Source organism: Onychostruthus taczanowskii, unplaced genomic scaffold (assembly GCF_017590055.1).
Source record: "Onychostruthus taczanowskii isolate IOZ18803 unplaced genomic scaffold, ASM1759005v1 scaffold35, whole genome shotgun sequence".
Lineage (NCBI taxonomy): Eukaryota > Metazoa > Chordata > Aves > Passeriformes > Passeridae > Onychostruthus > Onychostruthus taczanowskii.
In genome coordinates, this window is record NW_024500905.1 from 1,774,313 (window position 1) to 2,062,670 (window position 288,358).

At 38.5% G+C, this 288,358-nt stretch overlaps 1 protein-coding gene across 1 annotated transcript; it reads right to left on the bottom strand.

Moving 5' to 3' along the window:
* Window positions 1–28,248: 28,248 nt before the first annotated feature.
* Window positions 28,249–226,170, bottom strand: TRHDE (thyrotropin releasing hormone degrading enzyme). The gene is made up of 19 exons (XM_041411306.1): window positions 225,362–226,170; window positions 219,636–219,909; window positions 187,558–187,684; window positions 147,216–147,370; window positions 141,236–141,349; window positions 129,820–129,957; window positions 114,190–114,255; window positions 98,178–98,243; window positions 95,564–95,751; window positions 75,873–75,961; window positions 66,344–66,477; window positions 66,190–66,245; window positions 51,461–51,608; window positions 49,278–49,375; window positions 48,679–48,786; window positions 37,312–37,479; window positions 36,648–36,788; window positions 30,263–30,344; window positions 28,249–28,392 (listed from the first exon to the last, which is right to left on the bottom strand). Exons 1-19 carry the CDS (start codon window positions 226,168–226,170, stop codon window positions 28,249–28,251), a joined length of 3,105 nt encoding a protein of 1,034 aa, XP_041267240.1.
* Window positions 226,171–288,358: the final 62,188 nt, after the last annotated feature.

Here is a 288,358-nt window from a genome sequence, read left to right on the forward strand (position 1 = left end):
ACACAGAGACACCTTAAGCACAACAACAGACAGCTCTAAATGAGCTGGAGATTCTCTCTGACAATATTTTTGTTATCAAATGCCTGGCTGTACTTATTTTTCATTCACTGACTGCTTGATTCATTGCTAGTGGTTCTCTGCCAGTGGAAACATCCACTCCAGTGGATTGCTAACAGCACTTTGGCTTTAAACTCCAGCCAGATTCCACGGAGCCTGGCCAGCAGGAGTTGCCTGGATGATGCACAGGGTCTGAGGCCAGCACAGCCCTTGGGTTCAGCAAGGGTCATGGCTGGCTGCACCACTGAGCAGCACCATGCAAGGGCTCTCTGTTCCCACGAGCTTCCAGGGCATCCCCTCATCAATAATGAGCTTTTTAAATTTAAACCTAGTTTTAGCTGCCACCCACTAACTGCATTTTTCTCTTTTTCAATATATGGTAAGGTAATTCCATGCCTGAGTTTTCTGCTTCTGTTCTGCCTTTGGTTTAGCCAGTCCTTGCCTCTTGCTAATTTTCCTATGTCTTATTTTACATCTTCAGGACATTTTCTTCAGAGGTCATTTCTCCCTGATGTTTTATATTCAGGAATTCTCATATGTTGGCCTAATATTTGTTTTATGAGTCTTCACTTGATTTATGGTTTCTTTTGTATTGCCTCCATTTTTTTACTGTTATTGCCTTTTCCATCAGCCTGACCTTACTCTTTGTGCTGCTGATCTCAGCCTCTAGAACAACACTTCCTCTTAATTTTCATCCTAAATTACCTCTTTCATGTGAAGCTCCTTTAAATGCCATTTGGAATTCAGATTTCCTGAGCTTGACATGGCAAGCCCCAGAGTAGTTCTCGAGAAAAGAAAGGCCACCCAAGTTGGATTAAAGCCAAACGGGTTGGACAAGCATGCTACAAGTTGTCTATTCCTGCATGGACCAGCCTGTCTCCCCGAGCTTGGCAGAAGTGCCATGCCATTTTCATGCTGCTGGCAAGCCTCTGACCCCACTTCCAGCAGCAAACCACGGGGCAAGGCACCACCAGTGTCAGGATGGTTGGCAGAGCTGGGCGTGCTGTACTCGAGAACGTGCCATTTTCACCTTGGCTGTCTCCATGCTCCTGACAGATGCAGCTTCCACTTCCCCACATTTAATCCTTGCTGTGCTCTGTGTTTTGTATTTGCTCATGCAGCCTCTCTATGAGGATGCACATCCTTTTATTTATTATTTTAAATCTTTTTCAAAAAGCCCAGCCAGCCTTAGGCCCGCAAGGTTGACTCACCATCTGTTCAAAGTGAAAAACATCAGGGTAAATAAAATTTGGATAAGGAGGCCCATAGTAAACAGACCAAATCTTTCTAAAATGTTGGAGGTAAGAATGCATCTTAATCATCCAGTTTTCTTGTATCAAGCACAGCCATTTGCTTTGAAGTTTTAGATAGTCCTTAATTTTTGAACCCTTTCTTCCCTTTGAGCTTAGACGACAGCAGACATGAGTTAGACTGAGAGACATGAGGAGGGAGAAAGGAGAGTTAACAAGTTGAAGGCATGAGCTTTACATAAAAGCTAGTGTTACATATTTTTCCACATCAAAACACAAAGAATGGGCACTGAAGTAACCTAAATATTTTTTTTACAAATAGGTGCCTTAGGGCTAGTGGATTTTAATCTCGGTTGAGTGCTGCATATGGGCTGCCTTGTCTCAAAAATTCTGATGCTCTTAATGCTTGCACATGTGAAGGGCTAATTTTTATACATTTTTCTGGGGTACAGAACTGCCTGGAGTTTGGAAGCTAGACCTTAATTTGCAGACTAAAAAAACCAAAATTCAATTTACCCGGTATAGCTTTTCACTTGTTTCCATTTTAAGGGGTTTCAGCCCAGAATTTAGAGGATTAAGTTCATCCCTTAATTATTGCAAGTGACCAGGCATTTATCTTCCAGTCTCTAACATATTGAAAATTACACAATTTACTTGAGAATTTTAAAAAAGAAATCAATATGTTCCCAAGATAAACATACTGTCTCCTTCCTCACACTGGGGAAGCCAGTCAAGGGAAGTTAATTGCCTAGACCCGTCAGTGCGGAGAACAGCATTAATAAATGGGGTGTACTGGCTTGTATAAAGGACAGATGTGAGTTTTCTGCTCCACTGTACAATGAATTAATTCTCTCTCTTTTCTACTTTTTCTCAATTTATATATTGCAGTGACCACTGAAAAGCTGTGTTTACAATCATTTTGCCAAAGTGTTGCCAGACCCAAATCCAGGACACATCTTGCTTGTGCTGCCTGGCCCCATGCTTATTCATCAGACCTCATTCCCTGGCCAGATCAGTCTGGAAAAATGCTCAAGTATGAGACATAAGTGATATCCAATCTGAAGATGGGAATAGCTGAGCTGTCTGTAATCTACAGACATATTCTTTGTCTCTGCTTCTCTCCACTCTGTATTATTACTTTTTCCTGGGGACTACAATTTCTGAATCATGTTGCCACCCCTATCAAAAAGCTTGCTGCAGAGGAAAGGTAGGATGCAGAAAAAAATCAGAATGAGGTTTGGCAAGTCAGCTGGTGCTTCAGGCAAGAGCAACTTGGCAAAGGGACTGCACCACCGTCAGCTGTGCTCTCATCAAGCACAGAGCCATTCAGGACTCCTGGCTTTCCACTTGGCTAAGGAAGGGTAAAACAGCACTCATGGCTCCCTGCCTCCCTGGCTTCTGCCCACCAGAGCTTGTGCTGCCACTTATGTGGTTGAAAGAGTAGGGCAATTGAGCTAGCCCAGGGGGAGGAGGGTGCAGGCATGCCTAACAGGGTTGCAAGGCTACTGTGGTTGGAAGAAGAGCTGGAACGGCTAGGGTAGGAATAGCCCCAGCTTCCTAAACCCCTTCAGACAGCTCTCATCCTTGTAGATACACTACAGTAAATAAAGGCCAATAAAGCTGCACAGAACTGGGGACAGGAAAGGTGTTAACTCAGAACACACTGGTTACTGGTGAAAATTTCTTTCATGGATTTTGTTAGCCAAAGGGGAATACAGAAGAGGGCAAACATCGTATGGATAGACAGGGGAGTTCCTGAGCACCTACTGAAGGAGCTGCTATGCCATGGCTGTACTGTGCAGCACTTCTATGCCCAAAGCCAGAGTGATTATCAGATCCATTACCATTTTAGGGCCCGAACTTCTTCTTTTAGAAGTCTTTCATAATTTTAAGAGGCATGACTATGAAATATTACTCTCTCCCTGCTTGGATCACTAATCTGTGCTTCATAGCTTCCACATCAAAGCAGTCAGACACTATTTCAAAATGCGTTGTTTTAGTAAAATATATTTTATCAGAAAAAAAAATTGTCTAAAATTATAGGGACCTTTCAATCTGACATGCAGAGGATTTGTGGAAGCATGGGAGTTATGTAAGTACAAATCACATATTATTAGAGTCATGCATATATATATATGCACAGAGTCCATAGCATTTTTAAAAATTCACTTTTTAAACATATCCATTTAAAGTTTCTGTGCATTCAGGACAACGTGTACCGTTCAGCTGATAATTTCACTTTGATTTATTTGTTATTCTGCTCCAATCTACTGCTCCTCAATTGCCATGGTATGTCTATGTGATCCTGCTGTATACCTGCAGGTTAGATAAACTGTACAGTATAGGTCTTAAGGCACTCATACTACAGCACCTTTCCAAGATCATACAGGACCTAATCTAAAGGCCAGCAAAATCAGTGGGACTTTTGGCAATTACTTCAGTGAGGTCTGGAACAGACAATAAGTACAAAGACTCTTTAAAGGTATATTTGCAAAGAAATTGCTGAAGATATCCATCATACTGTTTCTAGACAAGGCAGTGAAAAGATGCAAAATCTGTATATTTGATGACACAATTAAGAATAAAAAAGCAAATAATAGGAAGGAACAGGGTATCTAGATTCCTTTTAAGGTGACAACTTTTATTCAAGAGTGCTACTCTAGCTAAAGCTCTACTGAATCCATAAAATAGAAAACTGTAGTATGCATAATATTTTCATTAAAAATTAAAGTCTATGTCAAATACATTTGGAAAGCTTTTAAAGATTACATTGGACTTTCCCATCATGTCTACCTTGTCTAATGCAACATGTATCATTTCATTAAAATTAAGCACATAGCCCTCCTCTTCCTGCTTTATCTCCTCCTCTTTGCTCCTACCAGTGTAGCACTCATGCTAAGATTTTCTGATCTGAGAGGACTCGAATTCAAACCTCCTTAGGGTATCAAATTAAAGAGCTGCGGTTGTAATTTCTCATTCTACAGAGGAAATAGGATCACATCGCAAAGGGCATTCTTCTTAGCCTCTCATTAACACGCAGAGAAATACTTACTCACACTAATACAATTACAAACACCGGCTAATCTGTATTATTGTCTTTCCCTTTCACATCTCCTTTGGGAAAGCCACTGTCTTATTCTATATATTTTTATATTCTTGGGTTTGGGTTTTTTTCTATTTAAGATGAGATTGAGTTCATCTTCTGCACAAACACTTTATTTACAGTGTTTGCTCTCTTAGGAAATAATATTCAATTTAAGCTCTGTAGCTGATTAACCCTTATACACTGCAGAGTATTGTTTGACGTACACACATGCACATGCTTATGCACATACTTATACACAAGGACATCTTGGCTTTGCTACATATTGGTAGAAAAGAAGTAAATATTGACATTCTAGTAATTTCCCAAAGTGTCCAGTGAGGACTGGCAAACCATTGGGGCTTGCACTGTACAGAAAAGAAAATTTAATTGCATCATACAGAAGAAAAACAATAGAGTTATCCCCCATCCCTTGGCAATATGTGTGCTATAACTAAGCAAATACATCACTGGGCTTTTTCATGTTTAATGGTGTAATTGCATCCCATACTCCTAGAATGCAAAAAATTATAATATTGTACTTAAAAATCGAAAACAAAACATAACAAACAAATGAACAAACAAACCCAACGCCCACAAATAACCAAAAAATTCAAACAAAAACCTAAAAAAAAACTCAAACCAAAACCACCCAAAACCTAGAAAGAACATCTTTCCAAAACCAGCAGCATTTTTTCTATATTATGTCAGCCTTTTGCAGTGTAAATGTATGGAGACTTTATAACATGATTTTGCATAATTATAATGCCGTATAAAAGACCATAACTTCTTGCTGTGCCCTCCTGCTTAAAATCAAAGCAGAAATTCATCCCGTGTACCTTACTTTGATGATATAATTTGTCATTACAGCTGTAACTCTGTTGCCCTTCTGAAGCATCCACTTCAATTGTTATCATAATTATCAGCCTTTTTGTGCATTTTTCTCCTTGCCAAAAGTTACAGACCTGTCAGATAATTTACCTCCCCAGCTCCTTCCCAGGCCCCCTGATCTTGCACAAACTGTATCTCTGTGCCTTAGGTCACTCTTTCTTCGAAGTGAAGTGGATCCAGAGCAGGAGCCAGATTGGGATATAGCCTGCAATTCATCAGCACGATCAGCCAGCTTTGGCTACCTCAACCCTCAAAAACCAGCTCAAAACATCTTGCACCCCCTCAAACTCCTCCTGCATCTCCCTGCTTTGCCCTAGGACCCATAGTACACTAATGGGGGCCTGACAGAAAGGAAAATGAGAGCAGCCTGGCAGGCTGGAACAAAATCCTCACATTATTCCAGATGTTTTCCTTGAATAGAACAAAATGAACAAAGCAAACAAGCAGTTATTTCCTGGAGCCATAAGCATGCTACCCAGAGCCCAAAGGAGACATGAACCCAGTCTATAGAAAAATGAGAATGAATATAAAAGTAGGTGGGATTTTGCCTGGAAGATAGGCACCATTCCCTGGTGCAAATGCTTTTACCAGTGTGAGCACAGCCTAGACACAGAAGATGGCTATACTCCATCATCCAAGATGTGAAGGTTTCTTGGAAACCAGGTTGAACTGTTGACTGAGTTATCTCCCACAGAGGCATTTTAAAACAACCACAGAAGATGGCACATGTGAAGAACTGTGTGGATTTTCTGCAAGGCCCTCAAACACCAGCAGCTTCAGAAACTGAGTCGTCATCCTCAGAGGAAAAAATCTTTGGAAAAATTAAGAGCAGTCATGGAAAAGTCACTTTTGACCTTGACATAATTTATTTTCTCCTGAATCCTTTATGAGAAAGCTCCAAAAGGGCTCAGGACCTCATTTCCTCTGTGCCCTCATCAAGGGAGGTATCAGTCATGGAGATTGTAGCTGGTGGTGAATGAGAGCACCTTCTGACCTCGAGAGAGTGAAGGAGCAAATCCAGAGTGAATTGTGGAGGTAATTCCTGAGTGTGTGTGTACATTACTTGAAGATTCAGAACAATCTCATTCCTAATCACATAAAAATAAAGACAAACACTACTTTTGTTACTACTTGAGAGGATCAGCAGCCAAAAAAATAGTTGTTTACATTTTTGCACCTCTCATTTCATGTGCTTAACTGAGGGAAAATGGGTCTCAGAGTTTAATTTGAAAACTGTGAACAATAAAACAATATTGCAGTAGTTTGAACATAAATGAATTTTTTCTGCCCTCTATAATATTTTCATCCTGGTTTAATACCATCTGATATCAAAAGATGTTGTATAAATAAATAGTGACATAGACATAAAAATCATAAGGTCCATTATATTTACACCAAGCAGTGCCTACATAAAACATATTTATGAACCATCAAGGTAAGATCCAATAATATTCTCAACACTTAGGATATTGTAATTGATATTCATCTCCCCTTATATACCTGTACTCATCCGTTCTGTACCTTCCTGATTATCTAGTCTTGTCACATGGGTGAAACATATAAACATATATGAGCACCTGACCTAATTTAGATATCCACGTTACAATCAGATGAACAGCAATGAATTTTTCTCATTTAACGATGAAAAGGCTGGATGATCAATTCAATTTTTTTTATTGTCCCTGTTTGCATAGCATTAAACTCTAAGTGTGCTAAGAAACTTCACAACACGCAGCCACAACAAAAAATCAAAGTTTGACATTAAACTTCCTCTCTATATAAAATCAAAATAAGTTTTAAGAGTTTTTTTATGATCAGTTTTAGGGGGGGAGGTTATGTGATTACTTATTCTATATAGATTTAGATCCTTAAATTTAAAAATAATTTTTAATTTGTGTTATTCTTGTTTTGGTAACTATGAATAAGATCAGTGACAGAATGGTTTTGTGCTCTAATTATTCTGCTAATATGTTGTGCCTTTTATGGTTTTAATTTTTCAAAACAGTTGCATATGCAAGCAGCCTATGATGAGAGCCCTTTCAAGAGAATTTCCCATCATTTACCTAAACTTTATTGCTCCTTGATTCATATGAGGGTTTCATATGGGAAAGCTTTCCCTGGATCCCTTTTGTTGGAAACTGAGCCGGAAGATGCACTTCAGCAGCTAACAGGCATTTATTCCATGGGAGCAGACCTGAGCTACTCAGAAATAAATTTCCTGCTGCATAGGTCCAGTCTCTCCATATAGAGCTGCTGCTCCTAACACACAGCCACACACCCCCACACAACTTGTCAGCCTCAGCCAGTGACTCACTGTGTCACATTTTAACACTCTATACTTCACGTGATATAATTCTGAACCAAATCATTGTTCTCCCTTGTACATGTCTCTGTGATGAACAACTCTTTGGCATTTCAACCTGACAAGACAGTACTTCAGTTTTGTTTTACCATATGTAATTTTCTATAATGTAGAATGGACAAAATAAAATTATAGCAATCCTTTTATGAGCCAAGAAGCCAGATTTCAGCCTTCATTTTCTTTTGGTTTAAGTATTTTTTCTGACTTGTATGCCAAAATAACTCATTTTGTAACATGATGATAAATATTTGCAATGCATTCACACTTCTACCTGAACTTCTGAAACACTTTGCTTCTTCTTGCTCTGTTATCCTACCAGTAGTGGAATATATTGCCACAGCTGCTGACTGCATTTTTATTCTCTCCTGTCAGGACTCAGATCACTCAAAATGTGGCACATTGCAGCACAAATTGTCTCTCCTTAAAGAAGTTGATCCCTGAAATCTAATTCTGCCAGATGACACCCTTTTTCCTATGTTATGCATTTTTAATGTGATGGAAAAAATGTGCAGCGCTGTATTGTGACAATATGGAGGTAAGTTTATCCCACAGGTGCCTTCCTTTGGCACATCAGGTTGTAATTTATCTCATTTGATTTCTTCTGCACCATGTGATGGAGAATGTGAAATTTGATTCTTGAGGTTTAGCATTTTGTTGCTGACAAGCTTGACAAAGACTGTGTTATTACTTTTAGCTTAATTAGACTACTAAAAGGATTCATGTACAGTACTTCAATCACTCATTATTTTGCCTCATTGTTTTCTCTGATTGATTAAATGTCTACTATTCAAAAATATTACATTTTAGAGCTACCACTTATTTTGACTATAATTCACTGTTAGGACTGAACATTTCATAAATATTGATTGAGCAAGCTGCTCAGAATTCACAAGTTAGATGGTAGTCGTTTTGTATAACTCTGCTTCCAGAGAATAAAGAGAAATTTACAATTAATTTTGTTGGGAAAGAAGTAGGACAAGCCTAACAACTTCTTTTGAATATCATGATGGTTTTGCCCAACAAAAGCCAAGTAGAGCACTCCCTTGGAAAACTGCTCTACTAGAGTCCCGTTATATGGACAAAGAAGGAAGAGAGAATACATTAAGAGTCCTGTGGAAAGAACTGTCTAGGATCCGCTCCTGGAGTCCCTGCAATATATAATAAAAATGTGTCCATAGGCTCTGTGAAATTGACTTGTTTAATTACACTAATAATAGGAAGTAAGAGTATAATGCTGAAGTGCTGCAAGGCTCAAGATTTCTTTTCATAAAAGTCCTTCTCTAGGGAAGAAGAATATAATTAAAACCTTAGTTTTTACAGAAAGTATGGAGACCTGAAGAAACATGGGAAATGGAAGGAAAGCCATTATTCTTGATCTAAGTTATTTGATAGAAAATTACAGCCTTCCTTTGCTAAATGTGCCTGCTTACGATGTGAGAAAAATTACTATATTAACTTTTACTTCGCCATCTTGGCTTAAAAGACAATTGCTGTCTCTGTTGCTTGTGATTAAATATTCTAAAATATTACTCCTGGAGGCAGATAATATTCTTTTGGTGAATTACTCCTGGAGGCAGATAATATTCTTTTGGTGATTGGTAATGCCAATCATTGGGAACATTTTAATGACTGCAGACATAATATCATGTTACCTGAAGAGGCAATAAGTCATCAGCTATAAAGACATCTACCATCCTTTGGGAAGTTTGGACTGCAACACATGGCCTTCACCATTGGTTTGTTCCTGTAGGCTATAAATATCCAATGGGCTCTCTTGGTCTTTCAAAAAGAAAATGTGGCCTAGGGCTTTTCTGCATTTCACAAAAAGTGAATGAACTTCTTTGAAGACTAGCCCCAAAAACATATCTTTGAATTTACCCTGAAGCAGAAATGGCATTAATTGAAATTATAATATTTGCATGTGAGTCCTCAAGGAGAGTCATTTCTAGCCATGAGTCTTCCCCAGAGGCTCTGGAACAAGAAGGATTCAATTAAGAACATGAAAACTACTATAGTATGAAGCTAGACTAGATAATTCTAGATATATGAACTAAAGATTGCAAACTTCATGTGAGAACTGCCTGTGAGCAGTCTGAAGAACCTTGGTTCTGAGGCAGCAGGCAGAAAACTATCCACTTATTTGTTCTGCTATGAAAGTGACATAGTTAGCTTAAAGCTATCTATAATAACACTTGTGTAGCTACAGTGTAAGCATACACTTTGATAGGAAGCCAGAAAGAGTTTTTAAATGAGGGAATTATCATAATTTTGATAGTGCTTTGAAGTGTTTCTCTGATGAGGCGGCACTGCTCTTCCCATGAAATCACTAACCACAGAAATTACTGCTGCTTTGTCAAGACACTCTGGCTTGAAAAAGAGAACCACAACTCTGGAAGAGGTGCTCTGCCATTGGATTTCTTTGTCTCCATCTTTCCCAAGGGAAAATGTACACAGATTTCATATGTATCTCCCAAAATTGTACTGGTTTCTCTTCTGCTGTAGGGACCAATTAACTCCTGGGAATCACCTGTGCCAAAAATTGCGTGAGTAACAGATGAAACTATCAAAAGAATACCATTAGCTAAGGTGAACCAGAAAAAAAGGTTAACTGCTATTTCCACTCCAGAAATATACCTCTGCCGCCTTTTTTATTGAGTTATTTGGCAAATTGTAGGGGTGTCCAGCCCTAAGGCTGGGAAGCCAGTGTGCAGACAGAGAGCCAGCAGCAAGCCCAACTCCCCACAGCATCCCGTGTCAATGAAAGACATCAGCTCGTCTGTCTGCACACGCAGCCAATTCTCACCAGTCACCAGCAGGAACTGATGGCAGGTACTGCTGGCAGGAGAGAGGAAGAAGAGCCTTGAGAAGGACAGTACTAAAGCAGCTGCTTTTTAATTCCACCTTCTCCCAAGCCTTGATGGCGCCCTGTGCCTCTCTGAGGGTACCGGGCAGGAGCTCCCCCCATCGCAGGCCACCTGCAGCTAAAACTTCTTTTTTCAGGCCTCTGCCAGCAGATGGAAACTGCAGTGGCAGCACTTCTCCCCTGCTTTGACTCTTCCAGAGACATTGCTCAGTGTCCTTCCCATCTTCCTTGTAAGGCACAATGAAAATCCCTCGCATTAGAAGGTATCTGGGAAGGTCAACCATCCAAGTCAATTAAGCTGTGCCGCAGTCATCACAGACACACATAGATCTTGTATGTTCCTCTTATTGCTAGAGTTACATTCTCCAAGGCTAATGTCTCTGCCAGTGATCAAGCATGTGAATTATTTTCATTTTCTCCAGTGATTTCTATTGCCCATTCTCAAAAAGTATATTACCTTTGGTTCTTCTGGATAGAGTGCAGAAGATCACAGATCTTTTACAACAATATTTTGAAACATTAATGCTAAATGCTGAACTATTACAGAACAAAATAGGCAATATAATTACAAAACAAGTCAGGATGTTATTGAGCTCACTCACCACACACCTGTCAGCCCCAACTCCATCATGAGTAAGAAATCTCCAGGGTAGCAGCTATTAATCTATCCATCAATTTTCACACCTTCTCTTAGCTTTCAAGTTAGAAACAGCAGCATTAGCATCAACTGATAAAGACATTGTGATGGTGATGGATGGAGTTCCAGAAACTTACACTGGGAATTTGACTGATCTCAGACATTTACATAAATTAAATAAAGAGGTTGTATTCAGTCTGGTGGAGCCAATATCTTGATTTCCGTCACCAAAAGAATCTCACTGAACTATGCAGCCATTTATCAGATGATATGGCAATTGAAGTAGTGTCAGCAACGCATCTTGGCAGTCTTCAATGAGTAGAGTTTGTAAATTTTTGCAGAGCTCCTGTTACTGCAGCCACAGGAATGTCCACAAAAAGGCTGTATAGAGCTGGTAGACTTTTATTTTTATTCAGCCCACTGATGGATTTGGAGAAAGTACCTAAGATTTCTGACACAAAATCCCTTCTTTAGTTTTGAAACAGAACAATTAGAGGTAAGTTTAAATTGCTGCTTAACTGTGCCAATCAGTAAGACTGGGACAATAGAGCAGTTTGTACCTGTGGGAGAGAAAGCAGTACAAGCCACTCAGTCCCTTTGAACAGTGCTGTCCTTAAGCTGACAAACCGACTACAGAGGAGCGGTAAAAAAACCAAAACGGGCAGAGTCAGGCTGTGAGCTGGACTGGAGGAACCACAGTACTGCACTGTGTCAACAAATGTGCCTTGGAAATCTGGGGATCCCATGAAATGCTTCAAGGACCAGCCATGTCCCTGTTGCACTGAGTGCACCCTTTTGGAGAACACTTTGCATCACCATAAAGAGGATGGGGAGGTGTTAACCTTCTGTTACAAGGTCAGTATCAGTGACAGCTGGATAACAACTGCATCAGTGACAGCTTTTCCAAGACACAAGGAAATCTCAGCAGATATGAGCAGGAAATGCTTATTAAGAGTGGTACATAGCAAATCATCCTGCCCATCACAGCATGTTAAAACAAGAAAATTTTGAATTCGCAAACCAGCTCCTACCAACGACTCTCTGAACTTTTTTCCACCTTTCAACACTCAGATCTCCCAATATCCCTTGGGGGTAAGGTACTGTTATGCAAAGGCTAAATGACTTGCATTCTGCTAGGGATAAATGATTTGCCTAAAGACAAAGAGCAAATCAGTGGCTTTGATTTATAGCTCTGCTCTGGCCTGACTGCAAGGGAAGACTTTTCTGGATTTGCATAGAGTCTCACTGAAGACTCCAGCCCCACTGGAGAAAGAACCAGTGTGGGATCAGAATCCAGCAGAGTCTCAGTACTCAGTTTAGGAGGAAGTGGTCACCTTTTTCCATGCCCAAAGTTCTGTTTGCAGAGTAAAGCATGCAATGTATTTGCATTATTCATTTGACAGGAAAATTAAAAGAATATAATAAGAATACTATAATGTGATAATGTATATTTATATGCATTGCCACTCTTCTTAAAATTGTGTTTGAGCAACCTAGCTCTAATATTTCTTGTTTCTATAGAACTGTTTGCTAGCTAATTTTGCAAGTGTGTCTGATCAGGCTCATTTAATTAATCATTTTTGTTTGACTCATTAATCTCTGCCTCTCCTTTGAAAGATAATCTGCATTTAATGGCTATATTATATAATATGCAGCAAGCCAGGAATATCTTGCACACTTTCAGAGGGCAATATTGTAGTGTGTCACCAGATTTATCTATGCATCACTGTCTCATTTTTAAGATGCTCAAAGTGCTAGCTACAATCCATTTCCAGCAGCAGATGTCAATCTACACACCTTTTAGCTAGCAAGTGAAGGTGGTTGATGTTTTTCAAACATCTTTTAGAGACACAAACTGACAGCAGATTGGGAAATTTAAAGATGTGACTGGGCAGTAAATCTGACCCACTATTGATTTTGATTCACCTTTTGTAATGTTTTTTAGACTGGAGAGGCAATAGTAAGTAGACCACTCACCTGGGTCTGGCATTCCTTTTTTTACCTTCGTCCCATTATTCTTCCTGGAAGATTTACCCCATTCATTCTATGAAATTTGTGACAGCTAAGATATGTCAAGCTTCTCCCTTGCCCTTCTTTTTTCCTCTAAAGGCCCATGTTATCATAGCAGATGTAAGGATCCAAATACTAAACATAAATGATCAATGGACTTCAAGATAACACTGCAAATATTCTTCTTATAGGGATTAGGATTCTTCTTGTCTTCAGATATAATCATAGAAACTTCCTCCACTTTACTGCACTCACAGGTTGTTTTAGTGATTGGTCTTTCATTTAAAATGTTCTAAATTTTCTAAAATTTTCTTATACCTACAGATAAATACATACACACATTTTATTTTCATGATCTCTTTGCCAAGGGCTGAATTTCATTAACAAGCTGAGACATGAAATTGGAGGAATTAATTACCATCTCTTTAAATCTTATTTCTCACCCTGAATTCATTCCTATTTTTTAAATTCTTTCTGAGAATGAAAAGCTATATCCAATTGTAGTCAAACTAAAATTGGTAGACAAAGATTCCTTGCTTAGTCAAGTTATGCTTTACAGTGAGATCCCATAATGGTACCTGCTCATTTTGCTACTACAACTCTTTACGAACTTGCTTTGCTCTGACAGCTCCTCTAGACTAAGTTGCTCTGATACAATTTAGGTTTCTCCATTTTCCTGAATAACTAAGTAACTGAGCTTGTGAATTACTTTTCCCAGGAGAATTAGCCTAAAATTAGAGCTGAATCCTATTTCCTGTCTATTATAAAATTCTTTACTTAGGGTCCCATAAATTTTCCCCATTCTCACAGTTGTTAACAAGTCCCTCATTTCATTAAGAGGCAGCTTTTTCCTTCCTTTCTGAGAAATCATTAACAAGATATTGAAATCTGAGGAAATCGAGATATCCTCTAGATGCGTCACCCAAGTCTTACAGATTGCCACTCCTCCTTATCTTTTGTTAACAGTTTTTCAGACAACTTCACTCTATGTGAACAAGTTTGTTTCCTGATCAATTTGAATTACTTTTGAAAGCTGCTGCCAAATGCTTTATGAAAATCTAAATAACTGATAGCCACTGGTCTGAATTAGTCCAATAATCTTGCAAAGATAAAAAAAACAACAATCATTCAGTTTATCACGCAACATCTGTACTTGGAAATTCATGCTACTTAATGTTCTTGCTTTCATTATCCTCCCCAACTCCAGAAATGCCTTTTTTCCCCAACACTTTTGATTTAAGAACCTAATGATCAATATTAAGAGTTATTAAAGGGCAACACTCTGGCTGCCTAAGTATACATAATTGTTGCATATTGCCAGCCCCGATTTTCTGAAGCCCAGTAGTAGGTAATAATTGTTCCATTTCTATTCTTTCACTTGTCTACCATGTTTCAATGGTTTGAAATATGTGTAGAGGCTGTGCAGCCTAAAGCTGCTTTTTTCTTGGTCAAAGGCAATAATTTATCTCTATACACAATCTCCACATTATTGACACTGCACTGTTCCACTTCCATACTTCTCTCTCAGTATCTTTCTTCACTAAGTAGCCAGCTGTCTGCTGCCCTTTTCCCATATCAAAGTTGCATGCTAATCCATTTAAATCCAATGCCTTTATTCACAATCATGAGTATTCATTTTATTTGTTTTATATTCCTACAATCTTTTCTTTTTTTCTTTCTTTTTTTCTTTCTTTTTTTCTTTCTTTTTTCTATAGCTACCTTGTTCATAACTTATTGCCATGTGGCTGCACTACAAAGAAATCATTGTTTGCCACTACATAGTGCTTAAATACTACCTACTTCTTTTTTTATGACACAAGACATTACAAACTGAAAAGACAACATAATATAAAGGATTTTCTGTATCAAACAACATCTTCCCTACCATGAGATCAAAGACACATGAAAAAAAATATATTATTCATGAATGAAGCAAACCAGAGCCTTGCTCAGTGACTGCATCTGCTCTCTGCCCTTGGAGCAGTCCTGGAGTTACACTAGTCTGCTCTTGAGTAATATCATCAATAAACAGGCAAATCCTAAATTGATATTAATCAAGTGAACAAAAGCCAGTATCTCACATAATAAAAAAGGGTTAAAAAAATCTGGTTTTAAATCAGATTAAAGCAAAGAATCAATTATTCTACTCCGCAGCAATTACCCACTCCAGAGGATTGTCATCTGTCAGAACAGACAGTGTCTATCTTCAAACATATTTTGATTGGGATTTATTTCTTCATATCTAACACAAGTGACAGATCTCTATGAAAAAAATCCAAAAGTCCTGCTGAGGCTCCCGTAGCTTGACGGTTTGCTTTTCTACATTCAGGTTCTGTCCAACCCCCTGAGCTGGGCTTCAATTATTAATTTAATTAACAGTAAATCTCATTAAGTTTTACCCACAAGCTCATCTTTCACTTCAGGTTATGCCTTAACATTTCCTATGTACATTATCCTACTAACAAAATTTATTTTATTCAGCATTTCTATCCACCTTACTACATTAGTTGCATATTTCATGATGAGATTGGTTGTTTTTTTCACCATGTTGGCTAAGGGATCCTCAACAACCAGCTCAGATGCAGGCTGATCTATCTAGTAGACAACTAAACTTAGCAAGTCTGACACACACTGTAGGAACCAGGCTCTTTGGAAGTAGTAGATTGCACTGCGTTGTCTCAGCTGTTCAAATCTCTCTAGCTCTGCCAGCATAGGACTGGATAGTACATTAATTGAATCATTACTTCGAGGACACATGGAAGTCCCTGCTGTGCTGTGCTTTCAGACCACTGGATACAAGTCTTCTGCCACCAACTCTGATACAAATCAGAAGTTGCTAGCGTGATGCAGAAGTGAATATACTGACTTATTAGGAAGACAAACTCAATCTTGCCCAACTGAAAGTGAGTGAGCTCTGTTTTGAGCTTATCTCCTTGTCTGTACATAACTACACTTAGTTTGCTCAAGTTTGTAGAGCAAATTAACATGATGCATTTCCTTTAATCCCTTCGTTTTAGCAAATCTCGTTGTTTGCACCAATTTCTGAAATGTAGCTTCTGTATCAGAAGATGTAAGTTTAATATATGTAGAGGGGAAGTAGCAGAATTCTATCCTTTTATAAGCCTAGACAAATTATTTAGATACTTAAAATATTTAGCACCATTTTACACCCAATTACAAAGTACAATTGCTGAACGTAAGTGAAATGCTTTTAAATGCAATTGTATTTGCACATGTAATTTTAAAAATATGACTTTCATTTTCCCACTTACTATGTGTGTAATTTTGATTACTTAGCCTCCATAGAAATTCCATGCAGCTATATCAACTAAATATTTACCCATGTTAATTTACTGTGCACACAAAAATAGCAAAATGCAAACCCCATCCATGCGTTTGAAGTTTTTATAGTAGACAAGGTCATGGAAGAATGAATTATGTACAGACAGATGCAGAGAGAGCTTTTATGAACCATGATCCTGATATTTTGTCATTAGTTTTTTATTCATTTATTTTTCCCAGGTTCAACTAGGAGTTCCTGAAAAATATGGTCTACAATATGGAGATTGAAAAAGAACAAAAAATTCCTGAGTCAACCATTTATCTCCTACTGAATTGTGTGAACTAAACTTAGTTCAAGCAAGAGCTCCCTCTGAGCAGTTCATGTATTTTAATATGGTACAAGCACTCTGGATACATGGTACAGTTTATGGCTTAATTGGGTTTAAAACTAAAGGGAAAAATCTGCAGCTGCAGAGTACACTGGGTGAAATCCTAGCCAAGGCTTCTGGGCTCACCAGCCTAAACCAGGCATAACAAGGCATTATGGAAGTCTTGACCTTTTACTGCTTCTCAAACCATTCACATTTAGCTGTAACTGTCCACCAGCATTTCTCTTAAGCAGAAATAACATCTTACAGCTGACGGTAACTGCAGGAGTAATATTTTAAAGTGCATGTTTCATTAATCTTGTCCAGTGAAAATATTCAGCTCTCTCCTATCATGGTGGTTCCACTGGAGATTATCATTAACTGGACCTGTTGATGTGAAATAACCCTCTGTACATAACTTTTAGTCTTTTCATTCAGAATTTACTTTTAAGTGCCTTCTCTGTAAGCTTTCCCCAGAGTCACAGTCCCCATTCTTGCTTTTTTGTCTTGGCTTTTTGTTTTTCCTCACTTGCTTTTTTTTTTTGTCCCAATTTTCAGTTGGGATCTTCCTCTGCTTGTCCTTTATTGCTGCACAGATCTTCAGAAAACAATCAAGAAAGAACCCCTCCTCAAACTGCCTCTGGTCTCCACACTGACATGGTTTCCTTTGGAGGAACGCATGTGTCTTTGGGGTTTCTTACCTACTAGGTTTAATCTACTTTTGATATCAACCACCTAAAACATTATAGACATTTTAAATAGACAGAACTGCTCTGATTTCCACTTATATACCTATAGGGAAATATATGCTGATTTTGTTCTAAGCCTTCTATTATTCCATCATTACTGTAACCTCTATAAAAATGTGCTTGAAACATACCAATAAGCCAAGCAGATGAGTGGGATAAGAAAAAGATGTGTTACAACCATGACTGTAGAACAGAAAAATTCTACACTTTTGGTATTAACTGTAAAGAGTTAATGGATCTAAAAGCGCATCTCTAAAAATGATAACATTTCTTAAAAACACTATTTCATCTTTTTAAGGGCCAGATTCACATTTGTACTTGTGCCTATTGCAACCTTTTGACAGTTTTATTGTTGAAAAATTCAAGGTACATCTCATAATTGTACCAGGAACATGCATTTATCATTGGCAACAGCTCTGTGCCACATGAAATGAATTACTGTAATAGACATGTCATGTAATAGCATCTTATTATCCTCTCCCTCTTTCTCCTCACCTTCTGCAATGAGCAGGTCAAAAATGACGGTAAGTAGAACAGCCAAAATGACTCCTGGAAAAGTTCTGTAAGCAAAATGATGCCTGCTAAAAGTAATGCTCTAGCAATACAATGAGTAATTAACTCTAGGTCCAATATGCTACATAATGAAAACGCTACACGGGGGCTTGAGCCCTAACGCTGCTGCTCGGCCCTAGCAGCGCAGCAGGGATTGAGGCACTTCGGTGGATCAGGGAATGAAGGCTAGCACCACGGAACACCAAGGCCCCATAGATTCTTCTGCCCTGGTCTCCTCATTGCAGCCTTCTTATTACAAAAATACAAAGGCAAAGCCTTATAAAACTCACCCGGGCTCTCCTTGCTGTTCCTACAAGTTGCTGTGGCCTGAGAAGCAGAGCAACAGGACCATGTCAGATGGGGTAGGAGGTGACACATGGAATGCGTGCCATGAGGATCCAGTCTCACCATGACCATGCTCATGCAGTTTTCATGAGCCTAGCACCATTAGTCCAGATTCTAATGGGTTAGCTTTGGACAAATCGACACAGAGAGGAGAGTATGGGCTAATTTGCTGCTTCAAAAAATAGAGAGGAGTTTGTATAGTTTGGCATCAGCCCCACAAAGCAAACAGCCACTGGTATGGTGCAGCACGTCTCCTTTTAACCTTTCAGGAAATTTTCATTTAATTCAATTTTGGCCACAGTAAATGTGGATGCTAACTCAAAGATTAAGTTTCAGCATAATGAAGCTTTAATTTCCCAAGCATACCCTCATTACTTCACGTAACTTACCTTCAATACAGTTTTATTACAAATATCTTTGTGCTCATTTTCTGATCCCATCTGTAAGACAGCCTCAGTCATGTCACTCTCAATACTGTTTCCCTAACATGAGGTTTATGTGCTCAATTCTCAGAAAAGATGGGACTGTCATAAGCTCACTGAATTGCTTCTTTCCACTTTCCTAGCGATATGCAGCAGAGTACCTCTGGTAGCACTGCGACTCTGAGTGGTGGCTTCCACGCTGAAGGTGCTGCTTAAAGGAACTAGATGTATTTTTGCTACAAATAGAAGGAAGTAGCAAATTAGCCAGCAAAAGCTGATTTTCTGTTATTAAGATAGCAAATACTCCTAAGTCAATTTACAAGCCAAAGGCTCTGGGCTTCTTTTCCTCCTACACCCTGCAGCTCAGCTGAGGAGCTTTCAAAGAAAATGGGTCCCTTTAAAGTTCTGCTTTTACTGAAGACACTGAGCTGAGAGCAAATAAACGGCTCTTCCTTTGGCCTTGTATGAAAATGTTCAACTTGAAAGCATCTCAGCCAGACTGAAGTGCTGCTGATTGCAGTGGCCACACTGGGGAGAAACAAATATGTTCTCTCTGATGTTGGATTAGGAGATGTGCTGCCAGTGGGATTTCAGAGGGAAGTGCCATTTCACTCTCCTCACATCCTTCCAGGGATGCTTCCAAGGTGGTCATGCCATTTTTCTCAGCTTATTCAACAGTCACAGAGAGAGACATGTAGCAGAAAAGGGAGGGGCAAGGACCTTTCTCCAGGCAGTACATCCTGGCCTCTCATATTTAATCTTACATTCCACTATCTCCTCTTAATGTGAAAGCTCTCTGTTGGCCCCTAAGCCAACTCCTTAGGCCTGCTGAACTCCTGATCCAGACCTTAATAGGGAAAAAAAAGGAGTATGAAAGTTACGTTTACATACTCTGCTGACATAATGCATATTGGATGTTTGAAATTCTAGCCCCAGCATAATACAGGGAAGTGTTTAAAGGTGGGGTACTATAAACATACTAATTTAGGCCTCAGCTCTGCTTACTTCAGTTCCAAGCATCAAAGCTGCCTATTGTGCTTTGTGAAATCAGAACCTTAAAAATTCCCTTCAGCTTTTCAGCAGACTAAGATGTGCAATACAGAAAAAACATCTTTATTGTTAAAGAAAAAAGGCATTCTGGCATTGAAAGCTGTATTTTGAAAAATACGGGGCTGGCTTTTACTCCCAGTGATGTCAATGTCAAATCTCCAATTGACTTCAGTGGGAACATGATTGTATCCAATGGGTAAATAATTGCACATATTTCACATCTCATTGTTACTGAAAACTGTTCTTCAAAAAAGGAAAATAATAGCCTGGATTCAAGGACTCTATTAAAAAGTCATTTGAACTGCATTCTAGTTGAAATCACTTTTACCAATGAAAAGATCTTTTTGTTTATTCAAAATTTACATAATTAGAAAAGCACAAGAGACTTTGCTCTTTTCTCCACTCTTAATCCTGTCAGTCTTGAAGTGCTTAAGAGTACCTCCAAGCCCAGTTTTTGTATTTTTCTTTGATTCTCTGCTTTCTACTAGTCCCAGAATTTTAATATGTTTTGAGAAATTCCTCATGTCAAAAAATACCTTCTCTTGCATGGTTTTCATTGTAAAACATCAGTGTATCTACTCAGTTATTAAACTGTTATCTCAATGAAATGGGAACAAAATCAAAAGGTTGGGCATTATTTATCATAGTCATGTCTCCATGTCAGAAAATTAAGACAGTGATGAATTACACATTACTATGCAAAATTTTATTATCAGAGACAAAATTCAAATTTGTTTTGCTTAAAATACAGAAGATCAAGTTCTATTAAAAAGAAATTCCATTTACTCAGTCCTAGAGAGGAATAAAAATTCACACAGCGGTCCCATATTTATGTAATCATTGTTAAAGGCATGTAACAAAAAACACTGTTCTCAGAAATTCATGTATTTTATTTGGCTAATGGTTTCAATTTCTTATTAATTCTATATTCACTAATTAGCACTGTAAGAATAATTCTGCTTTTATTCAAAAAGCCTAGAAGGTTCCAATAAATGAAAAACTTTGTTCAGTGTGGCATTTTAGATATACTGAGAATCAGTAAACATCTCCCTTCTATATGCAAAATATATACTTTTCTGTGAAAAAAAAGAAAAACAAGAGAGAGTAGTTGGCTCTATATAAAGCTGTAATTTTAAATTCAGCAAAAACATATCACCATATACTGCACCTGTGCAGAAACAGGTTTCAACCTAAATCACATTCCAGAAATACTAGTTCAGTCATATGCAGGAGCTTACAGTGAATATACATTAATTTGAAGTGCATGATTAATCCTACAGACATCAGTGGAACTGCCTACAGATTTGTATATATATGGTGGACTCTTGGTCAACACAGCCTCACATCCTGCCTTACATCCAACTGTTTTGCTGAGTTGAAACTGTTTGGGTAAGATCTAGAAATACAAATAACCAATGAATAATTTTTCAGAGCAAAATGTCCAGAATGAAAAGCCATACAGGCCTGTACACGTGGTACACAGAAAGAGAAATGCAGTATTATGCAATCATCTGTAATTTCTCTATACGAAAATGGCATTCTGATCTGGCACACAGACATTTATGTGAAAACACTGGTGAACTGTTCCTAAACCGAGTCAGTTTACATGACACCTCTTACATGACAAAAACCTTAATTCCAGAGAGTACAGATTTGAGAAAAATGGATGGAAAAATATGTTCTTCTAATTACAGTATTCAGAATTAATCTAAGGTTGAGATAGAATTAACAGAGGGACTCATCCATTTTAACTAGCATTAACAACTGCAGGATGACTTCTTTCCTCTTAAGGTGTCAAAACATCTTACATGTGGAGGGAGTCTTGGAAAAATACTGAAATTTATCATCAATCCTTTCTTTTCAATAATATGATTCATTTATGTCATTGATGTGTGTGTAGTTAGTTTTCAGAGAACTAGTTTATATTTATCTTCTGCATAAATACAGCAACTGAACATCTTTCAGTAAAACATCAGACAGGGAGATACAATCTCTGTTTTTATAAGGCTGTACGTTTCATCCACACCAAAGCCTACTGTCTCTCAAACATAACAGCAACATAGCAAAATTACATTTACACAGATAATAAAGCTGTCTTTATACAGGGTAGTTATACAGTAATTACAATGATTTTTCCATTAGAAATGGTCAGAGTTTGTTTTTTCTTTACTGAGTGTCTAAGTCCAGGAAAGTCCATCCCTGCTGAAATCTACTGTTTGCAGGAAAAAGAGAGAGTAGTAGTCACACTCTTCACAGCACAGTATTCTACAGTTTTCCAAAACTATTATAAAGCTTTATCATATTGGAACCAATCACAAACTATTATTCTAATGAAAAGCTAAAGGAAAATGAAAAACATTTGTCATCCAATATGAACTACTGAAACCTAGATACAAATATGTGAAACATCCTGCAGCAGCCGAGGTGCCACCGCCAGGGCTGTTTTGGGAGCTATGGGGAAGATCCTCAGCTGGAATTCACATCAGTCACTTCAACGGATCTACCTCACTGGGCACCAACAGAGGCTCTGCAGCCACACATGCTCCACCAGTCTGGCTGCAGATTATTTTGAAATTACAGAAACCAACATATTAAGTGGAGTGAAACATATCACAAAGAACTGATACTGCATCTTGGCTGCTGGGCTGGTCCATTCTACCACGGCTATCCTGATCAAACAAATCCAAGTGACACTGTCCAGAAAATACCGGGACACTGGCAAGAGCCTCCTGGCTCGTGACTGCCTGCTGCAGTACGGCCCCTCTGCACTCGCAAAGCTGCTCATCTGTGTTCTCTACCAGCACTGCTTTGATGCTCGTAGGAAATGATACACATGAAATAAGCAAAGCATTTTGAAATTCTGTTTGGCAAGGTCACATTTACTTCACTAGTTAAGAATCAGTCAAATATAAATGCCTTTTCTTCTGAGAAATTACATTTGGTCTGACTCACAGCACTTCTCATGTGGGTGATTATCCTGAAACACATCTCAGTGAAACTGCCTCCGTATGTCTTTTAAATTCCAGTCTCAACTGTGTTACCATATTCTGAGATCAAGCTCAGAATGCCCCTCCACTGTCAACATGGACATCATACAGAGCTAAGTTTAACCACATTCTTCAAAATATACTTGATTTCAAAATCCTGCCTAATGAGGGCATATGGCCTTACTTTGGTGAAAAATCCTTTCTTCCCTTCTTGCCCACTGAAAACAAAATTACTCATGTCAGCACAGACTACTTGCTCAAGTCAGAGTGGTTTCACTGAGTTTCAGAACTGGGATTAAGACTGGCAGAACCTTGCAGAATCATATGAGAAACAAAGTGGCCAATTTTTTTTACATTATTGTATGCAAAAGGGATGCTGCACTGTCACTGGTGCCACACAGGTTTACGCAGGCATCTGACTGGTGTTTTTTTGGTTTTTTGTTTGTTCTTTGTTTTTTGGGGGTTTTTTATGGTATGAGTACAGTTACCACTATTACTAGAATTATTACCACAAATTATTTTTAGTACATCCTTCCAACCCACCTGTTAGAAAAAAGCTCAAGAAATTCCTGTTACACTTTCAAATATTAACAAAAACATCATAAAGAAAAAGTGTCTGTGTTCCTATTCATACGAGATAACTAAATATTTGACTGTTCAAAATACTTCTGAAGAAGGGACACTGTAATATTCTAGACCTTTACAAACATTTTGGTCAGCACTTTTCAGCTGGGGTGGCCAGAGCTCAGGGCTTATGATTTTTCTGAGCAGTGCAGGTTCATTAGCTGGACCTTTGCTTTCTGCAGCACAAGGCAACGACATTCATCTCTGAAGATCACCCACAACCCATACTCAGCCAAAGGACCTTCTGCGTGTTCCATACAGCTGAAAAAAAGTTGGATGGATCCTTTCTGTATTTCAGTGGTTCCCACTTGCTTTCCTAGCCCAGGTGGTCTGGCAGCAGTGGCATGTGATACAGCCAGCAGTTTTCTGACTGCTCCATCCACAGCTGGGCAAAGAGACTTCTCTCTTCAGGCTGCTCCACAGCTGGATTGTTCTTTTACTCCTTCATGCCCATACTGACACTGTGGCTATATATCCTGCTTAGGGCAGGCAGCCTGATATGATGAGTACTCATAGCAAGAGTATAAGCTGATTATATACATTAGCAGTTTTCAAAACCACATCCATTTTCCTCAAAGAAAAAGTTGCACATTTTCCTCAAAGTCTATTTTCACTATCATTTATGATCATGTGGAAAACCAAAACCTTATTATACAAGTATCTAAATAAAGGCACCCTCCCCTGCAAATATTAGCTTTGTTTTATTCTATCCAAATTAGATTTTTATGGGAAAAGTATCTCTGTGGAGGATTTTACACACTCACTCACTCACTCACTCACTCACTCACTCACTCACTCACACACACACACACACACATACTCACATGCACTTTTCATTTTTTAATGAAGTCTTCACTACTAAAGACTTAATTGTATGCTTCAGGATCTTTGTTGTGAAAGCACCCTTCTGCATCAGGGCATATTTCCTTTGGCACTCTAAAGATCAGTCGAATATCTACAACAGACCAAAAACGACACAAAATTCACCTTCACTTTCCAATGTAATATCAGAATTCTTGTTATATTCACTGAAAAGATAATCAAAGGTCACAAATTTAGATGCACTTGAGAACCCATGAAGTTTTTTTATCATAATTAATGTCCAAGTACTCCCAGTAATAGCAGAAGTGACATATAATTTCAGAAGAATGCTTTCACAGTGTTCTGCCCTTGTCACAATCAGCAGCTACCAGCATTTTAACAGCTATTAGCAGTGGACACATGAATAATTCTACCAGCTACAAAGTAAGAGGCCAGATACTTGTAGTGGACAATTTTATAAAAATACAGTAACTATTTCATTTTGCTGGCATAGAATTATGTCCATTCATATGTTTTGCTACATGATTTAGGAAACCATATCTATTAATAACTACAAAGGATCCTGAGTCATACAAAGGCTGATCAGAGATTCTACCCTCATCAAATCTCTATAAAATGACACCCATCTCCATGTCCACACAGCATTCACATTTTGCACAATCTCCTCTCAATAGAAAGGACAAAGTCAAACAATGGATTAGAAGATGCTGAAAAGTATAGAGTATTTGGCTTCCTAATCACATTCCAAATCATAAAAATGAGGACCACCTTTAGACATGGACAAGGGAAGAAAAAGACTGATAAAAGAGAAAGAAAATCAATATGATAAATAGATTTTTCTAAGCAAGTTGTATTAGAACTTTCCATGAGGAATCAACTATTCTTTAACACAGCTGTGTGAAACTTCTTTTAAAAAGGTTTATAAAGACGTTTAATAAAATGGAGAATGTTTGAATATTGCAGAAAACAGTTATGGGATTTTTTAGATTTCATCCATTTAAATTTAATCCTGATTCAGTGTGAAACAGCAAAATACAAAACATAGAAAATAAAATAATAGAGAATTATAATAGAAAGGCCAGTTCAACCTTAGAGCAATAATACTAGTATTATTAGAATACAACAATTATAAGCAACACATCAACAGGTATGTATAATGTATACACTTAGGACTTGATATCTGTGGTAGACCAGTTGCTCAAGGCCACTAAAATATCAATTTACATCCAACACCAGCTAAATGTGCAAGAAATTCAATCCAAATGAGCAAGAGTGGGAATTTCTGTGCACTGTGTAGAACACACGGGCTGTAATGAACTTTTGACTTTGGAATACATTGTTATCAGTGGGAAGACCAGAAACTTTTATGTGCAACTTGCAAGGTATGTGGTTCAATCTGCGGTTCTGGAAAAGTCATGAAAGACAATACTGAATAAAATTGTAAAGGTACAGACCCATTTCACACTCTTCTGTTCTCTGAAATCCTCCAAGCAATTCGTATTTGAGGGCTTGGCTTTCTGTACACTCTTTGGATATCACAATTTTGGCCTTCATTACAGGGTAGAGGTTATATTGAATAGTATTTGGCTTGCATTTTTATCATAAAAAAAAGTCTGCATGTGATTTTTCTCAGTAGAAATTAAAAATGTGACGCTACATACTGGCATTAAGGTTGAGTTTGGTCGACCACATAAAATAATACTTTTAACTTTTAAATGCCTTTCATAAGAAGATATTCAAGTGCTTTGCCAACATTAGTCAAGCCTCACAACACCCCTGTGAGGTAGGTAAAATACAAAGGAGGAGGAGGATTTCACTCAGCTCAGCTCTGACATGATAATGTCTCGGCAGCAGTTTCACTAGCACTGCAACATAGCACAAAGGTTTAGGGCTTACTATAAGGCAAAGAGTTAACAGTACAAGAGCACAGGATTCCCTCTTCTTTTGGTATATGTGAGTCAAGCTAATGTGCTACACAGCACCGAACAGCTGAGCAAATGCCCACACACAGATTTTTCATGCACCCAACCCACAAACAACAGCCTCCGAAAGTAAAGGGCACACAATGACAGGGGCAATATCGCTACAACAGCTCTGTTATGGGGTGGGTCTGCTAGTTTTTGAGGAGCAGAATACCTTGGGAATGAGAGCCCAGAAAACAACACTGTCTCCACATAACTCTGAAAATATCTGAAGATGGTTGGGTTTAGTTCTTTTCACACTAATGTTTCAATTCACAACTTACTGGGGATAAAAAACTGCAAGTGTAAAGCATGCTGGTTAATTTCCATCCCTTGAGAGGGCAACAACCAGATAGAATGGCTGCTCTCTGCTTTGGTGGGCCATGTGTTTCCAATGTACACAGCCACTATGTGGTCAGACAGCTGGGATAGGCTGGGATGGGACAAAGAAACACTGCCCCACATCTACATTCTACCTCTGAAGCCGCTGCAATCTGACTCTTGAAAACTGTATTCTTGTGGTTTTTTCCTCCACAGTGTAGACATGAGAGAGTATTTGGCCCCCAGCAGTTTTGTCCTCAGCATTTAGCTTCAGAGTGCAGATAAGTCATTGTACAACTCCACTCTGTCACTGATCTTTCAGACTAAGGATTGAGAAGAAACAAACATGATTAAGAAAAATGCCATTCATGAGCAATAGTATATGTGAAGTACAAGGGAACAGAAAGAAAACCACGTTCTCAGTATTAGCCAGTACAAATAAACACATGTACACCCCTCTCACTTTCTCCATATTTCACTTTTCAATGATGGCATAAGTAGTACATTCCGTATTTGCAGAAGTATTGCCCATATAGAGAATCTGACCTGTCTACCATAATAAATCACTACAGAGACTGGTCTACCACATGAAAGACAGCCCTCTTGAGTAATTTTAAGTCTTTACATGCAAGATGTTCTCCCTTTTTCCTAATTTTCACACGAATCTTATGTTTATTTATAATACCTGTGCACTATGAGCTAAAAAACTTACTACTGCACAGGCTGGGTGACCTGGGTGATCCATTGTGAGTTTCAGTGCCTTGTAAATTAGCTGAGAAGAGGTGGTTCATGGATCTTGTGATATCAATGCAAAGCTCCTGCCCCAGCACACTTTCACAGTTGAAACTACACTGTTTCACTGATCAGCAGTGAACAAATGTATATTATTAGAATGTAATGATGATGTCCTTCTCATTTTCTCTCTCTAACCCTGCTGCTTGCCCTTTTCTCTTTCTCCTCTCTCACCTTTCTGCTTATTTAAATAAATGAATATGGAAACTGCAGATACAACTGGTAACTCAAAAACTGAGCTGGCATCTTTGCAATCATTAAGAGAAAATCTGAGTGGTAGACAAACTGGCAGCAAGTGGGAAAGTTGATTTTACATCTCATACCACCCCAAGCTGGAAGCCTTCTGCATTTCCTTTTCCTTTTCCTTTTGTCCATTGAAATAGTGATTGTCATAGAGTCTTTGTGCTTTGTATAATGCCCAACTTTGATGTAACCAGAACTCACACACAAAATGTGGCTGTTATACATAAGCATGCTAAAATACAGGCAGAGACAGTACAAGCATGCACAAAATAGTCTTTAAAGGATTTTTGTTTGGTTTTTTCCCAACATTTACATGCACCACTTAATATCATGTTTGGTTGTGTACACTGAGGACTGGGTTTCGCAAGCATTCGTGATCTTCTCTTCTGAAAATCTTCTTGACAATTTCACAAGATTTCAGTGTAAAAAGAAAAATCCACAATGAAAAAAATAATAAACCAAAAAACCTTATCCCTGCAATCTGATCTTGTCTTCATGATTTTCACATTGAACACTTTTGAAATGTCTCCTCTTCCTCTTGCAGTGAGTCATGTTAAATGATTGGCTAAAAAGACAGATTACTGTGTCAAGGATTTTCTTAGCCACTGGAACAGTTCTTCCTTATAAAGCCTTTGCCACCGTACATTGGCTTCCACTGTTTCCACAGCGCGAGAGAAAGAGACAGCAGCTCCCCCTTCGTAACTCTTTATAAAGTTCTTTAGCTGGAAATAGAAGTTAACAAGTTAAATTTGCAGCAACTAAAGAAAGCAAGTATTTCCAGTGCATACAAATAAGGCAGCCATTTAGGACAAACTTCCACAATCAATGTAGAAGTAAATGCAGTATCAGGTAGAAAGATTTAATAGGAAATATATTAAGACAGCAAACTGTCAATTAGATGTGATGCAATTGCTTCACATTGCACTGGAAGATATTGATATGTCAGTGCTGGATCACATTAATATAATTACCTCCTTCCATCTTGCAGCTCAACTGCTCAGCACTGTGTAGATGGCTGCTCTAAACTTTTATTTGTACCTAAGAAACCAAACTGGAAGCACTGGAATTGCTTCTAATTAAGGTTTATATGCAGATATCAGTAGAAGGCAGTACTGATGCCCTCTGGTTTTATCAAGCTTCAAAACACATTAATTTTATTTTGATTTGCAGATTCCTTTTGGTTATATAATACAGGTCAGTTGCTGAAAAAAGGTAGGGTTAGTTACAGTGAGAAGAGAATGGCAAAATAGTAAGTGGGCATGCATTTGATAGTCTTTGAATGCCTGAAACATACTCCTTCCCTTATACAAAAACTTAGATCTTTTCTTCTGCAGATTGAAAAGGCTCTTGCTCTCTTCTTGTGTATACTCAAAGTATAGCATCAGCACTTGGATTATTACAACCAACAGTGCTGGCAGGTTTTCAATTATTGTTCTTTTCAAGTGAGAACTGCAAGGCTGTTCTACACAATAGTTTGCAGGTTATGTTGACTTGTACAAAATTAGATGGTTTTAACAACACTTATGAATAACTAGTTATTTTTTTCCCTGGTGACATCAAATTCATCTCAGTTTCTAAGCTCTGACTTCCAGCAACATCTCTGTGCCACGGCTCAAAACTGAAAAAGTTGATTCTGCAACTGTCTCGTTCCCGTCACAGTTAAAAGCATGAAAGAGACCTGGAAACTATCAAAATCAGACTTTACTGGATCTCTGTACTTTTTATACCAAAATGTTTACATTACCAGTTTCTTTTAGGGAACTACAACCAGGCAGCTTACCAATCCTATCATGAAGATGGAAATTAAGAGTACAGAATGCTTCCTTGTGCAGGGCTGTAACTCAAATCTGAACAACAGTGTCATTCCCACCTGAGGGGAGGAAACCACCTGTGGCCTCTCCCTAAGCTACTGAGGCCACTAGACTTGAGTGCAGAAAAATGGCTGGATGCAAAACCTCAGAGCCCAATCTGAGCTCAAGTAATGGTGGTTGTGCTGCGCAAGAATCACTGTATCCATCTGGAGCAGCATTGATTGGTGCTAAACAGGGTGTAGCACAACTGCAAAACTACCTCAGTCAGAACAGGTGTTAAGTTAAAATGAGAAATCTTTCCCATCTAAATAAGAAGTACAAATTATTGTGGCGTCATTTGGCCAGCATATTCAGTTAGCAGATTTTCTCACATGAAAAATACTGTGAGAAAGAGAAAAACAGAGAACACATTGGCAGCTTCTATTTTCAACATTGATGTTTCCAAGGACTGCCCTCTACAGCATAAGTTAATGAAGATAGAAACGTCTCATCGTCAGTTTCTCAACCAATAGTCAAGAGAAAAAGACAAACCTTCATATCCAGCCAAGCACAAAGAACTGCCTGCACAGTCCCCCTCCTGACACCACCCCTACACACTTGTGTGCTTTTGTGATCTGCTCCTCACCCTTGTGCTGCCCCACAGGTCGGTGCTACACAGGCAGTTGGGCCTTCAACTGCAGCAGACAGAATGGAGTTTCTGGACAACAGTATTATTGTTCCTGCCCTGCTCCCTGCTTGCAATGAACACAGCCTCACATGACAAAAGTAATTTAAAAATTACCTCTCTTAGTTCTCCTTCAGTATTGAGGAATTCTGTGACCCCACTGACAAGCTTTGAATTCATAAATAATGCTTCTCCATACCTGCAAGGGCAAAAAGAAGATGTACAGAGAGTTACTGCAAGAGCCACATCAACTGAAAACTAGGAAGTAATTTTCTGTAATCAAGGGAGAAGGCATAGGATTGATTTTGGGTGATCAAGAGAATAGCACTGGAACTGGGTACTGGTAATTCAGGCTGAAAACCTAGACTGAGACCTTCTTCTAGGCTGAAATGTTTCTAATTATTAAGTCAGATGCTATTAAGCAGAATGGGTATAACTACAGGCACAGATGAGTGCTCCAGAGGAGGAGAGGACCAAACCACCTCCCACTAAATGGAACAGAGGGAGGACTTCATGGCAGTCTGCAACTTCCTCATGAGGGGAACAGGAGGGACAAGCACTGATCTCTTCTCTGTGCTGCCCAGTGACAGGACCCAAGGGAATGGCCTGAAGTTGTGTCAGGGGAGGTTTAGGCTGGATGTCAGGAAAAGGTTCTTCACCCAGAATGTGGTTGGGGAGCAGAAGAGGCTCCCCCTGGAAGTGTTCACAGTACCAAAACTGTTTGAGTTGAAGCAGTGTTTGGACAATGCTCTTGGGCATATGGTGGGAATGGCCCAGTGCAGGGTCAGGGGCTGGACTCAATGATCCTTGTGGATCCCTTCCAAGGGATTATTCTGTGATTCTGTGAAATAAAGCTCAAAATACAGGTGCCAATGAAGGAGCAGAGCAGCAACTATGGAGAATTATTCTGAGGAACCCTTCAAGCTGTACCATTAAATCAGACTTTTGATGTGCTGCAGCCTTCTCTGCATTTTGTATTCATCCATCTCATCTACATTACAAATAGCCTCTCAAAAACTGAACTGCATCAAATTTTCTTGTTCCAGTACCTGATAATTAAAATAAATAATGCTGATAGGAATAATACTACTAAAATAATCCCCTGGGCCATAACGCAGCATTTCAAAGAACCAACCTGGAATGAAAATTTGAAAGCCTGGGCAAGGAACATTTAAAGGATATGCAGAAGCAATCAGGAATGACATTTGGCAGGCGGTTGCTTTGAAACTGGCTGTTCAAATCCTGCTGTTCACTTGTTTTTCCACAAGTTTTTTTCAATCCTCCAAATGAAGCACTATATCACTATTGACCAGATCACTCCTTAAGTTTTACATTTCATGTTGGAATAGTTTGTGGGGTTTGTTATTTTGGGGCTTGGGGATTTTTCAGTCTCCAGCATGAAGAGTATAATTCCACTGGAAACCAGAAGTAAGTCAAGTCAGATGTCATTCAGCATAGCAAAAGGCACTTGACAAATAATTACCCTTATCTGCACCTATGTCCAAACCAGTGTCTAGCTAATCTAAACAAGACTGGTTTTAAGACAGGGAATCCAGATCTCCTGTCAGACATGTGCAAGTATTACTAATAGACTTTACTGAAATTATGTTCATTTGGGGGAACAATTCAATTCATTGTCCACTTTTACAGACTGATTTATAGAAAGAGTTCAAAATTCAAAGCGAAATGAACCAGCACAGTCACAGCTTTCTGTTCTGCTTCTGTTAATCCCAAACTGATTACCCTCAAATGCTTAGGTACTTTAAGCCACAATTCTTTCAAAGGCAAGAAAGAAAGAGAAGGAGAGCCAAAGCAATAGGTATAAAAAGATGAGGAGGGAAGAGAACTAGGATCTCTTTGAGAAGATTCTGTTTTAGGGAATGTTTACGCTATATAGCTTGTTATCTTCAGCCCTTGTGAGGAGAAACTCTGTTAGAGTTATCAAAAATCCTACTCCCTGACTACTAATAAATGAATTATTAATGGCTATTTCAGCAAGTACATATCTTTTCCCAAAATTTCAGTCACACTGGCATATACAGACATCCAGAGGCAAACTATGGGAAGTAGGGATTTCATGGTACTTTAAGTACATTTAGACTTTCTAACAAAGCCCTTTATTATTACAGTCTCAGACATAATTGACTGTTTGGAAAACTGGAAGTTCCTCTTGATGGAGTATTTTGACAAGGTTACCAATCCAATTTAGACAAGCAGCTTTATAAAAACAACTGCAGGGATTTTATTTTTCTTGCAGTCTACTGTAGCCACCTTCTTGCAAACAAGAAGTAACAGAATTCCTTCCACTAAAAGTGATACCTTCATGCACACCTGTGCTGATTACTGCCCATCATGTATACTTGGTAAGAAGTCAGTCATTTATAGCAATTTCTATAGAAGCTCTGCTGATAAAAAAAGCCAGAAAAGGCACCTTTCAAAACAGTGTTTTACAGGTGTGTGAATCCTAAGAATAAATAGGAAAAGTGTTTGGTCTCACAACTGTCAGTCTTCTCACCCTCCATAGGAAAGACAATGGCAGAAGAGAATCAGGGCCTTACATGCCTGAACTTCAGGGAAACATTCTGGAGACACAGACTCTCCGTTGCACCTTTCCTTCTCCAGAAGTAAACCCTCCAGTGCCCCACGTTTGTACAGGCTTTGCACTTGTGCAATCTCTAGAGGCAGCATAGTCCATTTACTTTGGACAGATATAAATGCCTTCCTAAATACTGTCAAGTTCCCAAATGCTGACAAATGATTCAGCACTTGAGAATGAAGGAATTCTTATAGGCATCTGATGTATTAAATTTTCACACACTGACACGTGCTCACAGCATGAAAATGCTTTAGGAGACAAGGTAGTGCATGCTCAGGTAACATGAAGTCAAGCGTAGTATTTTCAATTCTCTTCTTAAGAGTTGTAGCACAGATTAGTCCCACAGATTTCTTACTAAAGACTTGTTAGGCACCTCAATTTTTAAGTCACCTGTGTAAATTATATGAGTGACTTTGAAGACGTTATACATCATCAATGTTCTGGACAATGTGAATACAAGCATACCATAAAATGTGAACAATATTTTGTGGCAATCCTAACTCCCTGACATGCTATGTTTAAAAGTAAGAGGAAATAGAGTTGTAATTTAATCCCCCTCAGCTATTTCACTTTACTATCTGAAACATCAACACTTTTTATACTAAATTAAATGGAAAATACCACTGAGATATCACCTTATTAAATTAATGTTTCATACAAAGTATTTTAAATTTGAATCAAATTAAATAATAAATTATAATTGTAAAAAAAGGATGCCTTGGGACAAAGTCTACATGAATCATAGGATCCTAGAATGGTTGGGGTTGGAAGTAACATACAGTACCAATCCTCCTCCTATGGATAGGGACACCTTTCACCAGACCAGGTAGCCCAAAGTCCTATCCAACACCACCTCATCACCCCCACAATAAAGGAATTCTTCCTACTATCTAATCTGAACCTGCACTCCTTCAGTTTGCAGCTATTTCCCCTTGCCTTATCACCGCATGCCCTTGTAAAAAGTCCCTCTTCAGTTTTCCTGTAAGGACCCTTTAGGTACTGGAAGGTGCTATAATGTCTCCCCAGAGCCTTCTCTTCCCCAGGCTGTACATTCCCAACTCTTTCAACCTGTCTTCATAGATCAGATACTCCAGGCGTCCTATCACCTTTGTGACTGTCCTTGGCACTTGCTCCAAGACGTGCATGCTCTTCTTGAACCATAATTCCACAATAGAGCTTGTATTTTTAAAGTGCAGTAGTGTGGTAAGCTCAAGTCAGAAACCTAATCATAGAATCACAGAACATTAAGGGATTAGAATGAACCTTAAAGATCATCCAGACCCCACCCCTCCATGCACAGGGACACCTCCTGCTAGACCAGGTTGCTCAAGGCCTTATCCAACCTGGCTTTGAACCCTGCCAAGGGATGGGGCATTCCCAATCTCCCTGGACAACCAGTTCCAGTGTCTCACCATTCCTCCCTGTCCTATCACTACAGTTCCTGATGAAGACTCCCCCTCTGGCTTCATTGTAGGCCCCTTCAGATACTGGAAAGTTGCTTTTAGGTCTCCATACAACCTTCTCTTCTCTGGACTGAACAGCCCCAAGTTCCTCAGCCTGTCTTTGTAGGAGAGGTGCTCCAGTTCTCTCACCAACTTCATGGCCTTCCTTGCTGCAGCAGCTCCATGTCCTTCCTACTCTGGGGACACTTGAACAGCACACAGCACTGTAGGTGGAATCCCCTGCCCTGCCCTGCTGACCACTCTGCTTTGGATGCAGCCCAGGGCTGGCTTTCTGGGTTGTGAATGGACATGGCTGAGTCATGTTGAGGTTTTTCATCAACCATCACCCCAAGTCCTTCTCTTCAGGGCTGCTCTCGGATCACTTCTCTGCCCAGTCTGGGTGTGGCTGAGCCTGGGATTGCCGTGACCGAGGTGTAGGACCTTGCATGCTATTGTGTCACTGTTTCACTGAACAGTTAAGGGGAAAGGTATTAATTAGTCTGAGTCTACTCTATCAAAGTCTCATCTGAAAGGTTCTAATCTATGATTACAAAACAACATTACTTTTATTATATAACATGTATGTACAGCTTGCATTAACTATTTCATTTCACCACACTGAAGCTTTTGGTGATCAAAAGAAACTCAACTGGATGTCACGTTTAGAAAAAGCAACTGCTACAATATTTTTGGTGGCTCTGACTTGTGTGTGGAGATCAAACTGAATGAAGGTAACACAAAGAGAGTGTCAAGCAAAAAGACAAACTCTCTGTTATTTTCATTTAAAAAAGGACAATAACAGGTCTTTGATGAGGTCTTACTGATTGTTATGAATTCAGATTACACAGTGATGCACCCCTAGCAAGTGAAATAAGTATAATTCAAATTCTAGGTGAAGTTAAGCTATTTTAAATTATAACCCAAAAGATTTGGCATGTGGCACAGTTTGTTAAATATTTTCTATTTGTCTACACTGCTTAATACTGTCCACATCTAAAATCACAGGTGTTAGCCAGGTTGTCAGACAAATATATTTACTAAGGCAGGACACAGCTACAGCATATGTGTTTGTAGCAATACAGATTGTGATGGCTTTATGCCTAAACTCTGGATAAATCCCTGGAGGACCTGAAAAATTATTTGCTATCTGAACTGGCTTGTGCAATAGTAATACATCTGCCATCCAGTTTCTGTCTAAAAGTCCAGTTTCTGGAATAATAACACCAAAAGCAGAGAATTCTTAATTTTTAAACTCTTCAGTACTTTTGGAGCTTTTTTGGAAATGGCTTTCAAGAAGTATGCTCCTGCAATAAAAATTTCCAAAACCAAATCCAACTCAAACCTATTTTCCCAGATGAACTTCTTCTAAAATCTCACTACACCACTAAGTATTATCCAAAACAGCATGAACAATTTTCTGAATTTTTGGAAAAACTAAACTCAGGGTCTGAGTTTCTTTGAGTCTTACTTTGATGCTGTGAAACCTCTAGGAAGTTTGTACACGTATTCATCAGGCACTGGGATTTACTTAAATACAGCACCTTAAATATACCATTTCAAATATTCTGTGGTACAACAGTTGGCTCCTCGCAAGTCCAGAATGGAACAGATCTGTAATGCCTCTCCTGCCAACACCAAAGGTGTGACCTGGCATGGGATGCCTCAAAATCTTGGACATCTGCCTTTGAGAATCTGAATCTCATCCAAGTTGTGGTCCTTTTTAATATGTCAGTATCAGATGAGCTGCCGTGCAATCTTTCAGGCCCTCAGGCTGTCCCTGAAGAACTACAGAAATTTATGACTCATTGAATTAATATCAAAATCTTCATCAAAAGAGGATTTTAAAATGTTGACTGGGCTTCAGAGTAGGAGCCTGTAGCATTTGTTCAAAGAGACAGAGAAGCAGTTGTAAGGAGCAACCTTGTCTCCTGTCCATCTATTTTTAATTCAAAATGCTGCTCCTCTATTACTTGAAACTCACCTAAAATACAGAGTGGAAAGAAAGGGGATGACACTATATTAACATCCTTTTGAAAATTTAAATGTTTCAAAATGTGAATTTTTTCCATGGCTGAAATAATATTTTTGAAAAGAGTATTTTTTCTATCCAACTTTAAACCAGAAAAATTCCTCTGGGAACTGCCGTTTTTTCTCTGAGTAAAAATACGACTGCAGCACTTCATATATAGATAAAATTCATTATCATAAGCACAGACACAATACACTAATATATATACAGATGATTGCTAAGAGACAAATGTCTCTATGCGTGTGTGTGATAATCCATGAATAAATGCATTTATGACTCATATGTAGCTATTTCATATTTAGAGACATCTCTATTTATGGATTAAAAGAGAATGGACTAGATTCAGGAACTTACATAAATATACACCTCTACAATACTTACACAAATTATATCAAGATAAGAAAATGAAAATAAATTAAGAATTATTATCTTTACCTAGCATTCAGTATTTTCCATTTTTCTCTGAAAAACTTCCAAGCAAGATCCCTTCCGTGCGGATTTCGAGCTACGTGGATTATCACATCAATTGCATCCTGATCCAGGACAACTTCAGAGTTGAGAGACAAATTCAAAAGTCTAGTGGGAGAAACAACATTTAGTTTCACAAACACATTGTCTAACATCAGTCCATCAGAAAACTCTTGGAAAAAAAAGATAACTGCTGAATTGTTTTAAGTCTCCAAATGAGTTCAGTGGTTTATTTCTATGATTCCAAAGACTGGACACATTTAGGAATCAGAAAAATCCTGAGGTAAAAAGATTTCAGTAAAAGCTGAGTGCAACTTTACATGCGCACTTTTATAAAATTTGTAAGATCAGAATGGTCAAGACATGGTAAATAAAGGACATGGTACCAAAAAAACCTGACAATTATTACAAGATTTTAAACATTTCCAATGAACAAAGGAAAATCTGGAACTGAAAACATAATATGTGTCGATTTTCATATGCATTAATGCAAAAGTGTAAGATAGTTTAAACAGACAGTAAGCCTGTACTTGAAAAGCAAATTTCTGTCCTTTAGATGAAAGCTCAAGTGATGACCCAAAACTGTTGAAGCGATTACTAGTAACAGATTCAAATATAGAATATTTTTTACCTGTTGAGCAAGTTTCTGTCATCACTGCAAGTTAAGGCTTCTAATAGTATTTTCTTCTCAGACACTGCTGTGGTAGAATGAAATTTCATCCAAATGAACTCCCATACATCTTCATCCATCAGTGAAACTCCTGTACAGTAGACAATGTCTCTCACATTGAGTGGGATTCTACAAGAGAAGTCAGTATTAGCATTCTGGTAAACAAGCAGCCTCCTGATATTGGATACAAAGGAGGACCATTTCTGAGACTTCAAAATTACTGTCCAACAGTAATGGGTTTTTTTGAAAATTACATTTGCTTCTCTTTCCTGCCACCAACATCTTCCAGGCCATCCTAATGGGCTTTCTAAAGGATAGCACATGCTTGCCATTTTCTTCATAACACCGTCACGTTGTCAGAAGACTACAAAATTTGGTCACGTAGTTCATCAACTCACAATGTGCCACATAACCTACAGGTAACATAAGCTCTCCAAATTAGTACGGGATCATATCACTTTTGCTGGGCTCTGTGCCAAATCTGCTCTTCTTGTCCTTTGCACTGTTTTACAATAGGACCTGAGCAACCAGAAACTCCTCCTTCTTGGGCTGGAAAGTGCTTATCTTCATAGAATAACATACAAGTAAGAAAGGATGTGCTGTGACAATAATACTTAAACATGATATTGTCAGGAGTGAGGAAAACAGAAAGATCTGGTTGTTTGGGGTTTTTTTAGCACATAATACCAGTAAAAAACCAGCTGTGCCATAGAGAACGGTAATTACTGTTAAATTAATATCAACTCAAACTACAGTTAAATTACCAAATTCAGACCTAGTATATATATAGTATGTGCATATGTACAGTGTTCTTCTAAAAAGGTCTCAGCTGGGCTTTCAATTTCCTACCTTGCTTATGTTTCCTATACAAGCACAGAAGCTGAAACATTTGTACCACTGTCCCACTAATTCAGGTAGGAACTGTGGGCTGGTAGGATTGTCACTCTGTTTGGCTAGTACAGACACAGCAGCAGATGTACATAGAAGTGGATGTCTAACCCCAGAATAGACAGCACTCCTCACTTTCAAAATTTACAGTAAAACATATCAATTCAATGGGCTTTCCCAGCTAGCCATTTTTTCCTAAGGGCCAACACCAGCAATTTTAGCAGCACTGTAGTCAGTAAGCACAGGATTATTTGCATCTCTGGCAAGGACGGAGACCTTAAGGGATGGAGCTGATCCCATGATCATAGCCTAGATTTCACCATTTTCCTTGCTAAGAAAACTCTACTGCCAACAAATCAGTAGTAGTATACTTGCAGTGCTGCAGATCTAATCAAAATCATCCAATCAACTGCTCCAGGGGAAGTTTTAGGTCTGTACCTATAAGCTAAGTAATTAGGACAATGTGAAAAAACTCAGCCCTTACAAACCAAGACATTGGACACAAATACTGCTTTTAAAAGGCTTACCTTCAGAAACTACAAAATGTACAGCTATGAAACACTACAAACTACTCCTGTGAGAGGTTTGTAATCAGCACTATAGACAGGGAGGGTTCCTCTTGTGGAAATGAAAATTGCTTATGAAAATGCAAATATCCCCAAAGTAATTTCTCTTTAACTATTGCCCCTACAGAGACTCCTCTAATTGAATTTTGTCCATTTGTGGGGATTTTTGCTTTCTCTCTTGTCCAGTCATTTTGGGTGTGTATTTTATCATTATCTAAATATCTGAAATCTCTCCAGTCTACAGGTTTTTTAGTATTATAGGTTCCTGGAAAATTGCAGTTCCAAGGCACTAGATCAGCATGTGGATGTTTGCCCCTTGTATTAACCGAGTCAAGTGGATAAAATTACCGTTATTTTGGTACTGCTTGGGTTGTAACACTGCAGAACACATCCTGTTTCTAGTGAAACCTCATCTGTGCATTCAAGGCTGCTCTCATTTTTAAAGAGCTAATATGATTGATGGATACTTCAGAAGAATAAAAGTAAATGTTTAAGAGCATCACTTTAAATGGCTTTAATTTGAATACTGATCCAATTTATTAAACTTTATTTTTCTTGCATTAGAGATATGATGGTGAGAATGAAATATGTAGCTAGTCGAGCTCATTTAAAAATTAAACATTTTGGGAGAAAAAGTTAAAAATTAAACAGTTAGAAAAAAATAATTAAAATCGTGCTCTGCCTTCACAGGGATTTCTTTTTTTCGAGAGTGAATTATAAAGCTCTACAATGAGCTAAGAATAATGTTCTAAGTCATAATTAATTGGTACATATTTGCTCCTATTTAAAGTATGTTCTAACAATTGAAGATACACTTATAAAATTGGACCATAATTATTTATCTTCTGGGGAAATTGTGTTTTAATTTTTTAAATATAAATGCACACAATTTAGACAGCTCTTTGATTAAGTAACGAGTTTCAACACCATTTAGGGTTCTATTTGACAAAGAAAATTAATCAGGAACATTATTCTTATTTTTGTAACAATTTAACATTTAACTTAAGCCTATTTTTCTTGATGACTATATTTATAATCTTGTTTAATAGGTTAAAAGGCTTAGATAAGAAACAAGAATGAAGTATTAGTACTTTGTTGGCAGATCTGTAATACAGATTCTATTATAAAGAAGAGCACCATACAGCTTATTTTTTAAAACTTCAATCCCAAATCTTATACTCCCATTCTCTATTACAAACTCCAGGAGTCATGCTGCTGGCACCATTGTGCAGAAAGAGGAGGGGATGATCCTCTGCCATATCCAGCACATATCCAGTCTAAAGAGAGAGGGCAGAACTTCCCCTTGAAAACTGAGGTACAGAGCTGTGATGGACTCAACATTCAGGTGCCTGTCACACCTCGAATTCAGGGGACATTAACTGAGGATGTGGCTACTCAAGGTGTCTGGGGCAAAGCAATGCTCAGTCCCTGTCCTGTGCTCCCAAGTTTCAGGTATCACATGGGTCTCACAGAGGCAGGCAGAGAATACATCATCCCTCAAGTGATGGTTTCTGCTGTTGCTCCTTCCCATTCCTATTGCAGATCCCCCACAAGTGAACATGCAACCAGCATAGTCAAGCTCTTCAACACTGATTTTAGTAACTGAGTGATGAGTTAAGCACTTCCTTGCAGCACCAATCCCTCAGTAGATATGCCTTTGTCCATTCTGGACAGTTTTTGCAACAAAAATATGGTCATTTCTGATCAATTGTTTTGCAAAGTTGTGGAGAGATCATCCCTGAATGAGAAAATTAGAGGCTAATCTATCTAAATTTTAAGGATTTCAAATTAATTACTGCCAATCCATAATCGCTACATATAGGGTCACTTTAACGTGGTGGCACACAGAAGTCAGAAGACAAAAACACTGCCTGAACCAGCTGCCCCATAACGGCCCATTTCACCTTTTAGAAGATGAAGTCCTCTCTCTATTTAGACCCAGAAGGCCTTTCAGAGTGCTACGTCCTTGATTAAGTTATGCACTCAACAGTGGTTTTTTCCTCCTTAAGTTTTATTGACTCGAGTGCAAGATTCTACTCAAATGTTGTAACAACCAATTAATTAGTAAATCACTTCAGCAACACTGGCTCACATTAGCTGGCAAAGCTCCAGAAACATTTCAAAATGCATGAATAGCTATGCCTGATTTTTTTCAGTAATTAAAGCTTCTAGGGGTTGCAAACACAGAAGAAGGGATTCACTTTATTTTTTTACATTTATCAGACACCCGTGTGTGAAAAAAAATTAAAATAACTCTCATTTCTTCATGTTTGCTGCTAACAATTTCCAAAAATAGCTGCTAGGCATCAATCCCTTGAAAGAACCCAGTGCCTCTTCCAAGAAACTAACAAAAGTAATTAACCTGTTGGCCATGTTCTCACAAATACTTATGTAGGTGGTTAAACTTAAGTAAATTTCTAAGTTGTTGCAAGACAGTAGCACTGCTGTGTGCATGTGAAACACAGAAATAAAATTATCTAGCACAAGTAATTAGATAGAGAAATAAAGGAGGAAGAAAACGAAAGAAAAAAATGCTTGTTTGGAAAAACTTTTGATTTTCTATCACCTACGCCAGACTTCACTGCAATTTCTTCAATTAATGACTGGTAATTTACTACTCCCTCAGATCTATGGGGAGATCTATTTGTTTATAGACATGCAACACACTGCTATATATGCCTGCAATTGTTTTTCTGGCGGCATTTCCACTGAGTTGTTAAAGGTGCAGGCAATTAAGCACACTGCCAGCTCAGGCAGGTGGATGGATATGAATCCATTATTCCTTGTGGAGGAAGTACAAAATCTGCATGAACAAGTGTGGAGGTTCACGATGCACAAATTTGGCTTATTGGTTATCACTGTCCTTCAAATTATTGATGGAAGACATTTACTTCATTATTTACACCTTTCTTAAGAGAATAAAGAATTAACCAATGTTCCTAAACAACACAGCAGCATGACAGATGTGAAATGGCGAACAGTAGGCACTGAAAAAGCCCATATCTACATTATACTTTAAAAGATAAGATGAGATTTTTTAGTATTAGTGTGCAGAGATGTAAGATCCTGATTTCATTACTTCATAACCAAAAGTGACTCATTTGTAATGAAAACAACACACAGATGTGTTCTGACATGAAACCCACAGACAGAACAGGAAAGTTAATCTCCTCTTTTCAGGGATCTCTGGCCTGTAGCAGGGCACTTTGCTCCTCACAAGAGCTTATCTGTTGCTTGTTAACCAGTCAGATAACTGAAAGAGGAATAGCTGTCTTGTAGTGAGTTCTTTTGGCACCATAAAGTTAACAGAGGTCTGGTAATTCACAACTGCCAATAAACATCTTAATGTTGATGTGAGATTTAGAAGGTAAGTTAGATTTCTCATTGACAGACACCTCACTTTACAAACTAAAAACTACACCAAACTCTCACAAGGCAGAAATCCTCTACACGTTCCATAGAAATGTGTGTTTTTCCCATGAGTAGAGAAGCTTGCTTCCCAGTTAGTCCCACTGAGATTGAGTGAAGGAATCTGTGTACATTGTCATTATTTCAGTGGTAAGTTACATTTGACTCCTAATCAATACTATACCTTTTTCTAGCTTTAACAGAGGCACCTTGATGTCATCCACTGGCTCATGTCATGCTGTAATCTACTAGTAGTTCCTTTTATTTTTATACTGTGTAGTAAGTAACTCTGATTAAGATCTTCTGTCTTTTATCTCCTGTCTGTTTGATAAATAATTCATTTTATTAAAATAGACCTCATCTGCCATCCTTAGTACTTGCGAGCCAGAATAATTTCTTAATTGAAACTGTTGCCAATATCTGAGGCTAAAACAGGACTTGTCTGAAGCTCCATGTACTGGTCCTGTGACATGGCCCCACCTCAGCACTCCAAGATTTCTTGGAACAATTGGAATGATTAGACCAGAACAGTTTTAAAAGATCTGTATTTGCATTTGGAATGGTCCATCAGTCTCTACTTCTCATTCACAAAGACAGACAAATGCATATTTCATTAACCCATGGGTTACAGAATGGATGCTGGCTTAGCCTAATTCAGTGCAACAGCCTGCACTCCTCACTGCAAACATCATCAAAACTGATCAAAGTGATGGTGACAGAAGATTAATAGTACAAATAGCAAAAAATGCATTCAAGCTAAAATCACCCCAAAGTGATAGATATGACATCAGCATCAGTAAAATGCATTTACCCTAAGTTTTCTAGGGGTACTAAGGCAATTAATTAAGATACGTTGTTTCCATGTAAATGATGGCAATAAATAGCAACGTTTACATTTCTAAAGAAGTTTAAAATCAGAGCAAAAGAAAGTGGCTATGACTAGCTGGGGCCTTCCAACAGAACATGTGCACATAACTGTGTCTGATGCAATACTATCATCTCCCACTGTTCAGTGCTGCATGTCAGCAGAACAGCATCACCACAGCTCTACTAATAGAATCAGAACTCCTTTTTCTGCTGAAGGCAAAATCAGCTGTCTCGAATCAAAGCAGCTCTCTCACATATTCATGTTTACACCATCCTGTTTAACTTCGCCCCAAGCAAGCATACATCCACAGTCAACTTTGCCAGCAGAAATGCATATGTGGCAACCTGTAGCTGATGTATGGTAAGAGTAGCTGGAAGACAACTGTGCCTGCACCCACAGAAATGTTTGTAAAAACATGCTCATGTCTATGGGTAAGTTATGCTTTGAGCCATCATGGTGTGTATTTGAATATTACCCCCTGTTATCACCTGTCAAGAGTTTATATATTGCAGCTCTCCATGCATTCTTTCCTGAACTTCAGAAATACATGTTTACTCAACCTATCCAAGGCAAGAAGTCTGAAAATGCTAATCCTCTTAGAAACATGTTTTTCTTTCAGAATAGATGCAGTGAAGGTTAAAGGGGTTAACAAGGCTGATTATTAAGCTCAGGCAGGCATTGGATGGTAATTTTGCTAATTTTTTAGGCTGAACTACAATGCTGTTATATCTAAGGAGTGTGAATAATGTATTTCTTCACACATGAAAGCTCCACAGGGATGAGCTCAGTTAAATGAAGGTAGCAGCAAACATCTTTATTTTCAGCCAAGAGTAGCTTCTCTTGTACAACATTCTGCTCTTGACTGAATCCCAGTAACTGTACATTCTCAAACTACAAGGGAAATTTCAACATGGTTATATGTTTTCTACTCTGTATTCTTCTGAACATCAACATGAAAGTTTCAAGGGTTTCCTTTGCTCTAATACAGGACCAGCATATATCCAAATTTAAGAGAGTGAAAATTATTATCACCATCAAGTCAGAAGTAAATAGAGCCCTTCAAGCAATCAGCCATTTAAAAAATGAGTAAAATTACTTAAATTCATTGATTACAATACTGCAAGACTTACTTTGAAGTCTAACCTCAGATCTTCAGTAGAAAGAATGATTGTTTTTTAACAACTGCAAGGATTAAAATATACCAATTCCTAAACCAGCAAAACAAGATGTCTCCTTACAATCTCTTGTGCTTCTGATGCTATGTGCTTGGTTTGCTCCTTGTACAAACAAATTCCTTTCTCAGTTATGCTTCTTCTTTTTTTCCATTGCATTTTGCCCTGAAAAAGTGGTCATGAGCAATACCACCTTAAGTCCCTTGCACACTAAGTATTTCTGGTATTTCAGATACTGAAGCTCCTTTTTCCTGAGATGAATGCTCTTTCGTCTTTAGACTGGAGAGCTGTATTGTTTCTCTTGCTAATGAAATAAATTCCAGAAGCTGAGCTGAAGCTAGAAGAGGAAAGTGTGTTGCAGCATCTCAATACTGTCCCAAACACCTCACAGAGAGGTCATCAGGCTTGCTTTCTGTATTGGCAGATACAGGGCTGAGGTAATAAACCGAAGCACAGCAAGCTGCTGGAATGTCAGCACTACTGTTTGAAATGGTGTTGAAGAGCAGCTGTGCTGGAAAAGAAAAGGAGCAGTCATTTTCCTGCTTTAGTGACAATATTGAAAGGCATCTTTTGCAAGGACCCCATACTCTACGATTGCCATTTATGTATTCATTTGATATAGGTATCCTTCCTATTACCTGTAGTGCTGGACCCTAAGAGGGCCCACTCACACTTCAGAATCTCATGGTAGGAGCCTCTTCACAGCACAGTGGCTGCTGCCAGCTGCATTTTCAGAGGCCCCTAAATCCCTCTGTAGGAAGCGCAACTCTGAGTGTCTGATCCTGCTCTATGAGCCAGGCATCCAAAAACAATACAATATCTAAGTCACTTTAAAAATTCAAGTCTTCACAGCCTCTCAGCTGACTTCCACTTTCACGCATAGAGGCTAGTGTTGTAGATCACATATAAACTGGGTTTTTTCACTAATTCCAGAAGAAAATCTGCAGCACTATAGCTAGAAATCTAAGGGTTTTTTCAAACAGTACCGAAAATACAAGAGGACCTCTGGTGTTGTGCCAAGAATTATTTTACTTGGTGAACAGTGGCAAATTATTTGCACAGTAAAGAGTATATAATTACAAAATGCAAACAGTATCTGATATCACAATTACTTCACTTTGTTATTGTGAAGAGTAGAAGGTAATTCATTTCTGGACCTACCAGATTAAATGTAATTATTAAAAACCACAGCAATTGTAAGCATATGCCAGTAAAACAGAGTTAGATGTTATTGTACTACCTGACACTTTATCCAAAACTAAATATTGCAAGTAAAACAGAAAAAAACATTTCAAAAGAACATCTAAAAAGTCATCGATTAATCATGTGGCTAAGAAAGTTATGAATGTTAGCATTTCTTCAGTATTATTAATAGCACATTCTGTGTTATAGTTATTTCAACTTTAACTGCAGTAATTGCCAGGGAATCAAAAACCTCCCTTATATGATTTACTGACTGTACATTTATGTGGTATTTAATATCACATTTTAATTTAATACCAACTTAATTTTCACTTGATTAAAATCTTGAGACAAAAACCTAATTCCATTGTCTCTACTGCTTTGAAAAATTTGTGTCATCTTCCAGTGTAAACTTTCGGGGGGGGGGGAGATGGGTGATAATGCTGCAAATTAACCTTTATCTTTACTGTCACAGTGACACTAAAATTATATCTATATATAAAATAGCTCTGAGTTCTGTGGAACTCTCTTTTTGTGTCCTGGCTATGCAAACCCACCAAAACCAGGCCTTTTGCAATCATCAGTCAATTACATGGTTTGTTTCAGAAGAAGGAATGGCAAACCTAAAAACATTTACAGTAATTGCTGACAAGGAATGGACTAGGCAAGGATACATAGAGTTTCTGTATCTGTCACCAACTTTTCTCACCAGTTGTCAGAGAAGTCTGGAGAAAGAGGAGCAGCATGAGTTTCCCCTTCTTTGTGAGGAAACAAGCTCTGAGGAAATCCTACACGTTCTGAGGAAGCTGTTTGCATCAAATACACAAACAGCTGTTAAGGGCATCAAACTGAACAAAACACTTGATTGATGAGAAAGAATACAAACTGGTACCTCACATGTGTTCTCTGCATATATCTTGTACTTATCTGCTTGCCCTTTGCACTTGAGCTAGTTATTGCCTCTAAAGTGCTAAAAGAGGCAGAAGCATGACTCAAACACTATGCTGACTAAATTCTGATTGTGGAATCATTGGTTTCTTACTAAAAAAAGCAGTAAAAAGAGCCCTTGCTTTACTTTCAGGTTTCAGCCTGAGTTAGCTTAAACTGAGTAAAGGTGCTGTGGGGTAGCTCTGATTCAACAGGATCTGAACATTCCTGAGAGAACACTGACATACCCTATGAATGCTGCTGTAGTGAAACACAAGCTGATTTTGTGTTTACTGAGCTGCTATTACTAGTAGTCTTGGTAATGTTGTTTCAATATAAGTAGACAGGAGATGAGTTTTGTTCATATATTAGTTACATTCAGGATGTGAGACTGTTCTGAGAAAACTGGGAAATTCTGGAGCGCAGGACTGAACAAATCCTACAGTCTTAAAAAATAAAAAAAAGTGTGTCTCTATCTTCTTTGCCAGTTGTGCCCCTATTTATCAGCGGACTGTCAATCTCTATTCTGTAATTACATTATTTTCAAAACTGTGCAGTTCCTTTGAGAAACACATTGCTTTAACTTAGTAGCTATTCTCCTCTGCCCTGCTGTGGTGCTTTTATCATAATACTCATCATATGCTGGCAACCACAATCTTCTGCTACCAAAAACGGCCCCATTGAAAGGCTAAGATGAATCTTCTGACAGCTCCTTAAATTTATTCCTTTTCTCTCTTGCTACTGTTAGTAAAGCAATAAGCTTGTGTTTTGTTATGTTTTTCTTTTCTGATGCCTCCTTTCTTAATCCTATTAGAAAGACACAGGCAGGTAGCTTTGCAGGGTGACAGCTTTTTTAAGAGTGAATAATCTACTGCTGTGCATGCTAATAGGTAATGCTAGGTTTGATTAACTAATTTTGCAAATGAATATCTAAGTAAATTACTTTTGCAGACTGTTTCCAATGATTCTTTCTCTTTAACTGCCTCTTTAAATAGCTTCATACTGATTGTTGCTGCTTATGATAAGAATTCATATAAAACCCTGGGGTATATATTTCATGGTAAATATATCCGGTGTCACCTTACACAAGAAAACCCTCTACCTCACACACATCTTACTTAAAGGTACATAGTAACAGTTTCAAGCTATTTTTTTTCCCAGAAATTTCAAAGTCATATAGGAAAGTGATTTCCTTTCATGGCTGGTTTAAAAGACACTTGGAGATTTATGTAACTGGATATGCCCATAAAGGATTTTTAAAGATTACAAAGATAGAGATAAATTAATTGCAAACAAACACCGATAAGTCCATGAAATCTCTGAAAAATCTGGCTTGCGTGTATGGCTAGAGAGATCTGATCCTTTTGCCAAGTTAATACAAGACTGTGACTAAAAATGAGAGACTTTTTCTCTTATCTTTTTCTTTTGTATTTGAAAGTAAAATATTCTCTTTTAAACCAAAATATTATGTCATGTACAAATGTATACAGTGTAAATATTTCACACATTCAGAAAATCCACCATTCTTTCTAAAGAAGTTGTGGTCTTAACCTATATGAGATCTGCACTGATCTCATTGTCCATAGATCACTACTTACTTATATATTTGAAATTTCAGTTATCTCATATTTCTTAGATGTTTTCCTTTAAAAGATAAACTTCATATACAATCCATGGCCCATGTTCCTTTGCCTCAGCTGAATAAACCTGTGTCTTGACAGCCTAACTTACATATTTGCTGTCAAACCACTACAGTGCTGCTTATGCTCAAGGCATCAGCTCTAATATTATCTGCCCTCTGAAACCTTACATGAGCTTTTCCATGTATTCCTGAATCACATTAATTTTCAAGTCTTCACCCTTAAATACCTTGCAACATTTCCCTCCAACACATCTCCTTCCTTACTTCTCAGTCCTTCTGTCTCTAACCCCTATCACTTCTTTAAATGTTTAGCACCTTCTGCTCTATTACCTCAACACAGGTTTCATGTTTGTCTGACACCACGGTGTTCACTCATCTTTCTTCCTTTAAATCCATCCTTAAAACCTGCCTTCCCATCTTCTAGCATAGAATTATCCAATAGTAATTTACCAGGAGTGGGCAGAATCCCCTCCACCCACTCATATATGTGAAGTCAAATAATTCATTCTGAAACCCCACAGACCTTTTTAAATGACAGCCAGCAACTTCTGCCTCCCCCTGGAAAAAAAAAACGCTTTGCAAAAGAGGGCACAGCAGACAGGGCAGGCAGGAACAGAAGAGCTGTACTGCCTTTCAGTAGGAGAAATGTGAAATACACATTGCAGCTCCACTTACCGGTTTCTATTGCTAGAAATCCAGTCAGAGATTAATGTTGCAGCCTGCTGGTGACAGTGTTTGTTCCCGAAGCTGCAGGCCAACATGATGACTTCCCGACGCAACTCTCTGTCCAAATTAAAGAAAGCAATAAAGCTGCTCTAATAAATGTGTTTAAATGTTTACAAAAAACTACTTCTTGTAACAGCAACAGCAACCAGTAGTTGGGCAACATATCAAAGACAATCTGGCTTTACAAATCTCAGAGTCAGTTTAATGCCTGCAACAACTAAAGAAAGGTCATTGATCAAAACCAGCCCCCATTTACAGTCAGGCATTCTCCCCAGCCTCTGTGGACACATGAGTACAAGTTTTTAGAAATCCACAATAATCAGATATTAAGTTAGGGCTTAGGAAATCATGTTCTCTCAATTTAAGAAAGAAGAATTAATCTCACAGCATGTTTCTGCTTTCCATGCAACCCAGAATGGAAAAAATAGAAGGGTGACAGAACTAAGGAATAATGATTGATTTATGATAAACATTACTAATTTATAGGAGGGTGCATTTCTATAATTATATTTCACAAATAAACAATAAAAAGGTAAATATAACAGTACTCATGTTGGTATGATGCTTGAACAAGTGATTTGTTTAAATTGTTCGTTGGCCATCCAAGCTTCAGATACATTGATGCCACTTGTCTTAAAATATACTCCTGAGGAGAAAAAAGTATATTTAATGTTAAAAATAATTTATTTTACTTGAAATTGAAATACTGCTGACTAGTGAGTTGTGGTCTCTCTTTGTACCCTCAAATAATTTACACAATTCCAAAGACTTAGCAAAGCTACTTGTCCACTTATAATCTTCCTTCACTGCTATAGTAATAAGCAGTCTCTAGATGAGCTACTTGATTAGATGCCGACTGTAAGACAATTTATTGTTATAAAATCCATGAATTTCAGAAGTTTATTACATGCTACTTTGAACTCAAAATACACAGCTGAGAAATTACAAGAGTGTCAATAGCTTAATTTCTACTTTGTGGCCAATCTTGACTACACCGTGCATATTCACTTTTAAAAGAACACTGTTTTAATATCCATAGCCATGGTCAAAACATTATGTGGGTACAGTCAATTGACTTCAGAATACATAACAATGTGGTTGCAAATAAGCTTTGTACATTTAATGACACTATCTATGCTTTAAGTTTAGGCTCCTGATGTGCTTAAGGAACAAAACAAGCACAAGATATATTTTAGCAACTTCTACTTTTTACACAGACCACATTATTTACATATTCTGATCAGTTTTGAAGAAAACCACTGTCTGTGTATTCAGTGTAATCTTTTTGCAGTGGAATTCACCAATTCATAAAAGAGAACTGAGACACACAGAAGTGCATAGGAGAGCATCTATTTTATTATTACAGATGCATAGGCATGTATATATGTCAACACAAAAGAAGATTCATATTGCAGCTTTCTCCAGCAGATATGTTATTCTATGACTAAAATGATTTTTATTTTCTCTGCTATCACCTCGGCTTTCAAAACTCCCATCAGTAGCGCTAAAACATTACCCAGCTGTGAATTTTACTGTGAATTGTGTTTTCTTTATACAACCATGTTTAAAAGTGTAATAGCAATGGCAGACTCCTAAGAATTTTTCTTTACAGTTAACAGCAGACTAAATATGCAAACTATTTCAACTGCATTTTACATTATGGCTCTGGTTTGCATGTAGGCCTTAGTATATGTTCCACAGAAATAATTTTCCATGTCATCAGGTAATTCTGTGTATATGCATGGGGTGTGGGTGTGTTTACCTATATATCTACATATTAAAATATGTCTATATATATAAATACAGTCACTTATAACTTTTCTTCTCTCTGAGCATGGTGTCTGTGGTCACATACACACAAACAAATATACATTAAAGAAGAAAAAAGCATCCTTAGGCATTTCAGGCTTTAAAAAGCTCCTTCATTTGAAGGCTTTACAACATTACATAAAGGTACCGTATGCTGGCTGTTGAAAATATGTAGACTACATAAAATTCATAGTGAATAAAAATCCCAAGAGTTTGTAATTGTCACTGGCTGCAGTCAAACCCTGTGTACTTCATAAACCATGCTTCAGTGTAGCTACAAGCTAAATGTTACAATATTTGCCATGTCTATCTTAATTATCTACTGGGAGCTATTACTGCTGTCCCATTGGACACAATTATGAATGGGCCTTTGACTCAACGGTGATCTAATTCTTGTTAATTAAGGTAACTGCATTGAATTCAGCACGGATTTTGGGATGAAATAATGACTACAAATCTTTGCTTCAGTTGCATGTATTCTGTTCAGTTGTGCCTGTATTTGCTGTTCTTGCTGATCTTGGGCATCCACCTAAGTATCACCACGGGGCTCCTCAAAAGGGAAAATCTGGCAATAGAATACTTTGACTCTTTTAAGTGAAATATTTTGTCATAATATTTTACATAAGGGATAATTACCTTTCCTTCTTCTAGTCATATATGCCTCAAACAACAGTTATCACTGCTCAATTGCAAATGAACCGAAGCTTGATCATTGCTATGTTTAAATAAAGAGTAATTAGGAAGAAAGTTAATATTCCTAGGTCATTAACAGTATCTTGGGGAACAGTTCAAATCTTGGCAATAATATGAGAGAGAAGAGGCAAAAGGAAGAAAGGCAGGAAGGACTGACAGATGCAGAGAGTAAGTGGAAGAAAGAAAGGAAGAACCAGAGGAAGAAAGAGAGGAAGACTGTATCTCTTACATTGAAGATATTGTAGTTTTCTGTACGGTCCAGCAATTTATCTAGAGGATAAAGAGCTCGGCTGGCAGCATGCCAAGGCAGAAAATCTTTTTCCTCTGAAAGGTACCTCATAATCTCCAAAGGAATATTCTGAGGCAAATAACCAGCTCTGCACAATAGAAGAAGTTAGTATTAAATTGGTTTTCAGAAGATATTCACGATGGGGCACAAGCAACTTGGTTTTTTCCCAAATGAAATTAAAAAGCAGAAAAACATAATAAACTCGTCACACTTTAATGACATAAAAATCAACCTTATAAAAAACCAGCAACTTGCCATCTCTCCCAACACAGAGAAGCATACTGACTTGATGAAGTAAGGCATGAACACACTCGAAAGAAAACCAGACAAGCTATCCCTACTTTGAACAAATTCCTCTGGCTATGAAAGACGTGAATGAAGAAGTAATAGCCCTTAAGGGAAAAAAAAAATCCAAAAAAAAGGAAGGTGCTACATTGTTGATTTGTAAGATAGAAAGCTGTCTGCATAAAATCAACAACCAAAGGCATTTTGCTTGAGAGCACATTTCTACTGATCATCAGCAATTGAAAATAACTAGTGCTGAAGAAAAAGCTTTAGTTTTACAGTTATTCTCCTCACTCTTTTCTTTCTCCTTTAGAACTTCCTTGTCTTCTAACCACCTTAAGTCACTTTGGAAGGACTTATCCAGTGACACCACTTTGGTGCAGGATGTTCCAGCACTTTGCACACAAATTATAGATTTTTTTCAGGTGTTTATAAATCAACCAGCTAAAATTTTGTCCCATTTTTGCAATCATAAAAGACATCCTCCTGCATGGGAAAGAGTGGGGGTGGGGGTACAGGAAGGGTTCTGAAATAATAGCATTATATGTACAATGCAGTACAGACACAAGCATTTGAAAGTTACTTTAAAAAGCAAATACAGAAAATGCCCAGCTTTAGCTTTTGCTCTCACTTTCTTTTTGAGAAGAGCACTTTTTTCTTAACTATCCACACTGCAGAAACGAAGTGCAACCCTGTGGGTGTGAACTTTCCAGAAACAAATTGTCTATTCTTCTCCTAATGCAGATGTTTAAATCCAAAATGAGTTAACTATCTGCCTAGAGAGGAGATACTAATTCTCTTTTCATTAAATACTTAAAATCAGCAAGGTAGATTCCAAAAAGTTCAATTTATTAGGCTACAGTATGATATAGCTTCATAGACTAGTTTTTCTCCTTTCTTTGCACATGTTCCTGTAATTTCCCTCAATGTGGAAGAAATGCAAACATATAGCAAATAAATAAAATTACACACATTAGTACAGAAATTAACCATTGCATACATAAACATATATTTAATTAATATAAATTTTTATCTCTGCTGTAGTAACATGTAAAAACTGCCTCACTGCTTGAAACAATTTGTTTCCTTGCAATGTGCACCACATCTTGCAGGCCTTCATTTTTTATACTCTCTGTTGGAAGGATTACACTCTGTTCTCTTCATGTTCTCACGAAAGAAGTGAGTTCATGTAACAGATTCCAAAAGTATCTATCCCACCCTCCAGTCTGCTTCATGTCATTTTTGTCCACATTTTATCAGCTCTGTTTCCAACTCTGGTTCCAGCACATACTCAAGCACGAAAAACAAGATCACTTGGGGAGCCCACTGTGCCAACTGAGGAACTGAGCAGAAATGAAATGAAAATGGTAAAGCATTTAGAGTAGGCAGCAGACAAAGTCCAATGCATCTGAAGACAGAAGGCTACTCCATTTTATAGGTCTTGTTTCTGAAGCAGCAAAGTATCATTAAGATGACAATACTTAATACTTTGCAAAGATCTCTAAACATAACTAATGGAGCCAGAAGCATACTAGACTGACTGCAGTTAAAAATCTTGGAAGTAATATTAGCAAAGAGGCAAACTAGCTTAAAGTTGCATATACATCATTATTTTCTACCAGAGTTTGTGATTATTTTTACTGATAATTTGATTGACATGAAAAAGTGTGGCGTAGTAACAAGGAATAGCTCTAGGAAACATGCTGCTTAAGGAATAAACAGATTACTGTTTATTATAGCTGCAACTAATGGATATTTAAGTTCATATTTTGAAATTCAATCTACCTATACTAAGTGCAGAAAGGAAAACAACACTGTAAAACAAACAGATTATTTCTTTCTAAGCTTACCTTTTCCATAAAGACACATAAGTGAACTCAGAGATTGATCTCATTCCTGAGCTCAGAGCTGCCTGATGAGTTTCAAAACCATGATTCTTGGATGATGATAGTCACTCATCCTCTTCACAACAGCTGTTATTCTCATCACTCACTTCTTCTAACTTCCAAATTTATCAGACAATTCAATTATGCATGTCTCACCCCCCAAATCTCACCTTCCCTATTGTTTCCCTAAGAGTATTTTGCAACTTACATGAACAGATTGTGGCAAAGTTACATTTTTCCCTGTTTACCCCTGACCCTCCTTTCCTTTCTGGGTATGACCCTGGAAGAGCTTATGCCCGTTGTCATCAGAATCACACACCAACCAATTGATCCCAAGAGAAGGGATGGGGATGACGGGAGATTCTTGGGGATGAAGGGAGATTCTTGTCATTATTATATAAATGATAACAAATTCATCATTTCAGATAATGGTTTAGAGGAAAAGAGGTTATGGCTGCTACAATTAATGTCAAACTCTTCTGTCAGCACATGCTGGGCAGTCCAGATGAGAAGATGAACCTCTGAGAGAACTTTAGCAGAGACATATCTCAAATCCTCTTACAGTGGCAGTTAAGACAGCAACTTTCCTGAATAAAACATAAGTAAGTGCTTCAGGAACATTACCTTGGCAGAATAGTCTTTATATTTTACACTATTTTATTTCATGGATGCCCATGGAAAAACATGATAGCCCTATTCTTTTACCCTAGTCGCTAAGCCATGTTTGTTAACTTTTTAGTCCAAATACACTGCACTCCTAGACTATTTGGTAGTAAATAGCTTCTGTCAAGAGGTAGTAAGTACATTTATTGTTTCACCTTTTTCATAAAAAGTGGCATATAATGTGTATGTTATAAATCATTAACTATATACTACAGTTTTCATCCCTTGAGGAGTATTTTCATTCAGAAAAAAATTTAAAAAAACAAAAAGGAAAAATTTTAGTAAGGATGAGGCCAAAACACTAAGGTTTCTAAATTTTACATGCATAGTTGAGAAAATAGGATATAAGGAGAAACTTTCACCACAAATCATAAAAGAGAAAAAACTCTCAACCTAAACAATGAACCATAAAATGTATAAGAAGTCCTAAAATCCGGATCACAGATCTAGGACCTGTGTGAAGTGTCCCAGGAGGTAGCATGACTACCATGACAACCATCACAACCAGGGCAGCAGAAGCAGAAGCCTCGATAAAGCAGTGTGACTGTATGGTGACCTATGCTCTAATATTCTGCATCTTCACAAAGCACAATAACTGGTTTCTTAAAGTCTGTATTTTAGTATAGTCACACTCTTTTAATTTACACTAAAAGCCTGTCCAGTGCTAAGAGTGACTTCAAGACTCCTGTTTCCCAGGGAATACTGCATTCAGCAAGATGCACTGGGCTCACTTGAACAGTGGCAAACCAGACAAAGGGTGCTGGCATGATTCTAGGATTCTCCTTCACAAGCCTGGAACAATGAGTCTGGAAAAGATATAAAGGATCTGGTCAGCAAAAGCATTTATGGAGTAGGACAATAACCAAAATGAGGAAAGAAGGGAGAACAGAGAATGAGTCTGTTCTGAGTATTTCTGTGAACTCTGTTGGAAAAACATGGATCTGTGGAAATTTTGAACAGAAATTATTCACAATCATTATAGCAATACTGAGAAAACTAAAACTATCAACCTTCCCATCAAAAGCAAAATTGTAAAATAATTTCCTTGTCATAAAATTGCCTAGAAAAATTCACTCAAAGGTACTAGGGAGTGTAAGTTTAGTACATACTCTACACATGCAGCTTGACTTATTACTCTCAAGAATGTCACTGGAAGGTCAGTGACAGAAAACCTTATTTTTCTTGTGTCTTTTTAGCCATCAATCATATTGCTATCTTTAAGTCCAGCAAAATTACTACCAGATACTGCCTGTCAAAGTCCAAATGCATAATAGTCAGGGCTAAGAGAGAAGGTTCTTTTCTAGCCAAGCCATCTTGGAGAAAAATTGAAATATTGTCTGTCATTAGGGGAAGAACTGATTATGAGCTATACTGAAACCAGGTGACAAGCATAAACGCCACAGAAATACTGTGATGTCCAATCTTATGTCTAGTCTAAAACAGGTGCAGTTTTTTCTAGGTATGTCTCCAGTAGCCACCTGGGAATCTTAGCAAGCATGTATCTTTTCCTTAAAAAATTACACAGAGGAACTTGGGATAGTTTTGGCAAGTATTTTAACAGATAAATTAGTTAAATCAGTATTGAAAGATAAACAGTAGCTGAAAGCATACTGATATTCAGGTAAAACATTTCTCAAGGGCAAGGTTAAAAAGTTTTCAAAACTTCATCTATAGTACCTGGAATTAAAACAGCCTTAATAACTCACCTAGTGTCTCCCTACCCAAAGCAGATTCATAGCAATGTAATTCCTGACAGAATTTTTTTTGTTTATATAGGCCTCTACCAATGGATAGCCTAGGAACACTACTATTTCAGTACTGCTCTGCCAAGAGAAGATAAGAATATCATAGTTCTGATCTTTTCCCTGTAAATACTCATAGAAGAGTGCCAACAGATCTATTTCGTATTATATAAGAAATGATCTGTTATTTACATATCTTCAATATAAACTACGAAAAGCAGATATCCCACTTTATAGTATTTCAGATTAGAGAGTTTCGAGCTGACATCACGGGTCCTACAGAAAGCAGCCTAGGCTTAAAACAACCTCTACAAGCCCCTCTCTAAGCCAGCTTTCCCCACATTGAGTCATTTGAAGCACAGGACTAAAAAAGCAAAATTTAACCAAAAAGATAACATTTGAGATGCTTCATTGATTCATCAATTTCTACCTAACTCTCCTAACCCATCAGTTTACCACCATGTCAATCATTCTGTACCATCACAACACACAAGAGCATGTGTTAAAAACTCAGCACCACACGAGTTTTGTGTTACTGTCTGTGTTCCCGATTTCACAGTTGCCTGCCAAATTGATGAGGAGAACAGGAGAACAGGAACGTGGACCAGCAAAAAGATCTGGTTTAGTTATTGGACAAATTACCTCTATATAAACATCCTGGTTCAGCAGGTTTTTCATGCCAAAGGAGACTGCTGACGAACTGCATTGAAAATGTGATCTATCATTTTTATGGAAGGACAGAGGTGGGAGAAGATATTTCCAGAAATTATATATAAGTATTATGTGGTTTATGATATCATATCATATAATATCATAAGCACCAATGCTTAGCAAGGTACTATCCTGCTTACACTGGAGAATTTGCTACAGTGGCCATTGCTAAAGAGAAAAGTGGCAATGAACAGAAAAAGAAAGTACTGAACATGGTAATGCAATACCCCTCACAAATAATTCCCAATAACAACCTCATGGCAATCAAAAATAATCTTTAAATTACATGAGGATTTAATGAGTCAGATAAAAGTAGAAGACCTAGATTATATTATGAAACATCAGTGTGTATTCAACTGCATTCTGACCTTGATTTGTTCTTTACACTGAGCCACTGAACTTATGGACAGATCCCGGAACATTCATTTTCCCCTTAGGGACAAAGTACCAAATGGTAGTGTAATTGCCAAGGGAAAATTATTACTCTGTTCTGAATTATTTCTATCATAAATCCAGCAGCAGTCAAACAGACTCCGTCACAAAAACGACAGGGTTGCCATACAGTGATGAGAGTCCCACATACAAGGGCACCATAAATCCTTTAGTCCCACCACCCAACAAAGACATTATAAGCCATGTGTTTAAATCAAAATTAGAAAATCCAAGCTGGCAGCAAACTGGTCTGCATTACAGAAACAATGGAAATGAGGTGATTTACTTGCTGCTGGTTTAAAACTCACCCTCCCCTGTCTGTTTCTTAGAAATGTGTAAAACATGACTAGCTTTTTGTCTGGGTAATTTTGAAGGGGTAAAATGCAGCTCTTCAGAACACAGATGTGCAACTCAGATAAACATCAGTTCTGTTTCTGTGCATGTGCAATAATTAGACTATACCCATTAACTCCTACAAACAATTTAAAGTAAGCTGGGATTCTTAACAGTTGATTCATTCTTTTACCTTAACAGTCAAGTGTGTGGATTAGAAAAACTCACAGACAAACCTGGCACCAATGAACATCCACATATAACTGTATCTGCCTTTTTCATTTTTTCACAACATATCAAGGACTGGTGTCTCTACCAATGTATTCAGGATGTTCTTTCCCACAGTACTTTAACAGCAATTCCTTGATAGCTGAGCAAAAACATGTATGCTGAACCTTGACATGTCAAAAAAGCTTTGGGCAAGGTGACCCATAGAACTGGGAAATTAACTCTTGTAGTCACAGATTTCCCCTTCAACTCCTGCAGTGCTAGAAGTCAACGATTAAAAAAACTCAGGATGACTGGCATCCATGTTCAACCACAGAAGCTGCAGAAAGAAATGTTTTATCAAAGAAAACTAACGGACAACCTGTTAAAAAGGCCCTGTGATCTCCAGTATCAAAGAATAATCTGCCTCATCCTTCCCTCCCAGGATTGAGCTGACTTTATGTAAGGACCATGTAAGGACTATATTTTTCTAAGATGCCCAAGCGACTTGATGGAGACATTATGATCTGTACCAGCTATGGACCACCACATAAACAGCAGAGGAATGCATATCTGCTCTTTGATGAATACAACAGCAAGTTTTGGCTTACAAGATCATTTTAGAAACTACCTTTAATTAGCACTCAATGTCTCCAACATTAAAAGATTCAGAGAGTAAGACAGTTTGAAGTGAAGCCTGCTTCTTACTATGTTTTCTCACATGCAAAATATTTAAGGACTCTTCAAGTGACATCCAACTCCACACAAGTGCATTTGAAGCATCCTACAAAGAACAGTTCAAATTCAATGCAATTATTGGACTATTATGTGGCTTAAATTATCTTGCACAGTTTTAGACTTGCCACATAAGCAAAGACTAATATTAATTTGAATTACTCACCTCTGTTGAAAACAGAAGAAAACCTCAAATCTAAATCCCTCTATGTTTGTAAAAAAAAATTCCTTCAAACTGTAGTTCACAATCTCTCCTTTCCTCTTCTTCCCCACAGGAAAGAAAAATGAATTTAAAAGGAGCAATACAGGAAGAAAAGGAATAATCTTACTGCTAAATATTAAGGCTATGCAGTAAGGTATGTCATGTTTTCCATCATCATGAAATCATGATTTTTGAGAAGTATGTAATTCACAGGGTTACATTAAGTAAAGAAATTTGAATGTATTTCAGGGGCTAATAGACATCAATTTCAGATGACTCAATTATTACAAGTGTCATTTATTTTCTTTCTTGGTGATTTTTGTTGTGAAGGGCAGAACGAAACAGCTCTTCTATTCATTAAGTTGTCAACAGGTGACGATATCTATGAGAGCATGTTTGAGCAGAATCAAAGTTGAATTAGTTTATTACTATGCACAATACTTTTTCATCACTCCCTGTTTGCCTGGTCTAATGTTTATAATTTGCATATCAGTCACCCAAGTGAAAGATGTGTTTAAAAGCTAGAAACTTCATACAGACAGCACAAAATTCCAATCTTGAGAACACACACATACAATCCAAATTTTGTTTGCCAGAATATCTACAGAATTGGATATTCCTTTTCTAAAGGCAATTCCCAATAAACATATTTATAATAAAAGATTCTCTGAAATTCTCTTAAACCCTCACCTATTCTCTTATCTCCACTTTGCAGAAAGGAAGAAAACACAAACAATTTAAGTTATTTTACTAAGATCACCTAGGAAGACTACAGCAGAAACAGCATCCCAGGTTTCTTCAGTCTCTGTGCCTTCCTTAATCATAACACAGTCCTTCCTGTCATTTATTGCTTGATTTCTGGGTAGAGGAAAACACACTTCTAGACAGATAGGAAGGAGCTAATCTGTTACAACATTCCAGCAGACAGAGCATACATGGACAAAGACCAGACCCCATCTAGACAACAATCCTGGTCAACAACAATCAGATAAGCTCAAAAAGCAGGATCATTTCTGAGAAGCAATGGTGCAGTCAGGTCAAAACAGCAGGCAAAGCAGTGACTAGCCTGAGACAGCAGGCTCCTTTCTTTATGCTAGTGAGGCATCAGTCTTGTCTTTTATAACTAGAAAAGTTGGTTTATGCCTTCATTAGTATACTCTTTTCTGATGCTAGGAAAGTCAAGGTGTTTAGATCAACACCTCCAGCTTCTCAGAATGCCTTGGTTTTGCTACCTTAACCAATGTAGCAGAATGATCTTTTGCCCTCCACATTAGTCCTGTCAGACCCACAGAAAGGAAAGTAATCGGGCTCTGGGGTAAGGGGTCAAAAAAGCTGCTTGGTTTGAGAGGACAGTTGAGGGAGGTAGAGACTAGGGCTGATCAGGCAGCTGTGGGGATGAAAAAGGGCTATGTAAATGATATGAAGTCCTAGGGAATGGATGTATGTTTGCTATGAGAAGATAGGGTTCCGAAAGAATGCCACAGGTTTTGAGGCTGTACAAAAACTTACCACTGCCTCACCAACACATATTCCTCAAGCCAAGCCATATTTGCAGCTCTTAGCTCTATTTCTAGTACTTGAAGTTGCAAAGAAGCCTTCAGCAAGCTCCACTCATTAACTCCTCTTCTTGTTTAACCTCAGACTTCAGTGTTTCTTGAAGCATAATTCAGATCTGGTTCAATTAATACTCCCAAAACAAATCTCAGAGACTGTTCCCTTCCCCTCTCACTACACAGCAGCCCCTGGCAGCTGTGCTACAACAAGGATACATCCATACCAAGCTGACTCCAGAGACCAGCTTGAACTCTGAGACTAAGACTATGTGGTAAAAAGAGAATGAGTTAATATACATTAGCTAAAAATAACTCTGTCACTCCCTTGAAACCAGAGTCAAGTCTTCCTGACAGTTTATTCTGGGCTTGGCTAAGAATAGTTAATGTAGTTTACAGGATAAAACAATTACTGCTATAATTAGTCAGAAGTACCAGAAATAATTTAGGCAAATTTTGCTGGGATATGACTAGACCAAGACCTTCCCTCTGCACTAAACACTTTGCAGTCAGATCTACAGGATTAGTTTTTAGTACGTGCCGAAGAGTCTTCAACTTCTTCCCTGACTCTCAGCAGGTATTTCTATCTTTCAAGACACTCTTACAGCACCAACACTTTCCTGGAATATGATGCACAATTTTCTTTACTGCCTTTAGCTACATAATAGGATCAGATGCACAAATGACACACATACAACAAAAGCAGAATGGGCTTCTAGTGTGCTTAACTGCAGGAATTGCTTTGATTCCTCTTGTTACGAATACATGCAAATGTCAGCTGAAATATGTATGTCCACATAAAGCAGATATCAATGCTGTGATGTCACAGAACATAGGAACTGACATGCAGCATATGGAATGAATGATGGCTACCTTAAAATTATTGAAACTTTTTATTTTCCCTAAAAAGGGCACATCTACTTTGGCCCATTGAGAGAGTATTTATGTCAAAATAAACCAACCAACTTCTGTTGGAAACCATATCTAAATCAATTGCTACTGAACTATCACCAAAATTTGCCTGACAGTGAATGGGAGTTACTATGGCATCTGCTGAAATAATTCAGATGAGGCCTCATTTATTAAAACAGTAAATCTATACCACTATTAATCAAGCATGATGCAAAGTATTGATCTAATACTCCCTTAGCTGGTACTCAGAGGCACTAATTAAGGGAGCTGCACAACAGATCTTGTTTTCCTCAGAGTTGAGCTATTAGAAAATGCAATCAGGAGTAAAGACGAAGGCTAGAGTAGAACTTCAATTTACTAATTTAAATGGATCCTATATGACTGTTTCTGAATAGCCCAACAAAACTAAGTCAACAACCCTGAATGTGGCTGTTGAAATTTTGAAGCATTTTGAAGTACATTAATTGCACTGAGAATTTCTGTCTTTGTCACCTACTTATTATCCAGACCCAGAATTTCACATGGACCCTCAAATGCCTTGACTTCTCCTGACATTACACTGAACAGGACCTGAAGCAACAGAAACAAGTGCAACATGGAACCAATTAGCCCACATATGTTGGAAGACTTCAAATGCTACAAGAGATGAAATCTTAATCTCTGTGAAGGAAAACAGCAATGAAGATCATTTCAGTTCCATAGTTTAGTTTAGCAATGCATGTATTTCCACCACACATTTCTAGAACAATTCTGGATTTTATCTGGAAGTATATGAACTCTAGTCTTAGTTACGAGTTAACTGTCAGTTTCCAGAAATAAGAACAGCTAACCATTATGTGGGTTGGTGCTGCCTCAGGTAGCTGAATGGATAATTTTTTTTTTTTCCTCAGTGTCAAGACTCCACAGCCAGGAATCAATTTTTTAAGAAACAATAAAATAGGGGGTTCTAAAGACATGATTTTACAGATCCAAAAGGCTATACTTGATTAAGTAAGACATACTTTTTAAATTAATTTCCCTCTAAAAGTTGATGAGAAATTGATCTGGAGTCACCATTAGCTTACTTCAGTATTTTACTTCTGGAATCAATCTTGGAGTCAAATGCACCTGCTGTTAAAAACAACTTTATGTCAAGGGAGATAATTTGGTTTTATATTTTGAAAACTAGTTGGTACTGCCTTTTCCCTTGCCCTCAGACTTGGGTTTTACAGAGTCAGCAGAACTCACAGCTTGGAAACAAACAAGCCACAAAGAATTGTTTAACAGCAGGAAAACAATCATCATAATTCATCATTTATCTATTTGCACCAGGATCCTGGTTTTGGTCTGGTGTAGGAAATTCTGACAGAAAGGAACACTTATGAAGGCCATCTAACAGCATGGAAGTCACTTAGTTCACAGAAAATTTTGAAGGTGTATTTTTTTCTTGTTGTTCATTTCTGATACAGCTCTCTATATTTGTGAAGCCTACAGGGGGCAAGCTTCATTTGAAGAGACTATAGCTCAACCTGCCCTTAATCTGTGCGTGGAAATGGACAGCATTCCAACACAGTCGTCCATCCTTGGAGCCTAAGAACAATTACCAATGGCACCACTTCATGCTTTCTCATTCAGTGCTTACAGAACTGAAAACAACAACAGTGATTTTAGATGACAGTAAAAGAGATACTCACAGTAACATCTGATTCAACACTGATTAACATTAAACATAAACCAGACCTATTTCTTTTACATAATACTAGATCAAGTCAACCAGTTTAATGAGGGAATCTTTTACGAAGATTTAGAGCCCATCAAGGAAGAACCAGGGGTGACACAACACTCCTAAAATCAAGTGAGTCATTTATCTGATGTGGTTAAGTGGTTTTGAGAGGTCAGGTGCATGTTTCTCTCCATTAACTGTCAGTGCACTACGACGTGAGAATGTCAGATTTACAGGTCTACCTTTGGGATGCCTAAAGTAAATTGGGAGGCATCCCACCTCAGGTACTCACTAACTGACCTCTTATCCTAAGGAAAGAGAAAGATGTGAGAAGCTGACAACGTTACTCACACTCTTATGAAGCAGTGCGACCTTTGTTAATTACTGTGACGCTGCTTATTGGAGCTGCCTGATCTGCCCTCCACTCTGTTTAAGCTTAGATGAGAACCACAGTTCTGTTTGTCTTCTCACGGCTTCTGGGCTTTCTCAGTCAATGTTTACTAGTATCATTTGCTAGAATCAACATATTTTTAAATTCTACTGAAACCTTCTACAAACAAAAAGTAAAGAATCTTCAAGAAGAAGGGAAAAGGGAGGGTCAAGGTGCTATTCTTGCTGAAGAACATGGGATATGAATTGCCATAAGCTATGTTCTGCCAAGGCTTTTTATATCTTAAGGGTATGTGCATGCACTACAGCCAAGAATTACGCTTAAAAATCAAACAAGTTGTAACTTTCCTTTGTTGTTATTATTCCACTCAACTCTCCTTTATGAATGTTATATAAACCAAAATACAGCAAGAAGGAAGATAAAGGAATGCATTTCAATATAAAATGGACATCAAAAAATGCAATTAAAAGCTATAGAGCTTAAAATATTCCTTGGCAGCATCAATTCATTTATGTTGTCAATTTTCAAGAAATCACTATGCTGGTCAGTAGAAGGATAATAAACATTACAGAGGAATGAAATCAAACACACCTTTAAAAAAATAAAATGTGCCATTCCAAAACAATTTATATGAGCATTTTCTTTCATTTTTCTCTAGCTCTAAATATTAATTTTTTTTTTTAGTTTTCCTAGTAAAGAACTGTTATTCCTATTCCCATATCATTGCCTGAGAGCCTCCTAATACCAAAATTATAACAATTCAGATGGAGGGGGGTTTACATTTTCCATTTCAAGAGAGGTTCCTGCCTTCCTTAGCAAACACCTGTCTTTTCAAACCAAGACACAGATTAATAATGTAATAAAGATCAGCAAGTATATCCTACATGGCAAGTTTAGCCAGGTCCACATATCTTATTGCTACTCTGGAACTACAGACCATAAATCTACTGTTTGCAAACAGATCGTTCCTCCAAACTGGCTTGTAAGGCACACACTCAAGGAAGCACTATTGACAGGACTCTAGAAACAGAAGTCTAGCTTGATATCCCTAGTCTTCCAAATATTGGAAGACTATTTTCTTGTAAGTGATATCCATGTATGCGCATGTATCTAGACATACATTTATATCTCCACTACTTTTTTCCACAGTGTATGAAGACCAAATGCATCAGCAGTCTGCTGCAGACCATCATTAACAAAACAAAGTCAAGGGTTTTTTTAATGTGAAATCTTGTGAAAGACTTCAAAAGGCTCTACTGTAGTTACCTCTGAAAAAGATGCCGGCTCTAGTATTTCCAAGTATCCCCATAAAAGTACTTCACAAAATTAGTGAGGAATGCATTACTCATCTAATCTTTTGAGTGGTTTTTAGGTAGACGAAACTTGGCCAGACAGTTCAGGTTGGGTCTTTAATCAAGACCTCACCTTAATACTCTATGAACAAGACATCCTAGAGCACTGGCTCAATACTGACTCAGAAGAAAAACACTCACCTACAAAAACTGGCTTAAGAAACAGCTTTTTTTCAGGATCTAGACTTTCAGGGAAGTCTAGACACGTCTGACTGTATTCAGTGCATGGAAAAAGAAGGTGACATACTGGCTCTGTGTAACTGCACACTACTTCTCTGAGGCGTTAAAATCAGATAAAATTGGAACAGATTACAACTTTACTCAACATCTGGCAGTTCTGATAGTCTAGATATTTCAGAATAATCTGCAATATTCTTCTACTCAGAGAGAAGACAAATCATGACCTACTGAATAGGTCAAATAATGACCTATTTCTAGTTTTTACTGCTACCAATGGGAAGATGTCACAAAACAAGAATGAAGGGCTGTGCCAAAAGCAAATGGGTACACCTCTTCCCATGATACCTCCTTCCCCACTACATCTCAGGACTGTTAAGTAAGGGCTAATCACTACTTAATGTCAGCAGCAGGATCCGAGTGGTAGAGCGCAAAACTGTGTTTTACTGCAGTGATGCTAGAACATCACTGAGCTGAAGCCCAAACACCTCCAGTGACCGTTTGTAGTTAAATGTAAAGACACTACTATCAGGAATTCTTTTCATGCTCCCTTTGCCATGACAGTGCAAGTAAAATCACATTATCTGCAATTTTGCAATTAAATCTGTAATTATGCAATCAAAACCCTATACTGATGCTATGTTTCTCTCTCAAAAAGCTACAAATGTTCCACTATTTTCCTCTCATTTTACACTTTCACTATCAACATAATGGATTTCAAAATGGGGACCAATCCATTGCCTTCATTTGTAAAGAAGGCACTACCTAACCAGCACTGCATGTGTTAATTATTAACTCTCATCATTATAAAGCATAAAATGTTGCATAAATTCCAGAAATGCTCAATGGAAGCAATATTATTATATTCCATTATGTTTGAAAAGCACCACAGAGGAAAAAAAGAGTCTGTTCTAGCAGATTATAAGAAAAGAAAGATACTGGAAAAATTATATAACAGTACAAGTTAGGGCAAAAAAATTACTGAAGCTTGAAGGTGCCTTCCATCTCAAATTAAATACAGCACAAGGATCAGTGGTAAAAGAAAGGAAAGGTGGGACAACTGGGAGAAACAGAAGAAAAAACCCTCCATCATTAGAGAAAGAGGAAGGAGATTATTTATCTGCAAAGTGTTAAATTGAACTTGCTGCAAAATTGATCAAATCTCTTCAGACTCGGAAATACCCTACGGCAATTATTGATCAAGAGTAGTGAATGTGCTACAGACCATTTTTATGTGCTATACAAAAAAAAAAAAAAAAAGCAGGGGAGGGAAACTAAAGTGTGTTTAAAACACACTTAACTTTGAAACACACTGAACTGCTGAGTTAATGGTTGCATGAGTTATTGCAGCAATGTGTATGAGGATAGATGATCTTCAGGAAAACATACCTGGCTAGATTGAATGCATCATCAATCAAGCCTGCTCGATTACTGACAGAGATAACCTGTGAGGGGCAAGCAAAAAAATTGAACCATTTCAGGTGATGAAACAGTGAAGGTTCATCTATGAAAGCAGATTTTAGGGATGAGAAGAGGATCTTACCTCATGGTTCCTTGTTAGCTGATTAATTAGCAGCTTCCAATTTCTAATATCATAATTAACTCTGAAGTAGCCAGTCTGGTTGACGTTCCCCAGCAACCAACTTGCCTCTTCCAAAGCAGGAATTCTGTGGTGTTCTGGAAACAAAGAAGAAGAAGGGAAGGGGTCTTGGTTTCAAATTTAAACATTCTAAAGGTGCATCTGTTACATTTTCTCCTTCTTTAAATATATGTGAAGGCAGTATAATTAATTCAAGGACTAACAAAAATAATGTGTGTGATTAATAATTTCCTACATCCGTTCTGATGTAGAGAGATGCCAACTGACATTCCCACGGGGACCTTTTACCCACACAGGACTTCAAGTGTGCTTTTTCTTTCCTGGCAAGTATTATTTTTAAGAGAGGTACCCACTTTAAGTCTGGTACCCTTATTCTGGCCATCCTTAAATAGTTTTCTACAATTGTAACTCAAAAAATTCAATGAATGTGCTATAGAGAGAAGAGTAAACTGTGATTAAAAAAATTGATTCTTAAGTGTTTCTACATGTATTTGATTAAGTTTTTACACTAGATTTTAAATTAAAGTACTTCCAGTTGAACAGCTTCTACCTACAATGCAATGAGAGTTTCCTCTTTAGAGGTAGACCAATTAACCTTATATCACCTAACCTGTTCTTCATCTTTCCCCTTGTTTTAAGTAACCACTTTAGGGCTGAAAGTCTAAATTTATTACCGTTTTTGTGCAGTCAGGCACTCCACAACTATTTGTAGAAATAGGGATTTCAAAATCTCAACAACAAAAATGCCCTGAACTTACAACATGCACTTCTTTTTTATTACAGCAAAAAGTATCAGGCTTCAACACCCCTGGAAGAAGTCTTCAATCTAGTAAATTATTTTGACAAAACTAACTATGAACGAGAACTCACTAAAAATTCAGAAACATTTTTTTCAACCAATAAAATTAGTCTGTACACTGTTGAAGGAGTAATCTTGTCATTCTTTTTTTTTTTTTAATAAATACATAAAATTTGTTATAAATGTAATTCCATTAGAGAAAAATGTAATTTGTTATTTGTTATAAATGTAATTCCATTAGAGAATTTTTTGGTGTGCTTGAACTCCCTGAAGGTAACAAATGGGAAAACAGTTAGCAGTATGGTCTTTACAATTTACTCACACTATCTAGTACATAGGTTTACCAAAGAAATTGATTTGGTTTAGTCCTTCTTATAAAAAAAGTAATTTCTGAGGAAATAATAGTTAACTAGAGGTACAGATAAAAGTTGTGCTTCTCCCCTAACTAACAGCAAGCCCAAAAATAACTACTACTTTGAGGTGCCATAAGTACAAAGATCAGCAAGACCTGAATCTAAAAAACACATAATTATATGTTTAAATTAATGGACCTGCATTATGCACATGGATTCAGATAAAAAACTGCAGGATTAACAGATAGTCCTCTTTTCACGTAGGTAGTTCTGAAACCATTAAAATCTCTGAAAAACACACTTATTAAAAATATTAAGCCTAGAATAATTCAGTTGTTGCCTGTTCAATTCAATTGTTGTTGCTCTTTTATCTGTGGTAAAGCACCAAGCAGACACGTTCTTTAGGATCCAATATATCCTGCAAAAATAGAACTGAGAAAATCTGAATTGAATCGTACAACTCTGTGGACTTCCCAGGTGTTCAAAAGCACCTAAGATGCTTTTGCCACACAATCTGATTTGGAACAAGGCTGTAACACTTGTGTGTCCTTTCTTCCACAGGGGGTTGTACTGATCAGCCCTAAGCAAACTCTCTTAGACTTGCTCCTCTGTTTAAATCCTTTTTTCATCGGGTCCAAGTCAGATCCAGCCTGTTGCTCCATCCTATTTAGTGAAGACTTGAATCCTGTTCCTTTGTAGCCTTATACGACCTTGGTACAGTACAGCTTTCTGCCCATGCTCTTTGGTTGCAAACTAATCTTTAAATGCCACCAGTCCTGGTGGCATTTAAACAGCTACTTCTAACTGGTTAATCTTTGCACCTTTACAATGCTACCTAAAAGTATACCAAATAGGCTATCAGCACACATTAAACAATATCTGGGTATATGAATACATTAAATAGAAATTTTCAAAATCATATGTAATTAGAAAATACATACATGTTTTCTTCTTCAGGCATTTGTATTACATTTTCACCTCCCAAGTGAGGAAATTACTTAGGCCTCAACAGAGTATTGAATGATACTTGCCAGTCAAATATAACAAGTGCAGAATAAGCTATTTCACATTTAACAGCTGCACAACACCCCCAATATGTATCGCTATAAAGGAGGAGAGTATCCTTCCAAATCACAACTACATTATTGCTGTTCTGGTCAGTTTAAATACTACCATAACCTCCCACTGTTATTTTTCAATAAGACCACTCATGTACTGACCTTCTCCTGAAATAAAGGACAAAAATCTTTCACACCTTCCCAACTTACATAAAGAGGCGGCTATTTTACAGGACTGCCTGATACATGTGCTTCATGCAGTTCTATATAATTTAGTAGAATTTGGTATTTGTGTCTGTTAGTTCTCATGCTTTCCTATTAAAAAAAATTCTTTCTTTTGGTAATTATAGGCACTAAACATTTCTATACGTGGGTAATGTTTCCACTTACCACAAACACATTTATTAGTTTCCTGTTAAAAGTATTATAGCTAGCAAAAAGGTACTAACTCAGTGTTAAGCCCTACATTAAGGCATTCATGACTTTCTAAACAACAACAAAGATTTCATTTGAAATTAAATCCATCTTTGAAGGTTTTAGCTTGCCTCACAAAAGTCAATCTAAAATATATATCCCGTTGTATGTGAGACTAAAGGGAATTTTTTTAATCTTCTTCCATCAGAAAGTGTTTTTCCATGGTCATGATTTGTCTGGATGCCTCAGAAAATAACACTGCTCTAAAACTTCTAGTTTTGCCACATACATATAGGAAATATTTACGAGGAAACTTTTAAACTTTGACATTTGTTTTGAAGTAAAAAAAACAGTTAGGGTCTCATTTTTCTCCCCAGTTTGTCTGCTCTCAAAGTGTGAGACAGTTACTCCAGCTGGTGCATGTGGCTGGAAGTTTTGAGCTCTCCCAACACTTCAATTCCATCAAAACCAGCATGTGATATGGGTCTGGGAGAAGGGCATACTTCTGCAAGACAGTACTGCCACAAGTATGGACTAAACACAGTTTCAGTACCATTTCAAGTCTTCAGACCCACAGTTGTTATTTTAACTCTCTACTTTATACAACCCCTAACATACTAAAAAATTGGTTTAAGGTAGCAGAATCCCTACAGGGGGAACTGACTCCATTTTGCTACAAAAACAACTGCACAAGTGTAGCACAATTTCTTGACAACAACAGCAAGAGAAATGTTTCTGACAAAAAAGTGTTCCATGAGGTATTTCACAATAATTTATACTGGCTTTACTAAATTCTGCAAAACTTCTTGCAAGAACTTTTTCACATAGGGAGAAGGCAAACCAGAAAAAAAAATTCTATCAATCTCATTTGCCATGTTGACATAGCTCCATGCTGAAAGAAAACACTTTGGTATAGAGATTGGCACAATAAATGGAGCCCATCAGGAAATATTATCATCTTCCATCTTACAAAACTCTTTCTTCAAATTACCTTTCCATCCATTAATATACCTATATGATGGAACTGCTAATAACTAAGGTGATACACAATGTAAACAGAAGTCTTCTGCTAGGATCTTGAGCTGTTAGAATAAGAGGAATGATTCTGACTCATTCTGTCAAAATTACATGGGATTCCAAGTCCTGTATCCCTGGTCCTCACCACAGCTGGCTGAGGCTGAAAGCAGGACCTGTATATTCTTTTTTTTTCACAGTGCTTCCCTTCTTCCTCCTTTTGAAAGATAAAAGAGTGGAGCCTGGAAGCAACACAGGTAAAGTTCAGCAGCTGAGTTTCCAAAAAGAAAAGAAAGAGTATTTTTCTAAAGCTGCAACTAATGCTCTGCTCCCCAGTGGGCAGCCAGCAAACCCCAGCTCAGAAGCATCTGTCTTCTACAAAACGCTTCCTGGAGGAGAATCTGATTGTTGGGTGGCTTAAAGTAGAGATTATCTAGTAGGAGGTGGCAAAGTAAATTTGGACTTGCTGTTGGAAGGGACTTGCCCTGTTGAACTTTCTCGTGGCAACCCAGAGGAGATATTAGGAGCAATCTGAACAGCAGTCACTTTAACTGAGGTAGGGAGGTCTGTCTAAGGAGTATTTCCTTGGAACATAAAAATCAGTTCATAAACAAGAGGTGGGGATGGAAAGGGCAAGGATTAAAGCTGTGTCAGCCAGTTCAGCAGCACTTGCTGAGTTGCATATAGATGTTTCCTACTTGGAGGCTGAGCACCAGAAAACTGATTCCCAGGGCATCCTTCTGCAAGACAGTACTGCCAAATGTATGGACTAAACACAGTTCCAGTACCATTTCAAGTCTTTAGATCCACAGTTGTTATTTGGAAGGCAAGTACGCCTTTTTCCCTGCTCACCTATTGGAAATGGATGCTAGCTAAACCTCCTCACTTCAGGTTAAGGTCAGTTCTAGATTTGCAGAAACATGCCCAGCTAAGCCTGTGCTCCCACACCTATTACACTTCATCAGAAATCACCAGCACATTCCCACAAGCCCTGCTTAGCAGTCATAGGGATGGAATGGGTCCAAAGCTGGTTCCTGGCTTTCTACCCACTACTGATTTTGGGCTGATCCCAAAACAGTATGGATACATGTTCACAGATCATTACAGCAATCACAAAAGCGGCAACTTATATAGGAGAAACAGAAACAAGCCCTGAAATATGACAGAGCAGAAGATTGTAACACCAATGATTTCCACAGTGCCAGCAAAATTTACCATTCAGCAGACCTGCAAGATTGAGGCACAAAGAGCACTGCAGCCATCTTGGCATGATGTTTGTGACCTCAGCATGGATAGCAAGGTCTAGCACAAGATGTTTCCTTTGTGACTGGTTTACAATCACTTGAAGTAGAACAGCCTCATCTATGGCCATGGGGAGTGAACAGAGAAAAGGTGTTGGTGACCTTTGTGCAGCACTCTATGAGCAAATGAGACAGCTCCACTTCACACACCAGACAGATTGAACCCAGTAAAAGGACCATCATCTGATGGCTGGTATGTGAACTGATGAGTAGAAATACGGTTACATAAATGCTATGGTTCACTGGGTAAGGAAAAGAGAGACTGGCAGAAGCACTTGCAAAATGAAAAGCTTTCAAAACTATGCCTACATTCCTTCTGCTAACAGGTGGGAAGAGCTATATTAGATTTGAAACATCTTGGATATTAAGCACTGTGGATGTGACAGCCTGGTCAGAGAGCAAGAAAACAGTATGTTTTCCCAGAATCGGATTGTGAGACTTTAGGGAGTTGAAGATAAACAATGATAGCTAATTATTATAAACAACCTGCAGGTATTGTTTTCCTACTCTCTGTTTTCCTATTTTTCTCAAAGATTGTTTATAAGAAAAGCGTTTTGTTAATTAATCAATCAAGTGAAAGGTATTAATTAATTGACCAATCTAGTCTATCTGTATCAGAACAATGTATAAAAAAGGAGAATCCAAAGTAAAACAACTATGCAGTGCAAACCAGCCTTCTGGTAAGTCTGTGTCGTTTCTTACTCAACAGCGACAATGCACCTTGTCAAACAAGTTGCCAAGACCAGGCACTGTCCTCCCTACAGGACTTCCTGCAAAGGACAATGAACTGCAACTCAAAAAGACACTGTGTAGCAGTAATTTCCAGTGCGTTCCTTCACTTCAGTGATGTGAAGAATGGACAGATCTAGTGCTGTTGCCAGCAATTGTGGTGAGATGCAGTTATCTGAACTGATCCTGCTCAGCATATTGAACAATCAGTGATCTGCATGCTCACTACCCCTGGCATGTAGCCAGAGACAGACAAGATGAGGACAGAGCAGCAACTCAGTCATCCTAAATTCATGTCACTCTCACAGAGCTGGAGAGCATCCTCATATCCCTTGTTCATGAAAATACCAACTGGTATCCTACAACACCTTGATGAGGTCACAAACACAGTGGCAGAAAGGATGCAAAAATCAACAATTCTTTCATCTTTCTGGATGTACATGAAGGAAAAGCCTCTTACATCAGCAAATAACCATTCTTGGTGAGCTAGGGCAAGGCACGGAGTAAACTCCTGATGGATATCATTATTCAAAATACCACCCAAAAAAATGAGGAACATGTTTTGATGTATTTCTATATGTAGCTATTTCAAAACTGCTGCGGTTTCATTTCTACCAGATAACCCATAGACAAGGTTAATTTTATTGTAAGATTTAAGTGATATGTCAAGATATCACAGTAGTAGTCATCAACTTGAACCCTTTTCCCTATTGGCAGCTGAAATTAGGTGTATGATCAGTAATAACGACTATGTTGGGTTTGCATGGCCAGGTTTGGTAGCAGAGGGGAGGCTAGAGAAATGGCTTCTGTAAGAAGCTGCCAGAAGCTTTTCCCGTGTCCAGCAGAGGCAATACCAGCTGGGTCCAAGACAGACATGCTGCTGGCCAAAGCTGGGCCAACTGGAATTGGTAGTGATGCCTCTGTGACAACATATTTAAGAAGAAGAAGGAAAAAAGAAGTTATTGCTCAGATGTGATTTTGGCCAGAGAAGAGCAGGGTGAGAACATGTGAGAGGAACAACCCTGCAGACACCACGGTCAGTGGAGAAGGGCGGGCAGGAGGTGCTCCAGGCACCAGAGATGAGATTCCTCTGCAGACCCTGGTGCAGCCCATGGTGATGCAGCTGTGTCCCTGCAGCCCATGGAGATCCACAGGGATGCAGAGATCCACCTGCAGCCCGTGGTGGAGATCCACACCAGAGCAGATGGATGCCTGAGAGGAGGCTGTGACTTTGATGGAGGGACCCCATGTCAGAGCTGGGGAAAGACTCCTCGCCCTGAGCAGTGGGAGAAACAACATGTGATGAACTGGTCATAATCCCCATTCCCTTCTCCCTTCACTGCTGGGGGAGAGGAGGCAGAGCTGGGAAACAGGGAGGCAGGGGGGAGAGGGGGAAGGCATTTTACGGTCTGTTTTTACTTCTCCTTATCCTGCTCCCATTTCAAGTCTGTTTTGCTGAGAGTACTTGGTGAGGGATCTCTAACTCAGACCTTACCCAAGATCCATGAACACTTTGTTATATTCTCTCTCCCCTGTCCAGTTTCAGAGGAGAGTGATAGAGTGAGTTTGGTGGGTGCCTGGTGCTCAGCCAGGGTCAACATACCACAATAACAAACAACAGAGAGCTGTTCATTAGCTCCTATCCACACTCCCAGTCACACTGGAAGATCCTTCAGCACAACAGTTTAGTCAAGCAGAAGGAATTGCCTACTCTTTCCTAAAAAGGGCACAGAAACCATCCTCACGAACAGCATTTACTCCAAAGTTGCTTTGCGGATCTGCAAATCTTTCGCCTCCAGCTGAAACTGTCATCTGTACAACAGAAAATCTTCAAGATTCTTCCAGTCCACTCAATTTCCAATCAAACCTGGAAATTGTCCTTTGGAGTCTCAGAATTCCTCCCTCATCCTCATGAAACAAACATACCCGCTGCAGAAAAACTCCCAGGAATCATGTATACCAGCCTCAGTACATAGCAGCCTAGACCAAAATAAGCAGAAGCAAGAGGACATTTTTGCTGTAGTCATAACTTTACAGTCTCATTTTCAATGAGGCACAGCAAGTGAATGAGTGAGTGAAAGTAATGAGGAAGAACAAGGATAATGACAACAGATCACAGTGTCACTGATTTGCTACACAGAAGACTGATGATTCGGAATGGTTCTTCTTTAATTTCTATACAGTAGCCAGCCCAAAATAATTGCTCACACTGGCCATCATTAATTTGTTGATTTCTTGAAGGCATTCCAACAGAAGCAGTAGATCTTAAAAGAGTGGGTAGCCGTTTTACGGACTTGTTCCTCCACAGCACTCTGCAAGTAAAAGGCAATGAGGAAGCACCTATGTAGATAATAGTAATACACTGAACTTTGAAGGAGGGAGTGAAGGGAGGGAGGCATGCATGTGCAACCTAATGAGATGGGATGATCAGCTCGCTCTGAAGCTAGTGGGAACCTTTCTAACAACTTCAATGAGAGTTCAATCAAGTCCTAAAGGACAAAAGTAGAACAGGTCATTAAGGCACACTCTGAAAGTGCAAACAGGTCTTGAAGTATTCTGGAAGTGTTAATGTTAAAAAGTATGGCGAAAATAGTAAGTTTGTGAAAAGTAAGACAGAACCCATATGCTTTGATGAGAGTGTTTTCCAGGTATGAAAACTGCTCTGGCTGCATGCACACTTCTAGATCATTCTATCATGGGAGCAGCATAAACATGTTACTTTCTCATAGGCTGCAAACGATCTGGATAAAGAAACACATACCTTGTACCACTAGAAGGCTGGGGTACTCAGATTTCTACTGACCATACACCACTGATTTCCAGTCCTTCTGGCTGCTAAGCTCTATGTGACTAATATATTTTAGTAACTTAGAAAAGAGAAAAAACATCTCACACAGGTTTGACTCTCCTCTTTCCCATTAATTTTCTATTAGATGGAAATTTCTATACCTTTCTAATTATACAAGAAAGGGTCAGCTCTCCCTCTACAGCCCATATGTCAAGCGCATGCATGCATCCTTCTTCTCCCTTCTATATAATAATTCCATTCAAGTCCCCACATGTCCTCCCTCACTCTCTTTAATTCTAGTCCAAAACTCTCAGACAATGTAGCATGAAGTGCTCAGGAAACAGATAAACATTTCATGAAATTTCTGTGGTGGGCTTCCTTTCATAGATGATAAAAACCACCGGCATCTAGCACTCACACTCTCCTCCAGGCAGTAACTAATATTGTTATGATCATGCAGGAACTGAGGAGGAAGAAAAAACGTAGTAAACAGAACAATGCACTTTTGAGGTCCAGCACATGGTTATCTAATAGAGAGAACAAATACTTTTTATAGACCAATAAGGACATTTTTAATGACAGCAACCATTTCTTAGTCCTGCTTGAGACTATGGATTGAGTTGAAAATGCTAGAATTCTAAATGTACTAAATCATACTCATCATATCTGCTTCATTATACAATATTACATTTAACTTTCACCCATCAATAAAGTGAATTGCATTCATCAATGGTTTGATGTTTTGCCAAATATAAAATACTTAGCGCTTTACATTTGTTTGTAAAAGCTTTACATTATACTGTCTAAATTCTGCAATATTATAAATCTAGATGGTTGCTCATCTATCATTCCTCCTCCCTCCCTTCCCAGCTCTGCTTTTTTTGCAATTCATTGGAAGCAGTTAAAACTGGGTGCAGAGCAACTAAACAATTATCTAGGATCAATTCCAAAGACACATTTGAGGAAAACACAAGTATGCTTTATGAGATTCCACTGGGAGGAAAGTTTATTTTTACCTGATTTGTTAGACACCCATATAATTGCCTCTGATGAGATGTGGCTCGTATTTCCTACTGCAATTGTTAATGGAATCTGCCACAAGTAGCTGCAAGACAAAGGAGGGGGAATCTAAGAACAAAAATACTGAACTGATTCTTCTTACAGCAATCAGGGATCATGTCAAAGAAATCAAAACACAATCTCAGTAGCAGTGTAAAGATCTGTGGATTCTAACAAGTCACTTTGATTTTAAAATGCATTCGCATTAGCAATAAAACAAAGAAGACTAATGTATTTTAAAAAACCCCAACCTAAATTGTATTTCCCATTTTTTCACACACTATCATCATATGAGGACTTTTTAACAAAACTTTTCCTAGTTTAATAAAATGCTTTACAAAAGAAGAAATAATGATTATTCATAAAAAGAAGAACACTTTTTTACGTTTATTTAGAAAAAACCTCCACATAAGACATGCTTTGATTTATAGGGACTTCAAAGTTTAAAAATACCATACTCTTCTAGCAACTTCTTAAAAAGCTACAATGGGCTTTCACTGCTGCTAGTTTAAAAAAATAAAATTAATGGGACAAATCTCCACTTCTTGGCACCATTTATAACCATCTATGCATATGCAAATTGGACAAAACACACTACATGTGGGTTTGGACATACACTGGTATAATCAGACCCCATCTTCCCTATACGGTATTATGAATTGCTTCTCACTTGAAGTAAATGTTATAAATAATATCTTTATCTCAGTAAATAGAAATTGACCATATAAAGTGAATATTTTTAGGGACAGATGGAAAGGATTATTTCCTTCATGTCTTCATCATCACCTCTACTTCTTAACTCTCAAAAGCAGCATTTCACCAGTCAGTGAAAAAGTAGACATTTCCCTCACAGGACTGCCATGTCATTTTGTAAATCAGTAAAGGGGAAGCACTCAGTAATGGTACAGGTGGTCCCTTTGCCTTAGGAGCCTTACAAATGGTCCCTTGGTAGATGGTCAATGGTAATACGTGTGCAGTTAAGCAAGAGACTGGCCCCAACTCAGATATCACTGTGTAGCACCACTTTGATACCAAGAACACAATTTTAGACTGATTGCATTAAAATGGTGCAAAAATGAGTGTGGGCCAGTTCTCTCCTGCTAGTACACAGAATTGCAAAACTAGACCACTGTACTGAAGAAAAAATTAGGTTTGTTCCTTTCCACTTACCCAGAAGTTTGCTCCACATAACTACAAACACCACCCAAAAGTTCCACAGCCACAGTCAACATGGGCTGGCTTCCAAGGGTTGCCTTGCTGGCATGACTTGGAGACTGGGGGAGGGGAGGGTGCCCTGCCACCACACTTGGCTCACAGCTCCCCAGCCATTTGCAAAGAGCCCCCAGGACACACAGGAATATGCACTGCTTAGAACAGAATTGTGTGCAGGGAAACACTTGTCCATACAGCAGAGATTCAGCAAAGATAGGGAGATACTTGGACAACCATACAGCTGAAAGAGCTATGATGATACTAGAAATAAAACATGGCATTTACTGCCATATGAAAGAAGAAAAAAGTTTCCATGTGATTTTAGGTTCTCTGAATGTTAGCACCATGACACACTAGGAAAATAATTAGCTCTACTCCTGCACTGAAGATAAGCTGCACATAAGCACATACTCTGACATACACTTTTTGGATAATTAAGCTGTGTCATTTGAAGATTTTCTTGGCTTTATCAGTCTGCCCACTTCTTGTGCTGGATATTATCACACTCCACAGAACAGCCAGCAGAAAAGGATGTCCATTGGTGCACTAGTTTCTCCAGTTCCAGTCTGGGGATGTTACCTTCATTTTTGGCTTAACTAGTATTCTGGACTATGAACTGGATAATGAGACACAGTGTGTACTGCATCCTGCTGCTTTAGCTACAGCAGCAGTAACTCCTGGGTTCAACAGGTGAGGGCAGTCAGGAAATGCTGTGAAGTGATGCACTGAATTGTATTCACTACTGCCCTAAATACCTTATACCTTACTAGACACACACCAGTGTTTTAGGGACTATCCATAAAACCCTCCTAGTAAATACATCGCCTTCAGAAACATACCAAGTTCTAAATACTTGTCTCTCCAGAATAAAAAAGATCCTACCAAACTATGATTGAGAAAAATAAGGCAAAATTTAGGATGGAGTTTCTACATTATGTGAAAGAACAGGAACATTGGTATGTGAAAAAAAAATAAAACTGCATTTGCACAGAATTTTTATGACATCTCAGCTGCTACTGAAAAAGCTAAACTGCAAAATAAAAGATACTGTGAGCTGCCTATGTAGCTGATTTTAAGCACATATATACACACCCACAAATATTCATATATGAACATATCCATGGACACCTGTTATTTCAAGAAGGAACTTCACAGAATGGTATTCTGTATATTGTAATATCTATACAGAGAAGAATTTTATACTTCCTTATAATATTTTATATTGCCTCCAATTGAAGGAAATCCTATTGAAGTAAAGACAGATCCTGCTCTGAAAGGTGATCTAGCTGCAGATCAAGTGTCACAAAATCTACCCACCAGAAAACATATTGGATTTAGTTGGGAATATTAGTACTGGCAAATTTTACTTTTATCTACTAAATATAAGAGACCTCCTGACATTCTTGGTGCTTTCCAGAACCTCCAAACCTCACCCTCTTGGTTAGTGCTTTCCCACAGGAACCACAGGTGTCTTTTTAGTAGACGTCTAGGAAATAAAACATTTTTCCTACTGAACTGCTGCTTTTTCTCCGTTTTATGTTTTCTCCTTCTACTCCTCTTCATTCTCAGAGAAACTGCTGCTGCTGTTGCAGAAGAAGCTATAGCTAACTTCTGTGTATGTGAGGGAGACGCATCTGTCTCACCTTCCAGAAAGGTGTCTTCCATTCATTGTCTCTGAATTATATCCATACAGATATGGACTGTGTTCTCCAAGTGTGACTAGAAAGAAGCAAACTGTTCTTGCACTCTTCTGTCAGGAGTCTTCTAGTTTACAGAGCGAAGAGGAAAAAGGGGGCCCAGTCTCCTGCTTTCCTCCTGCTTTGTCTGAGAGTAGTGCAGACCCTTTATTTATTCTTTATATGTTGAGAGCACCACCAGCATGTTCTCAGTATGTATCTAACTGGGGAAAAAGCATCCCATTCCACCTGGCCATCTGCTGCCTGCTGTGACAAACCAGCTCCATTGACAATAAGAATCTTGAGAGCCCATTGACCAGGGCAGCAAGATACTGTCACAATTATATCTGTAGGACTCAGATGCCTGCACAGATAGCACACTCAGTCCCTGGGTGAAATGGTGCAAATGAACTATGTGCTCAGTCTGCCTGAGATGCTTCTCAGCTACAGAGGTGTCCCACATAATGTCCCTCCACAATCAAACCTGATCACTTTGACAGGGAGCTAAAGGCAAACCTCTTATTGTGGAAAAACTAAGGGCTATTTCAGGAATTTAAAAAAAAAAATCTCTGAAGCTGAGGAGGAAAGACACCTAAAACTAGAACAGATATGTTAACATGAACTATACTGAACATAACATTGTTCAATCTTCAAGAAATGTAAGGAAAGGGGAAGATTTTTGAAAGGTAGTATAAATAAACCTCTTTTTGCTGATCTACAAGTGACAAACGGCTCATGTGAAATAGTTAAACTTAGTTTGGCAGGATAATGCACAGGGGAATGCAATAGTGGATTTTTTTGTAGCACTGTATCAATGCATAATACTGAAGTATGTTCATTCAGCTTAAAGATTAATCAGAAGGACTTGTTTCACAGAGTATCAGAATCTTGCATCAGTCAAGGTACATGCAATACTAGAAGCAAACTAATTGTGCTCTGTGTGGATTATATAATTTTTTTTTGTCTTGAGCATTACATAGTGACTCAGTAGGCAGTATACTTTATCTCACTTGGAAAATTATCACAGTTGTGATGATTATTTGGTTAAAACTTGATTTTCAGCAAAAAAGAAGTGAGATCCCTTTGTGGGCAAATCCTGAGACCATAAAACACTAAACAATAATGATGCCTCACACTATTGCCTCTGATGAATAGTAATATTTTAGTAACATTGGGTTTTCAGTGGCTTCTTGGCAAAGAGCTATGCAAAGCCAGAAAAAGGACAGCACTTTATTTCCTCTGCTTACAAAATAAAGATCTCAGGTAATTAAAAACAAAAAGGTAAGGTTCCTAGCATTTCAGATTTTACCTTTTCAACTACTTTTTCATACTAATGTGAAATGTTTTTGCTGGGATGCAAATCCATACATTTTCAAGATTCATCTTCCCAGTAGCCATAATGTACCACGCCTCCACACACTGCTGGCAGTGAATACCACATTCTTCCAGTGGCATTTCTCCCTTCTCCCCTGGATTCAGAACTAAACAAAGAAGTTGATCTATTCCTAGTCATCACTCACAGAACAATGAAGGTATCTGCTCAATATTCAGAGGTTTATTATTCTGCATTACAAGGAGTATACAAGCAACGTGACTGCTTCACATAAAATGACAGAACATCTGTAACTAAAGTACCTCTGTAGAATTCAGCTTACCTACATTTGAATGGCAGAGAAAGTGAACAACCACAGTCCTCTTTTACTCTGCTTTTACAAACCTCTGGCTTTAAGATTTCTAATCTATCCTGCTGTTCTTTATACAGAAACTGTACTTAATCCTTCTTATTGTCCACCTCTGTATTTTTTTTTGCCTATTATTTCAGGTTAGAAAACCAAGCCTTGCTTCAGCGCTTTGAAGGCATATCTACCAGGGATTAAAAGTGGCATAATTCTTTTCTCTTCCACACTCTTTATACTTTTTTAAATGTTCCTTTTCTACTAATCCTTACTGTCCTATCCTTTACTTGCTTGACCATGTCTGGACAGTGAGCTGATGTTTACAGGACATTACATACCACAGGTCCAAGACCTCTTTCCTAAGAGAAAATATTTTCTTCAGAACCCACCACTGAGTATCTGAGTTAGAACTGCTTTCCCCACATGTATCACCTCATTATCAACATTAAGCTCCATCTGTCTTTTTATTACCATGTCAACTAGCACTAAGGAATACTTCTGTCATCTTGGTAAGTAATACTTGTTTTTATTACACTCACAAAGCTCCTATTACTAGAAAACTCTTGACACCTAACTCTTCCACACCCTTTATCACATAGTTGAATAAGAAAAAATTAAGTGCAGGTTTCTCAACAATTTAATGGGCTATGACCTTCCACTAAGAAATCCAACCATCTATTTTTTCACTTTCTGTTTGTATTTCTAAAAAGTTCTCTCTTATTCTGATACAGATTAATTTCTTTAGGCATATTTAAGAAGGAAGCTGGACCTCAAAAACCACATAAAAACCCAGTTAAATTACAAGAAGCTAGATACATCTAGATTTAGAAGACTATTAATCTATTAATAGTCTTTGATTATATACTTAGCTAGGAAATCAAAGGAGGAGAACTACGACAAGGCAGAAGAATAGAACAATGTACAGATTTAAGGGAAAAATTACTTTTTTTTAGTACATCTAACAACAGAAAAATGAGGGACAAAATTAAAAAGCTTTGCACAAAAGCAAATTAAGTGATTTGCCTCTTAGCAGGATATAATAAGGATAATTAATTTGAAGTGTAGTGGCAATCATAAACTTGAATCATAGAATGATTTAGGTGGGAAGAGACTTTAGGAGATAAAGCTTTCTGCTCTAATGTGATCAGAGCACAGGAAAACAAGTTTCACTGTAGGTAGAGCATGATATCAGAGAAGAATATACAGGCTGTACATCCAGTGGCATCACACAAAATCAATCAAGTCAATTGAGGCAAATGATTTGCCATCTGCTTTTTTCCCTAATCTCTCCCACTGCAAAGCTGCTACAGAATTACTTTCAGGAAAGCTTAACACCAAAAGCTGTATGTATTTTCAAATACCTCAGGAGGGTGAGAAATGAAATTTTGAGTTATCTTGGGATGGAAGAACAGCAATCATGTATCCATCAGCTGGCACTGGTGAAATCCCAACCATCACTCTTCCATGACTTAGTTTCTCTGGGATAAATTCAGTTATTCAAGGTGACAGCACATGATAGGGTAGGGTATTTGAGACCTCTGCTATGGTCTGTAAGACAATAAGGATGCTCTTGCTGGTGCAGTGGCAGCACAAGGCAAAGTAAAATACCTGATGGCACCTTGAATGGCACCAGTCACACGTGCAAGCAACTAAATGGGCCTTTCCATCCACTCAGTGTTGACAAAGAGACATTCCATAATTAAATGTGAGCTTCCCTATGAAACTTGCAATTTTCAAAACCAAGCTGCTTGTAAGAAAAAGAAGGCTTCAGCACAGATTTTCAAGCACAGTATTTTAAAAAGGCACTGCTGCAACATTTTATAACTACTGTTTTAAATAAGAACATTCAGTTTGCCGATTCAAAAAATTGCAGGGGGAAGTTGAAATGACTGAAACTGAAATGTAAGGTAGTTAAATTACAGAATCGAAATGAATGTTCTAAACCAATTTTTCCCCAAATTTTGCTTTGATTTTGTCCTGATTCAGTGCAGGGAAATGTTTTGATATGTCGAAAATTTCTGTGGGATGGGAATCCATTTCTTATTCATTGGTAACACTTACTAATCTTTGTGAAGTATTTTGAGAGCATAACAATCTAAGACCTCATATCACTGAGGGATATAATTAAAGCTATTTAACACAGAGATAAAGTGAGGCATAAAAATAGTTTTAGAGTAAAAAACATGCAAAAGAAAATCTAAGAGTAAAACTGACTGGTTAAGACACCTATCTCCTTATTTTAACCACCAGAACTTAATACCCAAAATGCCAACTCTGTTTCTTCAGTTAGAGATAACAATGTGGTACATCGAGAATGGCTGAAGATGAGCAACAGGGAGCAAGAACTCCTTGGCATTAGCTCCCTATTCTCAGCTCTCTCCGGATGGAACTCCGGAAGTGTCGTACATAAACACATATGCTCAGCTGAGCAGCACTGAGTCTGAGAAGGGAACACTTTCCCAGTATGGCCCTTGCAAACACTGGTGATTCCCTGAACAGGTCAGGATGCTGATATTAGCATTTCTTATCAAGGGAATATATTGCTATGAGTCATCTGCATGAACTCATGTGGTTGGATTTCAGTCACAAAAAAATCCACAAAAGCAAAGTAATGAGAAAATATGACCTTTTGAAAGCAAGTAAATCTTACAGAACAAAAACTACAATTTAAAGGTTTGTATTTTTACTTCAGTTAAATACCTGGCTTATCTCCAGAGTCATATACAAATAGTGGCGAGTAAAAGAAGCATTTAGATGGATGGATGCAGATGTTTCTGGCTAATTACCTTAATGCTTATTACAAATTAAAAGGCACAGAAAGTTGGTAACAAACTAAATAAAGGATTGTGTGATATTTGGATATTAAATCAGTACAGAAGGCAGACAGTAGAGATCTCTCACTTTTCTTGCCAAGACAAGTACAGTTTCTATTAGCAAGATTAGCAAGGTTGGGCTACTAGTTCATAGTAGATAGTATGGGGCCATTTTTTTGACTGTCACTGAAAACAGCTTTGATAACAAAGGGAGGTTTTAGCTATTGCTGAGTAGTACTTACACAGCACCAAGGCCTTTCCTGCCTCTCACCCTACCCTACCAGCAAGGAGGCTTGGGGTGCACAAGAAGCTGGGAGAAGGCACAGCCAGGACATCAAACCCCAAGTGACCCAAGGCATGCTCCATACATGTGACTTCATGCTCAGTATATAAAGCTGGGGGAAGAAGGAGGAAGAGGGGACACCACAGCATTTGTCTTCCAAGTACCAACCATGATGCAGCCTGGCTTTCCTGGGAATTGCTGAAAACCTCCCTGCCCATGGAAAGCAGTGACTAAAATCCTTGTTTTGCTTTGCTTGTGGACACAGCTTTTGCTTTCCCTTTTAAGCTGATTTTGTCTCAAGCAATGAGTTTTCTCACTTCTCCAATTCTCTCTGCCATCCCAACACGGGGAGTGAGCGAGTGGCTGTGTAGGGCGTAGATGCTGGCTGAGGTCAAACCAAACACAAGCCAAAAGAAAGCCTTTGTTTTCACTGTTAACATAGTGAAAGTCCAAAGATAAACCTTAAAGTGTATTCAACTAATCTATAAAATCATGAGCCTTGTTGCAGTGATATCTGGAAGCGTATAATCCTAGGCTGAGAGCACAAGCACATGTAAGATGGTCAGTGGAAAATGAGTGAAAGCTGTTGAACAGCAGAACAGCTTCAGAACTTCCTACTACAGAAAAAGATTATACAGAAGCAGAACTCAGTAGGATACAATTTTGTAAGCCACACTTTCTTGAAAGATTGTGTTGGGAAAGATAATTTAAAAGTATCATAGAGATTTTCCCAGGTTATTATATAGTATAGTATCTCATTCAGTAAGGAGTAATTCAGGTTCCAGGGGAAGCTTATGTGAGTACCACAGGAAATCACACATTTTTATTAAGTGCAATTCTACAAGAGTGTTAGTTCTGTTTAATGGATAAGGAGCTGACAATATATTCATGTTGTGAGTATCATTCTCAAAAGACTGAAAAACCCAGAGATTTCATTAGATTTAATACATGCCAGTAAAGTGATTGTAGGCTGGGCCCAGAGGCATAACACAACAGAAGAAGATGTTATTCCCTCTTTCACAATTATTACACTTCCTACATTGAGACAGGGTGTCAAGGGATTTCCTTGTACCCTGCGAGCATGGAAGATGGCAGATTGGAAGGGAAGATGTCACTAACTTTGTACCAAAGACAAATAGAAATGAAAAAATACGTAACAAAGAACAATTTGAAATAACTGAGATCCCCTGAACACAGCTTGAGATATTCACTGGTCATCTGCACATGCCCAGTGTGACCTTAATTCCTGAGTTCAAAGTGAGAACAAGTTTAATACAAAGAACAGTGAGAAACACATGAGAAACACTGGTAAAGATAACTGACTAAGCTGAATTCCCCTACAAGGGGATGAAAAAGCAGAAAACACCAGACTTTTTCATCAAGGAACAAGTTGCTAACTTGTTCCAGCTAACTTGAAACCAGAAAGGACAGTACTTTAGTTTAATGGGAGAAGGCCTCCTGATGTCTGAAATGGACAGGACTTTCAAAAATCCTGTAGACAGACAATTTCTGGCTGCAACACTTTATGCAGTGCAGAAATAAAACAGCAGTGCACAGTAAGTGTGACACACACCACATTAATTGTAGAATCCACAGTTTGCTAGGTTTAAGCAAAATGAGGGAAGGAAATGGTGCTGACATCAGGATTCTGGGGTTACAGGGGTTCTCCCTTCACCCAAGACTAACAGACTGGTCAACAATAAAAAGATCAGCTAAGGCAAAAACAAAGGAGAGAAATTAATAACACCAACTACATGAGTAACTGGAAAAAGACTGGAAGAAAAATGATGTGGAAATGCGTTTTCTAAGATTATTCTACACTATGCTGGGCAGGAGTTTCATGCTCCTTTACAAAATTTTGGTGGACTTAGATGGACTCTGAATTAAAGACAGTGCTCCAGCATTGTCTTTAAGGAGCTCTGTAATACAGACAGTAATTTTTTTCAGTCAAGAGTCCAGATATAGTGAATGTATGGTGCAATATAATACGCACACCTTATTGTGTAAGCAGGTAACAAAATTCAAGTGAGGCAGACATTAATACTCAGAAATTATTGGTCTTCTTGTTACCATCTAAGCCAAACACTGTCAAAACCTATCTGAGCTTTTTGTATCAGTTCTTCTCTTCTTTCTCCCTAATGTCCCAGCTACGGAGGTGATTAAATTTTTCAGTCAGACCAACCTACCATCCAGAACAATCCGACAGGGCCAGGTCATGATAGGTGCTGCCAGGCAGATAATGGCTTCACCACCTGGTGGCTCTGAATGGGCTTCACAACTGAGGTATCAGATTTTGAAGAGTATTTCAAGTTTTCAATAGAAGTGAACTTAGAAGATGTCTCATGGATGAACAGCAATCAATTTGTAGAGCAGCCTTGCCTCTTAACTACTAAGATTTATCTACTTTGAGGCTTTGATTGGATGGGCACTTGAATATAGCTAATATATATTTCAGAGGGAAGCAAAACTCTGGGATTTGGAAGGTATTCAGAATTGTGAACCTATTATAATTTTGAACACAAATTATACTTAGCTGCACACATGAAGGAAACTATGAATAATCTTTATAGTTTGGGGAAATATTTAAAATTGCATGAAAGTGACTAGAAAGATTATATTCTAGTCTCAAAAGAGGCTAGCTAGCATATCTAGGATGACTTGCTTCTGATTTTAAGCTTCTTTATTTGCAGGTCTGCCTCAATACAGCTGCTAATTTTATATATTTGTCTATTATATATGCTTTCATTTAGAAACATATTAAAAAAGGCAATCATATTAGTATACTCTAAAGGAGAGGTTGACAGCTGCTTCTAAGAGCAACCACTTATACAACAGATCATGGATTGTTTGGGGTTTTTTTCTGTATATGGACCTAAATACAAATATATAAAGATAAAATATGTTCAATGTCAGTACAGGATTGCTGGAATGTATTTTAGAGGGATGAATTTTAGAAGCTTGTATTTTAAAATAATAATTGACACTTTAACTCATCTGTAGTCATAACAGTGATTAACATGTTTAATAGCAATGTATTAAAGATGCAGATTTTGTGGTTTTTCCTTTACTCTGCCATAGTCCTAATTCCTTCCAGATTTTGCAAGAGCCTTTGGAATAATTTTAGGCAATAAGTAAATCCTAGAGCAAAAAAAGGGAAAAAATGTACATTTTCCAGGAGTTTTATGCAAAATATAATGCCCTTACCAATGTAAAAATAACACAAAGTTCCAGACATAAAAAAGATTCACTGCTGCAGCAGCAGCCCTAGCATGAAAGAGAGCCCGTGTGGCTCTGCACCGTGCGTCTGCCTTAAGACGACAGCCTGCATATTCTGTTAGAAAACAGCTGTACGTCTTCAGCCATCCTGTCTAAACTTCATTATCTTTTTTTTTTTTTTTAAGGGTAGACACAAGGTAATTTAAATTAGTAAATTTGAATTAAATTGCCTAATTTGAGGCGGGGAAAATAAAAAGCATGGTCTGATAATAACATAACATGGCATAACTAATATAATTATCTGGTTACTAAACCTTCTATAAATTTTTGTGTAATATTAGATAAATATTTCATCCAAAAATAAATTATAAATGAGGCGGTTATGAATAGTGTGAGGCCATCTAAAACTGACTCATTTCAGTGCCAGTGCTAACAGCGTACCTTACCAAATTTAGAAAAATTTAGTGGGCAAAGAACCAATACTACAAATTCTTTGTTAGCACACGCTGTCTCCTCCCTGCCTAACAGTACCCTTTACACTAAAAAACAAAAGGTTTCATTTTCAGAAGTGACAAGCAACTTTAGGCACTGAATCAAAGGTGGATACAATGAAGCTTTAGCAGTGTTAAGTGTCTGTCCCGACAGCTGCCTCCTTACCCTGTAATAAAGACTCTTAATCTCTCCAACATCCTCTGTTCTGCCTTCAACCAGCGCAAAAGACCCTTGCAGAATTGCACACAAGATGCTGATCATGCAAATCCCATGTCTGTGTCCTCCTTCACCCATAAGCATAACCCCTTGACTAGAGCACAGATCTGAGATTTCTCTGAGCAGAGCACAAGGACGTGTTATGGACTGAGAAGGATCCACAGGAATAAGAGACAGCACTTCAGCTATGTTTACAGTTCTCTAGTATGTTCTCAGAGACTTAGTACCAATTATTTTTCAACATAAACCAGTGCTCAGTTCTGAATACTGTCAATTTAAGCAAGATTAAAATATAATTCCTGTGATGGTTTCTCTTTCCTCAGTAAACTTTCTAAGAGTCCCCTACCAAAGTATCTCCTCCATAAAACCCAAGATTCTACTATTGAGTGTAAAAGCTCATGCAAAGGGATAAGAAAAGAAAGCCATTATCAGTAACTTTAAAAAGCAGGAGAAAGAAGACATAAAAAATTGAGCATGTTAGAAGTTTTATCCTCTGATCTACAATGGGGAACTCAAATCTCAGATTTTTCCAAAGCCAGCAAAATATGCCATTTATCCACCCTCATCCCTCCTGTAAAACTTGTCTCTGCCAAATGCTGTCTGGGCCTTTCCCATTCTGGTCTTTCCTTCACTAAAGCTCTCAATCTAAACGCCTTTTCCATTTCTTACTCCATATTTGCCTATTCCAGCTACACAACTTTAATGCTCCAACTTTGGCTCATGCCTGCACCCTGCCATGCCACATTACCTCTCCTACCCCCTGCATGTTAAGCAGCTCCCTACAAGCACTTGCTGTCCTTATTCTCCTCTTCATCTCCCAAAGACTTCACTCTATACTAAAACACAGCGCTGCCCCCAAGTACATGCTCCTTTCCTCAGCATGAAATTGATTTAATTAATGTGAGTCAATTAACTAGATTAGGTATCTAGCAATTCCTGAGAGTTAATGTTAGCAAATAAGATGAGTAAAGTGGCACATTCTGCAGTGACAATAAAATACAACAGCAGCTTTTCTCTGTCAGCCTAACTTCTATCAGGATACAAGTGCTGCCACTGCACAGGAAGCAATGACACAAGACACTAATTTTGTCTTCTTTAGCATTCTGAGAATGCTAACACCAAAAGTTGCCTATATATTTCACACCAGAGCATCCTGGAAGTTTCCCAGTGAGATGAGCTTCTTGCAAATAGAAGCTGTGAAATGGTTTTGGAAATTAAGTGTTAAATTATAATTGACATTTCTGCTGTCTTTGATAGCAGCATAATCTTGCTGGAGACACTACTACAGACATGTACTGGAAGAGATTTTAAGAGTATTTCCTATTCAGATTTTTTTTTAAAAATGCAACAATCAGAAAAGCCTCTAGAAATGAAAAAACAGGACAAAAAACCAGGATGTTCTAGTAGCTTTTACAGAAAAGAAAAAACCCTATTACAACAGGGAGCACACAGCACAAGAGCTGGGCTAGTAAACACAGCAAAGGCACTGTTCCATCATGTGCCCAAGGCAGGCAGGCTTGCTCCAGGTCACTCACAAAGGCAGCCCTGTGCCTGTTCCTATGGAGAAGCAGCACTCAGCACAGCACTGTCCTCTCTCAGGCTGCTGGGGTTAAGGACTGTCCTTATGCACATGAAAAGACAAGATCTATTGGTGTCACAGAGCTGGCCTCTACTCCACTGTGCATTTCAAGAGAGGGAACACCCCACGCTTTCCCACTCTTCTGCAAGAACAAGTATTTTCAAGTCCCTGCTTGACCAGCTAAAAAAAATGGTTAAATCAATATCTGGCAGTGCTCACACACAGTTTTGTGATCCACTGAGGACTCTTGATTTTTTCATCTCATTCTCGTTAATTCCATTTCCTCTGTGCCTAATACACTGATACACTGGTACCTTTCTTTCCTGGAGCCTGTTCCCTTCATCATTATTACAGCAGATATAGAGACATTTAGGTCTCTCCACACATGAACTAGGGGTACCCCTTCCACTCCCTAGGTAACAACACAATAGCTGTTTCTCATAGAAACACTGATACAGGCAAAATGTTTCAGGTGTAGTAAAGATGAAAGGCATAACAAGAAAACACTCAAAGGACCTGAGAAAATGGAAGATGAGAGGATATTTCTCAGAGACAGGGAGGTAAATGAGCACTTTGCTTTCTATTTATATTTTGTTAGCCCTCTTTTCTCAGTTTATGAACAATATTTGTCCATGTTATGGTCCTTTTTTATTACATAATTAATACTACATATGCTACATTAATCTGCAATTGCTCTAAAAACATAGCAAAGATACTAATCAGTATTGTGCTCCCTTGCGCTCCTAACATTTTGGCTTGTGTTTAACCAGCTCCTTAGCTGGTAAGTGGACAGAGTAAGTTCCCCTTCACTGCTCAAGTAATAATGCTATACAGCTATGTAAGAAGACACACGGCAATATTCCAACACAGCCATGCTTTTACTATGCAAATCATTATCGGTAAAGGGACAAGCACAGCCCTTTTTCTGCAAAGCCTGAATAAATAAAGAAGCTTTGTCTAGGAAATTCAGAAGAGACTTGAAGGGAAATAAATTCTGCAGTTAATCACTCATCTTGGAGTGTCTGCTGAGCAGCCCTGCAGCCCACTCTAAAGCCTTCCAGCTGTGGCAGTTACTAGAGGGTGTTAGACCCATGGGTCTGTACAGCTCTGGTTTCGCTGGTCATGTCCATGGCTTGCACTGTTCAACTGAATTTTCCCCAGTTCAGCTACACAGAGAAAGGCACCCAGGTTTACCACACTATAGCATGTATGCATATCCTGTCCACATCCCAATCTGTTCATCTTCCTGTTTTTCTCTTCCCTCTCACCTAGCTGTATTCAGTGCCCGGCAAGACATTCCCCTTTAGGATATTATCATGAACAAGTAAAGATAGCTATGGAAAATGCATGCATGATAAGAACGCTGTATAAATGAGTATTATTCCAGCAAGATTAACTTAATTATTTTGATAACATTGGAAAGGTTATTCTCCACTTTTACAGAGACAAGCTCTGTATATTTTTAGAGGGCAAAACACAGCCAAACCCAGAAAGCTTCGGTCTGCTCTTTAATATAGTATATAAAAGGTTTATGGATTTCCTCAAAACTGGTTAGTTTATTGTCTAGACCACAGATTATTTTTCATAAGATTTTTGTCATATCTGAGAGCTGTTTTGTAATGATGGATGAGACTACTGCCTTAAAATCATCATTTTCTGTAAGCAGGGAAACCCACTGAACCCTGTCAGATGGAATATCGCCTTCTCCCCTGGAGCCTTATAAAATAAGGGCATAATCTATTCTCACAGAGGTATACAGGTACAGGAGTCCAGGACCAAACTACACTTAACTAAAGGGTTGTTATACAGGGATAGAATATGAATTATACAGTTGTAATAGGAGTTTTAAAGTTTTGCTTGCATAAGCTGAAATTGCTACTGGAACATTACACCAACCACAGGCTTTGGCACTCAGATAAAAGGTGGTGATTTTGGCCCTTCCAAGGAATGATGTTTCTAGAAACAGTGTCTGCCATTGTTAGTTTTATTTTCTCATAAAATAAGAACTATGGGTCATGTGAAGGCATAAGTGCCAAGTAAAAATCTATGTTCAGTTTACAAAGAAGTGAAATTCTGTCCCTTCTATAATTTCAGTCCAAATGTTAGAGCTTTGCAAGCCATACAGTTGATTGTATGCACAGAAATAAATCACAGTTTGTATATGTACGGCTTTTGAAACACATTTTTCTTCAGGTATAATGACAAAGAGCACAAATATACGGGAGATTGGAAAATGTGTAATCATTCTCTTCTGTAGAAGAATTAAAAACACTTACAGTAATGTACTAGGCATCAACCACTGCCAAAGGTATCAACAATTTTCACTTTTATCATTTATCATTTAGAAAAATCTGCTTGCTGCTTCTGTGTTCCTCTACATGATTTCAGAGTTAAAAATTAAATATGCAGCTTCACACTTCATTTTTAACAGTTAATTGCTGCATAAATAAGCAGCATAAAGCAAAGCACAGACATTTTATAAAACCAGAATGGTTCCAAAGTATTCAGTTGCCTCTTTATTTACATTTCTTATGCAATAGATACGTTTGAAAGACCTACTCTGAAGTGACTCTTTCTACAGTAAGGCAAAGCTAAACTTGCCTGGACAGCATCTGAACCAAAAATTTAAACTCCTCATCATTTTCAAAGCAATAGAATTGACATTTATTGCTGTGCCATACCAAACTACAGCCCCACCTCTGGATAACAAAAGACTACAGGGTAGATGGATGCTTTAAGAGCCTTCCCTAGAGCCTTCCAGTGTGTACTGTGTTGTCTGTTTAGATGATAAACTCCTGGAAATGCCTGGACCAGAACATTTTTCTGTGTTTTGTGCAGATCTACTTCTTATGGTGTTTAGAATGATCATCACGATTAATCCATAGATAAACTACCCTAAGGAAGCCAATGTTGCCTGCCCTGCAAGAGCACGGCCTCAGATGTGGCATAAATAGCATTTGCTCTCCGTTATTTACAGTGCCCATTATGGCTCCCCAGGGAGACATGAGTCCAACGCCTAAATTCATGGGTCATGCAGGGGAGGAAGCACCAACTTTATTAGAATGTGAATTAGGCCACTGATCTGTAACACCCACAAAACCTGCATGCTGATCATATATATATATATATATATATAATCAGCAGACATCAGTAAAACTTTGCCAACTTCCTGACCAAAGCCACCCACAGAATGAGCCAAAACACTGCACTGTGCAACAGAGCTAACACTCCCCTTGGTGAATCTGCAGAAAAACTGTATCATGTCATACAAAGTTCAGCTCTTTCAATATTAAAAACCAAGGCAGAGTAATGCATCTCAAATTATGAAATGACCACACACTAATGTGATTTTCCCTGTCTACTGCTTCCACAATAACTGAAGCAATAGTCACGTCAGCAGTGGGAAAAAAAAGAAATGAAAAAGCCAAACAACTGAAAAATATCTAGGTCACTACTAACTAAAAGATTAACTTGATTCTCAGTATCTGAAGCTTGTTTTTTAGTTAATTTGATGGCATGAAAGGGTATTATTGACACATGGCCATTGTGCAGACCCAGCCACATGTGCCTGTGGGCAGTGCATGAACGAATTGCATGGTCAGTGTTAGAACACTCAGACACCAGTTTATAACTAAGCCATAGGACTAATGTAAGTTGATGGACAATTTTTGAAAGGTGAATGGCATAGGTAAGTTTCCCCTTTAGGTAAATATATATGGTTCCTGTTCTTTGGTATTTATACTTATGTAACATGACTCTCAAATAATTTCACCAGGGAAGTGGCAAATTATCTCTGTCTGCTAACTGGCTGGAGTAAATAACCCATCTGTAAAGCCTTCCTTGAGCAAAGGGTTTCTTTTCTGTTTGTGCTTAAAAGGAAATGGAAGAATAGAAAACAAACAATCCAAAGGGGGAAGAGACCTGTACATATATGTACTGCACTGCCTGTTAGAATACTAAATTCCTGGCAGGGCTCACATGTACCCTCTCTAGCACTAAATCTTATTTCCAATGTTTAGAAACAAGAATTGTAATAAAATCTGTGAACAAAATCTCCTAAGAAACCCAGAAGAATTTGCCCTGGTGGTATTGCCCTGGCCATTCCACACATGACAACATACAGTTTGAATTACAAATTCATGTCATGTATGAAAATAAAACTAAGTCTAATTCTCACCTGTATTGGGTTTGATGGCAAGGTTTTGGTGCGTTACAGGGGTGGCTTCTGTGAGAAGCTAACAGAAGCTTCCCTCATGTTCAGCAAAGCTAGTGCCAGCTCCAGGAGAGACCCACTGCTGGCCAAGCCCCATCAGTCACTTCTGAGGTAACATGGGGAAAAAAACTGCTGGAAAGAGCAGTTGGAGAAAGGAGAAACAGTCCTGCAGACACCAAGGTCAGTGCAGAAGGAGGAGCAGGAGGTGCTCCAGGCACTGGAGCAGAAATTTCCCTGCAGCCCCCGGTGCAGCCCATGCTAAGACATGATGTGACCCTCCAGTCCATGGAGGTCCACGGACGAACAGAGATCCACCTGCAGCCTGTGCAGGACCCTACAGTAGAGCAACCTGTTCCTGAAGGATTGCACCCTGAAGAAGGGACCCACACTGGAGCAGTTCGTGAAGAACTGCAGCCAGTAGGAAAGACTCATGATGGAGCAGTTTGTGAAGGACTGTCTCCTTTTGGAGGGACACCATGCTGTAGCAAAAGCCCTCCACCTGAGGAGGAAGGAAGGGCAGAGACGTGTGATGAACTGACCACAGGCTCCATTTTTCTTCCCCTGCACTGTTGGAGGGAACAAGGTAGAGAAAATCAGGAGTGAAATTAAGCCTGGAAAGAGGGAGAGGTATGGGGAAATTAAGATTTTTGTTTATTTATGCAGTACCTTTCTCTGATTTGATTGGTAATAATTTCTCCCCCTCCAGCCCTCCAACTTGAGTCTGTTTTTTCTATGATGGTACCTGGTGAGTGGTCTCTCCTTGTCCTTAGCTCATGAGTCTTTCATCATATTTTCTCTCCCCAGCTCAGCTGAGGCAGGCAGCGATAGAGCAGGTTTGGTGGGCACCTGTCATCCAGCCAGGGTCAACTCACCATATCACCCTGGTATTATTTACACACCCAGTAGTCTTTACTCATACATTAAATAACAGTTACTTTAATTTATATTGAATACCTAGAAAATCTATTTTTAAAAGTCTCAACAATACTTAGAAGGCTTAACATATCTGTTTTAGTAAATCAAAAAAATAATAACTGCTGTTCTGAGTAGTAAAGTCCACTCACTTTCCATTACACATATATAAACCTGCACAAAAAAAATTTCAAGACAGGAAGGGAGAATTTCTCTCCTACTGTACTGAGCTGTGAGTCATGAACACTTCCAATAGTCCACATTCAGTTGTTTAATCTCTTTTTCACACAGGAACTAATTTCAGCCCAGAATTTAGACAGATGCTTAATACCCTGTTAGTTTGTTCCAATACAGCCAGAAAAACAACTGTTTACTCTGTGTCATGTTTGAGTTCCATACTGTTCATGTTCTAAAAAAGATAATGAACTTCTAAACACTTTCCAGTAAATTTTATTATCATTTTAGGCCTTCCTCAACAGGAATATTCTACAAGCTCCAGATATGTCAATCAAAATTTTGTATTAAATTTCACTTTTAAACAATTTAAATCTACTGGACAAACACAGAATATTCCAGGTTAATAGTGTGCCCTCTTTCACACTGAGCATGAACAGGTCAACACAGAAACTTCAAAAGCCATCTTGAAATCCTCTAGCATCAGCTAGCAATAGCTACTCTTGGCCTTAAATTATAATGTCAAAACTGCTTGAAACAATGAGGATTCCCAGGATCAGACAGGAATGTCAGTTTGTCTTTGGGATGAAGGAAGTGTATAGAGTCAGCTGGAAGCAGGAACAAAACAATCTAATAAATGGAAAAGGGGTAGAGACAGAGATGCTGATTTCAGCCAGTGTAACAGCTCCTATAGGACCCGTTCAGCTGCCTCCAAAAATGAAAGAACTGGAACCCCCTGCCTTCTACAGAGGTCCAGTTCAGCTCCTGACTCCTTCCCAAGTCACGCAAGGTCTGTAGTTAACATAAATTTACATCTGCCTACTCAATGTATGAGCATTGAGAGGTCCGCTCCAAAGAATTTCTTAAGAACTATCAGACCTTCCAATCACATTCCAAATTACTTCATGGAGTGTGACAAAATCAAAAGAAAAGGGGAGGAAACAGATGAGTGATGCAAGACACTGACACAGAGAATTGTCAGGATGCAATTGGTTTGGTTTTTTTTTCCAATTCTTTTAATTATCCTCAACTTTATGTGAGTTCAAATTAAAGTATCACCACACGCTATGTATCCCAAGAAAAGCTCAGATTTCTAAAAAAACTATTTGCATAAAAATACACATATAAAGCACTTACTTAAACAACTACAGCATCTTGAAAGACAGTAATTGAGAAATACAAGTACCTGCTGTCCCCACGGGCAGGATCCTTGGGTTTAGTATCACTGTCATAAACAAAACGCTCTTGGGAGATGACTATGATGTTGTCTGTAGTTTCATTTCCCAAGATAGTGATAACAGGATAACCCATCTGTAGTGTCCACTGATCCATTACCTCTTGGATATTTACAGATTTTCCAACCCTTTTTAAAGCCTTGGAAAAAAAAAAAAAAAAGTTTCAATACACTGAAGCAGTATCAATACGCAAAACCTTGGGTTTTTTTTTTTGCCCCCAGGATCAAAACTGGTTTTGGAGGGTAAAATAACCTGTATACACACATGTATACAGATACACACACACACTTACACCCAACACACACACACTACATAATCGAACTTAAGGCTCTGTGTATCTTAAAAATAAATACTGAGTAGTCTAAACAGAGAGGAGAGTGACAGTCAGAAAGTCATATTTTCCACATTATTCAAGTACTTCTGCTGAAACAGAAGAAATAACCTGCTTTACCAGATATTAACAAGACCCACAGAAATACTGGGTAGCTATTCTTAACCAGCTAAGGTTAAAAAAGACACAGTGCTAGCTGATCTAGGCACCTACAAAAGGCATATTTGAAAGGCCTTAATTTCTAAAAATACAGGGCTTCTCTGTTCTGAAAAACAAAATGACCAGTTATTTGAAAATACTGTCCCTTATGTCCAAAATGAGGCTATGTATACCAATATATCCACTGCTGCTTCATAAACTGCACCTGTTAGAACACATGGAGGATTAATGTTTTCATATTTGATTCCATATGTCAATAAAAATGCTGTTTTACAAGTGGATTTTCATCTGAAACACAAAGAGATACTATAGCATCATGGGAGATGAGACTGCATATGAGGAGAAAGAGGCATCATTTGTTCTTCAGCGCCAGACATGCTCCTTGCTGTCGAACAGTCCAAGATCACAGACTGAGTAACCTCTGATGAATTCAAGCAGAAGATGTCTTCAGAACTGAAGCTGCAGTTGCACTGCCTTAGGAACAAAGGGGCTGGCAACAAATGCATTTACAACTGAGGCAAACAGAATTATCAGCTCCAACAGTAGATAGAGCATACAGTACAGCTACAGTGGTTATGGACCAGAATACAGTCTAATTCTTGTTCCACTTCATTAGCTGCAGATTCTGTTGCTCTTTCATGACAACATTCATTCCTCCGACCTCCCATCGCCCAGAACTGTCCCAGAGGTTTTAACAGAGGAAGGAAAGAAAGATTTCTTATTTGTTGAATGCAGTGACATTCAGCTACAGATTAAGACACAGATTTTAAAGCCTGACTGTATGTTACTTGTCTCAACTCTCATTAGCAGTCAGTACAGACATAGGACTTGGTTCAGTTGCCCACATGTAGGCAAATAATGACATTTGACCTTTATCTGCCACTCCAGAAGAGCAGAGATTTCCCCATGTATCTTATGCTAAATTGGTTAGACACACCTGAATGTCTTAAACATCATACTGTACCTAATCTGGCACTAGTTGCCTATATTTGAACAATTATCTCAAGTCTCTAGTCAACAGTCAGTGGTTCAGGCTTATTATGAAATAATCATGTAGTGGCTAGCCAACTGAATTACTCTCTAAGCTCTGCTGACTATATTGACTAGATTTCTGGGATTCCAGTTGTTCCTGTTCACTAGTGTCAAATGACACATCCTAAAATATTCAACACATTCTTTCAGAATTATTGTATCTACAACAGACATGCTTCTCATGTGGCAGCTGGAAGCCAGGTAGGATAAATTAAGGTAAAAGTTGTTAGAAGTCTGTGAATCAGCAACTGAAGACCCAGTGAGAAGAACAGGATCTAGGACACTTAGTTTACATATATATACCTGCTTGTCTATTTGTCTTGATCTTCAGCTAAATCCTAGCTTTGGTGTCAATAGTTAAAACTAGATTGTCATGTTTTGTATGGCTTGAACTGGTACCTGTGCCAAAACTCTGACTGTACTCCACATTGCCCTCCACTCAGTCTATTTCTGGGGAAGACTCAGATTAGCTCAGACTAATCCCATAGGAGAGAAATTCAGGGACACCTTGCTCATCTTAAAAATGATGAACCGTTGTGGAGCCCTAGACCAGGTTCTAGAACTCAAGCCAAGCCTGGATATATAAGTCTCTACAGCATGCCAAATATTGCAGTAAATAGTTCTCTGTTTACATCATACTTTGAAGCTTTAATATTTTTGTCCTTTACAAAAATCTTAACTCCATACAAAATCACAAACACATGTGATGGAAATGCCAAAGCTCAACACTTTCATGTGCTTTTCAGCTTACGGGTCTCAGTGTGCTGCCACTGAAGTCACTGAGAGATTCTTTCACTGCACATCAGCGACATAGCACATGCAGGGAAATATATTCTAACATAACAAAGTACAGAAATGCTGCAGAACTCCTATTTTTAATGTTGCCACTAGGTTAACTCAAATGGAATTTCTTTGCATCAGTTTTGATATTTGCTCTGTGGTTTGAAGATCTCAATATGCACTATTCACTCCTGAACTCACCGAGAAAACCGCCATAGCATATTCCTATTTCTCCCTCAGTGCAATGGATTAAAGTATTTTACCTTTGACAATGTGTTCCAAAGATCATTTCTGGCTGCATTGCCATACTTGTGAATGGTTAAATAGTCCTACAGAAATAAAATAAAAACAAAAATCAGTATTACAATACATAGGCCAAACAACTAGAGGTGTGCATCACTGTTATAAGGAGTTAAATCACATCTATGTTTGCATTTATTAGAAATATACAAATACGCAATATGTTCATCCTAAGGAATAAATAAACAGTTTCTTAAGCTACTTTGCAATGCAAAAATAGTTGCTAAAAATTTCATTTACAACTTTAAATGCTCTTCCTTTTCTGTGTAAGTCATTCTATAAGCTAAATACCATATATATATATATATATATATATATATATTTAGACACAAATGTGTGTGTGTTGTACAGGGAAGAACAAGAAAAAAGCAGGGATGTAAAGGCCAGAGATAGCTATTTCTCCCTAATTAAGTTTTCAATCAACAAGGCAATCAGTACAGAGCTGCCATCAGTGCTGCTCTGAGACCAATATATATTTAGACTGTACATCTAATCTTGGGAAAGGTTCCTAGGTAATTCTTGGCAATGAAAGGAGAAGCTGCTGAAACACAGATCCAGCTGCTATTTTAGCAGGCCATTCTGTTTTGTCTAGTGTCAAAAATTTGTGCACTTGGATGACAGTTGGATTCATTACAGAAGATTTAACTGAGCAATAGTCCATCTGAACTCCAAACTCTTATCTAGGGAGATCCTGGCCCTTCAGTGTCAAAATACATCATCCTGGCAACTAGGGTTGCAACAGGTTATCACAAAGGCTCTCCACAACAGGGAACAGTGGAGGACACGTGACAGGAATCCAACTCCATGCTTGTGCACAGGAATCTGCATGTGTGTTTTCAAGCCATCTGTGACTCAATCTGAGGAGACTGGAGGTTGTAAAATGAATACTTTCACTTATTCCACCAGTTTCAATAACTGAAGGTCCATTCTTCTCCCATAATAACCAGAAAGATAATTCCCAAAAAGCTTCCATCATATTACAATAACTTCCAAAATTAATAGTTTAAGCATATTACCAGCTTGGGTCTAGGTCTTTCAAGCATAAAATACTTGCTTTTTAAAATGACTTCTGGAGAGACAACACTGCTCTTTCCCATTATCCCATGTCCCTTGACAACATTCATTCAGTTACAAAAGTGAAATTCAGCAGTGATTATTTGAATAACATACATTTCAAGCATTTGATTGGGAGAATTAAGTGAAAAACACAGATCAGAGGTTGTACATCAACTGGTTCTCCTACAATTGGATTTCTACCATCTTCACTTTACACAATGGTAGAAGAAAAACCCTAATTTACTGCACAATGATGAAACTAGGACAAATTTGCTGACTGTGTTATCTGTGCTTTGTGTGAAGTAAGATACTTTGGGAATAATTAGTATTTGGAAAGCAAATTTTCTGATACAAAATTGTAGCACCTGTGACAGATTTAGCTTTTGTCAGCCAACTTATAGTGAAACAAACAACAACTCCCATTTAATCACAGACTAAGAAAGCTAAATGAGAACACTGACTCTTTAAATGCAGTGCTGAGTCTTAACAATGTCATGAGACTAACTCAGAAAAAAGACACTATTATACAGGCTGCCCCTATAGCACACTGTGCTTCCATTTTGTCTAAAAATACAGAATCATTTAAGGCACAGTGAAATATTCAATAGCTTCCAAGGCTAAAGAAGCTGAATTGCAAATTAGAAAGCTAAAATAGGAATAAACAAAAGTGGGGCAAGGTAAATAAATAACAACAGATATACAATCCACATTTTAAGCAATACTAGAAAATGCTGCATATATTGGTCCTTCTGAGAGATGCTGTTAGAATCATTACAGAGCAAAATAAAATGGGGGGAATACTTGAGGACTTCATCCAGGCAATAATCCTGTTTACCAATCTACCATTAGACATTATATTTGACTTTTACATTTTGTGTTCAGAAAGACTGCAAAGAGATGAAATGGTTTCTGTCTTTTCTTTTGGGTTTGGTTTTGTTCAGGTTTTTTCCTCCCAATACACAGATTGGGAGGTTTAAATGTGGCTTGTCACTCTGTTAAACATTTATAATGCTCCAATCTAACATGTTAGCTCACAAAGGAAAACAAAAGCAATCCTAACCTTTACCATGAAATAAGAACATAAAATAAGAAACACGTCTTGCTACGATCCTTGTGCCATACAGCCTAATCATCAATTTTGTCATTATGTCATGAAAGTTGCATCAAGAGCATAAACATAAAACTGGGAGTGTTATCAAACGCATGCACAAAAAGCAGTCCTAAGTGACAGCGTGTATCACATCAGCTTTCAGTAGTAAACTGACATTGCAACCTCAAATCTGAGTGTGCTTTCCAGAGGCACAAGAGCAAAAGGCTTCTGAACCAGGTCCCATCAAATATCCTCTTATTCCTATCCTCATATATCTTTTTTCAACACTAACCAGTAGCAAACACCTGGAAACAGTATAAAACTAGAAAAGCATACCGTGGTACCTCCCACAACTGCTCTTCCATCATCCAGCACTTCACGGCACCAGAAATCCTAAGCAGATTAGCATCCTTGCATTTAATAGTTACCCTCTGTGAATTCGGCTGGTTGCTTTCTGAAGAAATCAACATTTGCAACACCTTATGAAAAAGCATTTCTCACTTCAGTGATCTGGTGTGTGATACCTGTTCCAAATACCTGCCTGTCCGCTGGTTTTATCTGCTGCTTCCTACTTCTAGCTTTAGAAGACACAGTGCATTTTTGTTCCCTATTTCACTCTCCCCAAGCCACTCATGTTTTCACAGATCTTTATGGAACATGTACAACTTTTATATTGAGAGCTCTGCCTGACCCAACCACTCCCAGCTCCGCTGCAAAGTTGTACTGCCACCCCAGCTGCTGACTACAAAGGTAGTTTGGATAGTTTCTGACCCTGTCTGAGCTTTCATTACCAGATGAGCCTCACTTCCACTTCCATTGACAGGCATTCAGCCTAAAAATGAAAAGACATATCAGCATCCAATACATACCAGGAAATAGTAAAAGAGGAGTCAAAGATCTATACATACCCTGTTTGTCTATTCTAAAGATGGAACAAGCAGGGATATAATCCTTTTTTCCTCCTGGGGACTCATATCTAAGTCTTAAGCAGCTTGCAGAGCGGCAAAACACATGCTCTCATTCACTGTAATTCTCCAGGGCTGGAGTATTAGCCATTCTTTTGCGTGTACATTCAGTAGAAAAACCAAAGCAAACAGAACAGAGATGCAAGCCACAGAACAGGAAAGGAGGATGACACTGAAAACACAGCTGTCTGAATCTAAGCTGTGCTCAGCACAGCTCCAAAGGAGGCAAAGTGACTTAAAGCCACTTATTCATAAACACATATGCCCAAGACCATCTGGCTGCAAGGCTGCTTTCCCATCATAAACTTGCAAGTCTATCACTGACAAAAGCTGTTCCATTGACTGGAGCATGGTGGAGCATGAAGTTATACATTAGCCACCTTCCTGTCAGCTATAGCCCTGCAGTGTATGTGAGCACAAAAGATGGCATGCAAATGTCTTTAACAGCTCAAGACTCAAGAGTGCTCTTCTACAACTCTTCCATTCTCCTTCAATGTAATGGTGCCTCTAAAGTTTTTCATTGTCATGGAGAAAGCAGGAAAACTTCGCGGACCTTAAGGCACTGTCACACAACATGAAAATCAATCAAAAACACACACCCAAAAGTAATCATTTGGGTTTACATTTTCAGCACGCATCCTCTTGTAATATTCTTCCTAATATTTTCACATTAAAACATGAACCACTCTTTGCCAAAAAGAATAATGGAATGTGATCCATTCACTTCCATCAATAAAAATTAAATCAGACAATGCAGTTCTAACATGTTTTAGCAAGTCTTAACATTAAGTAAATAAATAAATAAACAACCAAATATCCTGACTCCATGATACCATGAAAACAAAGTCCATTCATTGCAGTACCATAACATAAGATCCTTCTAAAAATCCCAACAGATTTAGACTACAGTATAATGTGTTATCAAACAGTAATCTTAATCCCCCCCAAAAAAATAATTAGAAGGCTCAATGCTTTTGAAATTATTTCTTGCAAACTGGAGAAGATATCTTGAACGGTAGTAGGAACAGTGAAAAACATTAAAAGATTTTGAAAGATGGTTTCAGTAATGCTGTACTGATTAAGCTTTCAGAGCTTTTATTATACTAGATATTTTTAAGAAAAGGAGATTATTTAAAAGGGGCAAGTATTTAATTTCTTTGAAATATTTCCTATTAACTAAGCCTCTTGGTTACAAAATAAATGAACTACTCCTCTATCCAAACATGATAATGCGCACAACTAACAAAAGGTAGTGACTGATAAAATGCCAAAAAGTTAATATGAAAAAGTTAAGCAAGTGTAAAGGAGGAGTAAGCCTCCAAACATGTGTCTTACTTTCAGGGGAGATTTTACAACTATAAACAGAAACTGAAATATCAAATCTAGGACTAAACTCCTTTCTCAGTTAATCTGTATGAAGCTGATTGCTCAGTTGAAGGAACAGCTCCAGACTTACATGAGTGATGCTGAGATCTGAAACAGATTGAGATTCAGTAACTTCATTTTACTCTTAAAGATAACTGGAAAATTCCACTATATGAAGGACAAAAATGTAACACACTATTTTCATCTCCAGTTCTTGTGGTTATGTTTCTCCTTTCTCAACGCTCAGGTAAAGCAGACCTGCTTCTATCTCCCCTTTTTGTATTTCATTTCTACTCTTCAGTGCTCATCCTCGTCCCTTTGGCCTACAATATGTTCTTGTTCAGTAGTTTTATACATGACTGCTGTATATCACTGAAGATTTAACGCTGCAAATAAAAACATTTACTTCAGGTAGAAATCAGTCTCTAAGGCTCCAGGTATCAAATCCAGTGTGTTTGTTTTCCTAGAAATTTATATACCTAATCTTAAGCTAACAGACACCATCTGACAGATGCTGACTCTAACATGCTCCTTTTTCCTCCCTTCCTTCACACTGCTAAAATCAAATCTGCTATCACATATGATGTTAACATTGTCTAAGATTCAAGCAAAAAAGCTTGGGCAAAGGTCAGAAAGTAGTGCACATGGTCACAAAGGTGAGCGACAAACAAGACGGACTGAGAACCAGTGGCAAAGGACTACCAGCAAGCTACAAAACTCTGATGATTCTCATAAAGAGAGGAAGACTACCAGGAGCTTCTTAGCTAGCTTCTAGCTCAAACTCACAAGTAGGTAACAAGAAGTTTTAAAAAAACCCAAAAGGTGTGCAATCTAATTCAAAGCTATCATACAAAAATTCACTTCAGCTGTGTTTTGCCTTCTCTTTGGGTTACTATTTCAGTGAACACACAAAATCCTAGAGAAGAAACTCAGTGGAATTTTATCACTGTACACCAGCTGAAATTCCAGCCCTTAAATTCCAAAAGGTGCATTTAGACTTTTTTCATGTAGAACAATGATATAATTCTGACAAACCAGCAGCAACTAGAAAATACCCAGTAAACATGTAATACCTACAATTAAATCATTATGTCTAAACAGTAAGCTGTAACTACTAATCAGAAAGAGTGAAACTGGAACGACACATGGAAATAAATCTTAATTTTCTCTGGAGCCAATGATGCTGAATGGGCCACATAATTATAGCACTTTACTTTGTCCTTTTTCCTTTGTAATTTATGATACTCCCATTGATGCTAACAACAATAAGACCAGCAGAACTGACATTTTTGGCATTGTAAGGGGCAATGGGAGTTTTAGCATTGATTTTATGGGAGAAAATTAGGGCAATGTTGAGAGTATCTCATCCATGGTATTAGAAGTATAACATTCATTTAGAGGATCCAGACAGGACCTGTGCCCTGTTATATGCAGGCTGAGATACAGGAGAAAGCAGCATAAGAAAGCAGTCAAGAGCCATTATTAAGTCAGTGGGATTGCTTTCTTTGCTTTACCCACTACTTGTTGATAAGAAACCAGTACTGTAAGATAGAAAAAAGCCAAGTAAAATCAACATGGCCCTTCATTTTCATTCCAACACAAAAAAAAAAAAGAAAAACTTCAAGTGACTGCAAGGAACTCAATTTTTTAATTAATAATCTTCTGCAGTGCAATTCTGTGAACTCAATGTAAATGGGGCACCTAAAACTGATTAAAAGTCTGTATTCCGGCAAATTTCCAGATACTTTAAAATATATCCTGCTTTGCTGAGAATCCTTGTCAAAATAAACAGAAATATTAAACTGAGTGGTTTATTTCCCTTGTAAAATTCAACTTCACCTTTTAGCTATGAATATGAAGAGGAGGGCAGTTCCATTTTGAACCGCAGCAACAGCAGTTGCAGTGTGGTGGCAAAGCAGTTTGCAATCAAAGTCTAAAGGGAACAGTTAGAAGGATTGCAAAGTTAGTGCATGGCAGAGTCTGATGGTATCTGCTCTGCAGTGAGAAACCTGCTAGTATGTGAAGCTTGGCTTTAAACAAAAATGTATTTGATGCATTATTTGGTAGAAGTACTAAAATACCGAGCTAAGGACAAATCCTACAGAAATAAAGCACTCTCTGAAATGGAACTGCATGTATTTGACTGAATTTGTACATTCATTTAATTCTATCTTGTCGGGTTGTATAATACACTTTAACCTAAAACCACACATTGCTCAAAAAATATATTCTTAGTGCACACACAAAAAAAAAGATGGAAAGTTTTCCAGAGATATTTAGATGGCACCTGCTAATTGTGACATGTTGGCTGCTCATTCCACTGCATTAACTTGAACTATGCCCAAGAATTGCTAACCAGGCAAAAAAATCTCTGCTGTACTCTTCTGTAACAATTTCCTCTGTATAAACACCAGACTTGGAAAGAAGTTATTACTACTTATTATGAAAAGCTGTCCATAAACCAATCAAGAAAACTTACTGCAAGCATGTCACCATGTCTAGACCATAAGGACCTGTAACATTTGTACATTAACAGTGAATAACAGATAGAGAAGCAATGAACAAATGTTTCTCATTGTGCAAAACACTTTTACACAATTCAGTCCCTAGAGCTGCACCTTTTTTTTTCCAAAATGAAGACACCTCAAAAATCATTAGCCCTTACATCTGGCAATATGTGTGTCAACCTAGCCACAGTAACTTAGCTTTAAATGCATGTAGGGAAAGGAAAAGGAAGAGGAAGGGGAAGAGAAAAACAGAGGAGAAGAAAGAGATGATAAAGGAGAGGAGAAAGTTTTCACAACAGCGTATTTTGTTCAGCATGGATTCAGGATATTTTTTTCTGAATGTCCTCCACTAAACTGAAGTAGATTGATTTATTTCATTTCCAATATACATAATGGGTTAACTAGGAGTTCAATCCTGCAGTATTTGTTTTGAAAATATCCCCACTGACTTCTAAAAAGCTAATGGAAATTCTGATTGCATAAGAGCAGCAAAATCATGCACAAAATGCTTCCCTTCCAGTGCCCTGTAAAATCCACTGAGCTGCCTTGTAGCAACAGAGGTAAGGTTGGCACTGAACTGCTATCAGGAAACAGTGTAATTATATTCCAAAAGAAAACATTTTTGTAAATAGCTGCTGAGCCTGCTGACATTATCTGGAAATTCATACCTATCACTCTTTCTCTTAATAATTCCTATAATAAAAATGAAGGAGAAAACAGTCATAACTGAATTTCATATGCAACAAAAAGAAGCTCACTGAAGGCATGCCAAGTGAATAGCTATACAGTATGTGTAACATGCCTGACTCTAACACTGCCATAAAGGGCAATGCTGTTCCAAGAAAACAAACTTCGTTTATACACAGTGTGTACACTAATTGTTTTTCTTTTTGTAAAAGCTTTACCAGCAGAGCAAAATAACATTTTATGCTAGCTGAAGAACATCATGACTTCCTCCTAATGAAGGCAATACCATCCATAACCTTGCTCTGAACCCAGGCACTGGGGACACCTCTGGCTTTTGAGGTCCAGCAGCAGCTACCCTCACGACATTTTATGTTCCTTTCTGCAACCTCCAATGTGGGCAAAGTGTAACCATGTGAACTGAAATCCTGTCTTCAAAGAGTCCATCTTAGATTGAATTCTTCTCCAAAATTTTAGTCAACACCAGAAAGCACTGAGAAATACCACATTTTACTTTTTTTTTTTTTATCAGTATGTCCTTTCCTTTGCTGTCACCATGCACTGGAGCACAGCTCTAAAGGTCAGAAGGAAAATGATCTTGTTTCAGGAAAATGCTTTTTCCTAGCACTGACCACTTTTAGATATCCCAGCAGCAATAGAGACCCTCTCTCTCCCTGCACCAACAGCTCACAGCTGCTTATGCTCAGAAGGAGACTCAGGCCCTGAAGCAGAAAGCAAAGAGCCCATGTCTCCCTTCTCCTGGCACCCCCTAACAACTGGGAAAGAAAACTGTCTGATCCAAATGCTCCAGGAACACAAAGCAGAGCAGAAAAATGGAAAGGAGATAATATAACCAAACAGGAATATTCTGCTAATGCACCATTTCAGGAAGAAGCTCCCTTTGCAGAGCACCGATGTTATATGGGGCAAAACCACCAGCACACATGATGTGCAGCTGCAAAACTGTGGGTGCATTACATTCAGCCTTCCCAATGTTCTGCCTTCAAAAAGGTAATAGTTAAACTGTAGAACTGTACATAAACCAAATACCCTCATTCTGTCTGTGGATCAGCTTGTTGCACACCAGGACAGCACTGTGGTCTCATTTGTAGCAGAACTGGACTCGGTGACTGACCCTGATGTGACATCTGTTCTGAATATCTGAAGTGGTTTCTAATGCTAAACATTTTAACAGAATATCTTCTTGGGTTTCAAAACAGACATCCAAATCTCACAGATCTTTTTCATCTTACTCATATTGGTCCAATTTCCCTTCAGATGTACAGGCACTCCATCATCCTCATTAATCTTTTTAAAGAAATACTAGTTGAATGATCAACATTTTCTGGAGGCCCATCTTGGTGTCTTCACAGGCAGAGCAGCAGCCACACAGCTGACAATGATGCCAGTGGAACACATAAACTCTTCTGATCCCTAAGTGCTAAGACTTGGGAGTTTTGCATACTTCACACCTGTGTAAATGTTAACTTCAGTTTCTCTGTGCCTAGATCTCCAGCACCATGCCTTTCTTCCCTATGAGGTTTCTATCCCCTGCATTAACTGTTGCTGATGCACTCTGATACCACACTGGATGACATTTAAGAAAACTGAATGTAGCAATTAGGAACTAGGCTACAAAGCAAATGAAAATTATATGAAACTATTGAACAGAAGAACAATTCAGTTAGCATGGTCCACCTTGTGAACTGAATCAGACATTGTCCTAAGCAGAAAACACTGGGTACTTGCATAACTGAAAAACCTGGTAAAGGTGCACACACAGAAAAAAGAAAAAAAAAATTAACTTCAGCATTTCTCTAAAACTTTACATTTAAATTATGCAACTTCAAACACAATTTACCTTTAAGCATTAGCATTTTGCTACACACAGTATACTCAAAATACTCTTGGAGTTAGAGGAAGTATTTCCATTTTTGGAGTGATACCCAAATCTGGCCTTTACTATCCTATAAGTCTTTAATATTTTCAAAGGAAAAAAATATTGTGACACGACAACTTATAGAAGTTTCTTATGCAAGAAACAGACCTACTGTCTTTTACTGACCTATGTAAGTCAAAGTGGAAAAAGCTATAGGAATTCAGTCCATAATGCGGAATTCCTTTAACAAATGTAAACTAAAATCCAGACTGATGTAAATTAGAAGCAAAAGAAATGCTGAGGGGGCAAAAAAGGTGAAAGATGCTAACAATCTCATAGATACGCACTGTAGAAAACAGAGATGTCTGCTCCTATGAGATGTCCTATGATTTCTGAAGTCCTCCCTTTAACATGTTCAAGACCTCCAGTTACCAATTCTCAGATAAAGGGATTGGTAGCAACTGCCTCAGACAGTTAATTGTCAGAATGTAGATCCATGGTGATACTTTGATGTTCACCAAGGTCATACACTCTGATTTTCTAAACCAGAGGAGGTGGGTGCAGAATCAGCTGAAATGTAGTTCACTCAACATCTAGCAAATGCACCATCTGCAATACCAGAGGTACTGTAGATGTAAAGATGCTCCTCCTGGGTGGCAAAAGTTACATCCTTTAACTGAGCAAAAGAGGACTCCAGGTAGTTCCATGTTCATTGTTGATCTGAAGGCAGCATCGCAGTTTACTGCTTCAGTGACTTTGATTTTTTTTTTTTTTTTTTTTTGTCTTTGCGGATTTTTTATGATTTACAGAAAACTCCTGAAAAGAAGTCTCTAATGATGTCTCATTAAAGACAGCAAACAACTAACTGTTATGAATTGGTAATAAAGATATAATAAACAGGTATTAAATGGTACACTGTTTAATACACTATGTAAAAAATAGATTATCATATAATACCATGGAAATAGATGAAAATATTTCATGCATTACTATTTCATGCACATTGTAGGTGTCTAAAAAGCAAGAAAAAGCAGTGCAGATGAAAGGAAGTCTAAATAGCCAGCAATATGATACTAGGAAGTGACTGAAATCTGAACCTTGCTGTATTTAATAGCCTGAACACCACACTTCCCCAAACAGCTCCTGTGAAAGGCTGACTAATTTGTTTCAATACAGTGGCCATTTTACAGCGCCAAAACACACAGCATCTATCCAAAGCATTGTATGAAAATTCTTCCAAATGTACAATGTGAAACCTAAAAAGTAGTTAATTTATCACAGAAGCAGAGATTCCTACAGTAACTAATTCAAACTGCTGATGATGCACTAAATCAGAGTGAGTGATGAACACATACACAGCAGCAAGTGAAGTTCAAAAGGATACAGATCTATGTGATCAATGAGCTGTCACACAGCAAATGAAATGCAGCGTTGACAAACGTACAGTAATAGAGATGAAGCTCCAAAATAATCAAACCAAATATAAGAAAATAAACCAGTGCAGAAATATCTCATTACAGCACTGGAGGTGCCTTTTAAAACACATCTACCAGACATTCAAATCACTGGTACTTCTCTATTTAATTTGAAAAAAATAAAAACCAAGCCCTGGTTACTTGAAGAGATGCATTGTCGTAACGCAGTAAAGTCTTCCAAAAAATGCAATCCAGTGACACCAGACATGTAAGAAACCGTCTATTTCAAGCACAGAGTTGGAACAACAGCCTACAGAAGAAAATCTCACACAGACCGAGTATCGTATTGCACATTACCATCCTGAGTGATGACTGAATGATAAGGCCAACCTCTATCAATCTTTGCAGTTCAGAAACATAATCAGAGCAAGTGGTGCTGACCAAGCCTTTTCATATTCTAACAACCTTCTTACCTGATTAATAGCTTTTTGACTGAAGAGCAACCCCATTTTGTAAGAAGAGTTCTGGCATTCAGTGATGTGCACTTCTTGAATTTTCCCCGAGCATAAGAAACTGCACATCATGACAGATGCCAGAATTTTCAAAAAGACAGAAATCAGCTGTTGTGAGAAGGAAGAATTTATTAGACATTTTCTACAAAAATAATAGCTGTAACTTTCTCATATGCAAGTGTTACCAGCTGTGGCTACTACTGTCATTATTCAATTATTCATGACAGCCAATACATTCTCTTTTGCTTTTGTCTACAGAGTGCTACAGTGAGAATGTTCTGTATGTAACTAAATCTCCTGTTTGAAACACCATATGATTCAAGACATCATATCTTTGAAAGGCTTTTCAAAAATCCTACCTTCACTAGTCTCTTGGATGCAGCTTTATTGTGGAACTGCCACACTATAATCAAATGCCCTTTCAAGTATATTCACCATCATAGGAACAGTCCAGTTATTCTTGACAGATATGAATCTCTACAAAGACATCTACACTGTAAAGAAGAGCACTTCTACCAGAATTTTACTTCCTTGCAGACTCCTTAACAGAACAGTTTGCTGAACTGTTACAGATCACATGGACATTTGTACATTTCCTTCAGATCATATTTATTGGTAAAAAATATCCACCAAAGAACCTCATTCTCCTCCATCAACTTTTCTCTTCTTTTTAATACAGTTGACTGTTTTCTTTGACAAATAAGGGATTTTTCACCCCCCATCTGTCTCCACCTGCTCTTCAAATAGTCACATCTCAAGCAATTAACAAATAAGGTAGCAATCCTATTTGCTTCTTGTTCTAAACCTCATTTTTCCTCTCCTTAACCCAAAGTTAAGTTACACCTTATCTGTTGTAGTGTCTCCTATATTAAAGCTCTAATTTTTTAGCTCTTAATAAGATGATGAATCATGCCTTGATTTGCACAAACAATGCAAACACAAATAAAGAACTATTCATTTTTGTTTATGCTACTTTAATAAGACTTCAGAATTACTCTTTTTATCATCTGTTAAAAACTTAAGGACATAGCTAATACACTAAAAAGAATTGAAATAATACTGGAAATATAACAGAGTGGAGAGGTAACAATATAGAAGGTTCTTGGAGTGTGTGGAAGTTAACTTCTAGACACAGTTGGTGACCAAGACAACTAAAAAAGCTGCCCTGTAGGAGCTCTTGTTTGTGAACAAAGATTGGCGGGTGATGTGATGATTGGATGGCATCTTGGGCGCAGCCATTATGAAATTATAGAGTTTTCTTGGAGAAGTCGGGTCAGCAGAACTGCTGCCTCAGCCTGTTTATGACACTTGTTGAGAGAGCCCCTTTGCCTGAAGAGCAAAGGAGTCCAGGATGGCAGAACATTTTAAGAAATCCTAAGGATGCTGGAGCTGGCCATCCCCACGTGCTGAAAGACAAGCCAGTGGGGAAGACCACCGGCCTGGCTGCACAGAGAGCTTTGTCTGGAGCTCAGATAACAAAAACAAGTTTATGACCTTTGGAAGAAGGGGCAAGCAGCTCAGGAGGACTACAAGGGCATTGTGAGGTTATGCAGGCAGAAAACTTGAAGAGTCAAAGCTGAAGTAGAACTTTATCTAGACACTGCTGTAAAACACATTAAAAAATGTTTCTATAATATATTAGCAACAGAAGGAGGGCTGAGAATCTCCATTCTTGGCAGAATATGGGGAATAACATGGTGACAAAGAATGAGTAAAAGGCTGAGGTACTTAATGCCTTCTTAGTCTCAGTCTCTCATAGTAAGACCAATTTTTCTTTGGGTACCTAGCCCCCTGAGCTGGACAACAGAGAGCAGAACTGAAGCATCAACCATCTGAGGGAAAATGGTCAGCAGTCTTTTACACCAGTTAGATACACAGAAGTCTATTGGAAAGAACAGGATACATCCAAGGGTCCTGAGGGAGCTGGCAGCAGTGCTCACCAAACCACTTTCCATCACTTATCAGTAGTTCTGGCTCACTGGGTAAGTCCTAGACAACCAGAGGTTAGCAGTGTGACACCCATTTACAAGAAGGGCTGGAAGGATGATCTGAAGAGTGACAGGCCTGTCAGCCTGACCTCAGTGCCAGGGAAGGTCATGGAGCAGATTGTCTTGAGTTCCATCACACAGCAGATATGCAAGACAACCAGGGCATCAGGCCCAGCCAGCATGCTGTAAGGAAGGTCCTGTCTGACCAACCTGACCCCCTTCTGTGACCTACTTTGTGGATGAGGGAAAGGCCATGGATTTTGTCTACTTACTAAAGCCTTTGACACCACTTCCCACAGCATTCACCTGGAAAAACTGGCTGTGGAGGTCTTTTAGAACTCAGTTACTCAGCAAGCCATTAGAATGACACAGGAGGAATGAACCATCAAGTGCATTTTCAGAATATTTGTTATTTGAAGAGATTTATAAATAGTAGCAGTATTCAATTTTGCTGTTCTACAGAAAGGACATTTAGTTGAATATTAGAATTACACATTAAAACAGGATTCAAGGCATCACAATTCAAAAATCCTAGTGATGGTACCAAGCTGAAGAGCTAAAATGCCTATACCAGTGCATGACAGAAAGGGTAAATTAGTCGTCCAGTTTCCTTTATCATTAGCAAAGCTATAGCCCAGCAAATGTACAGTGCAAGAACAGTATTATGTTAGATTTGCAAAATACAAAAAAATAAATGATTGACAGATATTTCCAACTGTATAATTTGTCGCTTATGAAAAACTTATGAACTTTATGTTTTATTTTGTTCAGCTTGAAAACATACACATGGAAAATCTCTATCTGGATTTCAAACTGGTTTTAGTTAAAATCATCATCTTCCTACTGAACTGACGCCAAGACTTGTACTAGTCAGATTTTCACAGTTAGATTTTTCATAGACTTTCATTAGCAAACAGAATGGTTTCTATTTAGAGCCAAACCAGTGAAAAGCAGAAATAATAGGAAACCATTCAAATCAAAAACCAAAGCTCCATTACAACTTTACGGTAATTATGATTAATCCCTGCATAGCTATTCTTTGATATGAGCTTATTTTTCAGTCTGTTTCAAGACAACTTGCACACTGTTATTTCTCAGGCAAACGTAGAAGAAAACAGAAAAACAGGGTTTCAGATGTACACACTAAAACTTTTCCTTTCTAAAACCCTAAGTGACATACTCCACTGGGAAACAGTGCTACTGAAATCCTCTATGGATTGATCTGTCCAAACAGAAGTTTCTGGCTGGAATATGGAGTTTGCTGGACTAAGGACAGAAGTCTTACTGTCTTAAATTACATGATGGTTTTTCCCTTGACATGATAAGATTTTATGAAGGAAACTTCTGATTTAAGGAGTTCTCATCTGGACAAGAAATTTATCTAATTGATCTGACCTGATGTTACAACTCAGCAAATTATCAAGCTGGTCCCATGAGTAAATTATGCTACAAACCCTGATTGTACTGTAAATTCTCCAAAAAGCTGCATTTCCTCAGCAAATTTCCTTTCATTGCCTTTGCACGGAAAATACCTCTCTGACATGACCAATGTATTCATTTAATTTTTGGTTTATATTTTATCTTCCAATTTATTTTGGTTAGAGCTAGAATTATTCTGTTAAAAAATGACCTGATCCTAGACATAGTTTATTTAAATTTCAAAATGAAAAGCTTACTAAGAACAGATAAGATTGATTACTCCTTCCAACTTAGCATAATTGTATTTCAGGTGAACATCAATTTACTTTAAAGGACACTTCTAAGTAGCAGGCTGTATCATACATAATTCATCAATCACAGCTGCCTGTAACATGATTTACTCAAGCAGATTTCAATGGAATAGAGGGAATTGCATTGTTTTTTATGCTTTGGCTTGTTTGTTTTTAAATAGTTTACGAAACACTCATTTGTCCTGAATTATTGCTGAAAGGAGTTCATCCTTGGTAATCAGAACGTTGAGTTTCTTTCTCTTTGTATAGAAATGTTACCTCTTTAAATTTCTTTTAAAAGACAGAGTGAGTTTTCAAAACATCGTTAAGGCAGAGAGCACTCCATGCTTATTAAAGGTAAAAATAAAGCTCAAGGATTTTGCTGTGGAGGAAGCGATGGCAAGGGATTTATCTGAAAAGCATTATTCATTTTAGGGCTATTTATTTTCCAGCTGGCTTATATTGTTATTATTTGTTAGACCAGCAGTCAAACACAGGTGAAGAGAAGTAGCTGCTTCCTCAGCTAGTCCTTCTCATAGTTGTCACATGTATAAAGTGGCTTTTATGTGGCACTCTACACAAAACTGTATGCCAGTTGAAGTACAATCACTTCATACATCAAGAAATATAGGTGAAACTGCATCTTCAATCAAATTCAGCTTCAGGGACATGGTGGTACCTCAGATGGTCCTAAAGTAAAGAAACATTTCCAGAAATTGATGCAAATATAGCTTCAAAAGAAAAAAGAGCAAGAGAAACTGCTAGAAATACACATCTACACAAAGATAGAAAAGGCTTTACTTACTTGTAAACCCATTTGAAACACAGAGTGACCCATAAAGCTAGCCAACATTCGAATCAGAGCTGCACCCTATGGGAAATAATAGAGAAACAAAGTTACCGGTTTTGAATTCCAAGATAACACAATAAATACTCTCAGAAGCAGGCATTTCCACCCAACACTAACATGCCTGAAACCTGTAACTTATACAATCTTTATGTGTAGTAGAATGAAAAAGAGAGAGAAGATAATGCAAATGCTTACTAGCAAAAGTGAGAAAGCAAAGTGATAACAAGTGTTAATAAGTGATAATAAGTGTTAATAACCTGCCCCATATATTGAATAAGGTGCAGGTCAAACAACACACTCCCCCCACTGCTGGAGCATGCATGTGTCTGTTCCACAGGTGACTGACCTCAACCTTTCTACGCACTCAACAGAAAGGCCTGGTTTTAAATGAGAGCAAAGAAATAGTGCCAACTGCAAAATCTACCTCAGTGATTATTCATAACACTTCTATCTCCATTACAATATTGTACATCGGGATTCAGTGATACCACTTCCCTTTGTAACAGACTTCAAGATCTGGTGACCAAAAGTGAGTAATTTCCATTAGAATTTTATGAGATGTGGATATATATATTTGACGTATTAATAGTCAGGTTATTTTCCAGACTATCATGCAAAGAGGTAAGTACTTGTATAGCACTCTTATATATACTTATATATATATACTAAGAACTGCTATAAGTATATATATACTTATAGCAGTTCTTAGCCTCTTCCTCTTCAGACAAAGCATAGAGATCTAAGAGACAAGTCATTCTAAATCCCAGTACTTACTGCAAGAAACAGACAGATTCATGCAAGAGCAGCTTTTTTTAAGCATCCTTTTTGTGTTTTCTTACACACTCTCAGAAACACAATTGCTGTGTATTTTCCTTTTTCACAAGTGCTCTACTTCAAGCAAAAATAACTTTGCCGATCTGATGTGACCATTTAGCTATAATATACCACTTTACAACATAATTTCAATACAACCAGTCTTCCAATCCCAATATTTACTTGTTATACTTGTACTAATCACCATACAAGAGGGAAGACAATTGTGATTGCAAATCCATTAATTAAAGGCTTTAAGAACATGATGCTAGAATTCAATCACCTCATCTAGAGATGAAGGTCCAGGAATTAGGTTAACACTCAATCAGACAATAATAAAAAAAAAGGGAACATTACATAGGTTTCTCTATGGTTTCTCTTTCTATTTCAGAAAATTCAAGATCAGAATAATGTTTCAGAGCACTATATAATGTATCACAACTAATATTTACTCTCACAGTGAGAGCAAATAATTGGAAGATATCTAGTTTACTAATTGGAAGATACCTAGTTTCACTTACTTGAATGTATCTAGCTTCAGCTTTCAAAACAGGATTTTATGTCTTTTCCTGCTAAATGAAAGTTCAGGATAGTTTGGAAATTTAACTGTTGTCCAATTTTTAGATCATTTTACACATGTTCCACTGAATTTTTTATACAGTGGCTATTTTTAAGTACTGAATGGATCTGTAATAAACAACACTTGAATTAATGACATAAATCAAAAAATATTTGTAAATTATTAGTAAGTTATAAGAAAATACAAGTCCTTCATATAGGCAGCAAAACCAAACATTATATAGGTTGCAGAGTAACTGAGCTGCTTTTAGGAATTGAATAGTGAATAAACCAAAACATGATTTTGCATTATTAACACTAGGATATGTTGTTATGGTGGTATATAATCTTACTGGAAGACAAATTATGTCTAGAACACATTGCAGAATAGGAAGTAACACCTTTCAAAACAGATTATTAGCTAAGCAGATAATACCATAGGTCAGGAAACATTATTGCCCTTATGTTACCAGAGAAATAGATTGAGTGAAATTCTCAGAGACATTTAAGCAGATAAACAGCAGATAAATCTTTTTAAGCAGATAAACAGAAGATTTTTTTTTTTTAATCTTATAAATAGGTAAATCCTACTTATTCTGTAAGTAACTTGGTCAAGGCAATCCAAAGCATCCGTAGCAGAAACAAGAAATCCATAAAACATACCAAACAAAATCCTCAACAAGAAGACATTTTTCCATTCATCACACATCCCTTTTCCTACTCACTATTTAGTATTCCAGGATGCCCTGGTTTCTTTCTCACAGTTTAAATTTCACATAGTAACAAAAGACATGTATTTATATAAGCACCTTGACTCTACTCGACTCCACTGACTTCTTTAAAAAGTAAGCAAGCTAATAGTTCATATTATCTTGCCCACAGAGTCTTTTTCTCTATCCAGAGACCAAGAATTATCATATACATGTAAAGAAATTATATAATTCCCCTCACAGGTAACATTTAGACACATGTTGGATGGCTGGCTATATTATACAGCAAACAAAATAAAACAGCAAGTAAAAACTGAATGGAAAGTCAAGGCACAAACGCAGGACTAGATAGATCTCTTTTCACAGCTACTTTAGAAGTACTTTCTACCAACTAATTGCCTTCAGGAAACTCAGAAACTCTACTTAAAGCTTGCAGAACAATAGGCTTGTCACAGTTCTGCCATCTTCCCCATCCAGGGAAAGCAAATGCTTTCTTGATGTGTTTCAGGAAGGGAATGGATTCAAAAAAACAAGAGAACCTTAAGAGAGGAAAAAGTGTCCTCGAGAGATGGGAGAAGAAACAAGAGCAAATGAAGCCCTTGTTGTGGAGGAAAAGGAAATCGGAGGAAACCATTCATTTCACCTTTCCTGAACTTTTTAGAGTAGGCGGAACAGAGAACAATGATACATTCATAAGAAGCTCAGAAGTTCTCCACACATTCACAGCCCTGGAAAGCAGAGCAGGATAAGGCAGCAAACACTGTCACTCTGACTAGGGAGGAAGCAGAACAGGTTTCCAGGCAGAAGGATGAAAAGCAAGAGCTATAGAGAGTACTGCCATAAAGAAGAGTGGCTTACTAAAAGAAGATGACCCTAAGCAGAGGGTTGTGGGAGGTGCAGAAAGTATGCAGAGTAAGTTCAGTTATAGGAAAAACAGAATATATAGCTTTTGGAGTCATCTGAATGGCCCAATGCACTGACATTCCCACTGCCTATCTGCCTAGCAAGCAGCAAACTAGATGGAGTCCAGAGGACTTTTGCTGCCATACCTTCCAAAAGCTTCTTGACATAGACCTAAACCTACAGAAAAATCCCAACAAATCTGTCCTGCTGCTGGAGATGCCCTTTGGAACCTATCAGCATCACTCTCTGAATACCCTGACATGCAAGGAGCCTGCTCCCCACTTCACTCTCAGAGCCACTTCTGTTTCACCAACCTTTGTCCAACAGAGGAACAACACAGGATGTCTTGAGAAGTGAGCTTGCCTCTCCTACTGGGCAGAATGACTGTTTATTGATGATTTAAGTGCTTTTCTCCAGGCACTGGATGACTCAGTACCTTGTCAAGAGGTAAAGCACATTGGTTTAAGAGGTCTAGTGGAAAGCAATTCTTTCCTATTCAAAAAACGTACCTAGTTCCTGTCAGTGTAAAATCTGACTTGCCTTAAGCCATTGTACGCTATCTTAATTTGTCTACCTAGACAAATACACTAGTTATTCATCCAATGATTAATGGCACTACCTGCGTCTGGTGAAGCACTGCTCATTAGCAGATCTCAAAAGTGCTCACTAAGATTAATGTCAATATTCTGCAAATTAAAAGGAAACTGTGGCACATCCTAGTGAAATCACTTCCCAAAGATCACCCAGATCCTCGTATAACCTATACTCTCCTCGTATAACCTATGATACAGCTGAAGCTTTCTCAGCCTCATCACTGATAGCATTTCACTGCTATAGGAAAGGAAAGTAGAATTTGTTGGCTACTTCATGGAAGTTAGGTGCATACAGCTCTTTTTTGCGAAGTGCTCTTGGGAAAAGGCTCACACGCATGGACAGTTAGCCAACACTGCCTGAAGGGATGGAAGTTTATGGGATTTCTTCCCCTGAAGAAACTTGTATACTCACAACACGGTAAAGACAATCCATAACCAAACTTAGGAGTAGAATTTCTTTGTAGATGTCTTTGAAATCTACAAAATGCAGAGCCGAGCAAAGGTATTCAGTCTAATTCTCTCCATGTAGTCTAATTCTCTCCATGCCAACATAAAATAATGTGATTGCATCCTTGCATTCCATATTAGTTTTAACCAATTTTTAAAGATCCACTCCTACATCTTGATCCTCTTACATCATTACAGATCACAATTACTGTAAGTCAATTTAATTCTACGACTTGACTATCTCAATTTTATTATAATTCCTTAAATTCCTTAATTAATTGTTTCACTAGCAACTTGCATCTTGTAATATTTTTTAATACATAAGATAGTACCAAATAGGATTTTATTTAACAGAAAACAAACTAAGTCTTATATATGAACCCACAAAAACATGACTACTACTACAACACAGTACTGCGACAGAGCCACACAGGAAGTGATACACTTGATTCAATGCAGGTATTTGTAGCACCTGTGACTATAATCACTTTAGTTGTTTAGACTTTCCTTACAATCATTGGTTTTATGATTCACCTCTGGATGCACTTTATCTTAATGTAAACCTCACATCGGGGGTAATTGTAGTCTAAAAGCACCCATCTCTTGTAATTCACTCCAAAAGCAGGCTTGAGCGACTAGCTCATACGTACACATCTGCCGCAGACATCTAAAGTGCAATGAAATTCATTCACTGCACTGTCCAAAAAGACCATACAGAGATTGATTCCCCGTTCTGGGGGAACTCCTGAATTGTGGAGGTACAAAACCAGTGTGATCCTTTCATATATATAGTCAAATAACAAAAATCATATCTCGCTTTCTTCTACACACCATACTTTTACATGACAAGACTAGCAAGGGTAGGTATTCAACAGAAGGCCCTGGAGAGAGGGCAGAGTGCTTGCTATCTGAAGGTAGATGCTCTATACAAAACAGAAAGCAAAGAAGAGCACTTGAAATAAAGAACTGGTGAAGCAGTTGCAGGGAAGGGAACAATATAAAAATCAGCAAACCAGCAAAAAGGGTTATGCAGAAGGCAAGAGGCAGGGACAAGAGGCCATATGTGAAGAGATAAAAATAAGCTAGGAACTCCTTCAGCATTATTCTTTGAAGAACCAAAAATTATGTCATTATTCTAAAAAGTTCTTATAAGAGAAAAATGTCAGCAACACAAAACAGAAACCATGAACTACAGCTGATTTACTCTGTAAGGGCAAAATAATTGATTGCTTTGTAAATGCATTAGAGTGAGGGAAGGAAAAGATATCATAATAGGATGACCTGGAAAACACACAGCTCTTCCATCCTCCTTCCCACATAACTTTTCATTTTTTCCTTTAATATCAAATTCTTTTTCTTTTTAGTTGTGCTTTTGTGCGCTTCATTGTTTTTATTTTAACCATATGATTGAGATTCATCTGACTGAGAGCAAATGCCTACATTGTAGCTAAGTGATTCTTAGTCGTACACAGCTGAGATAGCTGCCTAGACCTCCTTTAAAGGCAAAGGAGAGAGAGAAGTAAGCACTTCAATTCATCCTGATTCATCCAAAGACATGCATCTAAAATAGGACAGATGAATTTCATCCTAAAGATGCTTGTTTATCTTCACTGATGAAACAGGGAGATGGGGTGCTCATTTGCAGGTGTCTACATGGTGACCATCTCAAGTGAGATGACATCAATCTCTCTGAAGATATTTTACCCTGTAAATTACAAAACAACACTAAAAACTGTGAAAAAGTTAACAATGGGAAAACACCTCCTTGAGTTTGCAAAGGCCAATACAGCATCTTGCAGGCTTACTCATCAATTTATCTCACGTAACACCAAGTATCAATCACAGTAATTACACAGACCTCAATGCATCTCTTCTTCACTGAATGTCCACCTTGCCACCCTTCGTTAGGAATTAAAGCTGTTTGATTTAGTTCATAAAAATACTTTTGTGACACAAAAACTAAAATCAGGAAGGATCCTGGTAAGAAATACACCCCCATGGTATCCAAGGTGTAAGGAGGGATGAGATGCTGAGGAGGGGGCTACCAAAAAAATTACATAACTGAGGTTCTAAAACAAAAATTTAATACATCAATTTTCCACAAGATCTCCACCCATCCATTCTGCTTCTTCTTCTCATTATATAAACAAAACCAAAAACAACACTAAATACAGGTGGTTTATTAACTTTCTTCTATTGTGCAGTAGTCAATTCAAAACCAGTCTTGATTAATATGTAATAACACCACCTGTTTTTCAAATTCAGTGGGACACAAACAGAAGACTTACAGTTATTTTTCTGTGAGCTGACAAACCTGCAATTCAGGATTAAGGTTACATTCCCTCTAGCTAAGAGAAGTAACTATAAATAACTGTAACTAATTCTCTATAACTGTGGAGAATTTCTCTATCCTCTGCCTCAATTACACTCAATTTTATTCATACTTTTGCTATTGTTTTCAACAGTAAGTTCTTATAATCAGCTTCCTTTTCACTGACTAATACAAGACTCAGACCCCACACAGGCACACACAAAGGCATCATTCTTTCATAAAGGCCTTCTGATTTAAGATACGAATCAATATACAAAATTTCATGGCCACTAGTATATACCTAATGTATACTAGTATTGGTGGTTTTCAATTAATCATCCACAGTACACACATTTTAAATGGTTCTCTCCTTAAATTATTTACCCTGAGCTATAGATGGCATGCCTTGCCTTAAACTTTTTTAAAATCCATTGTCTTCTCACTCTCCCCTCAAGAACTCCAGCTGGATAGTAAGAACAAATTCCCCATTGCAGCAGTGATCACTAGTCAAGAACAACATATGAATCCATGTGCTCAGTTATCTTACCCTTTATACCCTGTAGAGTCCCCATCTCACTGGAGAAGGAAGACAAACTCACCAGTCTATAGTTAACAAGCAATTCTCTGGCACGGAAAGTATTTGTTAGGATGGTCTCCATCCCACTGTCAGAAGTTCTGCAGCTCCATATGTGGTTACCCTCAGAAGGTTCAAGTGGATACCATTCAGACCTGCAGATTTTCTAGCAACTAACAGTTCTTTCAGCTAGTGTTTCCCACACACCTACCTCAAATTGAAGGTTTCTGCAACCTGTTACAAAGAATAAACTGAGAATGGGAATTAACCCATTCTTCAGCAGGAATGTCCAACACAAAAAATTCATTGCACTCCCCTGGTAGATCCTTAAAAATCTCAGTCCCATTTTACACTTTGACCATGATATGTTCCCTCACCACATAAGCCAGAGCCATACCTGTCGCATACAGTCAAGTCAGGCCTACACTAGCTCACCAGAATCATCTCAGAATACAGAAGAACTTCCAGTTTTTGGCTAATGTGTTTTAAGTACAGGTTGAAACATATCTTTTCTTCATGAAACATACAAAGAAGGATTTTCTTTTAGAACTGTGGATGTAATAAAAGCAGCATACAGGTTTTGTTTTTTTCTTTTAAATGTTGAACATACATTTACAGTTCTCTGTCAAATAGAAGACAAAAGATATCCACAATCAAATGGGCTTTTAAGTGAGTGAGTACCACTTCATTTCAGCTTAATTTCTTGAATTCATATATTATTCTTTAGTTCTCAAAATCTTGGGTAATTCTGTGAGTCTAAGTTCATTTAAAATATTAGAAGAGCACGTTACCAAGCACTTCCATAAAGAATGCATATTTGCACTTTAATTTTGTAATGTGAACACTAGCCAATAAGTAATATCCAAGTCACATTTTTCAAAACAATCATTCTTTGCTGGTACTAAGCAACCACAGCTGGATACCCCATGAAATTTAGCTTATTGGGAAAAAAACACAGCATGAATTAAAGCAAAAGAGTAATATACATCAAACACGTAGTAAAAATGTGACATTCAAAAAAGAATTATACATTTTTTTAAAAAAATGCAAAATTAAATATGCTACATCTTGGAGATATGTAACAGAAAAGAAGTATGTTTTGACTAAGTCACATTTGTGGAATTTGCTCAAACGTAGACAGAGGTATACACAGGTAAATGAATTATTTAAAAACTTGGTTAACTGATGTAAATAGTGTAACATGTGTTACTATATGCACCGCACTGAATTTACTGAACTCCCCTGTATGAACAACAGAACACTGGGTAACCACTTCCAAACACAGGTATTGCACTTCAGCTTTGTTTCCTTAAGCAAACATATTCATGTATGCTCTCCTTGTTTTTCATTTTCCCACAAAGGGAGAAGTTCAGCCATTCCTCAGCTCCCCCTGAGAAGGTTATGCTGAAATGTATTTTACTTTCCTGCCTTTATCATCGGAACAGTCTTTTATCTTATGTGGCCTTCTCTGACAATTATGGAACAAGAGTGTCCTATTCATGACATCAGTTACAACAAGATCCTGTTGCAGGCTCCAGAGAGACCTCTGTTAAAGCACTTCTATCAAGCTGTAACAGCAGAGATAATTGCAAAGGCTTCTCTGGAATTCTTCAGCTGTCTCTATCAAAACTATCTCATCTCTGAGAACTGCATAAGTATCCAGTGAGAAATTCTTTTCAGGGAATTAATTAGATTGTATCATGAGTCACCAACACTAAATTCCTCTTTCATTTTCAGAAACTGAGCACTGCAATACAACAGTGTAGCTATTTTCTGTATTCTCCAATGGCACCTCCAAATATTACAAGAAAAAATGAAGCTTAATGCAAGTGAATTTGATAAGTGCAAATGCTTCCTTATTTGATTAGGGTAACAGAACATACTTGTTTAAATGAGTAAACATGTGCCTATGATTTCCTCCCTGTGACAGAAATGTAAAATGTTTAATTTAATTCCTAGAGGCTTTGTCTCTGGATAACCCACATAAAAGCCAAGGGAAGAAGTACGTAAGGAGACAGGTATATGCAGATCATCCAGCATACTGGTACCAAATGTCACAATATGAGACTATCCTGAGGGTCTTCGCCCAGGCAATCATTCAGTGATGCACTGAAGTACCTTAAGCACACAAGCAACCCAAATAAATTCCACAGCCCTGCACACATAAAGTTGAACTTCTATGTACGTGGCTGATTGTGGCTCTCACTGGTTTCCCTGTACTTGGCAACAATTGTTAAACATTAAGGAACTATATTCACTAAAAGGAGCCCAAACAAAACCATTGCTACTTTATTTTAATGATACAGACTAGGGAAAAAAAATCAGGCATTTAATTAATCTTCTTCACTTTTTAAAGCAACAGAATTTCCAATTGATATTTGCTTATCAGGCACTGCACACTCACAAATTAACATGCTGTTAATATTCAGCAATAAAAACGGGATATGTTTTAATAAAAAAAATAAACTTACATGGTTTTTAAAACATTATTATTAGCATGGGTAAACCAGTATTTTTCAAATCAGCAAATACACCTACAAACCTGTAATGTATTTATTAAATCCTCAAAGATGCATAAAGGCACCTTATGTTGTTTTTACAGAATGAAAGGCCATTTATCTGATGCCAAAACATCACTGAAAAAGCAACATTACATTCAAGGAGAGCTTTTCACTTGGAAATCATAATCATTTTCTATTCTGACAAACACAGCTGTTCTAGGGCTGGATAATACCAAAATGGTCAGACAGTAAGATGGCTTTGGCAAAATACTTGTCTTAGTCATAAATTCCATTGCAAATTTTAGGAACATGACACAAAGAAAAAAATTCAGGGGTATATGACCATAACTAATCATATTCTTCAGCTGGATATTGTCACATCATTTTCCTTGAATAATAAAATATTATCCATTGCCCAGATAAAATACTATCATGACTCAACTTACAACAGGAGTTTTACTTGGCCTCACCACCAAAATCCCTCTTACACGTTCTGACACCAGTGACAAGGACAAAGGAACATTACACTTTTTTATTAACTGCCTTTATATGAAAATCTTCAAGAAAAATTTATATTATTTATATTCTTTTTTAGTTCACTAAATACCACATAAGAATCTCAACCCATTTGCCTAAGACTGATTTGCAACTACCTATAACTAAACCTGTCATTCTAATTTCTCTTTTTTAATACCTCCTTTAAGCTCCATAAGTGATCCGGTACTTAAACATATATTTAAAAAGAACAGCAACACCAAACAGTGTGCCAGAGGTTTTTCTAAAGAGTCCCCTTTTGAATAGAAATCTTACAGGATCATATTTTGATCAAAATATTTACCATATCCTTATGTCAAGTTTTTTGTTCCTTTTGCTCTATTTCACTAACTCAAATTTATTTTCTATTTTTAACTCTTACAATTTCTTCCACGTTACTTTAACACTTGCAACTGTTGCTCTTCTGGTTATTGATCTAAACCAGGATGTGTATCAGCAAAATCAGCCCTTGCCTGTACACTGGCATTCTTTTTTTCTGACTCCTTCAGGGAGAAAAAAAGAAAAAAACTGTAACTTTCTGCTTTGCCCTTTGCTGAAAACTATCATTACAAAGCAGAAGCAGAGGAAAAGCAAAAAAAGGCAAGTGCATGTCAAGTGCATGTGCAAGTACCTCCATGTACACCCGTCTTTATGAACCCTATATTTTTTAAGCCATGCAAATATCTGAGACACAGATGCACTATTTTGTTCCTTCTAACGGCTTGTTTTTAAGGAAGGAAGGATGGTGTCTAGACCCACTGTTGCCATTTCTGCTTCGATCATCTCCTCCAGCCATTGGGAGCTGCCATTTGCCACAGCCATTTGCCATTGCCTTTCCAGAAACAGGCAGAAGGCTTGTACCACAACAGGTCGTGTCTTCCCAACAACTGTACCTTGATGGAGCGGTCTAGTCTAATGAGCTCTTCTTTACAATAAAATGCTTTTATTAAATTTGTGCTCCATCTTTATTATTTCCAGTCAAACACATATGCAATTGTCCCTGCAATGGGGAACACATAACACTCCTGAAGCACTGTCCATGCATAGCTGCTTATATACCACACACTGTAGTTTCCATGTTTCTTCTTCAGAAATAATAACTAGCATAGACTAACTAGTGTAAAGGGTTAAAGTCCATTTGCTCCTGCTTGAGTCAGGATGGTAGGAAGATGAGTTAAGAGAAGTATTTTAAGTATCTTGAAGCACCTGTCTAGCTTTAGGCATTGGCATCCACCTGCTAAACTGGGAAAGCCTCCATACTTTAGGATGAACTCTCTTGGAGCTGCTCTGTTGGTATCACTGACTGCATTTCAACGACTTTCATACAGGAAGCAGTAACAACCTACAGCCTTTTTATCTAAACAGAAAGACATTATTTTCATTACATGATACCTCCTCTGTTACAATGCATTAGGAATAAATGGCTCCTGAAAGCACCTTCTGCAATCTGGGCACTGACCTGTTGCACTCACAAGTCATGGAAGAAAAATCAGCATCACACAAATGTGCACCCTTTGGACATAATGGCTCCCATAGACAACAGCACGGCTAATTTAGGGAAAACAAAAAGCTCTCTCTTTATACCATGCTGATACCACGTTACGTTACCAATTCAACTAAAAGAAAAATTAAAAAAAAAACCTATTGTACCATTTTTAAGGATTTATCTACCATTTCTTTCACTGTTAATGAGCTACTCTCACTCTTTTTCGTCACTTCACAGAAGCACACCATCACAATTTCATTGCACTCATGAATTGGCTTTCTTATAAACTACGATTCCTGAACAGAATATGGGGTGGTGGATTGGGGTTTTTGTTTTGGTTTGGTTTCATTTTGTTATTTCAGTGTGAATGTGTTTCCCAGTGCCTGAGAAACAGAAGTAAAAAGAATGAAGTTTTTAGAGAGCCTTTCCAGTAACTGCATTAGCCCTCCTGTACTTCCACATTCTTGCAGAACATGCTACATTGTAAATTTTCAAAGAGAATTACACTCAAAAGGGTGAGCGAGCCACTGCTTTGAATTTCTTAAATTCTCCTTTGCCAGAATGCAGGGAAGCTGTGCATTTTTCTTTGTGTAATATTTTAGCTGAACAGATCTCCTAATGCAGAATGCTGCTTTGGAGGGGAAGCAGGAAGCATGGCTTCCCTTTATTACTATCAGAAATAAATCTTTCTTCCATCACTTGACACTGAAAGAAGAAAAAGGAAATTTTAAAGATGTGGTATAGAGTTAAAAAGGAAAAGGAAGTTATACAAACAAGGGTTTATGAAATAATGAATTGCTTGCATTACAAAGTCAGGGTCAGTTACTAATCCCATGGCTGAGGTTAATTTAGCTTACATGGATGGAAAAAATTAATATTCTTCCCTATTCCAGTCATCCTCTTCCTTGTTTTGATCATTGTTTGTCACTTGCCAAGGCATATTCTTTTGAGGGTACTTTTATAGCTACACTCCATCATAATGGTCTTGCCTGCACTGATTGCTGCCAGAATCTCCAACCAGCACACTTCAAAGCATGCAGCAGGCTGACTGAACCGACTTTAGATATCTGGCTGTCTAGATGTCCTTTCATCCCTTCTCTTATCTGGCTGTGGCTGCTCATCTAGGGCTATGACTCCTTTGGTTCTGTCTGAGATGGCTTTCCCTCAGGTTGCTCTGGGTCTGGCTGTTGCCTTTGAGATGCAGCTGCCTTGTTTCTCCATTTTATTAGAGTCGGTTGTTCCATGCTGATTGTTGCTCCTCATGTTATCCTTGCTGCACTCTCTCCTCCTCTGATGCTGCAGCTCTCCAGGGCCATGATTCTTGCTGTCAGTTATTTCTGGTGTGGAAAGGCTGTCACGCTTTTTGCTTTGATTTAACAATTCTCAGTTCTACTCTTGTGTTCAACAGGCTATATTTTCTACTGCACTTGGGATATAACCACTTTTCCCGTCATCGTGGGAGGACACTATCTCACTTCCAGCTGCACTAGCAAGACACATGCACTCTCTGATGCAACTTGAGAGCCTTGAATCATCTACCAGTACTGTTTATTAATGAACTATCACGACTTCTCATTTTTCTCTACTTATTTGTGGCCCTAGTGGAGGATGACATGCTTCTATCAGAAGAATGACTAGCATGATGCTTTTCAAAGAGGCAAACTTTACCCTCAACCGTTTAAGTGGAAAAATATTGTGTGCTGCCAGGCTGCAGTGTCTGTTTCACTCTGCTTGTGGGATTACCTGAATGCCATGGGGTTTATGTCATGGATTTCTTCACACGTGCAATCACCAAGGATGAGAAAGTGGAAAAGAAAAATATATTCAACTCTGAGGCAATTAAATAGCACATTTTCAATGGCCATTTCTGAAGTGTGTAGAAAAAGCGTGTCTTTAGAATGACAGCTGAGTGTCTAGCAGAGATGGGTACTTTAATGGTGCCTGATTTATACCATATTGATGACAGCAAAGATAATGAAATAACAAGGACATTCTATAACTGTCATTTCACTGAACAAAACTTATATTGGAGAAAATTTCATCATTTCACTATCATGTAGAAAATTGTGAAGAGAGAATAGAGATCACATGGGCAATCCAAGCACTCAGGGAGCACAAGATGGACATTTAAAAAAAAAAAGTTAAAAGACAATGAAAAAAAAATCCAAAATGTAGGGAACAGATGCTGCACATAGTGGTAAACTGTTTAAAAATATTTTATTTAAGACAGTAGAAAAGTCCTCACTGATGGTCCTGACCCAAAGTTTAGTAGAGTCAAGAAAAAAAAAAATGTTTTACAGCAATTTAAAAAGTCACTCAACCAAAGACAACCAAAAGTCATCCCAGAAACACCACTAGTAATTTCCCTCCAGCAGGGCTCATTGTGTGTCAAGGGCTTTGTGACACCTGAAAATATTTGAGTCCACACCTGACCAGGTGAAAGCCTTCAGTGTAATTTTACAGTTTGGATTTTACCAACATACTATTCACCACAGTATTTATATTATTAGGAGAATTGGCCACCAGAGCAGCTAAATGGAGAGATGCTGCTGTATCCCCTGGGCATGACCACTGTTACACTGAAAAAGGAACATTTACATAGATACAAGACAGAGTTTGTACTGTAATCTCTACAAAAAAACAGACTGATCCTATTAGTCTGCATAAAATAGCTATCAGTATACAGATGTGTCCTATTGTCCTATTTGTCCTTTCAATGTAAATGAAAATTACTTGATGGTTGCAGTGTTCATAAATTTGTCATGTACAACAGTTAACTATAAAATAGTACTATTACTGTATAAATTAGAAAAAATAATTAGATTGAAATATGAAGATAGTCATGTGAGATAAGCCTCTGAACCTACCAAGGTCTAGCTATCACCAGAAAGCATATGATTGAAAGATTTACACAATGGGAATATTCAGTATGCTAAAAGCTGCTGGCTGTTATAGCTTAATTCACCTAGAGCAATATTTTCCAAGACAGCTAAAGGATTTTCGAAAATGTGACTTGGGCTCTTAAGCAACTGCAGCATTTTAAAATCTTGTCCTAAGTATTTTGGGTTTTTATATTCTATCATAGGTACCTATTACATGGTCACATATACCCCCCCACAAACACATACACATCTCATTTGCCCATCCTTACAGGCATATGATCATTTCATGGAAGAGGACCAAGGTGAAATTATTGCAGTCTAGGAATAGCTTATGAGTACAAGAGAGGATAACACCTCTTTTTCATCCCAGAATGAGCAATGGATAAACAAGAGGTTCAGTCACCAAGTCAGTTCTATGCTGCCTTGCTGCAGTCTGATGTTAGGCAGAAAACGATGCAGAAGAAAAGATTACTAGACACAAAGGCCACAGTCAAAAGACTCTTGCAACTGAATCATCATCAGAGAGCTCCTGTACAGGAAGGCTGCAGGCAGCAGCCACTGTGTCACACAGCAAACACATTTGGCCATGATACACAGTTTTTTATGTCATAGCATCTGTAGCAGAGAATAAGCAATATGGTATGGTGGGAAACACCAGCTTTCAGGCCATGTGCTAACAGCAAGCCCAGTCATGTTATGGAGGAAGGGAAATCCTCTCACTCCTGCACAGAAGCTGTTGAAACCAGAAACTGGCCAAAAGACTTTTGAATCATTGAAATGAATTTAAAATTTATTGAATTTAATACATATTCCTTCACCACACCAGAAGGCAGTATCTCCACTCCCAGTGTTCAGCAATGACTTCAGAGTTTTCACTAGTTGACAGTAACAGTCTCATGCAGGGAAAAAGCTTTACATTTAAATTTAACCCTTGGTAAGTTTTCTAGAGAGTTTCAATAGGACAAAAACTACAAATCCTTTTGCTTTTTAAAGCATCTAACACAATTCAGACCCTGTCACAAAATAAATAGTAATAAAAAGCCCTAAATCATCTTAGTGAATTTTGACAGCCTCCCAAGTTTATTTGTAACATTTACTAATGGTTGATATGTTGAATGTAATTGGCTATAATCACTGTAGAATGTTCCAAATGCATTCCACACAGATTAGTTTCCCATACATAGTTTGACAATGGTATTTCTTTTACAGATGGAACACGATCTTATAGCTACTGACATATCTGTACCATATAGATAAGCTTAGTTACTCTCACCTTTTTATAGGCAATCCAGTCAAACACCCTGTCAATGTCTGAGGCTTGCTGCACTTCCTGGGATACTGGATGTGAACTGGCCAGCCCATCCAGCAGCATCACTTCATGTAGGACATCTGTCAGAAATCTCTGCTTTTCCTGAAATACAGCATATGCAGTAGTATAACAGACAAATACATTTTAACAGAAATACAGAAATGATGCACAGTTACCAGATGCAATTGGCTATTATTACAGCTGACTAAAATCAGACCTTCTGCTTTGAATGTAAACCACCTTGGTGACCTCCTACAATCTTAACAGGTATTTGGAATAGACTCAGACTTCAGATCCTTTGCTGCAATGAAACTTAACTGTAATTAAAGAGCATTAAATGAATCAAAATGCATCCCTATGTGCAGACTGGAATTCTGATTATGACTATTCATACACACTTACAAGGGGTGGGGAGAAAGGCAAACTGGCAAAATCTTCAATCACAAAAATAGATGTCCTCGAGCTAATAACATATGCAGGTACACAACTTTTTGACAAAGATGGGTAAATACAATTAGTACTTTTTATTTAGTGAAGTTTAAGTTACTTGGCTCTTAGTGACAAGTTCACTTAGCAGATTAGTGTGGGACAGGACGATGAAGATAGCTCACATCAGTGTCGCAGCAGATGCTTGCACTGTCTTTCATAACTCCAGCATAGAAATCCTTCATTCTCAAGAGCTTGAGCCACCTACAGACTTTGCAACTTCCATCTGAAGAAAACAATTACCATCTCTCTTCAAAAGTGGGAAAAGAGCTGCATGTAGTTAAATGACGTGGTCAAAGTCACAGCTATATCAGAGGCAGATACAAACCCAAACAACATCCAACATAAGCATTTTTTTGAATACCTTCTATAAATATGGATAGCAGAGGTATTTCAAAACGGCTGCCTATTTACTCTGGCAGCAACACTAATGAAATGTTCATGTATACTCAGTGCATTGTGCTGCAGTCATTTGTACAGTACAACTAGATGGAGCTTTTTCAGCTGAGAAATGACATGCCCTTAATATTGCATTCATGTAGATGTGTTATCCAAAACACTGTCAGGAAAGAAGAGGTTTATTTACTTCCTTTTTCAAGTCACAAATAAATGCAAAGAGTGAATTAAAAAATTACATAAGGATTAAATAAGCTTTTTCATCTGAAATGACATATCTCAAACTTTATCTAACTTATAACAATTGCTGAATCAATGTCAACTTACTGCTGTGATATAAAGAAGCTCTGGGAAATGCTGCATTTTTTTCAAAAGCCACCTTGATGTCATTAGGTAAAATACACACACAATTACATAATAAATTCTATGTTTAATTTCTTGGGTGGCAAGGTTTTGGTATGAATGTGTTACTTTAAATTATTTTTATAAGACAGCTGAAAAGCTCTTCCAATGCTGATCTACCTAGAAATAGACCTTTATGTTAAAATTCATTAGAGCACAAGAAATGTATCTTGAGCTGACTGCATATCCCTGCAATTAAAAACACAGGGTGCAGGAAAGCCAATTACCTACACACTCTTAGTGTTCTCATCTGGCTGCATGAGGTAAGGTTTGTAAAACAAAAAGTAATGTCTTTTTCATATAACTGTTAATTTTCTCAGGCATAAGCAGTTAGTAACTGTCCTTTTTTATTGGGAAAAAAGTGTAGAGAAACAATTAGAATGACAGTCCTACTCAGGGGGAAACTGCTGAGGTGTAAAAATTGTAGATATTTTGGTGACACTTCACTTATGTTCATCAGCCAGTAACAAAGCCCCAGTTTAATCAAATGTATGATATGTAACACGTACAGGCGTGAACACACAGACCTGTCTCCAAATTCAGGTTTGGATCCCAAAAGACAAACAGTTGTGTGAGTGGATTGTTACCGTTTGAAATTAACTCATTAAAAGGACCTTAGATAATCACAAATTAGTACCTTAAATACAGAACCAGAATCAAGAAAATCACATGGCAAACAAAGTGAAGATGCAAGAAGAAAACTAAGAAACATATGAAAAGAATAGGCTACATTTTGGTTTTCTGTTTGTTTCTTTGGTTATGTCCTGAAGGACTGAAAAGGAGAACTTCAGATTCATGATCATTCATTCAAGTTACCATAGCTGAAAAAAATTCCTTGAAATTTACAGCGGACTGTCACACTGGGATACAAATGGAATAGCTGGTATGCCTCCAAAAATGCAAACTTAAAGTTTAGTCAGAATTAAGAAGGCTTTTGACCTAAAAAGCTAAATTTCTTGAACTAAAAGGATTTCCGTAACATTCCCAGTCCTTCCCTTTAGTATAAAGCCCCTGAGAGCAGACTGGAGAAGGAGACTCAAAGATAACTCATAGGAGGCACAGACAGACTACTGATTGACAAGGGCCTACACCTTGAAGAGGCAACAACAAGCAGATGTGCAAAAAGGAACTAAAACTGCCTTAATTATGTTGATGAAACACTACCTCAGCTCTTGAAGTCCTAAAATCCCATTAAGGGGAAAAGGTCAATATGTGTGACCAAACTCCTTATACGGATGGAAGAAGGGCTTTCTATTCCCTAGTTATTTTACCCTGTGCATACAGTGGAATTGATCTGTTTTAACTGACACCTACAGGAGTAAAGAAACACTCATGACAGAAATTGTAAAGGAAATCAATCTTGGAATGTGTTTAATGAGACCAGCAAGCCAGTAACATGATAGGTGTCAGGTTTGCAGCTACACATTGAAATAATGACAAAATGCTCTTAAAGATGGCCCTTCCCTGAGGGAATTCAACTGCAAGAAAAAAGGCAAAGACTGTGATCCACCTGCAAGGAAAAGAGGGCTTCAGGTGAGTCTTGCAGCCTTGCTTGGAAAGTGTCAGCAGGCACATGCAAGTGCAATGCTAACACAGGGACAGGGCTCTGAGCAGGAAGGGTATCGCAGCAGTACAAGGTGAGTCTGAAATAAGGACACAGCTGCTTCCACATAAATTTGTGCCTCACTTAAGGACAAAGAGGAAGCTCCTCTACTCCCTGTCTTCCTACTGCACACTTGGAATCCCAACTCTCCATCTCTTCTCCTCAGAGCTTTCCTTGAACTGCGTGTAGTCAAAGCCTCAGACACCAGACCTGTGTTGAAAATAAAACCTATGACAATCATGAAAATAAAACATATGACAATCATATCTCGCGGCTCTCATTCTTTAGAATGCTTCCAGGTGCAGGGAATGAAGTGCTATTATCAGATGAACACGTCTTTAAAATATCTACATTTTCTGATTATTCCCAAATATCTGTGGTCACTAGATTCTAGTAGTTGCCTCTTCATAGGAATGATTTCTTTCAATTTTCACCAGTAAGACCTTCTCTGCTTTGCACAAGATTTTCCTGAAAGACTTGTCCTTTTTCTGTGCTGACTCTTCCCTAACCAACGTTCAAATTCACCTCATTCTTGGGATAAAGAGAGATAGTGGACAAGCTTCATGTAAAATCTCTTGTACCTTCAAGAAGCATTTACCTTCAAGAAAAATGTATTGTGTATAACAGGATAACAATGATATAATGGAGAGAGGTTGCTGCTGGTGATTTTACAATATCATAATGAGATATGCAGTAAGAGTAAAAGCATGACAATAATGCAATACTTAAAGACAGTCACATAAAAATAATTTCTAAAAATTAATATTAAATACCAAGGAAAGGAACTAAAATGAAAGAAAAAAAAGGAATTAAAGAAACACCATAATGAAAGCCCAAACTGATAATTAGTATGCAAAAGAGATCAAAGGCCTCAATATTAAAGGCATTGCCTTTGTTCTGGGACAGCCATTTGAACACTTTATGGACTGCGAAATCTACATGAATAAAGCTTAACATTGGTGTGCAAATCTGCAAATTACTTTCCTGGCAAATTTTCTGAAAATATCATCTCCACAAGAGATTTAGTAGGATTTAGTAGCCATCAAGAATACAAAGAAGATAAGTGATCCTTCATGCCTAAGAGACAAGCATTTGCATGACACAGTATTTGGGTTTACAGGGAAAGTGCACCCTAGGGAAAAACAGGGATAAATTTTTAAAGCAACCAAAGAACACCAGCATATTCACTACTAGCAGCTGATTTCTAAGAAAATATATTACAGCATGAAGCTTAAAAAAACAGAGGAATATAATCTATGAGGAAATCTAAGGTTTGGTAAAGTACATTAAGGACAGATAAGATCCACTGAGAGCCAAAATCAAGTTCTTTCTGTCTACATGCTTACAAATCCTAAATTGTCATAGCACAGGAAGTCTCCTGAGTACTTGCAAATGACAGCAATGTTTCTTTCGTGCTTTCCAACAGCAATCTTTTGTAAATACCTTGAGCAATTTAAAAACGGCTTTTTTTTTTTTTTTTAGTTTGCATCTCTGATGTGTGCTTCAATTATGTGTATAATTTGCTGAAGGAGGCCTGCAACACGTTCTACATTGATCAGCTGTGAACATGTTCCATAACTACCTTCATAACCCTCTTTTCTGGATTTTTTGTCAAAGATCTTGCAAAATGTATTGAGAAATTTTCACACTGACTGACAACAAGGCTGATTTCATACCCCAAGATCATCATGTTTTGCCTCCATATATGTAGTTGCCTTCACTGAAATACAGTCATTAAGCAAACAGATGAACAGAGAGTTTTCCTCATGCATTTGTCTTCAGAGCATTTTAAAATATTAGGCAACAAAATATGAAGCTTATCCTCTAATTCAAACATCATAGAGGAAATCTGTAAAGGAAAATCACCTCAACTCAAGAAACAGTAAATAATACTTAAATGAAAAGTGGCTTTATGATGTGGTTGGCATACTGAGTCTACTTCCAGCAACTACTGTCAGAGGCTACCATTCATGAAAATACTTTTTAGGTATTGCACACCTAGACTGTGCTTCAACCCGAAAGTGATGAGATTCAGCAAGTCCTGAAGGAAGCAAAGATGTTTCACAGATCCACCAAAAATTACTTACCAGTTTGTGCTCCAAGTAACTGCACACTGCCACAACTTTAAAATAAAGTGGTAGCACATTCAGGATTGCTGAAAATTTGAGAAGCAGTCTTTCAGTTAAGAATGCCCTCAAAAATACAACTAAACTTTTCTACTGAATTTCCCTTATCAACCATACTTCCTGATGAAATACATATTCATGTTTCAGCATGGAAGCCCTGTAATGAGTCCTTGCTTCGAGGCAAAAGTTGCTGTAAAGTTTCTATCTCATCCTTACTGAAGATGAAGTGTCTACTGATTCAAAATTATGTGAAATTCAGACAGCTGAGTGAAGTTTTTTTTCTGAAACTAAAGCTTCATCTCATCTAAACCCTGAACTCAGAAGGTTTGAACTCACGTTACTCCAAAGCTCCCATCATAATGTCATTTAAACTGCTGTCTCAAGATGAGCAGAAAATGACATGAAGCTAGAAGAGAAACTGACGTTCTCCAAATCCATACTTAATCTTTTGACTAAATGTTTCATCTAAATGTTGATATTCACTTACATCTGATCTCTAACTGTTAAGAGTTAACTACTTAAAGTAAAGAATTCCCTATATTAATCTACTTTGCCAGAGCATTAAAAAAATGCAAACTTGTCTTTAGGAAGAAAACATGGAAATGGAAATTCTTTTCTTAGTTATAAGCAAAATTTATTATAAGGATTTCTTACCTGATATACTTAAAAAGGGCTAGTAATTAGGAATAAGAAGATCTTGCACCTTACCTTTACAATCTCTTTTTTCCTGCCAAAGTCAATTATACATGAGATTCTAGTTAATTTTACACTGAAAGCTTCCCCCATAGTCAAGTAAAAACAAAAAAATCATACAAGGATTGACTTCACCGAGCAGTTACTGGAGGAAAAACACTCCATGTGGTATTAATTAAAGGCTTACTTTACACCAGCATGGGGAGCCTTTAACCAAAAAAAGAAAAGATGAAAGTAGTTTCAAAAAATGAGAGGCTGAATCTCTCTCCCTTAATGCTGAGCCAGCATGATATTTATGTTGGGTTAGGAGGATCAAGCAGACTATAGCTCAGGTCTGAAATGCCAAAATAATAATGAAATAAATCAAAAAGGTCCATATCTTAAGTCTGCTTCAAAACGTGTAATGATTTTTTGGGTTTTCTATGAGTCAAACAATGCCTTAGAAATTTTTACTGATGGAGGCAAACCCGTTAGGAGGCACGTAAGACAAAGCACATTAAAGATATGCATGTGTCTAGTGGCTGAATTCACTCATTATTCCAACCAAGTCAATGAGAAAGATGGGCAACTAAGATCATTTATCTATTTCCTACTTATTACGATACAGACACGTTGATATGCAGCCTATTACTTTCAACTGTCTGTAGTAATAGCAGGATTGTCCAGACTGTGGAACCTAATACTATAAAGGAAGCACGGCTCACTTAAGGAAGGAGGAAAGATACCCTTCTATACAGGTACAAAGTTTTCAATTTAATAAGAAAAATTAATTTAAAAATTCATTTTTAAGAAAAATTCTGGCAGACATGACCATCCTTAATTATAAAAGTAGTAAGCAAATAATAAAGTAGGAAATCCTCTACCAAGGCATTAATGGATCAAGAAGACATAGGATTCAAAGCTATTGCTGGTGTGCTACACCTTGACTCAGCCAGTGAAGTTGTCAGCAAAGCTAACTTTTTATAATAAAGAAAAGGGAGAAGGCAGCTGGGCTCTGTGAAATGCTTTCTCAGCACCAAGCCAGGTACTGACTGCTAAAGTATTTGATGCTCATTTGATGGATGTAAGGGCAAATTACATGCCAGTAATTCCTGCTGTCATAGTCGTCAAAATCTACCCCGTACCAGAGACATTCAAGGACAAACATGATGGTTCCTTCTACCAGAAAATATGGAGGGAAACGATCAGCCAATAAATTCCTGGATCTGCAAGCCTCAGCTGAATTCCTTCCTTTACAAAGCCACATGCAAAGGAATTCAGGGTATGAGAGAAACAAGCCAAGAGGAAGATGGAATATACGGCTGCAAACAGGCCTCTGAAAGCAGGAAGGTGAGCATGGTAGAGGGGAAAAGAGAGAGCGCTGAAGTGGAAATTACCAGCATGGAGTTTTCCACTGTAATTTCCTCTGATTCTAAAACCAGCACAGGCCCCTTCCACAGAGATGAGATTACCTTGTATTGGACATAAGACCTTACAGCTCAAGAACATACATCCAGCTGCTGTTGCTTTTTGATGGCATGGAGAGACAATCATATGGAAAGCCTCTAATACAGAAATCTCATCTTTTTCTAAGCCAGGGAATTCACATGCAGATGACTATTCTGAGCACACATGATCAAGCAAAATTCTCTGATCTCAGAAGAACACTTTGCAAAGACAGCTTTCTTTTTAAAATCATTCTGACAATACAAAAACAACTGTTTAAACTTCCCAGACCCTTAAGAATGAGATCTAGCAGTAAGAATTTGAGGCATTTCAGAATAAGAATTTCAAAAATCTCTTGATTTGGGGAACAGGCAAGGCAAGAGGGTGAAATGGGAAGAATGGTGAATTCCCTTCCATGGCAAATGTCTAATCTCTGTACAGCAGAGAGAGCTTTCCTGCAAATTAAACACAAGCTTCTCCTTCACAAAGTAAAAATCTAACGTGGAAGGACTTCTTTTTTTTAGCTAAAAGAAGGGAATGAGAAATTCTAGCTTTAATCTGAAGCAACTTAGCTTTGAAAAAGGATATTCAGACAGTGGATAACCATTAAGAATCTCAGCACATAAAGAGGATCTTCCTGTTTTAAAACTGGCAAAATTCCATTCCTTTCCTTGGGAAAGTTCTGATGTATTTTGCAATTAATTGCAATGAATAACGAACACCTCCATCAGAATGCCTCTTCATTCTCTTATTCACCCGAAATTTTAATCACAGAATAATCTGAGTTGGAAGGGATCCACAAGGATCATTGAGTCCAACTCCTGGCTCTGGACAGGACCATCACTAAGAGTCACACTGTGTGTCCAAGAGCACTGTCCAAACACTTCTTCAACTCAGGCTTTGTGCTGTGAGCACTTCCCTCGGAGCCTGTTCCAGTGCCCAACCACCCTCTGTATGAAGGACCTTTTCCTAATAGCTAACCTCAACCTCCCCTAACACAACTTCAGGCCAGTCCCTCAGGTCACTGGGCATCACAGATCAGTGCCTGCCCCTCTTCTTCCCCTCATGAGGAAGTTGCAGATTGCCATGGAATCCTCCATCATTCTGCTCTCCTCCAGGCTGAACAGAGCACGTGACCTCAGCTAGAGGATCCAGGACATAAGGATAGCAAGGGTTTAATACGGACTGGATTTCCTTTCTCGTTAAGATTATGCAAGCATGATGAAGTATGGCAGTAAACACCTTCTAGACAACACAAGAAATTCCAGACATGTTGGAATGCTCAATAAAGTGTTGCAGCTCCATGGTAGTTGGCACAGTTACCCATTCATCTTTCCTACCATAAAAGAGTCTATGAGACAATTAAAGAAAAACTGATAAAATTAAAAATGGCAGGGGGAAGAAATATTTAAGAAAGCTAAAGAACCTAGAGAAGAAGGAAAAGCCAAGAAACGTGTTTCAGTTTTGTGCAGAACTTGGTGCTTTTGTTTTAAGTAATATTGGTGTGAACAGCTCTTCTCAAGAGTCTCAGGTTCAGCCATACCAAGGCTATGAATGCCAGATAAGATGGACACTGAAAAATGCTCAGCTCTGCTAAAAGAGAAGCATCTTCAGACTAGTAGTATCAAAACTTTAGTGGTTTATAAGCCTTAATGGTGAAAGCTTATGTGCCTGTATCCTATAAATATCAAAAACTTAGAAAGGAAGCTGTGGATAGATCCCATTTTTTTCAGACGTATCCATTGCCCAAGTCGCATTTCCAGATAAAAGTCCTTTTTCTGGAATGGACTACCAGTCTTCTGCTTCTACATTTATCCAAAAAAGAATGTGACAGAAAGTCTTTAGTACGCTAAAAATAAGCTGATTTTAACATTTTAATCCATGGGTGTCTTGAGCAAACCTTCAAGGTTTCATTTCAGAACTATGAGGGAAAGAAGTTAGCTATCTAACCTTCCCAATTCTTTAGCAATCAAGAGGATTTTAGTTTATCACTATTTTCCTGACACAAAGAGATGTGGTAACATACATAATTCTTTTTTTTTTTAATTTATAATTCACAGGTATTAATTACTACTGACAAAACACCAAACAGAATGCAGGAATATTGCACTGTTTGGCCATCATGACAGAAAATAAGGTTTGTAGTTCTTGTTTTTGCAACTTGTACTTCATCCTTCTCTTCTGAAAAACAGTAAGTTGCTTGGAACAGTTTCTCTTTTTCTACATGATCACTTTAAGTTTTTCAAGTTTACAAATATCAGTCAATATGTTTAAACAGCAAATGCACTTTTTAACAATAACAAAATTTTCAGCAAGCCAAATTTCAGTAACTGTAACTTTTGCTTCCTCTTCCTACAATCTATGTAATCAACATGCCGAAACAAGACAGTATTGATTCCTACTCTAGTAGTCTGCAAAAGAATGAAGTATGTTTAAGCCATTATGAGTTTCATCTCATTTTGTCATCATTTAAATATGTCAATATGATCATTTTTATATCAAAGGCCACAGATATCCAAAGTCTTATGAACAATATATGTCTCTTTTTTTTAATTTAAGAAAAACTTGACAGATTAATACTTTGTCAGGCACATCAATATTACTGTAGTTAATTCTAACCTATGCAGCACATTTCTGATTTCCCAGTTTAACTGCCATCCCCTGCTCAATCCACTCTTCTTGCTTGTATTCTGCTAAAATTCCAAGATTTCACATGGTGGGCATGCTATTTGCATAACAGTGAACATTATATTCATTCCACAGAAATTTGAAGCAAATATACCATATTCCAAATGACTTCTTAAGCATAGTTATTCTGAATTTGTTAGACTGATTATGTGAAGAACAAATGACTGATGATTTGAAGATAAAATTCAGTGTATAAATGTTGTCATCTATGACACTTCACTATGCTAAAATCACAAAGGCCTGCCAGATTTCATTGCATTCATAATTAGAATCATTACATTGTAATTCAGGTTGTATTCTTTATAAAGATGAATAGAATGAGTTGTAATATAGTCAAACCCAGGGAAACCCAACAAGCCTACCTATGCAAGACAGTTGTTAGTTCAAATAAAGGTTTGTTTTCCTTTTCATAATGCAATTATAAACCAAAATTGACACCTGAAATAAAAAATTAAAATACTACAAAGAATTCAAATTTCACAAGAAGCATAACTAACTCAAGAGTAACCTGTATACAATTATTTTTTAAAAATTATCTTTAACTCATAATTATAGCATCTTCATTTTACAGTGCCAAAAGTTAATGGGATAAGTATACTCAAGAAAGCTCATAGAAATGGAAAAAAAAATTCAGACGTTAGTTTTTAAGAGCTTAAGCAAAACATCCAAGCCCCAACAAATCTCTGTCACACAATCATGATCTATAATAAATATTTTGCCACATAATCAAACATATATAAGCACAAACCGTTAGCAAACATAAGCATGCCTCCAAAGGACAATAAAATCTCTATAGGAACTTTCAACATGGTCTCATACATGATTTTCTTGTACTGAGGTCTCATCTCTCTTATTTTTCTTATAAATATAATATAGCTAGACTACAGCAATTCATATAAATTGGGATCTGTCTAGGTACAATATATATATATATAACAGAAGGACTCCAAAATAATGTCCCAGCATGGAATTCCCAGTTTTCTCAGAGAGCTCCAGTATTTGAACACTGGTTGAAAAAGCATGTTCCACTGTGTATGGCTAGAAACCATACCAAAACATAAATTCTCAAATTATGTAGCCCATGTTAATTTAGCATTTACTCTATATATCCAAACAATAACAGGAAGATAAAAAGAATATATTTAGGGAGAGGAGAACTGTAAGAAAAAGATATGCTTAGTTTTATAGAATGTTTGAGCCAAACATTTCTTTCCAATTTATCTTGTGCATAAAATTCAACATTCTCAATGTTTTAAAAAATAGTCCATGTTAAATCTTAAGTGCTTTAATCAAACATATTTCTAAGCAGAGAGACAGTAGCTATTTTAATGCTGGGTTACGATAGACATGACATTATTTCTTTTGCAATAAATTGCAGATTACACTTTTGCACTGCTGTCAAATTATTTCACACCTAGTGATTTTGCTTCATTCGATGTCTGATACTTGCATGCATCATTTGGTATTTTTCAGCAGTCTCTGTCTATAACAGAAGCAAGATTCTAGCAGCAGAGCAACTTTTCTGTGGAGTCTCCACATTAACCAAATAGAACTGACTTACCATGTTCCACCCTGGGTAAAGGTAGTCTGTCCCAATAAACTCAAAATAGTGAGCAAAACCTTCTTTCAACCACACATCCTCCCACCAAACTGGAGTCACAAGGTCACCAAACCACTGGAAAAACAAAAAGTTCATATCAACAACTTTAACAACCTTTAGGAAACTATGTTTGTGTACATTTCACCTAGACAAACACATTCTCCACTTGTATTAATAACAACAGTAGTATTTACCATGCACTGAAATTCACTAACTGTATTTTTCCTAATTTTTGCTAATTAATTCAACATTACAGAATGCACAAGTTAATGAAATAAAACATTAGAAAATAAGAAGCAGAGCAAAACAAGCATTGAGGACAGCATTCACATCGTCAACTTCAGTTCTCTGAAGGTGATGCTCACCTAGGTTTAACAGACTAACAAACATACTGGACAGAAAAAGGCTTCTAATTCAAGTAATCTGATCCATTACATGGAAATTTCATGATGCATAGTGTGAATAACGAAAAACATATCTATGAGAATGGGAACACATTCTCCACCCCAGATCTAAATTTTAGCATTTCTTTCTCCCCACTCTCTGCCCACTAAGATCTACAATACTACTAATGCTCCTCTCCTTGGCAGGTTTCTTAAAGAAAGCAGCTTTACACAACAATGCCAGCTCTCTACGGGTAGGACTCAGAAGGTTAAAAGCAGGAAATTGGTGCCATTTAGAGAAGATATTAGGGTATGTGAGACCCCCACAAAGGCCCAGGAAATTTCATCCATGGACAGATGCAGCAACCAAAAGCAGAGGTATCTGAAACGGCACAAGCCCACCTGTGTATAGTCAAAGGAACCCTACTTGAGCTGCCTGCCTTTCCCATTTCCTCCAGATGATTCTTCAACATCCCCACTGACTTCAATCTAATTTATTAAGGACAGAAATCTCAAGGACAACTAAACTCCATAAACTCCACAAGTAAATAAAGATCATCATCTGAAAAGAGGAGAAGGGTCTGAGCTGAGGGCAAGGCAAGAACACAACCATTACATACTCCGCTCACAGAGTATACCTCAACAGACACAAATCTCGTAGTAAGGACATGCAGGTGTCAGAGGGATTTTACACAGAGCTGGGATGATCATTGGAAGACAGATGAGGACTGGAATTCATAGGAAACCAGATGTCATATATTCATCTGCTGATGGATGACCCCGTTTAAATGATTATTTAAATGATTTAAATGCTTGTAATGTGTAACCTGAATAATGTTATACCAGTGGTAAGAACAGAAACATCGACAGTATTATGAAAACCTATTTCATACTCTCTGTAGCATCTTTTCTGCCAAAAAAATACCAAAACTTTGCTTAAGTAACATTATCTTCCAGTTTTCTCTTCATATTTATAAAAAATAGTTATAATCAACAGAGATAATTTGGAGCTTTCATGTGTAAGCAAGCTCTAAAAATACAGAGAGGGAGCAGCAAGTATTCTAGACGGAAAGACACAGGTCAGAGCAGAGGAACTGATGCTGAACTGTAATGAGTGAGGAATGAGTGAAAGCAGAGATGGCCCATAAGCAGTTTGATTTCATGACAGCTGGCTTGTTTGAAGGCTTTGTCTAGGACCTGAATGAAAGATGTCACTTCTGTGCATGTCTTTGTGGAGTGAGAATGACACCACAGAAGGATCAATGCTTCAATGGGGATACGTAGTGATGTGAACACCAGAGCTTCAAAGAACAGACTAGCAAGCAACGACCAGACTAGCTGGAAGATTACCAGACAGCCACATAAGGTTCAGCAAACAGAATTCAAATTAAAACAATGAAGAAAAACATGGCGATGAATGTCACTGAAGAGCACCTTAAGAATTTAGAGAGAAAAGATGAGGTTGCTAGAAGTCATATTCATATACTATGTGAAGCTAAACTTAATGCACATTCAGTATGCATAATATACTATATATACATAAATTAATAATATAAATTAACTCTCTACAATAAATTAACTCTCTACAAGGCCACTAAACAGAGATCCTGATCTTAAGAACATTTAACTGAAAAGACAAAGAAATGCTAGAAATATATTCATATAGCTTATGCATTTTCAGAATTTAAATCAATAAAATGAATATAACTTTCATACCAAGAAGTATGGAAGTTAAATTCATACTAGAGTAGGTTGCTTAAATGATTTCTAATGAGTAAACATAACAGCATAGAGTTTATGTCCTGAATTACAGGAGTACTACTGAACAAATACGAAACCAGCGGTACAACATTTTGAACTATGACTAGCCAGAGAGATTTTTAAAAAATAAAGGTTGTAATGTTCGTAATACCTCATCTTATAATTTGAATTAATAACACTAATTTATGGTGCTACAAAAGAGAATTTGTTCTACTCCTTTGTAAGTTTTCTGGGTTCATTTGTTAACGATACAATTAAAATTATTCGTTTAATTATCCACCTAAAGGAAGAAATGTTTTAAAGGCTTTAAACCAGTATGGGATATCAATATGACAATGTAGGGAATTTGCTTAACTACTTTTGAACAGTATCAGAGAGACTTATAGTTGTCAGAGACAGAGCAGTACCCAGAGGCTGTAAGCAAGAAAGCCAAATTTTCCAGCAGAAAGGTGCTATTATCTTCCTAGGTGTTACAAGTCTCAAAGGAAAACTGTAATTAAAGCATTTAATTTCTTTAAGTAATTATTTATTTATTTATTATTTTTGTATTTGTATTTGACTATAGGCTCTATCTGCCTGGAGTGAAGACCATCACTTCATTTTGAAATGTACTGATCACATAAATTTCTCTTCTCCCTCAGGTATTATGTTCAACCTGATAAGCAGAAAGTACTTACAGATACATTGAAAGGACACTCTTTTCTATATGTTTTCTTTACAGATTATGAACAAAATGTTGATTTAGAAGTTTTTCATTTTCTTTCTGCTTTCATGCTTCTGTAACTCAATCTGTCACACCAAGTTTTGTGCTCTGGTGGGAAATCTATCACAAAAAATCATGATGCATAAATTCAAATGACTCTTTCTTCAAAGGCTATAGGTGGAACTGATCTGTGATATGCAAATTACCACCTTAAAAGAATCACTACCTTAAAATAATTATTTTAATAAATTATGTTAATTATTTCGAGCTATCAAATTAAGTTGGTAGAAATACATGTGTTTTGACCAACTCATGTTGTGGAGCTCAGAGGACAAGATTTTATGCCAAAACACTCATATGATCAATTTTTTTTTTAAATTAAATAAACAAATATTCTGAAAGCACACTCAAACTGAAATATCAAAAAATAGCACCCTACAAAATTACTGAACCAAAACTACTGAAGTAACTTTAATGCATCTCTCCCAAAACATGTACCTAAAATACCTCAAACATGAAAACTCATCTGTGAAGAAATTGGTCATGAAATCCATTCTTACATACTTTTTACTTGTATTTTAGCAACCACTGAATTTTTCCTTTTGCAGCACTGTCTCTCATTTCTATCTGTCCTGAGCACTGTGTTCAAGCATTGATATAGAGCAAGTTTGGTAAGTACAATTTTTAAAAAGTCAAATCTAAAGGCAACAATCTGGATTTTTAATACTAATCTGATCTCTCTAATCTTGGAAACATTAGCAAAGAAATTGCTGTGTTACTCTAAGTAACAGGGCTCTCATACACATCAGTTTACTACATGCTCAGATATGTTCCATAAATCTTGAAGTCATGGCTTTAAAGTCAGGGAAACTGAACAATGACACAATTCTTAAAAAAAAAAAAAAAAAAACCAAAAAAAACACCACCAATCCACACACATTTTGGAACAGTTTCATTTCCCTTTCCCTAAAATCTAAAAAAAACCCCGATAAATAAAAATATGGATTCCAGTTTTGCTTGCACCAGAGAGAATTTGGTTAATTTTTGTTATTCTATGTGTAAAAATGAGTGAAGGGGAAGAATATTCATGTGTCACACAGGCTAACAGGTGATATGCACAGCCAAAGACAATGAAAAATGCAGTGAATAAATAACAATTAAAAAACAGAGGCAAGAGATCCTGCACCCAACCTGGTCTTGGTTCAGTTCATTTTCAGCTAAGATAGTATTGTTTAGAGCTCCTTGAGGGGCTTCTGAGTACGGTAAGATAAAGACAGAAAAAAGGGCTAAATAAACACAATGTGATGGAGATGCTAGACAGTGGTTTTTATGTTATATTTTTTGAGTGTTTCTCCCTTTAAACTTTACTTGCAGGTGAATAATCCATAATCTGTATGATTCAATTCTGCACCCAAAAAGTAGAAAAAATGCTTCTTTAACTTCAATTTTTTATACCTTGTCTAGCTATCCAGTGAAGTAGCTGAGCAAATACCTAATCTACACGGTACTGAAATAGAAACAGCAGCAACAGGAATAGGGGAAGTTACTTTTAATTAAGTAAACATCACTAGAAGCAACATCAACATGGACATCAAGTAAACCTCCTCATCTGCAATTTTAAGGTCACTTAAATGCACTTTATGATCATATTTCTACCTTAAAATAAATTAAGCTATAGTTTTTGCCCACTTCATGATCCTCTAAAATTCCCAGAATAATGAAAAAAGGCTTCAGTGTCTATAAGACTCAAACAAACAAACTTGGCCAGTTGCTGATATGGTATTTGCCCATTTCTGAAGTGCAAATTGCTTCAAAGCAATGCAAAGAATAACTGAAAGTAATGAAACGACTTCAGAAAAACCAAGACTTAAGCTGAACACTTGGAAAAAGTTACTTACTGTCAGATTTAATCAAAAGGTTTTAAGGGAAGCCATATAACCCTGTAATCAGGAGCACAGAACCCAACACTACGAACACATCACGTGGAAAAATCTAATACTCACAGGAGCTGGGACTTGATGACCTAATGTATGTTTTCCACACATGATTCCTAAGGCACTGTAATTTTTCTAGCTGAACTGTGTACTATTCTATTGCACTGCACAGTGAAGAGCTTAGAGCAAAATCAGATGATAGCATCAAGATCAAACCAGCAGTAACTTTCAATAAAAATTTCATATTTTAGTTGAGGACTTCATATTCATCAACCAACTTAATGTGAAATACAAACATGAACTAAACATTATTTTCAGGTTCATCTCCCAAAACACCATTTCAATGGATTCCTTTTACATGGTACTTTTTATTAGCAGAAAGTGTTAAGAATTTGCATTGCCTTTAAAGAATACTGTGTAAATTCACAGATGTAAGCCATGGTGATTACACAGTAGGATTCCATTCATTTTAACCTGAAGGCTATGATTATGCCTCTTATGAGTGTAAGAAAGCGTTTCCTGCCCCTGTAGCAAATTTCTTCAATAACATTTGCATTCAATTCAATATTACTAACACTTGTAATGTGTTTAGCTTGAGATAAGATGGGAAAAACGTAAAATAAATTGTAATATGGGTTTATTATTTTAAGTTTTCTTATTGACACAATAGTTTCTGTACACATAAAGACTTGCTTATCCACCACTGGTGAACAGAGAGGGTCAATACCAAACTGGGAAAAAAACTGAGAAGAAAAAGAAAATGGATATGTGTATATATGACAGAAAACAAAGACTACTACCAAACTGACTTCAGCCAAAACATTTTTTGATACGAACATGAAACTTAGCATGAATCTGCTATCAACAAGTTTATTCTACATACCAGTAACAAATACACTGACAGACAAACACACACAGAATATACTGCTACAGAAGATAGGGAACCTGTTCATTGCTACAAATTTTCTCTTCTATCCCCATTTTGAGTCTTCACAGTTTCTGTAGTGGAGAGGTATGTCTTACAGTCTACCATGTTACATGGATTCCAGCTACAACAGAAATCACAACCATCCATACATACAATACAAATTCATTTTCAGTTCTGAAAAGGAGCACATGGTTTCTGACATTGAGATCTAACACGTGAACACCTTTAATACCTGATGACATAGCTCATGTACAATGACCATGGTGACATCCAGTAGGTATAAAATAGAAGAAATGCTTGGATCTAGCAGTATCCTTTGCTCCACAAAAACACTCAGTCCCCAGTTTTCCATAGCAGCATATGGATGCTTAGGCACAGCCAACAGATCTAGAAATAGAAAAGATATATGTTAACTCCTTGTGGGAGCTACTATGCTGAAGAGCTATTGTAAGAAGGAGCATAAACCATCACTAAAAGCATTTTAAATAACATACATGGGGAAAAAGAAGAGCTCTCTAGTAATATTTCTTAGGAAACATTAACAAAATATTCATTTTTATCTTATGCCACTACCTGTTCACAAATTATAACAATGTTATTGATGTAATACAGTACTTAGTATTTCTAATGAAGCTTTCTATACAGAATCCAGCTTATTTACAACACCTTGTTGATTTACTTCTGAGTTTGATACTGCTTCAAATGTTTACTATACCATATCAGCACAGTAACACATACTCTTTACAAGTTTTTTTTATCTTTTCATTAAAGCAGCTCCTTTATTAACATCTTACACATCAAACTGTATGTAATGACTGACATTTAGGGTTGCTCTGAAGAAATATTGTTTCATAACATCAAGAAAAATGGCAAATGGTTCAGAATCCCCAGTTCTTACTGAAGAAGGCATCTTCCAGGGTGCACTGTTGCTAGCATGCATCCTCTGGGAGCAAGACTGCTGACAGCTACCTCTCAGCCCTGCCAGCTGGAACAACGGAACCATATGCAACTTAAGGAACTTTACTTCAGTTTTGTATTTATTAAGTGAGAAAATATTAGGAACAAGATGGAACGGTCCTTCATCGAGTAAAAAAAAAGCACCAAGGAATTTCTCCCAGTGGCATAAGGTTGAACAACTCAATACTACAATACATGTCTTAGACAAATTTTACTGCAGAAGAATGAAAAGGCACTAAATTGACTACCAGTCTGGAAAGAAATCTAAAATTACAGTAAATTTCCATAGGTTCAATATAGGTTCATAAACGAACCAACACACAATTCTGCTTCAAGGAAAAAACTTCTGAAAGAGCCCAAAAACAACTTGTTTGTCTATTTGAAACCCAGTACAACCTGTGTACAAATCAGACAGCATTTTGGAATCTACAGTGTGACATCAGCATGGTGCTCCCTCCAGTCAAACTAATTAGCCGGACTTCTCAATTAATTAGCCTGGCTGCCACACTCCTCTCTCATTTGCCTCTAGTACTTCTGCTTCCAAAGACAGTTCATTGGCAGTTATCACAAGTCTGTCTAGGTGGTCCTTCACTGGGGGACTTCCTAACATGAAAAAGAGAAATTCTGACCTAATTATTCTAAACAATACTATAAATTGTATTACAGCACTGACACTTCCCCTAGGTTTGTCTGTTTTGGCTTGCCAATGCACGTGCTGGAATTGGCTTGGAGAACAAACAGACTGTATCAGCCCTGCTCCAAGATTCAAAGGAGCTTGCCACTGAAATACTGGGAAATGAGAATTTGGGTATATTCTGGCTTTCCTAAAAAGGGCCTGCTTCAAGAAGCATAAAAATACCAGCCTCCTAGTGAATTCAAGGCAAGTCTAGCAGCTACTTCCAAATACACACAGAAAACATCCAAATCACAGAGACACGCTTCAAATGCTAAAGAATAAATATTTTATAGAAGAGCAAACACTAGAACACGAGCCTAATTAAAGAAAATAAGGAAAAATCCAAAACATGGTGTTCAAGATTAGGCACGTGAGTAAATTCAGAACTACATGCTTTCCTTTTCCTCTTCAGCTGAAGCTTGAACTGTATGATTTTTTTAGAATAACTGCAATTTTTTATAAATTACATGCAAAATGAAAAGCTCCTGTCTGCTATACAAAGAAGGACTAGGAATGGGGAAAAAAAAAAAAAAAAGACACAAACATTACCAGGTGGAATAACTGAAGTTAATAGCAAGTTTTCATTAACATTAAATAGGCATCTCTCCCCTTCTCAACTCTCTAAAGAAAGCCATAACTTCTCTTACACCAATTAAACTTGCCTCCAAAGGTGTCTTCAAAAGATGAATACTGTTCTTATTTACCCCAATTAAGTTTCCAGCACTTCTCTTCAAACACAGAAGAGAACAAGCACAAAAGGAAAACCAGGTCCCTATTTTCCACTGGTCCTTTCATCTCTTTATTCTCCTTTGGGTTCATTTCTAGTTTTTGGTCTTTCTTTCCAGCCAAAATGGATAGATTTTGTCAGTGTCATCCAGTAATAAACTGGAATAACTCTTGTGGAACTGGGAAACAAGGGTGAGGTCTCACACTAAACACATTTATAGGCTAATTACAGACTGTCTTTCACTATTTGTGTCATTGTTATTGCTTTTCTGGTTGGGACTGATACTTTACAGCACTGACACACCAACAAAACCTTCCAATCTGATGGACAGATAACTGCCTTGCAGGAAGACAGCCACAGAGGGATATTTTAAATCACTTTCATCCAACACAGCCCCATTTCTCTGCAAGCCTGAAAAGTCCTTTCACGCACCGGCTACTGCTGAAAGGGCTTTTCTGAAGAGAGAAAACAAAACATATTAGATAACCCTGTCAGTTTCCAGAATGGTAATCCCTGCAGGTGACATGAGCACACCAATAATGTTGACTGAATATGAGCACACTACCATTTCTTCGTACAGGGACTGATACACTACACTTTAATGCCAAAGAGACTTTCTTAATCTCCACTGACTGACAGAATGGTCTCTGAAAATACTCATCATCACAAAATTTTTTGCTTCTTATTGTCTACATCTAAATTCTGAATATCCAAGTCTCAATGTTAATTTTTCAGTGGCAGGTCTTTGATAGCTTCAAAAATTTCTACTACCTTTAAATAAAATTCCAAACACGTCTAGTTTTGTGGTAAAAGACACAATAATCTGTATCTTTCTCTGGGGAGTAATAAATGCTTGATTTCAGAGGAACAATGTGTGATGTTCAAGTCTCAACATGAGAATTTGTATTTCCCTGTTTATCACACCATTAGAGCCCTGAGCAAGGTATCCTGTGATTCTGGAGGTGACATCTGTTAAGGTTTCAGTGTCATTTTTAAGGAGTAAGGTACAAAGGGAGGAGTGAGAATGCACATTTTGATGGAAGTATCATTCACATGTATTACTGCACGAAAGTGTTCCGCACTAAGTGCAAAATGGGAACTACTGAATATCCAACAGCTTGTGTACATGCTGCATCCAGTCACTCTGCACACTATTTAATTAAATTCTTTGTAAAGCACTTGTGAATGTTTGATTATGTGGATATTGCTGGGGAAATAGAAATGTGTGTTATTGCTTGCAGAGAATAATATCCTCATGCGTCATAAAACTGTTACTTGAGATTTCCTGATACAACAGTGCAGAGTCCCATGTAGTGCTGGAATTATAAAGGGTTTCTACCTCCTGGCCTTCACAGAGACTAAATTCATTACCGACAAGTAAAAATTATACATCTAAAATAAAATCAGAAGACAAAAATGTGTTGGAGCTTCACACTAACATGCTATACTGGTACAATTACTTTAATAGAAGAACAGACAGCATTTGGATTAGATTAATAGATTTAATCGATTTTTAAAAATCTATTTCTGTGTGACTTTCATGAAAAATAAATTAAGTTACAAAAATTGTACATAGCTCAATAGCTTGTTTTATTTCCAAACATTTAATTAAAGCATCATAACTAGGTGAGTTTACATCAAAATATAATCCTCTGACATTATCAGCAAATTATCATCATACGGCAAAACAGAAATTAGCAATTTCACACCTAAGTTGGCCACAAAGAAAATACACATTTGATGGGGTTTTTTTATCTATGAACTTAGTGTCTGTGCAATTTTCACAAATGATACTGTTTTTCAATCTTTGCCACTCAGTGTGGTATATTCTAGGTTCTGTTAAAAAACATTATATTCCCCAAAGCACAAACTGGGAACATCACTCTTACATTAAATGACAGCAAGGTTAAAACAGAAAAGGGTTAAATGCAAAAAGATCCAGCTCTCTCATGCAGAGTGCCATGAATCTACGGGGCCTTTTCCCCCCCTTTACCATCCTACTCTCTTGCAAACATCAAAGCAGCTTCTTCATCACGGTGATTCCACCACATTTAACCACCTCCAATTGAAGCTGGACAAGGATATTGCACACATGCACACATCCTCACTATACATATAAATATGAGTGCATGAATAAACACCAACAGACATCCACATTTACCAACATTATGCACTGCAATCTCATTTGTTTTAGCTGCTGGTTGTAATGTAACCAAGGGCTAGATATTCCAGAACATATGACAGTATTAAATTTCTAGTACTCATGGTGAAAGTTAAAAAGCACTAAGGGGAAAAAAAACTAGATGTATGAATTATTTCTGCACTTTTTCTGTTAGCGTACAGGAGAAGTCTCCCAAATAAATATCAGAGACCCATGAAACACTGCAAGTTGTAAATGAGAACAGAGTGAGAGACAAGAATTTTCTGTCAAGCATCTTTACACATACATTTTCCTTAATAAACCCAGAAGGCATGCAGGGATAAACTGTTCACTCCATGAACCCCATGGTTTTTTCCTTATAATCCCTACTTTTATTACAAAAAATGACACTACAAAAATAATTTTAATTTATCTATGTGCCTCTCACAATGCTATTTTCATTCATTTCTTCAGGATATTGGCGCAGGTATCTTGCTCTCAGGATTTCCACTTTTTTGACAACAAATTCAACAAGTTAAGAGGAAGCATGGACTAGTATCAGTTTATTTAAGTCATGCCATAAGTATGTTTTTCACCCTTTTCTAGTACTGCATAATGCAATCAATAGCTTTATTAAATCTCTCTAAAGGCTTTGTGCAATTTCCTAAATGAATGCTACTGTACCAATAGGGAAAAAAAAAAAAAGAACTGTTTACCAGAAGGGTGTATATTTCTGCCACTCAGATTCCTTAATCAAAGTAATTTGTTTTACTAAGCAGAAGATGCTTTTCTGTAGCACAATACCATTTCATGATTGATACAGATTTAAGGAACAAGCCAAATACAAAAAGTGACAGATCTCATTAAAAAACATGAAGTCAAACAGTAGTTATTGTAAGAAATACTCAAATTTTCTACTGATAAAGAACTACTGATAATGGTACTTACAAAAAAATACCTAAATTAGCTGTGATGATTTTTTTTCTGCACTGTTTGATTGGTATATGTCAAAGAAGTTTGTTCTGAAAAGCCAAGTGACTTTATTATATATTTTCATCCCCTTAAAATGATATGTGGAGGAGGGAGGAGGCAGGCAGGGGAACGACACAATGGGATGACACACCAAAAAACCCAAACATCCCAGGGTTGGTAAAAGCTCTCTCAAGCCCATGTTAACCTTGAGACACTTTGAAACACCCTATTTTCAGAAAATACTAAGTGCATGTTTCTTGAAAACTAAATCAATTCAGTATTTCACTTCTGGCAGTTAGAACCTTAATACACTAAATTAGCTGTCTTTAAACTTAATAGTATTGTTATGTCTTATCTCAGTACATGTCTTATCTCAGTACATGTGAAGTATTCAAACGCACAGAAGCCACAAATAACCTGGATGACACCCCCACAGGAAACCTCTGATTAATGTTTCTCTTCAGCGAAATACTTATTCTGGCACCCATCAGTTTTTATCTCCTATACCACCACCACCCTTCTGTAAGCTTGACACTTAACAACCCACACGGACACTGGCCTGCAGAGTTAAGGCAAAGGTCTAAAACTGTTCGATGTTATTCTGGTCAAATCAAATGGCTTGTTGCAGACTCTAAGGAGAAATCACTACCACACAGCAGTTTATTGCTGGGGTTTTTTATTGCTTCTTATTGCTGTATAAAGTATTACTTAACATTAACTGACATAAACAATGGATGGATTCTCAGAGTATTTGATACGTATAGCAGATGTTTAATGTAATGTGAATATTGAAGGATCCAAGAGGGAAAAAAGATGTGGGAGAGAAAGCTGGGAGAGTAAGGAGAAAGAATATGCAGAAAATCAGAAAGAAAAACTGATATGTTTTGAAGCAGCTGAGCCTTGACACTGGGTGATAGCTAGTTTATAGTTTAAGAAAATAAAATAGAAATCTGTTGATTTTATTTGACATGCATATCATTAAATTTCTTTCAGTTTTGATACCCCTAGTCCATAGATCATTGCTTTGTTATTTCAAAGTATATCAAATGATTCAAAGTTACAATGAAAAATGAATGCAATCACCCATTGAGGATGAATTGTGCATCATCTAGGTTGTATCGATCTGCACAGGAGCAATGCCTTTCTTTTAAAATAATACCAGTACAGATCATTATGAATTTCTGCTCAGTATTAAACAAGGAAAAAGTCTTTCACAAAGTTTCTTTATAAACTTTTTTTCTCAGTTTCAGCCTTATGTGGGAATTCGAACAGGGAGCTGTATGGCTCAAACCAGGACACAGGCTGAAATGAGCTCAGGTTTCTCTTATTCCAGGTAACAGGGGCAGTACTGTACATGCATCCTGTACAATAAACACATAAACAAGAAATTATATTGTATATAAGCAATAGATGAACAAAGAAAATACATTCCCACTCTCAACACCGAAATATCCGGAGAGAGGAAAAAACAAGAAATACTTTTGTTGCCTTCATAAATACTGTTTTTAACATAAATACTAAGAGCACTGACATGATGGAAAATTGCCAACAGCCATTTTCCTACCACCAGAGTTAATAGAGCATGAGGATTCTATGGTTGAAAACAACACTACACTGATTACCGAGCACTATCAGTATGAATGCTGCTGCAAAGAAAATGATCAAGTGCCACTGCCATATTCCTTCTCTTTGCTGCAAAATCAAGCTGCAGGTACACAGAAAACTCCAGAACTCCATTCTACTTAAGAGTAATAATGAGATTTTTTTTTTCATCTGGTACACATTAAACTGATTTGCACCACAGTAATAAAGAGGTGAATGTCTGCATAAGTCAACACTCTATATACCAAGATTTACCTCTTTTATGTTTGCTTTTAAGTGAGATCACATTCACAGGTGATGGGCACAGTTTAACAGGGAAAAGTAGAAATAGGAATTTTGCAAAGACAGGCAGTTATTTAGCATTTGCAGTAACTTATATTTCACCTGGAGATAAAATTACAATGTATCTAATCATATGCACTACATCTGAAGGCAATGTTTTTGTGAGGACTGTATCTATTTATATTCTGTTCCAGAGTAAGACGAAGAAATGCAAATGGACTGTGCTGGATAGCTCCTGAGATACTGTTTTTAGATCTTGCTGTGTATGCTAAGTCCTAGAATAGAGTTTATCTTACATTCTTATGCAAATCATTTCGATATAGTAGATCAGGATAAAACTTTACTATCTCAACATTAAAAATAGTAATCGATTCATCACTTTGTTTATTAAATTATTTTAATAAAAGAATTAGTATCTTTCTATGACATATCACAATAAAACCCCATCATCTTGAATTTTAAAGAAGCACAAATAACAGAGGACTCACTTTGTCCTCATGCAAGTCCAAACTCTCTCCTTCTCACTCATACCTATAGATGCAACCATATAAAATAAGTCTTGTCACAGAATACGTATTCACAAGAGGCTCAAATTACACCCTGATGGATCAGAATACGGAAGTCCAAGGTGAACTTCTTGATGGGTTTAGATTTCCTAGAGAGATTTAACTAAGTGAATTTACTACTTCACTCTGTTACCTATCAGCACGGGCACAGGCTGCCAACCATGTGGTGTGCAGCTACTCATGACAGGTGAAGAAATCACAATTAAAAAGGAGGTATGCAAGACTGTGACAGAAAAAAATCATGCCTCTGCACAGTTACCCTGTATTTCCCACAGTAAAATGCAGCACCAAGATCTGAACCACCAAGAAGCTTCACTTTCCTGCTGCTGGAGACCTGAGTGGTGGGCTCCACCCTGTACTCACCCTGTTATGCAGAGGCAGGCAGTAACATGTCTCCAAATAAAGAGGGTCTTTTCTTATGCATCTGGGCCCAGACTTAACCCCACATGGTTATCTGAGGGAGAGGGGGGAAGTAATTAAAAGAAATCAAAGAAATTAGCAAGATGGAAAAGCAGAATAGCTGAAACCTTCACCACAGCTGAAAATCTCTCTGAGCACAAAAAACAATGGGAAGAGATGAAAATGTTGCTTCGTTCTGCACCTGGAAGCAACTGATACTAGTGACAATAAAGACAGCAATTAGAAAGTAGCCTTATTTCTGACAGTTGTGGTTCCAGACATACTGCAAGTGTTTAATAGTTTCAATTAACTCCGTAGAACAAAAAACATGAAAATCTGTCACAAAAAAGGAATACTGCAAACTGTATAAATAAAATACTCTAGAAAGACATATTTGTTATTTGAAGTTACAAAAGAATAGCGACACACTAAAGAGAGGCTGGTGACCAATACCAAATGAACTGTACTACTTAAGTTTGCAAGAGCTAACCAGAGCTGACAACAAAAGAGATAGGGACAGACCTGGGACAAGTATTTCAGGAAGAGACTCCTGACTTCCTCAGAAAAAAGAAAGAAAAGCAGACCCTGGCAAACAAAAGGAGGCATCTAGCCCAGAACAAAGTTTACAGAGATCAGTCAAATCTCTGACACACACAGTAAGATTGATAATCCAATATCTCACCAGAAATAAATGCAAGATAGAAAACCATCCAGAGCTCAGAGAACATGTGGAGCTGCACACACAGTGACAGTCTGGACAAGCAACAGTCCTCGTCAGAGTGGGGGAAGGAATTCTCAAAAGGTGATAGATAACAGCCCTCCATTCCACCAACAGAGTGGACAACGGGGATGATGACAGCAACACTTACTCCTATTAGCATTTCCTTTTTACTTTTATGATACACAAATGCCCTAGGGTATGGCATTGCTATATTTTTATATTAAGTATGCCTTGTTCATTCAAGGCATTAAATCACATTTAAGTCAAATTCAGGGAAAAATCCGTCATATATTTTATCAATAACTTTCAAAACAGACAACACTGCTGAATGCTTACTGAAGTTACTACCAAACAGACAAAATCTATGTTTAATGCAGTTACATTGATCCGCACCTACACCCATATTGAGCTGGCACTGACAAGGAGGTAATCACAGCTCAGGTCCCTGTGCACACCTTATGTTTCACATTTTCCCTATCATCAGAAAATTATTCACAAGTTCTGGTCTGAGAATTCATCTGCAATAGATGAACGTCTCACTGATTACTTTAAGGAGCACTCCTCCATTCCCTCTGAGATCTTCATACTCCTTCATCAGTTAAATCACAACAGGCTTTGAAATGTTCCTGGGATCTAAACGGATTCAGATCTTTCATCCTGACTACTTCTGTTTCCTCCATTTTTGAGACACAGTCTGTCCATTTTTCTTAATAGTGCTTGTTCACTTCCTTAGATATGCAAATATCTGTTTATTAGACTAAAAAACATCTACCTGCTAAACTGGCTGGTAAGCAGCTTCTTACTTCAGTGGGGGATAACAACATTTTCCTCTCACTTTAGTAATTCATTTGCATTTTTTCAGTGTCTAATGTGACCTCCACCAGAGTTTACATCCTGTACCAATCCTTACTTGCGTTATCCAAAGATCTAAATAAATACAATGTACGCAGCTCATTGCTGACTGAGACCAATAATCCCAACACACTAGTAACAAACCACTATGGGATAACAGTAGGCTTGCAGCAACTGAACCCACTGCAGCCTCACTGCTCTCAAAGTTACAGCAGAGTAAGACAAATGCAGAATACAATAAGAAAACATAAAGTAGCTACGTCTTCCCTTGCTTTTGCACAAGGAAGAATCTGTTTAAAATTGGAACTTTTTTTACTGCCTACAAAAGGAAGTAATTTGAGAGGCCATTGATACCAGGTATTCCTGTGTTAGATAAATGTGCAAAATTCAGGCAGATGCCATTTGAAAAGGTTATTCATTCATCTTATGATGGCGCAGACAGGGTATCAAGTTTTACAGAGTAACATTTCCTATGGAAAAAACAGGAAGAGAAAGCAGCAAGAGGCATTCAAAAACTTTGGAAAGATTAGGAAAAGGCCAAGATAAAACCAAACACACACACAAAAAAAAAATGCATAACAGACATACATTGGAAGTCTTGTATTGGAAGTAAAGAGAGCTGTTAGAGCATTGAGATGTGCAGGCAGAGTACAACAACAGCATTATCATCATGTCTAGTCAACAGAAGAGATACTGAGATTCCTTGGAAAAATGGATTATATGAACAAATTTGTGCCAGATGTAGGGGGTTTTAATCAGCAATTACTGCAAAAATTACTGAGAAATCCTGTTCACAGACATCACACAAGTCTGAAAAGACAACGAGAACTGAGATAAAGAGATCTCCCTGTAATCCTACAGCCAATTCAGAAACAGGATGACAGAAAACTTAAAACTAAATTTTTGAAGTACCTTTAACATGGCATCAGGGCAGTCCTCTAACAGATTCACACAATGGTTGGGACTGGAAGGAACCTCCAGAGGCTATCTTGTCCAACTCCCCTGCTTTTGAGTATTTCTAAGGATTGAAACACCACAATCTCTGTGCTCCCTGGGGTTTAGTAGATGATCTTTCCAAGTTTAGTAGTCCATCATTCTTTAGGACTTTGTCAAACAGTATGAATATTACCTCAAATTTAAATTAGCAGAATAGAACAAAGATCAATGAGGCCTCCACAAATACACTACAATTTACAATCTTAGTTCAAAAGAGAGCATTTTATGCTAAAGTCTGACTAAAAATATGTCTTAAATAACAGCATTTTGTACACTTTTACTCATTTATTTCCCGTAAAATATTTTTCTGTTAGTGTCCATGTTTTACTTAGAATACTACTCTGTCTAAACAGAGAACACTTGTCATGGCCAAATGAAATAACTATTTTCAGTACTCAAGAACCAGAAGAATTGCAGACAAAGAAGTACATCTACTTTTTCTCTACATATTTTGCATTTCACAAATTGCAGGGTGATGACCTTAACAATTCTATTAAACAGCTTTACATGGTGCAGTTGTATTTGAGAGCAAACTATACACACAAAATGCAGTGACACGGAGAATTGAATGACCACATGAGTATCAAAGATGTTGGAGGAAAAACAGCAGTTAAACCGAACAAGTAAAAGAAGCCATAAAAAGAAGTTTGAATAAAGTGAACATAAAGCAGACAGAAATTCAGTTCAATCAATTGCATCTGTCAGGTACAGAAGCCGAGAACCTTCCTGATCAGACCCCGGCAAGAAGAAAGATACCAAAACAGATGTAGCACGTTCTTCTCCTGAAATAGCACTATTTGTCCAAGTACAATCTTGTTTATGCCCCATGTTATACCACAACATTATGAAGTCATGGAGATAGATGTCTGCTCCCAGTACCACTAGCCCATTGAATATATAAACTTTTCCAATTATACAGAAATCAGAATGGTTTCCCTGAGTAGAATTCCATTCTCTGCATCACAGATTTAAACATCAAACTTATATTAAAGTTCTATTAAAGAATCATAACAAAGTTAGTTTCACAAACCTCATCGAAACTTGAAAACCGATGAATAATTACATTAAGATAATACAGGTCTCATTTTAAAATGTTTCTATTATGATTTTTCTCTGTTAGAATAATAATTTTCCCAAACCATCCTGCTTCATTATTATTTACAGAAAAAACAATTTCTGATCATTCCTCTTAAAAGAAAAAATCCAATTAAAGATTTTGCTGCATCAGTGACATTTGATGTAGACCATGACTGAGCATACAGGCTTTTCTTTCCGGAAAATATAAGAATAACTTGCACAAAACAAGTATTGTAATGTCTACTAGAAGAAAGAGAATAAATTGCTAGATCTTCAGTATAATGAAAGGCACAAAAGAATGCCTAGTACGGAATGAGAATTTAATAGTCCCTGAATTTAGGAAGTCTTTTTGTTCTGACTCCTATCCAAACAGAGTACACAGCTAATTCAATGTGCACCATAGAAGAATTCTTAAAGATCTTAGTAATATTATGCAGAGGACCACTGCAGTTCTGTAGTGAACCTAGTAAACCAGGACACCAAGTCATCAAATCATCTGCACTGGAATTATGCAAAATTCACACAGAAGACTTTGAACCAAGTTCTCCTTCACACTGAAGACATGAACTGTTCCTCCTAGAAGACAGGCTATAAAGCAGCCTGAATGAAACAGGGTTTACAAGTGGCTCCTGGTCCCTTTTCAAAGCTGGAAAAATATAAATCAGATGCTAATTCAAAGGTAAAATAGATTCCAAAGGACTAAAGACTTGCTTAAAGCAAATTATTATGTGAAAGATCAAAGTCTCGCGCTCTACTGGCATCTGAAAATGCCAATGAAAGATGCAGACGAGGCTGAAGAAAAACAAAGGAGAACTGAGGGATTCTTTCTTGGCGCAAGCATTAAAAATCTACTGGTTTAAATTAAACAATTAACAATTGTATCAGTGGAGGAATCCTCTCCTTATCTCATTACTTTAAGAGGTATTTCTTTAAGAGGCCAACTTGGTTTGCTTTTCATGCTAGTATTTGGCTACTTCTCAATATCTTTTACTCCTTAAGCCAGTTTTGTTCTCTCTCTTTTAGTAAACATTGGGGTTTTTTCTCCCCCATCTGCATTTCTAATAGAGCTAAAACAAGCAAGGGTGGTTTTGTTTAACACCTTCAAAGGTGCTGAACCTCCTCTGGCTAGGTGGAATAAAAATCCACAGCTGTAACTAGTTTTTTATGGGTATTCCAATCCAAATTTATTCTTTAAAGTTTCAAAAACTGTTTAAAGTAAGTACAGTGCATTCTTCTTCAAAGATAACAGGAATGGTACTGTATTTTGCATTACCATACATTATCTCAGTACATTCCTTGCTGTCTGTGCTGACTGGGAGTTCAGCTTGATGTCAGCTTGAAGGTATGGCAGTGATGACCAAAGACAGTCATCTACAGAGACAAATTACTAGGGGCTTCAAGAACACCAGCTATCCTGCTAGTAAGAAAAAATGAAACACATATTTATTAAAAAATACTTTTGTCACTTGCCACAGCTATATGCTGCACAAGGAACTGCTATTTCATTTACAAGTAAAGATTTGGTGTTGCAGAGACAATGAAAATTTCAGTGAGTGGAGTACTATGCTTGACAAAGTGATGAGGTACATGACTATTACCTGACCTTTCAAACTTCAGTACTTGAAGTAACCAACGGAAAACTTTAGAAGCATCAGACAAAACATAAAAAATCCTAACCATCACTTCAGGATCTAGAAGAGCACATCCTTCCATTTGGTATTTAACATTCTAGATACGCAGCTTTTTCCACAGACATTCTCTCATCATTTTATATTAACCATTTTTTATAAAACACTAAATTATTTTATTTATTTTTGTAATAAAAAAATAATTTATTTTTTGTAATAAAATAGCTTCAATTGAAAACAAATGTCCAAACACAATGAATTAATCGTATCCAATTGTATGCAATACAGAGAAATGCATAATTATAGAAATATATTCTAGCAACTAACAAAGAAAAACAAGGAACCCTGATAAGGAAAGTTATCCAGAATTCTGCTACTTAGTCTATAGAGTATTAGTCCTTCTGGCATTAGCAAAGTGTCATTCCTAAAGATTTCAGCTCTTGAAGTGTTTTTCCATAGTCAGAGAATTGACTTGCATCAGCATGCAATCTGATTCACAAAAGTACTGTTGAAATCACAGCTAAGCGAGCATGTCTCCAGGCACATGAATTCCAGTAATGACTTGGCCTCATGAAAATCCAGGCATTCTGGCCTCCACATAACTCTCACAGTCAATTCAGCAGACCTCTTCTGGCTCATTATACTTGTTAACGTGTCTCCTCTCCTAGTACTGTAATGATGTCTCCCCTTCTCTTGATCAAAACTCTATCTTCTTTCTCACTATATTAGATTACTGCCTTTCACATCCTTAGGTACATTTGCAATTCTCTGTGTTTGGATGCTGGAAAGGACTAAGAAAAACGGAAGAGAGAACTGAATCTTGTGTGACCCCCAAGAAAGAAAAGTGGTTGGGTCATCAATCCTTTAAATTCTCTGGGTGCATGTAATCAAAGACCAGAAATAATCTCTCCACCAGCCTTTCTTATGCAGAATCAGAAATTCTACCTTTTTGAGACCCTGTTAGTGCCTCACACTGACATGCCAGAAACTCTCCCCTGCATCACAGTGGCACAGGTCCATACTTACACTGGTCTAGTTTGTGCAGTGATACATGATCAGCTTACCAAGCTCATACAGGAAATTCTGTTTAACATATTTCCAAGTACAATGAAAATTTAGCCCTCTTGGTCCCCCCTGTTTTCTTTCCAAATTAAAGGCTTTTAACTTTTGTACTAAAGGTTTTAAGGATGCTGCAAGCAGTTGGGAAGTATTTTGTGGCTTCTTCTGAGCTAAATGACTATTAAGTAGGCATCTGCAATTGAAAGTGAATAGATTTTTTTTTCAATCGTTTTCTTCCAGGTCTGGTAATTTTCTATCCCTCCCTCTCCCACCAGCACAGAATATCAGAAAACCATACCTGTATATCTCTGTGACAAGATCTGAGGCTGAAGGTAACACTCTGATGTCAACATAAAATTGTAATAACCTGGTACTTCCTAAACTTCATACTCTCTTCAGGTCCACATTGTTTCCAGCATGCTACTGACTGAATTTGCAGGAGTCTGTTACTTTGGCTGAAGCAGGACCACTGATGATCTTGCTTGCAACAGAATGTGTCTAGAAGAGCAGATCTGCTGCAATGTGATTTTTCTTGACTATGTCAAAGTTCTGTATAGGTATATGAACAAAGATAGTGCTGGTAAAGCAGTAAAATGCTCAGGAAAAACATCAACTTAGAGCACACCTGAAGCAGCATTCTTCTGCACAGTTCCAGACTACATCTATCTTCCCTTGCCACTTGATGCAAAGCTGTGTCTGCCAGCCCAAATAGGAAATATGTTCGAGGTGATTGAACGGCTCACCCAAATATGCTGAACTGGCACACACTGCCACCTCATTGTAATTTTGCACCAACAAATCAACAGTAAAAAAGCATATAATACAAGGTGACTTGAAGTGGCTGTCATTAATTATGTTCTATCTTTTGCTTAGTAACCAGCACAACACAGTCTTCAATAAAACTAATCCTAATTACAGTCTGACAAGTTTCCCAAATTATGCTTATGATTTATTTTAGCATGACAGTTTTGGAAACATCAAGAGCTGTTCATTTCCTTTTTATTTCACAAGTATATCCAGCAGTCACAGTCAGAGATAAACAAGTATGTAAAAAGTAACATTTGAACATCCAGGAAGCAGCAAAGTCAGTGACAGAAGATGCTAGTGTACCCTGAAAATACTAAAAACTGAACTTTTAGTAACCACAGTATCAGTTTCAGAAACTGATAGAAAGGCAGCAACTTCCATCCAATCCCTTACTGGAGCAAATTAATCAAAAATTCTCTTCTGCTCTTCACTAAAGACTCTGAAAAAGTATTTTCTTCTATATATTTCAAACCAATCTCCTAACACTTCTGATGAGCATCAGAGGTAGTAGTGTCCTTGCAGGACTTGAAGAACTGTAGTTCTGCATGAATTCATTTACAGTTTTATCCTTCTCTTTAATAAACTCTCTGTGAAAAACCCTCTTAACATATTTTTTACTCTCAAAGTCAAATTGTTTTGGATAAAAATAGGGGAGACTAGAAAGAAGGAAGAGAGAAAATTTTAATTTTAAATTCCACCTCTCAGAATAATTCTCATCCAAATAATTTCAATATTGTTAAATACACTTTTCTTTGTTGTCAGCATCCTTTTCTCCTGAAAACAAGGAAATTTTAAAAAACGTTACTGTTTTTGCCCACTTTACAAAGAAAATTCAGGATGAAATGTTATAACAGGGGAAAAAATCATCCTTCACTACTGAAACATACAGCCAAATTAGGAGAGCTGTCTTTATGTAACATAGCTTTATAAAGTTTTAATAGGTAGCCTATCAGCTAGCTTTCTATACTCCTACAGCCAGGACAGGAACCTTCATTTCTAACTGCAACAATGGCAGTTGGAATGAAATAAAACCTTTAAATTCATTTGTTACAGGAAGAATTTCATAATCATACTTCAAAATCATGAGTATGCAGCTAACAAAGGAAGTGTCATATCTGCCATACTCTCAAATCACTCATGTCTGGCACTGTTCCCAGGAAAGGCAGAATCCTTGAATTGGACACACCTGTTCCACCTCAGCTTTGTTGGAAAATTGGTTAGTTAATAAAAAAATAAAAGATCAAATATTTTCTCTGCCTTCATTCTGAAATGTACATGTACCAGCCTTTTCTATACATTTTTGCCTTTAGCTGACATTAGTCCTAGAGTGGTATATGATGGAAAAAATTACACAGCACTGGTTGGATAACTTTAACCCTAAAACTGATTTCAGAGAGGTACCAGCCTCAAAGAACACTAATGCTCTTGCTTGCAAGACCAGGCTTCTTTTTTCAGAAACTCACTCATACCAGTGCAAAGACTCCAAGTGTTGCTCCATGCTCTGTCTGCATTGATCCTCAGCTGATATCTGGGACACTGCAGATAATGCCAATTATAGGGGTCTCAGACACTGTCAGAATTTATAGAAGAGCCTCCGCTTGATCTCACTCCCAGCACAAGGAGGCTGGCACACCTCATGATCCAGAGTGAAGCAACAGATGGGAAGGAGGGGAGAAGAAAGAGAATCAAAGCTGTTTCATGCTTTTTGCTCAGAGGTTGCCAAAACAGGCACTGACAGCAAGTAGCCATAGGGAACCCAAGCAAGCTTAAATTCTAATTTCTCAGCAGGTGCAAAGCAAGGAGATAGAGTTTTAAAACAACCCCCTAGGAAACCCTATCTTTTTCTCTCTAGCCTTTCCTTTCTTCTTTCTTTTCTCCTAAACAGTTTCATCCTCTAACAAACAAAACTGCCAGTGGCTTTCAACTTACAGCAACAACCTGGAGGCAACTCAGAAGTACTTTGTCAACAATGCTAATCCATAAGCCAAAGAAAATAGACTTCCATTTACAGTTTAAAAAAATATAAAATAGTTGTTGTCTCTGCAAAACAAGCCTAGGAAATGTAAACTGATACAATCAGGTCCCTAGGGCATTCCACAATATGAGATCCGCCTCTGTTCCAGCACTGCAGATCTGTCTTTCTCTGTCCCGCTCTCCTTCACACCCACATTTCTATTATATTTCACTTATTCTTGCATGTATCTCACAGAAATCACAGAGAATGACTCTGTATGCTCTGGTGTGCAGACATTCACTTAACACACATTACCAACCACATGGCAAAGACTTTCCCTCATTATCGCTGGAGGACACTTCTCCAAATCAATGAATTAAAAACTATTCAATGCCATAGAAGGGGAGAAGCAGCTTCTTTTTATGACCTTGAATTTGGAAGCAGAATATTTCGTTAATACAGTACTCCAACACTCCATTTTTAAAGAGCATTACAAGCATCAGGAAGCACATTAAAGTGAACTAGTTATTTTTAAATTAGCCATAAATTGAGTTAAAGTGAAGCAAACATACTCATGTCCTAAACACAAACAGCAGCTTGCAGTTAAAAAAAAAAAAGTATGATAATTTGAAGAGAAGGAAGAACTTTGAACTTCAACCAGCTTTAGAAGTTTCTACCACACTGTATTATTTAATTAGTAAACCAGTAGTTTTGACAACTAAGAACTGTTATTTTCACTCTTATCTCCTTCACCTACCCCTGACCAAAAATGAGTCCAAATAACAAGACATTTTTTCTCCTGTGACCCAGATCTGTAATTTTAATTCTTCACTTTTCAGTCTCCTTCCACATCTTCTGCCAGAAAAACTCTTATTTGTATGCTTCAATCCAGGCAGGAAGAAATTTAGTATCTTCACCTATCTTACTAATATATCCTGTTTTGGTAGTGCTAATGTGAGAGTTGACACCGAAACAGTGCCTGGACTAACAACAAGTGAACTTGCAACAAGTTATTTTCTACAAGGCATGAGACTCATTCCACTCAAGACTAAATAATTCCATATTCATAGCCTGACACTAACTGAAACACATAAGTCTCTTATTTTATAGAGGTACACAGAGCACATGTGGGACCCACACAAAAGGCAACATAGTCTTTTTACTGAGAGCTACTATGGTGGTAACAAGTCTCTTTGGGATGATAATAATTGTCAGATTAACTGATCTTAATCCTGTCTGGAAGGGTACATTGACAGGCTAAAAATTATCTTAAACTGACTTTGCACCCAGAATTAGAAAATACAATCTCTCACCCCCTCCAGTAACCATGAAACTTTTGCATCTTACTTAACCCAAATGCTTAGTAAGTAGCACCACTGAGAATGAAGAGCTGTAAAAAGCCTACAGCACAACCTGATCCTTTTTCTCATTTGTTAGCCTCTCTCTCCCTTCTACCCTTCCATCTCTGTCAATCAGCAGGTGTATTATGTGTTAGAGCAAGAGTGTTTACATGTCTCAAAAAGTCTCAGATAATCTACTGTAAATGAATGCTTTTATTCATCTGACTCTTCCTTTTCGCAAGACCTGCAAGGTTCTGGCCTTGATAAGAACTGGAAACACCAGGTTTTACAAATTAATCTGCCTCCCCAGAAACAGTGTGGATTTTCTAAGACCCAGCTCTGGGAAAGAACTGCCTGTAGTAAAGTTAAACATGGCCCCTTATCAATACATGGCATAGAAGGAAACTGAAGGGATTTAGGAAAAATGTAGAAGTGACAGCTTGAAAAAGAGAAATAATAGCCATGTGATAGTATCCCACAAAACAGAAACAACATAAATGATTCAGTTACTTTTACTTCTGGACCTCAGTAGCGGCATTTATCATAAGGGCCAAACCCACGGCATCCAGATTCTCCATTCTTCATATTCTGTGAAGTAGCTAGGGGTCCTAAGTGGAAACAGGGTACCATGTCATGCCTAAATTGTCAGACCTTCGCTTGATTAAAATGAACCCTTTGTCTCTGACTTGTTTCTCCTTTCTGCTCCAGGCCTGAGGTATGACAAAAAGTCAAAATGTTTTCTTTCAAAGCAATGAACTACACGTAAGATCCAGATTCAGTCTTTCCTACCTGCACATTTTCCTTACTGCATACTCTTTATAGACCAATGAAATCTATCTAGTCCAAGAAGGACACAGCTATTTGTAAAAAAACAGCTCACTGCTTCCTTTACCAAGTCAGGATACATTTACTGCGAAAGAAACAAGAAACTGTATATTTAATGTTCTATATGGCAGGTGTTAAAATCATGTTTTCATTTTCTTTCAAAAAGTAGCATGAAATGAAGCATTTGGGCACCGCAACCAGAATTCAGACCGCACGACATGCACTTCTTTCAAGAAATTCTGAATCCAGAACATTTTCTGGTAGGAATATTGGAATCAGAAGACTCTAGACATATTTAAACTGGAGTTTGATGAGTTGCTGATACAGCTGGTTGTCAAACACATAAGTAGGATGGGGTGCAACAACTCAGGAGGTCCCTTTCCAGGCTGTGTCCCCAACTACATGATGCTTTCTCTTAACCTGGCTCTAACAAACCCTGCATTTTCTCCTGTTCAGGGTGGTCCCACCACAAGACATTTTTACTACTGTGAAAATATTTATAGTAAGTGTACAAGTTATCTTTCTGGGGCTGTTGTCCAACAGAATTTTAGAAGAAATCCCAGAGTGGGGAAAGAAAAAAGCACCTAGTAGCACTCAGAGATATGTAACTATTTCTGTTTGCCCATGCTTGTTTCTTGGTCACTTACTTGAAGGATGCCATTACCACTTGTGTGCCAAGCAATAGCTAACTGAAGACATTTTTTGCCCTTTCAGAAACCTGACACCAAAAGAACAGTTCTGTATGTTTCTTTTAAGGTACAGTACAAAAAGTAACAGCTTTGATTCTGAAGAGCCTGATCCACAAAACAACCAGCATACATATACCACAAGTATGCTACGGAAGAACACATGGAAAGCAGACAGAAATATGACTAAAACATGTTTCTATCACTTGACATTTCTCTCAATGAAGATGGAGAAAAAATATCACCCCTGAGAGAGAGCTTGGGATGCTCATGCAAGCACCACAGAAGTGAAATATCAATAGCCAAAGTAAACTACTTTTGCCTGTTTTTCAATTCCTTTCTTTGCTGTCTTCCAAAAGGACGCTACACTGAAAGAAACATACTCCTTGGTGTTGAGTGTAGTGTTAGCTAGGAGGAAGAATTCACTCACTCACTCAGCACTTCCCCAGATACCAAAGAATCTCCTTCTAGAAATACTCAATCACTAATGAGTGGGATAACTAAGCAACAACAGCAGTGATTTACACGTCATTGGCTTTGTCTCCCACAGTTCAAGAAACACAAAAGCCTTCCAAGAATCATGCTGCTGTAGTGTCATTCTCGTCCTCATTTCCTCAGATCAGCCTGTAGCCAGAACACACAGATGATGCCATGAAAGAAAAAGTAGTGATGCCATGAAAGAAAATGAAGTGACGCCTATCTGAAACCAAGGGAAGCCTTGCTGCCAGTCTCCTACAGAAACCCAGGTGTAAAGTTCAGCCACTTGAAGCAGTGAGTAGAGAGTCTTGTCTGTTTGCAACACAACAACTTGACTGGGGCACACGATCAGCAAAAGATCCATGCTGCAGACAGATTTCTAGGGATTTAGTTTAGGCCATGCAGAAATCTGCAAACTCTCCAGTCCAGAAGGGAATACAAATTCACAGTTACCAATCTACAAACCTAAACCTGCAGAAGATTTTTAGTGAACAGCAATTCAGTGAAATTTGAAGCTTTCTCCCATGTGCCATATGGTCTCCCCACATTTCAAATTCTGTTTTAACATTTAAAGCAAAATATTAGTCCCTCTCTCAGTAGCCCACCAGGCACCTCATTTTTGCAATGCTGCAAGCCTGTCTAAAACACAAAGGTGCAACAAACCTCCTTCACATCAACAACATCACTGGTTTAGGAAGCCCATCCACCAGAGCATCCCACCAGAGTGTGTATCTACTCTCAGAAGAAGATATATATTCATTCTGCTATTGCACAGAGACTCTGCTGTCTTGAGAATCTTGCCTCATGGTTTTTGAGAAAGGAGGAAACAATCTATATAAAGAGACAGCTTCTTTCTAGGGATTTATGTAGTGTTCCCTTGCAATAAAGACTGTTTCTAGCTATAAAAGAAAGCAAGAAAGGTCAGGGAAGATTCTTTGGTCCAAAGCCTAGAATTAAGAGATGGATTAGAGCTTGTGAAGAAATCCTGAGTTTATAAAAATTGCTTGATAAAAGTACAATATAGCTCTTTACACAGAGAAGAGGGACAAGAAATGAGGGGCAAGAAATTGGCTTGCTGTTTCTGCCAGCTCAAAGCTTTGAATCGGTATCTGGTGGAAACCATTCCAGGTTTCTCCCCTTGGCTCCTCTGAGCATGGAATTATGCTTCAAACAACGTGTATAGCTAAGGCTCCAATTATTTTGCTGTATCTGAAGATTATCCCTTGGGCTTTTCTCTGTGATTATTTCCTCCAGATGCCTTTATTCTATTTTAGAAATCGTTTAACAAATAATGTAAATTGTCCACAACATGATAGAAAAGACAATTTGCTTTGTCAGCCAGTAAAAAGTCAATGCAAACGATTCTGTCTCTTTTTACATAATTTACTTGGCTTAGAGCATCTTAAGATGTCAGTGTACAGGGCCCCCTATACTAGTTCTTCAAGGCACTACAGCCCTGCTCTTCTCAACAACCTTTTTCACTGCTGTCTCCTCAACATGAGCTTGACAAAAGATCTCAGAGAAAGAGAGAGAAACAAAAACAGAGGTAGAGCAATTCTTACCTGATTAACAACTTTTTAGCAAGAGTAACAATCTGCCCCAAAACCTCTCCAGCTACTTTAACATGATCCCAGAGACACCGAAAATCAGTGACTCTTATTCAGCCTCATTTGCAAAGACAAAAAGAAATTTTTAACTACTCAACTTATGAAAACTACAGAAAAACATTTGAAAGCTAATAAAATATCAGTTTGTTGGCAGAAAGGAAAAGAAAACAAACCAATCACAGGAAAAATCTGACTCTTAGAATAGGGTCTGAAAAAGAACCACACAATGATTATAAATCTGGTTTAGAGAAATGCTGACTTTTGTCCATTGCTTATGCATTTTGAATAAGTGATTCTGGGCACTCTTTCATGAGATATTCCTTCATATTAATTTACAAGATAATAGGAGGGGTAGGTATTAATTATTAAATGTAAAATGTCTTCTCCTTTCATGTATCTTTTATAAGCTGAAAGTTTATCTTTTTAAAAGATCCCAGGGTCCAGGAGAATCCTTCCTAGCAGCTTATTTTCACCTGAGTCATTTCAACAAGCTGACTGACAGCAATATTTAATAACCATTTTAATGGCCTATGTGTGGAGAAAGTGCCAACAAGGTGTAACAGGCAGAGCTGCTTCATAATCCAGACTTTTCTGGCAGCTGTCAATGTATGGTTTAATTACACCCCAAAATAAAGTCTGAGAGGACCTAACAAGGAAAACTTCCCAGTTTTGTGGACACAAAAAGAGACTATAGATTCAAAACCACAAGTGAAGAGTTCTTCTGGAAAGCAAACCGATTTTTCTTTAATTTGAATTTACATTTGAGTAACCTAAGGTTTGGTCCTTAAGGCAGTAGTTTCAAGGAAACCCAAGTAGCAATGAAAAGGCTTACTGCTCTGTTACTCTTGCTACTGATATTTGTATTTCCAGGATGGGAAAATCCTGCTGCAGAGTGTTGTATGGAGCCATACAACACTGAAGTGCTGCCCAAATGAGCCAGAGATTCCTCAGGCAGATGATGGGTGAGAAGGTGACGCCAAACAGTTGTACCATGCGCCAGCACGAACGTTAGTACTCCTGGAAATCTAACAGTATGATATATCAATTAGAAGAACACCTTTTTATGAACTGTACAAGCACTTTAATGTAATTTGCAGTTTACTTGTCATGCAGGCAATGCAGGAAATCAGCTACACATTTGAGAGGAAAGGATTACTTAAAACAGAAAATCTAGGACTGAAAATCCATTGCAAAAATTCCATCAAACCCAAATGAAAGCAAACTTTGTCTAAAGCACCTTCCATTAACTGAAATATTCCACAAAATTTTTCTTTCCTATTGAAGGAATTTGAAAAATGGGTTAGATATCAGGAAAAAGGTGTTTGAAAATGTGTTCTAAGTATTGGTCATATTTTTGCCATGAAAGCTTATTGTAGCCAATTGCAAACCATTATTTACGATCTGAGGTTTTTTCCATTCTTATGAATTATAAACCTCAGCACAGTCAATGCTGAAAAGGTCAGTTTACATGTTTGTCCAAAAGTAAAGTCTCTTGCAAGTAAAAATATGTATTGCCACTAGTTCAGCTTTTTCTTAATTTATATTTTATTACATGAATCTTAAACATTTATTCTGTAAGGACATTGATATTGATATCTGTTAACCACCTAACATTCTGTACATTTAATACCACTACAGATACAAAACACGTGTTAGCATCCCCCTGTTACGTATTGAAAAGTTCAGGGCAGTGAGGTGCTTAAACGTGTTAGATTTGAGTCAGCAAAAAATAATCATGTACTTAAATTCAAAAATGACTTGTTAAAATAGCTCCTGGATTGAAATCTCCATTGACAAATTATTCATTTGACTCTATAGAGCTGCATAACTCTTCTTCTTCTATTATGTTCTTACTGAAAAAAATAGCTATTTTCTATGTCCATTGAGGGCATGCCAGTTAACAGGCCTAAAACATTGGATACATTTTAAAACCACCTTTCTTCCAAAAATGTTTACTGCTATTTGAAAAACAAAAATCATTACCATTATTTTTAAACCACAAAATACAATAATTTTTTCCAATTATTATTCAGTGGGAATGTTTTTAATGTGTTTGGATATCACCCTACACTCTAATGTTGCCTATTCCAGAAAATCCCTTTAGCAACACTGTTAATCTTTTTATAAATCTAATTTTCAAGCCTTTATAAAACCTGCAGCCTCACAGCCATTGTACTTTATAATGTCAAATATTTCTGGTCACAAAGATATTCTTCTAGCCTTACCCATCACCATATGAAAATATATACAGCATGTAATTTATTCTGACATTTATAGTACAACACAAGACTTTCGTTTTCTACTCTATGCTATATCTATCCAAGAGACAACAAACAGAAATTCTGGGCATCTGACAACAATATTTCATTGAAGAAAAAGTAAGACTACAAATTATATCTTATCTGCACTATAGAATTTAGGTTGGATAATGAGTGATGACAGATTTTACAGCACTTCAATGTTGACTTAATCACTTCACTTATTATTCTCAAGTGGTTTTGATTTAATGGGGTTTTAGTTGTGGGAGAATCACTGACACAGAAACACAATTTACGCTATGGAGAAATTTCACCAAATGTAACTATCCATATTTATACCTCACGAAATGGGCAACTATTTTAAGGCACTGACATGGTGAAGGATTTCTTTGGGTTTACTTCATCCTACTGCAAAAGAAGAATTGACTTGGTCAGAAGCAGAACATCAACTGAATTAAAAGACTGTATTCCCAACGAGACAGCCTCCATATAAACTCTGCTCATGCCTAGCCATGTTTGATTGATGATAGCTGATGGGATTACAGCCTAGCTGAGGCAGCCCACAATACACAAATGTGCTATTAGTAGTATGGTACATCAATCAATAGTGATGAGCACAAAAAAAAATTTAAAGTACTCTGATCTCAATATGTTTTACTTAGTCTTTATAGGCAGTAATGGAAAATTTAAGCACAAACCCATATGCACTGATCATACACTATACCTTAATTGTATATTCAAAACTCCTGATTTAAAAAGTTTTTTGTCTACACAAATACAGCCTACAAAAGGTCCCCAATCTCATCTTCTAAAATTGTACTATATTTTTGCTTTGGACAGAAACAAGAAAGGAAAAGAAATCAACTTTTGTTAATTACATCAACATCTAAAAGAAGCATAAAGGAAGACAACAAAGTCTGATCCAATTGAATAAAATGCCTTGACTAAAAACATTCTAAATCGGATTTATGATAAACTCAAGGCCTAAATGAAGCATCACCTTTTAACAGCAAGCATACAGAACATTATCTTTATGTCTGAAATCATCTTCTTAAAGTATATATTTTGGTGCCATCCCATTTAGAACATAAATTAAGTATGCATACTGAGTAGCAAGGACAACCAGTTGGTAGCCCACATATAAAGTCAGGCAGTTCATATTGATTCTTAAATCTGCAACTCATCCCAGCTCCTGGCAGCTCTCCAACCATATACTGAATTTCTAGTCTAACTGCACCTGGGATTACCATCTCAGTGCTCATCACAATGTATAAAAACATGAAAGGAAGATGTCAAGCAAAGATTGCTGTAATAGAGTTTAAAGATGGAGAGATGGGTTCAATGTTAGAACAGCTCCAGTGGACATAGAAATAATGTCAAGAGCAGAGAAGGTAAACAAAAGTTTATTTATATGCTGTTAAGTACTACAACTATACTGCCTTCACAATCACATTGGCAGGGATGCAGATGTTAACACAGTGGTGTAGAGAAGCTAGTATGCACAGATTAACTGTCCAGTCCACCTCACAAACCAAACTTTCCAGATAAAGTCCAAGTAAATCCATAATCCTCAATGTCATAACGCATGACTTCAGGTGAGATAAATAAAGAAGGGAAAAAATCCTTTTTCATGTCTATTTTAACAGATACAGAAAAAAATCTTTTTAAAAAATACAAATCTTACTATGCTGCTAAAACACATCACAATTTCATTACAGTTTGAGCACATGTAATTTTTAAACCTGAAGTAAATCTCAGATGGTAGTTTTAAACAATCAGGTACAGGATTCAGCTTCAGCTTCTTGCTAGCTGAGTCTGGAAAACACAGTGCACCATAGAGACGTGTAATGTACAAATGAGAAAACAGTTTGACTCAGAGGCCACTGCCATCCAAAACGGCACATACAGAAAGACCAGAAAAGGATAACAAAGGCAATTAGCACTATAATAATGATACTCAGCACACAGTCTATACAGTCAGTCCTCCCCAAGACAGCAAAAATGAGGAAATATCATTATTAGATTTTGAAGTAAAACTCAGTGATCAGCATAAAGAAAAGTGTAAGCCAAAGGTTCTAACATTTCTTTATTATAAAATCCAATGTGGGCATCTGCTCTTCCATTTTTCACTAAATCTGCTAAGACAAGAAAGAAAACATCTTTATTGGTTAAACTTTTTAACATGGATTATACCAAAAATGCAACTTATTCATGCTGAAAGAAATGCAACATGGTCTATGCTTTTGAGAATGTGCCCCCTATAACAGACTTGTGAGAGGATGAAGATGCCTCTCCTGGGGTACTCCATACAGACACCTCTAGAAAAGTTTCAGTCATTGGAAAAGAAGGAACTATATATGAGATGAATTGCACTCCTGCAACTTCTCCATTACAGCATGAGACACAGAAAAAATCATAAACATGTATTGAGGGAACACCAACAAATGAAAATTTACTACCTTTCCACAACACATCTTTCACCAGCATGCTCAGTTTAAGGAAGAACAAGGTGCTAGAGTATTAAGATAAAGGAAAGATGCCTTACTGAAGAGACTCCATCCACATGTGGTTGTTTATCTAAATTCAGTTCTACATAGTTCTGCATCACAAATGAGGTTTTAGCAACTTGAAGAAAGGCATTATCCCTTGTAGCTGATGATAGATGGATAAAGACATTCAAAAAAGCTTTTATATATACCTGAGTGGTTCTGCATTTTAATACCATGAACCAATAGCCACATTATCAGGTATGTTCCATCTTCACACAAAGATGGAATAACACTGTGCCACCTGGACTTGTTCATAATCCCTAGGTCAAAATGCCTTGATCCTGGATGTGCAGGGAATGCAAATTCCCAGCTGGGAGTTTTAAAATGAGTTTCAGTCAAGCTCACCAGTCTAACAGATCAAAGAATATGCTGTCAAAAGGCTAGTTCTGCATGGAATTACCTTCCAAAATATAAAACAGCTTGCTTGTCAAGTCAAAAGTTTTGATACGAAGAAAGACATTTATATTATCTCCAGTCTTATTACCTCTCTATAGGAGGCCCCCTCCTAAATATGAATATTGAAGGGAAACAATTTTACAGCTTCTCTATCTGTCAACTTTTACTTCTAGACCACTTGAATAATGGAAATAAGCTGCTAGTGGTAGAGTATATGACAGTTCTTTCTCTTTAGGTGGGTTGACTCTGCCACCTTTATTTTGCTGACAGCAATCAGCAGTTTTCTGATGCTGACGTTCCTGATTTTGATAACACACACAACATACACTAGAATGTTACAAGCTACTTTGGAATTACACTTAGCTTTGCTGTACCATCTGTGACTATAATCTTTCAGGGTTATAGTGTCATGCATAATGGCAGCAGACCTGACTTAAGAAGTTCTGGATAGCCCAGCCAGAAGCAGCTTCTCAGCACTGCAGCTGAACTGTGGGACCAGCCTGAAAAACAGTCCCCTGGAAAGAGCTGGTAAAAAATAACCTCCAAAAAATCAAAGGGAAGAAAACTACTTTACACCACTGAAGTCCATGTCTTATAAAACTGCATATAGGACAGCCTGCTTGCCTGATACTTCTTGAGTCCAATGAAAAAGAACTGCAATGATGATTTGTAAGTGGAGGAGGCAACTGGAAAAAGGTCAGGAGACTTCTAAAATGAGGGACAACTAGTTCATAACCAGTGAACAGGACCCATCTTCTCCATGGAACCCACAAGATAAAAGCCTGAAAACTGCCACAATGTCAAGCCCAGCAGCAGCCAAGCACCACAGAGTAGCTCACTCCCCCACCAGTGGTATCAGGGAGAGAATCAGAAAAGTAAAACCTGGAAAACTTGTGTGGTGAGATAAAGACACTTTAATATGGAAAGCAGGAGCTGTGCACAAGCAAAGCACAACCAGGAATGAACTCATCACTGCCCATAGGCAGGCAGGTTCAGCCATCTCCAGGAGAGCCCCATCAGGACTTGGAATGACAAACACCATCACTCCAAACATCACCCCCTCCCTCCTTCTTCCCCCCTTTATGCACTGAGCATGATGTCATAGGGTCTGGAACACCCCTTTAGTCAGTCTGGGTGACATGTTCTGGGGCTGTGTCTCCTCCCAGCCCCCCAGACACCCCCAGTTCCCTCACCAGTGTGGCAGCAGGAAAAGCAGCAAAGGCCTTGGGTCTGTGTAAGCCCTGCCCAGCAATAACAAAAACATCTCTGTGTTCTGAACACTGCGTTCAGCACAAATACAAAACACAGCCTCACACCAACCACCAAAGAAAATTAACTACACCAGCAAAATACCAGCACACTCAATCTCCTCATTATCCACATTTCCCAAGTCATCACATGCTGTGATGTTCTGTCTGTTCCCAGATTCCTTATCCCATGTGCACAATTCTTGTTCCATGATCAGACTTACGCCTGTTACATATGACAGGAGAAAGGTGGGAACTATAGTTTGGGAGAGCCTCCATAAAAGTCTGGCATCTGCTGAGTGAAATTTTATCTACAGATATGTGTTCTTACAGTCTTTATAGGCCCACCATTATAAAGTACAGCCAGGATATATGGTTGGACAGACAAATTAATATTAAAGAAACATTCACAGACAAGTATATGTAAAATTTTAAGAGGTTAGAACTACTTGTAGGAAGATTTGTTTTTAATGTTTAAAATTACATTTTACTTGCTTGTAATGTTATTTTTCTGCACTTCACTATTGAAACATTAAATTATCCTTCAGCTGTATACTTAGATTTGACCATTTTATACTCCACATCAAAGCTATCACACAGCAATTGTATTTTGATTGCAAAGAGCAAGCTCTTTTTTTTTTTTTTTTTTTTTTTTTCCAAGAAACAGACTGACAAAGATAAAACAGTGAATTTTTCTGGGCTGGACCTCCATCCAGCTGTCCTCAAATACAATATAAGCATTACAGAAAGCTGTCTGTTCACTATTACTCTGAATGACTTAGAGCAATTTCAAATATCCTTCAGTGTCACTTGTCAACATTCTTTCTCTGGCAGGTTTTATTAAGAGCTACATAAGATCATTGTGTTATCAATCGTAACTTGTACAATTCAGAGACCCTTTTAATCACTTGGAAACTGTTGTATGGTTTCTACAGAAAATCCTGGAGATATGGCATGAAGCATAAAACTGCATTTCTAATGCATCTGTTTTTTACTGAGTAACAGCCTGCTTCTTCTTAAAATTCAGTTCCCTGTGATTACCTTAAGAGAGAAAGAAGCAAAGCTTAAAACAGTTCACAAATACGGAGAAAAGATGCCTAGGAATTAATTTTTACATTACCAGTGAAAAGACATATAATGCATTTTTCTATGTATCTAAGTTAGGGCTGACAGTTTTGTGAAGCTTTATATATTTCCACACCTGAGAATTAGCACTCTAGGAGGAACACCTCTCAGATCAACTTTAAAGCAGGAAATACTGCAGTCACTTGTATGTCCCTCACATAAATCATCAATACTTAACCATGAAAGGATGCAAGTTCCAGCTGCCTGTCTCAATGCACACTCAAATTCTACCTGGCAACTGAGCATTTTATACACATCTGACCAGCAAAAACTTCTGCCTGTCCTCACTCTTTGGCTTTCAGCGGAGCATCTAAATAGGACAATAGAACTGTGATGTTTCTCCATTTGCAAATACATTACATGTAAACAGTGATTACAAAGTGCTTAGGTACTGTAACTACCATGGAAATATCTCACATAATTTCTTATGAGGAATTCCACCACTGACCTCTGTTACTGTTTGGGAGTCACATCATAAAGAGCTACATGTAATTAAAGTTCTGTCAAATTACCTGTGCTTTTACAACATGACTTCAAAAGAAAACCTAGCGTCATGGTGGTGACAGACCAAAGTCCCTGCTGAATGAAACACCTATCAGGACCTCTTTTGGCATGATCCCTTCCACTGGTAAGTTCCCTCTTGTTGCACAGCTCAGGACTGTTGACAAACTCAAGCACTATTTGGAAACAGTTTCTAAAGATTTATCTAAATCCTCCAGAGCAATAGCTGCAGAAACTTCTGACAAGGGTCTCCAGAGTTCATTTCTAAGTTCTTTTGCGCACTTGTCCCTTCCCTTCTGCTCCCACCCACTTCAGGATTGAACTGCCCAGTACTTACAAAAGCAGAACAACGTGCAGCAGTGCCAAACACTCCAAGAAGAAAAAGCAACTGGATTTTTCTAGACTAAAATGTTGCCCAAGTTTAATTTCAGTGAGCAGTAGCATATGACAAGGAACATATTTTTTAGTTGAACAGTGGAGTTGTTTTAGCTTAATACACTTCCTGAAGTGTGCTACCACTATGACAAATATTCATCTTCATGAGGACAGCTTTGTTAGAAGTGTTACTGATAAGAATCAGAGAGAGCGACAGAAATCGCAGTCTTCACAGAGCTGATCCTGCATCTGGAAATGTTATGGTTTAAATACATAAGCAGATGGCAATTAAATAAATTAGAAGAAAAGGAGAATTCACATACAACAAGAGAGAACAGAGAAAGCAAGTTCAGCACCACCTACCAGAGATCTCCACCAAATTTTAATTAAGTGATTCTTTCAATGTCCACATACCATTTTAAGAAGCTTACTAGCACCCAGGAAGCAAGGTGGGGCGACGGGGAACTGCACAATGGTAAGATTCACTTGTTTAAATAAAAGTTGTTCAGCCATCTTAATATTTTCATCGTTACCCTGAAAATCATTGGTTTCCATAATGTAAAAATGAAGTTGCTTCAGGCATGGAACTGCAAACGTAGCATAATTCATTGTGTTAGGATATTTTTCAGTTACAATATCCTTAGCAAAAGCAATAAAAGGTGAGCACATACATCCCTTTGAATTTCAGCAGCTTACAGAAACTAGCTAGTACAGGTGGAAGGTTTATAACTAAGCCAGTAGAATCTAGCCAGCAGCAATAGGTTTATTCAGCTCAGTAGCTATACACTTTCTCACATCTTTTGTATGAACAGAAATCTCTGGCCTACTTAAGTCCCACTTTAATGTGTTACAATCTTTTCAAGACACTGTAATAATCTCTTGAAAGAAACTTTGTGTGCTTTGTGCTGATACATGAAAATGTATCTTCTTTACATATATATCGATAGGGTTTTTTACAGTTTAGAAATAAGATGTGAAAGCTCATTTTTAAACATCTACACAAAGATTTTTAGCTGTTTCTAATACTCAGGATATTTTCAAGTAAGTGGTAACTTTTTTCTAACTCTACCTGCACTAGTAATGCATACCTTTTAGATTTACTAGGAAGAACATTAATTAGGTTATTTTGAGTGAGAGAGAGAGAGAGAGAGTGTGTGTGTGTGTGTGTGTGTGTACTCTCCTCATCTATTTTCTTTATGGAACAAGGTTCATAGTGAAGAAGAATGTTCTTAGTAGGGACAATTATGGAGCTCTCATGATGTTGGCATTACATTATGCCTGAATAGGTAACATTTTAAAATACATACATTCTTATTTCAAAACAAGCCAAAGAAAATAAGCAAAGCCAAATACAAATCACTTTCAGTGAGGCAGTGGGCAAAGTGCTTTATCATCAGTTTTGCCTAGTAAAACTTCTGTTTCTCAATGTAATATATTTGCTGCCCTCAAATCAGCATCTAATGGAAAACAAACTTAGTCACAGTATCATCTGGAGAGTGTAACAAACTACCCCAAAGGAGCACAATCCTTCTAAAACTGAAAACATGGAGAGTTAACAGGAACACTTCTTCAGTGCTGCAGGGGGAAAAAAAGAAAACAAAAAACCAAAACCCAATTGTTCTTCTTTCACTCCCTTTTACCAGTAATACTCATATGAAAAATAAATAAATTCACACACTCCTAAAGGTCCTAATCATCAGCATGAAACTGATGGCAGGATTTTTGAAATTGCTGTGAAAACAATTGCTATGTATGCAAAAAGAACAACACAATGCAAGTATTGTTAAAATCTCCTTGTAGTCTTTCTGCATGGAAGTTTTCATCCCAGCCATTCAGAGACTTTGAATAAGTGACAGAAGGTACAGATTAGCTCTGAAACTAGAGCTAAGCATCCTAAATCAGTTAAGAGAAGGAAGGCAAGGAGTTATGCAAACCCCAACAGCTCTAAGTGCCTCCAGTGAGCGAGATATGCAGGAGAAATGTCTTTTAAGGCTTTCTTGTCTGTCTTGACCAAGGAAATAGGCTATAGTATGACTTTCAGGCTAAATAAAATTGTGCTACTGAAACACGACTCTGAACAGACTTCTGAAATAAGACTCTGAGCATTGTCATAACATTACCTCTTCCAGGGCTGGAGATCCAACACAGCAACTATAGGGTTCAGCAAGCCAAACACTAGGCAGGGCTAAAACTGATGCAGAACATATTTTCAGACAGGAATGGAAAAACAGATTTCATTGTATTGATTGTTAGTTCCTCTTAGACTCATTTGAACTTGTTTGAATCCGGCCAGAAACTGAGCTGTCTTCACTTTTCAAATCTAATGTGGGAGGCCAAAAACCACAATCCTGAATAAGAAGAAAATACTAGTGGAAGTTATTGCTGCTGCTGCCACTGAAGTATGTAAAACTACCTGTCTCAATCAATTCACACTAAAATTCTTAAAAAATAATAGAATTGACCTGTACTCAAACTGCACATATTAAAAAAAAAAGTCTGAGTGAACTGTATCAGTGTTTGATGTGGACAGTCCTACAGTCCTATAATCTGCCTTTTTTTTTTTTTTTTCTCACCAGCACAACACTTTGATTTTGCTGAGTTTCACTCTTCAGTACATCCTCTACTTCACATGTTAAGATAGAAAAAACAGGAGTCGCCATAGTATAGTTGTTCACCCTTCTTCCATTTGAAACTGCAAAGTTAAATGAAAACTGGAACCTTCATGAACTGAACTTGAAATTATTTCAAGTTTGTCATACAACTATGAATCAAAATTACATATAAGCAAGTCAGCAGTAAACTTTTATATTTACTCAAATACTGTCATTATGAACATGTTAGTCCATTACATATTATTCCATTACCTTTGTTTGTAAATATACAGTTCTCTTGAAGGTGCTGTTTAAATAATGCCCGGTGTATAAGACTGCATAGGGACTACGCGTTTCATTAAGTCAACAACAGCCATTTCCTTTTCCACCATAGGACAACATACTTGAGTAGATTGTGTAACACTTCTGTCCTATTTTAGACATAGATGGTATCAGGTTTCTTCCTCAATTCTGAGAGAAAAGGTCATTACTTTCTCCTTGGTACTCTTAATTGATGTAGATCAACAGCATTACCTACTTCATTCAAACTAAATGCTATAGGTACAATTTTCAAAAGAAAAAAAATCATGGTTTATCTACTGCATGGATTCTACTGCAATCCAATCTTCCTGAACACTGCCCAGGATTCACACATCCCTCTTCTTGAGCACGATCTAAATCTACCACAGTATCCTCAGTGATATCATTTATCTTTTATCCAAACCCTTTTGTATTTGTTTTCCTGCCATGTAGCTCTGAGCTTTGCATGGTAACTTTCATAGTGTCACATCATGCACAGAAAGTAATTCTCACAGTATCCTAATGACATATAGAACCTGTCCTATAATGAAAACTACCGTTCATAATGTCTATACAAACAAGAAGTTCATTGTGGACCAAAGACCTAAGTTTTTCCTAGACACGCTCCTTTAAAATAAAGCTACAGTTACTGATATAAAAGATCTCAGCTGCTGGTCAAAGTCTGAATTTTCTGAAGGCATCTGTGTTTCTCACAAGGTAGAGAACTAAGAATAGACACTGCTGAAATTCAGTGCACCCACTTCTACACTGGTACTAACTGTTCAAATTACATATACTGAAGAGCAGCTTGGGAAAAATCTATTTACATTCAGATGAAGGATTCTCCTGGCTCAAAAACAGCCCTGACATTTCCAGGGAATCTCCCACAATCCCACATCCTATTACCCTCTCATAGCAGCATCATTCTCAGGTGTTTGGGGTTTGGTTTTTTTTTTTTTATTTTTATTTTTTTAAACTACTTATTTAAAAGCGAAGCTGATTTAGCCACGTAGCCGGTGGGGACACTGTCAGACTTGGTCACCTTCTTTTTACTATGGACTGAATTGCTACTGGCAATAATACTCCTGTCTGAACACTTTCCTTATCTGAGAGGTATGGATTCTATTCTTGTCACAGCTAAGAGGGAAGGGAAATCACAACATAATGAAAACATCCCATTCAGAACAGAATTATCCACCAGGGCCCATTCATCTTTATTCTATATAAGGCTACTTCATTCCTACACATAACTTTTCCCATCTCCTGCATATAATATCAGACTTGCCATGCTAATGCAACAGAGAGAGATCAGGTACCCCTTAACAAACTTCCAAAACCTGTTAGAATGCCCATTGTGAGCTGTATTAAACTCACCTAATGAAAATAATTGGTTTATTATTTGAAATAGTTTAGAGCAATATAGTAAGTCCTAAGTGATGACTATTTTTCCCCTTCTTTGTTAACATCACACTATGGATTGATTTCCTATGTGGTTTGTTTCAGTTTAGTAATTCACAGTTCCTTTTCTATATCAAAGCACTGTTCTGAGAAAATACATTGCTTTTCCCTATGGCTGGAGCTGGAATTTTTCCCCCTAATGTCCTGACCAGTTTCTGTTTTAAGTGCTCACAGCTTAGAAATTTAAAAAAGGAAAAAAAAAAAAGCCCTCTCATGCCAAAATCACACCTCAAAGGGAAGAAGTGACACAATTTCTCTGTGCAGGAATGATCTGTATCAACAAATAGTCCTCCATGTGCAGAAGCATTATGCTTTCTTCAAGTAGTTAGTCAAAGAAAACAGCAAACCTTCAACTCTGCTGCCTAAACATGGGTGATAGCCCCAACTGAAGTGTTCAAAGCTATTAAAAAGCACTCAATCCATGTGAAACTGTCAGGTATGGGCCAGTCGTGGCCCAAGAGAATCCCATCTGAAAGCCAGCAGGATATTAGCTAAGAGTTCTCACGATACCCCATGGCATTTAACAGTACCAGTTAATTCTGTTTAGGCACATGAATGAAGTTTTTAGTGCCTGCTCTCCCACCCTTCCCCATTCCAGAAGGACTAATTAATACTTTATAGACACAGAAGAAAAAACAAACTGTCTTGCTTGGTGTTGTTCAGTAATTTCAGTTCAGAGCTGGACAGGTGGCAGGAAGCCTCACCTTGCTAGAGAGAAAGCATGAGGGTAGAATTATGAAACTTTTAGCATAACTTTAGCAAAGAATGCAGGCAACAACATGGAGGTCCACCCTACAAAGAGCAGCAGAGACAGGAGGAAGGACAAACGAAGGGGAAGAAAGCAGGAGCACAAGAAGTGCTGATGGAGATGATGGAAGATCAAGCAGGGCAGAAGGCAATGTTACAATGAATAGGTTAGGAGCATGCCCAAGAGTCAAGCTAATAGTAAAGCACTTAAATCAAAAGGAACAGTTAATCACTAGGGCTCACAGCAAGTCAGCTGGCTAACACAACAACAGCATCTCAACACTTTTTCTCTGGGCCAGCCATGACTCACACTGCATGAGGCTGCAGCAGTTCTCTCTCACCAGAATGTTCATTGTCAAGTATCAGGGAATGGAACACAGGTACATGAGTTTCTTTTAAAAATCAGAATGGGAACATTCCCCTGCTGAACTTCTTCATTCTAATACCTGAGTTATTTTCTACCTCATACGAGAGAGTTTAAATTCTTCAGTGACATACTTTAAAAACTGAATCCTCCAAAAACACTGCATGAGCAAATGTTAATGGTCAAGTCTTGTCTTCCATTGTGCAGCATGTTCACTAAATCCCTTGGAAAATAATTTTCTGAGATCTTGCAATCACAATTTCACAGTATAATGAAAACTGCAGCATAATGAAAACAAAACCATAAAATTTTTGTATGAAGCAGGTTATTAGTACCACAACCATAAAGGAAAAAAATCCCACCAAACAATAACCACATAAAATATATCAGATGGAACTCCAAAGTTCGCCATACAACAAATGTACAGACAAGAACTTTCAGAAGTCAGAAAATATGTTTCGCTTAGGGGTGTTGTTGGAGAAGAGGCTGGACATGAGCCAATCTGGGCTGTATCAAAAGCAGTGTGACCAGCAGGGTGAGGGAGGGGATTCTCAAGTGACCCCACATGAAGTGGAGTCTTGGTTGGAGAAGCCAGTCAGCCCCTCCACCTCAAACCATATACACCTAAAGAATCACAGCTGTCCACATGGCAAGAGGGCTTGATTACATTTTCATTCCCCATAGTGTCTCTGTCCTTTGAAGCCTCTCTTTTAAGGTGGTTTTTCTGTTTGGTTTTGGGGTTTTTTTGGGTTGGCTTTTTTTTTTTTTTTTGGTTGTTTTTTTTGTTTTTGTTTTTGGGGGGTTTTTTTTTTTTTTTTTTGGGTTTTTTTTGTTTTTTTTTTTTTTTGTTTTTTGGTTTTTTTTGGTTTTTTTTTTTTTGGTTTTTTTTGGTTTTTTTTTTTTTGGTTTTTTTTGGTTTTTTTTTTTTTGGTTTTTTTTGGTTTTTTTTTTTTTGGTTTTTTTTTTTTTTTCTTTTTAAATTTCTAAGCTCTATGCACACCAAAACAGCAACTGGTCAGGACTTCAGGGGGAAAAATTCAAGACCTTTCCAGTCTCAAAGACCCTCATAAGAAAAAGCTCTGTGCATACAAAGCAGTTTTTTGTGCACTGCAAACAGGATTCAAAAAACAACCATGCAATATAAATACAGAAATATTTTGTATTCGCTAGCCATAAGAATGTAATTAAAAACCCTTCTTTAGATTGAATAAAATTCCATAGTTTTTACCTACGCACCACTTTAACCAATGTTTACAATGATAGTATTATAGTCTTGGAAAAATCTAGGTTTTGTTTAAAAGACATGATTTATTTTTCATAAATAAAATTCATATAAAAAAAATTGGTTTGAAACCTTACACAAGCACCTTCCATTTCAGAGTATGAAGTGGAGAGTAGGAAAAAAAAGCACATGCTAAGTAGAACTTTTAACTGTAGAAATTGTTAATTCCAGTTAGAGAAATTCCCAATTCACATTCATTACCAGAATTCACATCAACTGGAAAACAAATCTACTTCTCCAGTGCATTCAGAAGGCAGTACATACCATATAAGAAGTAAAAAACCTTAGCCACAGCCATCTGATTGCATGTAAGCACACCAAGAAAGCTGGTCACCACCAGTCAGGTAGTCAAGAGCAACAGGAGGAATTGGTTCCTGTAGAGAACACTGGCTGATGTATTATAAACTCAAGTAAGGAGCACTAGTTTCAAATGCCTTGGAAATGGATCTCAATAATTCAGAAGTGAACAAATGAACACAGAACCTTCTGATATAGCAACACATCTAAAGAGCCTAAATGTCCTCAGATACTCCTACTATATAGAGAGCTCAAATGGACCACCACATAGATGAAAAAGTGCTTTGCCAAAGGTGGCAGGTCCCTAGGCCAGGGAGAATCACCTGTAGTTCCAACTCTAACACACACAGACAGCCCCACAGACACCACTGACACTAAAAATGCCTCACTCAATAGCCAGTACGGCACCTCCAGGGTCAACTGGTCAGCGTTTCAACAGAATCATTTTGTAAACATGAACTGTGCTTTCAACGAAAATAATTACATTTGGTTAAGTTTCTTCTTGTTAGAACTAAAAAGTACGTGAAACATTTTTTTTTCTTAAATCTGTTTGAAACAGAACATTTTATATAAAACTGTTGACATTAAAAAGCTTTCCAAAGTACGTTCTTCATTTTTCACTCCCACTTTCACATTTAGAAGTGAAATTAAAGACTTCTGAAATGCCCCGCTGAAGAAAACATGCTCATTTTTCTTAAAACCGTAATAAAGTACTCAATCCTTTGCGGTACTGACAGCAGTAAATCAGATGAGTCCTAAGCTTTTGGAGAGCCCAGGTGCATTTTTAGTATCAACACATCTACCTGATGCACATGCTTTCTCCAGTGCTGTTGTTAATGCTGTTTTGTCTTTTCAGTTGGGAAATTCTTCAAAACTACAGAAAAATCCCTGTCATAGACAGATTACATTATTACCATTTTCAGTTCTTCTATTCACCCATCAGACTACTGTCCCTAACCTTCTAACCACTGAATTTTTTTTCAAGTTTACAGCAAATATAAAAATTCAGCATTCTTTCAGGTTAAAGACACCAGCACATGACTAAATATAGCAATCAGTGTTTGCTTGAACTGGAACAAATATACCTGTATTAATATGTAAATAAAATTCTTAAAAATATTTATATCACTGAGTTTCAAAATTTTTCTTCCTATATCTATATTAAATAAATTCAACCTTACTGTATTATAAAAAATTATTCTCTATAGTAATTATTTTCTTGTTCCACTACTGAATGGCTAGTCTTTACGTAGTATTTCCTATTAACAATTTTACTGCAAATATTTGATGAAAAAAAACAACTTTACTTATGACTGTTCTTCCCATTCTGTTCCAAAAAGATCCAAACTGAAATATTTCACTTATATATCACTTACAATGAGATATTTTTAAAATATATGCCACAGCACAATGAAAATGGATATAGCATGTTGGTTTTAAAGACCATATGTTATAGTTCTGAAAGATACTCTGAAGCAGATAGAGTTAACTAGCACTGCTGCCAGCTGGCATTCTCAATAAACTACCTGAAGTAATGATGTTTGGATGTTTAGATGATCTTTAAGATCCTTTTCAAGTGAAACTATTCTATGTTCATCTTTTCTATTCAACAAGTTCTTGATTATATTTTCTCCCTCTAAGAGGCCCCTGTAAGCCTAGAACTTCCTTTACAAAGCATTATTAACATGTTTGAAGACATAAATGAAAGTATACATAGAAAGTTTGTGTGTACTTAAATAGGCCATATGCTTGTTTAACCCATCTGCGTATTTCTCCAGGAGAACACTGCCTGCAACCTGTTATTAAAAGACACATATTTATTTATCCTTATAAAAATATTCATGCAATACCCTCATCTAGAAACATCAACTACATTATCTATCTCCTACACCATTAGCTCTAAGTCCAATAAACCTACTCAGCAGGCAAGGGATTTAATGAAATAAACCCTGACTTCCTGGGAGGATCACCAGTGGTTCCAACTCCAGTACTTCTGATCAAATACATGCTCTCTTCCTGCTGCTGAGCAATAGGCTTTTCTGAATCTCTATCAAACATGCTCCAAAGGAGGGAGGGCGTAATAATACTGTGGAAAGTATTTAAATGAGTAGGAGACTGACTGTGGTGAAAGGAAGGACAAGAAACTGTTTTTTAAAAATAATAGTAATTTATGGGGTTTACATTTAAAAGGTCACAAAATCATAGCAATTTTTTCAATAAACAAGACAATAAGCTTGTCTACTAATCATCATTAATAAGCCATATGAGCCATAAAATCAAAAAAGAAAAAAAACAAGCCCACAGTCTTGCACTGCTACAGGTTGCCAGTTTCCACAAATATTTTCACTTCTGCTCCTTATTTAAGGCTGAGGCACCAAGGTACAATTATTACAGAACAAACATCTTCCAATGGCTATCTTAAAGGAGTAAGAACCAAAACTGACAATGTTGAAAAAACAAAGAAAAACCCAGCCCACTTATCAGTGAAAGGTCTCAGGTTCTCAACCCATTGTCTAACAAATGTAAATACTGACTGCTTCCTGCTCCTTTCATTTCCAGGTTGGAGAAAGCATGGTTTGGCTTCCCTTCCTCCACAAGGAAAAATTTCTTACTTAATGATCCTCCTAAATTAATCCAAACATTCAACTTGAAATCCAACACATTACAATCCTTTAGAGTAGCTGACTTAATCCCTCATTTCTGGGTTAACTTCACATTCTTTGGGAAATCTTACCCAATTTTGGCAGGGAATATGGCACTTTAAAATAATCTTCATAAAACTCAATGAGTCTCCTTGTAATATTTAGAGCATAGTCCCCTGATCCTCTTCGGATTGCATCAGGCCTTGCATATAACCGTACCTGTTAAAAAAAACAAAGCAAAAGTCCAATTTCAGCATCTGCCTTTTAAATCTATCCTACCAGAAGAGGTGAATGAATTATTCTAAGGTTGCTATGAGGTGGCAGGATTATTCCCTTAAAGCCAAATATGATTGTCATACATTTGTCAAGTCATATCATAGCTGAAAACCAGAACTACCACAATTAAAGTTACGACGTTCAGAAGTCACAATCTCCTACTTATTTGTGTTGCCAAATAAAAAAAACTTGCACTCCTTGTATCAAAATAAGTATTCGAAGGAAATACATGTGTTTGTTAGAGATATGATGGAAGAGTGGATTAGTATAATGGTTCTCTGCCTACACTGAATGTAGGCAGGATGCAGTGACTCAGTAGGAGAGAAGTTCATGGTTTGTTAAAGGCACATTATATCAAGCCCTGAAAATATTAGTAGACTGTGAAGAAAAAAAAAAAAAATCGTTTTCTTTTCTCTTCTCCGGCAGTGACACCATTACCCTCAATGAGCTACAGGAAGACTGCAAAAACGACCATTTCTAAGCTCATTCATAGACACAAACAATTAGCATTCCTGAAACCTCCACGACTGCTTCAGGCCTCTGTTTCCAGAAAGCAGTAAATTAAAGCTGTTTGTATAAGCCACAGACTGCTCTGTTCAGTATAACATAGCTCACACATTTCAATACCTGGAGTGAACCAAGTAAACATAACTCACATTCATAATTCAGCATTCAAGTGTGATTAGGGAGATAACACAAAGTACTGCCAGGTACTTTCTTACTCTTCCCTGTCCTTACAGTCTGCAGCAACTCCTTCATGAAGAGCCTACAACTGCTAACCAAGAAGGGGATAGAAAGGAGAACCACTTTTCATTGTCTCTCATACCCTGCCTGATGGAAGTAGCCTGTGCATTGTCTCTAGTGACTGTGGCAGAAGGTCTCTCCCCACAGTTCATAATGACCTGATGTGTAAATGAGACTCTACTAAATGTCAATCCTAATAATAATATCTGACTTGCCAGTACTTTCTGTGGTAGGATTAAATCCCAGCCAGGGTTCCAAGGAAAGCAGTAGCACAGAAATCAGAAAGTATCAATGCAAAGGTGAAGGAGAAATATCAGCTTTGGAATGTTCCTAAATGCTCTATTCTGGATTAAGAAAAGCCAATGGGATTTTTGGCTTCAGTGAAAGTATTACCAAGTATTGCTTTACTGCTCTTTTCCTGAAACAGTTCAGCTATCCAAGTGGAAACCAGATATCAAACCTATGTACGGTGTACCTGTATTCTCTTTTAACCCACCGTCTCTTGAGTTTCAGTAGGGAGACACATTATTTGCTTCATTACAATGTCCATGTACACATTTAATCTTTGTGTTGTATTAGACTCAGTGCACAATCAACCATACATAGTTATCATTCATAATGTAAAACAGGTAATGGTGTAACCTGATGAGATATGTAATAAAGCAGACTTCTTATAATCACTACCTGAAAGCACATAGATCATCATCTGAACGCCTCCAAATCACTATTTTTATTTATTGCTTCCTTTCAAAGTTAACAGTAATGTGTACATTAAAATGTTCCCTTATCTGCTGAACTAAATACAGGTTTTAACAAAATACGTATTAACCACAGAGTTTATGGAAGGATATTAGGAATCACAATTAGATTTGTGATGAACACTGTTTTGTATCATTAAACCTTTATACACAATTTTGCATAATTGCTTTACTGGCACAGTTGACTGTATCAGCAAATTAGGGAAAAAAAGAGTCAACCAAGTATGGCAAAAATCATTCAATTTGACAGTGGCCAAATCTATCCATAATAAGAAAGAGGACAACAGAAGGGAAGAAAATATTAAGCAAATATAAGAAAAATCAAGGTTCAGCTTATTGCATTACAATGAATGTCTCCTGGCAAATATAGAAAAGGCATTTAATGATGTCTGAGATGGAGCCAAGGTACAAAAGCTGCAATGCTGCAAACTCTTATTTGTCTCCTGCCTAATGCTGAATGTAGTTTTATTTCACCCATAAAGTCTCCCTGTGTGCCCCTCCGCCTGCCCAGAACACCTCTGGACTGCCAAACCTCCACGGCTCACACCAAGGTCACCCGTAAGCTGGAACACAGTTCAGAAACTACCCACACCTTTGCCCAGGTCTCTCAGGGGCTTTGAGGCAATAGATATTGTCAAAGCAGCCAACCATCTCCAAACACTGGGTCTTGCTTCTGCCTTTCACCCAGCAACCACTGAGCACAAAATGTATGGAGAACCTTGGACACACCACCACAGACCTACCCTGGCCTCAGAAATTCCCTCTTGGTTAGCAGAGGGCTACTGCGGGGGACAGTCTGTGACACTCTGCCTACCTGGCTAGCTGCTTTGGATGACACATTCTGGTCACATTGTGTGCCATTCACAACGTGAGGAGCTTGGTCTAGAGTTCAGTCTAAATGTTGGCACCTGTAAGTTTGAAACTGAAGCCCCTAACTTTCACATACTGATGTTTTTTTAATGTGTTTGGGCTTATTTTGACCATATCTTACTTCCAAATCCATCAAACGGGGACTATAGTATTTCCTTAGTTTATAAGAAGATTCTCAGTCAAAAGTAATGAAGTTTTTATATTCTGCTCCAAAGAGGAACTTAAGTAAAACAGAATGATGATTAAGACATGAGATTTGTTTAGAATAATTTGTTTGTTTACTACTTTCATTTCAAAAGGTAGTGTTACTTTAAAACTGCATTGGATTGAAAAATAATGCCCAATTATTATATACTTTCCCACAGGTTGTTTGACCACCGTACTAAGAATTTGTTTTTACAGTAATTTAAATAAGAGAAAAAACAAAGTTTTCTGCAGGGTTGGCCTAAATATGTAACTAAAAGCAGTACATGCTCTCCTACAAAAGACAAACAGATTTCCAGTGTAAGTGCATAATTCATGACTCACTCCAATGGCACCTACTACCCCGCAAATGTTATTAATGCTCTTCTTCATAATCTTTGCAAGATTAGGTTAGACTATTATTTTCATGTAAGAAAGTGGAGACCAAAGAGAGAACAAGAGTAATTCTGGGTGCCTATCTTGACACCTCTCACTGTCAAGTCTGTTTAACAGTTTGACTGCACATACTTAAAGCACTGTTCCCATTATACCTTACTGCAGTGGTGAACACTTTATAGAAGTTTTGGCCACAGATGCCTTAGTTTGGGCATTCACAAAATCAGTAGTACATGAATAATGACTAAATGAGATTCTGTCAGTTTATGTGATTTACTTGGCATCCCACAGCAACTCTGTGGCAGAGGCAGGGAGGGAATTCAAAGCAGGCATTCATCCTTGTGACCATTAACAACCTGCACCAAGCACCTTCCACATCTGGGAATTAATGAGGTAGGTTCTGTTTGGACAACAGGTATATGAACAGCACATGGCTGGTGTTCTGATGCAGTATAGCTCTGATGCAGTATAGTTCAATGAAAAATATCAGAAAAATGTTATGAGGAATCATATTCGTAATGACAATTTGTATACCTACAAATATAACAAAGTTCACACAGTTAACCTAAATTCTGAGGGTTTTTCTTAGCTCCCTTACATCTACATTTGCAACCACTACCAATTTTTCAACAGGAGTTTTGACTACGAAAAAGAAAAATCCAGCCCTCTCATTTCTCCCTCAAATGGAACCAAACTGACTGTCTCCTTTCTATCACAAGTTTGAGCAACTAGGTTTGTGCCTGCATCCCTACAACCCAGATCCCCTCTTTATAAGATACTTGTTAACAACTCTGAAAGTTATTAGACATTCTAAATTAAATCTCTGCAACATATATTTTCTCATTCTTTTCTAAAGTGGGTAAAAATGGAGTTGTTTGCCCTTGTTTGCTTTCCAGAGGCCCAGAATAGCTTCATAAGAACTTTAAACAAACTCAATACTCAGCCACACTCGGATAATATTTCCCAAAAAAAAATCATCATGAAGTATTATTTCAAAAATATTAGTGATCTCACTCAGGTTCTTAGAATTATTTTGGCAACATTATCAGAAAAAATACTAAAATATTCCTGAAACTAGTATGGTAAGTTCCATGTATTTGTTGTAAGTGATCAACAGCCTCGTCCTCTATAGTTAGTCAAAAGTATTTGCTATAAAACAGCATACTTTTACAAACAATTTGTAAATATTCCAACATTTTCTCTAGTCTGTCTTAGTATTTCAGCATCTGCTACACAAAATAAGTCAAAGAAATTTAAAAATATTTGTAATACCAGGCTGCCAGAGCAGATAAATGTGGTTGTAAAATAAGAACTGTTTCCCACGGAGAGTCATGATATATGCTAAGAAATGGGCAACATACTTAAAACAAATCTCATCTAACTGAAGTCACGTTATTAACTACAGAGCATGAGAAAATCTTCCAATCTACAGCAGTTAAAAATTATCCATCAAAAAGAAAGCTAGCACTTGAAAAAAAAAGAGAGCTTTTCTTGTCTTATTACTTCAGTGCACTTCCAAAAAATGTGAACTAGTAACTATCTACAACAGAAACCGGGTAAAATTCTGACAAGTACAACTCTAGACAGCAACACACAACTTAATTTCCAGAGAATAGCATGTTCACCAAAATTGTTTCCATTGTACCAAAGACTAGTGATAATTGTATCATGCAAAAAAAACAGAGGAACAAAATAAAAAGAAGTAGAACTGTTCTATTTTGAAATTTTAAAATCACTACTTTTCTCTTTTTCTTTTTTGCATTACAAGTTAAGTGAAAAGAGAGGAGAATTAAACGGATGACGAATGGTAAAGAAAAACTTGCAGTAATCTCTTCACACTATGTGAAATACTTTGGGTCAAACCAAAGGGTTTGTACAGTTCTGTAGGTAGGAAGACTATGTAACAAATTCAGCATTTTGATCACAGCAATGAAAAGGAAAAATCCATTATTTACATGTGTCTAACTGCAAAAAGACTGTGTTCCAACTTTCTCCCCTACATGAATTCACTAAAGATAAAGGAAGAACAGAGAGAACTGCCGGAAATCATGTTACAGTAAGAAGTTTGAATGCCTGAAACATGCCATACACCAGAGCCCACCTTTTCCTCTAGAATTATATATACACTTTTACATTTGAAGCCTGCTTTTGAAGACATTATTTTCTATGTCACCTTCTAACTCATGTGTGCAGCCCCTTTGAAACCTTTATTCTTGCAGTGGTGCTATGTTTTTAGGGGAACATCACCTTGCTTCATATCAAGACATTTGTATTCTTTTATTTATTGTTATAGTAAAGTTTGCTGATCATAATAATCCTCTATAATAGTCTGCATTCATTCTGCAAGGCACCTTTTCTTTAAATGTTTAGCTATCTTTTCCATGTCTTAAGACCACTCCAACTGTCATCACTGTCTTCCCCTATGCCCTGGGGGAATCACAGCTCACTGGATGCAAAATCCTGCTCCAAGGAAATAAAGTGGACCTCTATTTTAGCAAGGAAAGGTTTGTGAAAGCAGATGGATCACTGGGCTCTGAAGGTCTAAAACAACATCTGCTGACTTCAACTGAATGACTCCTGTTAACTAGAGGGGCTTTCAGACATTCTGGAGGCATGACTGGTCCAGCCTCTGGGCTAGGGACACTTCCACCAAGGCAATCTTCACCAACAGCATCTGCCATGTGCACAGTCCTTGTTTTTTTTAGATCACCACTCAAGCAGTCCTTCTTAGTCAGCTGCACAGCAAGAAAAGAAAAAAAAAAAAAGTTCTTTAAATAAAGGGCTGTGCATTGCTCATGGCCACTGATAGTTCAGATCATGAGAAGCAGGACTGGATCTCACACTTCTGTCTCATGTGCTGTAAAGAAAATAGCTCTCTGAATCTTGAAAACAGCCTGATGCAGGATTTACACAGGGGTAACTACTGCTGTATCTCTGTCACAGAATCACATACAACAAGGTCAGCTTTGACACTGACAAGGGGAGAAGTGGCATGTATAATCCTAACCCTTGGATGACACCATCTGATATCACAGATACTGCCAACCAGCTCACCACACAAAACCACTCCCAAAGGTACCCACGAGGAGAGCCTTTTCCCATCCCTGAATGCTGTCACATCACATAGGCATGTGCAAGCAAAACAGACTTCAGCCTTGTTCTCATTTAGCTTCCTGCTATTACAGCATCTCTCCAAGCAAACATAGCTAACGTTCCAAGGCTGGCATATACCTCTTTTGCTAATGTCTAGGTGTCCCCCTCTCCTTTCTCCTATCTTTGATCCATTTTGTACGTTTACTTAAGTCTGAACAGACAGAGCAAATGAGGGTATGGAAACGGAGCCTAAGTCTGGTGACAAACATAAATCTTGCTTTCTCAGGCAAGCATGGATTAGGTAACCTTGTATCAACACAGGAATCCACTTTACAATTAAGGATTGTTATCCCTCCCACCTACTTCACACAGAATTAAAAGTAACTTTGTCAGGTGTTTTAAAAGGAGCTTGGAGTGCTTTCCCATTATCAAACAGATGTTTCTGCTCATCAGCTGGTGTCAGCAAAGCCATCCTGGGAATAATGTCTGTTCTTTAATCCCTTCCTCAAAGCCAGCAGACTCCACATAAAGCACAGCTCTTGGGAAACCCCTCCAGACAAGCTCCAGTTCTCTGTGTGACTATACCCACAGGCTCAGTCCAGGACTGGTATATTTGCGATCTTAAAATGATTTTAAAATCTCAGTTCAGAAAGGGCTTGTGCCTTAGTTTAATTTTAAATACATGTTTAACCTCAAACATACATCTACATGTTATAGAAGGCCCCAACATTTCAATAGAGCAGCACTTACAAATTTTATAAAGGCAGATTAATAGTGTTTTGCTCTTTATTTCATCGGCAGCAACTTCAGCGGTGACACTCAGCTAAAAAACACATGCATTGTCTCTGCACTTAAATGCTTCAATTTACTTGATAATCTGAAATCTTTTACAATTATTTTGCTCACTGACTATTTTAGGCACAGGTATTGTTTTTACTATTGTTACAGAGATAAAGATATGGTCACATCATGCATTTAATACAGCAGAGTATGTCTGGATCCAACACCCTCGGCTGTGAACTCCCTGGATCACTTCTGCAATCAAGGCATGGTATCTCTAAAATGTGATAAATCCAAAATAAATAACAGTTCACTACACACACAAACAAGCTACGGGCCAGGTTCTGCTAAGAATGTGTATGAATTGTTTCATATGCACGTGCACATACCTCCACAAGTTTTGTGTGGTGCAAATGCAAAAAATTTTACAACATTGGTAAGTAAAGGAGAGAGAGAGAGGTAGCTGTATTGAAGTATCAATTCTGCTGTAGTGAACATAGTTAGATGTGATAATGGGAAGAAATTACAGAAGAATGCCTTGTTCCAATCTCCTATTCATTATTCATCATGGGCAATACTCAAAAAAGACTGCATGATAATGAAATGTGCTTACTGAATACCGAGGGAACAGCTCACCTTTAAAGGATGATTTTACTCCAAACTGAGCAGTCACACATAGCACTGCACTGAGCCTTTTTTGAATATAAATAAAACAAAACATATTTAAGGATTTGAAGAATTATCTTAGAGTTAGCTGAAATCAATGAGCATTCAATGACCTGATACTTTCTTAGGAAACATCTTTGCTAGAGATTGAATGGAACTTTTTTTTATAGCAAGCAAATATCATCTTAGAATCCTCACTCCAGATTCAGTTAACAGATCGGTTAAAATAAGAGAAGCCATTACTAAAAATAAAGAGTGAATGAAAGAAATGGTCACTGAGGGAATTACAGTGGTAGAGAGATGTCTCAGGGAACTAAATGCAAGCATGTGGGGGGCGGGGGTGGGGGGAACAGAACTTTGTTGCAGGGCAAAGGAAAGAGACTTTGAACAGAAATAACTGATATTCCTGGACAAAAACTTGTAGCATGACCTGAAGGAGAAAGAAGCGAGAGAAACTTCAGGAGTCCCACGTGACAATGGGCAAATCAGGAATATTAAGCAAAAAGACTGCCAGGTATTTTTAGAGTTGTAAAAGAGGGGGAATAGTTTAGTTTTGTGCAGCCCCTTCCTAAGTAAACATGACCTCATGGGGCAAGCATCTAGTTGCCTCATCCTCATCTGATGATCAGGATGCAACTGCTCCAGCCAAAGGTGCAACAATATATTCCACCAGGAGGCAAAACTGTCATGCAGACATGCTGCAATTTCTAACTTGAGATCATAAAATACTTTGGAAAGTTAATGAGCTGCACTCACATATAAATACAACCAGTGCTCAGCTGGCATACAATAAAATACTGCCTATGTCATTGACCACAATGCCATTAAGATTAATTTAGAGCACTTAAAATCTCTATCATCTTGTTGAAATGGCTCAGGGACAGGAAGTGAACATGTTAACAACTAATGTAGAACAAATGTAATTACAGACACCACTTCATAGCCATTTCAGCCAGCTAAGATTGCCACAATCTCCCCACCACATACTCTGTCATTTGGGCTTAACTCTTCTGTTACATCAGCACTGGACTTCATCTCCTCTCACAGCAGCATGAGTCAGCTAACTATGCCAGGTGGGGAGTCCAGGAAGCCCAGCTTACTCACCTGGCCACCACGAGTTCAGTGCTAGAAACAGCATGAGAAAGCATGTGTGGAGAGAAGAGAGGACCACAACAGACTGCTTACAGACAAATTATTACTACAGAACTTCAACCTACAAAAAAGGTTCAAGTTCTTCTGAAGTGCTATTGTAGGGAATTCAGTGTCTAAACTGTTGAGATTCACAGTGGTTAGAGCTCCTTCCAGTCCTTTGCAGCTGGTGAAAAATCAACATAGCTTCAAGTTAACAAAGCATAAAGATTTACATTTTTTACCTATTACACAAAGTTCTGTAGCACAACCCCAGTGGTAAGATGATGTGAGAATGGCTTTTTCCTCCGGAAAAAAAGTATTTGCAGTACATGTATCCCAAGAGTTAATGCCTATTTTGATTTCCTTTGGTTAGCCAGGGATTGGACTGAATTGTCTTATTTCAAGTACTACTTATTCCCTATTTTATAGTCAAATCATTCATATCACACATCATTAATAAATAATATTTCACTTACTCTTGGTTAAAAAAAGAAGAGTTTAAGAAGTACACAAGTTTAAACCAAGTGCTAACCAGGGGCCTACAATGTTCAGCAGCTCTATAGCATGCCCAGTTTCACCTGGCTAAAGACTGCTTTGTCACAGGCACACAGATGTTACCTCAGAGTAATTCCAATTGAAATGATAATATGAAAACCATAACTGCTTATTTCTATTTTGGCATTGCCTAGAGACTGTCAATATGACAGCGCAATCCCCCTGTGCTTAGTCAACTACCTAAGTAGAAGTAAGAGATGTTTGTTATTGTCAGTCTTTCTACCTAAAGAGTAACAAGCAAAACATGAGGAAAATGAACTGTTATCATCTTCATTTTATAAATGAAAGTTACAGAAAGATGAGCTCAATATCAGGAAGTCTAAAAAAGAGCCAGAAATAGAATTTGAATATCACTTCCTCAAACTGATGAAGTATCTTTTCACCATAAATCAACAAATTACTATTCCCAAAATACATTTTCTGAAAAACACCATTTTTTCCATCATAAATTTAAAAAAAAAAGAAATCCTGTTCTTTAGGTTTCTCAGTCACAGCATGGTTTTCAAAATCCAAACCCAAACTTCAGTCCAAACTGTAGACCTGTATCCCTGAAATTGCTTAACTTAGAAGCATTCCGAACACTGAAGTTCCCTACATTAACTCATGTCCAAGAGTAACCATCCCACTCCCATAACACCTTTTGTCAAGTGGCTACCATGCAGAGACTTATTTAGGTTTGTTTAAAGGAAAAGCTTATTTTATTCTTCACTTAAAAGTATTTTACTTTTAAGTGAATTACTTCAAGAGATGTCAACATAGTGGTCCCCTACAAAACGGCTACTGAGTAGAGTGATGTACTTGTCCAGAGCATAACAAAAAAAGACGTGAGGAGATAAGAGACAGACTGTCCATGACAAAACAAAGATGAATGCAAGGGCACATCAATACTCTCATATTCCACATAAAATCTGCACAGTCATAGTGTAAACAAGGTCTGGTATGTATATATGTTTCACCCTCCTCATCATATGTTTGCAGTAATCCTGATCAGTATTAGGAAAAAATAATAAGCTGTGGTAAATAAAGGGAACCACTGACAAAATACAATTGCAAGGAAAGCAAAGCAGAAGCACAGCTCACCTGTGACCTCAAGAGCATTTACTCAATGATTGCTTTGTAACAGCAGCACTAAGCAAGAGGAACACAGCAAAGTATCTTGTGAGCTACATGTAAACTTAATAGAAAAACTGTTTGCAAGGAAAACAGATCACAGCTATAAGGTGCTAAATTTTAAAATATCCTTTAGAACTTGCTGGCATTGAGGAAACACAGTACTTTTTAGACAAGTCCGCACTGTGCTGCATTGAGCTGGAGATTTTTTGAAAAACTGTACCTAGCCCTTAGGAGGGACAAAAATATCCACGTGGGAGATTTTGTACTCTGACTGGTACAAAAGCCATAACACAACCAAAAACAGGTTACACCAAATAAGAGCAACAACCATATTAACAGTGAGAGCTCCTTCAGGCTAAAAGGAGCAAAAAGACAAGCAATTAGGCCAGTGAAAACAAAAACCATAAACCATGAAACAGGGAATCAAGAAATCAAACTTTTTGCATGAAGACACACTAAAATCCACTGAAAAGCTTCATTAAGAGCTCTGGTTTTCATTCTCAATTAATGTTTCAAATCTTTTTTTTAAATCTCCAAATTGACAGAACAATATTAAAAAAAAAAAAAAAAAAAGCTAAATGCTCTAATAATATTCAAACACTTTTGCTCAACTAGCCTCTGACAAAACTATGGGCAAATTAGGAGAGAGGTAGTTATCTGTCATTAACATCTCCAACTGGAAGGATTTCAGCTGCCTTCTGAGAACACCAATCTCAGTGGAAAACATGAAAACCAACAAAGGAAAAAAACTTCAAAGGCAAATTACAATTGTAAATAGAGAAAACAAAAATTGGGCTGAATCAATTAGAACATTATTCCTGTGTCAGGACTCCCACCTGAGAAAGATGAAGGCCACAAGCAGGAAAGAAAGTGGTTCACCACCTGACCACTAGCCAGGACACACAGATAAGTACCAAACTGGACCTTAAGACAGAAGAAGCTGAAAAATTTAAGTACTCTGACACATACAAACTCAAGCAAGTAAATTAGATGACTCTGAAGTATGCTAGTTTCAGTCTACAAAATACACATTAATGTAACATGAATTGTTTACATTAAAGTACTATAAAATGTTTAACCACAGGATTATTAATCAAACCCCTTCCAATATATGAAATGTTCAGATGATTATGAAAAATATCACTTTATCATTCAAATTATTTTCCTCACCTTAAAACTTGCACTACTAAGGACATACTTCCTATCAGGAAGATGTGAGTTATGTCCTCTGCATGCCTATGGAAAAGGTCAATTTGCTAATTCTTTCTCATCAGTCACAGCTCAATCACCACATCTGGTTTACATCCAAACAGCCAGCCAGTCAGCTAAGCAGCTGAGGTTAAACTAGGTCTGGGTGACTATCACAGAAGTTTCCTAAAACAAAACAATTTGCTGAGAGATTACCTCTTCATTCATATCAACGTGCTGGTTAGCATTAGATTAAAATGGAGTGTTTAAGACAGGATCAATTATAAGAAGAAACCCTTCCTTACAAAAAAGTCAAGGCAACTCCTTTCCCAGGAAGGTAGCTAGCACAAAGCAACAACATGGTCCTATGGATTATGGGAAGATGGAAAGAAATTTCTGACACCTGGTATCAAGCACAGTGATCATATCTCAGGCAAAATTGAACTTGCACGAAAGGTTTAAGTCTTAAATAAGTCTTAGCATGTCAATTATGGAAATAGGGATCCAAAAACATTTTTACCACCATCATTACTCCAGTTCCTAGCATAATAAAATAGACTGCACAAATATGTTTCTTTGCTGACAGAGGAGCAGATCACTGTTGTCTGAACAGTCCTTCCTTCCTTCCCTTTTTTCTAGCTGATGAAGAATGCTATTCCCTTGCTTAGCTTCCAGCTGACATCCACATCAATGTAACAGCTTCATTAGTCTCTCTCTTTTTAACACTTTCTTAGAGTCTAAGATAGCATCTCCCCTCATGAGACATACCCTGACTGCACAGTGCAAGCTAAACCTTTAAAATGGCAGCCTTTATTTGTTCCTCTCATATCTCTAACCACAGCATAAGCCATGTCTACAATTAGAGAATCTGCAGATTAACAATCATTATGAACAATTACTGCAGCAGTATCAACAGTGCATGGGCAACAACAGCATTTGTGCACTTAAGCAAGTAGACACCAAAAAATGCAAAATTTTTGGAAGCTTCCATATGATAAAAGCACTAGAAAGGATAAAATGGGGACCTTGTAAGGAAGGCTCCTCTAAGTTTAACATACCAGAACAGCACATCAAATAGCCCTTTCCCCCAAAGTTTCTGGTGTTTGAGTGTTATTGGCAGGACAATGAAAGACAAGACCTGTCCTGCAGTTCATGTACTCTTAATATATGCAAAAAAGTATCAGTGAGGACTGGAATCCCTGAGCTTGAAAATTTGATTTCCATAAGAAACAAACAGTCACTAACATCACATGTAAAAAACTACTAAGAAAAAAAGCAGACCAGAGGTGCTAGGCTGAGAAAATTAAACTATAAAAATTTCAGAGTCTTCAGATCAGTGAAGGAAACTGCTACCAGAAGCTTCTATGAAAAACATTTGCATAAATATCATTGACTAATATTCTGCTGCCAGTTTTGCTTAAAGCTCTCAAGCAGAGGCTACTGCCTCTAAAATATCTACTATACTTTTCCCATGAGAGTGTTCAAAGCTGCCATTTTCTATTAGGCAGAGCAAGGGGGGAAAAAAAAGATGAGGGAGTACGAAAGAAATCCCAGGGAGAAGTATTGCTGCTGGATTGCCTGCTCACAGTGCTGACTGACTCATTCTTAAATGGAAGGCCAAAGCTTAAAATGTTCCCTGGTTCAAGGACCAGTCGATCTCATTAACCCAACCCAAGGGATTAAGGCTATGAGACAGCTAACTTTAGCTCCTGTACTCCAGGGCCTCTCAAATGCTACCCAGCCCATGCACCTCCATGCATTACATCTACAAATCTATACAGGTCTCCTGACTTTTGCTGCATTTTACCTTTGCCCAGCTTGTTCATGAAAAAAACAAAAAGAAAGTCAGTAGTGTCAGATTGTGTTAAAACAGTTATTAGAAAACTTCACCTGTTTTTTCCCTGATAAAATGAAAAGGTCTGATTCACTCACAAAAAAAAAAAAAAAACAAACCTAAACTAACCACAAAATCACTGCACGCTTCTAGGTGGTGAGCTCATAAAATAGTAAGTTTTTGAAAGAGAAGACACACAGAGATGATAGCAACTTCAGCAACTTCAACTGACCTTGTTCGTGAGGAGAGCTCCTCTCAACAGCAGGACATGGCACAAAGGAGCTGGCAGGCACACCAGCACCGCTGTGCGCTACAATCCAGCACCACTCAGAGACACGGGTATGGCAGAGGCAGAGCTGTGTCTGAGCTAATAAGTCTTGACTTGCACCACAGCAAATGACCTGGGACACGATGCTCTGCTGACAATGTTATCCCACTTTCCATTCTAGATCCCATTAAGGGATCCTCATGCTTGTACTTGCACTGTACTCCACTAAGAATTACTCATCTCTCCCTAAAAGGAGCAGATGAGCTTTGCTCATTTTACGCCAACACAGGAATGGGGTCAAGTATGGGCTATGAAATAGCTGTAAGTCAACTGAAGAGCCACAATGCTCCACACTCTTCTCCATTACTTTTTGTATCTCGACACTGTAACAAAGACCCTTAAGCAGCAGCCAAGGCCATGCCAATGATCTCCTCTGACCCAAATTTCAAAGATGCACGTTCTGCAAAGCACACTCAAGACTGAAAAATTAATCTTGTTCAAATGTTTATTTTTACTGCCATTTGTGCTGAGATAGCTAAAGGCCTTTCATACTCTTCAGCAATAGGCATCCTGAAAGCTCTATGAATGTTAAAAAAAGAAAAAAAACAGTTTAATAGGCGGTGGCCTCTGAGCTCATAAAAACCAAAGCATCTTCATCACACTGAGGGAAGTGCAGATATTTTGGAACAGCCTCCAACTCCTAGGTCACTGAAAGCTTGGGAATTATGGAAACAGATCAATTTACAAGGTTACTCACATAAGAAAGCCAGTAAGCACAGAAAGGAAAAAATGTGATAGCACTTCCTGCCATTTTGGTCCTGCAGCTTCATTAGAAAAATGAGACAAGAGAGCAAATACAAATTTAAGGGTTTGTCTACATTGAGCACTGCAATGTTTTAGGAGCTGATCTGCAGTGCATTTAGTCCCACATTACACCGCATTGTCACAATTATACAGTCTCTCCAATTAAATCAGTGGTATATCTAGACCTGATCTTAGTGGGTACGTTACCTAGCCCTGCTAGTTTATATGACAGCAGCTTTCCTAGCTGCATATTGCTCTGCATTCATATGAACATATTCAAGGATTTAAAACTTACAACAATCAATATCAACACAAATATTTAGAAAGTTAAGGAATGGATGAAATAATAACACCCTGTGAACATTTTTGACTCATTTAACCCCTATAAAAGTTAGCAAGAAATTAAGATCATTCTGTGGACACAAAACCAGAGTTCCCAATAGGTTTGTATATTGTAATCTAATCTGAAAAGAAACCTTGTTCAGAAGTCTCCTGTACACTTGTGGATTTTGAGATTCATTTACTGAAATGAAGAAGCTGGAGAAGAACAACCCAGAAAACAAATGTATTTTCAGCAGTACAAGGTGTTTAGAGGGCATTTGCAGTAATTTTGAGTCATCATAAACAGCCAATAGCACATTATACTAATACGAAATGCTATTCAGAATGTTGAATTTTAACTGGGAGGAAAGGGATTTCATTGTTGCTATTATTATGATTATTATATTACTATACTGCAAATAGGTACTGTGGAGACATAGCATCCATGATTACACAGCCTGTGATTCCACAGTCAGCTGTGGAATTCAAGAAGAAAATTCTAGCTTGCAAACAGTTTGCAGATGTTCAAGACTTCATTAAAAATACATTGTCAGACCCAATCGGGAACAAAATGCAAGTTTGCAGAAGTCTTTCAGAGTTGTTGTGGATTTCTTTTTGTGTTTTGATTCCAGTGTAGGCATATTCCCAAATGAATTCTGTTTCCATTGTGAGTTTACCACAAACAGTACAGCACTGTGCTAATGCATAATAACTTGAAACATTTTATTTGGAAATAAAACAGAAAATGCACTTTTATTATTTCTTTTGACAAAATGAAATTGGTAAGTTTTCAAAAATTAATTTTTTTTACTACTACTTTCAATTGCAGTGTAACTTGGTCATGTAGATGCCACCACCACAGCCTATAACCCTAAGTGGTAGCTCTGCTTTCACCACCCAGAGGTTCAGCTGCCTGCACGCCCAGGTCCATCTCTGGTACTGCCTAGCTGTGTAACTACTGAAAGAGAGTTGAAGGGAAGTCTGGAAGGAGGTAACAGTTACAGACTGTTGTCAGTACAGAAAGTTACAGACTTTAAGGTTATTGAGATGCCATCATTAGGTCAAGGATTCAAGAAGAAAGTACCAACACAAAGGTACAAAATCATAGAGCATGGTTAGCTGGTCCCACTGGGAATCATCAACTCCAGTCATTACCATCAACAGTGTTGACCAAGCTGCTGGAAGATGGCAGCTCAGCAACACCAAATCACCAAACAGAAAGGAGCCACACTGGACAATCCTATCCAGCCAGTGCCTGCCAGGCCAGCAAAGACTGTGAGCAGTGGTGAGCACAGTAAAACAGAACCTAGCAGCTCATTAACTCCTGGATATCTTTTGTATGCATTATCAAACAAATAATTCCTTTACACTTTTAAGACGAATGTATCCTATATGCAGAATCCTTTTTATATCCTCCCAAAACAACATAAGAGTGGCTGAAATGGGTTTTGCCAGTAATGGAATCTTGTTGTTGTCAAGGTAAAGCAATAACTAAAGAGGCACTAAACACGTAAGTCATACTCATTCTTAGGATTTCACAGAATCAGGACGTCTATTTCTCCTGCAATCAACTAATAACGAAGTAATTTTTCTTTATATAAATACAAGAATAAAATACAAAAGGCATGTACTTTATTTAAAACACTGTCTGGGGTTAGCCATACCAGGCAATTGTGTGTTACCAAGCACTGATTTGATTTTCATTATACTGCACTGACGGCAAAGTCATTTATCTTTTTTGCTCCCAGTCTCCTTTTATCTTTTCCGTATGCTTCTGTACTTTTCCTCTATCCTGCAGGGTTGCTGAATGCTGATGAGCAGAAAATGGTACAAAGCCACAGACAACCTCTTTCAGATTAAAAGTTCAGGTATGGAAGGTCCAACTTTTTCCATTTTGGGGTTTCCAAAGAGGCTGTATATTTGGCATTGTCCGGATATATAAAGATCAGTTAAATACTTCACTGGTGGTCCTCCTCTAGAACAGACAGACTTTCAAACAATGAATGATGTTTCACTCGTGGTTCTAATATCTTTCTCATTAAAAACAGAAATTGTACTCCTGTCACTGTAGCCTTGGATATTTAAACAAATAATGAAACAAATAAAAAAAAAAAAAAGAAAAAAAAAAAAAAAAAAAAGCAGTTGTCCACATACCAGAGCAATGACTTTTAACTTTTTTTGCATTCAACTTGTTATATTTTTAGATTACTAGCATTCCATAAAAATCAAGAGAAATAGAAATATAAGGAAAAAATCTTCCTAGCCATATGGCATTTATCCTTTTCATGTTAACATCTCACCAGACATGTGCATACAACTGACAACCATCAATTCACCAGCTGAACTTGCCATTATTGGTTTGTTAGTACTGAATCAGGACTGCTGTAATTCTGTTTCTCACCAAAACAAAACCTAAGTATTTAACGTCATGAGAGACAATACATCCCTCTTGAAATAAAGTGGAATGAAAATTTGTTCAAACAGAATTACAGTCGAAACTCTACAGCTGATGCTTGACAAAGCAGACACTTCAGTTGCACTCCAGATCCCAAAGATCTCTGCACTGTTCATGTCTGTACACAAGATGGTATCTGTACCTCTGCTGTCAGGCAACGGCAGTCTGTTCAACAGAGTTAACAGAACCTAAAGAAGGATTCAAAATACTCCTGAACAGATACACTGGCAAAAATGCACTCAGAAGAGTTGAAGATGTTGGTCAATCTCAGCACAACAACGGCCACTGCTAATGTTATCAGATTTCTCATATAGCAGTAATCTGAACCATAACTACCCATGACTTCTAACAACAACCACCTTTATATTCTCTATTCACCTGATTAGGCATATATATTATCACACTACCAGCATCTTTTCCAGCAAGACATTTTAGTCACCTTCCACACAAGTTCCCTGCCACAAAACAGAACAGGAAACTGCCATCTTCTTGTCAGTTATGAACTCTTCTGAGTGTCATGAATCCTGCCACACCAGCAGAGATAAGCAATAAGGAATGTGTCCAGAACCGATGTGGACAAATAAGAAAAAAAGCATTCAGTCTATACAGAATTATTCAGAACAGTCATATGTACAAAATGCTGCAGGTGAATCTCATGACAGCGAGTGGCTGATTGATAAACCAGTGGAAGAAACTTAACATAAGTAAGTGCAAAGACATGCAAACAGAAAAACATAACCCTAACTATGCATACACATTAGTAGTCTACATTAGCTATAGCTCAGGGAAGAATTCTTGGGAATCTCTGTGACCATCTCTCTGAAAATGTCAGCGCAGTACTCAACAGATATTCATAGGCAAACACAAAGTTACAACTGATTACGGAAAGAAAAAAACCCCAAAAAATTGTTATGCCACAGAACAAACACAGGCATATCAACTTTGAGCATTGTAGGCAGTTGTAACACCACCCCTCTCTCTCGTTCAGTGTTTTAAACAGACAGTATAGAACTTAGAAAGGTGATAAGAACAGAAAGAGACGGGAAGTGAATCCCCTGCAAAGAGAGATTAAGTACTTTTGAGTTCTGAAAAAGGACACCTAAACTATCTATAGACTCAGGACTGGTACACAGCAAAGTGAGAACAGTCACTGATCATCACAGAAAAAAAAGAGAGAGAAGACAATGAAAATGTGGAATAAATGCATTTAAGTAAATGAGACATGGAAGTAAAATACATATCTTGCTGCCACCAGTTGTCAGAGTGTGAAGTGCAACAGCTTCCAATCCAGATAATGCACATTCACAGAGAGCAGGCCCTTCAGCAGCTATTAAGTCAGTGACCCATGTACAACTCCAGGTCAGGGTCACTGACAAACTAGAGTTTAGGAGTAATACTCCACTGACTGTCTTCTCTAAACTGGTCTCCATACAGGACAAAGCAAAATATTTTCTTCTGTGTCTCTTTTTACATTAGTTGTGTTGTGTTTTTTTAATAAATACTGGGGGAAAACAATCTCAGTGTAAACTAACATGACTCAAAGACCAGCTCTGGTTGTGGGTCCTTTAAACAGTGCCTCTGCCTTGTTGATAACAGGACATTTTCCTTCAATATAGTGACCAACCCAGCGAGATGCCAGAAAATAAATGATAACAGGAAGTGAGGTACAGATAGAGGAAAGGTAACATCTCACTCTTCTGAATGAGCTTGTTTGTAATTCACACATACCAAACACTGACATTAACTGCTCCACCTGGGCAATAATGACAACAGCTTGGATGGGAAATACTCATGGTTAGAGGGAAGCTTCACAAAGTTAGAGAGTTATGGTTAGTCATATTTCTCAATGACACCTCCACTAGTCATCAAAAGTGGCAAAATATCTTCATACAGTTTTATATTGTTCTTTCTCCACATTTATGACAGCATACCACTAAAAAGGACAGTTGTGCATTTCCTTCTCTCAAATTAGATTCACAGACTATCCACATATTGGATGAGATGGTTCAGTCAAAAGGTCATTAAATTTTTTTTAGTTTCCCATTAGACAATTGCAGGCTCACTGTCCAACCACAGATCACTAGATTTGACAGCAATTATACAGCAAAGTGTGCAGGCAAAGGACAGGAACAACACAAGTCTGTTCAGTAGCAGCTTTCAGCTATGCTGCTTTACTCACAATGATGAAATGCAATCTATGATGTTGGTGTCCTAGATGCTGAGAATTTGAGACTTACTGTGCTGACAGACTCTGACTCCCAGGAGAGCACAGCATTTGACCTGCGGCCATGGAGAAGGCTTCCAAAATTGATCGACAGCACTGGGATTACAGGTGTGTAGTCTGATCAGAAGTAATATCACAGGGTGGAAAACTTAGAGTTTAAGGTTTTAGAATAGAGTAACATATAGAGAGCAAGATGGATGTTTTAGGGTGGAGGCTGGTCCTTCTTCTTTAACTTCTTCATGGGTTTGCATGGTATTTTGTAATTGGACAGAAAAGTCTGCATTGCAGACTTCAAGTGATTAGTTATTGGGTCAAAAGTGAAAATAATTTAGGTGTCCTTTCTTAATTGGATAGGTTAGCCTTAAAAGACCTTGTAACGAAAGATAGTTAGCCATTTTGTACCTTATTAGTGAAATACTGCAGAACTCACTGCCTGTGAGACTGTAACATATATAAGAAAAAATAAACATCTAAGCCTGAATGCAAAATATCATTTCGAGAGCTTCAATCCCAACCTTGACAGAGGAAGAGAAAAGCCAAAAACCAGCACTATGGTTCAGCAGCACTACTTGAACCTAGTCTGCTGAATGGAAAACACACAATTCTTTGGACCTGAAAGATGGTGAGTCTGAAGTGACTAGAAGCCTTTTCTTACTTTTTTCACCAAAAAAGAAAGAAAAGGACATTAAAATCTGTGGTTAGAGGATGTTAGATAAAGCAGAGCTTGTCCAAGTTCAGGCAACAGAACTTTAAAAATATGGAAAAGCACTTCAACTTGTAATTGTAATTACAACAACAGTTCAACTTAATGAAAACATCCCAGCATCAGTAAATCATGTCTGCATTTGAGAGGAAGCATCTTTCAGAGCAAATAGATTCTGCTGGAAAATCAGTTTTGTTCTTCTCCGGACTTCCTCATGTAGGTAATGCAAGGTGTCATTGTACTGGTGAGATCAGTTACGGAACAGAATGCATAATTAAATGTATTTAAATACTTCAAATGCTGCTAAAGCACAAATGTACATACAAAACAGCACTCAGGATATTTCTTCTTAGCCATCAACCCTGAATAACAGAACTGTGAAGCCAGGCAACTCTACGCTACCAGCTGCACTATGATTCAGAGATCCTTTTTATCCTCACAATACTTCATGGTAGTATAATCATTCCTAGTCATGTGTGATTCATCAAAGTATTTTGTAGTAAAGACAAATGTTATAATACGCCCTATTGTGACCATGCAAATTACTGATGTTCATTTCCATACCTAAATTATGCTTTTGCTGAACTTTTTCTGCTGCTCAAGCAGCTCTCATCTTCCAAGCTAGTTCAGCATTTCAAAGTTGTTTCATAGCAAGGAGTCCCAAGTTTTCTGAGGGGTGGCCTTCTTCATCCCCTTTCATTTTTCAAGCCTCTTTATGCTTTACACACCACTGTTTTGAAGAGGTTTGCACAAGAATCTTAACTCTAAGCCACCACCCAATCTCCTCTCTATGCTTCACATGTTTCCTGTGGACAGAAGTTACATAAGCTCACTTGACAGACAAACTATACAGTACTTACCTCAGCAACTGTGAATGACAGGTCGTCTGTGGATCATCACAAGCCAAGCAACACAGAGGCAAAAGTTTCAACCCTCCTTTTTCTAAAAACTAAAAATACATATAGATACATACTCCCAAGGGATTCATCTTTCTGCTCTCTTGGGGCCTATTAACTTCAATATACTCACTGATATGCTGTCCACAAGAGATGTAATATTTTTAAGTAGGAAAGTTAATTTCCTAATTCTCTGCTTATTAAAGTTTTACTTTTTTAAGTGATTGTCAGGGTCAGCAGGTGTCTGCAAAGCTATTTTAGAATGGCCCATATTAACTGTCTAAATTTCCACTTCAGACCTAATGGTCATGGCTCAAGAATAAACATTCAACAGCCCCAGAGGAAGTTAAATAGAACATAAGTACAAACCACCACTCTACGTTCTACAGCTATAACAAGAGATCACAATAAAGATCAAATACAACCTGAGCATGACATGATAGGAGACTTCCAAAGAAAGGCAGAATGCTACTACTACCTCTGCTGGCGTTTATTGCAGAAAGGCTGTATAGTGAAAGTACTCTGGACTGAAATAAATCAGATATTCCCTGTGATCACTCTGTTCTTTTACTTTAGAGCTGCTTATTTAACATTTTAAACATACAGAATTGCAAAGGAATAAAAAGCAAAGGTTAAAAAGAAGAAGAAAAGCAAGTTTGGCCATCATTCCTTTTCCATCCCTCAAAATCCTGTTAGTAGAATTCCAGTAAGAAATTGAAAGAAGAATGAGAAGAATTATTCATTTAGTCTTGTGAGAGGAAAAAGAAAGTGATGTATGTCATCTCTGGGCAGCAGTAGCCAAAAATCTATTTATGAATGCACATGCATTCATATATATGACTTTGAATGAAACAGTACATCTTATCATTCATTGACATTCCCACAAGCAGATTTGGGCTCCTAGCTAAAAAACAGACATCCAAGTATCAGACAAAAAAACTAAAACTATCAAACCTTCTCATCAGGTATAAATCAGTTTCCCTTTTCCCCATGGTATTTAAAGTGCAACAATGAACTTACAACAACATTATCAAATTTCAAGCATATAGGAATACTTTTCAGTAAAACAAAACACAGCATGATGTTATTTATTGTTCAACAATGGTCTGTGATTTATTTAGCCAGGGGATTGAAGAGCTACAAAAAACACATGTGGTATGCAAATGATTCAGTAGGTGTACTTTCTCTGAAATTATTCTTTAGGAATCAATTTCCCTTCTTCCTCCTCCACCTTTTATTTCCTCCACCTTTTATTCCCTTTTACCTTTATTAAGAGAGATACTACCTGCCATCCTGAGGATATGAACTCTTAATTGAGGTTCCACGCTGCTGTGACTACCAAACTATCACCACGCCCGGGAAAAGGGAGGTGAGAGGGAAAAAAGTGTGGGTACCCCCAGAGGTAAATGCTAATAAGCACCTTTTACTTCTTATCCTCTCCCCCACCCAGTCATTTCAAATAAATAAAGTATCAGTCTTCTTGTTCTGTCCCACATTGCCACACAGCGCCACTGCATGCTGTGAAACAAAATGCATTGCTAAACATTTTTCATGATAATCCACTGTGGAATAACTTTTTTAATAAACTTTAGGTTATTTACCCTTCAAAGAGAATCATAATCTGCTTTCAAATTATGCTGTTCCAAATATAGAGATAACATGCTCAGTTCTCATTTCTAACTGCTCTTGCTAGGTCTCAACAGCGTGCAGCAGCCAGAAAGCTGCCAGGCAGGAGCAGCAGAGGATCTCCTAGGGGTACCTTTCAGTGGAACCAGGCCAACAGAGCTGGTTCTCTGGCACCTGTCCCCACCCAAGCGCATGAGAGGCATGCCAGGGGATGGGGCCACGTGCTGAGCTCAAGCAGTTGGACAGCCACAGTAACCACTATGAGCTGGAATAACCGGAGGATGAGAGCACTGCCTACAAGGCAGTCAATCAGCCTCACTATTTCCACTGCAGCAGTTTGCCCTCTGCAAACAACACCCCTGGAGAATAGCAGGAAAGGATATGTGAAGCCATGGAGGCTAGACCCTGGAAAAGCACATTTACATATTCACGGAATATGCTGAGTTGGAAAGGATCCATCAGGATCATCGATCCATCTCCTGGCCCTGCACAGCACCATCTCCAAGAATCACTCCATGTGCCTGAAAGGATTGTCCAAATGTTTCTTGAACTCTTGACAGGTTTGGTGCTCTGAACCTGGGGAGCCTGTTCCTGTGTTCAAGCACACTCCAGGGGAAAAACCTTTTCCTGATATCCAACCTAAATCTCCCTGACTCAGCTTCATGGCATTTCCTCAAGCCCTGTCACTGCTCACAAGAGTGAAGAGATCAGTACCTGCCCCTCTGCTTTCCCTCATGAGAATGTTGAAGGCACAATGAGGTCTCCCCTCATTCTCCTCCAGGCTGAACACACAAAGTGACCTCAGCCACTCCTCACGAGGCTTCCCCTCAAGGCCCCTCACCACCCTCATGTCTCTTCTTTGGACACTCTCTAATAGTTTAATATTTTTTTTATATTGTGGCTCCCAAACCTGCCTCCAGCATTCGAGGTGAGGCTGCCCTAGTGCAGAGTGCAGTGGAAAAATCCCCTCCCTTGCCCAGCTGGCGATGCTGTGCCCGCAGTGGAACAATCCCCTCCCTTGCCCAGCTGGCGATGCTGTGCCTGATGCCCACAACAGGGCTGGCCCTCCTGGCTGCCAGGGCACTGCTGACCTATGTTCAACTTGCCATCAACCAGGATCCCAAAGTCACTTTCTGTAGCACTGCTCTCCAGCATCTCATTCCACTCCAGCACCTGATTAAAAAAAGCTTTCAAAAAAAGTACCTGAAGTGTGACAGCACCCCACCGGAAGAGCAAAAGAGTTCTGTCAACCCTACGATACCTTAGAAGAAGATCGAATTGACTAGGTATTCTACTAGTAAAAATGGGGTTCAATACCATAAAACTTCAGGCAGCAAAAAATACTGGGACAAAGGCAAAAAATAAGGTGGCATTTGTGCAGGTTTTCTAACACAAAAACAACAGGTCAAGGCAAGCCTAAAAGGTGAACATTACAGACCCCTGACTCTCTGTCCTCAAAAAGGAGGCTGGGACTGGCAACAGGCATGAATCTCCAAGGTAAGAGGTTACTTTCTCACCACTGACTATAAAAACTGTGAACAAATAGGCTAAGTTTCTCATTACTGTAAGAAAATACAATTAAAATTTACCTAAACCCTGGAGGAGACACTGGTCTATAAATAAATAAAAGCACACACCACTCTCCTCCATCAACAAATACTCTATCTGTCACTCAGCTAGATGTCAGCTAAGTCTGTAATCCCTTTTCACTGCATAGAGCACAGTCATTACAGTAGGTACGCAGGAAAGCACTGGCATAACTGACAGATGTTCAGGCTGGTGCAGGAATGTGTTCACCTTTACGTTGTTCTGGAGGGAGATACCTCCTACAGATTATTTGGCACATCACTTTTGCTTTTATAGCAAGAGCATGACTCTTACCGAAAGACGCTAATAGACTCTTGCTACTTCCTTGGATGTCAGAGAGCAATATTCATGTTGATGCCATGGACAGACGAGCAAGTTAATGAAATAAAATATGACAGCACAACATAAGAAGCATAAGGAGGCATGACACAACACAGAAAGCAGAGTGTAGCTTGAGTGTTCAGTGTTGACTGAGTTGCATTGTCACAGCACATACTACTAAGCATACGTTCATTAGCACATGAAAGGGAAGTCTTCTCTTACATCTCCATCCTTTCCTTGCTTGTAATGTGGGAAGTAGGAGGAACTGCAGGCACCTCACTCTACTCTCCTCTGGGCAAATGTCAGGGAAGGAGTGGGAAATACTAAGTCTCAGACCTTTCTTTTCTTTCATTAACCAGCAGAGACCCCAGATGAAGTGCTACAGGCTGAACTGCTCTTGAATGTACAGAATTACAATAAGGAAACTGTTGTGACAACCATCAGGCCAGGAATTGTGTGCTGCCTCTCCCTGCTCGCTGTAATTGGAAGCAAGCTGTAAACCTATGAAATAGCGACAAATTAAGAAATTGATTTGTGCCTTTTGACAGCCTTCTTGCTACTATATACGAAGTACACCACTGTCCCAGATACTAACAGGTGATCCTCCTAGCCTAAAACAAAACAAAACAATGCTTCCAAAGTCGAGTCTTTCAATTCAATAGCATTATTTGCAGAGTGCACCTGGGCATTGACATTAGTAAAACAAATATCACATTTAAATACAGCATGTACTACAAGTGCTGACAGAAAGCAATTTTTAAAGGAGTAAGCACAATAAATGTACAGTGTTTTCCTAGTGCATTCGACTTGCAAATTCAACCAGAAATCAATAACAATGGATTGCAAGTTTGCAATTTATGTTTTTAAAAAATTCCTTGGCATATTCAGTTTAGCGTGGATGCTGATCACATAAATTTTTGTTTGTTTGTAGCATGTTTTGTAGCTACAGTATTTAAAAATTAATAAACTAGAAGTAATTTTCAATATACAGATCTGAAACAGAATGGGTAAACAAATATTGATGCAGTGAATCTGAAAAAGCTAAAATTTCTTTGTATTCCTATTGTATTATAATACAGCTTTCCACTTGAAGTAATTCACACTAATAAGCACTGAACTGAGTAAAAGATACTTGCAGAATCAGCCTATTGTTACTACAGAGAAAATTTCAAACTCGCAAAAGAAAGCACAAACACACCTATCTATATCCATGTGTGCTTTTCTAGCTCAACATAACTGCACACTTCCCAACAGACTCTTTCTAAAATGCATTTTATTTTTTAACTGTTTGATGAAAGCTGTTCTGAAGACAGCAAGTGTTGGACATTAGTAATAAAAACAAAAACTAATGTGCATCATTGTAAGATTCACAGACGTATAAAGATTTAATATTACAAGCCTGCATTGTACCAGGCTTCAGAAATACGCCTGGTGCTTCCTGTGTTAGCTGTTACCTGTTTATCAGATAAACGTGTGGCCTCCCAGTGGTAAGTGATGGGCTAACAAAAGTTACTTTGCAGGGCTTCAAAAGTAGAGCCCAACTCTGGAGCTGGACTTAAATTCAGGCTGCAAAGGAAGAAAATTTTAATTGAAGACACGTTCTATTTTTGATAGCATAATCATTCTGCTGTAACCAATATGCTCACCCACAAAGAATTATCTCATGTTTAATTGCTTAAATACTGATGAATAAATAACAACTGATGAAGAGACTTTGCTGGCAGTTACTACCATCAGCTGAAGCGAGGGCCTAAGGAAGAGCCTCAGGCGTTTAACCCAGGTAGTCATTAGCTGACAGAAATTGCCTGGTCTTGAGGTCATTCTTGCTATTAGATAAAAATATTAATACATTTTTCAAATACAAAATAATTTTATAAAAGCTACTGGCCAAATTGCACAGTAAGTGCAGAGTTATTTTAAACAAGACTGATCTTTTCAGTTTTTTCTAGCAACTAGCAAATGACAAAACTCACTGGGAAAAAAGTTATTCTGCTGATCAACATAGGGTTTTTTTCTTTTTCTTAGACTATTACTGAAAGTCAGCTCTTTAGTCTCCTCAGACTGATCACCACACTTCAGGTAAGGGAATGCCCAACACAGCTGTCCAGCTGGAAGCACAGTACTAGATCCAGCCATCTTGTCTTATAAGAACATCAATAAAATCATGGTCCCATGCTGCAACTAAACGAACATGAGCTCCTGGACATGTACCAATCCTGACCTAAATCTACTTATGTGACTCTGTTCAGTAGCTCTTCCTGGACAAAAATAATTTTTCACAGGGCAGAATAAAGCAACTATTAATGCACAGATCCCATTTTTGAAACCACTAGATCTTTTTTAGTTATATTAAGCCAAACTGAGTGAGCCCCCCAGGCACATGCCTGAGAGAATTCAATGCCAGGACCTTTATACAGGCTCTCTGCAAGCCAGAAAGCACTACAGAAACACTAATTATCTTAATTTCCTTTAGCCAGATTATTAGAGTTCCTTCTCATTGGCCAGGGTAAGACTTGAATGTACTGTATAGCTTGTGAACATTAATTACATCTTAGACAAAGCAATATCAAAACAAAAGTAGTGCAATAAAGGTTGACTTTATTCTGGTATAATTCTTATCATAAGATCTTTTTTAGCCTTAAGGTCTTTGTATCATGGCACTGCCAGCATTCATGGCACTACAATAACATTTAATACAGCTGAAACCATGACACACCTGGCCATAAAGGTCTCTTCAAAAGGGAACGTGCATGGGTTCAGTCAGACAGTGGAGGTCCTACCCTGAGCAGCTGACCCAGCTGTGGTCAGGCACACACTGCCAGTCCTGCAAAATGTGCTGCCACCATTTTGGAATAGAGGCAGGGGTAGGAAAAGTGAAACCACGCAAAATTCTTCTTTGGGTACTGCCTTCTTTCATCATTTCTCCTCCCACTCACCACCACCCAGCTAGATAGCCACTTTCTTTCACAGCTGCTCATTCCCATCTGCTCTGGTACTGCCTGCACTTGTCTCTTTAACCCCTGCACCCACAATTCCTCCTGACTTCATTTCTTTCTGTTTTTAGGAGATACTCCCCCTGACAAGAGAAACACTTTAGTGTTGCCAGTTGGCATTTTATTTCCATACCTATCTCCACATCCCAACCACAGCAAATAGGAAGAATAGGAGAAGTTGAATCTCTTGGAAACATCTTTTCCAGCCATACATTCATCTCCACTGATAAATTATGTGGTCCCTCCTTCCACTAATTCAAAAAGAGAAAGAATTTACAGGGGAAGAAATGAATTAACTTATCAGACACTGAAAAGCCATGCAGGAAATAGCGAGTTTTCCATGTTCACCTGACAAAGGAATGAGAAACAGAGGGTTTTAGAGAACAGAAGCACTAACCCAAGCAGGGGAAAAAATAAAGCAACAATAGCTGGAAAAGGCTTGGTGGATTGAAAGCACAAATAAAGACACCAGTGAAGGAAAGAGACAGAGATGATGTAACAGACAATACAATCCAACCAGCAATATTTTGCTTTTATTTTAAGAATAAATTCTTTAACAAAGAACGTATGATGCATGATTAGGTGATGCAAAATAAGACAGCAAGCATGTGGAGGTAAGTGGAGTTTTCTGGATTACTGTACTGTGCAAAGATGACAGATACAGATCCCACGATTTTCCTCAGCTGCAGCTGGTCCAACTGCTAGAGCCATACACTGATCAGCTAAGCTTGCTTGCAAGGGCACCCCTCCTCCGTCAAAACAACTCCTCAGGCATCACCCTGGTAGAATTACACTGCTCCCTAGTCCATAGCAGCACAGATGACTGCACCGCTGTCCTTTACACAGGAATAAAGTCCCTGCCTAAAGACAAAGGCAGTTGCACTGATCTTCTGTAATCCCAGCTGAATCTGAACAACATATTATATACCTGTAATACATATAAAAAGTCAAGTCTGCTTTTAAATTACCTAATCTGGAAGGGATTTGGAACAGACCCACATGGACTAAAGAGTTATGCATGTGATAATGATTCACATCCACTATAGGATGCTCCTAAAAAATAACTGCTTGTCCTAATTCCCTTTTTCCAATTAATTTTAGTGTATGAAATAATACATCCTCATGCAAGAATTACATGTGCTATAGCCACGTAAGTATTTTGATTGGCTACCTAAGCTTTCCAAAAGGCAGTTTCTATTAAAACCTTGACTTGTATTGAATGTAATTTTGAGGTCAGTCACATTCTTCGAGAAAAAATGAAAAGTTAACATTTAAGCAATTTTGAGGAAAAAAATCTGCTTTTCATCTCATAGCTAGCTCTATTCCTCACAGTTTATCTACCTTTGACCATAGTACTTTATTAATACTGGTCAGCTGGAAGAGAAGTGAGATTATAATCATTAGTATACTGTCAAAATTTGAAAGGACAGCCCACTCCCCCCAAAATGTTTTGTGAACCAAAACGAGGTTCATAGAACTGCCAAAACAAAAGCAAAAGTATATGCAAGCTGGAGTATTTTAAGTGTCTACTAACAAATATAATACACATTAAAATGAAGATTCACCAATATAAGAAACAGCCTATCAAGATGCTTCAGACAAAGGTTTGGGTAATTTTCATGAAAACCCATTCATTTTTAGAAGCAAACTTACTTTTATTATACATTTAACTTAACTGCCATGGATATGGGGGTAACTGTATTAGTAAAAAATGGCTTTGAAGGAAACTAAGAAATTTGAAATTCCATGTGCAAGGATTCCAATTATTTCAAATGCACTCAGTAGCGTCCATGAACTCCTGGCATTGCAATACAAGAGACTCAAAAAGATGGATTACCTCAGCAATTCATCTGAAAGAATGCAGCTCTGAAGTACTTGCTGTGAGTTCATACCTTAAAACACACTCTTTCAACAAAACTGAACCATGATAAAAGATGATCAGATCCCAAATGGAACTGAAAAATAGCAAGATGTATTTAACCAATAACCCAGTGCAAACTATTTCAGTATTCCTTGGTATTAATATACCTCTGTGATAATGGCTTTATAAAAAAAACAAGAGCTAGCTCTAGACTAACCAAACAATTTTCTAAGATAACAGACTATCTAAATTTATGTAGGATTTTGTCGTATTGCATTTTGTTTAAATGGTATGCCCTGTCTCACCCCTCTGAAATGTATGGTGTATTCTAAGCCTGTGGTCCTGCCCTGAACCACCATGTATCTGTCATCCCATTGGCCCAAGTCTGATTCTGCGCCCACTTCAATTCCCCTCTTAAGCTGTGCTAGCAAAATCAGTTGCTCTCTTAGCCTTCCGCTCTCTTAGCCTTTTCCCTCTCTTGACCCTTCCCTTCCCTAGGCTCCTCATCCTTCCCCCTCCCCCTTCTCCCCATTTCCCTCAGTAACTATGCTGTTCCCAGGGATGGGACCCCAAATAAACCTTCATCTGCTCAGCACCCTCAGAAGCCATGTGGAGTCTCCTTGCCTGGCTGCTGCTGCCAGCCAACTCACAGCCTAGGGGGCCCTGCAGTGACATCCACGGGGTGCCCCCACCCCAAATCGAACTGCAACAGGATTTTGGTCTCCAAGTTTTCACAAAGATTAACCTACTAATTTTCATAATTGTTGGCAAAGTTCTGTCCAGTGGTACTGTCAAGCTGGTGGGATATACATATATATCTCCTACATGTGCTGAACCAATAGACTCAAGCATAACTATAAGGCTCCAGTAAGCAAAAATTCCTAACAAAAGAATACTTGGATTTTCTGTTTAGATTCCAGGTAAATCGAAAGCCTTGAGAACAGTTTGGAAAAAAAAACACAAGAACAGCAGAAAGCTATCAATTGTTGTCTACAAGACATAAGTGTGCCTCTGTTTTCAAGGCATCAAATATATTCAAGCAGCAAAAGTCTACAGGATATGAGCTCTAAACAATACTACAATAAAATGAGTTAAGGAGGAAGTATGTTGTGTGTTTCAAATTGATGGTCCTGAGTTCCATCCCCAACCTTTCAAATAATTGGTTATGCCAACAGCAGTGACAGGACAAGGAGTAACAGTTTCAAAACAAAAGGAGGCAGGTTTAGATCAGGTGTTATGAAGAAATTCTTTGCTCTGAGGGCAGTGAGATACTGGAACAGGTTGCCCAGAAAAGCTGTGGATGATCCATCCCTGGAAGTGCTCAAGGCCAGGTTGGATGTGGTTTTTGAGCAACCTCGTCTAGTGGAAGGTGTGCTTGCCTGTGGCAGGGGGGTTCAGAACTAGATGGTCTTTATGGTCCTTTGGTCCCTTCCAAACTGTTCTATGACTATTACATAAGTCTCAGCAGTTTCCATATTATTACAGGTAAAAGCACCTCAGGAGAACCACTTCCTAGTCATACTTCCTTCCTTGTGTGGTGCCAGAGAGTACTGTCACAGTCTACAGTCTGCTGGTCATGGCAGAAAAGGGCTGAAGAAAAGCCCCCAGTGTCCCACTCAACTGTTCCAATAACAAAACCAAGACTTATTTGTCGATCCCTTCAGGACAACCTTAATGAGATACGCCAGTGGTTCCTGGGTCTACCTTCCATCAGCACAGCCTCGAATCCATGCAAGGACTCTGGCAGCAGCACAAAAAGCCAGATCAATGAACTGTTTTGGCTGAAAACTTACCACATTTTCAGTTATTTTTCAGGTCAGTTTTCAGCCAGATCATATGGCTGTACAGAGCTGACGGCTGGTACAAGGAAGGCAAAGAACACCTTTGGCTCAGAGAAGGTGGATCAGCTCCTTCCATTGCAGCACAATGCTCAGGCTGGCTCAAAGTGCTTAAGGAGATATTTCCTGATATGAACACTCCACAGCCCTTCCTCAAGCCCCCAAGCTACAGCACAAAATCATACAGCATTTGCTGAAGTATAAGGTGAACACTCCTTTGCTCAGGCTCACAGCTCAAACTGCTGTCTCTAAGAGAGAAATTACTACACCAGCCTCCTAAGCCAGCATACAGCACACCAAGGAACGTCAGTACAGAGGAAGGAGATTGGAGTATTACCACTTTAATTATCTCACGAAAATTGGTAATGAAAAGGCTACAGGAAAAACAAGAAAAAACTTCACAAGAAAAACAAAGTGTAGTTTAACCGCATATTTAAAAGTTTAAAATTTCATCAGATAACCACACCTACTAAGCTAACCATTTACAAAAGGCACAAGACAAACTAAAAATATTAGACAAACCATCAGGAAAGGTCCCAAACAATATACACAACCATTAAATAGACCAACAAATTTTTAAAGTATTAATCAAGAAAATATTTTAAGTAGTTGCTGGTACAACCCCTTTACAAAAAGTGAGGGTTTTCAAAGTATTGAAATGTTTTTGGTACATTAGAAATACTTACAACTACTCCACTCTTGGTGACAGTTTCCCGGTATGTAAAATTGCACACTGCCCAAGCCAGGTAATAGGTGGACATGAGAGGGGTCTGCGAAAAGTGATCTGTAACCCATCCATCTTCTTCAAAAACAGAAGTTTCAACTGGCATGTTGGACAAAGATAAGTAAGTCGCTTGATGTCTGATGCTGATTTTGAATGTGGCCTTGTAGATGGGCTCGTCAAAGCAAGGAAAGGCTTTTCTGGCATGAGTAGGAGAAAACTGCGTAACACCAAGAAACCTAGAAAAGCAGAAAACAAAAACAAAAATTGATTACTAAGTGTGCCTAGCACTTGATTCACAGACATACCAAATCAGACACTGCTTGACCATTGTGGTTTAAAGGAGGAAATAATTACAACTATAATACACAAAATATATAGTGCTTGAACACTGCTTGATCATTTTCTTACTACCTCTACTGCAATGCAATAGATACAAATTAATGGTCTACAAATTTCCTACAAATTTGTAGACACCACACTAACACTAAAGAAATCAACCCTTGCCTTGCATCAAACTTCAGGTTCTCGCAGTATTGTTCATCATTGTGTGGGGGAAAAAGCGAGCCACTGTTGGTTACACAATGTAAAACAAGCAAGCTCAGTTCAAACCAGGATTTAAAAGCCTTCAGGGAATTCACTCTGCCCTGAGACACTGACAGGGCACTTTACCTTTCTTTGGGCATGAGAACTTACGGTCACACAGTGCACTCAGGAGGGTCATTGTTTTCCACAGCTGATTACTTCTCTACCAGCTGCGTGTAGGTCTGGGACACAATACTACATAGCACTGCTTTGTCTGTGCACCTCCAAAAAAACCATTCTGTGAGTTTTGCCGAATCACAAATGCAAGCAAATTATTAAACCAGCACAAAGTATTTCACTATTCTTCTATTCTACATGTGCTTTTGTTTTCTGGCGTCTTTTATAGAAAGCAAATCCATGTTCTCAGTTAATGGGTCAAATTTTGGAAAGATCACTGAAGGAGGTAAAGATATTTACTAAGCACCTATGGGAAGAATGGGAAGGCTTTAGCTTGACAATAAAACTTGTCAAGCTGCAACTATTTTCTTTGGAACTAAATAAATTTTGACCGAGATACAGAACAGAAAGCTTTCTGGATGGAAACATGTATTTATACATTTGGAAAAAGCTCATGATCTTTTTGCAGAAACAAGAAGCTAAACTTAAAAGGCTGAATTATGGAGTTTGGTAAGAGTATTTTCTGGCAGCATGTAGAACGAGAAAATTACCATGGGCTAGCCATGTAAATGTGAAGGTAGCATGTATGTAGGCTTTTTGATTCCTGTCTCACCTTCCAAGGTTTCATCTGTGGAAATAACTGTGCAATTTTAGATACCAGGCAAACATTTATCAACATTTTAGAGGCTGACTAATCATCTGTTATTCCTCTGAGGGAAAAGGATGGGTGGATAGCTTTGACATAATGAAAATGGTGGCACCTATTATTAATCAGTATATAATCATTAACCTGCAATATGATACTCTAACATTAACAGAGCAAAAACATAGGCTCCCCATAGGGAAATAAAAGTACGTAATTAACTTTTTTAAAACTTTTTGGGTTTTACACATATTTTGGAGGCAATGAGGAAATCATTACATTGAAACATTACACCTTTTTCTTGCTATATTGCCCGATAGAACTAGATATACATTTTCAATACGGGTAACTTTTTTTAAACTTGAAAAAATTTTCCACTACTGAAGCAGTTACCACTGGCCTTCTTTCTAAAATAAAAAGGCTTTTTTGGCTAATAATTATTGAAGGAATTCACATTTTTCTTGCTTCATTACAAAACACAGACTACTAAAACCAGCATTTTGGGTAAGATTGCTAAATCTAAGGTAAAAAGTTGGTACCAGATATCCCCGTTAATCCAAAAAACTCCAATATCAGTGGACATGCACTACTGCAACAAAGCCAAATCAGACAATTAAATGAAGCAAAGCAACTTAATTTATATGCAAAGTATTTCAAGTGGACCTGATTCTGTATTCTAGGCACACTCTAAACAGATACAGACATCAACAGAAGCTTCAAGTGAGCATGGAAAACTGTACTGGCCAGTTATTAACAAAGCAAGAATGATGAACTTTCCTCTGCAATGAACGATTTTAATGAGCTCCGACACACACGTAAACGTGTACTTAGGAAATACTGGCCATACTGTGATACCCTCTAAATAAGGAAGCTTTCCCTCGTCCCCTCTCCACATCTTCATGACACTTCTCAGAGATTTATCAGTCATCTTTTAATACATATTAGGCCACTGAAACAATCTCTTCACCAGGCTGATAGACCCTGGTAAACTCTTCATCTTCTGTGTTTTTACAGATAGATATATCCACAAAGACATAACTGGGCAAACACAGGGCAGTCAATACTTCTACTACATACTAAAAATACACTAACTACCAATAATAGTAGTATCTTTAACATGTGCATTACAATCAAACATCAATTTGCTGGTTGTGCCATAAAGCAAAACAAACAAAATCTTAAAACTGCTTTAAAAAACCCCTAGCCATTTAAAGAAAACAAACAAGCTAAACCCAAAACATTGTTTATCTATTTCGCTCTGTGTTCAAGTAAAACAAGCAGACTTCTACAGCATGCCAAAAGTGAAGGGCAGTTTGACGATTTCATCCTTCCCTTTACACACCTCTCTGGGTACCAACGCTTTTACCTCCTGCTCCCAAAAATATTACCACAAAAGGTTGTACTTGAGGGAATGACAGGCTCACAGTCTGTCTTCTCAGAATATCCATGGCAGTAGCTTGCAGGTGTTTTAATTACATCTTACGTATTAAAGGAAGATGGGTTTCCTCAATAACCTATCTATTTTGACATCTTAGTTGTTACAAGATTAAAGAATATGTCTTTGTTTTGTCTGCGTGATATAAGAATTTTTTTCTTTTTCACTTATACCAAACTTTGATGTTCACTTATATTATGCCTGCATACTCCTACAGTAGCTCTGTATTGTATTTCCACTGATTACTGTCAGTAAATTCTAGCACATAATGCAAAGCAAATCTGTAGCATATCACTTGCATTTGACATTTCAAGTACAGTAGGAAAGATTTCAGTCAGAAAATAAATACCATAGCTTTTACATTTCAGGCTGATTTACAGCGTTCACCTGTGAACGCCAGAGAAACTAACTTTAGGGGAAAAAATCATAAAGTGAAGATATTAGTACGTTTGTTATGCCTCACACCAGAGTTATTTGCTCCTCATGTACAACAAAAGTGAAAAATGATGGTTTGGACCCTTTTACAGCAAGTACTACTCCAATGAGGCTGATGTACTTTAACTGAATATAAAGATGTCAAAAAATCAAAGCCCTGCTGGAACAGCAAGGTCTCCCAGAACATGCAAGTGTGTCTCTCTATCATAACAGAAGCTGTCCGTGTTTGAGGTCCAAGAACGGTTATATGTATCATATTAAAAAATGGGTTATTAATCAGAATGCAAATTGTTACTGTAAAAGCACTCTCTGATGAAAAAAGTTCCCTGGTTTAGAATGGGTATAATTCACTGTAAACTATAGTGAGTCATTAAGCCTGTGACAGTTGAAAAGGAAAAAAATTTTTCCTATTTAACACCTGAAACTACAACCATACAATGACTACAGTTATAAAAATGTTTCACTGAAAGAAATGTAAGTGATCTGGCGTAAAGGAAAAACAAGACACTGATTTCAATATAGCAATGCTACCTTACATAAGGTAAGTATTTTGCCCACAACTATACTTAAGCATATTAAAAACAAAGTAATTTATATCTGAAAAGTTACACACAGAGTACTGCGAAAAACATTTTACCATCGCCTTCCACCCTGTGTCTTAAACTGTCCTGATGACTGAAACAGAGAATAGACCTTTTTTTGTTGGTGATGGTTTCTAAATCTCAACTCAGGCATCAGTATCGAAGTGTAGTACAGTAGCTCAGCAGAAATGTCACTGCCACACCTATTTGACAGTTCAATTATTCCTACACAAAGTCACAGTACATGAGAATAATAACTGCTTAAATAACGTCTCAGATTTGTAAAGTGAATCATACCCCCTGCTGTTAACAGTATTTTGTTTTCTGATTTGCCCATTTCAATACAGGTCTGTAAAAACTCCCTATTACCCCAACCATTCAGTCAACCGTGACAAAAGGCATTTTATCCACGTCTTTTCTTACAACTGTGCTTTTTCAAATTTCCTTTTGATTTCACTCTGATGACAAATTGCAAAAACTTAATTTCGATCCTGCTTGCGGTTCTAATATCAGGTTTTTGAAAATTGTCAGTAATCACAGCAACGAAAATATGTTTTAATAAAAGGGCTTTTGACTTAATTGAGTGGTGAGGATGCTTTTCATGTCTTAATATTTTTGTCCAGTTCTTCCAACTATAAAATCTTTGTTTCACTTAAATTGTTTCCACAATCTAAAACAGTAAGATTCAGGAAAAGAAAACCTGTCACTGCACAGATACTTCAAGAAAGGACAGCTTAAAAAGAATCCAATTCTAAAATTATAAACCATGCCAGAACTACCAAGAAGTCCACCCTTGCCTTTCTTTTCCATTACAAAATCTCAATGGGGTTAGAAAACACCTTCTTTAAAAAGAAAGCCTCTGTAACTGGCTAAACTGGGCCCTGCACACTAACCCTGCCTACCGCAACAAGGGCCTAGACAGGGACCCAAGGGGCTTTAACTACATGAGTAAATACAGAACAAGACTGAATCTTGCTCTGCCCGCAAATGAATGAGGTTTGTCGGGTCACAGTTTGTAAATCTGCCGCGACCCAGCTGTACTGTAAACATATTCACCTCATGTGAAAACGCATCCCACCATGGTTTTTGCTTTGCCAAACAGAAAAAAAAGCAAAACAGAAGTCTCGCCGCTGTTTGTAACCTGACGAGGCTCTGTCATACGAGGGCACACGGCTGCCGAACACAGTCTTTGTGTGAAACAGACCCGGAGCCTCTGCCCTGACAAGGACCTAGCGGACGGTCTGCTTCACTGGTGGCACCCTTTCAAGTTTGCTCCTTGCCACCGTCCGTCCCCAAGCTGCTCTGGGGCATCTCCTGACCCGCCGGCCGCTCCCCGCGGCCCTCCCCGCGCAGGCGGGGCGTGCAGGCGGAGCGCTCCCTCACCTGCCGGCGGCCCCGCTAACCCCGGCCCGGCCTGCCCCCGGCCCCGGCCCGCGCCGCCCCGCAGCCCGAGGCAGCTCCGCCCGCCCCCCTCGCTCCCGCGCAGTCCCTCAGCCTCGGCCGCCTTCCAGCCGCTCTCACGGCTATCTCACGACACCGGTCGGTAGCTTGGAACGGGCAAGGGCTCGCCGTCCCCGAGAACCTCCGCATCTCTGCTCTGACAGCCGAGTCCTACGGAGATGACCAGAGAGAGGTGGCGGGGGGATGCGAGGCCTGGCCTGCGCTCACCAGCCAGCCGGCCTTGGCGGCCGTTCCCCCCGCCGTAGCCCCCTGCCCGGGCAGCCGGCCGAGCCCCGCACCCATCGGCACCGGGGCCGGGCAGCGCGGAGCCCGCGGCATCACCCCCCTGGCGGCGCCGCGGCCGCCGGGTCCTAGCGCCGCCCTACGCGAAGTTGGCGCGGGGGCCGCCAACTTCGGACCGAGTTGGGTTTGAGGCGACGCGGCCCGTCCGCTACCTTCGCTCGCCGTGGAGGACGTAGGAGCTGCGGAAGAAGCCCAGCAGCTCGTTCTCGATGAGGGCGTTGTAGATGATCTTAAGGTTGTAACTTCTCTGCACCTCCAGGCTGCGGTTGAGGACCACGACGAACACCTGGGTCTGGGGGTAGAAGAAGGTGCGGGCCACCCGCACACCGCCGGCCAGCTTGTCCTCGGCCACGCGGACCGCCTCGATGTGCATGCGGTGGGCGTGCAGCACGATGTAGCGGCTGGCGTTACGCACCTCCAGCTGCACGTTCACCTCCCCGCTGAAGGTGAAGTTCTCCATGAAGGCGCTCAGCATCAGGTTGTAGTGCAGTGGCCGCAGGTGCCGCGGCAGCCGCGGCCGGGCCCAGGGCGGCAGCTCCCGCCGCCGCTGCCACTCCTCCTCCTCCTCCTCCTCTTCCTCCGCCGCTTCCCCGCCCCGCGCCTCCTCCTCCGGCCGGCCGAGGGGTTGCCCCGCACCGGGCGGCTGCCGGGCTACCCCCGAGAGGGTCCCGTTGCCGCCGGCCCGCGGCGGACCGTCGGCGGCGGCGCCGCACTCCTCGAAGCGGACGCTGAGCAGCACGGCGATCATGGTCACCGCCAGCAGCGCTAGGATGGAGACGGCGAAGCCCAGGACCAGGCGCTTGTGCACGGCGATGTGCCGCTCCGTGGTGCGGGGTCTTGGCCCCGCCGCCTCGGCCCAGGGTCCCGGCGGCAGCCCCCGGCTGCCGTTCCGCAAGGCGGCCTCCTCCTCGATCATCATGGGGGTGACGGGCGGGCGCTTCTCCCGCTTCTCCAGGGCCATCACGGCAGCGCCGCCCCCGCCTCCCGCGGGGCCGCCGCCACCCGAGGGGGCCCCGAAAGCATGGGAGACTCCGAGGCAGGGGGCCCCTCGGCCCGCGTGGGACGCACGGTCTCTCACTTCCCAACGAGCCGCATCACCCTGGCCGCCGGGAGCCCCGCGGGGGAGCAGCCCTCGGGGAGCGGAACGGGACGAGGTCGGGTCGGGTCAGGCAAGAGGCGGCGGGCGCTTCCCGCCGTCCGGCTGCCGGGCCACGGCGCGCAGGCAACTTGTGAGGCTTCTGCGGGGCACTTCAGCACATGCCGCCGAGCGCACCTCGGCGCCAGGGGGGAGGGCTCTGCCGCCCCGGCCCCCCCGCTAGCGCCGCCGTCCGCAGGGAGCTCTCTTTCCCCCGCGTCCCGAGCCGCCGGGGCCGGGGTCGGGCTCCTCGCCCGGCCCCGGCAGCGCCCGAGCCATGCGCGCCCCCGGGGCGCCGCCGCGCAGGTCGGCCCGTCCCCGCGGGGCTCGCCCGGCACCGGGGGCCGGTGGCACCGGACAGCGGCGCGGGCCGGGCCCGTCCTCCTCCTCCTCCTGATAGCGGGTCAGGCTCCGGAGAGTCGCTCCTCTTATTTTCTTTTTCCTGTCTCCTGCAGGTACAGAGCAATCTCCCGGCTGGCTAGCGCAGAGGCGGCTATATATAGGCACCGGGGAGAGGCGAAGGAAGGGAAGGGAAAGGATGGGAAGGGGGAGAGGCGGGCAAGCCCCGCCGCCCCTCGGCTTCAGCGGCTGCTCCGGCTGCCGGCGGTGACGGCGGCGCCCCGGGGGAGCGGGCGGGGGCGGGAGGCGGGAGCGACGCGGGGACGAGGGAGGCTTTTCTCCGGTGTGTCACACGCGGCGGCTCCGGGGGAGGTCGCTGAGGCGGCGGAGGGAGCCCCGGCCGGGGCGGGCGGAGGGCGAGGGCCGGGCTGCGCCGGGAGTGGGGACGCTGCAAAGCCTCCGAGCCGCAGGACTGCCCGGGATTACACACCAATGCGTGTGCTCTCCACATAAATATTGAATGCCCTTACTGTGTCATATTTATAGAGACTTAATAAAGAGCCGCCGACTATGTGTTTGAACGACAATAGTGCTGTCATACTAACGTGAGGATGGAGCTCAGAAAAAGATAAATACTCCTACTTAAATCGATAGGATTAATATGCCCAGAAAAAGAATCGCGCCGTAAGCGTTGGCAGGTACTTTCAGAAATCCCCCTGCCGTTACTACGCGGCCCCAGGACTCCCTCTCTTACCTTCCTGCCGGTGGTGAACCCCCACCTCTCAGCTGGAGGGATTTAAAGATGTGTTAAATGCTGCCTGCGATAATACAGCAACACTTGCCTTGAGTACACCTAGGAGTGAACCCCTGTCTGGAAAACCTCATCAGCCTACTTTTTCCACCTGCACCCAAACTTTTGTACATAGGATCTGCAAACACACAGAATTAATATATACAGCAATGATCTAGATCAATGTCTGAAAGCATCTCTGTTCCCCTTATTTTGCTTGCATACTTCAAAAACTATCTCTGTTCATTTTCTCTTTTGAAGCTCTTCAGCTCCAATCTTGTAAGCAGTCAGATGTGTCTATCTTTGGCATTCAGTCCTGTGGAATCTATGGGAATATATGCTGTACATCAAGTCAAATGCATACATAACAATTCACAGGATAAAGGCCTTACTTTCCATAGTGAAAAGAACACAAAAATCAAGTCCTGCACTTCTTTCATAAGCAAAGCAAATCTGAAGAGTTTAATTAAATGTGATATATTAGCCATTTTACTTCAAGAGGAAATGCCTAATCTTTCTTTGTCCTGAATCTTCGACATCTTCAAAAAGTGTTACATCACTTTGCATGCTGTTGCAGAATGCAAATGATCATTTATTGACACTCAAACCAGTTAAGGATTGCCAGTTTCAGTATAAGGAGTTTGCTACCTTCCTTATATAGTCCTGTAGAAGGATTCTGTTCAGGTCTACTGTCTCTGGAAAGAAATGAGCCTTTATTTTTATCTTGCAGCACAGCCTAAAAAAGGTTTTTAATCTTAACAATGTTTAATAAGAGGTATGTTGATACACTTGCTAATTGTGTTTGTATGTCCTAGGAGGACTAAGATTTTCCTCAATAATTAGCATTGCCTCATATTTCCTGTGGTGATATTTGGCTGCCCACCTATTAGAACAAGTCACAGAACAGAAACATTTTATTATCCAAAACCAGTCTTCATTATTTGTTGACTAAAGTTGATGTAGAAAGGTAGAAAACTATTGCTATGTGATTTGGAAAAAAAAAAAAGGAACTGACATGGCAAAATAACATCCAAAGCTACAGGTTTAAAATGTTTCTATATGTTTCATTAAACCCTTTAAAAGTGGGCACAAAAGGAAGTGCCTGAGTGCTTTTAAGATTTCGTGTGCAGGCTGTCAGTATCAGGCATTAGTAAAATAGGCAGTGTTTTCCTCTGTCTCTCTCTGAACTGCACTTTCCGTTATGTTTGTTCCTGTCAGCAGTGCAGGGAGATGTTCAGGCAAAGATGTAATTCAAGAGTAGAAGTAACCTGGACTAAAGTGGTACATTATGTCCCATTTATAAACATTTCTAACTTTTAATAATTTTAATTAAATACAGTTGGATAGTTACAAGTTTCACGGGTTACGGTTTTTTTGAAGCCTTCTCAGAAAAGCGATGAGCAGCAGGCAGTTGGGCTAACCAGATCAGCCACTTTTAAAGAGAGAGATACAAGTGTCTGTGTGACAGCACAGGAGCATCATTCTGGCCGTCTTGATGTACAGATAACAAATACATAACTCTCCAGGCTAAAATCTCTTCCAAGCACTGCCAAGGGAGTCAGTCATGCAATTTAGCTTCAACAATATTAGTCTATAAACTGAAGGGTCAGTATGAGAGAGGGTATGTAAAAGGTTTAAGTTGCATGCTAACAAGGAGCCATGAGACTGATTCCTTTTAAGACAAGTTGTAATAGCACCCCAAAAACTGACACAAGGCATGAGTGGTGGGAATTAAGGCTGTCTAGATTCACCTCCAGATTTCATCGTTGCAGAAACAAATTACTGAGAGGTTTGCAACCCCTCCTCTTTGGGCTTGTCAGTCTGGAGACTTACAACAAGGAGGTGCAGCTAGGTATTGTGTTAAATAGCTCATGAGCCTTGACTCATCCATCATTCTGAAACTTCACATTACCAGATTAACCTCTTCTTCATATTAGTAATGACAGGTTTCTAAAATATGGCTTGACCAGATACAGGTCAAAGATGGTATTAACTTGTAATTTGTTCTCAAATGCTACTCTCTGAAAGTAGTTTAGTGTACCATTATATGTAGACTTTTTTTTTAAGAAAATACAAAGGCTCCCCAAAAAACTTGTGTCTACATCTGGGAAAAAGTCTTGTTTTTCCATTTGTCCACAGTTATAAACATAGACTTGGATTTCATGGGTTTTGCCTCTGAATTTTGCAACTCCTTTGGTCTTTCTGCAAAGAGCATTTGAAAATATATCAGATCATGGATCATTTTTTCAGCAAAATCCTGATAACAACTTCCTGTTGTTCAAAACTTCCCATAGGCCATCAACATCTTGTATGCAATCTCATTTTATGAGCTTATAGCCTAGGGTTTCAGGTACTCATACAAAATAAAAGAGTGTGTCTCACCTTAATTGAATTGCTATGGAGATGGCCCTCTCTAGACAAGTATCAGAAGAAACATGGATAAACTTCAGATAGCACAGTTTCCAATTCTATACCATCCGATAGCATGGCTTCCAAAGAGCTGATGAGGGACCCGCATAAAGCTGTAGTTTATGTTACATTAGGATTGCAACACCTCTCAGTATTCACACTGGTGCTTTACAGTCTTGGAAGAAAAGCACTGTAAATGAGTAACTTCATTGTATATCATGCAGCTGGGTACAGTTCATCCAACCCAAAGATTGGCACATTATATTTTTTCTGAGTCTGCCCAACTATGGCTGGTTTTTATTCCAAGTGATCCATCCTTCATTCATCTGTATATAGCAGAGGTTTACAGATGGACTTTATCATACTGACACTACTCAAAAAAAAAAAATTAAAAAAAGAGGCTCAGAAAGTGTCCTTCTATGCAAAGCCCAAAATCAACAATTTATATTGGGAAAAATTACAGGGGAAAGAAGACTGCATCAGCCACCATCAGTCAGTGCTCCACTGACCCTTTTAGCCTCAGTCAGGCATTTCTCTGGTCATAGCTGGATTCTCCTTGCATACTTTAAAGTCAAGGATACCCATAGGTCTTAATCCCTCCTGTTTAAGTCCTAAAATGGACTACACTTCATAGCCTACTAATATATTGGTCAAAAAACATCAACAAGGTGACCTTTCAGAGTATTATGAACTACTCACTCCCCACAGACACAGCTTCCGTCTAGCTGTTACTTACAAGACCAAGTGGGGGATGACTGTTTCCAGCTACACAGGTTGCCAGTGAAGCAAAAGAGGAAATATCAGTCTATCATCCATTGGCCTTTCAGTTATGACTAATTCCTCAAATAATTGATACTATCTAATGGGACAGCTGTGTGCTCTTGAGGCTTACAAGTAGGCCAAAGAGAGTGGAGTGGGACAGTGGTCCTACATTTAGTGGTTTTTTAGTTGGTTTTCTTTTGCTTTGTTTTTTCCAAAAGACATTTTCAGTAACATGTCAGGTTTAACATATGGCACTGGGGAATACAACTTCTGTTTAGTTTAAAAATTGCTGCTAAGAAAAATGCTAAGGGAAAGACTTTCTAATTAAAAGTGAAAACACTAGATTGTAAAACAAGCTGACACACGGTGATTTGTGCTGGCTTAAACATCCCAAGAAAAGGAACATGCTTTCCATTGTTTTCTGCTCCTTCACCCTCATGTCATCTGTATAAATGACCTTTCTTACTTGGCAGTTCATTGGCAGTAAGCACTATTTATGTTTAGTTTATAGCTAGAGATGTCCAGATGTCTAGGTACGGCTTTATCTTGGACAAGTTTTGTGTTTCATTTTTTAAAGGAACAGATACATGAAGAAGGGGCTTGGTGCTGTGGGTAAAGTCCTATGGAATGAGAAGATAGAAGTTTGCCACAGGACAAAGGGGCTCCATAGTAACCTTGATCCTTCTCTTCCCTTCCTACTTTTTTCTCTTATCATCACCCCTTTCTTTCCTGTCACCTCTGGAGTTGGAAGGAACATCAGAGGAGGCATCAACAGAGCATTGTCTGTGCACCACCAGGCCCCAGTGGGCACCTGCTTCTTTCCGTTCACCTTGTGCCTTGAAATCACACCATCACCACCCTTTGTTGGGGAATTTACTTCCTTTATATTCCAGTCCTTTTAAACTACTCAGTACTACCCTACAAAGTCATAATACTTTTTCATTTTTCAAAAGTCAGCATTTTCTTTCTCAAGTTTTAGGAGTATCTACTTTCATATGAGACCTAAATATTTTACATTTTCAATTTGGGTGTCTGAGATGTATTCTTTTCCCCAGATGTTCTGTTTTCATATTTATCCCCATCCAATCAGCAACTGATTTTTCTTTTTCTTCCTTACATTTCTTTTTCTTCATTACAGCAGTAATTTAAGAAGGAAAACAAGTGTTCTCATTTTCCACTAGCAAGTTTTAGTTAAAGCATATTCCAGCTTATTTACAAGGGTTTTTTTCTCAGTGTTTTTAAACGCAGCTTCTTGAAGATACCTTTTTTCTAAGCATGAACCGTTTCAACTCCACAAGTTCAATAATGCCATGTTTTTAGTAGTGGAATGTAGAGCGTAGATATAATAGTGTTTGTTTCTTTCACTGAATAATTACACTTAAAACTGGCTAATTGGAATCAATTAGTGGTAAGAAGTTAGTCTCAGGGGGACAAGAAGAATTATTTGTGGAAACTCCAGATTGTGTTAAGAACCAACATTTACATGTCTAGATTGTGTCTTATCTACTGAACCTTTTTCACTAAAAATACAAGGAACGTTGTAGTGGGCAAGGTAAGGGTTTGCGTCCATTAACATTTAGATTAAACCCCATTTTTAAAAACATCTGTGGATAATCTCTTCATCCTTTAAACTCTACAATAAATATTCAGACTTCTGGAATTAGATTTCAATACAGAGTTTTGCGTGTTTTGTAACATTATAGTAATTAGAAACATAATATATATTAATATGTTATAAACATAATATATTATGCATAACATAATATGCTCTTTTGTTTCTTTCCATGTCCGATTTCCATTTTACAAGGCAAAAACATGGATATTTCCTTGTGGGTCTCCTGATTCAGCTTGTCTAGATAGTCCCACCTTGTACAAGAATATTTGTGCTTTACCATCACCTGCCTCCGGCCCCATATTTCTGTCTAGTAGACATTATATGAGAATATGAATGCATTTTATCAGCTCCACAGTAATCTTTTGTATCCTGCTATGGGCTCCCTAAGAAAGGATATGTGCGCTGATACTCACCTCAGCCTCCAATGTTCACCTGCCCTGATCTTCAAAGGGACAATCAAAGTCCCTTAGAGATATTTGATTTGCCAGATGTCCAGCGTAAGCATGAAATAGGCAATGTTTTCAGAAATGTGGCCAGACTTTTACAGCAGAGGAAGATCAGCCCACACCAGTTCTTCAATAATGGTCTGTTAAAACAATCACAAGCATCTACAAACAGAATCACTGTGAGATCCCTCAGTCTAAATGCTGATTGATCCCAAACTTTCTCTGAATAAGGACCACAAGGAAAAAAGTCAGTGTGTTTATGATTGCTGTGATTTTATAATTCATTTCAATAAAGCACTTTGGTACCTGCCAGAACGTGACTTTCTTTGGGCCTTTAAAATGGAGCAAGTGCCAAAGGGGAGTCATAAATGGGGGGCACAAATTATGAAAGGGAAGAGGAGTTCCCTTCCTGTCAAGATTGTTTGCCTCAGTGCTCTTTTAAGCCAAAATTTTTCTGGTTTGATTTTACTGGGATCCTGAGGATTAGATGATTGAATTTTCTCACAAAATGAATAATGTGAGTGAATCAAACAAGGTCTTTGAATGTAGAATACCAGTTATTGATTTTTTTTAAAAATGAAACCAAAAAACAAAGCACATAACTACTTGTAGTGATAAAACTATTCTAAATGCAGCAGCAGCGCTGATAATTTAACCAACATTTAAAATACGTTAAAATATCCTACTTAGTAATAATTCTAGATACAAGTCTTTCAAACTACCCATGGGTGACTCTTGATTTCCAGGGTGGTTGTAAAGTTGCAATTTCAAGGATCAAAATACATTACCAATATATCTGATCATTCGATGGCCCCCAGAGCCCACTACCCGGTATTCTGTAACACTGCTCAATTCAGAGAAAAATATTTCATTATAGTTTTAAGGATTTTCTTCTTGATGCATTAGTACTATTTTGAGTTTGTTTCTGCAAGTAAACTCCTGCCCCCTATCGCCCATAATAGTGCTGATACCATAGGCACGTATCTCAGGAAAATTAAAAATATTATAACTAGTCTGGTTTTCAAGGTCTAAAATAGACTTAGATATCATTTTTTCATTATGTTGAAAGCTTCACATCAGCATTCCACAGAACAGTCTACAGGAGTCATGGCTGCTACTTTCTTGTTAGAAAAGTGTTAAACTACTCACGTAAAACTTGGATCTCAAAAAGTGTTTTACTAATAAGATGTTTTTGGTGAGGATTCATTTTCTTCATCAAAGTGGCAAGATTTAACCTCTGTTGGTTAAAAATTCCTGATCACAGAACCCAATGTTTCAAATAATTTGCTTATGAAGTAAGACCAGAGCACTTAACATCAAAGACACAAAAATTAAACAATCAAAACATTCCAGAAGATAATACATTTACATTGCAGGCAATACACAATTCCTGGTGTTATATTTCTTACCAATATGACTAATGACTGAAAAGAAGTTTTCAGGTTTTAGTTCATTTGAATTCCTTATTCCTTAGAGAAGAAAATTAATTAAACCAGATTTTGATAACAATCACTTTCCTTAAGATTCTGGAGCTGTGATAAGCAGACAGCCTATGTCTTCCTTGTTCCTTTAAAAACTTAACTTTTGATGTGGGACGGGGGCAATGAACCATCCTTGCTGCTATATAGCTTTAAGGCTTTTCACGAAATAAAATTTAACTGACAATAAAGGAACTATGCCCCTAATTAAAATAATATTGATTCAGCATATGGTATTTTGCCTTTGGTTTTCACTTTTTATTAGCCAAGTTGTCACTTTTCTCTTTAGTGCCACCTTGTGGGTCAGCCAGTTATAAAAGCACAGAAATATCTCCTGCACTAAGAATAGTCTGGATCTGGCATTCTGAACATCATAGGGAAGGGGAGAGGTTTGGTTTAAGGGTTTAGGCCATCTATTTTTTTAAGAAAAAAGCAATAATGTATGGTGAAAATGTTTTCTATTCATTTATAATAAGTATGCAAGAAGACAGAACAATCTCTCTGGATTGAAAATAATGGGACCTACAGAAAAAAAATCAATGTTCATTTAAAGGATAATCACCAAACTTACCCTGGAAAATGTAAGTGGCAAGCTCTGACTTGTGTGATTTTTGCCACAAGAAAAATGGTTTTGTATCTTAGTGACATTAATTTTGCAACACCTTTTCAGGAGAAGTAAAGCTAGATAATTGTAAACTCCCACTAATCCCTTTTTTTGGAGAAGATGAATGATCACATACAGCATCATAGCATACTTGCTTAAAATCAGGGTGGATTTGCACACACCAGCTTTTCATTCTGCTGATAAAACACAGAAATTAAAAAGCATGTATAAAAATTAAAAGTGTCAGGAGACATGTACTGCAAAGGACATTCAGATCCAAACTTGGCTGGAGTATGGTCCCAATAGGCATTGTTTAATACAACACTAATGACTCAGCTGTCCCCTCACCTTACAGAAGAGCTCAAACATTCCTCATTCATTACTTGGACAACTGTGGACAGTGAAATTATGGTCAGTTTGTCTTCTTGAAAGGAGCAGGGAGAATGTTTCTGATGTTTCTAATTTTTAAAGAGCCCTTTTTGTTACTTTCATTAATCCTTTTTGTTACTTCTCTTAATGCTGACAGTTTTGGAAGCTACAAGAAAAAAAAAATTTTGTACATTATAGGCCCCCATTTTGTTCTGCATTAAAAGCACTTGAAGCTTACAGATTCTGGTTTTTATCTAGCCACCTCCTTTGCATTCTCTCTTACTAAATACAGGCTTATAAAGCAAATAAGTCATCCCTGAAAATCTCTTCAATTTAATCAAGCAGTCACATATCAGATAATCTTTCTGGTAAGGAGAGGGGTTATTTTAAATGGTAATCTTGGGTTTTACTGAAATTTAAACACATGATCAGAACAAGTGACAAAAAATATAAGACAGAAGAAAATACAGTTTTCCCATTATCAGATATAGCTATTTCCTAGACGGAAAGAGACTAAGGATCTTCACAGAAGCATATGCCACAGCAGGCATTGAAGTTCAAGGAACCTTACCAAGCATGAAAAGCCCACTAAACTCCCCCACCAACAAGTAGGTAGGTGTCCAGCAGTTTTCTCTGATACTTACATAAGTTCAAACACAGTAAGTTCAGGTCAAGCAATAGAAAGGATGGTCCAACAGCTGGCTCACTAGCCCAGACTGGAGAAAACTCAGCAGCTGACTTCTGAGTACAGCCACAGCCTTTTTCGAAAGCTCCTTTGCTATCTTCACCCCGCCAAACACTGGAAAATCCTTTGAGGAAAGGAGCTACTGATGACTGTATGGTGCCTGCACCTGTAGGTGCTGCACCTCATGAAAACACTGAAATAGCAATGTCTGGAGTAGCTGATCAGGTCCCAGAATTGCCTGTGCGTTGAACAGCCACCCACTGCAAAACACTGATGGGCAAATGCTTCTCTACTGAGAAGACAGGACAAAGGAAAGGAGTTACAATGAGGTTGAGCAGAGAATGACACACAGCAAGCGTGAGAGCTTTCACCCTGTGCTCACATTTCAGCAGTTGCAGAGGATACAGCTGCAGAGACAGCCACCTTTGCATGACTCCACCATGCATCAGTTATTCTTATCACTCTTTCCCCACTTTTCCTCCCCAAACCCCAGACTATGATCAGCTACCAGGTGCTTCTACATAATTATCAGCACCAGGAGACATAGACTGGCAACATGCCTGTTGGAATGTTGCACTTACTGTACTGAGAAATGGCCACATGCTTAAAAATGAGATATGAATATATGTTTGGGGGGTTTACACACTTGAAACCCTGGCATTCTGAAATTCTGAAAAAGTATCAATGGTGTTTAAATGGTGGGAGTGAGTGTAATGGCACAAAACAAATACTCTAAAGAAAAAGTAATAGGATACCCAGGACTGCAACATCGTAAGTCCTTGTGTAATTTTCAGTAAGTACTTAATAGAACTGAGTTTTGTTTATTATGAGGGGTTTTTAGCTTCTGCTTTATCAGAAACAACAGGCATACACCACAAGCTATGCTTCTGCCAGATCAGTCTCCTACCAAACACACCAAGCATGATGCCCTTCAGCCCCAGCTGGGTGCACTCTGACCTTCTCACTGGCAGCTGTGCTCACATATAGCCAGGTTCGAGTCAGACAGTGACAGAATACAGACACAGTTTTGCAGAGATGTGGCCTTCTTGCCTACCTCACCCCTGAGATAATTTTCATGTAGCTCCCTTCCTAAAAAAGCTGCTCAATTTTCTTTTGAAAAGTTATGTACATAAGTAATCTCCCATGGTTTTATTTGAAGTGCAAGTTCTTCAGACCCCAGGAAGTCCCAATTCTAAGACTATATGAATATGCAGCAAACTTAATTTTCCAAGACTGCAGGATAGAGAAGACTAGTAGTGTCACCCCATTTCAGCAAACCCCAGAGCCTTGCTTTTGCAGTATTTTTAGTCTATCTATATAGCACAGCCATCATCTGGAAGAGCTGTGATCCAGCTGGGGTGAAGAGGTTTAGCTGCTCTAAACACTGTGCTGTTCAGACTGCTCCAACATGTTTTTCAGCAAGATCACCTGTGCAAGAGCAAGCACGACAAAGTTGTCACACAGTGCTGCTGTCAGAGGTAGCCTCAGGGTCTCTGCACAGCACTGAGCTGTGTTGTACAGCTGAATCTCCACCAAGACAGCAGAAGCCTGCTGTACATACTTGTAGTGAAGACAAGCATCCCCATTCCATGCTACCCTACCCAATCATAAGAGCACCACCCTGTGACCCTGTACAAGGGCTTGCAAACTCAGTTATGAGCCCTTACTCTAACTTCAAACACCCTAGTCCATTCAGGTGGGACATCCAGAAATGTTCTTTCCTGACAGCTTTAGAGCAAGCAATATCAGATCACCCTTCCCTACCTTTCTTTCTTCTGTTGCAACTTCCTATCTCCCTGCTTGGCAGTTTTTCTCTCCACATAGCTTTTTGTACCACTCCTGTCAGCCTGTATCTCTGAAGCCTCCAGGGCAGCCTGCAGCTTCACCATTTGCTGCTCCATAATGCCCAGGCAGCTGTCTCTTACCGCAGCTGGTTTAGATCCACAGCTTGATCTCAGCTAGGGGAGGTAATGAAGCCATTAACCCTTCCCTGGGCTTTGGGCAGGCACAGTGTACCTACTCCATCTCAGTAACTGTGGGGTGCAGTAGCATTTCTGGGATATCATCCTGCATATGAGCCAGCACTAAGGGGCCCAGGTGCCAATCAGCTTTACAGAAACATCTTTAGCAGCAGCAAAAAGGTTAAATCTGTGTGAGAGTTTGGAAAGAATGTGATCTTCTAATGAATATCCTTTTGTCCTCTCCTCAACCCCAAAGCTGATGCTTTTTGCTTCGACCGCTTCATCCTACTTTAACTCCCTTGTCAATCCCCAGACATCTTGCTTCGGTTTTAGTCTCTATTCCCCAGGCTCCTCATCACAGCATCAATCTCTTGGAACACCTCAGTGCTGAAAATCATGGCATGACATTTACAAATACAGTTTTTATGTGAGATTTCCAATAAGGTCTCAGATTTCACCATGAGGGCCTAACAGTCTTTGTACAGCTGAAATTTAGCAAAGCAAATTTTTGTTCTGTAGTTTTGGTTCTGAAATGCATCATAGCAGAGTACAGATTAAATATAAACAGAAAACAGTGCTCAGTTGTAAAGTCTCTCTGAATTAACTTTCTCAAGAAATATTTTTAAGGCTGACAAATCATATGCAAGGTCTTTTCCCACAAGAGAATTTGTCTTGGATTCATTTAGTAGTTGAAGGTTGTGTCATATGTCACTGGAAAGGTAATTTTTCCTAGTTTATGAAAAATGCCTTGAATTTGACTTTGCTGTCACAGGGAAATAATGATATCTCTACAGGTAATAAACTAGCACACAGAGATTGCTATTGGTAGCTTTGCAAGAGGTGTACTATCTTATGGAGGATGATAGGAAGTAACAGGGTGAATTAATATCAAATATACAATTTGTTTCTATAATGTCTACATGACTCAGGTTACCAGCATTTGTAATATTATTTTAAATATTAATATGTAAAGCATAACAAACACAAGATCATTTTAGAGGAGCTAATGCACAACTCTGTAAATTCAGTAAGCGATGGCCATTAATGTTCTCTTTTGTCTTCCAGACAGAAAATCAAAGCTATTTAAATTAAAGGATGTGTATAAAATCAATGTATGTTGATAAGGTATGCACATTAACTATAATGTTTGCAAACATTCTTTGTAACTTGTATATATAATCTTTTTCTGGATAGGTAGGCACATTAGCTAGCATAATCAGGAGCTCTTTAAATTAATTTCTTCCTTTTTTTTTTACATTATTAATTTTAAGCCTGTATGGTAGCAGTCTAAGGGAGGCTATAGTGGTGCAGGTGTTATGGTGACACAACTGCATGTGCTCTTGGATGAGTGAGATGCTCCTATACAGCCTTTTTGCCCAGGCTGAGGCTGGAAGCCAAGGAAGCTGGTTCGTGGTGAGCTCGGATTTGGACCCAGGCACATCCTGCAGCTGAGGTTAGGCAAACTTGACCCCACTGCCAGGCAGTGACCACTGCCAGCTGCTGCTTCCCAGCTGAGATCCACACCAGCCCACCCCTGTGACCCATTGGTCAGGCCCTCATGGCTTTGCTGAAGGCAGCTGGTCACTGTTCATGTGACATGCAATTCCAATGGCAAAATCACAGGACATCTTGTTTCCTAAGCTGGATTGAGTCCAGGGTGAGGGGAGCAAAGTATAGGCACTAACTGGGTGGAAAAACAGGCAATTAAGAGTATAAATACAAGCTGAGACTAAGATCAAATGTACAAAATAGGCTTAGCTTTAGCTTAGGAAGTGATTATTGAAATCCTGAACACACAGCTTTGGCACATGACAGCTACAGCAGAGATTTAACAAAACTAAAAAGAACAAGAATAAAATGGTGGTTCTTTTTCAAATTATTATCTGTGCATTCATCATATCCACACTTGCCTCCACGTTTTGTAATTAAAACTAGTTAGAGATGGTTCCATTTAATCACTATTTATTCCACGTGATGAGGTCCAGCTAAATGTTGTAGCTGGTTGCATAAACCTCAACCTTAACATTCATCATTTAGCTGTGATCTATATAGGTGTAAAATCCACACCACACCAACTTGCAACCAGGTTAGAGGCCAAGCTTCCAATGCAGAATGTTTATGCCTAGGCCTTCTGCTAGCAAAAATATCTTGGAAAGGATGAAAATAGAGTGAGATGTCCTTTTGTTCACCAGTAAGTCACTGAATCAGAAGAGATCTTAAATGACTTGGTAAGGCAGCTTGACAGAATCAAAACAAAGGCCATACAAGGCATCGTTCCCCAAGAAAAGGAGCTCTGTTGACTGTGGGCAATGGAACTGCAGCATGTCATTGCTGGGGTGTGCACAGAAAGGCACTGGCACTGAGATAGCTCCCCAGAGCAAGGAACATCCTAACAGGCTTTGAGGAGGGCTGCAGCCCAAACATGTAAAAGATAAACTCACCAGATATGACCATATTAACATGAAGAATTTATTTTTTTCAGCTTCTGCATGGGCTGAAACCCTTTTACTCCAAAGCAAATTTTCCCCAAACAAAAACCATCAGAATTGATCTTCTGAAAAGCTTTTTCATATGAATAATTACACCTTAAGAAAACCATGACAGGTCTATTTATCTGTGGTCAAATTTACTGGAAATATTTGAAACACAATATATTTTTCAGTGAGAGATGCAGGAACAAAATCCTATGTTCCAATGTCAACCTTAAAGCTTCCGAATTTTATTTCTGGAATAACCAGGAACGCTCTGTTGCCTTCCAAACTTGAACCCAGACACATGAGCAAAATATCAGATCTCACTTTCAAAGGTGCCACTTTAAAAGAGACGGTTTGACAGGAAAGTTGAATCAGCCTTTCTCTCCTTGGCAAAGTGCCTAATGAGGTACAGAAAAAAAGGGTTACACCTGTTTAGAATCCAAAAGCCTTTTTACAGAAATAGAAAGGGATGCTCAATAAGAATAAGAACCTGAATCATTACTGTCAGGAGCTTGACTAGGTGGCAGGAACAGGGGTACAAGGGAAAAGTCACAGCTGCATAATCAATGCCACATCTAAGGCATACCACAGACTGTGGTTTATTTCATTGCCATCTTCTTGTACTACCTTCCCAAACTGAAGATAAATGCAATAATCATCATCAAAAGAGTATATTATACAGTGCCAAATTTTGAAAATAGTTTCTTACAAGTGGCTTTTTGCTCAATAAAAATTAATTGAGCAAATTACGTAAAAAATATATCCTTGTGTAGAATATACTCAATACAATGAAAACAATCTATCCTTTAGAACAGAATCTGTTGGCAATAATCCTCAACACCACTCTTCCCAGCAGATGTAAGACCTATCACTTACACAGTAGCCGCTATATGAAGTTGCAGATTTGTCCATCATCTGTTAATATGCATTCCTAAGGCAGATGTAAAGTTCAAAATCAATTTGAGCTTTGCCAGTGTCTCCAAAATGAACAGTCATGCACAGAACTTCATATAATGGCATTTAAAGTGTGCACAGATACATACATCTCACATCCACTTTAAATTTTGTATTTAAAAAGAGTTGAGGAAAAGTATTAACTATTTCATATATTTTTCCAAGACTGCTGCAAGAAATAGCAGACAGTTTAATGTTAAAACAATATTATTATATGACTTTATTCACAAACCAGGAAATTATTCACATTATGTGAATATGTCTGTGGACAAAGCAATATTATTGTGATGATTATTATATTTAGCATGCAGTTAAAATTTGTGTGCTTTTTACTCTGAGTACAATGTATAAATGGATATTTTTGGGAAAAAAGGAGAAGAAGGGAGAATCAGACTGTGTCAGATTTAGTATATATGAAGGATTTGACAAAAAATGTTTTCAGTTTTGGTCAGTACTTATTGGAGCTACTGTATGCATGTATGTAAGTTAATAATGCTAAGGAATAAGAAAGCAAAATTATAGTACCATTCACTTTTCTCTTCATGTATTGAAGCATTCCCTGTCCTGTTCTTTTGAATTTGGTTCTTCATATACCTGTTCTGAATATCTGAGTGGATTATCTGTGTCCATTAATTTTCTAATTTTATCTGTCAAATATGCTCTCCGGTTTCCTTTACTTTTTAAAAAGACTGTGCACGAAAATATGGTTTACTGGAAATTGCTTCTGGAGAATGTTATAATAGATGCTTGTCAGGTATATTATATGGGAAAGGCTTTGAGTTTATTTCTCCATGTAATCTGACACAATTAGGATATAACCAATTAGAATATAATTCATGTTCTGTGTCTCATGAGGTCCTTTGAAGGAGCTGAAAACTATGTAACTCTTTACTTTCCCCTAAACACAGAATCTGCCATTTTTTTCTGAAAGAAGTCATTACTTCTTGATTATTGAAAATTATTTTACAGGACAAGTATTTTGTCCTCAACAGGGTTAATCCTTATTAGCCTTTGGTAATGGTCTTTTCTAAAGGGTAATTAATGTGTGACCAGCAGCTGCTCCAAGGAAAACTGGACAGTGTTTTTTATGAAAAATTGCAAAAAAAAACCTTTATCTTTGTGAGCAGGCTTCTCATCCGTGTGCGTTTCACTAGCTCTCAGCACCCCAGACATGTCAGCTGGCCATCAATCATCCTCTAGCACAGGCTATCTGAGGCCCTGAAGATGAAAAACCTCAATAGAGCTGTTTTAGAAATCCAAAAATGTGATTATTAAAATCTTACAGATTTCAGTAATAATGAGTCACAAAGTGGCAGGATGTGGGATGGACCACCCTTGAGCTGTAGAAGGGATAAGTGACAAAAATTAAGAAGTCTTTCTGCATAGCTGCTTGGTCCAAAATTTCCTGTGTCAGAGGAGACTTATTGGAAACTGATCATTGTTTGTTTGCTCTGGGAATTGGTATTGTTGGCGTGGCCAGATGTAGGAGGGCAAGCATGAGTCATGCGGTTGAACTCACCAAATTGCAGGGCTCAGTGCTTAGTCTGGCCAACGAGGAGTGAAGACCAAAACTGTGCTCAGCATGGCTGACTCCCAGCTCAGGTGTTTGGGAAAAGGTTGATATCTTACGGGGGGCAATTCTGCTCATTCATCTGGGCTACCAAAGCTTCATACGCCTCTGAACACATTGACAAAGAGCTGCAGGGGCTTACTCTTTGCTTTACTTTTGTGACTTTGATCCACCAAGCTGGATGAAAATTGATAGTTGGTTTCTTTCACTTTCCAGATGAAAAGTCTATGTAATTATGTTGGCATCCTTGAAAAGTAGTGCTTCAGTGTTATACACTATTTCAGAAATCTGAGGGTTTGAGTCAGATGGACCTTTACAACACCCACACTCACCTACCCTGTTATCTGCTTGATGGAGTAGCTGCAAAGCAGTGTAGGAAGACAGAAACAATTGCTATTTATTTTGCTTACTCTTAATTGATTTTTTCTTCTCTATTCTCTGTGTCTTACAAATGAGTCTTTTATGATTCTGGGATATGATAATCTAGTTTTACAACTTTATGTCACCTCACACTTTCATTCTGTTTTCCCCCCCTTTGTAATATATGTATTACACAAATAAAGTGCATTGCAGAATATTAGGCAATTCTCTTTTTCCTTGCTAGGTTAAAAATGATATACTTTTTCAATTTATTTTCAATGAAAGTTAGGAAATGACAGCTGTATTTGGCTTTTACTATGTAAAGTGAATGATAGTGACTCACCAACTGATTTATTTATTTATTTATTTCTATTCTTTCCACACTGTGCTACAATTGTAAAATACTAGTCTGATTTAGCTTGGAAGAGTGATACTTGACTATAATGAATCCTTTGCTTTTGAAATTTAAAAATATATAAATAAGTGATAGTAATTCTGGGCAGAATAAACTCTTGCAAGGGTCTTAAATCTACACAGAATTATCCTAATTATTCCTTACAGAGTAAGGATGCAGCAAAAGGGATGTTTTATAGGGGTTACAAGATTACAGAGAGATTGCTCATCTTTCTGCAAATACATAGGCATTATTAAAAGGAACTAAACTATTTCTTTATGTTTAAGAAATGGTTTAGAATTTTCTCTGTAATTGCCTTAATGTCAATCAAAATGATGTAAAAGTCTTGAAAGGAAAAATCTATAAGATCTATTAAAACAACTCTATTTATAATGCATGGGTTGACAGAAGAGGATGTGAGGAGGCTGAGCAGGGACATTACAATTTCTCATCAAAAACTCTTCCTGCACACAGTTATCTTTTTCTTGTCATATACCAAAAGTTCCTTCCCTTCAACAGCTCTCCCAGAAGAGGTGTCAAAGGAGATAAGACAAGTATACTATAGTCAAAACTGTAGAGTTGCTGCAGTACTGCTATATTAGCTTAGTAATGTTTCCATCTCTGTATTCATGGGACTCTGGTCTGGGTACCCATAAGGTCATTAAAGTGCAGCCTACATGCTTATACTCAAAATTTCGATGCTAAATGCTGCTCTGAAGCAGGTGTTTTCCCAAAAAATCTTTAGATCCATATCTCTCAAAATAAATTATAACAATGTTCACTCCTTGCTTATGAAGATGTGGCTTTTAATACCTCCAAAGGGAGGAGTGTTGGCCCTCTGTTTCACACACCTTGGCTGAAGACTCTATCCACTGAACTTTAAAAATGTAGGAGCCCTATTTTGTTTTTTAAGTTTTAAGAAAAATAATGATTGAAAGAGCCATATGATGTAATATGTGCCATTTGGACTTCCCTCTCCTGCCCAATTCCTCACTTGCTAACTCCACATTCTGACCTGTTTTTCATGAGGTCTTCTCTAGTTTCTGAGAGTTTATCCTTTTTGTATTAGCCTGAGCATTTATCCAGAGCATTTGTGTAAACAGATGTTTGCAAAGAGGGAATACTTGTCTGTATTAGTTTCATAGCAATTTCAAGATATGATACAAAGATCATAAAGTATTCCAAATTTCAAGGGACCCACAGGATCATCAAGCCCCGCCCTTAGGTGAATGGCATGTACAGGGATTAAACCCATTGCCTCAGTGCTATTAGCACCATGCTCTAAACAGCTGAGCTAATCTCAGAGTCACTTTCATCCTAAACTATTCTCTACTTATCACTGAGTGGTTGCACATACATTATTGTCAATTCCTTAGCACTTATGTGAATTAGAAGTTGGTGAACAGTGCTGATTCCTATTTACCAGCAAAGTTTTCATTAGTCTTCCCCTCACTCAGGTGACAATGTGGTTCAGTTTAAAAATGTAAAAAGGGTTTCATGATCAATACTGAATGTAAAGACTAGTCAGAAAAACAAACACATGCTCAGGTATATGGTTGTGTTCGAGGGTCCCAGGACAAGGGAAGAGATGAGAGTGATTGGCCATTAATTAGAAACAGCCAACATGGACCAATCACAGCTGCACCTGTTGCATTCCACAGCAGCAGATAAATATTGTTTGTTTTCATTTCTTTCGTGAGGCTCCTCAGCTTCTCAGGAGAAAATCCTATGGAAAGGATTTTCATAAAAATATAATGGCGACACAGGTATCTCAAACATTTATTTTCAGGCTTACTTGGAAATGATAGCAAAACACAATTATTCTCTGATGTGTAAATAAAGCACAAAGTTTACTCTTGTAAGTGTGACAATACACTTTCAGTGGTGATATAAACATTGTTCATGTGATGTGATAACACACAAAAAATACCTTGCTAGAAGCAAGGTATGATCTGAAAAACATACCTTTCACTGAAGCATCATGTGTTACTGCCTAAAGTATGGTTTCAAGCCTAAAAATAAATTTTTTATAACTTTGACCATAAAAGCTCCATATTTACATCTGAGTTGTTGACAACTGTCAGCTCAAAGAAAAGTTACATTCTGCTATTGGGCAATCCTACAAAGTGGGTCTTGGAGCAGAAAACTGGCTCCATGCATCTGATATCATGCATCATCAAGCATGCTGCAGCCTGAACTCAGGCAGCTTCCCTGCTGACCAAGCTCAAACCAGAGATTACCTGGCTCCTGCTTCCATGATAATGGTGGCTCTTCAGTGGTAAAGAAAAAAAGAAAAAGCAGCCAGCAGATATTGTCATCAGGAGTCACCGTTTCTGCATGGAATATGCAAAGGAAGGTCAATTATCCCCTTTGTTCAATGTGGCCTTTCACAGTTGAGAAAAAGCATTTCAAGATTCATTGGAGTGTTCAAATTCCTCTAAGCCTGCTTATTCAGGTAAGGGTTTCTGCTAGAAAACTTAAAGCTATGCCATGGGAGTCAGGACTGTGGAAATCATGGATGAGGGAAAGGGACAGGTTAGGGCTACATGCCAGCAGCTGACAGCCGTGGCTGGATGCCTCCACATCCTTCCTCCCCAGCAGTGATTTACTGAGGCTTTCCATAAAATGGAAATGACTTCTCCTCTCCTGAAGTCCCAGCAAGGCTCTTAGGGAGGCTGAGGTTTTGGATTCAGAGCTGACTGAGGATCTGGGGTGGGCTGGGTATGGCAGAACTGAGTGGCACTGCTAGTGCCCTGAAAGACACATACTGGAACTTGCTGAAAAAATTTTAGGATGCCATAGTCTCATTTATTGTCAGGAAAAAAGACTTGCCTGTGACAGGAGAGCAAACTCCATAAGTTTTGTTTTCCTCTACTGTCATTTTTTCAGTCAACAAACTGATATAAACGAAGCATGGATCTGAGTTTAAAAAAAGCCCAAACAGTCTGATTCTCATAAATGTTTAAGGACATTTGGTACCATTCTGTCGGCTTAAATGGGCCTTGCAGACTTAGTAAACTATTTTAGCATTCCCTGTAATGCTTCTGATATTATGTATAAGGAATAAAGCAGCATTCATATGAATAAGAATGCTGCTTTATTCCTTATACATATAATAAGAGTCAAGAATAAGAGTCAAGACCTAAAATGCAGTCTTTCAGGATTTCTAGAGAGAGAAAAAAAGCACTGAAAAATTATCTCATCCCACCTGATAGTCCCATAGCCATGCAATCAATCTTACCTCTTACTATAAAAAATGGTACCACAGTTGTGGCAGTAATTAATAAGTCAAAGAGAAAGTAAAATATGTTAGAATGAAAAGTCAGTAGTGTATTTTTCTGGTGCAAAGGTTGTCTTGAGTTTAGCTCAATCTTTAGTTACTTTAAGTATTGATGGATTTTTGCCTAGATTTGTCTTCAAGTAAGAAGCAGTAAACAATGGTAAAAGCTGTAAAGTTACCCAATCTTTCTGAATAAAGATTCTCCACATGATGGGAGAAGAAAATCCCTAGTTACAAAACTATTTTATGCTTTGAAACTATGTCCTCTGCAATGGGGACACAGCGATTTTTTCCTGGGGATCCGCAAGAAAAGCTCTGTTACCACTATCGTCAGTATGTCATCAATATAGTTTAACTGGTAGGATTCTCACAAAAATATTGACTGTCTGTGGTGGACTCACCCTGGCTGGATGACAAGTGCCCACTAAGGTTGCTCTATCGCTCCCCTTCTCAGCTGAACAGGGGAGAAAAAATACAACCAAAGGTTTGTTGGTCGAGATAAGAACAGGGAAAGATCACTCACCAGTTAAGGGCAGAACAGACTTAACTTGAGGAAATTACTTAAATTTATAAACAATCAAATCAGAGAAGGACAATGAGAAAATAAGAACAAATCTTAAAATGCCTTCCTCCAACTCCTTCCTTCTTCCAGGGCTTAACTTTACTTCCAGTTTTCTCTAACTCCTCCCTCCAATGGCATAGAGAAACATGGACCTGGGGCTGTGGTCAGTCCATCACACATTGTTTCTACCACTTCTTCCTCCCCAGGGGAAGGATCCCTCACACTCTTCCCCTACTATAGCATGGGGTCCCATGGGAGGTAATCCTTCACAGACATCAACTTGAGTCCTCCCCATGGGCTGCAGTTCTTCAAGAACTGCTCCAGCATGAATGCATCTCACAGAGTTAAGTACTTCAGGAACAATCTGCTCCAGCATGAGTCTCTTGTGGTTTCACCAGTCCTGCCAGCAATTCCCTCCATTGTGGGATCCTCTTTCCACAGGGGCATGGGTCCTGCCAGGACCCTGCTCCAGCATGGGCTTCCCACTGGGTAACAGCCTCCATCAGGCCTCCACCTGCTCCACTGTGGGGTTTTCTATGGATTTCAGGTGGATCTCTGATCCCCTGTGGACCCTGAGTGAGGACAGTGAGACAGCCTTCTCACCATGGGCTGTACCACAGGCTGCAGAGGAATCTCTGCTTCAGTGCCTGGAGCACTTCCTCCCTTCCATCTTCTCTGATTGTGGTGTCTACAGGTTCTTGCTCTCACATTTCCTTACTCTGGTCTCTGGATGATGATGCACAGGTTTTGTTTCCACGCTTCTCAAATCTGTTACCCCAAATGTGCTACCACCCTCCCTGATGTGCTGGGCCTTGGTCCATCCTGGAACTGGCTGGCATTGGCTCTGCTGGACACAGGGGAAGGTTCTGGCAGCATCTCACGGAAGTCAGCCCTGCAGACACCCACTACCAAAACCTTGCCATGCAAACCAAATACGCTGTTGGTCAAGAAATATGTGCTAAAAACTGTGCTGTCAAGAACACCTTCGCACCACCACAGGTTTCATCCATGTTCCTTCAGAGGCATTGTGTGACATGGGGTATACAAGGAAAGGGATACAGAAGAAGTGAAAATTTGGCACATATTCCTTTCAGGTCTCCCAGACACAGTAAGAAAGACTTCAGGGAGTACATACAAGAGCTGCTAATGGTGTTCTGCCTCCATGGTCTTTGCAGACCTTGCAGAGAGGGACACAACCCCCATTCTGCCCCACAGACTGGTGCCTGCTCTGACTTGGCTCCTTGAGCAGCCCCTTTTGCCCATAGACTTTAAGCAGCATCTGGGTACCATTATCTTTATCAGGCTGCTGATGACTGACACAAATCCCTTGTAAGGTGAACAAATCCCACAGAAGAGAATGAAAAGACCAGAAATTCCAACTGGATATCTAAATTCCAGTCATGTTCCCAACCTAAATTAAACACAGTGGCCACTGCACAGATGTAATAATTGAAGAATAGGCTGCATAAATATAAAGGTGTGTGATTTTTATATTTGCCATTTAAAAAACCAGTGATAGTCTCACAGTGAGGAAAATGCTGCATTTTATGAGTCATTAGCCCCCTTTATGAGATACATTCTGGACTGTATATCACTGTATTGCAAGAGAAAGTATTTCAATAAGATTAATTAGCTGATGTTTGTAAAACATTTTGAATCTGGGAAGCATCATGTAAATGTGAGCTATTATTATTGTTATTTATTATAAGGGAAATGCAAATCCTCTCTAACTGTTGAGTAAAGCCTTGCAATTTTTATGGTCACAACTTTGTCAAAAAGATTTTTATCTTCCTAGCAGCAATGCGCTCCCAAAGATGTTGAGTCTTTAATCAACAGCTGTGATACCTCAAGCAAGTTATGAATTTTACTTGATTTACAGCAGTTTGGTTTTTTAAAATTTATTTTAGGGATGGGGCAGGGAGAAGTGTGTCGTTTTCAAAACATGTAACATAAGGCCAAAAGCTCCTTGGAGGAAAACCACGTCCACCACAGTGAGGCTATTAAATCCATGTTCAGGCACTGAGTGAATGACCTGATTTTCATTGCACGAAGGAGGTGATGATTCCCACTGAACCTGCCAAGAGCTGCTCTGCGCACATGCACCCTTAACAACATCACTTATTTTTTTGTCTAGGTGTGGCTTCAGGATCCTCTGTTTAGACATGACTAGATTGTTTTTTGATTGTTTTTTCTGTTTGTAGCTACCTGCTTGTTTGCTTTAAATCCTGGTCCTTCATACAGAGAGAGCTGTGCAAATACCAGGGGAGCTTGAGTTATTCAACAGAGTCCCCAAAGGGAAAGGAAGCTGCCCCACAACTTCCCCAGAGCACTGATAATTATTCCATATGGTGAGAATTCCTAAGGGAATCCCTAAGGGGAGTTGTCAGCAGCATTTTTATACTCTCTTAACCTGATGCAGACAGCAACACATGTGCAAGCCAAGAACAGATAGAAACTGATTCTTCTGTCAGATTCCCCCTCAGGGTGTCATCATGGGCAAAGTTTACTGGACACTGAGGCCACTTGTGTGAAGAAAAGCTATTCTCTACATCAGTATTATATTAAAAATACCTGGAAGAAGCAGAGGATTAAATCTGTGCTATTCAGGCTATAGGATCACTTAGAAAGGAGTTCTGGGAAGCCCTGATTCACCTATGGCTGATGGCAGTTCCACATTTTTCACATGCATACATACAACTTACTTTTGCAGTTATGCACTTTGATCAGAAAAGTTTTAAAACATTGGCTTTTTGCACACCTGCAGCGTGGCATTTGCAATACTACAGGCTTGATGCAGAGTGGCTGGGAAGTTGCCTGGCAGAAAAAGGACCTTGAAGCACTGGTTCACAGCAGCTGAACATGAGCCAGCGTGTGCCTGGGTGGCCAAGAAGGCCAATGGCATCCTGGCCTGTGTCAGCAATAGCGTGGCCAGCAGGAGCAGGGCGGTGATTGTCCCCCTGTACTTGACACTGGTGAGGCTATACCTCAAATATTGTTTTGGACCCCTCACTGCAAGAAGGACATCAAGGTGCTGAAGCAAATCCAGAGAAGGGCAACAAAGCTGGTGAAAGGTGTGGAGAACAAGTCTGATGAGAGGCAACTGAGGGAAATGGGGGTGTTTGGAGGAAAGGAGGCTCAGGAGAGAACCTATCACTCTCTACAACTACCCGAAAAGAAGCTGTAGCCAGCTGGGGGTTGGTTCCTTCTCCCAGACTAGATTGGATATCAGGAAACATTTAATAACAGACAGGATTGTCAATCACTGGAACAGGCTGCTTAGGGGAGTGGTTGAATCACCAAATTTGGATATATTTACAAGATGTGTAGATGTGGCACTTGAAGCCATGGTCTGTTGGTGGACTTGGCAGTGCTGGATTGATGGTTGGACAGCAGGATCTTAAAAGTCTTTTCCAAACTAAATGATGCTGTGATTATTTTCTAGGGAAGATGTACATCATACCTGATACATGAAATCAGTTTGAAATTGTGGGTCAAACATATACTTTCCAATCATATCTGGGTTTTCTGCATAACAAACATTTCTGTCCAGCAATTCTCTTTAAAGACATCAGTGGAGAACTTCACCAGATTATTGCTGGAACAGGTTAGGTCTCTGAGAGGGCCACATCTCTTACAAATGCCAGGCAATTCCACCATCTTATCAGTGAAATACTGCATTTTAATAATAATATTTAAATCAATATTAATCACTACATTATTATTATTATTAATAATAATAATAATAATATATTTTCTCATTTACAACATTCAATGTCAGGGATATGTGTGCAGCCTTCCCTTTGCCTTTACAACACGAGTCCACCAGGAGGTCCAGCTCCCACTAACAGAATCTTCTGCAGACCCACGGTACCCTCAATCCTAACCCAAAGCTCCATGAACCTTAATAAGTCATCTGTCCATAACTGAGTGCAAGTTACAGGCACCTGCTTACACACAGGCTGGTTACTGCACCAACTGTTTTGGGCCAAACCCTGCCAATCTCTCATATGCATGACTTTATCCTGGTGGCAGTGAAATATATGTATAAGGTAAGGCAGAAAAGGTCTTGTTGCTGGTTTTATATTGAAAGAAAATTAAAACTTGCTGGTTTTTTAATGAAATTCTGTGAATATGTGGACCAGCCAGCCATTCCCCGTGGGAGAAAAGAAGGTGGCATTGAGAGATAGAGGAGCCGCATATGGATATTACTTGCTTCTCCAATCCCACAGCACAAACTCCTCATCCACAGGGATCTCCTCTAGTGCTTCTTGAATTTGACCCATAAATAGTACTTCAAAGCATACACACAGTAAAGGTGAACTTCAAAATTATGTTGCCTTATTTATTTTGCCTGCTTAGTGTAGCACTGGCACATCAGGACAGATGCAATTTTTTTTTTTCAAAAAATAAGCATATTTTAATTAAATCCTGCAGTAAATGATTACAATTTTACTCCAGGCTGTCAAATATTTCATTTTAAAAATCAACCTAAAATAAATACTTCTATTGAAAATGTTGTTTTTCCTTAACTCCAGTTTGCCACTATAGCCATACTGAAAGACATGAATATTTCTCTCTGACATGTATCTAGCTGAGGGGGTTATATTTTGCTCTAAGTGTTTCCCACTAAACATTGTGACAAAGTTATGTGGATGTTGCCTGGCAATTTGATGTTTCAACTGAAATTTAAAAGCTGCTGTATATGCACACCTTTAAGCTTCAGTAGATTGTGACATGAAATCCCCTGCATCTCAGTATTCTATTGAATCCACAGCTACCTTAAATTTGTGGACATTGTTATCCTTGCATAAGAATCACCCAATAAATTGGGATGATTGGAGAACTATTTTTGGGCTTTTCAGAGATTAACCAGACTTTACTTCCCACCATTGAAAATGTTTCTGCGACATGCTGTGCATTGGCAATGGAATACGATTTTGACAGGTGCAAAAAATTGCTATGTCCCCTCAGATGTTCATTGGTATTTTACAAGATGAGCTCTCAGAAAGCTGCTGGGTACTGCTGTATGGGAGTAGTTACTGTGAGTACTAGAGAAACGTGTTAACTAAGCAATCTGCATATACTTAGCAGTAGGGACTCCAAGGGAATGGAGCTTCTCCAACAAGTCTCAAGGAACAGAGTGTGCAGTTCCCATCCCACAAACCCAGGTGTGCAGGATAGGGGAAGAAGCAGGGAAGAACTGAGCCACTGTCATTTCTTCTTCATCCCACTCACCCCATTCAAGTTCACGATAGTTTAAGGAATGGGAATGAGTGGTAGAAGCGAACCTCCCTTCTGAAGCTAAATTCGTCTTACACAATCAGATATTCTGTATTTAACAACACAGTCATGCAGTGACTGGAAGAAAGTTTTTCTGTGCCAGATGGGCACACACAGCTAATTTATCTGTGAAGATAGTCAGCCTCACTGCATACAACCTTGCCAGAGGTGCACTGAATGACTCCATGCACATATTTTGAACCTCTCAGTATTGACATTCAGGTGGAAGAATACAAGCATGTATTCTTCCAAGATAACATCTTTTGAATTTCTTTTTAAATTATAAAAATACCTTTGCTGAACATAAACAGTGTTTTCACATGATGTATTGTGTGCTCAAAATTTTTATTGGCATCCACTGTGCTGCAGAAAAGTCTTGCACTGAAGGAACCAGCTCTTTTTTCAAAAAGCTTGTGTGACTCTATGCTGAGACTGTGACCCAGGTCAGGATATCCCTTGCATCTAACTGGTTATTTCCCATAATGCCAGGGCTTGCAATTCAGTTTCTTGCATTCATAGTCATGAGTCCCAGGCAGCCTGCTTAGATCACACCTGCCTGAGTAACCCCTCTTTTCCCAATTCCCCCTGACCTCCTGCATCAGCACCAATGTCTGCTTTGAGTAACAAGAACAGCAGAGGGAAAGAGCAGGGAATAAATAGTCCAATAGTCCTTCTGATTCCTCTCTTTTTCCTAGACTCAGAAAGGGTCAGGAACATATCTTCATCAAGAGAGATACTAAGAAATGACTGGACAAGATCCTGAGCAGCGTGACTTCAATGGACCTGCATCAATTCAGGGCTTGGAAAAGATAACCAAGAAGTGATTGACCACAGGTGACCACAGGTGAACCTAACTACCATCTGACATCCAAGGGCACTGAAATAAGGGGAGATGCCACATATGCTGGGCAGCTTTAATGCTTTATACAAATTTCAAGCCCCAGAGTTGAGTTATCACTTGAGTTTTATGTCTGATGAGGACGTGCCTCGGCAATCATCCCAAACTCATGCTGATAAAGGTTTGCATGCATTTGTTCTATAGCTAGTTATCTATCAGAAGAGTTATGTGGTAATTTAATGCTTGATGGCAAGTGTCTGATAGTAAATGAAGCAATCAAAACCCACCAAATATTCTGCTAGGCAGTAACAGGGAAGACTTACCAGAGTCTTGTGTGTCATTATCTCCCCCACTGATCCTTTGGGATTTCTTTTTACCATTTCTGTCTCCATAGCAAAAACATTGTCCTCTTCCCACTATTCACTTCATTAGTTACCACTGCACCTTCACAGCACTTGACTATAACAAAATTAGGGAAGCAACCTTGTTCCCCTGAATGTCATTGTGCTAGTAGAACCTCCTTCTGCAAGCAGAATGACCTTACTTCCTATGCTTGTGATCCTAAAGCCATCAAAGTATGCAGAGACTAGTAATTGCTTCCTTTCAATGACATACCACTGGAACAAAACACCAAGCATTTGTTTGTCATAGGAAATGTCATAGGAAATGCACCTACCCATGATGAATTAAATAGCAATTTACTCAATAAATTGCAGGGAAACCTCAAAACAAATGTAAATGGTCCTGGTGGGAAAACAAAAATCTGGAAATCGCATTGCCTTTAGTTAATTCAAATCTATCAATATTGACTGAAAAACCTGTGCAAATATGTATCACTTAAGTAAATTCATCCTTCTCCACTAAAATCTATCAATCACAGAGACAATGAATATCATTGGATGACGACATTTTGAATGTTGAGTGCATTTTGTACTAATTGTAGTATTTTATTATGTCACCAAGTGAAGGAAAACTGCCAGTATTCTCAATAGCTGTGTACACAATAAATGCCTGAGAGATTGTTGCCATGAGTATTATCTGTCAAGTAAATATCTGTGCCTTAATTACTGTTTCCCTTCAGCAAATATAGAATCAACCCACAAAGAGTGACAGTGGAAGAGCACTGCCACATTTATAGCTCTGTAACTCTGCCAGGGAATGATTTAGCCAAATACCCATATGGTGTGAATCAACACAACTCCAGAATTCTTCAGAATTAAACTACTTTAGACCATCCAAAAACATGGCCCATGGAAATCACTGGTAGGTCTTCCAGTCACACGTGAGTGTGGGAATGTCCACTGCACTCTCAGCATTCCAATCTCTCTCAAACCAAGTCTAAATCTCCCTACATCTGATGCTTCCCATCTGTTGCAGTGCCACCACTGATAGGGAATCTCAGCATATACGTGGAAAAAATAATATGCTATTGTTAGCCTAAATGCTTGAAGAAGCTTGGTGTAAGATTTTTTTTTAAATCATAAGTAATAATAAAAAAGAACAGAAATGAAAATATTAATAAAATGGGAATTTTTAGCTACAGATATTATCTCCGAATTTGTAAACCACATCTCCTCATTTTTTTTTGGATGTGACACGGTCCTACTACTATGTTTTGATTGGTTAAGATAGTAAGACAAAAAATACTGCTGCTTTCCCATTTTCTGCAATAAACCAACATGTAATTGAACCTCTTCCTTCTTCAGGATGTTTTTCCTGACAGTGTCATAATTTTCCTCTTCACAATTTCTCTTCTCTAAGCAGTTGGGAGCATTTCAGATTTCAGGCACTTGATATTACCTATTGTTTGAGATTCTCTTTCGGAAGCTGATTGCAGTCCATTTATTGGAAAAATGGACCAAGAAAGAAGTGCATTCAAGAAAAAACTTCCATGTCCAGGGTTTTGCAGAGCTACAAATGCATCATCCACACAGACATATAACTTAATCCTCAGTTGTAATGATTGCAGTAGCTGGTAGTACTGATCCACTTTAAACTCTATCCATTTTCAAAATCTCTCTGACTTTCTTTTGTGTGCAATATCCCCTTTCACAAAGTCTTCAATTTTGATCAAGTTGTGTTTGCGAAAGGAGAGATGACTCCTAAAATTAAGAACCACTTTTTGAAGTAAATTCCTCTGTCTTTTATGTACATAGGCTACAATAAACCAACTTTAGCAGGGTTGATTCCTACTGAAATACATAGGAGAAAATGTAAAGCACTGAGAGGGCATTATGAACTTCTGGCAAATCTGCTGCCCCACAGGGATGAGTTTGCAAGATAGCTTTGCAATAGTCTGTCTCAGTAAAAAGTTCTTTAACATGTTAAAGAGCCATTGTTGTCTATTTCAGTGGTTTTCTGCCATGTTATAATTAATGACTTTCTGTGCTGTGCTGATTCATTTTTTCTGTATTCATTAAAATGATACAATCAAGTCATTTGGGCAAAATATTTAATAAAGTTTTTTGAAAGGGAATATAGTCTTTAATTTTCATGCTATTGAATAATTACAGAGAAAAAATCAAATAAGAGCTTGTTTACTTGAAAAATTAGAACAGCTATTTCACTTTAAATTCATGTCCTTCCTTAAGCCTAAATAACTCTCAGAAAGGCCTAATTTAGGGATTGAGTAGAACAATAAGTAGAACAACTTATGGCTGTGTAACTTGGTTTATACACAGGACCTAAATTGCCTCCATTTTTTTTGTCTCTTTTAGTGAAATGCTATTACAAACAGGGGACTGTCCAGGCCTATGCTCCCAGCCATGTGCAGGCCCATCCCTTCACCATTTTGTCAGTCCTATCCTAACGCACTCTGCCTTTGTATATATGTGTGAGTACACACACAGCATCTCCTGTTGCCCCAGATGCCTGATGTGCACTTTATGTATCTGACTGTTGCTAGACAATGGGGCACCATGCTGTGGCAGCTAATGAATTTTTTCCTGGTCGAGGGATTGTGGCGTCTTCTCCAGCAGCAGGATTTGTGCTAACCTAGGTTATACTAATGCCATACAAAACTAGATGAAAGACTCGGTCACTGTATTTCAAGTATTTCAAAAATAACTTGGAATACCTTTGCGCATTCTTTCTCCCTTTAATGTATTTAAATTTCTGTCCTGAATGATTCAAGAGCAACCTCTGAATTCAATTGTATCCTTTCAATTGATTCCCAGTATATTTCCAACCCTGCTTGAGGTCAAGTTCAAATAATGGGCCAACAGCAGCCTTATGAAATTCAACAAGGACAAAGGCAATGTGCTTCTCCTGGGGGGAAGAAGTCCTTGCAACAAGGTGGTCTGGGGAGCAGCTCTGCACAGGAGGTCCTGGGCACACCAGTGGCTCAGCCCAGGCCAGCAGCGAGGCTTGGCAGCAGTCAACGCCAGCAGTGCCCTGAGCTCCGTCAGCAGGAGCACAGCCAGCAGATCAAGGAAAGGGATTCTTTCCTGTACCCGGCAGTTGTTAGACCACATCTGGAGACCTGTGTCCAGTTTGGGGCTCCACAGTGCAGGAAAGGCATCGACAAACTGGAGCAAGCCCAGGGCAGGGACACTGTGGTGAGCAGGGTTGGAGCACAAGAGGACAAGCTGTGAGGGACCGGGGCTTCACCCAGAGAGGAAATGTCTCTGAGGGCACCACAGAAAAGCCCCCAGCACCACTGAGGAGCTTGCCAAGGACATGGAGCCAGTGGCATGTGTCTGGAGAAGGAGAGGCAAAGGACATTAAGTGAAACCACAGAAGTTCAGAAGAGACAGAAGAAATATTTCCTGTGAGGACAACCAAGCAGAGGAGCCAGGCTGCCAAAGGAGATCTACAGTCTCTCTCCCTGCAAGTTTTGAAGTGCTGGGTACAGTCCAGAGCAGTCTGTTCTGAACTTTCAAGCATGGGGTTGGACTAGAAGCCTCCTGAGGCCCCTTCCAGTCCAAATTACCCTGTAATCCACCATGGGCCAGAGAGGAATTAAGCTATGCAAAATATTCCCTTTGTGATTAGGGCAATATGAAATGTCACCAATGTTCTTCTCCCCCTCAAGGCATGCATTGTTTCAAATTCTGCAGTCCTGTTACAAAGCTTACCTAAGCAAGTCTTGGAAATAAGGTGAAAAAAAAATTTATTTTTTTTTTATTCTGAGAGTTATGAAACATGAGAACAAGATGAAATAATGCATTGCTAAAACCAGAATAATTTGCAGCAGCATTCAATCAGATAGTTTAGAGGAAATAAAGCCCTAGTATTAGGTTATGCTAAATATAAAGAGCCAAACTAAGTCTGGATGTAACTCTTTAGGGTTTTGATTAAATAACTTGATACCTGAAAGGAATATGAAAATACTTTTGAGTTTTTCACATAGCTAATGCTCTGATGGCCTGGAAAAGGGATTAGAAATTCAAAGACACAAGGAGAATTGTGTCAGAGCAAGAATTTGGCTGTAGGGAAACCTCAGAGCATCTCATAGATGCTTTCACTTAGTGATCTGACTATGACTAAATGTCTCCCCCAAACATAAAGAGCAGAGAGGACATTGAATTAAGTATAAATTATTAGTAGTATTATCTGGCTGACTTGGATTTTTAGACTGAAAATTTCAGACCAGTCAAAAAGTGAATTATTAGTTATTTTTATTAGTTATTAACTATTATTAATTATTATGCTTTATTAGCATCCTACAATGCTACTATTAATTCTTCCCTTCTGAACTTTAGCTGTCTTTTACCAAAATCTAGCAAGAGTTTTGAATCTCCACATCATTGAGAAGGCATGTAAACAGAACTATGTAATTATACTATAAAATCATCTCTATACTTCCTTAGCAAAGAAATCATTCAGTATAAGCTATTGGAAGCAGAGATCTTTTCCTGTTAGTGCCATTAGCATTCCTACTACTTAGCAAAAATATTAAAACAAATATAAAAGTACCTTGGACTGAAGTGAGAAAAAAACCAATACGTAACAAAAAGCAATCTTCTCAGGTTCTTGACATGTCAAAAATACTTAACTGCTCAGCAGTCCCAACCCTAAATTCTAATGGGATAAATCTAAAACCTTTGTCAATTAATTAACTTATCTCTGCATCTCAAATTAAGAAATCAAATAAAGATAAACATGTAATTTTCTTTTCTTCCATGCTTCAGTTCCCAAAAGTAATGCAAGCACTTTTTCTATGAACAGCTTCAAATGATGCAAATGATGCAAAAGGTAGATAAATACAGACAGAAATAAACCTCTGAAATGCTGTTCTCTATTTGTCTAGAAGAAGAAAAGAGGAAGTGTTAAAGTACAGAGGTGTTCAAAAGTAGGTGAATAAGACTCTGCCTCTGAAAACTGACTGCAAAACTCCCAGTGAAGTTACTTCTGGACAGAAAAGGAAGCAAATACAAAGGGCACCCTCCAGTGCCTGCTTAATAAAATGTCAAATGGGGTTCTTCCTTCTGTTCACTTCCAACAGCAGGGCAGGGCAGTCACAGGGATTTTTGTAGTGGTGCAGCTCTGTCCAACCTGTAGCTCAGTGCTTGGGACCTTCAGTCCAGAGATACCATTAGTTGGGCTCCTGATCCTGGGACTTTCTCTTTTACACAAATGTCTCTTGGTAATTCCAAATTTCAAGGAAAGAGTGAGTTGTTAGTCCCATTCTTTGATCAAATGGGTGTCAGAGACAAACTTAGGCTGAGAATGGTGTTGTCTTTCTATCACCTTGAGTTCAGCACTGGAGCTCCAGACTGATGTTGGGGAAGCAATTTTGGATGGTTTCCTCCTGTGTAATTCTGAACTGGTTCCTGTGAGTAACTCTGCTTGGTTTTCCACTTCAGTGGAGGGGTCTGCATTTACCACTATACAGCACAGTGCATAGGAGAGTTAAGGACTTCACTTCAGGAGCTGGTAATCAGACACACAAAAAATTTGCATCTTGGCAAGTGCCTCTTTACTGGTCGTGTCCACTGCTGGAAAGAAATTTATATCCTCCCAGTGAATTTTGTCCCTAAAACATAAGGATCCTAATTTGACACTAGGGAGTTCAAATGCTGTGATTTTTTTTTTTCCTAAGACAAAAAGAAAGATTGTGGAAAGGAAAAGTAAGGGGCAAAAGTACTTGCTTATGAATTAATAGATAATCAAACAGAATGGGTTTGAATGTGAAAATCCAGCTGAAATACTTAAATTCTTAATCTACCTGATTTCAGCAAGATGATGGTAGGTTTTATAGGTTTCTTTTGTCTTCAGGGAGCCCATTTGTCCTTTCTTCTGCACACCAGAATCCTCCATCAACCAGTGGTTGTTCTTGAGCTATCTCACTATCTCAGGGAGAACCCCTGTTGCAATTTAAGTCATCTTCTTGTCTAACACACAGATGACATATCTGAAGGTGAGACTCTTCTGTGTCTCAGTGTGAGGTAAGGATGCAACTAATTCCTGTCAGCAGTCATATACTATATAAAACAGAAATTATTTCAGATTCTTTTCGGAATTCTCTAAGCCTAAGCCTATCAGCCCAGCAAGGTGTTTGGACATCTCAGCTTAAAGCATATGAGCTACCCTAGGATTTTGTGTGATTAAGATAACTTGAGTTCATTTACAGAATCAGTTTGGCATGAAACACTAATCCTTCTCTTGCCTCCCTCTGACATGTATTACTGTGGATGGCAGGTACTCCAGTTTCATAACTGGGCACAGAATTTCAACAGTAGTTGTGGTTTTCAGAGCAATAGCATTAAAAATTACACCCAGGAACAGTTTTAACTGTTATTGCATTTAAAAAGTTGACATACAATTATAGGATTTGTACCTAGTGTAAAATTGTACATGCATTATATGTTTGTAGAAGAGATCATACTTTCCAGGTCTTCAATGACAACTCACAATAAAAGCTCTGTTACCCAGTGTGAGCAGACTCCCTCAAGTTTTCCAGTGAGAGAGCTTCAGTTTATGGCAGAAATGACTCCTAAGGCCCCACTATTTTGACAGGTCACATAGACTACAGCCCTGCTACCATTTTTCTTTGTGTTTTCTGTTTTGTTTTGTGTTTGGGGGGTTTTTTATTTGTTTTGTTTGTTTGATGGGGTTGGTTTGTTTGTTTTGTTGGGGTTTTTCTCTTTGATTGTTTTGCGTCTCTTGATGTTTGAGGGGGAGGGTTGGGTGGGTTTTTTTTTAATTTTTCAGTGGTTTTTTGGGGGTGGGTTTTTTTTTTTTTGTTTGTTTGGGTTTTTTGTTCCAATTATATCCCAAGACACAATACTGCAGTGATATCTACAGAAAGAAGCTCTGATGATGGACACAATGAACACAACCTGTGTGTTTCTTCAGTCACAGCATGCCTGGGGAGCTGGGCTGACATCTGAAAGGTGAATGAAGCTGCCACCTGGGAGACTGCTGCTTCCCCTCCTGGCCTAGGGCTCAGACAGGCTCTTCTGGGTGCTCAGGCTGGGACAGGCCAGGAAAGCAAAGGTGCAGTTCAGCAGCGAGACATTTTGTGCAGGGTGTGGGTGGCTCTCACTTATCTCCATAATTAGACACCCATTTCTGCACAAAATGGGGTTTGGCTGTAGCCTGTACCTACCTGAAGGTGTGATCTGCAGGACATTTTTTATGTCATTAATGATTAGATATGCTTGTGTTGGCTTACACCAATGTACTTGCCCCGTGTACTACCATGTTGTTAGAAATCTGGAACATATGCCAACTAAGAGTCTCCACGTGTAAAGTTTTTCTATTACGTTTATCATAGGAAAAGGCAAGCTGCACCTGACAGGGACACCTCACTCTACATTGGAGATGGCAACCTCCAGTCCCTATGAACAACCAGTTTTAACATAAAAACTGAATCTGGCCCAAGACCTGATCCCATCCCTTCTCTTGGGATTGTTTTGAATTGAATTGTTTTGCCAGCCCTGCTGCCCTCTTTGCCCATGGCCCCATGCCATGTTTTCACAAGGCCAAAAGGAAACACCTTCACCACGTAACCAAAACACCAAGGCTGGCTGGCAGGTGCCAGTTGTGTGCTGCTCTCTATGGCCAGTACTGTGTGGTGGCAGTGGTGGTGTCCCCTCATCCGGCTGGAAACACAACACTTATGTAATGAGAGTGCATGGCTGAGGCTGGCAACCTCCCTGTCACATGGGAAATGGTGACCAATCTGCCCACATGATGGAAACACATCCTGGCCTGTGATGACAAGGGGCTGGACTACTCCCCTAGGAAACCTTATCCAACCTGCTGCAGTTGAAATATTGCTGCCAATGATGCACATCCTGATGCATTTTTTATTCTTTTGTCAGCTCCTTCCAAGTCACTGCTTATCACATACTTTGTGTGTCTCTGGGGGCTTGATCCTGCACTCAAAAGCCCATTTTTATGCTAAAATTCTTGTTTAGTCACATGAGAATCAAGTACATGCTCAGGTGATTGTGTGAATGAAGAACAGAACGACCAAATCCTGCAGAATTATATGCCCAAGCCACCCTTTCCAGCCTTCTTTCTCCACAGAAAGGAGGATGCATATTTGCATTACAAGCCAATGGGCACCTCTTTTCATCTATGAGCTCAACTGTTAGACAGAATTCAGCACAGACCACAGTCTTCACACCGTTACCTTAACAAGTGCAGCCACTTAATCGGAGAGTTTAAAGGATCAAGCAACTGAAGCAAATTTATTGAAGTGAAGGCACAGAAATTTCAATTAATGATGGTTGGCATCACACAAATTGCTCCTTTTATGAAATACACTTTAAAAAGTGTCTTCAAAGGAATTATTTGACAGTTTCATTAATACATTTGTGTGATTATAGCTCCCAGACTTATCTCTCAACCTTCTTTCTTTGCATTCACAACAAAAAAATTTTTTAAAATGTTGTAGAGGATTTATTTTTTGCAAAGGAATAGAGTTTATATCTCAGGGTTTGTTTTGACAGAATCAAAAATCACGGTGAGCTTAGTAAACAGTAAAAAAAAGTCTTGGCTTTTTTTCATAGAGAGGAGGTTCCACTTGCTAAAAAGTGGCAATTATATGCCACATGAATAAATTTACTCTGGACCTTGTCAGATACAAGTAAGTGCTTACTTCTTCATGCACATGAAAATCTTAAAACATTCACTTTTCGTGAAAGAAAAAAATCTTGCTTCTAAAGCAAGTGGGTTGTGGTAGCCTGAAGTAATCTACAAAGCAGAAAATGCCTCAGTATTAAGTATTTTGTTATTCAATGCATTCACATTGTTCAATATAGAATCATAGAATATCTCACATGTACTAAGCACATAAATATTTATTATAGTTTTATAATTGTGCTGTTACTGCCTGGTTCACTGACACAGGGCTTAGAAACTTTCTCTGTTTCCCAGTTTTGCATTTAATAAAAGGTATGCCAAAGTCCACTTCTCAGATTGAATAGTGCTGAGTGAACTGAGATGTACAGACACTTATGTCTGGCTCTCCGTGCACGACATACAATTGCCAAAGTGTATTTACAAGACAGAAAGAGAGCATCTCAGAGGAATTACTCTCACGCCTTCTAACAGAACTGCAGATTTGTTTCAAGTTGAAACCTTTCTTGCTGGCTACTTCTTCTAGAACTGTAAATATAAACAAATATGTTTGTAATGACAAACGTTGCCTTCCACATACCAATCATATCTGGTTTTAGTTACTGCAATTTCTACCAAAAAAAAAAAAAGCAAGCCCACAAACCACTGCAACTATATAGACACTAATCATTTTTAAGACTTGGAGGAAAGCCAGTCACTTGAATTGTGGAGATGTCCATTCCAAGTATATTTTCTGTAGTGATCATTGCTGACTTGTCATCAAAATCTAATGGCCTTCTCCAGTTTCTTTACTGCTGAAAAATAATTTTATTTTTCAGTATTTAAGCTCTTCCTTTTATAAGCTTTCTGCTTTTGTTCACAATATTATTTAACTTGTTCTCCTAAATAAATCTGGAGGAACCTTTGCTCAAAACCACAATGCCAATTTTATCTCCTTTAGCATCCTTTCAGCAGGAGTACATGCTTTCAGACTGAGTCAAATTCCAAGTTTTCATAGCACATTGAACTGTAAGTTCTTAATTAATCTCTTCAATAGCAAGTGAAAAAAGAACTTTAATGCCATTCACTCTGACACATATTCAGAGAATAGTGTGAACTCAGCTCAGAACTGGTCTGAAAAGGGAACCAGCAGTTTCCAATCTTTATACCTGAGTCTGACAGTTTGTGATTAATGATAAGTTGCAAAAAGGCCTCTGCTTTGCATCTGCTCAATGACAGCAAGTAGGGAGGTGTCCAGGCATCTGGCCATCACTGCAGCATCATGAATACCTGCCTTTACAAGCAAGTTATAAATCACTGAGCACTGAAATCCTCAAAATACTCAGTGAACAAGAAAAAGGATGAGAAAATGGAAGCAGTCACTGTGGCCCTGACACTTGGGATCCAAATGAATGTTTAAAAATGTGAGACTTAAATTTGCTGTAAGGCAAACCTGTGCATAGAATTTCCTATTTGCCAAATACAATAAATATATCTTCAGCCTCTGCCTTGGTTTTCTTTTAAATTATTAGAATGTTTCAAGAGAAAAAGTAGTAAAGTCTTAGGGGCAGAATATATACACTGTATTCAGAATGCCCTTAAAAACTGAGATATACAAAGCCCAAAATCACAGCACAGGACAGCAACAAATATTCTCAACTCATTTTGAAAACATTATTGGCTACCATATATCCTTCCAAGAAATACACCTGCTTGAGAGGGGATCTGTGTCAGTGAAGGAACCATCTTCTTTTGCCCATATAGCTATATTCTTGATAACAGTGTATCAAAGAACTTAAATACCTCAACTTCCTTTTAACATTTTTTATACACAGATTAATATTTAGTCACTGGGAAAGCAAAAGCCACACATGCAAGCAAAGCACATCAAGGAATGGGTTCATCACTTCCCATGGGCAGGCTGGTGTTCAGCCATGTCCAGGAGAGCAGGGCCCCATCACCTGTGACATTTACTTGGGAAGACAAAAGCCACCATTCCAAATGTCATCCCCTTTCTCCTTCTTTCCCCCACTTTATACACTGAGCATGATGTCAGGTGGTCTGGAGTATCCCTTTGGTCAGCTGTGGTCACCTGTGCTGGCTGTGTCTTCTCCCAGCCTCCCACACACCCTCAGTCTCCTCACCAGCATGGCAGTATGAAAAGCTGGAAAGGCCTTGGCTCTGTAAAAGCTTTTCTGTATTATGATCACTGTGTTCAGCATAAATCCAAAACACAGCCCCGTACCATTCACTGTGAAGAAAATTAACTACGCCAGCCTAAACCAGCACAGCATGATATACAAACTGCTACCCCCCTCTTCTTTGCACATGGGTGGAGAATAGCAAGTGGACCAAATAACATGTCAGAAAACCATCAAAAAGGCAGGTACACTATTTTCTCTTCCTTCAGAAATTTGTAAACTCAGACAAGGACTGTGAATTTCCAGGAGATTATTCACTAAATCAGACTACAGCCATTAGCACAGTTTAAATAGACTCCAAGCAAGTTCAGCCTAAACAAAGAATAAAGGGTTGAATACAAACACAGGAATTCAGCTGCTGCCAGATATGAAGAAAGGGAGCACAGCTCCTGCAGTGACTCAGCTCTGGGTGGGGAGTGAGGCACAGCAGCTGGATCTCCTTTTCTCTGACTATACTTATAACAGTTTGCTATGCCAATCTCCTGCAGGTCCACCTGGATTTTATCAGCTTATATATTTTGCCAAAAAACAGTTTTTACTTTATTTGCTTTACTAACACTTTGATTTACAGCAAGTGGCTTTGTTTCAGTCTAGGGATTTCTTAAGTCTTAACTTCTCATGCTTCCTCAAATAAAGATTCAGTTCTCCAACAAATAAACATATAAACAGTGCAGCTTGTGGTCTGGTGATTGTGTTGTCACAAAATTATTCTTAAAGAAAACAAGGAATCATTGAAAATCATCTTTTCCCTTTAGAACCAGTTATTCTTTCAGCTTTGCTCATCCCAGCAAAGAAAGCCCTTTTATTTAAGGCAAATCACATGCAAACAGCATGATCTGCCCATGCTATGTTTTTAACTGAAAAGTGTTTACAGAGGGTATTTTCATCCCTCCCTTCTTTCCTTAGTGTTCTTTAGCAGTCTTGTCCAAGACTAGCACAAACTTTAGTAACACTTACTATACTAAAAAGTAAATGAGAGTCCCATTCAGCAGTAGAAAATTGATGTGCAATACCATCTGACATGTTTATAGCAGCATTTAATTATTTAATCAATTTAATAACAGAATATTTGAACCACCATTAAAAAAAATCACAAGGCATAACCAATTCAGACTATAAATCAGACATTTTTCTCTTTATTTTCATTCTTCAATTACATTCTGTGAACTAATTGGCAACAGTTGATGGGAATATAGGATGTAGACAGACTATAACAGGTGGAGCAATAAGCTCTTCACAAGAAATTAATTTGTACAGCCACTATTACTCTCTCATACACACAAATTCTGATTTGCACTCATAGCCAAGCAAATAGCCCTGAGTATTGCTAATTGTGATTACAGCCAAAAGTTGTAAAACACATTTCATTATATTGAGGAGAATGATAGCTGTGCTCATTCATTTATCTTTCTGTTATCTTTGAAGTTATTTTTGCAATCTTCAGATATAGTTTTTGATTTTCGTCCTGATTTTTGAACAAAATAATTGTTTTGTATCCCAGTATTCATACTGGGTTTATTTGAACTTCATTAAAACCAGATTGTTAATTTCTGAATTGAATAAAAGTATGTTGAAATGTCTAATGATGGTTCTCTTGAGACACAATGAGCCACTTCAGTGCAAAAAGTAATAATGAAATGTTTATAACAATATTCCATCAAGACTAAATTTTTCCTATCATGAAATATATCCTCATTTCAACCAGCTAAAATTCTTACTTTCATTAAAGCAAGAAATTCTGGCCCTGGGAAACACTCTTAGACATTAAGATTATCTCTCTGGGTGGGGTGCAGTCTTTCTGAAGCCCCCAGGTGCCTCTTCATACCCATCACACGTCTGCTGCTTGGCCCCTGCAGCAGGAGCTGGAGCTGGTGCCTTGCCCATGGGCTGGACCTCCTCCAGCAAACATCAAAGCCTGGCAGGCACTCGCCTGTAAACACTGCTTGAGAGGTTCAGCAGCCCAGAAAAAACCTCTTCCAAGGCAAACTGTAATTGAACCTCTTTTTCAGAAAGCTGTTAAAACCAGCACACAAAAGACAGCCCTGCATGCAAGGTGTCCTGTGCTGGGTTTGCTGTTCCCAGGGACCCACACTTCCCAATGAGCTGAACTGGGATTTGAAGAATTGTCTAGGTAATTTAAATTTTAGGGATGACTTGAGGAGCAAAATGGTTAGTCAAAGAACCTTGTATGGACTGGCACCTCAGAACTTCAGCACAAAAATCTGCCATCCCCAACCATTCAGTATGGAGTTATATGGGAATGCTTAAATCTCTATTCTGAATAAAGGCTAGATATCTCCTTCATGCAGAGCCTCTCTGCTGGAGCAGGGTTGCAGCAGAACCCTTGAGAAGCTCATAGAAAAGAACAGATACAAGGTGTACATTTGTAGCCCAGACAAAAGGGCTGGAAATCCCTTGTGGTTTCTAACTCCCACCATCTCTTGTGCCCCTGGCATCCCTTTTCAACTCAGCCACACTGCACATATCCGTTCCTGGAGGGGCTCTCTAACAGAAGGGCTCGCTGGGACTTTCAGACAACTGAAGGGACAAAATGCTTTGCACCTTGTATTTGAATAGTGTCTGATCCTCTGCATCACCCAAACACATCTTCTCTTCAATTTATCATTACTGTACAAGAAAGAAGGAAGCATTCACCTTATAATCAGCTGACTGGATAATAAAAAGCCACATCAGTCATCAGTTTTGTATCTTGTATTTCTGCATATTTCAAGTTGTAAGATGGCCAGTTGCCCAGAGACTCTTTATTGGGGTTTATCTTTCATTCTTTTTACCTGCCATTAAGAAAAAGAAAATGGGAGAACAGTATTGCCACCATTAATTCAAGAATGACACAGACTCTAGGTGAGAATGCTAAGAAGCTAAAAGCCCCATGTTTATTTAAACTCCTTCTTTTATACCCTGGTCTGATACAGGTGGATCTGATTAGTCATTTAATCAACCCATTTCACATGATTGGCTAATTAAGAAGACCCCTTTGGGGTAAAACCTCTTATGAGAAAAATCTTGTTACAAACACCACCTGCAGATATTTTACAATTCTTTCTCTCCAGCTGCCTAAAGCTTCCCAGACCAATTCATGGGAAAGCTTATATAGCTTTCTCTCTGACCTGACTGTCATATCAACGTATTCTAATATCCTACGGGTAGAAGGGAAAAAAGGAATAAACCAGAAGGTGACCAAGGCTCTTCTGACACAACAGAAGGAATAGGAAACAATGCTGAAAAGAGCTGAAGAAAAAAAAAAGCTCCTTGCAGTAGGTATGTGTCTATCTGAATTCCCAGCAGAGCAGGGACATGTTACCAGGAAAGTTGTGTCAAGGGGTGCATTCTCTGAAACCTGTGCATGTAGGTAGTAGTAGCTCACATTCAGCCTAAGGTTGTTATTGCTGTAGCTCAGCAAGATGCTCTGTCTTCCTTTCTCACAAACCCCCCATTTTGGCTGACATTACTGACATTTCCAAAGCAGTCAGAACTCCAGGTAGAACCTGGCTGGCAGTCAGCTCCAGTTCCAAGAAATACCTTTATGCTGAGCATGGTGTCCCAGAGGGCCCTTCCAGCAGGGACTTCTCAACACTGAACATCACTCTCCCATCATTTGGTAGTCAATAGTTCATTGCTCTCCAAAGCATAAAGAGAAGCCCATATGTCTGCTGTCAGGGGGGTGAAAATGACAGAATTCTCTCATAACACCACCCAGATCACATCCATCTTTGTGGCTATGTTACAATACAGCTTATTTGTTAAGTAATCAGTTTTTATAACCAGGCCTATACACAGGTGCTGGAGTGCCTATAGCAGAGAACTGAGGCTGCCTGTTTTCATTTTATGAGTGTGCAAATACAAAAAAAAAAAAAAAAAACAAAACCACATTTGAGACTTGAATTTACAGCAGCTGCAATAAAAGCCTTTTGTTTTCACTTTCAACTAAGCTCAACAGGGGACAAAGCACAGTCAAGCTAACTTACTAAAATAACTATTGCACTTAATTAGTAGAAAACACAATGGCTGCAAGTGATAAATCATCCCAACCCAGGGATGCAGAGTGAAGTCTGACACGGTGTCTCTGCTTCACACCATTAAGTTTTTGTCACAGCTTTGAGGGTTAGAGACAGAGATTCAGTCTTAGCTCTAAAATAGAAAATATATCTCATTCTTCACATTGTTTCAGTTTAGCCTTTATATTTAACTGTAGATTACCCTTCTCATGCAGAGAGCTTATTACAGTTTTCATCTTCTCTTGTTTTCATATCAATTTTTTCTCACCATTCTGCAATTTAGAGGATGTTCAATGACACTAATGTTAATGGCATATATTACACTTCTGTTCCACAACAATGCATGTTTTTTAAAAACATGAAGTGCCCATTTTGCAGATGCTCCAACAGTTTCATACTTTTATCCCTGCCTCCACTCTGCAGTTGTAAAGAACCTTGAGTTAACCAAAAGGGATGTCAAAAGATCAGAAATGCCTAAATTAATTCCATCCAAGATCTCTCACAATCTCACTGCTCAGATGGAGGATGGTTATCCACAGCTTCGTTGGTGCAAGCAGACAGCGATCAAAGAGCTAAACAAATGTGGAAGAGCAGATGTCAACAGGAGGAATTGTCTCCCAGTTTGTTACTGAGGAACTCTCCAGAGTCAGGATGTCATTGGAGATCACAGCAGAACCATGAAGGGAATAAGATGCAGGCAGAACATCTGCCTTCATGCTTAACACTCAGGCAAGTCCAGGTGGGAAGGGCTATAGTGTTTTGAATAAGGAGATTAAGGATTCACCACTCAACCTGAGTTGAGTATTCTCCCTAAACAAGCCTGTGAAAACAAGAAGATTAAAATCCCACTGTGCTTTACACCCCAGAGTGAAAGCTTTTCTTAAGCACTCACAAAGCTTTCTGAGACTTTGTACAAGCCATTTCAGAAAAGATCATTTCACAGGATTTTTTTGAACTGCCGTGTGAGGCCAATACAAAGACTCTACCTAGCTGTAGTATTCTTACTGCTGAGCACCAAGATTAGATCTGGTCACACTGAGAAACCATCCAGAACCTATTCCAAGGTAAGCAGATGTTCACTTTTATTGCTCTTTTACATAATAGTGGTCACATCTGATGGCTGAGGTTGTTGTTTCTTTATAGAAACTGGATTTCCCACACAGGTGTGTGCAAAAGGGCTTGGGAGGGAAATGTTAGGGGCTTTTGTGGGAAGAAACGTGTCATAAAACTGCTTCTTTTTGCAAAGTTAAAATCCTAAACAATTAAATATTTTGTATCCAAAACTAAGAAATGAAAGGTCTGTTCTTCTTCTTATGCCTCATAATGTCCCCTTTTTTCCTTATCTTTTTCAATGCAGGCTATGTATATTCCTCCCCTTCCCTTATATGCTCATCAGAATATGTGGGTTCACAAGAGATTGATTTATTCCTTCACAGAGGAGATGTGATGCAGTTTTCCCACTGCTGCACCTTGGAAACCATTTGCAAATGTCTTTTGTGCATGTCACTACTAACGTGGGGTACTTTGGCTAATAGATTATACTTGATCGCTCAGGAATATAATTTTTTTTCCCTATTTTTGAGGAAAATTAGCAACTACATCAGTGGTTCAGACCATGATGTATAACACTGTGGGGAGAGGGATGCAGTGTGCATGGATGGACCAAATGTTCTCCAGAGGCTTGATCTTACATCTCATGAATGAAAATACAAGATCCCAGCTGTGCTAGCACTGACCAGGTCAAACAGGAGAAATGCTATTTGCTGGTGTACTGGTTCAGTGGCACATTTTTCAAGGTATCGCTTAAAGTATGAACAGCTGCCTACACACATTCACAGCGGGCTTGTCCCTGTTTCTCACTTTTCCTACCTGCCTGCATCTGTGGAGATACAAACTACAGATTTTTCTGTAACTTTGCACTAACCTTCCCTATTTCATCCAGGCAGTTTCTCCCTTTTATTTATTTTTTTAATTAGCTTTGAGTTGCTGAGGCCCATTAGAGGCAATAATTAAGACAGTCTTATTTTAAGGTTATGCCAGATACAGGTAACTGGCAGAGTTTTAGGTTCTTTTTAAATGAAATTTAATTCCTCATATTACTACCATTGAAAACACATTTGCCATTCCAAATTTTTTCAAATTCCGGTTTTTTTCCTTGTAAAACTACCAAAGGCAAAGACAGGAAAGTGACATACTGTGGTCCACACACTGCAGCAAGATATAAACACTTGATTGTGTCCGACCGACAGGGCTATTTTAGGCTTTAATTATATGAGTTGTCCTTGCTCATTAGCCATATATTACTGAAGTGCAACAAAAATAAGTGATTCATTGCTGACACATGGCATTTCATGAGCAGTCATTAATTAGCAAAGTAGCACTTGGATATAAATTGGTGAAGAGCATCAGCAAACAGAACTTTAATCAGAGATCACCCTTAACCCTCCTGTTCTTGTGCACCTCTGTGGCATCCAGAGGCTGACCTCTGGTGGAAGCACAGCATTCCCCAGCAGCAGAGCATTCCTTGCAAATCACCACCAGTGCTCCGAGCCACCAGTGCTCCAGCTGCAGCTGTGTTCACATACACCAGCCAGCACCAACACCTGCTGGAATGGGGCAAGCCCACCAAGCAGGAAATAGTGTTTTCTTCCTGAAATCAAGAAAAAAGGAAATTTGGTCCTAGTCAAGGGCTTGCCTGCTGCACACAGCCCTTTTCTCCTCTCCAATCCTTCTGAAGACTGGCAAACATGTTCATTCAGCATTGATGTATTTGCGATTTTGACATAAAGTGCATTGAGTGCAATGGAGAAGAACAAGCAGAAGGCTTCACAGTAAATCACTCTAGGTTGTTTACAAGACACACAAAGCAGGCTCCTCTGCCTAAGTGGGGGTAAAACAGCTCAGACTTTACCCTATTTGCATCAGTGGACATAGAAGGGAGGTCATGCTGCTTTTGCTGTTGAAGAATGCTGAGACCAGACTGATTAACTCAAAAGTTAAACACTTTGAGAATGTGAAAAACAATGTATCCTGACAGGAACCTTCACTGGTGAGGATGTGGCAGAAAAAGTTCCTGATAAAGGAACCAACAAGGGATAGGACTGATGATTTATCTAAAGCTGCTGAGCTAAAGACTGCTGAGCTGATAGAGCTGGCCAAGAAACACGTGACTGACAGTCAATCACTTCATATAATTAAGGCACAGTCCAACTTAACATCAGAGACTTCTAGCATACTCCTGCTAGGAGTGCATGTGGAGATTCCTCTCTTGAGAGGAGATGCCCTCAAGGTTACACCTCGAGGCTGAATGAAAAGTATTTGGCCACAGTCATTGGTAGTGGTAACATCAATCTCTCTTAATAATTTTGCTAGCTTGGAAATTATTGCTTTAATAAATAGTTGACTATATTTGTAAGTAAGTATATTTGTAAGTATACTGTAGTAACTTATTCAGACTAAAGTCTTTTAGTCAAATCATTATTATCATCAATTTAAATAAATAATTCATCCTTAATCCTGCAGAATGAAGTAGTATAAAGGTTTGGTTACACCTATATAATCCTTTAGACATAAACCATTGACCAAGTCGTGGACTAGAACTGGATCCAGCCACACAGACTCCTCTCAGAGGAGGTCAGAAAGCCAGGGGGTCCTTTCTGCACCTCATGTCTCAACAGGAGGGTCTCACTGATAATCTTTGTCTGAAGCTTCTATGAACATGACAGTATGTAACAATGCTTTAAAAAGAACAAATAAATAAAGGTGAAAGTATTAAAGCAAAAGCATGAGAAGAGACCTTTCAATGCCATGGCATGTAACTTTTTTTTTGTTAATACAAATGGACTTCCGTTTGATAAATTTCACTACCATGGAAATCAATGGAATTAATGATTTGTCAATTCTGCCAGAAGGCTAGGACAAGTCTCTATTCTATTTTCCATTTCCAAGAATTGGAAAATCAAACTTTTACAATACCAGAGCTTTGTGGTCCCCTCACAGTTAGTGAAAGAGGCATTTATCCACATGACATTACCAAACTGGAGAATGTAGTTTACTCAAAATAGCTACACTTTAACGGGTTTCAGAGCACTTTGTAAGTTTGTGCAGTGATTCAGTGTATTGCAGTAGGGCAACCAGCCTTTGTAGGAATTGTATTTACAAGAGAGATATGAAAACTGTGCTGGTTTCAGCATAGGCTGATTATGTATTCAGGATATATTTGCAGATACCTAAGGCTACTGTGTATTGAACCAGAAGAGTATAAAAATCAAATCCTCTTTCAAAAGTTACTGTTATTTTTCTCAGCTGGAACATCAATTTAAAATTTTAGGGGAATTGCTTTCTTTTTAAAGTGATGCTGTGAAGAGAAATTTCCACTGGTAGGTGACTGAGAGCAATTTATTAATCCTGTTGTAGCTATGCTAAGTTCCATCATAGATGAAGAATTATTAGACAGCAGAACCAGGCAACCCCCTTCCTGCAATGGTCTTACTCTCTCTGCAGGAACTTATCACATAGAAAACCTCAGGGAGATTTTTAGAGGAGTTGTGAGGAGCAGGCATTCCTTTAGAAGAAACTACAGGTTCCACTAAAACAAGAAAACCAGGAGAGATCTCATAATGTGAGCAGGGAATTTTGGTGGTTCCTGCCCTGAGCTGACCTTTAAAGCGTTATTCTGGACTAAAAGGGGAGAGATGTTTACAGATGCCACAGCATACCAAGTCTACCAGTAAACAGTTTGTTATTTGAGAATTCATACTTGTAACCTCATGGCTGCAAACATAAACAGTGGGATCTAAAGCAGAGACACCTGAAATGGACCCGTGCAGTAAGCACTGGCTCATGGGCTTCAGCAAAGGCAGCCCCAGGTGCAGTTTGGAGAATAGCCAGTCCAGTCTGACAGGAGGACCAGGAAAGGTCAGAGGCGTGAGGTCCAGCTCTATCAGCTACATAATTCAGATCCATAGCAAAGTTTAGCCATTACAATGGGATGTGGCTTGGCTGGGGGGGATCAGGGGATCAATAAGCAAATGCAAACCCTTTTAATATCAAGCAACCAGTTAAATTTTTTTTTCTAAACGTTGTCATCACTTGACCTAAGCCTTTCATTTTGTTTCTGAGCCAGAGTGAGGGTGTTTTGAATTCAGCTTCACAGACAGATGCAATGCCATGGCTGCAGACCCTGAATTGCAAGGGTAAGACTGAGACCAATGATTTAACAAACACAAAAACACTTCAATTTCTGTCGTGGATAATGAAATATAAAGGTGACATGATGTTTATAGAATCAGGCATGGATTCAAATTTGGCTTCCTTGCACAGACACCCTTCTTTTCCAAACTGCCTCACAGTACAATTCCTCTTTTACAAATCTGGAGAATAAACAGGCCTGCATTTCCAGCTCTCCAGCATTCCCTACAAAAGCCAAAGCTATATAAGAAACACTGGCATGGAACTCTGCAATATTTTTATTCAAAACAAACTGCCTGAGGAGTGAAATTTAATTGCTACACTTGCGGCAATGATTCATCAAATGGTTGCTATTTACTTCTGTGCAAGAAAAAAAATCTTCTTTTTCTTGTGTGTTATTATCCCTTAAAACTAAATAGCATGCAAGAAAAAGATACTTTTTTTTTCTCCAACATAATGATCAATCCTGTAAAAACCCAGGGAGGGCTACTATTGAAGTTTCACACTAAATGAAAAGTATACTGTCTTTTGATACAGCCTGAGGCACATTTACCTCACCATTAAAATGGATCAGGAGTACTATCAGGTCAGTAATTACTTAGACAAAATAATAAACACTCTAGAATTTAGTACACATTAGAATATGTCAGTTCTAAATTTTTGCACTAAAATTTTAGCAAACAGCTAATTTCAAAGTTCTGTGTTTCCTGAAGACATAGGGCAGCCTCTGCAAATTAATAAGAAATACACTTCATACCCAGTATATTTTTGTGCACATACATTATAAAGTTTGTTAGTTTATGAATGTCACATTTAAAATCATGCTCAGAACACCTCTAAGAACATTTTTACCATTCTGACAAACAAATCAATTCCAGGCCTTTTAGAGGTATCAACTGACCTGCCTAGTTTGTATGGGATTCTAATGCATGCTGCTAAATTACACTTGTGACTTAGTTTATGTTCTAGGTATTTCTGTGTCACAAGAAATGGAAGACATTTTATAAAATAAAGACCAGGGAAATTCAGCACCTCAACCTGTAATTGAGGCTAAGCAAATATCACAATTGAAAACTCATTTCTCTGTGAGTTTGTAAGTAAGTTTGTTGCTTTAAGATCATGCAGATCTCTATTTGAGACTCAGATGAGATATCACATGGAAGCCAAGTCCTACACCTGTTTGCTACAGAATTGCTTCACCTGCTTTTAAGGTACAAAAGACAGGACACAGGGCTTTAAATCTATATTTAGATATTTTCTTATATATTATTCCATATGATTTCCAAGATTATGATTCTTATAAATATGATTATATATGATTTCCAAGATTGTGATTCATGGAAACTCATTAATGTTTTCCATAAATGCATTGTGACTGACACTTAGATAAGTACCTAAGCCACTGCAGCCACACTCCTGAGGTTTGCTGATCACAAATAGGCAGGTAGACAACAGGCAGATAGAACAAGTGCACCTGAACATGCAGATAAACAAATACACTTGTAAGAACCACAAACAGCTTAAAACAACAACCCCTTCAAAAACTTTGAAAACTATCATGCACATCTTAGTTGAAAAAATGGGCCAAACTCCTTGTACTCTGTGTCACCGTGTCCCCCCCACCACCAACTCATGGAGGATGAAATTTCATACCAGCTTAGCACTTGACATGTCTCAAACATGGTGAACTCTGCAGCTGCTCAGCCAGAAGACACAGCAGGCAGAGGAGGAGACTGAAAGTGTGAAACAGGACAAAAATACAGCATGAGCAAAAATTGTGCCAAGAGCTCTGCCTCTGAAATGTTCCTTGTCCCTGCATCTGAGCAAACAATGGTGAGTTTCAAAGAGAAAAGCATGGCTACTATGAAATAGTGAACCCCAGAGAAAGGAAATATGAGACCAGTGCTGATACATCCTAGATATATCTATTTTATTTCTCTGATGGAAAGCTGTATTCCCTGAATGTATGAAGTATTTCTAACTCTCTTACAGACAACTGATTTGCATTATACAGAGGTCTCAGGGGTATATGTGTTGTTTCTCTTCTTTATTTTTGATGCATATATCCTTATTTTCATCTGTGATATAGGAACTGTTGTTCCAAGAAGGCAGATCTGCCACTAAGTCTCTACATATTTACTAGCCATATCCTAAGAAACTAGCATATATTCCCCCAGTTACATATTTAAGAGAGATTGAGTATGTATTGTTATTCATTGTTCCATTTTAGGTTTTTTCTTTTGCCTATTTTTATGACATTTCATTGTTAAAAGAGAAAAAAAAAAGATATTACCACTAAATCATCTGTTGTCATTTACATATACATAGCATAGCTGTAGATAAGTTTTCCTTCTCATTCTGGATTTCAGATTTTATCTTTTTATAACATCTGTACATTCTGAATTCAAAATATAACATGACCTTTATTTTCTTAGTCTGCTCTAACCTCTGGGATAGAACCAATAGCCTTTTTTTTTTTTTTATAAAAGCCAATTCAGATGTTAATTGAGCTGGATACAGCAATTGGCTGATTCATATAAGTGAAGCGAACATACAAAGCTCTCAGTCAGACTCATTTTATGAGTTTACAAAAGAAAAAAATGCTGAAAAAATTATACACATCTATTGCTGAAACCAGAACTGCACTCATGAAAATGAATACAATTAACAGATTGGATCCTAAATTTAAGAAGGGTCCAGATCTAGACCCACCTGACACAGCAATCTATCTGGAAGCTCTCACCACTGCCCCACAAAAAGCTGACAGATGCTCATCAGAATCATTACAAAATTTTCTGGCTAATCCCTAACAATTTCAAAACAGATGCTTAAGTCCCTACTTTAACTCAAGCTGAATCCAACAACTGAGAACATAATAAAACTGGATCAAGTGTGTATTCCAAAGTATAAAACATAAAATGGTATGTCAAAGGGCTGTTTTCCCAGTGATAAGAGAGGAGGAAAATATAATAGTGAATAAATGGTCTGTGTGGGAAGAAGATACAATACATTGTAGCCAGCTTCTCATTGATGTTAAAAAATGAAGGGCATTGAATTTAAAGGAGAGGCAGGAGAAAATACATCTTACAGGTTTTAAATGACACAGTCCAGAGACCATTTCATTAGCAGTTTTGAATAATATGACACTCATTTTGCCAAAGTTTATGACTAAAAAAAAAATCAAAATAATTTATGAAACCATTATTAAAACATTTCAGCTTCTGAAAACTTCTTTTACTGGGTATCTTTTTTTCTTTTATTAGACCATAAATATGTCAATGCAATTTCATTAAAGCCGTAATGAAAGACATTACTAGCAATGGTGGGAAATGGATTCATTTGACAATTTGCAAAACAAGCACTGTCAGTATTCCTCTTGCTTTTCCTAATGACACTTCAGGTGTTTGGACTACTTTCACAGGGGGAAAAGCAGATAAAATGAATAAATGGCTTCCTACTAGTACTGTGAGAGAGTGTAGAACGGCTTTGTGACTGGGTGCTTTCTAGGAGTAGGTGTTTGGCACAGTGGAAGGCAACAACCTCTCCTGAAATAAACCAGGTAAGATTCAGGCCCAAAAAGGGGCTTAAACCTGCCCCCTCTCCATGTGGCTGCTCTTCAAGGGGGAAGCACAGCAGCTCATTTCCAAAGGCACAAGGAGCTCCTGGGTAGAGCAGCTCCACATGAGCAGAGGAAAGAGGGGTTGGTGAGTGACAGGGGACCCAAAAGGCCAACATGCACCCCCAGATCAGCTCCCCAGGGAGGAGTGGTGCTCCCCACCAGAGAGGCAGAGCACCAGGAGCTGGGCCTGGCAAGACTCTCTAGGGATTTACCCAGTTTCTTTTGCTCTCTCCCTGAGGTCCCACTGACAGCCATCAGCAGGAACAGACTATTTGGCACTCTTCATTTCTCACAGGACCATGGCTTGGTAAGGCAATCCCTGAACCCAGAAACCATAAGACATGGCAAAAGCAGCACAGAATTGCTAGAAAACATTTTTAAAAATGTTTTCTAATAATCTCTATTGAATCCAGTGCATTTTAGTGGTCTTGTTTTGACCAAAATTCTCTTACAATCTTGACAAACCATCTCCTTTTCTAAATATGCTTCTTCTTCCTACTTCCCCTACATCCCAAGGGGGAACCAGTCCAGGATATTAAATGACATGGACTGAAGCTACATTATAGATATAATTTTTCCTACCAGCAGAGAGAAATTAGAGGAAAAGAGAGGACCACATATAAATTCACAATTCCCTTAGGAGAAATAGCTCCAGCCTCAGCCTCCCCCACATATACTATTATTCCAAGGGTTGCCTTCATTAAAGAATATTCCAAGTGTAAACAAGTCTTTATTTCCTCAATATTGAAAAAACACATTTTAGCTCTGATTTATCTGAATACTTCTGGCCTCTTCTAACCTAAGGAAAATCAAGCAAGAAAGCAGCAAACAAACACATCATACTTCTGCCACCTTTACACTGCGTATTTTAATCTTACAATCACTAAATACTTGAAACCTGTCACATCATGAAACACTACAAAAAGCCAAGCAGAACGAAAATACTGTGTCACTAGAGATACACAGCTGAAGCTCAGGCTTATGAAGGAAAATATTTTTACATCTTTTCCTGAAAAAATACACTTAATTGGATAGCCCCTATGGCGGAGCTGCCTCTCTCTGCTGGGACTGAACAAACCACTTCCTGCAAGAAATTACTTAGTGTCTGGCAGTGGGATTAGCAATACCCTCTCTGTGTGTTGTGACTGAGATTGGACACAGCCTTTGTGTTAACACATCTTATGTTTCAGCTCCTGCAGTCCACATGCAGGCAGTTTTTGTGATGGAATTCATTCATGGGAAAGCACAGTTTGGGATGGTTTAGGGTTTGCTTTATGAAAGTTCTCTATTACCACTTACTTTGAAATATATAGAAATTGCCTCAGTGCTAGTCAGATCATTTAAGAATTGACTATTCTTTTTCCATGAATTTAAAAGTGGAACCATTTTTGGAAGCTTTTCTGGTCACACACAGGCAAGATATTAAATTAAATTGGAGACTACTCTAAAGTGCCAGCAAGGAGGTAACATGAGCACTTAGATTGTGGGAAATCTTCGGAATTGTTTGAACACATTGTCGAAACACATATTAGTCCAAAAATACCACCCTTTGCAGCCCAAAATGTGCCAGACTCACATTTCAAGCTTTTGCTTAATGCACGACAGTCCTCAGAGGTCAGTCATCCTGACTACTTGCACACCTGCCCCAGAATGGAGATGTTGGAAGCTGTGTGGTCTCTGCTGGTGGATTCCCCCAATGATCATTTTGGTGGCAGATGCCAGCAGCTGCTCAGGGAAACTGGCATTGCTGCCCATTTGTGCTGGAGGTGGCAGTAAAAGTGACAAGAACATCAGTCTCAGTGAGCTGAAATGCCCTGTCCTGGGAGCTTGTCATTTGGCACAAGTTTCCAAATCAGAAAATTGCTTCTACCCCAAATAACACTCAGATTAAACCCAGAGAGAGAGGGAAGGGGAGGTTATTTCATATTATGGAAGCTTCTCTTTTAGGTTAGAACTTCTCAGGGGTCACAAATATCTTTACAGTACCTGTAGTTTGCAAATACACCCTTTGCTTGCCTCCAAAACTGCCATGCCATCTTTCAGTTCCACCCTGCTTCCCTCCTCCAAGGAATTAATAGCTTTCCAACTCATCCAAATTAATTTGGACACGATGAATTTCAATCAAACAAAGCTTCCAAAAATGTATTTTTAACACTTCTGATTGAACAATGCAATGAGTAGAAATGGTCGGGAGGACTGACAGAGACCTACTTGGGGAATTTCTCCTGCAAAGGAAATAAATAGAAGGTTGTTAGGTACTCTTGAAGTGTATAATCGCTTTGCAGTGTTAGCATCCCCAGACAGTGATATGTGTACAGAGGGTGCTGCATTTGGGATCATTACTCCTCGCTGGCAAAAGCTACAGCAGCATCTTTCTGACACCAGTTTCCTGCAAGAGACCCAGAGGACGGAACAGCAGTAGATTATAAAATTGCTGTGAGCATAAAGTTATTATCCTCCCTCCAGCGTCTGACCTCCACAAGCAAAAGGCCCTGAAGGTGTAGTTAATAAACTTCAGATCTCTATCCTGCCAGTCAGAATGCTGTCTTGGAAAAGGATACTTGGATCCTACTCCAACTCCAAGGACCATCCACAGATTTTACATGAAACAGCCATTGGGTAAAACACAGAAATAGCCAACAAGGTGCTGCCAGCCAGGAATCCCCAGAAGTCCTCTCTCTTCCCCATGCAGAGTCTCAAGTGCACTCTCCTTATTTTAGTACCAGATTGTAGCCTCCTCCACTCTGGAAAGGTTTCTGCTGCTATTGCACCCCATTGTGCTGGGAGCCTCCAGGAGCAGAATGAGGCACTCATTGTGAATATCCTGAGTCCATAGGAAGAGAATTCTTTTACTGCAGCACAGCCTGAGATTTCAAAACAGAACTTCTTTCGGTATCAGAGTTAAAGCAAACATTGGAGGCTTTTTGTGGTGCAAGTTCCTCTACTAAGTGGAAAGCACAGAATGGGTAGGAGCTGGGTTCAAGTCTTTCACCAACATGCAGAAAAACAAAACCTGCACAACAATATTTCAGATCTATGATGTCATTTTCCTACATTTGCAAACTCCTCCTACTTAATGGCATTTGAACCATGTCTGTCTTCATGACAGGGACTTCCAATCTTCCACATCAATACATTTAATTGTATTGTGTTCTGGTGTCAGCAGGGACATTGTTTAGAACTGTTACGAAACATGTCAGTAAAACATATGCCCATTACATAAATTTCTATGAATGCAGCAGAACTAAAATTGTGCCATTATGCTAATACATTATGCTAATAGAAAACATCTATCTGTATGTATATGAATAGATATATGTGTGTGTGAGTAGCTATATTGATACAGTAAGTGTATGTGTGAAATCCAGCCTACTACCTCCAGTAGCAAAATTCCTTGTGGATCCAAATTGCATAGAATTTCATCTTACTTCTAATAAATACATTTACACATATCCTAACTGAGATTTTGAAGACCACTGGGAGGAACTGGCATCCAAATTCCATATGGAATTTCAAAAGTATTTTCTTTGCTTTATAAATTTGTGTCTGTGTAGTCAACTGCATAAATCAGTTGTCGTATTCAACTCCAGGTTGCTGTCAAATTATTGTTCAGTAGCTGCAAAGAATTTCATGTGCACATTTGTGTAAATTTAACTTATGAACATGTTTTCCCACGAAGCACAGCTGTGAGTGCAAATGTGCACATCCTGTCCTGGCAATTTAGTCCTCATCTTGGACCTGCAATTTAGTCCCTCAAAAAAAACCCATAGCAAACAAACAAAAAAGAATTAAAAAGCCTTTCCTCAGAGTTCCCCTAGAGTAATATCCAAAATATACTGCTGGGTTTATCCCTGATGAAATCTCAAAACAAAACAAGAAAATCCCTTAGATGAACTCCCTGGCCTGAGCAGATTTAGTTTAATTTGCCACAGTCCTTTGTGGAGCTGCTGTTCCCAGGGAAGCAGCAGGTCCTGATCTTGGCCTCTAACAGATGGCCCCAGCAATATGACAGTAATAGCATCTGACATGTGTTGTTCCAATGATCTCCCTAACTCTCGGAGAAGTATGCAAGCGTTACATACTGTGTGCTGCTTCAGACTGCTATTTTTGGCATGCTTCTGCTAGCATATGTTATGATGAACCATTCACAACATCTTACATTTCCATCATAAAATAAAGGGGAAATAAGACAGTAGGTCCATAAGCCTATCATTTAACCTTGTTCCCAAGGTAACCTTTCCTTCGCATAAGGATCAGCTCCACTGAAAGCAAAACCCAAACTGCATTTTGAGGGATTACCTGTATTGCAGAACTGGAGTCTGTGGGGTAGAAGAGACACAGGTTGATGGAAATATTTATGGCCCAGCTCTTTTAGCATTTCACAGTGAAATATAATGAGAGTTTTCTACAACACATATTAAATAGTGGCAATTTGCAATCTGAATAGTGATTAAGGAGCTGTGAGGAAGGTAACTAGAGGAGACTGAGTGCCCTGTTAAGATGAAGTTTTCCTGCTAATTACAAGGGTAATGAACATGTCCCTTTACAAGCCCAGAGGATTTTCTTAAGGAACTCGTGATTTTACTGATTGCCAGGTTTAACAAAATAGGATTTAAGACAGGGAAATTCTTTTGGCTCTAAGCAGAAAAACCTAGTTAAAGGAGGAACATCAAGGATTTTCACTGAGTGTAAGTCACTGAAATGTCTTAGCATCATAAACTACTCTTGACTGCTTTTTTCACAAATGAGCTGCTGCCAAATAGAGGACAGACGGCAACAAGGAAACCCATCTCAGCTGCTTTCCTCCTCAATTTGCAGTTATACCCCCTACCATTTTTCCCCTTAAAAGCACATCTAGCTCCTCATAAAATTATTTATTGTTATTGCCATGTATGTTATTCATTGGGTCAATGAAGGACAGGCTCCAACAGCCCTCCCTTCCCTACTCCTCCAGGCCCTTACCTCTCCTTGACTTCAGCTGATGCTGCCTCTTCCTCTGCCTTGACTCAGCCTTGCTCAGCTCCATAGCTCCATCTCCCCCTCACAGTCCTGTGCCTTTTTAACCACCTCTAATCCAAAGAAGTAGGGACTCCTTTTAGTGCTTCTGAAGGAGTTCTTCAGTGGAGAGGTGTGAAAAAGCTACAGCACAGAGGGAGAGGAGGAAAAAATCATGGGGTTTTGTTGTTAGCCTTAAAAGAAGAAAGACAAACATTTTGCAGCATAGCCTTGATTTTTTCTCTGTCATGCATCCACAACAAAGTACCAAAGCTGGAGCACACAAAGTTACAATATTCACACCTGAAGCATTAGAGAAGTGACTAGATTAGTGTAGCCACTTTCGTACATCCGGGTATAGACCAAGTGAACAGCTTAGAAAAAAGTGGAAACTAAAAGCAAAGGCTTCCATTCAAGCGACATAGAGAAGACTGTCTGACTGCCATGTATTGAAAACCCTCAGGAGAAAAGTGAGGGAAACACCAGAGGAGAGTAGGGAAGGGGAGGTTTTCTGTAGAAGAACCTGGGCAGGGAAGGAGCCACTGTGATGGAGACATGGGCACATGCAGACTGCTCTTTGGATACAGGGAAGACAGAAGACTTGAGCCTCCAGGGAGCTGTGGGGTGCCACTACCAACATCTCTGGTTAACAGCACACAGGGTATTCAAAATACTCACTGACACCAGTTTCTGTGATGGCTCAAATTACAGCAGCAGAAAGACTGGGACAAGGCAGAAGGACAAGAGACAATCAGCCCAGATTGCAGGAAGGATGATCTCAGCTGGTGTTGACGAAAGATTTCTACCTTTAACAGCAGTGGAATATGTGAAGGCGCTGCTCTGACAGGAGGTTGTGATGGATGAGCTGGTCACATCTCCAGCCCCGTTTGTTCTGTGGTCACCAGAGGGGTTTAATCCACCAGCCACATGCAGAGGATGGCTGCAGAGATGGCCTTCCTTTCTCTGGTATTGCTCTTCTTTCCTGTGCTTTCCTTCCCTGCATGCCCCTCCAAACCTTCAGATAAAACAGCCAGCAATACAAGTGGCACTGATACTAAGTGAAACCAGTGAGAGGTTGGTACTCCACTGAGATGAATGGTCTGGAAAGGTTCACCCTTTTCTGATAAAGCTGTCTTCAGACTCAGACAGCATTATGTGAGAGTATGGGAAGATTATCTTGGCAAACAAAATTAAATTTATGAAATAGAAATTCACTTGTTTTAACAGAAGCTTAGGTTTGGTGGTCTGCAATGCAGTCATGTCAGCTTATTAACTCATCAAATGGCTGATGGACACATTGCGGTTAGAACATCCAGAAATTTTTGATTTTTTGAATCAGGGAAAGATAGTGTCCATGCTAATTCAAATTCCTACTGTACCTCTGGGAGGAATATTCACTCTAAACAGTGATAGTAAAGGTAAAGGAGAAAACTCAAGTAACTCTGTCCTAACATCAGAATTCATCTTGCTCCCTCCAGTTCTTAATCCACAGAGCCCAAGTTCAGGGTAGAGATTGGTGGCTGGGATCTCCAGCCCAGATACGCAGAGCAGGGTTCTCCTCCTTTAGGCAGAAAACCTCTTATGCATTTGGTCAATTCTGCTTCCAGACTGCTACTGTATTTGGAGGAGGGAGATTTTCCCTGCCTGAGTTTCAAAAAGGAAGGGTCACACATTCCTAATTTTGTGAAATTAGTACTGTTCCAATCAAGTTGTTCATGACTTTCAGGAGACTTGCTAAGGGAGATGCCTGACTGGAAATCCCATTTGAACCTAAGCAATTTTCTAGTCCTAATAATGAGACTTCTGGGTTTTTCCAGAGATTTAGGCATCGGAAAATGCCAGAGTCAAGCCTTGGGACCCTTAAAGAATTAAAACACCTTCAGTGTGTAAATAGGAAAGGAGGTGGCATTTTCCATGCTTTTTGACTTCGGTGTCTACACTTCACTTAAACTACACTCTTGCATCCTCTGTTTTGACATTGATGGCTAACTTCAGGAAAAGTCCTGTTGAAGAAAAAGCTGTTCTCCTACCAATGGGCTGCCACTTTAACTCCTACATGAACAGAAAATTGACAGCCTGATGTCAATGCTGTTGATATTAAGGTTGACAGTATGTGTTTCCCTGTTCCATAATGTGATTGGAACGTCACTGCCTCATGAAAGCAATGACCAGATAAGATTAGGCTGATGGAAGATGAAAATTTATTGGTAGAAGCAATCAAGAAACATTATACACAATCTTTGAGTAGAAGAAACATTACTTTGATTTGCAACTGTGAAAGGCCTGCTTAGCTGCTCAGCCAGCACCTGACAATCATGTAGCTGCATTAGCTAGCATGGGGTCTCTCTACTCCAGCTGGTCAGGAGCTTGCAAAACTACTGTCCATTACACTTATTATCCCCTGATTATTCTATTTACAAGATGCTGTCTCCAGGGGCCCCGTGGACAAGCTGCTGCAGAAGCACTGAATGCAGCAGTTGTGCTGGGAAGGCTCCTACTGTAAGCACATGCCTTGGGCACTCAAGAATCTGTACTGGCAAGCTGTTTGTTTTCACCTATAATTACTGAAATGGCTTGGGATCGGCCTGTCTGTAAGACATTACTCTCCCCAGGTGATTAGACTGTCACAGTGGCACTCAAAGGATGAGCTCAAGCTGTCGCCTTACCAATTTAAGAAAGGGCAGGACCTGCTTGCAATGATTTTGCTGAAAAGGACTGCAAGCTTTGATATATTTTACCTTAGCTTGAATAGAAAGGTAAAATTCTCTGGAATCTCTTGACTTTTATAAATACCCCATAAAACCTAACAAAGCTTTTGTGGTGAATTGCTAAAGAGCAGCAGCAGTAAAGGGGAGGCATGCAAACAGTATCTGTGAGTTGGGCAGATTATTGTTTATCTACATTTCTCTAGTCAATACCAATAGTCTGTAAATAAAAAGAACACCACCAGATTATGCACCCAAATTGGTGAAACTGAAGGCCTGAATCTTTTTGCAGAATTTGAGGGAGAGTTGGTAAGGAAGGAAAAACAGAGCATTAAGAGAAATAAATCTAATCAATGGTAAGACTTGCTCTGGCAACAAGATTTTACATTTAAGAGTGGGACACAAGAGCCCTCCACATTTTCATTAACAAAAGAACTCATCATCTACTATTTCCAAACAATCTGCCCACATACAGATATAGACCAAACACCCAAACTATCAACACAATGAGGAAAAAAAAATTAGCTTGAGCTTAATTTGGTTCAATTTTTTCCTTTGTAAATCACCATACATCTTAGCCTGATATTCATTTTGCCTACAGCTCTCTACCTAATTTACATTCACATGCCAACACACCTGCTATCAAATTTGCTCACACCATTTCCTTGCAGACCCCAAGAGCTGAGCACAGAAAGTTAATGTTGGTAGCTTAATACCTTGAGAAGGGGAATTAAAAGCTGTTCTCCTGGCATCAAATTAACCCCAGGTTGTTTGAATATAAAGTATATAGCAAGGGGTGTATCTCTTAATCCTTATCAGATGGGTGAAATATGCCCCCATGTATAGAGATTGACATTAGCATGAATTTACATAAACCAATACGGCCCTGTGTGGAGTGTGGGCTGTATGAGGGAATATAAGCACACACACACTGCCCACAGGCAGTTGCTATTCAGTAGGAGCAGTCACATTCCTGCCATGTGATCCATGAACAGCAGAGGAACTGGCTTTTTCCAAAAACAGTGTTTTGGAACAGACTGGCTTTGGAAGAGACTTTTGAAATTAGCTGAAGTCTAAATAATGGAGTCAAAGAGATTGAGGATATATGAACTTAGTGACTTCAGATAATAATTTTGTCATCAATAAAGCTGTATCGTTGCTGTATCTCCTGCTTCACTGCCTCCAGAACTTCAGGAGAATGAGGTTCCATCTGTGGCTTTCTGGAAGCTCTACTAATCCAAGAGATTTGAACTATCTCAGAGCAGGACAAAGTGACCTGGCCTTTGGACTTTGGGCTTTGACACACAAAGCACTGAGAAAATTCTTCTGAACTTTTTCCACAGTGGGAGAATTTTCACAGGATTTGCTTGCTAAGCTGAAGGAAGTGTTAGACTCTTAAAGCTGCTCTGACTCTTAGGAATAAACTAGCACCAGCCCTATAAACTTATTGAGCTCTGACTTGCTGTTTTCTTCTGCAAAATTTTATTGCTCCACAAAAACTTTTGTTTCAAATAAATTTAAGTTTTCCTGCATCCACATGAGAAGGAGAAGAGAAGAGGGATGTCCTGGTACCACCTTGTGCTGTAGCCTCGCCTTCCCACTCCTGCCCAAGAAGACCAAGCAGGCAGCAGGAACTAAAAGGCCACCCACCCTTTGTGCAGTTATGGCTGTATTTGATGGTTTCACAGTAACAAAATACAGCCTCCTTACACCTTCACACATGCATCAGCCCTGTTCAGTCAGCTAAATATTTTGCTCTGAGGATTCCCATGGGGAGAGGTCCCTGCACACAACCCAAGGACGTGAACCACTCCCTGTCATCAGTGGTTCCCTCAGGTTAATTACCTTCTTTAACATAGAGCAGTAAGTTCTTCAGGATTATATAAACAGTGCCTCTCTCCTTATCTATTGAAGTTCCAATCTAGCCTCTCATCACCTTACTTTCCAGGCTGTAATTGTAAAACTATTATTGGTTATCACTGCTCTGTGAAGTAAAGTAATCTTGACTGCACCAGTTAATCAATACTTGGACCAATGAGCTGAGCCTTTTCTCAGGGCTAGGACAGTAATTGTAATTATGACGTGATCAGCTGGCAAAGTATGGTTACCAACACTTGTATCTGACAGAGAAGTGCAGTTTTAAATATCTGTCTGCAGACTGGTTTCACAGACACAGTATTTCTTTAAGTCTAGTTAACCACTTGTCAGAAACCATTAGCTTTAGCTGATCGGTTACCATCCTTCTGAGGAATGACAAGAGAGAATCTAGTGGGCTGGCTCTTGAGATTCCTTGTTGGCACCACTGTCCATCTGTCCAACAGCACTGAGCAGAAGGCATCACATTTGCAGTGAGGTCACAGGGCATCAAAGGGAAAAGCATCAGAAGGCAGAGTGGAGACAGACCAAAGAAAACAGTATTTTACTACAAGTCCTGAACACTTTGAGGCATCTGGTAGTCAATATGGGTTAGTTACATTATGTTTGCTCTGTTTTCTGCATGAGAACCACGCATGCATCTTCTTAGAACCCTGAGCAGCAATTGAGACATAGGAGAACATGGAAAAATCTGCTCACAAAATAATCTGGCCTCTTTTTATTTTACATGTACATACATACACACAACGAAAAAAATATATTGCCTAGCTAAGGAGCCACGCACAAGATTAATTAGGGCAAATGGCAATTTAAACACTGAAGGAAAAGAGGGCAGCAAAATATCAGCTTGTTTGTTTGCTTTAATCTTCTAAAAAGACCAAAAATAGATTCATTTTTGTTTAGGATTTTACATGTCCCAGAACTGTGAAATGTCCAAGAATGAAGCATTCAGGCAAATGTGTGAAAGTAGATGTACTGGTATCTTACCAAACAACATTTTCACAAATCTGTGGGAAAGAAAGGTCCTTTCTGCAGTACCAAAGATGAAGCCATCTTTTGAAAAGGAAACACAAGTCACTTTGCACCATGCTCTAGGCAACTGAAAATAAGGTTGGTACAGGGAATCACAGGAAACAAGTGCTGTCTACACCAGCTTCTGAGGTGAGAGTGCCAGGGAAGTGGAGCAGTCAGTCTCTTGAACTTGCTGATGCTGAAAAGGGAAGTTTTCTGT

Excerpts from the sequence above, each read along its gene's own strand:
- TRHDE (XM_041411306.1), bottom strand. The coding sequence starts at position 226,170 with ATGGCCCTGGAGAAGCGGGAGAAGCGCCCGCCCGTCACCCCCATGATG. Across the intron at positions 219,910-225,361 it reads GTCCTCCACGGCGAGCGAAG|GTTTCTTGGTGTTACGCAGT; the intron begins GTAGCGGACGGG and ends CTGCTTTTCTAG. Across the intron at positions 49,376-51,460 it reads AAAACTACAATATCTTCAAT|GAGTATATTTTAAGACAAGT; the intron begins GTAAGAGATACA and ends TTTTCTCCTCAG.